We start from the raw sequence: 265784 nt of genomic DNA on the forward strand, positions 1-265784 counted from the left end.
TATCATCATGAACCTGTGAAAAAAGTAGCTGACTAGGCAAACACGAACATTCAGAGACGTCCAAAACCAGATTAGCTCACCAAAAATCCAGAAAGAATCTCTGTCAGCCACTTGTCTTTTAGTGAAGGATGGAGAATTTGTGAAGCACTTCCAGTGGAAGTAGCAGGATGCCGGTGATATCATATAACCTAAGCAGCACTGGGCCATCTAGCTACATCACCACTTATTTTCCGCAGACGCAGTGAACAATTACAGGAAGGAAGATGGACGACGATAAAACTCCTTTACCTATTAGGCGAGTACAGCGCCTCCTCCACCCAGGCAAGCAGATAAGCAAATGAGGTTTTCCTTCTGCCGGGTGAAAAATCGATCGATCGAATCGGGCTGAACGCAGCTCCCATGTGCACAGTGTCAGTGTGTTTTAACTCAGCCACAGAGGGGATTATTTTACCTGCTGTTATTGTAGGGTACGCCTCGGGGAAATGGCTGCTATCGGTTTGGCATGGTAAGCCTTTTACCAACGCGAACAGCCGTAGCTAATCCCACCAAGTGGCTCCCTGGAGTTTTGTTTAGCATTTCGTTTTTGGCTCGATCTCTTTCCTTCTTCTCTGTCCTTCTTTGCCACATTTCTTCTGGAGGAAATATGTGGCTTCAGTGGCAACATGTTTTCTGATCCAGAAAGTGTGAAATCTTTCACTCCAACAACGTTGAATTAAAGACAGGGTGGATTGTCGGGCATAGAAAGCAAAGACTTTGACATTGAGAGCCGTAGTTGAACTTCATTGATGCAAATCTGACCTTGTATTAGTATCTGTATTTAATCTTAGTCTGCATTGGGTTTCATTCCCCTTACGCAATTTGCTGTAGATGAATGGCATGTTCAAGAGATGGTTGTAGAATGCAGATTTGCTGGCATGAGAGCATTTAATTGGTATGGTGTGCCCACTATCCTCTCAGCATTGCATTTGGAGCTGCTCTAATTCATATCGTTATGTGAACGATGTATCAAGCTGTAATAGAATTCAATCTTTCAATTTAGGAGAATTAGCACGGAGATCTGTTTCCCTTTGGCTCTATGAGAGGACGCTTGCATCTTTCAGCTCGGATCCCAGTGCCAACTCTTTTTAAAGTATGAAAACTCTCAGATGGAAATGTTCCCACAGCACTTTGTTGATCCACGATTGAGCGTTTTGAGCAACACAAGTCATTTAGTTTCGAACATGCTCATCTTGACTAAAATACCATCCATCCCCCTCGTTTTTTTTTCCTCTTTTACTGAGATGGTGTAGAGCCTCAGACTTACAAGGAACGGCCCTCCAGCTGCATGGCCACTATCCTGTAGGTCTCAAGCAACATCAATTTGAGGAAGGCGCCCAAGTTAACAAGGTGCTTGTTAGTCATGAGAACTGGAGGATGATAGAAAACCAGAAAATAAATTGTGGTTTGACTTTTGCAAACTTCTGAAATGAAAGACTGGAAGGAAACTACATTTGAGTTTAAGTTTTGGTAAAGCGTAACTAGCACCAAGATGTTTAAAGTCTCTGGCCTTTTCCCTCAGGTGGGTAAGCGCATAACACATCAAATAGGTGTCGGGTGTGAAGAGCAGCCACAGTCCAAAAAAACAGCCCGGCAGTAAAGCTTGATGCAGCTAGAACAGAAGCATCTAATAAATATGAATGGGTAAAGTGAACAATCATTTTACTCTTGTTAATGCTCCGAGGGTACAACAACAGGCAAATGTGAACGTGCTAATGATTGTTATTGCATTTCATAAAGTGAATGAAATGTTAGTGGCGACAATGCTGTCCAACTCTGAGTGAACTTTTGCAGGCTGAACGGAGAGCAAACAGAATCCATTAGTGCTGACCGAGATTCACTCCATGAGTGTCAGGTCGCCACCCTCAGGAGGCGTCGGTGTGTTGGCACCAACCAGCACTCGAGGGGGCCGGACGTCAGCACGGAGGTGAGAGCAGGGCCCAGCTGCGTCTCATCCACAATCACCCACCTGTTGCTGCCTTCCAATCAGGGGAGGTATTTAGGAGCGGCCCCGAAGCCTCTTCCCCGCCGGATTGTTAGTCTTGTTTGTGAGTCAGACCGATAACTCAGGTCGAAGAACAGCAAGAAGTCAGAGGCCGCTGTTCTAAAACTAACCAGTGTCCTGTCTTCCTCTTTTCACCCAGGCACCTGAACGGGCCGCATGGCCCACGCACCTCCCCGGGAATCCCGCTCACTGTTTTTCCCCCACCTCTGGAATCCGGGACCGCCGTCACCACCCCGTCACCTCCTAGTCCGGTGCCTCCTTTTCACGAATAAAATACATGGTGACTAACAAATCTGCGTTTGGGTCTTTTCCAGTGGAGGCAATACGTGACAGAACAATCCGGCCAAAGACATGGACCCAGCAGATCTACAATCTGTCCGCGGGGCCGTCACCAAACAAGGAGCCCTGCTAGATCAACACAGCCTAGCACTTCAGGAGATCATGAAGGGACTACAGGAGCTCTCAACCAGTGTCGCCGGGATACAACACCGACTCAGCGCCCCGGTTGGTCCTCCGGCTCCGGCTCCAGATCCTGCTCAAACACCGCCAGTGCCAGTCCCTCCCTACCATCGGGAGCCACAGGTTCCTACCCCGGAGAGGTACGATGGCGACCTCGGCAGCTGTCGAGCCTTCCTACTACAATGTGGGTTGGTCTTCGACCAACAACCAACTTCATTCGCCACGGACGGGTCAAAGATTGCTTTTGTGATTGGACTGCTACGTGGAAAAGCCTTAGAGTGGGCCTCAGCGGTATGGGAGACACAGAGTAATGTGGCAAGTACCTACCCAATGTTCACCTCAGAGATGCGTAAATTATTTGACCACCCAGTGCGTGGTAGAGACGCATCCAAGAGACTACACGCGCTGCGGCAAGGTACCCGAGGCGTCGCAGACTACGCCATTGAGTTCCGGACGCTAGCCGTTGAAAGCGGATGGAACGATGAGGCCTTAGAATCTGTTTTTTATAACGGATTAAGTAGCCAGATCAAGGACGAATTGGTTTCATACCCTGAACCAGAGACTTTAGAGGATCTGGTTCAATTGGCGATTCGGGTAGATAACCGATGCCGGGAGCGACAGAGAGAAAGGAGGCGCAGCGAGTCACCCCTCCCCCGAAGGGTAGCAACCTCATATTCTGTTGGAGGGGGACCTCCCAGGTACAACGCCAGATCACCAACGGGGACCAACAATGAAGAGAGGCCCGAGCATGAGCCCATGCAACTAGGCCGATATCACCTTGACGAAGAGGAGCGGCGGCGCCGGTTTGACAACAACAGCTGTCTTTTCTGCGGGCTACAAGGACACTACCGTTCCTCCTGTCCTCGGCGCTCATCAAACAGGAGGGCTCGCTAGATGTGGAGAGAATACTAGCGAGCCAAGTACCCATATCTCCCAACCCCCGGCCCAGAGCACCACTGCACGCCACGCTCTCAACAAAAGGTCAGTCTTTTCGATTTCAAGTTTTAATCGATTCTGGGGCAGACGACAGTTTTATTGATGCTGATGTGGTGAGACAACTGGGCCTCAACACCACTCCTCTGGAGGGGGCGGTTGAGGCTGCTACTCTTGACGGCAGGCTGCTGGCCAGGATCACCAGCCGAACCGAGCCCGTTAAGCTATTTATTTCAGGTAACCACCAGGAAGAGATCAGCCTGTTAATTATTTCCTCCCCTAAGATTCCGATCGTTCTAGGACTTACGTGGTTGGTTAAACACAATCCGGTAATCGACTGGCCAGAGGCTAGGATAACCAACTGGAGTAAGTTTTGTCATGCTCATTGCCTGCGGTCTGCAAGTCCGAGACTAGAGAACAGCCAGGGATCCACCCAATGCGCGGCTGACCTATCCCTCGTCCCCACTGACTACCATGACCTGGGGGAGGTTTTCAGTAAGAATCGGGCCTCATCACTTCCACCTCACCGCCCGTACGACTGCGCGATTGAATTAAAGTCTGGTTCCACGTTCCCCAGTAGTCGTCTGTACAGCATCTCTAAACCGGAACGGGTAGCCATGGAGAAATACATTAAGGAGTCGCTCGCCGCCGAGCTCATCCGTCCCTCTTCGTCTCCATTGGGAGCAGGTTTTTTTTTTGTCACCAAGAAGGACGGTTCCCTCCGGCCATGTATTGACTATCGCGGTTTAAACGAGATAACCATCAAGAATAAGTATCCGTTACCACTCATGAACGAGGCCTTTGATGCACTTCAAGGGTCCACAATCTTCACTAAGTTAGACTTGCGTAATGCATACCACTTGGTGAGAATTCGTAAGGGAGACGAGTGGTTGACAGGATTTAACACACCGTTGGGGCATTTTGAATATCAAGTCATGCCGTTTGGATTGACTAATGCCCCAGCGGTATTTCAGGGGCTGGTTAACGACGTGCTCAGAGACATGTTGGGACGTTTCGTATTTGTGTATCTTGATGACATCCTCATATTTTCTAGAGACCCCACCGAACACATTCAACATGTCCGCCTGGTGCTACAACGTCTCCTGGAGAACAAATTATATGCCAAAGCGGAGAAATGTGAATTTCATGCCGACACTGTTTCATTCCTGGGCTACGTCATTTCTGAGGGACAGGTGAGGATGGATCCAGCTAAGGTGGAGGCAGTACTTGGATGGCCTAGGCCCGACACGAGAAAGCAACTTCAGAGGTTCTTAGGGTTTGCTAACTTTTACCGACGGTTTATTCGGGATTACAGTAGTGTCGCCGCTCCCCTTACTGCACTTACCTCCTGTAGCAAACCCTACGTGTGGACCCCAGAAGCAGAGGGGGCGTTTGGGGAACTCAAGAGGCGGTTCACGTCTGCTCCCATCCTTGCCCAACCTGATCCGTGCCGGCAGTTTGTTGTCGAGGTGGATGCCTCTGACGTGGGGCTGGGAGCGGTGTTATCCCAACGCACCGCGACGGACGGTAAGCTCCACCCCTGTGCTTACTTGTCGCGTCGGTTGTCCCCGGCCGAGCGCAATTACGATGTGGGCAACCGTGAGCTACTGGCCGTCAAGGTCGCCCTGGAGGAATGGCGTCATTGGTTGGAGGGTGCGGAACTACCGTTTGTGGTTTGGACAGACCATAAGAATCTCGAGTACATCCGGTCAGCGAAACGCCTCAACTCACGTCAAGCCAGGTGGGCCCTGTTTTTTGGACGTTTTTCCTTCTCCCTGACTTACAGACCTGGATCACGTAACACCAAACCAGACGCCCTATCTAGAGTGTTTTCCAGAGAGGAGGAGGGGCGAGAGCCGGACACCATCGTCCCCAAACACTGCTTGGTCGGGGCAGCCCTGTGGAGAATAGAAGACGAGGTAACCTCTGCCCTCAGAGTCAACCCGGGGCCAGGTAATGGGCCTCCGGGCCGGCTATTTGTGCCAGATAATGTGAGAACTAATGTCCTGCAGTGGGCTCATGGCTCAAGGCTGACGTGCCATCCCGGAGTGGCTCGGACCATGGCATTTCTAAGGAGACGGTTCTGGTGGCCAACCATGGCTGACGACACAAAGGGATACGTCGCAGCTTGCCAAGTGTGCGCACAAAATAAGGTATCTAATAGACCTAGCGTCGGATTTTTACGCCCCCTGCCCATACCACGACGCCCATGGTCTCATGTGGCACTGGACTTCGTGACCGGACTACCCCCGTCAGAAGGTAACACAGTTGTACTCACCGTGGTTGATCGTTTCAGCAAGTATGCCCATTTCGTTCCACTCCCCAAGCTCCCGTCAGCAAAGGAGACGGCCTCTATCCTTGTCAAGGAGGTGTTTCGCATACATGGGTTGCCTTGTGACCTGGTCTCGGACCGGGGGCCCCAATTTTCCTCGGCTGTCTGGAGAGCCTTCTGTAGGGCCATTGGGGCCACAGTCAGTCTGTGCTCGGGATACCATCCACAGACCAATGGTCAGGCAGAGAGAGCTAACCAGAAACTGGAGATATCTCTTCGATGTCTAGTGTCTGCTAATCCCGGGTCCTGGGCCTCCCAAATCTACTGGGCAGAATATGCGCACAACACCTTGCCCTCTTCCGCAACAGGTATGTCCCCTTTTCAATGTTTGTACGGCTATCAACCTCCCCTTTTCCCATCCCAGGAGAGAGACATCGCCGTGCCCTCCGTACACAGTCACATCCGTCGCTGTCACCGAACCTGGCATCGAGTCCGCGCGGCCTTGCTCCGCTCCTCTGAGCATTACCAACGGCATGCCAACCGCCACCGGACGGCCGCCCCGAACTACAAAGTAGGTGACAAGGTCTGGCTGTCCACTAAAGACCTTCCACTGAGGACGGAGTCTAGAAAACTGTCTCAGAGATTCATTGGCCCGTTCGTAATTGAAGGGGTCATCAACCCGGTTGCGGTCCGATTGAAGTTACCTAGGTCCCTTCGTGTTCACCCCACTTTCCACGTGTCCCGTCTTAAACCGGTCCTCCTCAGCCCCCTCCTGCCCCCTCCCCCGCGACCCCCCCCACCACGGATCATTGACGGTGCTCCGGCTTACACAGTGCGTAGGATTCTGGACTCCAGACGCCGGGGCCGGGGAACCCAATACCTAGTGGATTGGGAGGGTTTTGGTCCAGAGGAGCGGTGCTGGATTCCCCGCCGCCAGATCCTGGACGCCGTCATGGTGAGGGACTACCATCGCCGTCGGCCAGACAGGCCTGGTGGGGTGTCTGGAGACACCCGTCGGAGAGGGGGTACTGTCAGGTCGCCACCCTCAGGAGGCGTCGGTGTGTTGGCACCAACCAGCACTCGAGGGGGCCGGACGTCAGCACGGAGGTGAGAGCAGGGCCCAGCTGCGTCTCATCCACAATCACCCACCTGTTGCTGCCTTCCAATCAGGGGAGGTATTTAGGAGCGGCCCCGAAGCCTCTTCCCCGCCGGATTGTTAGTCTTGTTTGTGAGTCAGACCGATAACTCAGGTCGAAGAACAGCAAGAAGTCAGAGGCCGCTGTTCTAAAACTAACCAGTGTCCTGTCTTCCTCTTTTCACCCAGGCACCTGAACGGGCCGCATGGCCCACGCACCTCCCCGGGAATCCCGCTCACTGTTTTTCCCCCACCTCTGGAATCCGGGACCGCCGTCACCACCCCGTCACCTCCTAGTCCGGTGCCTCCTTTTCACGAATAAAATACATGGTGACTAACAAATCTGCGTTTGGGTCTTTTCCAGTGGAGGCAATACGTGACAATGAGTCCAAATATGTCGGCCAATGACCCTGGCAGGCCCCACAAAAACACTGCACTGTTAGCGAAAATCATTTCCATACATTCAAAAGAAATGGGTGCCGGAGAAGACCCAATCAAAGCACTTTAGATGTATAGTATTTCGCAGAGTACGGCATATGACACATTGGTGATTCAATGTATTCATGGAGCAGTTCTAAGAAGCTTACTGGAGAAGAAAAAAACATTCTGCAGCATCACCACATTGCCTCATTATTGCAACACGGATTGTGACTCTGAGGGGAAGCGGCTCCACGGTGGGGAGGGGGTGTAGCGAGCTAATTACTCACATTACGGTGTTTAAGGCTATGCCGTTTCCACCTTTACGGAGAGGCAGCTGAAAAAAGTCCACGGCGATGTAAGGCGAGGAGGGAGACAACAAGGGCAGGGACGGAAAGTTGCATCAATCAGCAAGGTGCGGAATATGGATGATGGCAGAGCTTTTAGAAGTTGGCGCAAACACAATGAATGAATTATTCACGGCCCACCGTCTTCTTCCCCACAGCGTGTCTCGCTGGGCGGTTCGTGCCTTTCTTGTATCGAGGAATCGCTGTGTCTCAGGGCGCTTGCTGGGAGCAGAGGCGCACCAGCTCCAGTGTAGCAGTTCTACTCAGCTCTGCTCAAATCACAGTCATAAGCGCTGAACAGCTTGTCGATGCACGCGGCGAATCTCTCGAGGATCCATTATGTTTCTCATTTGCATGCCAGGCCTCACGTTCAAGTATTGGAGGCTTTACAATCCCTCTATTTTGTTTCAGGAGGTGATCCAGGCCCGATAGGGTGATCATTCGGTTGGCTTAAAAGAATAATCTCTCTCCGTATGAGCTGTCATTCTTTAGAAATGTCACTCATATTGCCCCTTTCCTCATGCATGAGAAAAGGGCTGCAGAGGAAGCCCTCACTCTCCTCTCCACTTGCTTCTGTCTTCCCGTGCCATCTCTCTCTCTCACACACAGTCGAGCTCCTCTGTGCTGGCGAATGACTCACGAATGACACCACAGGCTCAACGTTGCGCTTTACGAGAATCACAAGTGAAAGTTGCGGCCCCCTCTCCTGCAGGGGGGCCGGGCTCTCATCACACACGCTGTACTCTGTCAGAACTACTGTTGTCGATATGTCGCTGTGGCGTCACAGGCCGAACACGCTGGCCTTCCTACACCTGCTGCCATTGACTTTAAACAAGCACAGACTTAAATGGGCAGATCATGTGATTTTCAGATCCTGCAAGCATCGTCTCTCCTTGTGTCTTCCTGCTGATTACAACTGACTCAAAGTGACTTCAAAGTGTGTCCACTATAACATGAACCCTGAATCCTGTCGGCACACACGTACATTTACCTGCTTTATTCCACAGTTCCACATGGTCCATTTTGTGTATTTGACCTGCGAGTCATGAAGACTTGTAAATTTGAGATGTGGTTTTGTCACATAAGTTATTGAAGTGATTCACCACTGCTGCTAGTGCTTGAATGGTAAAGGTCAACCCAGTCTCACAGCAAAACGTGTAATAGATACGTTGTGGACCAACGTGGTATTGTCACGCTTTTTGGGGAGAAAGCGTGACAATAACACGTTTTGTTTGCAACTAGGTCACGTGACTATCAACTATAAAATGGCGGACTGTCGGTCTATTATCTGTGAAAAACACAATATTTTAAGAAACCATCAGCATTTATATGCATTTCGATGGCATTTCTAGCGAGAAGTATGCGTCATATTTTCATTATCTTCTATCAGAGAATGTAGAAGATCTTCGTTTATTAGTTTCTGGTGACGTAGTTGCAAGGCGATGTAAATGAACAGGCCAAAATAAAACGTAGTATTGTCACGATTTTGGGGAGAAGGCGTGAGAATACCACGTTCCACAACGTAGCTATTACACGTTTTGCTGTGAGACTGGGTGGTAATGGTGGGAGGGCTTGCTACAGGGGAGAGGCTTTTTCTTTCAGGCATTCATAAAGTTAATGTATTTTATAATATGATGTTACAGATTTTTGTTATATGACTCATTTTCTTTATTACGTTTGATCATTAATAAATAGGTACGCCATTCATAAATCATTGAACAACACAGGAAGTTTGTCTGTGTCTACCAGGTGAGATACTAACCGATTATTAATTGTCATTCATTATTAATACTTATTATTAATACATTATTAATTAATGCTTTCGTCGCTCTGCCCAGCTTCACCAAAGGTTGCTTTACACAACTCCGAATCATCCAACACTCTCTTTTGGTATTTAACATGTGGGAGGTTTTTGAGGAGGCCATTTCAACAAAGCAGCTAATGGTTGGAATCATACAGTAATTGTCTCTACAACAAGACAGTGAGACATGTTGATGGCCACAGTTCCGGTAAATTAAGCAAATAGCTAACAAGCAGGGAAATTCATTAACTGCTTTAGTATTCAGTTATTCAGCAGAAGTAGGACAACAAAACCAAAAAACACTGTGACAACTGAATCGTGCCGTGCAAGCTTTCCACCCACGGCTGCATGTCAGCTGTTGACCTCCAGTGTGGCTGCCTGAGGGTGCTTGAGTCTACATACAGAGCCGTGGTCTTCAGGTAAGAAGTGCCGTCCCTATAGAGAGACTAGGAGAGAACAAATGCATACTAGTTAGTTTTGATAAAAACAGCCGGATGCTCGGGGAGAGCAATGTGTGTAAGAGCATGCATGGGTGCACACTCGTATGTGGGCATTACAGTGTGAATTTATATGCCGCACTGTAGTAAGAACATTTGTGTCATAACCCTATTTACAACGTGTACAGCCGCTATTTCTAATTTTAGCCCAAGAAGTACGCCCGCTGTCAAAACTGCTGCACCTTCATGTCATGTTTAGGTCCCATGCAGCAACCACCTGGAGACAGAGGAGCTCTGCTGAGAAGCCGGTGAACACAGAAACATATGGAAATATGTGCCAACATCTAATCAAATACACAAAGTTATACTCAGATAATTTACTATTAATACTACTACATGTATGTAATGGCCCGCGGTGGATCTGTAATCCCTAAGGACCCCCCCCCCAGACAGGACAACAGCTTCTATGCTGTTTTGTTCACATGCAATCTCGTAAAATGTAGTTTCGGTGAAAAACTGCAATGAATCTATCTACATGAAACCAATTGTTTCAGTCAAACAAAATCGTACACCATTAGATGAATTAATGAAAATTATCGTTTTTTTTAATTTAGAAATGTTGCGATGTTTAAAAACCTTAAGGTAAAAAACTATATGCAATCTTATGATAAAACCATAAAATGAAGCGAGCTTCATGTCAAAGACAAGTCTCTTGTGTACATGCAGCGTCCCCTCAACAACACAGGAGCCAACGACGCTCTTATCAGCTCTCAGATGCTCCGTCCTGCTTCAATTGCAGGGCTATAAAATCAATATTACATGAAATATTATCCTCTAATGGTTTGAATGTCGACCTGGCGCTTATTGAAAGTCCCCTCAGATTGCTGACTGTGAAAAAGCGACAAACATCATGAACGATAAAATCAAGAAAGCCCATTAATGAAACTGACAGGAGGGGACTGTGAATAACATTTGAAAGCCAAGAATTGTACACCACTGCGACTCCCTCCCCATCAGGGGATGAGCCGCTGTCCTGTGGTGATACTGTGTCGCTCTGTAGCTGAACCGCTGCAAAAGTCGATCTTAGCCTACAGTCCAATGCAGAATCCTCCATATTCAATTGTCTTGTTAGGCACAGGATTGGACTCGCTATACATTAAGTCTCCTACATTTATCCAGCTTCAATAATGTGCAGGGGGGAATTCAGGTCTCGTAGGCTAATAAGCCAGTAGATTTCCAGAAGGCAGTTCCTGCCTGCTGCTATATTCAGGAGAAGCAGCACATCACCAGTTTTCTGGGATTTTATCAGCGTTTTTTTCTTGATCGATTCCTCTTGATGTTGGGAAGATGCAAAGAATTCACACCTGTCTTCACCGGCAGCACCGGCCTCCTCAGACTCTTCTTATCTCAGATGTGATAGTAGCTACACCAGTGAAAATCTTTGGACCATAGTTATGTGTGGTCACTCGTTCTTTAATGCAAAGAGACCAAGAACGTTTCTGTCGACACAAAAATAGACCATTTTATTCCTAACTCAAATATGACAACAAAGTCCTTCCAGCAGCATCCTCCCTGTGTTTCATTTCCTCTCCCCCATGTAAATAAACAGATTGTGTCTAATGCTGCCATTAGTTTCCGCCGTATCTCTGCGTATCACTGCTGCTTCCATCTTTTATTCTCCCTTCTCACTCCGTTTGAACAGCTCCATTCTCCACCAGGGAGAGGAGGCTTTTTATACGATGTACTATATTACACTGACAAGAAAATAGGAAGCTGAGAGGATGAAAATGCCTTTAACAGAGGGGAGGGGAGAAGGGGGTCTGAGGCCTCATCCCGGAGCACCATGTTTAAAACAAGGCCGATCGGGGGGGGTTGGTCTGAAGTCCGGGCACAACTGAAATGGAATATGCTGTGATGAATGCACTTCTCAAAGGCAGCGCATGTGTGATGAAGATGATCTGCGTGGTTTAGATTCATTCTATGTGATGTCTTTTGGCTAATGAAATAGCCTCAATCTACAGGGAGTGAGGCAGTGCAAGGGCTGCACTTTTTAGCAAAATACTTGAAAACATCCTTTGTAAATCAAATGACGCTAAAGAATAAATTAGAATTATTTGAAAGTGAAAGCAACCTGACAGAACATTTTGTGATTTGCAAATCACACTGTTGTTAATACATTAACTAACTACCATGACTACAGTCAATGCGTGTGTATGAAATTCACTCCACCGCTTTTTTACTTTTTTCCATCCTGGAAACCAACATTGAATCAACACAATGCAGAGTCACGGATGACAAGCGGTTAGGAGGCAATGACTTTGACATAAACATACCTGTGTTTTGTTGTTCACAAGTTAACCAGTTGTAGATTATCCGTTTAAATTCTCTTTCATCCTGAGAGAGCAAATTAAAGTCAGCAGCACAGTGGGGCTTCTCGGCCAGGCCGCCGTGCTGTTGCTTGTTAGAAATGTGTTATGGGGGTTGTGGGGGGGTGACGGGTTGGACTGCTGCAGAGCTCTAAGGGCTTGGTGTGAAATCAAAGAGAAGATTTCTCTCTTTGGAGAGAAGCCTAGAAAATGGAACAATGATATTATATCAATTTGTGTTAGTTAATGTGATGCTTGTCTCAACAAGCTGTTTCCCTTCTTTGCTTTCGCGGCCCGCGGCAGTAAAGTTAACGATAATAGTCTGAGCTTTATTTTATTCTACTTTAAATGTAACTTACCACTTTAATGGAAAAAGTGTCAAATAAATCCTCACATTTCAATGTAGCAAGTCATGTATTTTTCATGGTTGAATGGGTCAGTTTGGGTTGACACTATAAAAGCCTGTAAACATTTTTCTACTGTGCTACGTAATACTGTGCTGCATTAACTGGATCAGATGCCCCCCCCAGATAGAAGTGGTCTTTAGGACACTGTCCTACACCGTAGATTTCCGGCCTGTGCAGGGAGACCAGGTTCATTCACTTGTCATTTATTAAGCTTCGGCTGCAGAAGGACAGCTGTTGTAGGATTAATAAACACTGATTTGACAATGATTTTTGTGGAAAATATAGAGGACAGCGCGCTGTAGTTTTCCCACCTACAGAAGCTTAATGTGAACCAGCTCTGTAAAATTCTCCAGACTCTTCCTATTTACACGACATTCTCTCCGGGGGAGAAAACCCAGTGGGATAATCTCTCTTGGCAGAATGTTGCTGAAAATTAGGTTTTGTGTCACGGCTGCGTGCTTTTGGATACTTCGCCAGCGAAGTCAGCTTAGACTGAATTTCCAACTGCTTCACAGATTACAGCAGATAGGAGCTGAAGTTCTGACTCTATGCAGGTAAAACAGATCGTCTAGGACGACGCCAAGAGGCTGGTGGAACGTCCAAGGAGAACAGAATGGTGCTGCGGTGGCTTAACACGTTTGCAATGGGTGTAAATGCAAGATAACAGCTCCGTCTCCGTGGACGGGTGAGACTGCACACTCTCTGTAAGAGGCAACGTAGTCACGTTGGTGTGGAGAGAACTTGGCCTGCAGGGAGGAAATGCTCAGATCCGGGTGGAGTACATGTGTTGCATCCCGCTGTAGGCACAAATCGTGGGCTTCATGAACCTGGTGGAATCACAGCACTGCCCATCAGCTTCACCCACCTGCTCCTCAGAGCTGGGCCAACCCTATTACACTTCCTGCAAAGACCGCAAGTATAATTCCTTAAAAAGAGAAATGCAATTTCAGCCCAAGCTTAAATGAAGTTCTAGGCATTCATGCATGTGTGACACTCTGAGCGTGATCACATTTGTTCTTCTCAAAGGGAAACACGAGCACAGTCCGATTCTTCACTGGACTCATTCCTTACTGTATGTAGTCGAGTGTCTTGTATTAAATCTATGCTGTGACCCCTTTTTCTATTTTTTTTGCTTTCAGTTGGAGCTTTGTTGGAGTAGAAGATCGACAGAGGAGGAGAATCAGATTTCTGCCTCTCAACTTTTAAACATCCACTCAGCAAAAAGCTGGACAGGATTTGTAGATCATGCACACTCCTCCACCAGATTATCACCAGTGCTGTTCACGTGATCAAACACAGCGGCCAACACCTCCCTTCTGTTTGCCCTTGTTTGTTTAGTCTCTTGCCTCCTTATAGATGTAAAGTCTGTTGTTCTAAATAGCTTAAAATGTTAAACCATGTGCTATTGTTTGTCATTATGTTATGACCCATTTCCTACAAACGTATCATGTATGAAAATGTTTTGTATACGTTAATGATGTTATTACATTACATTACATTACATGTCATTTAGCTGACGCTTTTATCCAAAGCGACGTACAATAAGTGCATTCAACCATAGGGTACAAACTCAGGAGAACAAGAAACAAGAAAGTGCAATTTCCTCAAATAAGCCAATTTACAATTTGCTATAGATGAGTGACGTTACAAGTCCAATGTAAGTGCTACAATTTGTTAGTCTTTAGTCGAGGTAGAGTCTGAAGAGGTGGGTCTTTAGTTTGCGGCGGCTCTCTGCGGTCCTGGTGTCAGAGAGCTCGTTCCACCATTTCGGCGCAAGGACAGCGAAGAGTGGAGATCTAGTCGAGTGTTTTGCTCTCAGTGAGGGAGGGATGTTATTGATGGTTCATGAGATGTTACTAGATTTTGTAATACATTTAGATATAGTAATAAGGCGTAAGTGTTTTTTTGGTTTAGAGTAAAGTGACTATATCAAACTTTTCTAGCTGTTATGTCATTTGCCCATTTAGTTATTATATCCACATTAATTATGTTTACCAAAAATGTCATTGTGTAAATATTTTGACAATATTTTGTCCAAGCACCAATAACATTAAAATGACGTCGCAATATTGATATTGTGCTAGTATATATAAAAAATGTTTTCTTTGCGCTATGCGCTGAGAATGATCCTTTTAACTTCTAGTGCTTCTAGTGGCTGAAGCTCCACCTGGTGCCAGAATGAGGTTGTTTTGGGGGTCTGGGGGGATAATAAACATCCCTCTCATTCATTCAGCATCAATCCGTCAGCTGTTTTTTCACACGTGACACGTGTGGCTGTACTCGTTTAATCTTCATGTTCTTGGCAGAAATACCATCCAACTGTGCAGGCACAACAGAGCACGTCTGAAGGGACTCGTTTAAATCGCTTTAAATTGCTTGGACAAGTTACCTACCCACCAGCAAGCTGCACTCTCTACCAGGCCGCTTTTCATCCCACGTGAAGGAAAAAAGGTTATAAAAAAAACTGTCTCTGAGGCCGTTTCAGTCAATAGTAGCAGTCTGTGCCTAAATATACTTTTCTCTGTTTCCTTGTTTTGTCTAGGCAGCAAAATAGTTAATCTGCTGTCGGGATGCTTTATGAGCAGAGAGGCTCTCACACCACCACAGTGGGAGAGTGAGCAGGCGGGAGCGCTGAAGTGCCAGGTGACTCAGAGCATGTGACTGGAGGGGGGGTGTCACACCGGTGGGAGGTGGGGAGATGAATGACTGAGGTGTGAAGCCTCGTCGCTAATGGAGGCGTCCGTTCCTGTAACATGTGATCATCTGTTCAGCCTTTGGGCCGTGTTTGGACTTTCCACAGGGCATCACATCATTACACAGGCTGCTGCAGGTGTAACATCTACCAGTAATTCACATGTGAACTCGCTGCCTGGATGCGAGACGACTCTTGGCTCTTTTTGCTTTATGTAAACGCTTCCTCTTCACACTTCACCAGCTAATCTGACCATTCGCCGCGCCTGTTGTTAGTTGCCTTGGTTACAAAATCCTTGAGTCTGGCATCATAGTACAGTAGTGTTTCTCCTCAACGTAGAGAGAAGCATCATTTGCCTGCGAAGAGGGTTTATGTTGTAAGCTGCGTATTGCTAAATTTGGAAGACTTTTTTTCTCCAGTTTGTCTTTTGGTCCAAACAGCCAGTGAAGATATAACGTTTATGCGCCTTACCGCAGGGATCAGTTAGTATTGTGTCTTTCACACAGGAGGAGTAGGAACAATTATTTTGAACGATATTATATTGGATAAGCTCATTAATGTCTGCCAGGTTTCCCCGGCCCAGTTTCCCTCCTTGTGTGTTGACAAAGATTTAGCGAAGTGGATCTCATTCAATTCAAAATTGCTGCATCTCATTTAAGGCAATTTTTCTATTTTGTCTAATTAATGAATCACCTTCAGGGGAGAAACATTAACGTCTACCTGGCTCTTGTAAACATCAACAAAATGCCTTTCCTCAGTCACAACACACACACACACATCAGGCACACACCCGACTGCAGGCGCCGAGGCTCAAGCACAGTCTGCCGTATATATAAAACTGTAGACTGTTCATCACGGGATCTTTACAGGCTACCGGAGCACTCGGGCTGTGATACACTGCTTACGGAAGGTTTCAGCCATGTGGAGCTCACACAGTATTGTTTTACGGAATACACTGAAAGCCATAAAGATAATGTTCCTGTCTCCTTAAAGTGATCATGTGATCACAATGTATAAAATGAAGCTTTACAGAGCTTTATAATAATGTTTTGGTTCTACTCATATTACTCTCATAGTGTTAATTTCAACAGCAGCACACAGCTTTAAACCCACAGTCCAAGACCTGCACAGCACCAAATGATAATGCTGCTCTGTATCTGCGTGATGAGCAACAACTTCATCGTAATCAACATAAAAGGCCACGATACGTCAATGGCCACAACTTGCTTTCACTTCCTCCAAAGGGGCCAAAGACAGTCAATTATTATTATTTTAATGTCCATTTTAACTGAGGCATTAAAAATCCTTCTGGATGCCAATACGTATACTCTGTTGTGCACAAAATTAAACACTTAAATCATTCATTTTTATTTGCAAATAACAATTATGTAATACAACCTACTGTTAGTTATTAAGCCTGCTGGGAAATGGGATTCATTTGTGTTATTCATAAGAAAAGAACAAGATAATCCTTTTTGCTCCCTCTGGTGACGCACACTGTAAAGATTTCAGATTTAACTGCGTACTGTCTTTAGAGATGTAGCCTGTTCTTTTACCAAGCCCCTTCTCCTCGTCCTCCTCCTGTTTAGCCAGAAGCCAAACCTGCACTGTTGTACTTTTTAAAATTGCAAACGAGGAAAGCCGAGCCTGTCATCCTTCTTAAAGTTCAAACCAGAAAACAAAACCGCATATTATGAAGCCTGTTCAACCATGCAACAAGGTTACCTACGGGGAAAAAGTGCTGCTGGCAATTCCTGCACGTCGATGCCAGAGTGCCACTTCTGCCTGTTTTCTTGTTGCATGAAGCAGAACCACGACGCAGTTGATGCATAAAATGTGACCTGAGAAATGCACATTCAAATATCACATCATCTTATTATTTCAGGATGCAGTCATCAATCATCACTAATCGATAATGATACCTTCTGATTATCAACAGCCTTTATCACAGCTGTGACGGAGAAAACGACCGAGCAGTAAGTGGTACGACAGCTCCACACAGGGGGTCCATTACATCTAATGCCGGTAACGTCACTGCATGCCTTTACAGAAGCGACTGGCCTACAGATGAACAAGTCTACAGTGGCAGGATGAATCAATGTTGAGGTGAAATATTTATCCACTTTCATTTAAAATTCCCCTTCAAATGTAGTATTTGTGGATGCCACGCAGGGTGGCCCTTTGAAGCCGCAGGGCGCTAACAAACCCTTTCACTAAAGATGAGGTTCACTTAGTTCTTGTGTGGATGTTTCTGCTTTCTTAATCATGACTGATTACTTTTTTCAATTGACACTCCTCCAAATCTGTCCACGGGTAGTGCATCGTGTTATTAAAACTTAACTAATGTGATACAACCGTTTCCAGATGCAACCAGCCATAACAGAATGGCGCAGAGACCAGTGAAACCATCGGGTAGTTGATGCTCACTAACACAAGGTGTTTGAGGAAAATGGTCCTTAAAAAGAAACTCCATCAATTTTACACATCAAAGTCAGTAATTACTCCAGGGGAATTATTTGTTAAGGCTGTAGAGGGCATGAGTAGTGCCCCCTACAGCCTTTTGTGGCTGTAAGGGGCACTACAAAGCACAATAAATGCCACCGTTTGATAGTTTGACACCTTTTTCTATACCATCAGGGTCCGCCTTCATTATACAGTACTTTTCTCCCGAACATGATGTCCGAACTGCCTAGTTCAGGAGTGCTCGACCGGTCGATCGCCAGTAAATCGCTGACCATTGCGCATGCGCGGTCGACCGCGGGAGATGACCAGAACTAAAAGTAGCAAAGTAGCTTGCGAGCCGGAAAAGTGTGCTTGGCTAAGTAACAGCGCTAACAGCTTTCTTTCGGAAGTATTTTCATGATGTCCTCAAATGTATAATCTTGTCATTTAAAAAAAAAAAAATTTGAAGCACATGGGATTCATTTTGGTTCTTTAACCGAATAGTGGAATTTAACTGATATTGGTATCAACTACTACATTTCTGGTATTATGTCATTGATAACTGACAAATAAAGATTAAAACAAAACCGGCAGTGAACCACTCATTCTATATGAATGAACTCTTAACATAAACATGTAGAAAACCAAAATGTGTGCATCCATCACTCACAAACGGGAGCCTTTTCTCTGTCATGTTGAGATTAGCAGCTTTATGTCAGGTGCTGCATATTACAGGTATCACTCCAGGATTTATTCTCTGTACCTCTCATTTCATTCTCACGTACAGCTCAATATTTATCCACCGACAGTAAATGGAGCGGGCGCACACACTGCTGTTGCTGCAGTCAGACTCGGACTTTGCAGCATCACTTATTTCTGCAGGTGGCTTCGGTCATGTGAGGACGGCATTGGCTGGGGTTGGATGGACGGACAGCAGCAATGGTTAAACTGAAAAAGCATCAACAAGCCCTTTACCACAAATAGCCATCACTGAATCAGAGGTTGCTTGACATCACAATTATGAAGTGGAATTCATTTGCAGGCTATTTGGAAAGGAGAAAGACTTATTTATGTTATGGTTGGCTGTCTGTTGAGCATAACATACAAGAATATATGTATATATTGCAAAAAGGGTTAAGTTAAGTCAATACAACATTCAGCCTCTGATGTAGCTTTTGATTCCCCTCTTCCAAGCAGGAGACTACACTCACAGTTCCAATAAAAGGAGACGGTCCTATCTTATTACTTTAGATCTCATCCTGTCCACTTGTGGATATAAATGAAAATGATGGTATTTCAGACATTGGATGATTTCTCTGGCGCTCCACATGATATCAGCAATGCGGTATGTAACAATTTATGCCTTAATATTGCTGCTCAGTGTGTGTTTGGATTTAGTGCATGCACTCAGTAAAGTGCACATATGACTGTGTAGAACAGTGCAAAGGATGTTTGTCACATGGCTCTTAAACGGCGCACTTAGTGGCCGAGGACTCTCAAAAGGTCCCATAACATTTCTCATGAGCACAAATTAGGCCACATGCAAGGACGAGAACAAATCGAATATCTTAGAGACATGTGGATGGAAGGATACGTGCGCAGTGCATTGGGCATTGCCTAGAGAACCAGGACTAGTGAAGGCAGAAACTAATAACAACCTAGATGCACTGCAACACTCAATGTTGTCCAAATGAACAGACTTCCTGATATTGATCGCACAGCCATTTTTATAGAGGAGTTACTCATTTCCATTTGTTCCCCTTAGTATTTCACCAGCATTAGCACATTGGTACAGCTCTTTTTAAAGCAAGTCTGTCGCACCAGGGCATCACACAGAGAGCAGATGGAACACAAAGTTCGGGTAGCTCTCCCCGGAGATCTAATTGTGAGCAAATTGCGAAGCCGCGTGACATTGTGATGCGCTTTGTATCTGCTGAAGGCCGTGGAAACACTTGGGGTCCCTCGCGGGTCTGAACCTCTTTTGGGATTGAACAAAACCTTACATGAAGCTCAGTGGTGACCGTGAGGGCATTCCTCATCTTTAAAGACGTGACAAACGGATGACTGGCGTCAACCAGGTAGAAATGCTCTCCCGTGGAGCTTCTTACCTCCCCTAAGTGAATCTGAGTTTATGGCTCAGGTGGCTCTGCCGTTACGTAAAGGTGTATACCGGAATTTCATTGTAAATAGTTTATTAATAATAAAGCAGTAGATGGAGACTCAATTGGACCAGTCAAAGACGTATCATATCCAGGATGTAAATGTCAGAGTGGCTGCTGTTTTTCTGAGGACGGGAGAATGCAGGAGTGCAGAGAGATTAGTGCCAGTGTCTCGCAGGCTGTTACAGTAAAACGATCTATCTATTCGCTGCTGCTGGTAGCAGCAGTTCTTCCTTAAGAACGGGAGCCAATGCAGAATGAAAATCACCAATAATGGCAAATTCTCAAATGGGTAATTCATTTGAGCGTGTAGAAGGCCACCAGTAAGTGTTTACATGACATAAAAATGTATTTTCTATTTTTTGGCATGCAGGGTTTGGAGTCATTAACATCAGAAAATCTGAATGAAATCTGGTGGGTTATACATTAGCTGGGATACAGTTATAATTTGTTATTTTGCATTCATATTTAAAAGTATTTTATTGTTAAATGCTGTTGAGCAGTGGGGTTGCCCTTCTTTCTAAAGCCTAATTTGTTTTATCCCAGGCACTTCTCAGGAGAAAAGCCAGTACATTGCTGACCTTTGACATGCTAGTGGCTGAATGGACATGAATGGATAGTGGCATTAAAAGGGTTCCCCGTGGGAGGCTCAGCATAAGTCACTAAAAATGGTGGTTGTGTGTTTGAATGTCGTTCGCTGGTTTGTGGCATCAGCCCCCCCACAGAGTTGCAGCATCAGCACTTACACAGATGAGTGTCTGTGGAGCTGGTGAAGACTTTGTGCTGTTGGCTGTAAACTCCTGGGATATAATGAAGGAACTAAAATACTCTTGTTGCTGTATTCAGGATGCAGAGGAGCTCTTATGTTTCTGTTTGTTCTTGCATTCATGCTGCAACTATAAAGTTTGCCAAGTGGCAATAACACAGAAGCTAAAAAGGTCACTGCTGTTCATTTGTCTCAATTTCCAGAAATGTTTTTACGGGTGACTAGTTTAGGAAAATAATGTTACAATAGGATGCAAATCTAGTGCCCCTAGAAAAAGATGTGTCTTCCTCCGAACGGTGTAAATATCATGTTTTCATCATTGCAGATCGTATTTAGTCACAATCGTAAATAGTAAAAGTCCGAGATGGGGGTGGGCTTACAAACATCGACAACAGAGGAACCAGAAGCAGTTGAAGTTACCGCGCATTGGGATATCTTTGAATCAGCATTCTGTTGCTGAGTTGATCCCAAAATCTCATCGTTTGTTAAGAAGAAGAAAAAAACATCCCAATTTACCTTGGCAGCAAATTCCGCCTGTAAGCGTAGAATCCAGTGACTGTCCGAGTCGAGTTGGTCCTCGGAGAACCCCCCCTTACTCCTGTAAGCTATTATCACACTAAACGTCTCTGGGAAGTTGAGAGGAACGAAAGTACTTCTGCGTTAAATTGGTGCGCTCCTGCAGCCCGACCATGTGTTGTGCCTGCGCGCGTCGAGCTCCGCGCGGTGAGGAGGAGAGGAGGAGAGGAGGGAGGGGGAGGGGGTCCAGGTCCAGAGCGCACAGACAGGATAGGACAGCAGGAGAAGGGCTCAGAGACCGCGTCCGAGTCGCAGCCCTCTGAACGCGCACTGTATGTTATCTACACTCATCGGGAAAAGACGCGCAGCCGCTGGCGGTGTAAGGTGCACCTGTGCGCTCACGCCTACTTTCCCCACCATTTGGACCTGAAACGCGGATTATAGATGAATCTTAACATTTTCATCTTTTTGAGTGTGTTCGCACAGGGCTAAATTGAATGTGCAACTTCTTGCAGCAGTAATGAAGGGGCCGAAATGCTTTCATAGTAACGATCCTGACAAGTCGCAGAGAACCACTTGATTTGGTTTCAGGGGAAGTATAAAAATAGTATAATGTTTTTCAGGTCGGGTGACAACATTGGCTATATACACCTATCATCTGCCCAGGTTGCAAGAAGACAAGAACAATTTTAACTAAACATTTGCACACACTGGAAACTATGGTTTGCCTATTTTCTATATTTGCCTATGCATTAATAGGCTGCCCTGTCTATCGCCCGAAGTTGGCTGGGATGGACTCCAGCCCCCCCGCAACCCTGTGTGCAGGATAAGCGGTTTGACAATGGATGGATGGATGGATTAATAGGCTGCAGGAAATTCTATAGGACTGACTGTGGAGTTTGGGCAGGGACTATAAAGTCACCTTGGAGGTGGTCTAAACACAGGGCTGGCAGAGTTGTTAAAGTGCCCTGTAGTTGTTTCTCTCACCGTTATGGTTAAGTAACTGTCACGGTTTGGGTTAATGTCTGGTTTTATTTTGTAGTTTCTTGCCTCTGTTCTCCCTGGGTCATGTCACTTCCTGCCTTGTCCTGTCCTCCCCTGTGATTGTCTGTCATGTCATGATTGGACACAGGTGGAAACAATCACCTGCACCTCCCTAGTGTATTTAAGCCATGTGTGTCTGTTGTCACTTGTCGCCTCATTGTCTATTGTCCTGGATGTTCCTCGTTCCTGCCTGCCTGCCTGCCTGCCTGCCTTTTTCCCCCCGGTACTTGTATGTGTTTTTGCCCGTTGGCCTTTTTGTGTTGGAGTTTCTGACTATTAAAGTCCTTTTTGTTTACCGCAAACTCTGCGTTTGAGTCCTGCCTTTTTGCCCACGCAACATCCCTGACAGTAACAATGAAGGGAGTGCAACAACAGGGTCCATTTAAAAAGCATACATGTCTGCAAAACTGAGAGCAATGGGGAAGTTCAGAAGGATTAGGTGATAAGTGTTGACAAAAGGGTTAAACAGTTAAAGCTGTCAATTTACGATAATAGCAGACTACCGTAATTCAACTGCATGTGGAAATACGTGCAGTAAATCACAATCCATCTACATCTGTTGTAGGTTAATGTATGGAAGCCCATGTCAGCCACAGAAAAACCGGTCCTGTAAGTCATCATAATGAGATAGTATCTCATGAGATACAATGATGACTTTGACTTACAGGACATTACTATACATGTAGCTGTCACTTTTATCCAAAACGCCCATTTATGTGGAGTAATTGGGGGTTAGGGGTCTTGCTCAGGGACACTTCGACTTGGCACAGGGAGCAGCCAGGATTCGAACCGCCAAACTTGCGCTGCATAGCACACCCTACCAATGACAGTGTTTCTAAATATTTTATTGTGGTTTGTTTTACAGTAGCCACTAGATTAAGGACGCCAGCCGTTTGCTGCAGTCAATTATTGTATACATGCGGCATATTTTATGTTTTGTTCTTGGTTACAAATGTCTAACATTTTTGTCTTAAAGGCATCTAATGAACTCCAACCGCTATGACTGACATGAGTGTGGTTGTCTTTAACTTGTGGGGAATAAAATGCAAAAGTATACGGTTATAAGTAAACGGTAACATTCTGGTATTTATAACACAAAAACAGTAATCCTATGGTAAAAAATTGTAATCCAATATACGGCAACATACCGTATGTTACGGTAGGGCACTGTAAATGAAACAGTACTAGCGTTGACTGCCAGTAAATTGCAGTTAATTCACAGTAAAATTGGTTCAAGTTCATGGTAACATACAGTAATCCATTATACGGTAACATACTGTATTCTACGGCATTGTACCATAAAAAACAGCAAATTACTGGCATCCGCTGCCAGTATTTTAGTTAATTGACTGTAAAGTTTGCTCCAATTTACTGTAATCCATTTTACGATAACATAGTGTAAAAACCATTTACTGTATTATACCGTAGAATAACGGTGAATTACTGGCATGCCAGGAATTTACCGTTATTCTACGGTGAGATTTTTTAGAGACAGTAACCTATAAAAAAGAGAGAAAGAAAGAAGAAGAAAACATCTCCTTCCTTAAAACAAATGCCAGAATCTCAACCTGGACAGAAGCTGTAAACCTTTTTCATGGGTACTATTTTCACGAAGGTAGTACATCCATGACAGCCAGTGCTGTTTTGGCAGAATACATCTCGTGATGAATATCTATAAACCTGGACAAATAAAGCCCTAATCAGAATGGCTCATGTTCAAGCTTTATGTGAGAATATATCTATTTTTTCAGTAATTTTGGTGGAATCAACCCTATAAACTGCTATTTCAAGCACCCGCAGCCTGACTCTGATTGTACTTGGAGAGGAAATTATCTGATCTGATCCGCATTCAGTGCTTTTACTCCTAACCCCTTAGGGGTCCACATGTCCACAAACATCGTAAAGGAAGCATAAGCCGAAACATATAGACAATACTGGAGAGTCAAAACAATGAATGCTCATTGATTGAGACACCAAGAAAGCAGATGGTTTTCAATGTGACACTTACTGTACAATGCCCCGCATATGTTCAGAGAGATGAAATGAAAGATCTTACTATTAAACTGCCTCAAACTGACACAAAGGTTTTCCAAACAACAGATCTGAATGCGTTATGAAATGCCATGTTTCTGTTTTCAAATTGTGTCCCCAACCAGCTTAGAACAGTTTAAAAGTAAACAGAAAAAACCCTGTCTCTGTTCTGAACAGAAGTGCATCCCTCCTCCAAACACGGCTGCCTCTTCACCCACATGTGCTGAAATCTGCAGAGGCAGGTGTAGATAGAGCCGCCCACTAGGACCGAGTATTTTTGGCGGGGCACAGACAGAACGTTGACGCCGGTGTCGCTGGGTGCCATCTGCAACCTCCGGGAGGAGCCAAGCTGCCAAACGGGCCATTAAGGCACGCTCCAACTGGGATCATGCATGTTCAGCTGCTCTTGATGGGCTGTTATTCACGCTCGAGGGGGAGAAGAGCATCGTAGTATACCCAACTAATCAATTCACGTTTGTGGAAGTTATCTCTCGTATCACGTGTATGTGCTTGTTTTTGATGTGCACGGGCTTTGAGACAAATTCAAAACCAAATCATCTGTCCAGTTTTTTATTCATTTTTTAAGAAACATAAGAAGCGTACTGCTTGTTTATGGACTGTGTACTTTCACATGAACTGTTTCATTAGAACCATGGCGAGCTATAGCTCTTGGGATGTATGAACTTAACCAATACTAATGGGGTCAATCTTTTCATCTCACTTTTAGAAATAAACCATATCATTGTTTTCTTTTTACTATTTCTTTAAATACTGATTGTTAAGTCTTCTCCGTCAAAAGCAATAAATGCACCGAAATACCAACCCAGTCTCACAGCAAAACGTGTAATAGCTACGTTGTGGAACGTGGTATTCTCCTGCTTTCTCCCCAAAATTGTGACAATACTACGTTTTATTTTGGCCTGTTCATTTACATCGCCTTGCAACTACGTCAATAGAAACTAATAAACGGAAGGTTTTCTACATCCCCTGATAGAAGATTATGAAAATATAACGCATACTTCTCGCTAGAAATGCCATCGAAATGCATACAAATGCTGATGCTTTCTTAAAATATTGTGTTTTTCACAGATAATAGATCAACAGTCCTCCATTTTCTTTTTATTAGCTGAGGGAAAGTTGATAGTCACGTGATCTAGTTGCAAAAACGTTGTATTGTCGCGCTTTCTCCCCAAAAAGCGTGACAATACCACGTTGGTCCACAACGTATCTATTACACGTTTTGCTGTGAGACTGGGTTGCAAATACTCTGTCTTGTGGAGAGCCCACAAGACAAGCTTGAATGTACGGCAAAGTGGCAGAATTGTAACAAGCGTGAAACATGGCATGATTAGCAACGCTTAAGTGCTCAAGGACAGTTGAAAAGTGTTCTCAGAGCCATGTCTGATGTATTCAACTTTGTATCCTGTCACGACTGTATCAGTGATGTAATGAAGCAAGCAGTAGTTACTGCACCATGTCGACTGTGGCATCTCTCGACACCGGGACAGAGGAGACATCTGGCCAGTTGCCAGGATGTCGTCCATGGGGCTTGGAAACATTACCTCGCCGTGTCTCACATGAAGCCACTTCTGCGCTGTGTGGCCACAGGGTCCGAGCAGAAGAGTATAGCGGAACTTGCCGATTCATGGACAACGAGCCCCAGAATCTTCCTGTCCTCGGCGGTGATGTCTGTTTTCCATCTCCTCTCGGTCCAGCCTCGCAGGATACGCCCACAGCGTGTTGTATTTTCCCCCAATGGATCACAGCCTTATTTCATTCTCCACCCCCAACATTACACAGTGTTGCTTTTTTTCACCAGAAAATGGTGTTTCTCACTTCTGCCCCCCCATTCCCAACCCTTTTTAAAACATTTTAAAACGTAAATTTGGTCACAGACCGACTGGGCTGTTTCACTGCAGGCGCCTGATATCACAATGACATCCATGGCCCTGTAGCATCCCAGTGCTAAAGCTGGAGTTGCTATAGCAACCGGTGATCAGAGGGGTTATTCTGCTGTGTTTGTGACCATATTGAGGAGGTGACGGGGAAAAGAGGATTTTATAATCAGTCACCAGCTGTATAGCACTTGGTATACTCACAAACACTAATTGGAATTTTACTAAGGTCATTGTATCAATGCTGACAAGATGTTCTTATCATAAAACTGGGCATATGCAGTAGAAAGTCAGACATACTTGTACAAATGGAGACAAAGAGCTTGATTTATTCTGTTTGTTTTTTTGCACTTAGAAACAAGACCAGAGATGTGCTCAATGCGCTGCTACCCCCACTGGCTGTTAGGGCTTGACTCTTAGCTGTGGGACCTCTTCTGCCTTCAAACACTGCGAGTCCCTGCGCACTGTATTCCGCCTCATCTGTCTGTTCAGAACATCACCCAACGCTGCTCTTCTTGTGGAAGCAGGCAAGCAAAAAATGTTAAGCAACAGAAATGTAAAATGAGAAAGTATCTCATTCAAAGCTTCCCTTTAACTTAATTTGGAGAAAACAGAATAGCTCCTTTTACTTAATGTGAATCTGACTTCTTCTTCTGCCTGTGCTCAACACAATCACAAGAACAGGGTTAAAAAATGATTGAGCATGTTGTTGTTTGCTTGTTCCTGAAAGGTGCCCAATTTGTCCTTCCTTTTTTTGGTGACCATCCATGTACGGATGGCTCTTCTGGCAGAAGCCGACTCTATGACTGCATCTTTTGAATCAAGCTTTTCAAGAGGAGTCCTCTTGAGATGTGAAATCATGAAGGGCACAGCGTGTTGTAGAAAGGTCTGACCCAGGGGGCCAGCAACAAATTATATTTTCTCGCTCTCTGTCCGCATACTTGTATCATTTTTCCTGGGGAAAAAAGGTTGTATGAGGAGTTTATTCGATTGCATGACAGAGACGTTGCTATTACGAGTCACTTCTATGGAGTTCAAGGGTGGTTTCCACAATTCACCCCATCACAGCACTTCACAGCATGTAGATACATCCCCTTCCTCCTTGGCAGGACTTTATCAGCATCCAGAATTATAGCCGGTGGTGAAATTGAAATTAAAATGAGAAAATCCGAGGCTGCAGGATATGCTCGTTTTTTAAAACTTTGTTCTAAAATACTGTATATCAGAACAGAGTCCTCTTGAACTAAAATTATCCTAAAAGAATATCAAAAAAGGAAAAGGCTGTTTAGTTTAGCTAACTACAATATGTGGGACATATGACATATATTATTTGACCATTGAACAAATACCAGTCTGTTGAAGTATTCCTAGGATTTCCTCAGAAGCAAAACAACTTTGGAATGAATGATGAATATATGGAAACATAATATCAGATTTTGAAAAATAAATTCAGTTAAGCTGACATTTCTTCTCTTATAAAAATGATCACTCTCCAAAAGGTGAATGGGTTTGAATTGAAGTACTGGTGCTGAGTTTTTGATGCGGGCATTCGGCCAAGTGGAAGAGCTGTTCAAATGTCTTCATGTCTGTTTATTTATAGTAGGTACTGTATATTAGTACTTGCCAAGATTCCCTGAGCTATTTCTGGCTCTGCTGAAATACCCACTGTGAGCAAATTTTTCTGAAATATCTGGAAGAAGAGAAGGAATGGGGTCGAGATGAAAATGATTAATTTACTTTAATAACATCACAAGGTGGAAATCCCTTTTTTCTCTTTATTCCGAAAAGTTAAATGACAAGATTGACACATGTTTGTACCCTTACCGTGAAGCTAAAAACAACAGTCTTTTTAGCTTAGCATAAACACTGAAAACCATGGGTAACCGCTGGCCTTCCTCTCTCCAGGTAAGAAAATCTGCCAACCAGCACGTAAAAAGCTCGTAAAGTAAGGAATCTTGTCTTGCCGTCAAGATGCATTGCAGCATGAATATGTGTGAGCAAATACAGGCCTAAACACTAGTTATGATAAGGAGGATAGATGAGTCACGTCTAGATTTTGAACTCCCCCCCCGCAATTTTGCTGACCTACTGTAAAAGTAATCGTCAGTGTCTCGTGCCAAGCTCTCCGGGTCCATCTGCCAGACTGAGATCATACTAAGAAATCGGAAGGATGCCAACTGAATTCATCCTGCCGTGTGCAAGGAATTGAAAAGACAAATAAGCTTACTATATATCCTATTTTTACAACTACATCATCATTTTTATTTAATAAAGCATTTATACAGGGACAACTCCATTGGCCATTTCCTTTTTAAATCTCATGCCTCAGTAAGATAATTATCAACACACAATATTTATAGACAAATGCGTCTGAAAGGTCCCTTTTCTACAACAGTTTTGATGACAAAACACTTTGATTACCTTTCAGAAGCAGGCATGAACACTCCGGTTACAGACAGGAGCTCTTGTGACTCAACATCTGCTGTTGTGGTCATGTGACCAGGTCCCAGTCCACCTTCTTTCTCAATCCTGTGTCACTTCAATGATTTCTGTAGACCTGCAGAGATACACGCACATTTTTCCATGCTCCACATCCTCTTACTCCGACATGAGTTCCTCAGGTAAGTCTGTGAGGAGGAAGTGCCGCTCATGGCCGGAAGGCGACCACACGCAGGCTCTATGCCAAAGAACAGGTCAGGCGTACAATGATGTTTGCTTCTTACTGCCATGCTGCTGCTCAAGGCAGAGGAACACATGCAGCTGTCACTTCCTCCCCTCACAGCTTCAACAAGACATTGAGACCTCCTTTGAGCAGCCAACTTGAACTCACCACTATACTTATGGCCTACTTGAGTCACAGCAACATACAGTCAAAACAGTCTGAAAAGCAGACTTCAAGGACATGCGACTTACTGCAAGTCATGCTTCATGTGCATTGTGATTGCAGAATTACATTAAAGACTACTGGAAGGTCCAACTTAAACCAGATTGTAGAAAACCTGTTACAGGACCCGAATATATGCAGAAAGTCTGCTGTGTCAGTTTGGCTCACACTTGATGTAATTTTTCAATTTAGAATTAAGCTCTGTGAACTAATTTTGAATCACAGGCTCATCACCAAAAGAGTGGGTTCACAGATGGATGGTTCCCATGCCAACATTATTTGATAGACTCTCTCAAAGCGATCAAACGTGAGGAATAAAAAGCCACCAACTCAATAAGTCATAGACTTGTGAGAGCATCTCTATGGCTGCTTTGTGCAATTGGGACGTCAGTTTTGCAGAATGACACAGGTTTCTTCAGGTGGAGGGCAAATGTTACATGTGGTGTGCACAGCGCTCACATCGAGGTGCTTCTACTTCTAAAAGAGATGGTGAAGAATCAGAGTAAATGACAGCAATGTGTGAGGTTGATAAATGAGTCAGGTAAGCTTGTTAGATGGAAAAGTAATTCCAAAAAGCTAATTATTTTACAACTTCTTATCTTTATCCTTAGTCAAAGTGTACAGTAAATGCAATGATCACAGATTGGATGAAACAACTTTACTGATGCAACCACGCCAACCTGGAAAATAGGATTGAGCGTCTTGAGGCTGTCAACACTGCGACTAGGCTGACTGGTTGCATAATGCTCTTAACCTTGGCTTTGAAGTGTTCCTCTTCACATCTTTGTACTTGTACTGGATGTTCATCCAATGTGTTTTTGACAAATACAAAAAATCCTTCCATTTAATGACGAGAGTGGTCATTCTCTACGTATGTTACTGTAATAATGTTATACATCCATTGTCCACAGAACATGGCAAGATAATGGCAAAAACAATCAACGCACAAATTAGCATCCTGTTTCCATCTGCATGTTTCTGTCTTTCCAAACTACTTGCAGCGGATTTGAGAAGTAGAGAGGGTTTAGCTTCTGCCTTTACCCTAACCCATCTGACGCTCCTTCAAAAAAATGTGTTTGAACTGAGTCACATTTTATTTTTCCAACTGCTCTGTCCGTTTACGCAACGCCATGCGCACAAGAGAAAACGGTGGCACGAGGAAGAAAAGTAGTGTGCGCATGCGTGTGTGTCAGGGAGAGTGAGAGATAGCTCGTGGCAGTGGGTGAGTGGGTGTTGGGGGATAGAAGTGTAGAGAATTAGAGTATAAATGTCACTTTAAAATGCAGCGCCTTCCCTCTAACACACGACCGTCACTCCACCCATTTGAAATCTGATTTCCATTTCATTCCCTGTTAGAGGCACTGCAATGCCTCTAACATGATTTCTATGATTTCTTAATAAAGTGTGTTATGAATCACGCTAAAAGACAGCCACATTTACATGCTTTCAAGGAGTCCATTAAAAAGTTAAAGACTGATGGTGCCAAATTGCACGTTTTCTGCGAGCCAAAGGTTTTCCTCTGATGATAACTCCTGTTTTTAAGCACTGTAAGCTAATTATTCTTCCTTGGATTTATTGAGTCAATAAACCCAGCAAGCTATGGGAGATTCAGTTGTTAAGAGGCAAGCATCCCTGTGTGTGTGTGTGTGTGTGTGTGTGTGTGTGTGTGTGTGTGTGTGTGTGTGTGTGTGTGTGTGTGTGTGTGTGTGTGTGTGTGAGGCGAGGGGTGAGAGGAAGAGCAGAGGAGCTGAACTCAGAGGAGGACACTTTCTCTGTTCTTAATTACCAGCAATCCCAGAGAGAGAAAAGATCAGTTAGTACCTACGCAATGACAGTGAGTGGCTTTGTGCTCCACAACCGCAAATCCACTCCACGCAGCCTGGTACCACGGAAACAAACGAGCCCTCAGCCGTTTGTGATGTCCACATTTAATGGTGCTCCTTCGGGAAAAAGAGGGTTATTCCCCAACTGCAACGATTATTCATGAATATTTCAGTGGCATGCGAGGTATGTGCCATGTAGGAAATGCAAACTGGATCAGCACTTTATCCCAATCTCATTCCAATGAGACTGTAGCTGCTGGAGAGCCGACCCGACTGGTCCTCAGCTGTCAACCATCTCAGTGATGGGGAAACATTGGCCGGATGTCATAGAGAGTGAATAGCAGGTTTATCCACAGTGAGTAGGGGGGCAAACATGATTTACACATGGGGAGTTGGATTATGAACACTTGTCGCATAGGAAGCAGTTAAACACATAAATGTGTGCGCAGATTGTTGCGAGATGCATTTCGGCTTACTTTGGATGCTCCAATGAGTGTTCTGCGACATGGTCAGCTCAACACATATTTCACACTTAAACAAATTCAATAGGGTGGAATCAGTGTGTGGACAAATTGCACTGAAGATAATGTATCAAATAACAGGCTAAATCCAATTTAACAAACACATCCCCTTGGGGAACCATTCAGATAGTTTGACTGCTGATCTTCTCTTGCTCACACGCACACAAACGGAGAGAAGAAAGAGGCAGTGAACTCTTGACAATATCAGGTAAATTGAATTTTTAAGGTAGCAAGCATTTTTCATTTTGGCACAACCCATAACGATTTTCTATCTACAAATGCACATCCTCCGATAGCAGCCAGGCATGCTGGGTAAAGTGCCACAATACCATCTGTACATTTGTATTGGCTGGTTAATCTCAAATCACAGTTGGTCAGATAATCTTCCTGGAGCAGGAAGAAAGGAGATTACATCCTGCTGGTCTCCTATGTCGTAGGAGACACACATAAATTAGATTATTAATACACAATAGTATAGTCCCCCCAAAAGCAGTCTATGCAAATGACGGCAAAACGAAACTCAATATTTTTGCAAAAATTATGTTTGAAAAAGAACTACCTAAACACACAGCACATGCGAAGCCTTCTTCACACATTCTTGTTAAATAAATCTCATTCTCATCACACATCCGGGATTGTTCCGTCTAGCAGAAGTCCGGGGTGTTTGCCTTATTTCAGCAGACTGCACAGTAAAACTCAGATCTCCCTCCAGCCAAATGTTTCAGTGACACAGTGCAGCTCTCCAGCATATAGAAGTTCCTTAGTGCAGGACCTGCAGGGAGAGTTGAAAAATGCCAATATGCCGGTGACGGTGACAACCTACAGATTATATTGGTCATTTGCAAAATGAATATTGCCATTAGTTTACATGTATGTGTTTTCTAAAGGTTAGGAGAAAAGTAGAATGGGCTGAAATGAGTAATAGCCTGACAATTGCAAAATAGAGATGATCACTAAATGAACGTTAAAGGAAATGTATAGAAGGTCAGTTGATCAATATTCACCAACCTCTTCAACCCTGTAACTTTAACCAAATCCCCTTGAGCATTTTTACCCCGGTAAATGCACTCTAAAGGAGTTCCCTCTCGCAGTGTCATGAACCATGTACAGTGTGAACTGTGATGCGTTCGCTTACTCGCTTGCACTTACTGAAGGGTATGCGAGGGTTTGCAAAAAAAGTTTTTTTCTTCATTTGTAACCATACGAAATGTCACTTTATTTATTTAATGGATACAATTCATCACTTATTTGTTCTGTACTTTGACAGGGGTCAAACGCAGGCCCTCGGTGTTGTCTCGACCTACTGAGATTGCCTTTAGGATCTTCTAATGAACAAGCTGCAATGAACAAAAGCATTCATAATGCAGGTTGTGCAATAACAGCGATGCCTTTATACATTCTTCGGGGAAACATCATCCATTATCCAGTATCTCTTTCTACTGCTCTGCGCTTTTCTTCGTCTATTACTGCCACGAGCCAACGCCAACAAACAACATCCCGTCATCTTTCCAACCCCTTTCTCCAGAATCTAAATTAAACCACACAACAAATACAGATTCACTACTGTTCTGTTCCACTGATATTATGACCCAGTTGACTTCCATTAAATACAAATGGTGTTTATCCAGCAGGCTGTGAGTTCAGAACTAAAATGGTTGAGCCTAAAAAGGATACCGTAGTTGCTGCGTTACCTTCTATCCAAACTAAAGTTTCTTCATTGACAGAGCAGCACAAAAACCAAACAGATTGAAAATGCGTTTTTGCTCTCACGAATCGCTACGGCAGAAGCTTCGTCCAATCACCTACGTCTTTGTATTTGTTTACCCTGCTCGTCTCCAAACTGTTTCCATTGCTTCTGACAAACCATCATGGCAGCACACTGAACATGTTGGTGTAAACATTTTGCAACAAGTGAACAGAAACATTGCCAAATTCTCAACATGTCGGCCATTAGAAATGCAAGAATGCCAGTAGCCCCCTCCCCCACTGATGCTTACCATGAAATTTTAATGTCTGCGCTCACATGCACTTTACAGTTTTTTTACCATTGAGGCGAAAAAAAAGGATTGAGCTGATAAAAAAAGATTAAGGTTATAATGTGGGATGCTGTGTTTGTGCAATCACCACAATTTGATAGGTGCTAATGGAATATTATTCAACCTTCTCTTCAAAGCAAAGTGCAAAAACATAATCAAATGAGCTGCTCGTACAGTACACACACACATACCAAACCATAAAGGAGATATTAACTCCTTTAGCCTTCATCCAACACTCTGAAATAATAAGCTTAACATGTAAACTGCAAGCCTTTATAATGATATAAAGACAAGAGGTTCCAGATCTAAAGGAAGGAAGAAAGGAAGAAAAAAAACTCATCCTGCCTTTTCATTTCTACAACTAATGGGAAAATTGTTTTCACGAGACGGTTCCAGACTCGTGGGCAGGAGGTACCGGTTTAAGAATTTGTTGCAGCAAAAATTCTAGCTTAAAAAAACGGTTTTGTTGGATAAGAGACTGTATATTATTTAACATAACATAAATATTGATGATGCAGGTGGAGGAGTTACACCAAAAGTAAAACAACAATGATTATATCTGAGTGATACGTCATCGCACTAACTTGCATCACTGCGTATGCCGGCCACTCTGCTGTGACCTTTGAGGATAACGCTTTATTTCAGTGCAGTGCAGCTTCTGTCTCTTCCATCTTTGTGTTGCAATCAAATTACTATTAAGTAGTTGATTCCCGTGCTGTCACTTTCGACCCTGCAGGGGAAAGGGCAGCGACCTATCAAGATAAACAAACACCCAAATGGCATCCACAGGGGGTCCTTTCTTAAGGTGCGCATTTAGGTCCTATGGCAAGGATCCCTGTGTGCACCCGCCGAGGATGTTTGTGTGGACTCCTGTCACCTGGGAGATCTCTGACGTGCATCAGTGACTGAATGTCACCAGAACCCTAAACGTTTCTTTGGAATTGTTGGATGTTGACTTGTGGTTATTTTTCTTCTCTTAGTGGTGTCTTTGGGTCCCTTTGCAGTTGGTGTGATTGTTGTAAGCCTGCTTGTCATACATGTCTTCATAGGGTTTTTTTTTATATCTCTTTGAAGTCTGGTGCCCTAGGGTTCTGGGGCCCAGTAGGTCAGAGCCCCTGGCATGTACCATTACATTTATGTTACAGGTCCATCTACTGTACGTCTTCAGCATATTCACCAACATGTAAAGAAAACCCCTCTGAAGTCCTGCGGCAACTCAGTGGGTGATGTGGGATGCTGACATAAAATGAGCGGCAACACAAATTGACATAGTGGCGAGATGAGATGTATTGAAATCATGAGTGGAGACAGAGCTGAGATGTGAATTAAGCCTCCAGAGCTAGCCTGCTGCTCGCTGCACCCCACACAGTGTCTGCATTACAAGCAGCTGGTAGGTGGTGAGATGTGGTTGACGTCTCATCGTGGGTAGATTGTATGTTTTCTTTTTGTAGGAGATGAGAGGCTCTCCATTGACTGGGAAGATGTCCTGGCTTCATGCAGCCAAAAGTCACAAGTGAACATCTGCTGAAAGAGAATAGTAGAAAACTATTTTTTCCTCCTTCCTGGCTTACAATAGACCCAGACTCTCCCCAAGAGTTTGCGGCTGGTTGCCATAGTTATGGGAGGCAGGGGAAAAGCACAGCTGAATGAAGAAATAATTAATAAATGATTAAAACAAGCCTCCTGCACCAAGCCCGCCTGCGCTCATGCACAGCCGAGTATACTAATAACATCCTGCCCAAAGAATAGACAATAGACAGATGCAAAAATTACATGGGCGAGTAAATACATCCCTGGAGTCATAGTTTTGGATGCTGTCCACTTAGTATTTCATTAATAGATTTATTTTTGGCCACATGCAGAACTCTGAGTGTCCTGTTTTCTATTACATTTATTTTGGCAAATCTTTCGCTGTGTCCTTAATCCAAGATTGAAAATGACATGATTCATGAAACATTGCCCACTACCTTTTTTTGTATGCCATACTTATGTTTAAAACTTATAACCGTGCCTAATTGAGAAAAATTGTTCTGTATGTGAAATGAAATAACAATAGAGTACTCTGCAAGTCAACCCTGTTGACGCAGATTCAACATTGTTTGATAAGGTAGATCTGCAAACCTCTAGGTGGTCAGCACGAATATATTTTTGAGAAAATCTGGGTTTATTTACGCATTTCAGGCAAGGGGAAAAAAAGAAAAAAAGGTCTTCGACATTTCAGGTAAGGATTGCACTTGTAAGATGAAAAGGTGAATTCTTATGTCTGTACTAGATGTATGGAGCTGGAGCCAAGAGACACTTTTAACTTGGGATAAATCAATACAGAGAGCCTGGCTCACTCCAAAGTTGAAAAATATGCCAAAAAACATCTGACGTTTTCCCAATACAGCAGAAAAACAATGCTGTACTGTAGTGGTCTACGTGTTGCTCTGTGCGCAAGGTACACCGAAATTAGCTTCAGTTATCAGCTATTAACTGTTTTCTCCACTGTCTTGACAACCTCGCAAGATATAAGACAAAATATGATGTAATGTCAACGTGGAAAGTAGTGGGATTGATTTAATCTTATCTATTCATTTATCCATGGTGCATAATCCCGTTAAAATCTCCCTCGGCAGCAGAAAAAAATTCCAGGTACCAAATCACAAATCAACGGCTTTGAAACAAAACAGCAACAGAGTTTTACTTCAAAGAAATAAAAAAGACAAAAGAGATATGGAAAAGTAAGGTTTGAATTTTTCAAGATAAAATACTGTCCATCTATTAAAAAAGATAAATCGTTTGTTGGCCATTGTGCATTTGCAATCGCGACTACAATCAGACATCTATTTCCAGCAGTGGCAAATCTCATAAACAATTAGTAAGCGTTGTGTGCATAAGTGGCCATTTCATTCTGGATTGATAATTTATTTTGGATGACTCTTCTAGCTTCTCTAACACACAACAAACCAACTGGGGACATCACGACCCTAACCTGCTGTACCATTGGAGAGCCATCCCTATTCAAGGGCCCTAAAGCTTCTCCCAAGCATCAATCTTCAGTCCATAAGAGGCTCTCAGATCAGCCTGTATAAGAGAGGCCTCCGAAAAACAACAGCAAGTGAGTTTCATCTTAAGCCCAAATATAGAAAAAGAAAAGTGGATGATGATGTTGCTAATGGTGATGACACTGAAGGTGATCAATAGATTCCACAACGATCGATTCGGTTTATTGGAAAAGTATTGCATGCCAGCATGGCAACGGCTGACGTCAGCCGGGGTCAATCATGTAAGGAGGTGTGTGGTGGGTGGGGAGGTGTGTGGTGGGTGGGGAGGTGGGTGGGTGTAGTGCATCCGATGGTAGGCAGACTTGCGGAGCGGAGGTGGTGATTGTGGTGCTAATGGTTGTTCAGGACGGGGAGGGTCGGTGTGAGGGCCCTTCATTGCTCTTGTGTCTGTTTAATGACTCTGCAGAATGATTACTCAGGTTAGTCCACACAGTTACATAAACCTCCACTTAGGCCTGTATGCTAAATGCGCTGCTCCTGTTGCCGTAACGTGCAGTTGGAGACGCTGCAAATGGGCATGTTAATTGGTTACCTGAAATCATTTTCAGTTAGTGTGATGCAGTCTTGGAGTAATAATGTTCGACAAAGCACACTCCAACTTTTAGCTTTCTTTAGCCAACCACTGCTACGTTTTCCTCAGTGTGCAATGATTATGGTTGGTGTGTTGAGATATATACTTATACATTTATTTCTATTACCAGGTGGGATTCTATTCAAAGTAAAAATGTAATTTTTCTCCCTTCGAATGCTGTCTCATTTATAGCTGTGGTTTGTGCTGTGACAGGCTTTTTAAAACATGTAACCTATGAGGTATTCACTGAATGATGCTTCGGCCTGTCATTCAGTTTACTGCAGAGTTGTATTTTTTCAACCTTTGTCTCCTAGCAGCATTCATTGATACATTTGTAAGAGTTTGGAGAGCCATGATTTCAAGTTTCTCTGCCTGTATCATCGACCATTTTGTCAATCATGACTAGTCACATAGTGCCATGTGTGAGCTGTGGAGTCAATTCAGGTTGTAAATGGTGACACACCTTTTTCCTGCATGACGTTCCATTTTTAATAACCTTCCCTGGTATTACTTGGTATTAAATTATAACCACGTTTTGTGGTATTGCTCACCCCGACATAAATGCCTCGTCAGCTATTCAGAACTATACCAAAATACCAAAATAACACTGATTAAGGCACAATGATACTTGATGATTCAAAGGAATAGAAGGATATAATATGCCTTAATGTAGTGAAGGGCAGTATCCTTCCTTGCAATTTTAACAGGGCTGTGAGAGGGTTGGCCAAAGGGGGACAACCGCGCTTGACACTTTCCAAAGGGTCAACAAGTTGAGCGCCAAGGAGGCTCCAGCACTCTCCTCTTACTTTCATTAAAGACGTCTACTGGTCGAGAGTTAGCAATTAGTAACTCCTCAACTACAGTGTGTCACCAGGTTGGTTCCATGAGGAACTCCCACTTGCCCATTAATGTTTAAACCGGCCTGGTTGAGAATTATTCAATGAATCACAGGTCCTCTCTGGGTAAGTACCTCCTTGTTGGTTTGGTCCTCAAGCCGGAGCCTATGTGATTACATGGGCAGCTGCAGAAGCCGTGGGCTATTCAATGGTTGCTGTTGCAACGGGAGACTATAAAACATAGCTGGATACTGTAAAAGTATAAAAATTTAAAAAACAAGGAGAAAGGTGTTTTTAAGGCAAGATGCCTTTTAGTCGACAAAGTCCATTTATAAATCTCCCCTGACATTATAAACACTGTGCCAATTTTGAACACACACAATGGGAACTCCAGGTAAAAAGCATACAATATACAAAATGGGTACTGTGGCAGGTTCGTCTTACGGGAGGGTCTCGGAATGACGAGCACGCAGCAATTGGGTCCATTGTATATGCTTTTATTCACACAAACACACACATCGGCTCCGGCTTCCTCGTCTGCTCAGCACCCCTCGCAGTCGCCGGATCTCTCGTACTAAACAGCAGGACAAACACACACACTGATTAAACACACCTGAGGCCAATTATGCCTCCTCCTGGCACCGTTCCCCGAACCACTACCTTCTCCGTCCCCTCTGCAGCCGAGCCAAACCACGCCCGCCACCACATACCCCCACCGCCCGACTTAGGCCGGGGAGCGATCCGGCCAAACCTACTCCCCCCCCTCGCCCTCGAAAGGGCGGGAGAGGAAGTCTGCCACGACCATCTGCGCCCCCGGCCTATGGACCACCTTGAAATTAAAAGGCTGTAGAGCCAGATACCACCGTGTGATCCGGGAGTTGGCATCTTTCATGCGGTGGAGCCATTGGAGTGGGGCGTGGTCCAAACAGAGGGTGAAAGAGCATCCCAGGAGGTAGTAGCGCAGGGAGCCGACCGCCCACCAGATGGCCAGGCACTCCTTTTCCACCGTGCAGTACCTGGCCTCCCTCTCGGACAGATGATGTACACCACGGGGCGGTCCCCCCCCACCTCCTGGGACAAAACGGCCCCAGCCCTCTGTTCGACGCGTCAGTCTGCAGAATAAAGGGGAGAGAGAAGTTAGGAGTATGAAGGAGTGGTTCCCCACAGAGAGCCTGCTTTAACTTCTCAAACGCCTGCTGGCACTGCTCCGACCACTGGACCGGATCTGACGCACCTTTCTGGGTCAGGTCAGTCAAGGGGCTGGTGAGGTCCGCGAAGCTGGGGATGAACCGCCTGTAATACCCCGCCAGCCCCAAGAACCGCCTCACCTCTTTTTTTGTCTTGGGCCGCGGGCTGCCGTCTTGTCCACCTGAGGGCGCACCTGCCCGCCCCTCAAGTGGTACCCCAAATACCGTACCTCCAACTGCACACTTCTTGGGTTGGCGGTGAGCCCCGCCCGTTCCAGCGCCTCCAGCACAGCGCCCACCTGCTGCACATGCTCCTCCGAGGTGGTGCTATTGATAATGACATCGTCCAGGTAGGCGGCGGCATATGCAGCGTGCGGACACAGCACCCGATCCTTAAGGCGCTGAAACGTGGCCGGGGCCACAAACAACCCGAAGGGAAGTGTGGTAAATTGGTACAAACCGTACGGGGTGGAAAATGTCGTTTTCTTGGATTCTGGCGACAGAGGAATCTGCCAGTAGCCCTTGGTTAAATCCAGTGTCGGTGAGAAACGTGCAGTGCCTAGCCGGTCCAGGAGTTCGTCAACCCGGGGCATTGGGTAGGCATCGAACCATGAAACATCATTCACCCTGCGATAGTCCACGCAGAACCGTACAGATCCATCCTTCTTAGCCACAGTGACGATGGGGCCGCACCAGGCACTGTTGGACTCTTCTATTACCCCCAACGTGTTTGGCAGGACCCCTCGCGGCGTCCTGCCAAACAAAAGTTCATAGGGAGAAAATCTCGTGGAGCCCTGGGGGGACCTCCCGCACTGCAAACAACAGAGGGTCAAGCCAGTGGTCCCAATTACGTTCATCTTCGCTAATAAATTTACGGACTTGGACTTCAGAGTCCATTCATACGTTCCACCAGCCCATCTGTTTGCGGGTGATACACGCTAGTACGAATGGATTTAATGCCCAGTAACCCATAAAGTTCTCTCAGTGTGCGCTGCATGAACGAGGTGCCCTGGTCAGTCAGGATCTCTTTAGGGATTCCAATTCGGGAGATGAACGGCACTGCCTCCGGATATCGTGTTCCATGAGGACTATCACAAAGCGATATCTGCGTGCGCTCCGGTGAAACGGCCCGATGAGGTCCATGCCGATCCGCTAAATGCAAACAGATTTTCCGCACTTCAACTTCATACAAAGATCTTTGCTAATAAGTGAGCTTCATAGTAGCGAGATGTCTGTTCGAGTGCAGCCTCTCCCCTGCCACTCTGTCTCTCACTCCGCCAATCCGCCCATTGAGGGCACCTGTGGGTCACACCCACCTGCATTTGGGTCCTCACACCACCCGGTACAATGTTAGAGCTATAAAAGCTATTGTTAAAGCTCCTGGCCCTGTTTGTAAGGGGTATTGATCTTCCAGTCTTTCTTTTGCAAAGAAAGTGAGTAAGCCTGTTTCCCAATATGTCAAACTGTTCCTCAAGTCAAAACTATTGTGGAAATTTATTCCACGTTTGTTGGGGAGGGGGGTGGGGGGGATATGTTTCTTGACCCAATGGAGCTTATGTAACATCAGCCTGTGAGAAGATTGTCAGCAGCACAGACAAGATACAGTCTCATACTCCTCAGTTCTCCCTCGCTGTGAAGCAGTCTCAGGGAGATTTGATTTCCCTTTTAAGAAGAAACTCCTTGGCAAGTCAACTGACTGCATATCGTTACTATAACTGTAGCCGTAGTTCATATCACTTTTTTTAGGAATCTCTTGTAATGTGAAGTGAAGCCTATACCGTACCAAATTCTGGCTTTGCTTCTGGCATCCTACACATTCCCATTGTGAAAACGGCAGTTACCCTGGTAACGAGCACCCCACAATAAGGGCATCTTAGGAGACAAACATTTCGTGCTGTGCCGTGGAGGCTGGGGCCGTGTGATAGATTTACATAATCAAGGACATTTACTGTACAGCCACCCTTGCTGAGATCTCGAACATCTCCACAGCAACAACCGTGGTGGCTTTTCTGTTACATGGACACCTTTCCGTGTCTTCTAACACCCAGCGCCCAGAGATGTAATTCTCACCAACCAAGGCATGCTTTAATTCACTGAAGCCTGAAGTGAATAGCGTTGACTATAACACATGTTGTGGCAGATTTCCTTGACAATGCAACTGCTGATCAGTGTTTTCCTCCCACATGAGGGCCCGGAGCAATGTTTATGGGGGTAATTGGAGGAGTTTGTTCTCTTGAGCCAACCGATGTTCCAATGCAGTCACAGCTGTTAGGCTTGAAGACCTCAGGAGATCTCAAAGCTGATATCCCACAAGAAAAAAAACATATTTATTTTAGCTTTGTTTCAATTGGTAGCAAAGAAAGAAGGAATTTTGTTTACCGGTTTTGTATTTGTCGAAGCCTGCACTGGCAATAATTGTCACATAAGGTGTTTTTATTCTTCCTGTATCTGTCAGTGTCAGGCCAGGAAGCTGATGTGGTTTCTACTCAGATCATCTAGCTCCAGCTTTGGATAATAACCAGTCACATGCTGTAGATCAGTGATTCTCAACTGGTGGGTCGCGGACCCGTTTTTAATGGGTCGCGGGCCTTTGCCTGGGAAAATAAAAATTAGAATTAAAAGCTGGCTGTTTTGTTTTTTCATTAAACTTGTTTTTGTGTTGGCATACATATTCTGTCTCCATACTATTTCAGGTTCAAACTGCACCATATTTTCATTAAATAAATTTGAGAAGTTGAGAATGTTCCTTGATTTGGGTCGCGGCTTGTCATTAACGGGTGATGGTGGGTCTCGGAGCCAGACCAGTTGAGAACCACTGCTGTAGACCGTGTGTGTACATACACCATGTTCCAGTAACAAGGGAACCACGACAGCGGCCTTATGCCGCCGAAAATAAGTTGACATTGGGTGTCAACCAATATGATGTGTGGTTGTCAAGGCCGCTATGACATATTCATTTCTTTTTAACAAAAAAAATGGTGATAAATCCAATGGATTGCTGCTATTTGTATTTATAATGTATTTCCACATTTCATTTATTCTGGTGGTGCTCTGTCTTAAGAGGCAAACTTGCCAAACTCTCCAAAATCACCTGCTTTCATTTTAATTAAACGTTACAAATAAGTTTGGAATTCTGTGTATCAGGAATCAGGAAACGTTTATTGCCAAAATATGTCAAACATACAAGGAATTTGTCTTGGCGGTTGGTGCGTGACGGACAGTGTAACAATAGACAACAAGACAGCAGTGCACAAGTAATAAAATAAAGTAAGATGAAATGCTAATGCAATGGGTTAGTAGAATAAGGCTATGGGTTAGGATGAAACAAGGGAATAAAGTTAGAGTTAAAAATTAAAAATATTAAAAAAGTTAAAAAATATTAAGCATAAAGTGCACTAGCGAACAAGTAACAAAGTGACGAGTGATGCCAAAGTGACGAGTTGCGACAAAGTTATACTCAGTCAGTGGGGGGACCGGCTCTGTTGATGAGCCCGACTGCCGACGAGAAGAAACTGTTGGTGTGGCGGGAGGTCTTAGTCCTGATGGACATCAGCCTCATGCCAGATGGAAGGGGCACAAGGGGTGAGAGGGGTCGGCTACGCTCTTTAAGGACGTGTATAGCATAAATTCTAAGGCCCCAGTGAGACGGAATTTGTTCTCCCTGGAAGAAGAACCAGCATTGGACTTCTGCAGCACAATAACAAAACTGGTGTTGTTTGAAAAGTTCAGATAAACTTGCGTCCAAAAGACCTCTACTTCTGAAGAATCATGGAAGTTTGGGACTTAAATGTAATGCCAGTATCCCTCATGAATGTTACCTCATGAATTATATTGTATTGTATGGATTTCTTATCTCCTTCTGATGCTTCACCGCAGAGATTGAAGTTAAAGTTAGAGATTGAAATGAATCATGTCTGCTTCTTTTTGTCCACACGTGTTTTTGTTTCCTTCTGGCTCGGCTGTTTTGAGCTTGAGGTAAAACGGTATTTCATTAATTCATATTATTTTGTATATCCCACATTACTGTGACACTTTTTGTTGGCCCTTTTGAATGCTTTTGTTGCTGTTGTCTTATGCAATAGAGAAGCAGGCAGGCAGATTAACATAAAGTCCTTGTGCTCTGGAAGTCAGATATCAGCAGACAGATTCCAAAATTGCTCGAGGCATCGTTGAATTAACAAGAGGAACTGGCTGGACTGCCAAGTGTGGATCTCTGTTGTTTTGTCTAGACTCAGTAAAAAATCACTGTTAACTATTGTATACCTCATTTTAAGACAAATTGGTGTGCATCAGTAGTGAATGTGCCAGAAGAAGTGGCAGGGCAGCTTCCAAAACGTTGACTAAAGTCGAAAAGTGCTTTACATTATAACCTTCAGGAGTTATTGCAGGGCTGTTGTCTAAAAGATTGTTCTTTCATTAATGTGTTGCTAATAAAGAAGCAGCTGAATGTTCATCTCTCCATTATTATTTCTTTCTGATGTCTTCACTGGTTGGTGAGTAGGAAACACTAATGTCTACTTCAGTGGTTTCGCAAACCTTTTCTGTTGAGCGTTCCTTTGATGATATAGGAACGTTGAAGTCTCATCTTATATTTGTCTCTTTCCGTCTCTCTCTCTCACCTCGTCTGTAACATGAGCCCCTCTGGGCGTGCGGTTGGAACACAGTGCATGTTATGTTGGTTACGCTTGATTTCTTCCTATTCAATTTGTATTTGTTAGGTCACCATATCATAGCTACACCTATCTTTACACCTTGTTTGCAATTGTATTCATTGTAATTGTCAGGGTTGGTGTTGGGTAGGAAGGCAGGACTCAAACGCAGAGTTTCTTCAGAAACAAAAGGGACTTTAACAGTCAAAAAAGGTCTTCAAAAGCAAAAGGCAGAACCAGGATCGGGCACATGGACAGGACTCCCAAACAGTTAACATCCAGGACGATTGACAAGGAGGCGACAAGTGACACACGGCTTAAATACACTAGAGAGGTGCAGGTGATTGGACACAGGTGGAAACAATCAGACAATCACAGACAATGACAGGACCAGGCAGGAAGTGAAGTGATTACTTGTGCACTGTTGTCTTGTCTGTCTACTGTCACGCACTAACCGCCAAGACAAATGCCTTGTATGTTTGACATATTTTGGCTAATAAATGTTTCCTGATTCCTGATTCCTGAAGTTACCCAGGGAGACAAGAAGCAGAAAACTACAAAATAAGACAGGACCTAAAACCACACCGTGACAGTAATTGTATTTTACATAGTTTCATTGTGTGTAAGTGTGTGCCTCTGTACTCTGGCCCCTTAAGGAGCACGTCGCCTAATTTGAGAACCCTTAATTATTGAAAACGTCCTGCTGCAGCTTGGATTATTGCTAAGCTATATCATCATTTTCACGTACTGTAGCTATTTAGAAAAGCATGACCTGCGTTGAACTGTGTTGATATTGCTTGTTCCTTGTGTCTGACTCTCATTTTGTAATTTAAACTGTAGTATTTTCAAGTTGAGTCTCGAAGAATTATCTTGTGGAACTAAGACAAACCTGTAAAGAGCCTGGGCCATTGGCAACATGCACTGTAGGCTATGCTGCTTCAAACGCAAACACAGAGTTTTTATCTTTGTATTTATTTATTGGCAGTCGGGGGCACAGGGACAAGATTTTATTTTTTTCTGCCGAAAACCCAAATGTCACGCTGAAAAAACCTAAGATAGAAAAATGTAGGGGAATTAGAACTTTCATAAGCCAAAGCTATGTTTACACATTTATCTCAGAATAACACCATGAACACACACGTTTGGACAAATCATAATAAATAACTAGCAACAAAAGAATCCTAGATCAGGATGCACGTGAGGGATTTCGATATAGGCTCCTGCTGCCGAGCGCCCAGCTGCTCAGCCTTTCATGATGATTGACGGGAGGGTCTTCAGTTGGAGCTAAGAGGTGAGACTGTGTGAAGCAAGGTGTCAGCAGAGCTGGAACATTAAATCCAACAGAGACGAGGGAGGCGATGCTGCCAACGCTGCTCCCACGGGAAAATGCAGCTGGACTGTCTGTCTGTCCAGCTGTGCAGTTAAATAGGTGATGATCATCACGAATTGATTTGAAAACCATCTGGTGTCTTTTAAGTTAATACCAGTGGACTGTAACAAAGCTCAGGTTCATGTAGTCGGTGCTTTTTTTTTGGTACAAACACAATTCTAGTTTTCTAAGTCCTCTGGTGGATGAAATTAACTACTCTGAATTTCTCATCCTATCTCTAAAAAAACACACCAACCCCCCCCGAAGAAACCCATTTTAGCCGTTTGTACCCCTGACTTAGTTCTTTCGGTCATGACCATAGCTGAGGGGAGGAAGGAGGATTGACCGGTAGATCGAGAGTTTTGCCTTCGAGCTCAGCTCTCTTTTCGTCACTAAGGTGTAGAAAATGCAAGTGCAATACCGCCCCTTCTGCCCCAACAGGATACTTCTGGCCTCAGTCAATCGTTTTTGACTAATTTTTTAATCTGTCTTTGCACCTGTGCAAAGTGCAACAGCAAAACTCTGGAGTAAATTCCAAGTGATATCAGCATGACTTCAGATACTCTTGGAGAGCTGTAGTGTGTGTAATAATGAGAATATGGAGGCCTGACTCTATTAGGAAGAAGACACAGCTGTACACTAAATTATACTTATGAGATGGCAGAGAGGTTTGTTGTGCGAGTGAGTAAAGTGAAGATTTGAAATTAGCACTTAGTCCAAATTAATCAACAGTCTAGTCCTGCAATACATTAAACGTCTGTAAAAACATTGGACAATGTTAAACTTATATATGCTGTCACACAACATCCTGCACTGTGTCAAGTGGATGCTGAAATTATTCAACAAGAAGAAAGCCCCTGGGAACCTTCGCTGTGGTTTTCCCACAAACCGCTTTTTAACGTTTATACGGGAGCTTATCCGCTAAAGAGAGTGGACCATCATGAGGAAAGTATTTGCACCCAAGGGTGCTAGTGGTTGTGGTCGTGTATTTCTTGGTTGATATACAACTAAGCCGCGTAATTACGAGATTAAAAAATGGACTGGATGGCTCCCTGTGTGATTACAGATCCACCGCCATGTTAACACCTGGCAACCGGCATTGTGGCTCGGAGAGATCACTCTGCCTGTAAGGCTTTATGGTTGTGGGAAAACTCACAAAGAAACATTAGTAATTGACACTTAACATAACTGCCCTAAAATGACCTATTTGATTCTACTTAGTATCAAATCATTTGGGATTGTTTCAGTGAAAGCTGATGACCATGTAACTCATTTTACAAATGCTAGTGAAAGTTTATCACATCCAAAAAGCACCCTTGTGATTTGGGAAATCCTCTTATTTGCTGTCTTACTAACAGCTACATGATAATATCTGCATTGGTTTCATGTGTTTAGCCCTATCTTATCTGACAGAGAGAAATAGCTTTCCTGCATAAAATATTCTCATAGTACGTGACAGCGGCCGCTCGTAGTGATGACCTCACAACTCTGCAGCTCCCCTCAGCTGACCTGAGCTCAATAGACATCATTTCATTGCTAAGCAACAGTTCAGGTCATTGTTTACTTCCTGTCAGCTGATGTCATTCACCACACTGCAACAAGTAAGATATGAAGGAAGCAAGGGTTGTTATGTCACTCACATTAGTGCCAAGCCGGAAGATGATGTAATAGATCATCTTTAATATTAATTACGGACAAATCGTCAAACTCTTAATGGTTTTAAAAGAGTTTGACACTATTATTACACTATTTTGCTATTCGCATAAACGAAGGATCAATGAAAAGAACAGAGAAAAACTAGATGCTCAATGGCAAAACACATTTACAGTCACTGCGAGATTCGTTAGCATAACGTGGGAAAGAAAGGGCCTGTTGTGAAAACCTTATCTAACAGTCACCCAGCACTGCCACTCCACAAATGGTCCAGGAGATGTAGGCAGTTGTTCCAGCACATCTATTTTCACATCGCACCTCGCAAGTAAGAGCTCTCATCCCCCTCTGCAAACCCAAACTCTGACAGGAGGCTGATGCACTTGACGAGCGGCAGAGAGGCCGGATGCCATGATTAAAAATGCATGCTGATGCGGGAGAGAATGTCTGCATGATGCTACCATAACACACTGAGGTGAAAAAAGATTTCTCTCACCGGATGCGTCACTCATTGGTGGGTTATTGATTATGATGAGTGAGCAGAGTGTGTTTAGAGACAGGCTGGTCCCCACAGACGATTTCCAGGATTGATGCTTTCTTTACGAGGCCCGTTTTCCTCTGCTTGTCAGCTCAGCGGGGGGAAAAAGACAGAGTGTACCTGATGATAAATGGGAACTTGTTGAGATGTGATCTCTAAAATATTGAATACCGGTGGACCTACATAAGGTATATGACGGCGCGAATAGGAAATGTGCCTCATTATCAAATTTTTCCATGTGTGAGATTTGAGGAGAGGAAGGCTTCCATGCATGAGAAATACAGATGGCAGTTTGTGAACGCAGATCTCACACTTCTGAAAAAAATCTGAAAATGTGGTGCAATGCTGACTGATGACTCAGATGGATATAATACGCATTTCTAGAGATATTTTATACTTGTAGTACTGCTTCAAACACACCAAAATGGACAAGAAAAAAGAAACACGCAAACACCTCGTGGTGATGTAGTACTCAGAGCGTGTTTTCTCGGTTAAAAGGGTATTCCAAGAGTATAAAACACAAAATATAAAATACATTCTTATTTGTCATCAATCAATGGTAAAATTCAGGAAAAGGATTGTCAGAGAAATGTTCCTTAAAGCAACTGCGTATTGTTAGGATACCAATGGATGGAGGGACCACGTGTGATGAAGGGGTTGGTGTTGAATCACTTGTTTTGGTTGTATTGCCCACAGGAACATTTATTAGCTTCCATTGTTGTTTATTGAACTTATTCATACTACATCATCACAGCTCACAGTCGCCTCCCGTCAGTGTTTAATGGTGGAAGCAGACAGCTAGCGCCCAGTCGATCCACCAATAGAAACTCTTGGTTCATTCAGCGGCGTAAGCCCCGCCCACTATGTACAAACTCGGATTGCAAAGGTTTTTGTTAAGAGACCAAATCTTATTTTTTGAGACAAATTCTAGTTTCATAAGCAAAACTAACAAATATATATTTATATATCTTTACTTTTAAACGTTTTGGGGTTTTTTGCATAATAAAGACACAAATCTACCTTCATAGAGAAGGACATTCCATCAGAGTAAGCAAAGAACTAAGACTTTCATTACCAAGTGTGACAATTATACGGAGCCAAATATGTGCTCTCTCGCTGCCATTGTGTTCCAGCGTTATCACCCTGTGCACCGCTGGGCACAAAGTGGTGATGGGTGTCCAAAAAGATGGATTCATCATCTTCATTTTGCAATGTACGGAGAAGAGATACAATGCAATAAACAAGGAAGAGGACACACACAAAGCCCGCCATAATTGAGCTCTGCCTTGGGCTGCTGGGACCAGACCATTGTGCGGAGGCTATTCTCTGTGACGCACTCAAACAAAGCAACTTCGTAGACGTTCACGTTAGCCAAAATAACTGGTGAAACGTTAAACACAGTGGATATTTTTGGATGCTGTTTGGCTTGATAATACAATCTCAAGTGTAGCTGCCACCAGCTACAGGGAAGGAATATTGAGAGGAATATTGATGGCAGCGCTTTTTGAAGAACACTGTATGTGCATTTAGGCCCAAAGGGCATAACGACTCAATAGCATTGCTACTAATGAAAACTATTTAGTATCAGGGGAAAGATTGAACTTTCTTTCACCCCGATGATGCCTGTAATGAGATTAATACTGCCAAGTCGAGTCTAAGGAGAATTTGCATTGTCTTCGAGTTGACCATTTCATTATCCTGTGCCCTTGTTTTTACTGAGCTTGTTGAAACCGTTGATAACTACAAATGTATCTGATATACTATTTCAGAATAATGATAATTTTCTCTCCTCCGCCTCGAGCAAGTCGAGATGTTCTATGAACAGCATTCTCTCCTCTGCTTTGGGCGAGGTTTCGTTATTTCAATATCTTACAAAGGCTATGAAAGATTTGCCGTGACAATTTACTACTACCTAGGGACAAGTGAGAGTCCTGCCACAGCTTGATAGAGATTAATAGAGGCGGGAAATCATTAATCCTCCTTCCATTTTCGATCAGTACACAGTTGAGTCCCACACCAAGTATTAAGAAGTTTAGGAGGCAATCCAATCTTATTTTCAATTATTTTGATTTGCAATGAAAAACAAAGGATGAGTTGAAAACTGCTGAATGAGCTTGGCACATTTTCCCAAAGTATGTGTACTCACAGGCAACTGTAAAATAAATGAATGTCCAAAGGAAGATATCAACATTTGGAACGGACGCAATTTGCTTGAGTTCACATTTTCTCCCTTTTTTTGATTTGTTTGGAATCGTTTGAGATAGAACCTCCTTCCAAGTCTTCCCACTATAGTTTTTCCCTTCACCTTCTCCAGATTTTACGCTTAAAACATCAGTAGTAAGTCTTGACTACCTCGTGGGTGAAATCTGTCAAGCCTGATGCTGTAAAATCAATAGCTTTTAACATCCCTACATTTGAAGCTCGGGTACTGGACGGCTTGACGGAGCGTCCTATCTGCTGACAACATCGGCTGGGGAAAAAAGTTTGAGGTTTCTCTTCCTGTAAAAAACAGAGAAAGGCAGATGGCTTTCATTACAGATACAGGCTAGAACTCTCCAGGGAGTGAAGTCCTCCCCCGACGCAGAGCTGACATGGGACTTACAGTTTGTATTCTTCTCATCAGCTGGAGCTCTGTGCAGCCGTCGGACGTCCCAAACCTACACTGGCAGCTTTTAGGCAGCACAACTAGCACTTGGTTGGTGCTGTTGTTGCACACATTCATAAACAGGGAACCCTGAAGGTCATTTAGGTGTTTTCTAGGAACAAAGTTCAATGTTCACTAACATGTGACTCAGAAATTCTCTGAACAGCTTCTGTTCTTCCAAACCATTTGTTATGCTGAAATAAAGCTATTTAACATGGAAACATTCAACTCTACATATTGTTAGGGTGTTTATACTGAGCACTTTAAAATGTTGGGATGTGCACAGTTGATGATGTGTGTAAAGATCAATACAAGTACGTTAAAAGATGTTGTAGTTTTAACTCTGAACTCTTTTAAGTCTTTCTTTTACAATGTGGAATATTGCCAAATTCTTGACACACGTGCATGGGGCGCTGTGGCTGATGTTATACTCCGGGAGCACCTGCCTGAGAAGTACGTTGCAGTATGTAGTAGTTTTTTCGAGGGTTAATGATCGTTGTGTTACAAATGAGCCGTACAAACGTTTCATTTGAAAAGTTTAAATGCACTAATAGATCTAATGTCCTTCTTTTGTTCATGTGAATGAGCCTGTGAGGTTTGACCAATAGCTGAGAGCCGCGGTTAAATTGCCCTTTGTTCTACAGGCCCTTAGAAGTGGAAGATTGACGGAAAAACCTGTTAATGCCATATGAATTTTATACTTGGACATCATAACAATTTGAGCCACTGACCAACTTTCATAGAAATGAAGGAGGTCCATGTCCAACATGTATCTATTTCTCTTTATACATTCAGAATTACAACGTGTAGTTGTGTTCCTCTGCAGTGTATACAAGATGATACATTATATAATAAGGTGATATCGGATTAGATCAGATTACACAGACCCTCCAGATCCAGCATTATAAGCATATCTGATCGTGGTATCAGAACAACTCTGGTTGCTGCTGAATGTGACAGAATGTTCTACAGAGACTATGACAGCTGTCTCTCCTATTCTACTCAGGGACATCTTTAATCTGAATCACTGCAACAACTGAATGTGAAAATAGTGCTATAGACTACAAGTATTCTTTAACTCAGAGGAGCAGCCATGACCACATGGTTACACATACACTGACCTGTCGTGTAGTTCATGGTTTCAGAGAAACCTCTCAGTACACATGTAGTAATGTACTGAAGTACCGCAGGAGGTGCTGAGAGCAGTGAGAGCTGTTGATGAGCATTGGACAAAAACAGTTGTTTTCTTCGTGTAGGCCCAAAAGCTGTGCAGTTTAATTATGTTGAATAGGTTCTGTGATTCTCCCGTAAATCTGGTCAGCCGTTTGTGGCCTAGAGTGCAGTACAGTACAGTAAAACCAACACAGCACTTTGCTGCACTGGATGGATTCAGTATCAATGGGTAAATGAAAATATACTCTAATCGTATTCAGGGTGGGTTTCTAGGCTAAATCAGGTTAACACTGCCAGCCCGAAATAAGCTGAATGTGTCAAAAACTACCTCTGTCTTTTGTATATATATATATGTATATGTATATGTATGTATATATATATATATATAATATGATGAGTCTTTCTTCACTGGTCCAACATGGGGTTTAACAAAGGACCTATTTCTTGCCAGTTCCTACTGGAACAAAATCCAAGAGCTCCCAGTTTGGTCCCCACTTATTTGTGAGGGTCTGCCATCATCACACAGCAATCTCACAGATGGCTTTCCCCTGTTCCAATCTTGACACACCACTCGAGCCCTGGTTATTCATGTTGCCTCTAATGAGTCTGCCATACAAAACGTGGAGTATACAGACATAAACTGTGCACGAACCAGCATCAACTGTCTTATATCTGCATTGGTTTGGAGTCCACACAAAACAATCCGAATGGCTGCAAGGGACAAAAATATGTCACGGTGCATGAACCATATTACAGAGGGCCAATTGTGTAGGACCTGGTGGTGAACACAAGCACAGGACAAAGGCCGTAAAGGTTGAGGTGGTCACACAGCTGACAGCAGCACTCTTCACAGGTTCTGCTGTGCTCGCACTCTCCATATCAGAGGCCCCGACATAGCGATTCACTTTGGTTCTTGGCTGCATGAAAAAAAAGAGGAAACTTTATGTTTATTTCCCTCTGGTTTCATTTGACTCCAGTTTTGTTGTGGGGAAAGTGTCTTTGCTGTGTGTGAGATCTGTTTACAGCACTGGGACTTGCTACTGTTTGTTGCTGAGACGTTTATTTGGTTTATTTGTTATATTGACAGATTGGTTGGTTGTTTCTTCCACTCATTTCACTAAAAGTCCAATCATTTGCTCTTCTGCAAAACGGTCTGTGGCATCCAGAGGGCTTTTTGGTTGGTTTTCCGAGAAGGGAAAAAACCTGGGTCATAAATGATGCACACATCAAGAATGCGGCATTCATGTGGCTTGGACCTTCTTCAGAAGCTGAGCAGCGGAAACACAGAGGTCTTCTAACAGAATGCTGCCCTCTAGTGGAGAATGCGACAAATGACATAGAGCAGTTACAGGATAGATTTCTGTGTATAAATTAACCGGTAATGTACATGGTTTGCAAGAAATTTCATATTTACTTGAAATCAAATAAATCTATAAACAAATAAATATTTAAATTTATAACAACATCATAAAGACATTGTGTCAGAAATTAAAGCAACGGGGTGATAACAGATTGCCTCCAGGATATTGCAGTCGAGGTTGTGATCCAAAATATACAGAACAATTACTGCATTGAAAAGGGATAATAGCAAATGTGGGAATGTCGTACCATAAACTTTGCTGCTGTAACAGTACACCATTTTGTAGGTAGTAAAACAACGCTAATCGGCCACCGAATTAGATTGAAAGCTCTGCTTATTGTGACACGTTCCTCAACATCGTAGGCGTAGACATAACATGAGAAGACTGACACAGACTGATACGTATACCAGCTGAAGGCATCTTACCCAATGCCCAGTAAAGAAGGGTCGGCAGCACCTCTGTGTCAGATGCGTTGCTGTAAGAAACACTTTTTTGCGCTCTTGCTGTTAGCACCAATACCATTTTAGAGTCCAGAAAGAGAGAGGGGGGATCAGGACGAGACTGAGCCGGAGTCCTCAACATCTGTGGAGTCTTTTTCGTCGGCAGACTCTGTGAGGGCGGGGTACGGTCGCGGCTGGTCCAGGTTGACGTAGGTGACATTCAAACTGATATAGTGCTCTCCCTCCAGGCTGGAAAGGATGGTGGAGACGGCCAACACCAATGTAGCAAAGCTGGGCCTCAACTCTGGATCAGGGTCCCAGCACTGAAGGATAATGATATACCTAGAAAAGAAAACATGGCAGTCTGAGTCCACTACTGTATATTAACAGTGCGCATGAGAGTTTACTTCCACATTTAGTTATCATTGTTCAGAATTCCGTTCCAGTCACTTTAAAAACACGTTTGGGGTCCTTCCAGAAGCGTATCCTCGTACGTTTTGTCAAATGTACACTCGTGTGTGCGCATAGTTTTTACAAAATCAGAACAGGAAACAACTTACTTAGGTTTAGGCAAAAGTATTTAGTAAAGTTTTGTCTCAAGGAAAAGATCGTGGTTTGGGTTTAAATAACTGTGTAGGTGGCGTTACGTGAGGAATACATTAACATTGAATTCTCATTACAAGAACAGAGGTCAAATGGGTCAAAGGCCGTTTGCATTTGACCCCTGCACCAACACTCCCGACCAGCTAGCTGTTAGCTCTGTAACTAACAATTATCTACTCACATTTACAGTCTAAGCTGAGGCGCCTTTACGGCAGCACAGTGAACAACACACACATTCCCCCAGGTCAATAAAGGATACTTAAAGCTTAGCGTTATGTTTACTGTTGGTTGTAGCTTCATATTTAGTGTACAGACATGAAAGTGAAGTGAAAGTCTTTTCATCTAGCTTTTGTATAGAAAGCTTTATAATACCCCTTTTAATACCCAATGCTGGGGATCTGCATGTGTCCCTTGGTGCTTCTTTCTATTAGGACAGAATAGTTCATTTATTCTCCATCAATCGTTTTTTCACTGTAAAGTCAGACCGGTGTGTGTGTGTGTGTGTGTGTGTGTGTGTGTGTGTGTGTGTGTGTGTGTGTGTGTGTGTGTGTGTGCGTTTTGAGTTGAGTGAAGGTAGAATATGTGTTTAGTAGATGTAAACATTAACTCCCAAGCTGCATTGTTTAACTGTGTTGGAATACTAGGTAGTGGAGAATTTACGATTCTCACACTACTGAGTGACCATGCGAACATTGTGTTATTACTACTTGGACTTTGTTCTTCCGTCTTGTAGTTGTAAATCAGTTTATTATTGCAGTATCTGTAGTAAAGCTCTCAATAAACGGAAGTTGTACAATGGATTTATGCAAAAGTATCGTGTACTATTTAAATCAAGTGTGAACATAATTCTATCACTCCCACTACTTACAAAGGGTCAGGGCAGTACTGAGGCTGGGGAAGCCTCCTGCCCTTCAGTAAGTAATGTGTTATGTCATAAGGGTCCACCTCTGGGTAGGGGCTCGCTCCCCTGGTCAACATCTCCCACATCAGCACACCAAAGGACCACTGCATCCAGAGAGCAAAGGTTACACATGAGCACCAGTACGTTGACATGATGCGAGTGGAGTGGAATAGTTAAACATAATGTTTACCATTATCATAGCTATAATACAACGACAAGGTTATGAATAAAAATTCTTGTGATCCCTTAAACCAAAGGAGTGTCTACGTGCCACTCCTCATCGTAGATCATATCTACTCTGTAACCATTCCAGCCTTTAACTCGTTTACCTGTTGTAATTTTCACATTTTGATAGGCCTAAAGAAATTCATCAAAGGTTAGAAAAACATCAGAAAAAATGTATTTCTGCTTCCGTGTCGTGTTAATCACGGAGTAGAATAGGGATTCCTAACATTTACATATACATTTACAACACTTGATGATGTACATGTAGAGGATAGCAGACGACAGATAGTTGACATTAAAAGAAAAAAGGAAATTTATTGAATCAGACACATAATTACTGCACTCAGATAATGACATTTTATATCTATTTATAAGACACGCGGCATTCGTTAAACATGTATATCCACCCTTTGACAATCACTAAAAAGCTCCTGATTGTATGTAAATCTCACCACCTCAATTTGCTCACCACATCAGACTTGGAGGTGAATTTCTGTGTCTGCAGACTTTCGATTGCCATCCACTTGACGGGCAGCTTAGCCTTCCTGTGGTCCTGAACACTGTAGTACTCCTTATCAAACACATCTCTCGCCATGCCAAAGTCTGCCACCTTCACTGTATATGACTCGTCCAGCCTGAAGACGAAGGCGAAAACGGCATTATAGTTTTGTCAAATTGGCATGTAACAGTGAAACAAGCTCAACCGAATTGTTACCATGAGACAGCAACCTACACTAAATCCAAGACAAATTCCGGCCTTATGGCAAGTAATGAAATGCTGAATCCTCCGTGCATCTTGGTGACTCACATGCAATTGCGTGCTGCAAGATCTCTGTGCACAAACTTCTTCTGAGCTAAATACTCCATCCCCTTGGTAACCTGTAGCCCAAAGCCAATCAGATCCTTGACGGTGGGGTTCTGAACAAGTCCCACAAACACAAAAAAAAGACACTTTGTAAACAGAGGACTGTAGATAAATCAGATGATTCATTTTCACTGATTTCATGCAGGTTCACACCCTTTTCTCGCAGCGTATGAAGTGTCGCAGGTCACCGTGTTTCATGTACGGTAGTACCACTAAAGGGAGTCCCTCCTGCGGCAGGAGAATGCCCAGCAGAGACAGCACATTAATGTGGTGGAAACCCTTCATTATGATCCCTTCCTTTAGAAACTGCTCCACCTCTTCAACATCTGTTATTCCTGGTGACACACACACATTAAAGATTATGGGCTCAGATCAAATGGAAGAAAGCCACTAGGATCACAGTTATGGGAAGGCTTTCTGCAGCAAATACATAATGTTACTCACTGTTCAAAGACTTGACCGCGCAGTGGATTTCTCTGTTGCTGGGGTCTTTGAAGTAGCCATGGTAGACAGTGCCAAAATGACCTACAGGAGGGAGAAATACGCATTGACGAAGCGAAAACAAGGCTTCATAACAAGTGTTTTTGTTTCAGATATAGGCAGTCGGGCTCCTCACCCTTCCCTATGATCCGCTGGTGCTTCACAATGAGCATCTCAGCGGGGATGAGAACATCCTTCACCTCCTCCAGCAGCTCTGGCCTAAAACTGGAGATGGAGATCTTCTCTGAGGGCATGAGGGGGGTGAGGGCAGGATCTATGTTGGCTGCAGCATAGCTCCGGCTGGGGAACACCACCGACCCAACCAGTGGGGTGGGAGGACTCAGTGATACTACTTGTAAAAGTCCAGAGAGAGGGGTTTATTGAGAGTTAGGAGGGTGTGTGGGTCAGAAGCAAACTAGCTGTACTGTATTACAGTGCAGTATGCTAAGTATTCCGCTAGAATGTCACCTCTCCTGTAGTCCCCAACAGGCAAGAGCTCCATGTTATTTGTCCCGGAGCGGCTAGGACTGTGGGTCAAACGGCTCTCTACCATGGAGGCTGAAAAACATGTCATAAGGTTTTTAATCATCAACCCCAGGACATGTACTTCCCATGACACACCAGGGATCCATCCATCCATTGTCAAACCGCTTATCCTGCACACAGGGTCGCGGGGGGGCTGGAGTCCATCCCAGCCAACTTCGGGCGATAGACAGGGTACACCCTGGATTGGTCGCCAGCCAATCGCAGGGCCACACAGAGACATACAACCATTCACACTCACATTCACATTCACACATCTACGGGCAATTTAAAGTCCCCAATTAACCTGATCCCCAGAGCATGTCTTTGGACTGTGGGAGGAAGCCGGAGAACCCGGAGAGAACCCACGCAGACACGGGGAGAACATGCAGACTCCACACAGAAAGGCCACTGGGCGGAATCGAACCCAGGACCTTCTTGCTGTGAGGCAACAGTGCTAACCACCACGCCACCGTGCCGCCCCACACCAGGGATGTTCTGGTTAAAAGACTTAATGCAATTCATCCCAATATTCCCCCCATAGCAGGTTCCAGTTGCACAAACAGGTCGGACCAAAGTCCACCTAACAGAGAGGAGCCCACCTTTCTTCTTCTTTCTCAAGTGTTTCATAACAACGAAGGCCAGCACCGCCCCGGCCACCAGAGCCGCCAGGATCCCCAAAACAATGCCCACCATGTAGTGGTTACTGACCCTCACCACAGTACCAACGTCATGGACCTGCCCGTTGATGGAGATCTAAAGAACAGGGTTGATCATACATAGTGGTTTGGGTTAGTTACTATTTTATAAAGAGCGCTTTAAGAGCTGTACAGGTACTGAGGATTACTAAGAGATAAACAGTACAACAGTACAAATATTTAAAAAGTAGCACATTTAAAAGAATATATGTATTTAATGTATTCAATACAAACAAATGGAGCTTTTCGTGTCATTTGTCCTGGTTGGTTATCACTTGACAGTCACAAGCACGAACTGGGGCTCAGCGTTACATGGCAGATCCCAGTAAGTCAGTCAGTAAATCGTAATCTAAACCCCCGGACAGATTTACCTTCACCCGCAGGCCCTCCCCGGGGATGGTCATGTTCTTGGGGATCCTGCAGGTGATCTCATTATCCAGGACTTTAGCGTCACAATTGACACCCGCCACTGTCATAATGATAGTCATACAGGAGCTGACCAGATTCAGCTTTTGATGCTGTGTACATGGAGGTTAAATCGACATATGAGACAATCAGTTATTTTAAAATCTATAATGAATATGGTAAATCCACTTGAATGCCATTAAATGAAAAGGGAATTTACATGTAGTGAGACTTCATCAAACCCGGGGTACAACTTCAGCACGTTTCCATCTGTTTCAAAAGGAATGGGCTCGCCATAGGGGTGGTAGGAGAACTCTTTGTTCCATAGTCCCAACGCTCCGTCCATGTCAAAAGAAAGCTGTCCTTCTTCTGTCTCATCCCTGGGGAACGCAGGAGAGATGCACTCCATCCTCGTGGGCAAGGACTTGCCGATGCACTCCTGAAACAAGACAGTGTGGTCACGCTTTTGTGGAAGACCAAAGATGGGAGAGGAATCAAGAAACTGACTGTAGGCTGACTTAACAGAATTGTGCTTTTCAGTGAATCTTCTGTAGATTACGGTGAACACTGTACCCTTGTCACAGGTTTCAAGTGGCTCTCATTGGGTTTAAAGCGGATGACAGTGCGGTAAACAGAATCCAGGTTCTCCCCCCCAATGACAATCTTCGACCCCCTGCGATTCAAGCAAACGTGAGACATATTTTCCTTTTCTTCATGTCAAAGGAAATGAAATTGCTTCCTGTTACATCTGAATTTGCAATGTGTTAAAGATGACAAAGAAAAATGAGAAAAAGTGGCTGACCTGTCAAAACTACAGTCAGGCAGGACGGCTGTAATCATCGGGTTGTCTTTGTAGTAAAACACCTTTGTGGTGAGGACGGGAGACTTATCGATAAAAACGCTCAGGGGGACGTCCCTCACCTCTGAGATGGCCTGGGACAGACAGATGATGGAGGACACATTGCCTTTGGGCTCTGTGACTCTGGAGGGAGACAGAGTTTTCAGAATCAGATCCCTCGACAACTGTAACATGTAGCATGTCCAATACGATAACACGGATGATAACTTGGATGCCAAGTCCAGTCCAGGGGTCAGCCTGTGGTAGTGGGATGAAAACGGATGCAATGTGTTTCCAGACCTCTTTATAGGACAGGGCATGTCGTTGAGAGTAACTTTTCTGGTCCTCCCAGCATCCAAGTGCGGCCCAGTTATTGTGATGAGTGTGCCCCCAACACGAGGTCCATAGTTGGGCTGGATTTCTGTGATGTTGGGAATCTAGAGGAACATAACCGATTCCCCAGATTAAATACTTTTTAGGAGGATTTACAGCTTGTATATCTAAATGAGGATATTAGTGTATGACAGCAGCAAAGCTTACCACAAATGTGAATCCTGGCATTTCTGCCTTCCCGTCAATAGAGTAACGTCCCTCCACCTTGCCCTCGTGCACCTCCACTGTAATGTTAACTGGTTTGGACAGCTCAATGGACCCAGAGCGAATCTTACATACCAAGCTGAAGAGCAGCAACACAAAACAAGTGTGTGGGTCCCAGATTAGATACGGTAAATTAGTTCAATAGTTCGCTAAATCTCATCAAAGCGTCAGCTGTGCCTCATGTTCTGTTGATCTTTTTGGGTTTTCTCAGTACAGCCTCACAGATGCACTAGTGTGGCTGTAGACTCATAGTGGTTAACTGAACATGTTGTTGTGTCACACAAAGATATTCCAACACATCAGTAACCCGAGTAAGCATCATAGGGCACATATCATGTTTTGACGTTTTGTCGAAGTCAAGACACTTTTTCAGTCAGCAAGAGGTCTACCTCAGTAGACCAGATCCCAGTGCAAAAACATTACGGGCTGTTGTTACTTACGCAAATTCTCGTTCGATTTCTGGGGGGAAAAAATACAAGCCTTTTCTTTTTACAAAAGGGTACATTTATCCCATCATTTCTACAACAGATTGGACTTGGAAGCAGAACAAGGTCTGTGTGGATACTCACTGTGTGTTGTTGCTTTTGACTGGAAGCACCGTACATGGAGTCTGTCCCAGTCGGACCTGGTGGGATCTGGAGGTGATTGCAGGTTTCAAGGGAGACTGGAACTCCCATCCGCACACCGTTAGCTCTGTTTGACCATCAGGAGGAGCAGTCCGTGGAAAGAACTGCGTCAATAAAGCAGAATACACAGTGCCACCTTAAAATGAAATGTTTTCATTAGTTGGACAAGGAGACACGTGTATCCTGCATTATAGAACAAACCTCACCCCAGTGATCCCCGGCTGGCACGACTCGTTCCTCCAGCGACTGTGACACTCGCTCTCCCAGGAGCACACTCCGGAGCACCAGCCACAACCCATGAACTTCGGTGCCGTCAGGCACATGGCACAAGTCAAGAAGTGTTGACAGCCCGGCCCTTTCTGGGGCACCTGAATCATCTGAAACAGAGGGGTCACATATTCATTCATATGGCCTTGTACTGCTTCATTATTAATGTGGCTATTACTATAACATGTAAAGCGATACTGGGCCTCGTTCAGTAGACACCTCCTGGTAAGGGGACGTCCAACACACTGCTCTGATAAAATAACACAAGGTAAAAGTCCAATGTGTTAAGACCAATGTGAATACTGATCCATCACCAGTTTCTAATATCTACACCGCTGCAAACTGTAAAGTGATAACAACTTTATCTATTTGCTTTTGGCTTTGGCCACCAGTTCAAGCTTACAGGGGTTGTAACCTATTCCATCATATAAAGGGAAGAGAGCAGGAAAACATCATCTTCCCAAATCATTTGCTATTGTCTTTGTGTCTAGTCTGTGGGAGTAAAGTTAGGTTGGGTGAGGTTACTTTTATTTGGACCCATTGGTAGACTTGGATTACGATAGAGAGCGAGGCATCCATCTCGACAGACATTACAAACAACACAGACAACAAGACAAACATGATAAAAGTACAAAAGTTGACCCTGAGTGCCTTCTGATCAGATGCCAGAGCCTTTGTATTTCACTCTCATTTCATGGGAGTGCTCTTGTACCTTGTCTCCAACCACAAAGAGAAGATACTCTGCTGAGTAAACAGCAGCAATAGACGAGACTCTCTGGTTCTCTACCAAAGAGTAATTGGCAAAGATTAGAGGGCTGGATCTTGTCAATACAAGCTGTCAACACAGACAAAACATGATTATTAGTAGTGGACCATATACAATGGTCAAGTTGGGACAAATACCAGATGACAGTGTACCTGCAGCAGGCGTCCGGTTGAGGTGCCAATATGGGCAACGGTCTTGTTCTCTATAGTTGTGACCAGCAAGGATGTGAGCAGGACATCTGTCATCTGCCTGTTGAAGAGGTCCACTCTGTAGTAGGGCTTTGACATCATAGTAGGATGGTCCCTGCATGTGGCATTGTTCTCCATGCTCTAGTACCAAGGCAACAAGCAGCAAAGGACATGGAAGTAAGACAATGAGGAAGACATCCGAGTCTAAAACAGGTGGCAAAGGCTTTTAAATACAGAACAGCAAATTATAATATTCAAATATCCACCAACTACACACTGAGATGTCAAGGAGATGAACGTGTAGGAACAAGCCAGTAATTGGGCGTTGTACTTTTATTTTATTCTTTTTATCCAAAATTAGCTTGACAGCTCAGAGCATGTATTTGTGAGAGATTCACATTCTCAGTGGGTAATACTTCTTCTTCTAAAAGCGCGTAGTGAGACAGGCCTGGCTGTTTGCTTGTGAGCAGGATGAGCTACGAGCTTCACTGGTCACCAAGGAAGTCCCCGGCGCACCAGGAGCACAAGGCAAATCTGCCGTTATAATACCATCATTTTGTGATCTAAGAGGCCATGATAAATGATTATGTGCTGCGCTGGCGACAGCAGGATTGCTGCAGACACTCAGCTGAACGGATCACTGTTTGGATTAGAGGCAGGCCTCGGGTAAACACCGGTTCATATTTTCAGGGCACAATATAACGACAAAGACATTTCCCTTTCTTGTCACATAAAAGGGGATACAGGTTTCCTGAACCATGAACCGCATATCTTACTGACATTAAAATAGAAAAAGTGACTAATCGGGTAGCTTAAGGACACACAACAAGAACACAGAGAATAAGTGTGAACATGGACAAGACAAATGACTACTGACATATGTTATATCCTAAACTAAAACACATTTTCATATTTTAGTGAAAGCTGCAAGTGGTCTATGATCAAATGAATCACATGCTTGCATTAAAAAATGTATCATTCTACATTATAGAGAAAAGGATGATGTTGTTGGCACTAAATGTGTTTTCATCTGCAGAGAAATGGAAGAACCAGGATTTCAGAAAATGGCACAATCCCGCTGGCATTCACCCTCTCAAAACAGAGGCCTCAGGAGAAAAGTTCACTAGTTCCTTTAGTTTAAAACTAAAGTTAATTTTTCAGCTTCTGACTCACAACTCTGACTTTCTTACCACATGTTCTACGACTCAGCATCAGAACTGTGGTATTATTGGTGCAATAACATCAACGCAGCTTTGGGACCTCAACTTTTTACTCATACTGGAAGTCCCTTCCCATCCGCCAACACAGAATAACGTAACATTAAAAAGTTATATTACGGGAAATATGCACAGGTTCTGGAAATACAGTTTCCCAAGAGTATTACAACAATAAACCAATGTAGTCCTACTCTGAGACGTTCCGAGGGCTCACCATGGCCTTAACAGGCTACTGAATACATTCACATCCCTCATTGCAGTTATGACTGACGTGAGATCAAATCTTAAAATAGTTTTATCTTCTTACCCTCTTCCTGTTTGGCCTGAGAAATTCACTCAAGAAACGCAGCCCTCAAACCTCACTCCCACCTGGCCCATGTCCAATTTCCATTCCAACATTCTTCCATCCTTATTTTTAAATTAAAAAAGCAATCTGTAACCCTGATTTCTTAAATTCAACAGTGAGTGCTCACTAAATGATGATGCAAGTGGTTCTGGTTGCATTCCTTGGCCAGCTGTCATGCAAACAACAATAATGGTACCTGATAGGAATACAAAAAAGTTTCCAGTTTTACGGTAAGACTAAACTCAAATATCGGGCCAAAGAATATTATTCCAATCAAGAAAATAAAAAAGCCTGAGATGCAGTTACAGTTTTACTTGTCTGCTATCCGGCTATTCTCTTCACTTTCAAAACCTCCCCACTGAGAAACATTCACTGTGTCAATTGCGTTTTTGGGGAAATACACGTTCGGTTTTCTTAAAACCCCAAAATATATATTTTTCCCAGAATGTCACAGAATAATTTCTTGAAGAGGAAAGGTTAAAAGATGTTTGCATTTATTCTATGCTATGAATAATATCTCAAAGGCACATTTAATTCCCATTTCTGTTGACAATGTTTCCCTGCTGTTTTTAATTGTCTTTTAATTCCTGCATTTTATTTCACTTTATTGTATAAAATGTTATGATGTGAAGCACTTTGAGTCTGCCTTGTGTATGAAAAGCGCTATACAAATAAACTTGCCTTGCCTTCACAGATACGCATGTCGTTTTCATGTTTGTTTGTTATTGTCTGTGCCAGTAGTGTGAGTGAAGTATTCTTTTGGTTGTGGGTTTACATAATTTCATCATATTTTTCCAGAATAATCCTAAATAAAACAAATGATGATGGTTACGTACTGCTTTTACCTGTTGGATATCATCTCACCTTGTTCATGTGACAACAAGCTGCCATGTAGCCTATTTTTGACACTCCCAAAGCTAGTTTTCCCTCAGTCAGTGTTGGAATGCACTCGCGTACATTCCACGGGTTCATTTGACATTTATATGAGCCGCAGACCGTCTCAATTGTTTTTGATCTTTCTGCTAACAGGTTTTCTATAGATGGACTTTTATTCCCTGATTGGCCGGACCCTTTGAGAAGCAGGAGTGCACTTCCCCTGCTATTCATTTATACACCTCAATGTTAGAAGTATAGTGCATATAATCAACAGAAAGTTATACTATGTTCTATGTATGTAATGACAGCAACAAAAGACACATGACGAGCACATGACCAACACTTGATTGTCTTGATGATCGATGATTTTAAATAAGTGTTGGCAGACTGAGGAGAGGAGACAAGCCCCACAGAATTATACAGAAAGGACTTGCATCTTTAAATTAGATTGGAATGTTCTTGCTCCATCAATCATAAAGCAGTAACGAAGGTGTTGGCTGTTTGGCTTCCTGTCAAATACCTTGACAGGCTGTCCGTATACTGACTGTGCAGTTTGGAGTGTTGAACAGGAGGCGTGTGCCTAGTCAAATAACACAGAGTAAGACTGTTTTTCTGCTGTAATGTTAATCCATTCCAAATATACAATATATATGTAATGATGCCTCTTGCGGGGATACATTTGGTCTAATTTTTGTCAAACTACAATTAAGTACCATTTTGCCATTAATGCTACATGTGGCTCTAATTTCTCATTTTCACAGAAGCCATTTGGACACGTAATGACCAGGTAAAAGGAGTAGTTGATAAACCTGAAGGTGCCATTCTATTTAGTGTCACAGACATTACAAAACGCCAGCATGCACAACACAACTTTCACTTACCCTACCATCCTCCAGTACAACACACCCAAATTGGTCTTTCCAAGTGCTCAGATCTCTTCAATATGTACACACATGTTAAGAAAGAAGACATCATGTGTTGCTCCACACCCTCGTGATGAGATTTTCATACAGGCCCTGTCAAGAAACCTGCCCTGAGAGTAATTACTTCTCTATATGACTAGCGTATGGGACGATACCTCAGACGAGTCTTGGCAAGAAAAGGTAGGAGGAAACCCATAGATAGTCTCATCCATGTTAGGGATAAATGCACTGTGTTAGTGGACGACGGCCTCACCTCATGTGGACAGCTCTCACAGGGTTGGAAATGGCACAGACCTCTGGAAAGCTGCTCTGGTCCAGACTTGCAGCAGTCATCCACCCCATCCACGATGGCTTTGTTCACGTTGTCAATCGGGAAGGCGCACAGGGCCGAGTCGTGCTCCGTCACCCCGTTGTCATCAGTGACCGCAAAAACCCCATAGAGGATGTCGTCCTCCTCCTCGGCGCCCAACTCCTCTGCCAGCTCCTTGCCTGCCTTGCCAAAGTGGGCTGCCTGGACCACGTTGTACACCACGTCCTTATAGGGCTCGCTGGCTACGTTCCTCTTCCGGCGCTTTGGTTCGAACCGACACTCCAGGATCACCTCGCGGTACCTTTTCATCTCCCATTCATTGCGTGGGAGACGGCCCAAGCGAGTCTGAAACGGAGAGGAGTCCTGATAGGGGCTCTCTCTCTGAACTGAGAGGAAGTAGACAAACTCCTGAGTAAAAAAGCTGTAGACGTATTCAATTTGGTATGTCCCCCGCAATCCAGGAAGGACAGTCAGGCCACGCACGTCCTTGTAGAAGCCATCTTCTGTGGCCAGTGGTCGACGCACTGATATGGACTTCCTTGCGTACCGCTGGGTAACGCTGTCATTGACAGTGGTGGCAACAAAGAAGTAGACAGTCTGACCCTCTTCGACCATTGTGACTTTGGTGCCAAGAGGGCTGGCCAAACAATCTGGACAGTAGGCAGCGGAATTAGAATCCTTTCTGAACAAACACTTGGAAAGGGAAGGCGACTCTCCATTTGGGTTTAGTTGGTGGAAATAGCATACACCATACTGAGAACTTCCACAAGAGTATAAAGACATAAAGAGAGTATCCAACAGCAAGACCTGATTGTTTGTCTCCTCCAGGATGTTAGGATCCTTGTCAATGTCGCACAAGTCGCATATGTGACACTCTGGGCTTCCCACCGGCCCAGTGCGGAGCTCCCACACCTTCTCCAAGCTTCTGTTGACAGCTTCGATCACATTCTGAGAGGCAATGTACACCTCCTGGTAGAGTGAGTTATTGACTAAGTTCTGGATGGTGCCACGGGCCTGAAAGAAGGGCATTGTGTAAACCACAGAGAAGTTGACTGGGCTGGGGGCAAGCAAGGGAGCGTTGGCCTGGGCTAAGGCCAGTAGAGTCTGGACACAGACACATGTCCCCCACTGTGTGGTCCAGTGGACCATGTCCAGTCCGGGGTGCACAGGGAGGCAACGGCACAGACAACGTGGGGTTACCTCCAGGTCTGATGTCGGGACCAAAGCATCCTGAACACCACCCCAGATACCTGAAAGAAGAAAGCAGAATAGGTCATTAAATCAGTCGAAGAGACACTACAGTTGAAGAGGGTAAACTCTTTTAATCAATGGATATCGCCATGAAAAGTCAACAGTTATTTCTGGATCTGGATGTATATGCTCCTGATATGCTTCAGGCAAGACAGAAAATATGAACTTTGGATTGAAGCCAGGTTCTAAATTCTTGTTTCATTTTGTTCTCAACAGCCTTATGTGTCAGGGGATGCGTGGGAAAGGCAGGACTCAAACGCAGACTTCAGACGCAGACGGGCCGCCCGCCATAGTTTCCCGGGCGGTCCGACCAGCGTCTCTGGTTTCCCTCCCCCCCGCCCCTTGTTTGTTGCTGTGCTAGTTTAGGGCCGTCTGGGATTCGGCCCTTGAGGGGGGGTACTGTCACGGTGTGGTTCACTTCCTGTCTTATTTTGTAGTTTTCTGCCACTCCCACGGGTAACTTCACTTCCTGCCTGGTCCTGTCATCCCCTGTGATTGTCGGATTGTTTCCACCTGTGTCCAATCACCTGCACCTCCCAAGTGTATTTAAGCCGTGTGTGTTGTTTGTCACTTGTGGCGTCATTGTCACGGATGTTCCCTGTCTTTTGTCCTGGATGTTCCTCGTTCCTGCCAGCCTTTTTCCCCCTGGTACTGTGTTTTTTTCTGAGTCCTGCCTTCCCACGCATACCCTGACATTATGTTTTCTAAAATACAGTATGTTTTGCAAGACCCTAGAGATTTTGTATCTTTAATTTAGTGATAGTAATAACAAGCAGACACCATGTTTCCCAGTTGATACATTGAAACAAGTCATTTTTGTATTACCCGTTTTCTGAAATGTTTCCTTTACAATGGAGAAGAAGGCATCATGTAAAGCAAGCTTTTGGTAAATTATGGAACCACAGCATACAAAATTCACCCTGGACGCTGAAAACATCTTGACAGAAAAAAATCAGCTTCTTTCAGAGCTAAAAGGAAATAGTGGATATTAGTCAAAATAAGCGTATTTCTGTTGTGCACTGAATCTGAACATCTGAGGTGATAATCCATCATCTATGTTGTACCAGATGATGATAAAAGTGCATGTGGTCATAAAGATAAAAGCTTTCTGACTCACTGCTTACATAATAAAACAGAGAGCTGCGTTGCTGGTGCTCAGCATAGTACACAGTAAATAAAACTGTGTTTTATAATGTGACTTCCTACAAAAGTCATTAACATCCGTCTGGATGTGTTTATTCTGCTTAATCCAACATTCTATCTGGTTTCTCCCCCAATTATGAGTCATTGTCTTTTATTTAAGACAACTGCTAGTAACAAACCAAATACATATACAAACACAAAGTGAGCATCATCAGTCTCTAAACGCCTAGAAGCCGAGTGGAACCTTGTTTCAAACTCTGTGCATTGTCTTATTCTGGACCGCCGTTGCTGGTGGATCATTAACTCAACACATCTCGGTAAGGCTGTATTGAAGAACCCCGGCCTCTCCACTTTGCATTCCTGTCACAACCGCTACGTGCCGTTCAGGGGGGAAAGATGTGCACGGCCTGATGGTCATAAGGACGGCGTGCTCCTTTTAAAGCCCCAGGTGAAGAAGAAACAGCTCATCTGGCCGTGCCACAGAATTTTAATCAACTCTTTTCATTTTATTAAGCAGCACCAAAAACTCCATTTTCCCTCAAATCTCTTTCGTGAAAACGTTCCTTATTGATGCTATAAGGAGGCGTACGGAAAAGTTTAAAGTCAAGTGGTCTTTGCATCAATAATTCATGGAATCCTACTAAAGAGGTGTTACATTTTAACATTGGCAGCTCCCTGTGAAACTGAGGTTAAGGTGAGAGGACATGGGTATACATAGTAATGGCACTGGTTGACTTTCTTCATGTTCATGGTTAATAAAGCAAATGGTTGAAATTAAGTTTCCATGTCCTGTCGTTCAGTGTGTTCCTCGCAGCTGAATTAAAGATGCAGCGTTCTAATTCATAGTGTTTATGTGTTCAATTTTAATCTTTTTTTAATCTTAAAAAAAATGATTACACAATTGCAAGGATCTAATTTTCTAAACATACCTCTTTTTTTTTTTTAACATCACCGACCTGCGGCAATGATCTGTGAGGCTACAGTGATAGAGATGCAGACGTTGCATTGGCTGCTCTACCCAACAGCTTTACCGGACCAATGCCTTGCTCACAGGCACATGGTGGAAGTTAATGAGAGCATCTCTCTTTGATTGTTGACTGCTCAAATATCGAAGTTGAGGAGGTAATCTGCTGCACAAGACACCAACTGTGAAAAACACACGGTACCCCAAGGACACATGAATCAATTCAGCAGCAGGAAATGCTTACCGAACCAGTACAGAACCACCGAGACCATCCAGAGTGGAGCGACACACTACATGCACTGTTTAGTTTATTTGGAGACATGTACGGATTTCTCTAAGTTTATCCTTCAAAAATGATTCATCCAAAGGGTCAATTGGACATCACGTATATTCTCAGAATTGCACAACAGCTGCACCATTTTCAGCCGGCTGTTGTCCTTTTTATCCCTTTTCTTTAATGATCTCCATGTGCGTGGTCCTGTTTCTTATCCCAACAGCGTCTGCCATAAGTTCAGTGAGCTCCGGCCGTGTATTCATGCTCCATTCAACCTGTACTTACAGCTGCACTGCAATTACAAGGGCAAATTGAAATATTTCATCTCATTCTCAAATGACATGGAATAATAAATCAATAATACATGGAAGCGTTCTGTTATCTGTGCTCAACACACCTTTTGTATCCACCATCATAGTTTCAGCCCCCACACCTACGATGCAGTTAAAACTCTCATTTTAAAATGACTAAAGAGTTTTAATAATGTACTTTTTGGTGAGCTATGATATCTGAACGAGAGCCCACTGGAATATTTAGCAGAGTCAGGTTACTAGTTTGTAAAAAATAATAATGTCTAGTCTACTACATGGAAGATGAATGTTACGAGCAGCTCACCTGTGCGGGTTAGTCACCTTAACTTAGTTAGTCTGCGAGGGGGGGGGGGGGGCTTCTTCTGGTAGATTCTAAATCGCACCTCTTGATTTTTAAATTCCGTCCTCGCAAAACGCTGCAACACGTCAAATGCGTCGGTTTTGGGGTCCAGCTTCCCCACACAGCTGGAGTCGGTGCCGGTTGGCTCGGATGGGGCTCGGATGGGGCTCCGGCTGGCTCCTCCCCTCCCACAGTCAGCAGCACCGAACCCAATTAAACCTCATTGGACAGTGGCGCGCATGCGCCGTCAGTGAAGGTCGGATGGACGTGTTTTCTGTGGACGCGTGTCCCACGGCGCCGGACAGCAGGTTTCATGGTGATCGGAGTGCATGACTCGCTCGGTGTTGGTCGGTCTGACTGTAGAAATGTATCCAATTATCCTAGGACATCATTTACTGTATATGAGATGCATCAAATATGGTTCATAAAACAGGGTAATATTAGTTTACTAATACAATCAGTGAATGAAATAATTAAATTAACTTTAATTTTATTAGGTTTTTTTGCTCCACCTACTCCAGCTGTATAATCAGCATGTTATATGTTAAAGCATCAGGAACAATATTCCAAAAATATAAAAGCACAACTCTGAAAGCGACCATTGCACCCAACAAGTACTTTTGCTGCCAAAACTTTTGTAAATGTACTTCTACTGGGAGAGTATTATTTTACCTTTTGACTATTATTAAAAGAAAGAAACCACAAAAATTGGGAGCCATGCAAGGGACATGATCAGTTTCATTACCAGTGATTTATTTGTGTGTGATTATTCTGGAGTTGTAATGGTCGTTGTCACGGTCACATTGTTGAACAATGATCATTAGAGAAGGGATGATCAGTGGAGGCAGATGTGGGGATGTTTCCTTACGCAAAGCAGGGTACCTTGAAATACAGTGGACTTTTGACACATTGTCATACAATACCTTTCTTAATTAATAAACACATATGATAAATTAATGGACATTCAAATAGACACTGCAAGGTGGAGCAAGTGAAATGAAGATGCCTTAACATTAACACACAATGATAGCAGTCATCAGGTTACAGACTCATGAACACATTTGTCTTAGGAGTGCCTTTTGCATAAAAAAGTGCATTGAGGTGAAATAACAATTACAGTTATTGGTCATCATGTAATCATAAAGGGCAACAGGAATGTGGTGAACTCCTATTTTGACAGCATGTGTCACAACAAGGGAATACATTCTACTGCAGGTCCTTGAAGAAATTCCAGTTTTTTTAATACAAGTTTCATTCCTGATTTTTAAGAACTAAGAGGAAAGCCTTTACAAAACAATGACAGCGTCTTTCATAGTCTTAGAGGCATAATTGGGCTGTTACAGTAAAACAGACATTTGCAAAACATCTCCAAAATCATACAAGCACCACCGTTCATGTTGTTGGGTCATCATGGATGATGCTGAAGCTGCTGCCGTCGTCATTCAAATATTCAGTTATAAAAAGTGAGACAGATAAAATACTGTTATTTTAACGTCATTGCCACTTAATCACAAATCCCTGACTTAGATCAACGGAATCCAAAAGCAAGAAGAAAAAAAAAAGCTCGGACAATCATGAAGCAAATACCAAATGGCTGCACCATCGGCATCGGCCGTCTCTTCAGGTCTCAGTATGTGAGCGGACTCAGGATGAAGAGGCGATCCTCCTCCTTCCGGATCCACTTTAGCAGTTTGTTGACAGCAGAGACGGCCATGGCCTTGGTCCCCAGCGGGCTGAAACACAGGTAGAGCTCGAAGCCGCTCGTCACCTGCAGACCCAAACAGCCAAACTTATAAATGCTGCTTTCTTAAAATAATGGCTAACTTTCCTTTGATCGGCACTAAAGTCCAATTCAAAGTGCCCTATTTTTTCAAAACTCTAAACGACCGTTTTCAGTACGCCAGGCTCACCCATGCCAGCAGGTTTTCAGTTTCTCCACAGCGGTAGAAGGAGCGGAGGGGTCTGGTTGGATGGTGCAGGCTGCCGTGGAGGCGCTGGTACAATCCCATCAGCCGCTCCTGCTCTCCATCAGACTGGTACACTTCAGGGAACTCTGGACTGGAGGCAAAAGAACAAGAGTATCTTGTCTAGAGCAACACTGGACATCTGGCGCAGAGAATTACAGAAGAATACTTCACATGATTTGTGACGTCGCGCCCACCTGGTGTACAGCCCTGAGCTCTTGGATTTGTACAGGAAGTGCCTGAGCTCCGGGATGCCGACCTGAGCCACAGAATAGCTGGGACATTTAAGGGCTTCTTTCAAGGCCGGGTAGGCGCTGCGCTTGCTCAGCCTCTCCAGGAACCGCTGCTTGCAATTGGACATGTTAAAGAAATCCTCTCGGTCGGTCGAGACTAGGATGAGGCAGAGCGGAGACGCAGGCTCCAGGTAAGAGATGTGAGCGTGGAAAAACCCAGCGGTGTTGAACTTCGGCAGACAGATCGGCGTCCAGCCTTCGCCCTCTCGGAAGGACGAGGAGGAGCCCACCAGGTTGAAGACCAGGTGCAAGTCTATGTGGTGCAGGAACTGGTCCTTTTTCCTCACCAGAGTAACCAGGCGGTCGCCCGCCAGCAAGATGGAGAACACCAGGCTCTCGGATTTGGCGGCCTGCAGGCCGGACGACACCACGTCCCTGGCGGAGCTGGCCAGAGGCAGGCAGGTGACGGCGCTGAGCAGCAGCCCGGGGTCTCGGTCCAGCCGATGCAGCAGGTTGTCGGTGAGGTACTCGGAGCCGGACAGCAGGCGGCGCAGGTCAAAGTTTTGCTTGTGCTGGAAGATGTGGTTGAGCTGGGTGAGGGTCAGCAGGCTGACAATCTGGTAGTAGATGTACTGCAGCTCCCGCAGCAGCTCCTTGTCGGTCTGAGAGGTCCGAGACACGCATACCAGGACCAGGGGGGTCTTGCTGAGGAAAACCACTTTACAGCCATCTGATACAGAATGTTAGACACCCATTAAAAACCTAGTTCACAAAATGCACTTATTTTTTGACTCCCGGACCAGAGTACACCCTGACCTGCTTGGATGGAACGAATGATGTTCTTCTCGGCCTCAACAAAAGACACCAGGGCCATCATCACCCCTGTGGTGCTGGACAGGGCCTCCTCAGTGCCATAGCGGCTGTAGATTGGCTTTCCGGCCTCGCTCAGCACAAACACGTGCTTTCTGTGGCTCCTCCACGCCTCGCCGGACACGTCTTCCTCCTTGGTCCTACTCTCCGATGTGATGTCATTGTGCTTCTTCTCCTTCTCCTCCTCTGGGCTTTTCTCTCCCACCAGCACCGTCAGGTCCTCGGCACACTCGCCCGACTGTTCCACTTCGGCCTCCCTCTGATCCTCGTCCTCAGCGGTCAGATCCTCGAAGGACTGCGCGTGGACGAACATGGCACTCTTCTGACCGGCACCTATGTTGTCAAATGTTTGTCAGTATGTTGTGTGGACACATACGCATTAGTGAGCATCTGTAGAACAATGAAGCGCTTTTGGAGGATGCGTTTGTTGTTGTTTGGCATTTGGATGAGGCTGGTTGCCATAGAAAAGCTAAAGGAAGAGGCTGCTCTCTAACGGAGGTCATGGGGTTGACCAGACATACAGTCTTATTGTTTAAGAACACTTCCAAGCAAGAATACATTTCCCCTTCGACCAGTTGTCCACGTCTAAACGTGGCGTCATTTCACAAAAACAATTTATATGAGTGTATCTCAAGAACAGTTTCCGTTGTTACGGTAACAGGTCACAGCTGCTTTCCAAAGCTTTTTTATGGACATCATCCAGGTTCATCTCCCACGCAATGACTGAGACAGTTCGAAAAAGGGGCTAATGGACTTTGGAAAAACTGAGTAATGATGCGCAACTGTATATTATACCATCTCGATTTTATACTTTCAATAACAAAAAATAAAAAACTATCCACACTGATCTTTTTGTATCAGTGTCTCCAGTAAATGCAGCAAAGCCTCAGTAGCAGATGTTTTAATGTGAATATTAGTGCGTACGATCCTTTCAGACCATCCACGGGGAGAGAAATGAGTAAACTTCGGCCCCAGCTATCCACAGCAACAATAGAGAACACAACATATCTGATCCCGAGTTGGCTTGATGTCACTATGCGGACGCGTCATGTTTATCTCATGACCAAATTAGAAGAGTCAATCGGATTTGGCTTTCTTCTAGCTGGTGATGTGACACATCTGTACGGCTGCCAACAAGCTTTCACCACTAAACTTTGAGACATTACATTTAGCTGATGCTTTTATCCACAGCAACTTACATTGTATTTTTAACCCATGGTTTTTACATTTTCCCCGGGGACACTTCGACATGGAGCAGCCGGGGTGGGAACCGCCACCCTTGCTCAGTCAGGGGACCACCGTGTTATCACAGCTCCTTAGAAGGAATCTGGCTGTTCTTACAGCGTCGGTGTGGCATGGTATTCTTAAAGTGGAGCTGCCCTTTAATTCATTACTTATGATGTGGTATTCTTAAAGTGGAGCTGCCCTTTAATTCATTACTTATGATGTGTATCGCATCGTGTGTCTAATAGCTGCAACTGGAGGCAGTAGGTCACATTCACAGTGACACTAATTGAGCTTTCCAATTCTCCACTGCTGTGGTTTGGATTTCAGGACTTAAGAGGAAAACGTGCTGAACGAGGCTCCACCTCACCGGGTTCCGTTCCCTCCACCAGACCCGGTGTGGGGCTGTCCGCCCTCTCCGCGCGGAGGCGGCCCCCGGGGGCCAGAGTCGACACGGCAGGTCCATCCATCACTGCTACTTAAGGCAGCCACACACACCTGGCAGGACACACACAGCTGTGGGGTCAGAGTTCAACGACAGAGACTGAGATTATCGCATTGACATCGGTAAAGATGTGCTGCTGCAGTGACGTGGCCCCCGGCGCGCGAGTCGTTAAAATGTCAATAAGCCGAGTTTCACTTGTGTCCCTGACGGTACAAGAAATGACGTCAACTGGTGTCATGCAAAAAAATGACTAGGATTTCTCCTTCGTGGTGACTTGAACTCGTAGTGTTCAGTTGCATAGAGACGTTTCGCTGATGGAGAACTACTTTGAGGCTAACTTTAGCCCAGTCCACGGTGTGTGCGGCTAGCTAGCTCTGCTTTCACCACAGTTCGTCTCATGACTCGTTCCGTTGCTTCCCAATCGTTACCTTTCGTTCCCGGAACTGTGTGCATTTGATCGTTGTTGCTCCAACACAACTCTGTGGTCACAGCGCGACCGACGCTCGCGAACGAGAAGCGGCGCGAGCGGGGAAAAGTAACGCGACTTCTTCTTGATGGTCCGAACAGTTCACGGTAGGTTACGGAAGTAGGAATTGTGGGATATGAAGTTATAGTCCAGAGAAACTCCATGCGGTAGTCATATAGTTTGTGGCACCAGTGCACTGGCATTTATGTGTCAAAAAGGATGATATACAAATATTTATAGATTAGTCTAGTACCTGAATGTTGCATTTGGCGTTATGCAGGCGCCGTTATGTAACCTTAGCAGAACGTTTTATTTGATCGTGAGGGTGCATTTAAAGCACGTCGGACACCAGGCGATCTATCGTGCTTATTTTCCTCAGTCACAGTGAGTGGCAATGTGTTCTATTTGGATATAGCCGAAAAATTACGTATACGAAAAAGTTATGCTAATTTTATCCATCAGCCCCGTTGTATCTTCTGTTGATATAATATTCAATCAGAAGCTCTGTTCACACGTCATTGATTTCTTGAATTTAAGAAAAGTTACACAGGGACATGAATGCAGCATAAAGGGGCGCGGCCTACGTTTGAACGTACAGCGCGGAAACAGGAAGACGTCATTGTCCAAAACGAGTTCTGCCCGTTTGATACAACGTTATTCCAGCTCGACTAAAACACGTCTTATTCCTCACATTAGCGATGTGTGATTACGATAAGACTGCGCCTTAACTTCACGCCTTCCTTTTTTGTAAGTATGGCATCTTATGACAAAGCAGCCAACGTTTATCTCCCAAAGCTAGCTAACGTTAGCTGGGCAAGTAACGTGTCAATATTAGCACACAACAGTTAGCATTAACAGTTCTTCTTTAGCCAGGCTATTTTCGCACACACGGATACAGTAATGCTTGGAGCATTGCATATCGATGTTAGTAATGTTGGTTTGGTACTGCGTTCGTAACAGGGTGACCCGCGTGACAACAAGATGCCCATCCGAGCATATTGCACAATATGCTCGGACTTCTTCGATCACTCCAAAGATGTTGCTGCCATCCACTGCGGACACACGTTCCACTATGACTGGTATCCGATAGAGAAAGTCAAATCTTCAGTCATATTTATGGCTGTAGAAATGACTAATAGTTCTTTTTTGTCCATCCCCAGTCTTCTTCAGTGGTTTCAGACGGCTCCTACAAAAACCTGTCCACAATGTAGAAAGCAGGTGCAGTACTTTACTGAAGACTGGACCAATGTGCCAAACCCAAGAAAGACTACTTAAATACTGTTGTCCCCCATGTGTGTAGGTCAGCACCAGACACATTATCAACAAGCTGTACTTTGACATCGGTGAAGAGCAGGAGGGCACAACGGACCCGGAAAGCTTGCAGGTACCAAACAGAAAGCATCATTTGTGTTCGAGTGAGAGTTATTGTTACGGAGAAACTCGTGGAGGAAAAGACTGTGATGATTTTGAACTTGATGTACCTTCTTAACATCGCATCAAAAAGAGATTTGATTTCAAGTGTTACATTTCTTGTGCTCGTTTCTCCCTAACGTAGAATGAGCTTGATCGAATGAAGGTGCTTTTAAGCTCCAAAGGTGAGAAACTTCACTATGTTGTGATGCTCGATTTTTGAAAGTAGCAGACAGCCCTGATTCATCGCCCTGTCTGATCAATTTGTAGAACGAGACTGGCGGGACAAGCAGAAGACGGTGGACAATCTAAAGGACGTCGTGGACAAGCAGAGGAGAGACCTGGACAGTGTACGGAAGGATGTTATGGAAAAGGAGATGCTTTGTTCTAGCCTCAGAGTAAGCAGTCTCTCTATTTTATTTTTTTAGCTGATTTTTCTTACTCTGCAAATACTTTCTTGTTTATCTGTTAATTGTTTTCTGATAGAAACAGATGACGTACCTTGAGACGCAACAGAATGAAACTCAAGCTGCCAAGGAGGAAGCCCGGAAACTCCGAACCAGAATGAAAGCCTTTGAGAGGTACGTGCATGCAGACAAATACTGTCCCATTCAGTGTGCTCACACTGTATTGACCACAATAAGGGCCTTTCTGCATGTTTGAAACACATGTTCATGCTCTTTAATATCACAGTGTATATGATGCATATTGGAAAGAATTATTTGTATTTTGGACAATAAATAGTTGATCGCTTAGAATTCTTAATATTCAGTCTAGTGTGACAATATTCATGATTTATCAAACTTTCTAGTAACAATGTACAATAAAGTCCTTCTCACCATATGCACCTACACTGCTGGATTGTCCCAGCCTGGATGTGTTGTTGCAGGGCCAAAGAGCAGAGGTGGAGTCCATGATCTCAGATATGGGTGTGAGCCAAGCAGCAGTGGAGCAGCTTTCCATCTACTGCATCTCGCTCAAAAAGTAAGGAGCCCAATAGCTGCTGATACAATTCTGGATACTACCTCGTTTTGAGGTTCAGTCCTCATGAACTCAACTTGCCAGTCTGCAGTCCCTAAGCCTTCGACTCCCCATCCCTCTTTTGTTTTGAAGAGAGTATGACAATCTAAAAGGAAGCTTGAAGTCTACAAATGACATGTGTGAGAAGCTGAAGCGAGAAGTGCTCTCCTCAAACAACAAGGTAACGTTGAGTTTGGCTTCCTCCCAGTGTGTTGACTTCCAATCTTAAATGTGTATCTCTCTAAGGTCAGATTTTTTTCTAAATCCATTTTAGTTACACAAAGCCACGGTGGAGGTGAATCGCACCAGAGATGACATGAAATCTCTGCAGAACGATTTGGCCAACGCGGACAAGGAGATCTCTGTAAGCCAACGCCACCAAACGGGCATTTGTTTTCAGTACCAGAGAAAGTCGTGGTCGTGATTCCGGCATGGCTGTGTGTCCACAGAGCCTTAAGAAGAAAGTGGAGTTTCTTCAGAGGACTCTGAGCACCCCGACACGGACAAACGAAGCCCTAAGCCGGCTCGTCTTTGAGAGGTGTGTAGCACGCAGCCACTGGACTGGAATACTGTCTGTGATTTACTGACGAGGGTTCTGGACTCATCGTTTCAGCCCGGCGCCAGTGGAGCTGAAGCAGCCTCGCCTCCACCAGCCCGCAGATAGCCATGATATTGACCTGAACACGACGTACGACGTCACTACGCCGGACGGTTTGGCCAAAAGACAAACGCAGTTCCAATCCAAGAAGATGCGGCTGGATCCTCCGGCGTGAGTTAAATGTGACCCGATAATGTGCGTTCTGTTTTGGTTGTGGGAGCTGCTGCTGTGCGTGTGTGTGTGCCGTGAGTTTCTGATTTTGTTTGTGTTGTTGTATACTGTAAAATTACGTAGTTGGGTAAATTAATTTGTTTTTCAGGTCGTCTGTGTCCAAACACTTTGAGAAAAGTTCCTCCTTAAGCAAGGTAGCTTTGTGAATGTCACTCCACATTGTTCATTGTCAAGAGAATTGCACATTTCTCAAAGTATTATTTTTTTCTCACCTCAGACTCGAGACGAAGATTGTTCCCTGGATCCTTTTTTGCGGAACTCCCTCCTCTTCAGAAAGAAGACTTTCGGCAGCATGTTGGACCCTCAGAGGAAGCTCGGAGTTGTACGTACAACAGAACTATCTCCTGCACGCTAAGTCCAATGCTTTATGTGATGTTGGTCCCTTTTGAGTTGCTCGATGAACTGTTTCTTGTTTCAGGTGAGCAGTGGTTACGACGGTTTGGGAGGACGTACCAAGTTCATCCAACCCGTATCCTTGGGTTTCCATCATGTGGACTGTATGTGTTTAATATGATTGCTTGGTATTGGTTGCTCATCTTTGCTGGTTAAACCATCTACTAAGTAGCATGTGACCCACCCAGCTCCAAACAGCACACCGACACAATGTCTCGATAGTGAACATAGCGAAGTGTTTCCCTCAGTTGATTCAGCCTTAACAAAGCGCTTCATTCCAGTCTCCATTATCAGAGATTCGCCCGCTGATGAAAGCTAAAAGGAAAAAGGTAACCAGGCCTCAACCCAGGATGGCACCTTGCATGACTCTGGACGGCTTCCTCGAGTGAAGGACGACCTCTCTGGGACGAAGCCTGTTTGTGCGGCTCTGGAGCACAGAACCAGCCAGGCAGCGGTTTCTGCCACCGGCACCAAACAGGACTCTGATCCGGACTTCCTTTCTAAGCAGTGACTGACCTTGTGATGGATGCTGAGCTACTTAACACATACCAGCAAACCTGCATATACATTTTCTTCTTTTCATCTGCTGATTTAAATGTGGCGACTGTCTCGAGCAGCTTTGTGTCACCGCCTTTCCCTGTTGTTACGTTTAGGGTCTCTGTGTGAGACAAACCAACTTATTTATGGACCATTCTTGTGTCAGTGCTTGTTGATATTCAATAATCTGTTTTCTATGCTCTGAAAAATATGTATTTTCACATTTATTTGAAATCCATCACAAACATGTGGATGTTTTTACTCAAGGTATTTTTAGTTTCAATGGTCCTGCCAGATGTAAACCAACTTCGATAATAAACATTTTTTTTTTATTAATGGTTGTGTGGGGTCTACAAACTATTCCCTCTAGACTGTGCTTTCATCCACAAACATTTCACTGAGGTGTGTGGCCCTGCAGAGGGCAGTACACGCTGTGTTTTCATGCAAACATGAATCTCAGGCCTGGACTGTTCCACGAGAGCAGGAAACCCGTCAAGGGAAAGGTCGTTTGAAAAGACATCAGTAAAACCTGAGTTGTGCACAGATCAAGTAACAAAAAGTACACTGCAAAAGGGACTTTAGTGGCTCAAAATTGAAAGCAACCGATGACGGGAAGCTCTTTGACAGGGTTCCAATGCATGAACAAGATTGATTGTATTTTGACAAACAATATGGGGAAATGTTTTTTTTTACGTGGTGTAAAAGTACCACGTAGAGCAGCATCCTGCTCATAATCATTTGTATCCTGTTTGCACTCATGAATTTACAGATGAAAACTGGCGTTTACCTTTATAATTGCATACACAGCACTAATCAAAGTGAAACACTTTAACACAGTGATGCATTAGTGATTGGACATTGTATTACTGCTAGGAGTGATTATAGAAAAGTGATTCATTATACCTCCCCAGGGGGGGATTTCTATCAGAAATAATAACGGGATATGGTTCCTTCCAGTGCAACCAGCAGAAATAATCACAACATCCCCATACAAATGATATGTCAATTCAAAACATTCTTCTACACATAAAAACAATCCATGCAGTGCTTGTAGAGCCAGTAGACCACCCTTCATTAACCCCGAGGGGTTCCACATCATTGCACATCTACTCCTGGGGCAAAGGTTGCTGTTAACAACTATCCCAGGGAAAGTTAAAAGTAACACCTCCTTGTGACGTTCACATGTATGTGGTAATGTGAAGGTCCTTCCAGCTCTTGTTTCAGTGTGCTAAAGAGCAGTCCATTTTAAGCCGTCTCAGTTTGGCCTTTGACACGAGAATAAAACCCCCTCACTGGGATCTGTCCGGAACGATCTTGGACTCCCCGTTGGTTTTATCGTTGGACTTCTGGGACAGGTGCGTGGACACGGTAGCCGCCTGCACCACAGCTTTGAAGCTGCGCTTCCTCTTCTGGACGTTCTGCTCCGGGTGGCAGATGATGACGTAGGCCTTGGGGATGTAGAGCATGCCCAGGGACACGGTGGCGCTCAGGCTCATGGACACCGTCAGGGTGGTGGTCTGGATGAACATCTGCAGCAGAGACCAGGCAGGTTAAGATCATCTATACACACACACACACACACACACAATGTGTTTCTTCGGATCTCTCAATCATTCAGCATCTGCCTAGCGGTGCTTGACAGTTGATCATATAATCTTGCACAGGTTGGAGAAAAAGCACCATGTCAACTCAAAGGTTGTCACAATGCAGTTTTTATAATGTTCATCTCAAAGCTCAGCACGCAACGTCTTTTCCCTGATAAATGATTCATGACCTGGGATATGTAGCCAGGAAAGGAGGCTCTGCTTACGGGCTTTCTTTGGACATGCCGTCTCCTCACTCCTCCTTCCTGTTATTTCAAATCCAACAGTAATAACGAGAAGTAACTTTTCCCTGGATTATCCCACGATAAATTATGAACTTATAATTCTAACAAACTGTACAAGTCATAAATGAATCAAGACACATGTGCCATAAATAAGATATATCTGTGCCATGAATAAGTCAGAAATTGTACGCTATCTTCAGCAGCAGCAGAACATCCGGGTTTTCTCGCAGGCTGATCTCCAAACAGTATGGCTTCTTTTATCATCTTGGTCGGTTTCTTTCTGTGACCTCTGCGTTTCGTAAAAGGAGCTGTTTCTGATTGGGAACATGTGGCGAGCTCGAGGCGAGAAGGTTGTAGAGACATTAAGCATGTAAATCACCTCCTGCCACACAAGGTTCTACACATAATGGGAGGATGACAGACACTATTTTCATGAGACAGACAAAATTTAGCTTCTATAGTTAGTTATTCTTCTAAGTGATGATTAATTGAACTGGCTGATTCAAATGGTCCCTCAGCTCATCTGACCTCCTTTCCTTCCCTCACTCCCTTTTCTTAATACACTTCATTTCCATTCGGAGGTGAAAAGACTGAAAGCACCTCGGGCCATAATTCTTTCAGCCTGACTGGTTCATAATACTGCTCTCTATTAGTCAAAGTGTATCCGTGTTTTTCAAATATTCCCCCCCAACAGCCTCTTACTTTGTGAAGTAGCCCACAAGCTAAATAAAACACTCAGTACAGTGGAGGCAGGATGTCCTGTGAGTACAGCAGTACTGAGCCAATGTAATATTCACATCTCACTTGAATCTGAGGAATTCATTTAACTGAAGTTATCAGTGCGTGTTATATTGTATTGAATGATTTTTTCAAATTTTGTTTTAAATTACTACCAATAGTAAGAAAGATCCAAAGCAAAGAGCCACAGGGCAGAGGGAGTACGAGCTTCTACATGAATAAATGAATGACCAAAGGAATTTACTAATCTTAATTTGATAATTAACTAATTCATGATGAATAGATTAAACTTGACACAAGGATATATTAACCAATCAATTAATGGAATGAAGACAATAGTTATGTCATTAGTAATTGTACATAAGGAAAAATGAATGTTGATCAATTCCTATAATATTTAAAGTTATTTAGGCAGAAACGTGGTAATATTTCCAAAATATCGAGCTGACGCCAGCAAAATATTTCCTGGGTGCGATTCCTTTAAGGAAATAAATTCAAAACATTTTCTGCCATTTCATATTTAAAGGATTATTATAGGGCATTCAAACCAATAATATAGAAGCAAAGAATGACTAGCAGTTTTATTGGAGTCTACCTGAGCAGAAAATTAAGTCAAAGATTTCACTCTGCATTTATACATAATGTTGCGGTCTTCTGTAGATGTTGGACGTTAGATAACCCTAACCCTAACCCTAACCCTATCACTTCGTATTCATTCAATCAAACATTGAACCAGTAGTTGCTGCAGACACACTTGGTCGAGATTTCCCCTCTATAGTTTGCGTACGGTATATTTAGGTCAAAGGAATGTAATCACACAGTAGAAATTCTCCATTACAAGCCAAATTCAAGCATTCACAGTTTTACTGAAGTATGTCAATGCAGGAAATTAAATTTGTATCCAACATCAGTAGTGTGAGTATTTTTTTAACATATCATACATATTATATATATTGTACTACTTTGTAAGCGGCTGCGTAGTTCAGCCTGTAAATATATCTAATAGTTGATCATTTGGTGTATCCAAAACTTTGAACTTCAAGCCAGCTGGTAATGTTTCTCTTAAGTGTAGTTGGGTATAAAGCAACATAAAAGTACTCAAGTAAAGTCCAAGTTCCTCCAATCCCAGGACAAGTGAAATATAAACATGTCAAATTGCCCACCTTCTCCGTAGATTGAGCTGTGCCAAAGAAGATGGGAACAAAGGCCAGCCACACAATGCACGTGGTGTACATGGTGAAGCCGATGGGTTTGGCCTCGTTGAAGGTCTCGGGAACGCCCCTGCTCTTGATGGCGTACACGGTGCAGGTGATCATCAGTACAATAGCGTAGCTCAAACACAAGATGAGGGACAGGTCGGACATGTCACACTTGAGAACTCCGCGGGCAAACTCTGGGTTGGGAGGCTTCTGCTCCTCATAGTCGATGATGGTGTGGGGGGGCATCACACCAAACCAGATGAACACACCGAGTAACTGCGGAGAAAGGAGCGTGAGTCAGACTGCTGGAAAGAACTAAAGGGGATGTGTGGGGGAGAAGCCTCCCACCGCCTACCTGCACCGAGATGAGTATAAAGGTGATAATCAGCTGGGAGGTTGGACTGATGAATTTGGGGGGCGTGACCGACTTCTTGCCCTGTTCGAAGATGCGGTAGATCCGGTTGGTCTTGGTGAGCATGGCGGAGTAGCTGATGCACATCCCGAGCCCCAGCAGCAGCCTGCGGAAGGCGCACACGGCCGTGCTGGGCTCGGCTATCATGAGGAAGGTGATGAGGTAGATGAGGAAGATGCCTGTCAGCAGCACGTAGCTGAGCTCTCTGCCAGAGGCCCGAACGATGGGCGTGTCGTTGAAGCGGATGAAGGTGACGATGACCCCGGTGGTGGCCAGGATGCCCAGGATGGCCAGGAAGACGGGGATGATGGCCCAGGGGGAGCTCCACTCCAGCTTGATGATGGGCGTCGGCCGGCAGCCCGTGCGGTTCTTCAAGGGCCTCATGTCGAAGGGACACATGTCACAGGTGAACTCATCCAGCAGGTACTGGTAGCCATCGCAGAGCTCGCAGTGCCAGCAGCAGGGAACTCCCTTTACCATCTTCTTCCTCTCTCCAGACTCGCAAGGGAAACTGCACACCGAGTCAGGGATCCTACGGTGTCCTCCTGACCATTGCATCTCGTCCGCCTAGGGTGGATGTACAAACACAAGAATGCTGTCTGTCTTTAACAGACACATGGTAGGAAAATGCTTCAATTAAACTGGACAAACACTGGTCTAATTAAACGCGTATTTAGCCAAGAATTAGTTGTCCTCAACTAATTTGAGAAATCAATCGTCATATATCCCACGAAATGATTATTTACATTGAGGCGAAGGTGGTTCGTCCACTGTCCGATGACCTTGTAGCCGGGGCTGCTGACGTTAGACAGTTGGTACTGGAAGATGTCGTAACGACCGGGAGCGTCTCCATTCTCATTGAACATCACCCCAGTTCCTGCGCTGCCTATTCGACGAGACAGAGTTTGAAGATCGAAAAAAAAGTGAGTGAGTCAAAGACGTTGAGGACTTACAGCTTTCTAAGCTAGAAACATCACCTCTATCTTTGGTGGCCGAGTAAAAACAGCCACACGCTGTAGAATGCAGCTTATGTCTGATTTCTTCGGTCATGTGCACTCAAGTGAAGGCTGAGTGCTCTTTAGTGAAGGCTCTGCTCGGCGAGTTCAGTCTTTCGGTGCACTCTAACGTGTTTGAATGTTCCCCTGAGGTCCCTGTAGGCGCTCAATCAGAAAGTCTTCCATACACGCTGAGGTCTTCCAGCAGGAGGAGACCAGTAAATGTGATGCTCTCATGGAATACTTTTCTTTATCCAAACTGTGACTTCCCTTTTTAATGAAAGATCCAGGATGAAAAGGAGGGAACACTGTGTGAAGGGAAGAGCGGGGAGGCCGCCCTAGGGAGAGTGGGAGCTAGGTACATTAGTAGAAACATCTTAAGTCTTCTGACTTCAAGCTGACCTCCATTTTGCTCTTTTTTAAAAATGTGTTCCTTTTCAAACATGCAGTGACAAAGAACAGCCGTTGCGAAAGCAATCTTTCCACGAGCAAAAATCTAAAATCTCACTTTCTTGTCCATTTAAAAAACGATATTTTCTAAATCATCACACATGGCATCAGACAGGAGGCAAAAACAGAGACTGGTGATCGAAAGCTCACCATTGAAGCTGACCGCACGAATGTACTGCAGCAGCATCTGTCCTTCCACAGGGTCCATTTTCTCGCAGACACCCATGTAGCCAGGGCACAGGTCCAGGTGCATGCTGTGTAATGCGTGGGCCATGGCGTACACCGCATCGATCACAAACTGCACCTTGCCCTCTTGTTCATACTGAGAGTGGTGACCGATTCTCTCCTCGCCTGATGGATAACAGAAGTGCCAAAAGGGGATGAATGCATCGCAAAATAATTAAAAGACAAAGCTCCTCAGAAGCACAGAGCTATGATATTTCATTATCAACGACTTGCCTCCATTTTCAAACTGCAGCCTGTTTACCTGTACATTTTCTTCTACCAAGTTCATACTTTATGCCCGGGCGTGTCAGTTTGCACTTGAAGTCGTCTTCCCAGAATTCCGCAAACCAGATGTTTCTTCTGTTGTTTTCCAGAGATCTTGAAGTGAAGTACTGGTCAAACCCTGAATCATTTTTTAAAACAGACCTGGTTTAATGTTTCATAAAAATGTCATTGATCAGTTAACCAATAATAACATGGTGCTAAAATCAGCAAAGAAAATCTAATCTTTTTCATAGTGAAATATGGCTTTGACTCAATTTACAATTTTTTGTGCCAGGGTGGAAATATCACTCGCCAACTTATCAAACGTCATTTCATCACATAATTTCCTTTATTTGTCGCGTTGTTATTAGAATCATCAATCAATGTCAAATGTCGCAATACATATTGCATCCACTTGGCGTAGTTTATGCTTCTGCGTTTTCAGAGAGACGCCTTGCGTGTCTCATGCGTGTTCCTTGCGTGTCTTTTCACACCTCCTTGCGTGCGTCAAACAATTTTTCTAGACTAGCGTCTAAAGCGACGCAGCGTCCTGCAGCACCAGGCTGTGATTGGTCTCTGACTACGTCCATTACGGAGTCTCACGTCTCCGTTTTCACAGCACAATACGGCCGTTATTAAAAGGAACGTTTACGAGAGAACGGATCAGATTGAAGAGCTTTTAAATATGAGCGCTTGTACAAGCCGTCATTGGCGGACTATGAGGACGCCGGATGGCCTCTGATTCATGGAGGGAGATCTCCACAAACGAGGGGAACAAAGTCGTGGAGGAAAATACGGGACAAATGTGTCCTTGATGGAAAGCAGCAGTGTGGATGCACGGGGCAATAAAGTCTATGATCAATAAATAAAGCAACCAGCGACTTCCACACACAAAGACGTGACTCTCCAGGTCGTCTTCAACAAAACACGTTACTCCGCCTGTTGTTCTGGAGGTGAACACCCGCAAGACTTTACAACCAGGAAGTGAAATGAGGGCGTCGACACGTAAAGACGCACAAACACGCGGCGGCCTTAAGATTTCATATTTTGATCTGATCATTTTCGCCCAACCGTCAATAGAGGCTCTTTTGGGCAGAATGGTGACAGCACCCTCAGCCACATCCTCCTGGTCCTGGATGGGGGAGCTTTTGGCACCCCAACTGTCGGAGCCGACAAACAGGAAGTGTCCTGTCAGATTGGCCTTTTTGGCAGACTGCAACACCCGTCTGAAAGAGAACCAATTACCGTCATCACACCCTTTCCATTTCACTCCTCTGTGTTGGCATTCAACTTAAAACACTATCATTTGACTGATTTTCTTTTTCAAAAAAACGTGTAGAAAAACTTGACCGACTTGATGTCGTCCTCGTTGGCAAAGATGATGACCCCCCGAGCATTGGAGGTCTCCATCAGTCTCTTGATGATCTTCTCGAACTCGTTTGGTCTGGGCTCTCTTGGAATTTTTATGGACTGGGCAATACACAGCCCACCTGTGTCAGAGATATTGGAAATGTGTTGTTATTGCTGTAGATTCCTATTTCTCCCCTCACTGCCCAGTGAATTAGTTAGTTAGTTATTCAGCATTCAGTCCGGAGGGAAATGGTGGACCAACCGTCAGCATGCTGCTATAGAACTGTCCAGCAATGTCAATTGTTAATGCTCAGTATGTGAATGAAGCCATAATGGTATGAAATCTCCACCCGAGTAAAAACCATTTGAGCTTTAAAACGATGAGACGGTGACTGTTTGACCCGGTAGTTTGTGGGTTTTAAAGGATTTTGTTTCTCCTATTTTAGTCTTTTAATGAGAGAGAGCAACACGGCTTGATACATGAGTAATCTCTTATTGTCAAAGCAGTGAATTCACAACAACAAAGCCAGCTACCCAACCTGCTTCTCTGGATATCTGGAGGAAGGCATCGACGCCGCTCTCTCCGTAGTTGCCCTCGGAGGCCAGCGTGGAGACGTAGTTCCAGCCCATGGCTTTGACTATGTCCACCATTGCCTGGGCCTGGTAGGAGTCAGGCGGCACCACGCGGGAGAAGAACTCGTAGCGGCTCTTGTCGCTTAGCTCCGGGGCAGTGGAGGCATAGCTGATCTGGGGGATCTGAGACAGGAGGATGTGTCAGCGATGACGGACGGGTCAAGGGGAAAACACGGGCAGTGAAATGAGGCCAATATGTGGTAGAAAAGATAGAAAACAATGACTCAAAGAATCAGTGAAGCATATCAGGGGATGATGCACCAGTTACTCACAGATAAAACCTTAACAGTGTCTGAATGGAAGCCTTCCACATTGATACTAACAAGTTGTAGAGCATTGAAATCTCCAAAGGACTATGGCAGAGAACGATCATCTCTTGAACAGCATGTTCTCAGTAGTTCTCAGAACGGAGATAACTTCACAGGGCAATCTGTCCAGAGTTTGTCTGTGCCGACGATATGAACAAGGTCACAGTGAAATACAGATGGGCGCAACCACATCTGTGAAAGCATTTGTTTGAAAGAAAAAAAAGGATGAGAAGATTAATTTACTGGTGTTCTACTTCTTTAACGACATGGTTTATGTCGTTGGGTTTATCTCAACCGTGACCCTGCTAATGCCGGTGCCCTGTCGGGGTTTAACGCAGGGGACGAGGAGAGAAAGGTAGACACAAGGGGTAGTGAAGGAGAGCGGACCGAGAGAACCATTTCACAGATTATGTGGAAGGATTATAGGGGTTTTAGTCAAATTACGTTAAGCACAGAGGCAGAGACAGAGATCAGGAGACTAGAAAAGGCAAGCATTTCTCAGCTGTAAGCCATACAATATATTTCATTCCAACGTTCCACTTTGCTGCAGTGCGTTAACACTGTCAAACTCAATTTAGTTGTTAAGCACGTTTTTAAAGACCACATTCTCAAGCAAAAGAAAGATGCTGTTTGACAAGTTCTTCAAGTTGCATGTTTGCAGAGCGTAAAGTCTCAGTTTCAGCGAGGGGATTCATTTGTTTGCATACAAATTTGTAATGAACAAGAACTAATCCTCTTCAAACTAATCCCGGAAAAGCATCTGCACCAATTCACTTTCCAAAATCAATGTGGGGCAGTAACACTTCCTCTTACGATCCCGTACGGCTGAAATCTTCTCGACATCAGTAGATGTTTGAAGTGGTCCAAAATGACCCAGGATCCCAGCCAAGGGAATATGATTGTGGTTTATCCCCGACCTAATGGTCTGAATCGACTTTAACACATGTTAAAAACAGATAAAGATAAATATGTTAGGCAGGATTTAATTTTGTTATGTGAGTTAAAGAATGATCAATGGTTTATTCCAAATGTAAAACGTGCGCTTCAAGGTTCAAGTTCAAACATGTGGATGAAATAGTTTCCTTTAGTAGCAATATCAATTTTTAGAGTTCTGAAACCATTGAGGTTTCAGGTTATGATTAAATATGAAATGATAATAAATAAAATGCAATCATTATGAATAGAATATATTTAATTATGCAAATGCATAGCTAGATTTTTAATGAATCGTTTCCTCAATGAAATATCGAAAATGGTAAACAATCTCCACTGCCATAACCAAATCAGTCAATTAGCTCATTTTAGGCGATCATCTAGGCAAAAAGCAATTTATTTAAATTAAATTTAAAGTTAGTTTTTAATCCTGCAATATAGTCAGTTAATAATCGCTTGGTCAATGTTACTTAAGGAACTTATGTAGGTAATTTATTAAAACTTTAGTTCAGAAACAAGTTCATATACTCTTGGATGAACTGTACATTCTATTATTTAACAAGCTGAAGTGCTAAATAAACACAAATTGATATAATGACATTATATATATATATATATATAAAAATATATATATATATATATATATGCACAACAACTACAGTTTTCATTTACTGAAAAACAAAATATAAAGGGTTACGATAAAACAGCATGTGTGGTAGACGCTGCAACATCTGCATCTTAGCCAGAGCAGATGTTCCCTGTATGGAAGTATGAGAGCAGCTCAAATGGACAGTGGGAGGAAACATACCATTTAACTAAATCTACTCCACGCCGCCCGGGCCGCTGTCATCCCGCTGCCCTGAAGCTCTACTTTCATCCCGGGGTCCTGAGCTGCTGAGAGGGGCTTAGCAGAGGGTGGGATCTATAATTCTGTAGTTAACATCTGCCCTTCATGAAAGCTGCCCCTCTTTGCCTCTCAAATCAACATCCTCACCATGAAGAAAGCCCCAAAAAGTCAAACTTTTTTTTTCTTGTAACAAAAGAAATTTGGCCAATTTAAATCCAGACTTGTGCTTATTTTTAGACACTTCTAGATATCTGCCAGACTATGTTACTAAGTCGATGAGAACACGACATAATGTGGGATTTACACAGCATCACCATGAGCAGTGTAATCAATCATAGGAAGTCAATCATCTGTAAAATGAGAAAATAAAAAAATACAGTGAACACATAACAGGGATGAGCCTGCGGAGGCAACACACAACAATGGATTCAAAATCCGGTGACGTGGACGGAGGATCATTCAAACGAGCATTTCAAATGACTTGTTTCTAAATAATATCGGGTATTATATGTGCTGAATAATTGTCTATACAGCAGAAATACGGGGATGTATATAATAATAATACTATAATCAATCAATCAAAATATCAAATTAGAAGATGTGATTTCATTTGAGGAGGACTCTTATTTAGGTTTGTCAAACTGCAATTAAAAGTTACTGTGTTCATGCTGCAGAATATGATCTAAATGTAATGATGGACCCATTAATCATCTAAGAGTGGATGAAACGCTTAAATGAGTACGGCCGTAACAGTACAAGCATGTACATTTATTAAATTAGAATAATCAGCTAATTTGAGGCATAATTCCACATCAAAAGCGGACACATGGAAATGTGGCCTTCCCAGTCACTAATGTTACTAAAAGAGTGAAGAAAGAAATCAGCGTGTTTATTTTTTAGCACAGTTAACGGCAACTAACATTTTGGGTTTGTGGGCCCTGAAAGTGATACAACGCTCCTTGTGACCCCTCATCACTTATTTCTGTAGAATGACTTTTGTTTTCTCCGTCCTGAATAGATGGAAAGGAGAAGTCACAAGGGGAAATCGGCTTTCACTCGGATTGAACAAATCTGCTCACCTAACGAAAAGAGTTTAGAAGAATAATAAAAAGGAATCTTCCCTTTCAGAGAGAGACGCAACAACTCACCGAAAACAATCGGAGCACATTGGCCACCATGATGGACACAGAGCTGCCGGACGCCCCAATCACGCCGACCACGCGTTCTGGTTTGGGGATGATGGGAGGCTCTCCGTTTGAGCAGCGCACATCCGACGTGTCCTTCTGGATGAGGGCCTGGACAAAGAGGAGCGACTGCTCCAGAGCGTAGGTGTCCCTGGAGCAGGTGTCCAGGATCCGGGCCCCCAGAGTGATGTTAGGCAGCAGGTCCGGGTCGCTGTTGATCTGGTCCATGGCGTACAGCATGGCCTCCAATCGATGGATCCCCTTTTCTCTCTTGATCTCCCCGCAGGGCACGCCAGCAGCGCCCCGAGAATGCATGGGGAACAGCCCGCCCAAGGTGATGTCCCCCTCGATTTTGATGGACTGCGGCTGGGAGCCCTGCTGGGCCCATGAGCCCGGGCCGGTACTCACCAGCAGCGCCCACGTCAGCCGAAGCCATGTTTGGCGTCTGAAGGCCAAAGTGAGCGAGCAGCACCGATGGGATGAGTGGACCTCTGATGTCATGATGAGGACCAGCAGAGGTACTGACAGCACGAGGCCACTCCCTCTACCTGTAACACCTGAGGGAGGATAGAGAGCTCCGATTACTGTCCCATCAAGATGACTCAGAGTCTCAGGCTTCTTCTGTCAAGTGCTGTTGAATACTTGAGTCAGTCTCAAAAATGTTTTTGGTCAGACGCTACTGTGGATCTCATTACAACCTGCATTTCTTCAGTTTTTTTTAACCTGTCATCTTTTTGGAGACTTAAAATCTTGAATCCATTTTTTTACATTGAACGTGAATGTTTGGTAAAAAAAAAACAATTAGAATAAAAAAAGGTTGGAATAGAAACAACAATAATTTTTGAATGAATTTTTAAAAGAATCTGCTGCAACCTGTTTTGTTGCATTCAATCCAAGCTGGACAAAAAAAATCTGTATACGAGGACAAGACTGCACGCAGGATGACAGAGTGAATAGCTTTTATCAGACAGCTAGTGATGGAAAACACTATAAATTTTGCAAAACAGAAAACATCAACCGGTCTGTCGCAGCATTTCATGCTCCAAAAGTTAGACAGGTTGATTTTATCTGCATGTTTCTCAGTGACACAACCCACATTAAACATTAGGGTGAAGAGTGTACAGATGTTTTTATGTTGCATGTAAGAATTCAAGCGATGGAAAAAATTGATTGCTGGAAAACCTAATTAAGTGATAAATCCATGTTTTTAATACAAATAAAACCATAATTATATCAGTTTCAAATTGCAATACATAGCAATATTGCAGTAGATATATACGTTTAAAAACTCATGTTTGAGACCTAAGATCTTTCTATTTTTCTGGACGGCACTTTTAAGTCAGATGGGTGGAAATGTGAAGATTCTGAAAATAACGGCATTATTTAAATCTGCATAAATCCCACAATGGTCGAAGAAAATGTTTTCCTTTTACCTCCCACTGCAGGCAACCTGTAACAAGATACATTTCTCCATGTAAAGGCACTTCTTACCTGCCCATTCTTCATTGACCAGCCTGGATTTTATCCATCACATGAGTGCTTCCAAACAGGCCTCCATCCACGTTCCACAATGGGATTAAATTTGTAGAGGCAAGGCTCTCCTCTCCTCACCAAAAGGTAAATCCTCTGTCATCTCAGACCGCCGCCGCGCACTCTCCGAAATAAGCACGACAAACTATAAACGCTGGTCGAAAAAAAGTAGTTGTTATTCATAAAATGAAAACACTGACTTTCAGGCTTCAGGGTGCCATATGATTGAGAGTTAGAGAAAAGCGAGGAAAGACATTACAGCAGTGAGATTCTACAAATCACTGCCAAATCCCTTAAAAGCTCTCTCTCCCATTCTTTTCCCTCCGTGTGCATCTCTATTCAGGCTCTCTCTCTCTCTCTCTCTCTCTCTCTCTCTGATGAACTCTCTCCTTGCTCGTTCCCTCAGTGCACTAATGGCCACAGATTGGGATTATCATGCAGGCGTCTGTGAAGACTGCGTGGACCAGCCCACTTTTTATTCATTTTAGTTTTTTCATGCAGCCGAACCAAAGGCAGATCCCCCACCCTTCCCCGCCCCACAGTGAGATGGAAGTCACTTTGAGAGATTAGATTCATACCCACCCACACACACGCCAACATGCCTCTCACACACTCGCTCTCCTCAAAAACCTGTCAACACTGGCAAAATGGTGAAGAATATCAGCGCAGAAAATGGTATTTGCAGCTGGATGAGATTCATTATTGATTTGAGTTGAAGCTCTGGGAAAAGCAGCCCCCAGGATCAGTTTGCAGCTCATCTTCTGTCGATGTGATGCTTGAACATTGTAGCGCTACTGCCTCCTGCTGCACCGATAGCGCATCAAGTATTGAGAATTTAAAAAAACATAAAAAAACACAGAAGACAATGTACAATTCTTCACCGTACTTTTAATTTCAAGTTTGTAAACTATGACTGGTTAGAAAAACACAATTAAGACGATAGAGGGCAGAGGTCTGCTGGTAACTGTGTAAAACATCTCACGACTTGTGAAAAAGCTACCCTAAGAAGACAGACTTCTCCAACCCGTCCTCCACTTTGGTGTACTCCAGGTGAGATTTGAAGTACTGGCTCTCGTATCGCGGGCTGTTTCGGACATATTCCAGGTAGTCAGGAGTTCCGGGGCAGATGACGTTGTCCGCCAGCAGGATACTGCCTTTCCTGAGGAGGCCGCACTCCTGGTGAACAGAAGACCATCAGACCATCATAATGAAGGTATGAATATAAATAATAATGAGCATAACACACTTGCCTCCATGAGTTTAGTGTCGGGAAGGTAACGGTCCTTCCAGTGATCCAGGAAAACCAGATCAAATGTTTTGACCCCAAACTGCTCCTTCATTCTAGGGATCCAGTCACCAGATGCGCCTTCAACTAACTGCACCTAGAGAGAAGACACACTTTGTCTTCTGACCTGCACACACTAGGAGAACGATTGGTTTTCCGTTTGGGTCGAGGCGCCTGGCTTTACCTTGTCCTCCACTCCTGCCCACGCAATGACTTGACGGGCAATTACAGCAAACTCAGGGTTGAATTCAAGAGTGATGAGCTTGGCGTGAGGTGGAAGGCGGCTGGCGATCCGCACCGTGGAGTAGCCACAGTAGGTTCCCAGCTCCAGCACTGTGGCTGGGCTCACCTCTGACACCACTGAGTCTAGAATGCAGCCTGTGGCAATAGAGGTAGAGAAGGTGCGAACGCACAGAGACGGGTCACACGGGAGACGGATTCTATGTGAAACAAATGTAGGGTACTGAGAAATCAGTACCTTTCTCATCCCCCACATTCATGGCCCACTCCTTGTTTCTGCAGAAGTGATCGATGGCCTGGATCACGCTGCGAGGGTGTCCTCTAGTGGCGTTCTTCTGCACTGCACCCAGGAGCCGCTGGGGGGATGAAAAGGAAAAGCTTTACAGTGAGGCTTTTTTTAACATCACGGTCTTTTAATTGTCGCTAACAACAAGCCATTAATCATTCACCCATTATAGATTTTAAATGATCATAAAGCATAAATAGAATGTCTATTGTTGGTAGACTCATTAATTAGCACAAAGGAGCTCTGCAGGAAACAAAGAAGGGTGGATTCACACATTTTACACAAGCCTTCATGCCTGTTATGTGAAGGGTCGTGTGTCCCCTGCTGGGTCTGATGTAACTATATGAAAGACCTTAGAGTCATGTAGTTAATAAAAATGTTTATTTATTTCCCTTTTATATAAAGTATAGGGTCAGAATATTGACATACATGGAATTTGCTTTGGTGTACGCAATAAGTTCACTATATGAAAGTATCAATAGAATACCTGAGCATACAGAGGTATTAGATGGAGGTATAGTATTTATAATATACTGTAGGCAAAGTATATCATAAATGCCATTTGGAACTTTGCACTTGCATGGTCTTTTTTTCCCAACCCTCTTGGCAAAATCTAATTTTAAATCCATGTATATTGGTGTTGTTCACAGATAACGTCTGGTTTACGTTTACCATTAAAACCAAGTTTAATCAGTGTTAGAGCATGTATACACATGCTTAGTGAATGACTGTACCATTTCATGTAGGATTTTCTGTCTGCCTCAATCTCCGACAGAAAAGCATCCAAATACCTCGGTCTTCCACACCTGCAGCACTGTGTCAAACTAATCTGGTTCTTGTTGCCCTAAGAGGTGAACAATGTGTTATGGACAGCCTGATCTCCAAAACCTCTTCGTCAAAATGTATACGAAAAACATACAAATTCGTAGTGATACATACGAAATAAATACGGACTGCAACTGATGACGTCACCCTATAAGTGAACGGGGACCTGCACCCCGTAAACACACTTTGTGAAGTCTGACCATGTCAAATAAACGTGTTATGATTGCATTTTTAACGAGAAATCAATGTTAAATTGTAAGAATAGAATAACCCTAACCCCCTCAAAAAATCCAACATGGCGGAGAGACGTTCACTCAAGAATCCAACATGGTCCGCCATGTTGTTCACTCAAGGGGCGTGGTTAACCACCGCCAGTTCCTATGTATTGATACGAATTCGTATGTTCAAGATTTTCGTATACATTTTTACGAACAGGTTTTGGAGATCACGTTGGTCATGGAAGGCCCACCTGAGGACGTGTGGACTGGGTCAATGTGTCCAGCATCCTCTCCACAATGACATCGTGCCAGAGCAGCGCCAGGCCAGCGTGATACTGCACAGTGGTGGGGATCACCCATCGGTACAGAGCATAGAGAAGAGCTGCTCCACCGCAGCAGCTGTAAAGAAGAGTCAGCCACATCCTGCAACCAGGACAGAGAGCGCAGACACATCAGTGCAGCCTATATATAAATATATACACACACACACACACATATAGAATGTAATATACATGGCAATAATCCATGTGCATGAGATGAATGAGTGCTCTCAGTCTGCTTTGCACAGGGTTAATGAGATGGGTGTTCACTATGCAGGGTACAATGCTGTTTTCATTATCTCTGCTGCTGCGTCCAAGCTGCACCCACTGACATCTCAATGTGCTGAGCTCATTGAATATCAACCGCGATACACACGTTGTGGACGCACAGCTTTTCCCACCCACGGAACCGATTCGCGGGTTCGGATATCGCGAGCGCACGTGGATGGGGAAGAACAGAGCGGGGGGGGGCGGGGCTGGACGCACGTTGCCCTAATAAGGCGACTGTGGAGAAACAAGCGGCGGTTGAGGTAATTCCTTTTGAGTCGGAGTATGAGTTGCATGGCAACAGGCTGTGGAGCAAGAGGGAACGCCGGGACTTTAACCTTTGGTTTGCCCCCCTCCTCCCTTCGGTTGGAGAGTCACTCTCTTGCACGATACCTGGGTGCATGTTGTGCATTCCATCTAACAAATTAATTATCTATGCAAATCACTTCATACAAAGTTTTCAAATGAGACAACAGGAAGGGCATCGGGATTGTTAGGTGCATCCAAATAATATTCATTATTGGTTGTAATAGCATGACTGAGGAAGGTCACATGTGCAACCTCCTGCAGCGGCGAACACTCTCCGGTTCAGTGCGGGACTTAAAGCGGGCCGTGCCGTGCCGTGCCCCCCGCCCACACGGGAACGAGCATCCTTAAAGGGTCTCTCAATGAAATGGGACAGAAATGAGACTCACGTGTGCGGGCAGGCTGTCCTCTTCACGCCTCCTCTCGGTGCTGCACGGAAAATATGGGAGTTTACCAGCAGGCGAACATATGCGTGCGTATACTGACTCCTCCCCCTTTCCCTCCGTCCAGCAGTGCATATACTGACTCCTCCCCCTTTCCCTCCAAATCCCCGCCTGCACACACGCGCATACAGAGACGCGCGCGCGCTCACATGCACACGCTCTTGTATTGCAAGGAACAAACGAGGGTTATTCACGCATTCACACTTGGCATTTAATCATTTCCTCTGGTTGACTTTGGGTGTTTTTTGCAACCAAAACTATCTGTTATACATGGAAGTCCATTTACACCACTTAAAAAAGTGATACAAATATTTCTAGTCAAATAATCAAAAGTCTGAAATAGCCTCATATTATGCAGATGCAGATGATTTATAATTGAGACACTAATAGCCAAATAGGTACAATAATTATGAGATCATAACTGTGAGATAGTAAAAAATACTTCTGAGATGCTATTTATAATTATGAGATTATTTTGAGAAAGTTTGTCATTTTTATTATTTACGTGAATATGTTTCCTTTCAACAAATACTTCCAAACCGTATACATGTCATTTAAAATTCCATCACATAAGATCAGGTTGCTGCCACATCCTGCAGGTTTTTCTTTATTATGTTACAACGTGTACGTCATTTGGTTTAGGTAAGCCACGGTACCACGTCCAGTTGAGTCCTGTCAAAGTAAATCCATCGCATCCCCCCTAAATGCTCAGTACTAATTCTTCAAGACGAGTTCTCGATTTAGCTGTCCGGCAAATAAGGGATGGAGAACAAAAAGCAATCATATGTCAATTTATTGCCAGTAATTACCAGGAAGACAAAACGTCTCTTTGGTCATTGCAAAGCCTGAATTGGATGTAACTGCCATAAAATACTGAAACACAAATATCTATTATCTCATGATACCAGCACTGTGTCCCACAGCGGTCGGATATCCCCTCTCTTCCCCGATCAGGGAGCTATAGCCCACTGGGCTCTGGAGAAGACAGGAGAGGTGCAGAGGTTATCCAGGGGTGTTTCAGACACTGGGCAGCTGTGGCTCTTTCCTCCGGCAGGAGCTCCAACATGGTCAGAAGGAACGAGCTGAACTTGGAGGCTTCCTCTCGCGGCCACCCGTACTTCTCCAGCAGGATCTCAAACAAGCTCCACGGCTTCAGCTTAGAGATGTGTCGCAGTTGTCCTGCACAGGGTATGAAGTGGACTGATGCAAAGTCTTGTGTCTTGTGTTTTGCAAATACATTTTTAATTTATCTGAAACTTCCCAAAAGAAAAAACATAATCCTGTTCAAGCATGAGAAATATGAGTCAAGGCGAAGACCATTATGTCAGGGTCAAAATGCAGATAACATGGCAGTATGGCATTTACTGTATTTGTTCTTTATTTAGAATACTGGCATACCTTTATGGTTGAAGTACCGTTTGGAGTTTCTCCCCGACACGGCGAACTGGGATGGAAGGGATCCCAGCAGCTCAATGATGTGGGCGATGTGATCTGAGAGAACAAGCCCCCTGTATATTCAGCCCGTGTAGTTTAATCAAGGACAAAAGGGATGCTGTGAACCACACTGACCTTCCTCGCGGCTGAATGAGGCTCCTGATTGGGGGTCGAACAGATAGTCTCCTGTGGCCAGCTCAAAAGCCTACAGTACACATAGAGGAAATGAAGGATATTGCTCTAAAAACCAGTACAAATATGCTGGAATGAAACCCATTGAAAGTGTTTTTCTCACCATGCAGGCGGTGCTCCAGATGTCAGCCGCTGTGTCGTAGTGAGCTCCTATCAGAACCTCCACAGAGCGGTACTGACAAGTCTGGATGTCTTCTGTAAAGTGTTTGTGCTGACGAAAAGAGAGACAAGGTTTTAATATTTGGCCACGGAAGGCCTCACATCTGTGACTATTAACAAAGAAGTTTCTGTATTATTCTTCAGCTCAGAGGAAATGAACCGCATCTCATGACCTACTGTACGTACATGATATTACAGACATTTTAATAATAATATTTGTCTTTAGTTTATCATGTCAGCAGGATTTGGGAATCTCAGTAGTTCTAATGGTATTTAGTCATAAACCAAAGTATTGGATTTAAAAAAAATACTTTTTGACCTGATGATGTCGCTCAATTAAACCTCTGGGGATCATCTATGTCCTTAAAATTCATCAGTAGGGAGACATGAATGTTTGTACCAAAATTCAAAGCCATGTTCAATCCCCACCGTTACTAGGATTCATCCTCTGGGGACCATGAATGCTGTACCCAATTTCATATCAATCCATCAAACAGCTGTTGAAATTTAAGTTGCAGAATGCTGCTTAAGCAGTGACTTGTCCGGCATTGTTCATTTGTTCAAAACAGTGATGGACATTGTCAAAAAAAAGGAACCGGCTTCTAATGTTTTTGGGGGTTTTTTGCTTTCAGAGCGGCCGCCTCACTCCTGTTTGTCCATTCTGCATATTCCCCAACCATCCACAAGGTGCCCTCCTCCACCACAAGTCACCTGACTCTCACTACCACCTGCTCACTTTCACTCATCCAGTGTCTTTACTGGCCATCTGCATCCATTGCCAGCGAGGTCGAATGGTTGTAAATATTTTATCTTATTTTGTTCTATTTTATTCTCATATCACACCAATAACTAAAACAAATTCCTGTATGTGTAACACACGTGGCAATAAATGGCTTCTGATTCTGTTCCTAACATTGAGCCTTAGTAACCAATTAAACAATTTAACCATTAAACAATTTGCTTCATATCTCCAGCAACTGGGAGAGACGCCTTGATTTAAAATTTACCAATTTCTGAATTAACCAAATTTTTTCTTTTTTGTTCATCAAATCTTTACTTTGTTTGATATGTTATAAATCTGTTGCAGTTTTCTTTAAAGCTTTTTTTCCATTTGAATGATGGATGTAAACAAAAAAAGTAACTTAACGGTCTGATGCGTCTGAAGCGTCATTCAGATATTCCCCACAATCTCATTATTCTGTGTATTTTGATGCATAAATCAAGATTCAAATGAAGATAAGCTAAAAGTCACTATTACCAAAATCAATTGTGATGCCACAACGGAGGTAATCACTTACTGAATTCTAGTTTAAAGATGAAACTATTTGATACTCATTTTGTAGGTTTAGTTTGCTTATTATTACTCACCACCCAGCAGGCGTTGCCCAAGTCCGCAATCTTGATGAGGATTTTATCAGCATTCTGGGGTTTTAGTAGGTCCAGAGGTACATCTGAGTCACTGATACCTAAAATAACATAAAATAATGTGATCGCTTAGTACCGTGGATCCCAAACTGGGGGGTTCGCCCCCTGGGGTATGTGCAGGGGAACTACAGGGGGGGAACTTGATCAACAATTCACACACCACCTAAAATTACAACAAATACAATTGAAAATAATTTGTAAGGACAAGGAAATATATCATATGGTCGCACCCAAGAAATAACGTGCATTTTGTTCCAACTACGCAAAAAGATGAGAGATAAATAAAGTTGTGATGCGCTTTACGAACACTCTGGTCGGCCAAGAAGAGAGAGTCGGTTGTGTTTAGTGTCCTAAAATGAACCCCAATAAATTGACAAGACACTTGGAAACGCACCGTCCTGATCATGTGAACAAACAACTTGAGTTTTAAAAAAAGAAAATAGACAACTGTCATGCCCACTTTGTAAAATCTGCAAAAAACATAATGAGCGAAAATGGAAAAGTGAAGTAATGTGTGCTTTTCTTAGTAAGAAAAACTAATATTTTATATATTATAATACGATTAATTCAAAACAAAGAAAGGTACGAGCCATTTAGGGGGCGGGGGGGCTTATATGTTCTTATAGCACCAAAGGGTGCCTCAGCAGAAAAGGTTTGGTACCCACTGGCTTAGTGGATCAGACCAGGATAGGCAGAGTGTACTGGTGATCTCATCAATACATGCAAACATTGTAGGGCGTGAGTGGGGAGCGTGGCATGTCCATGTGTCCTTGGGCAAGACACTCAACCTCAACATGGCTCCTGAAGCTGCGACTACCGTGTGTGAAAGGTAGTTATTGATGGGCTCCTGTCATCAGTGTATGAATGAGTGTGAATGGGTGAATGATAGTCATATAGTCATATAGTGATAAAGTGCTTTGAGTGGTCGGAAGACTAAAAAAGGGCTGTACAACTACAGTCCATTTACCATTAACACAGACAGGAGTACTTGTTACTGACCACGGGGAGACGATGGTGAAGGAGCAGACCGCTCTTTGTCTGCAGTCTGATGCAATAACGCCAATCTAGAGCCGCAGACGGGAGCATCTGTGTTGAGGGGAGAACAGATGGAGTCTGTGGGGCTGTGTGGAGGCCAGTCCGGTCCGTCTTCCAACAGCAGCGTCTGCCTCCTTAACCTGAGGTCGGGACCTGTGAGCGTAGCCCGACAGGTCGAGCTACGTGTGCTAGAGGGAGCAGCATCAGAGAAGGACATATGAAGTTTGTCTTTCTGATTCTGGTCCTGTCCTCGTCGACCCCTGTCTTTTCTTGTCAGTCGCTTGATGGGGCTCTTGCTGGACTGCAGGGATGCAAACAGAGTTAAACAATGAACAAATTGGTGCCTTCAGTATCACAACTTTGTGACTGTTTTGGGAGTAAATCATGTAAATTAAAGTCAGTATGTGCGGTCTGACTTTGGGGGCTGTATCCAAGCCATTAACATAATAGTTCATATATTAACGTGAAATGTTCTGTGGTTTTTTATCAACTACTTTTACCAACATATCTGTGTGCCAACGATGACGAGCCCGTAGAGTTTAAAGCCTAGTTTATGCTTCTGCGTTTTCAGAGCGACGCAGACGCAAGACCCCCTTGCGTGTCCCTTGCGTGTCCCTTGCGTGTCTTTTCACACCTCCTTGCGTCCTTGCGTGTGTTGAGCCATTTTTCTAGGCGACGCAGCCTCCTGCAGCAGCAGGCTGTGATTGGTCTCTGACTACGTCCTTTACGGAGTCTCACGTCTCCGTTTTCACAGCACAATACGGCCGTTATTAAAAGGAAGAACGTTTACGAGAGAACGGATCAGATTGAAGAGCTTTTAAATATGAGCGCTTGTACAAGCCGTCATTAGCGGACTATGAGGACGCCGGATGGCCTCTGATTCATGGAGGGAGATCTCCACAAACGAGGGGACAAAGTCGTGGAGGAAAATACGGGACAAATGTGTCCTTGATGAAAAGCAGCAGTGTGGATTCCACGGGGCAATAAAGTCTATGATCAATAAATAAAGCAACCAGCGACTTCCACACACAAAGACGTGACTCTCCAGGTCGTCTTCTACAAAACACGTGACTCCACCTGTTGTTCTGGAGGTGAATCGCTCTGCAACACACGCGAGACTTTACAACCAGGAAGTGAAACGTGCGTTGACGCGTAAAGACGCAGAAACACGCGGCGGCCTTTACATGAAATAAATGTACTAATATCTGACGCTGTTACTCCACATGATGTAAACAGTGAGTTGCCGACATCAAGCTATTTTGAAACAACAACAGTGGCTTTCCGAAGGACATCAAAATCGGCGGTTATATCTTCTTACATGAGCCCAAAACAATAAACTGCTTCCACGTTTTAGGGTCAATGACGCTGCAAAATGAATTTCTTTCTACCCTGGAAATGTATTTACATTTAATATAATATAATATTATATATGTAGATGATTTGAATGTCTAGAATGTACAGAGGACTGGGAATTATGTCCACCAAAGTCCTAAAGTGCATATTGAAGAGTTAGCTGTACTTAAAAATCCCTTTTCTGACAAGACACCAAAATGACTTGTCAAAATTAGCTGTGTTGTTCATATAATAATATAAAGGAAGTAGAGTGTAGAAGCTGTCATATTAAAACCATTCCTTTCTTTCAGTCGTGATTATTTCATTCCGAATCAATCGTATCTTATTGTAGGATGCTTGTCAACGACATGGTCCGGTATAGAAAGATGCAGCCAAGAGTCAAATACAGAACACACAAGATGCATCTTACCCACTCCCCGAGAGTGTGGAGAACCCCGCTCAGCTTCCCCAAAAACTTGGACAAACTCTGAGGAAGTTATAGCAGGAAAAACAAATGTCATAAAGCAATGATAAGAAGAATAAACCATCCTAGTGAGATGAATGAAACAATGATGAAGACATCTCAGATGACACACCTGTTTCTCTCTGGAGCTTCTGTGCTCTGGCAGGAAGCAAAAACATCAGCATGGAGAAGAAGCACACATTGTAAATAAAAGGGATAAAGTGCTGACAATTTTTCTTGCCTTTAATTGCAGATTGCTTGTGACAAATTCTCCTTCAGAATCAAAGTCCGACATACACAAGCTTCACTAACCTGTGGAGCTGGTGAAGGCAGGAGACGCCGGCAGCTGCCACAGCTTGGTGTTGGCTGCCAGCTTCTGAACATAAACATCATCCACTCTCAGGAGGATGTTCTCTGGCTTGATGTCGGTGTGGATAATCTTGCATTTGGTGTGCAAGTAATCTAAACCCTGCAGAACCTGTGATGAGGAATGAAAATACAGTAACTGTCGAGGCAGGGGATTGGTTGAAAAGAGCGGCTGTGTCAATGGTGGAAGATAAGAAAGGGGTTAAAAGTTTGCTCTGCACCTGTGTGAGGATGCTCCTGACGCAGGCCAGAGGGAGGCCTGAGTATTTGGATTTGATGATCCACCTGAGCAGCTGGTGGCCCAGCACCTCCAGAACCATGCACACATCTGGCGAGCCATTAAGGGTCTTGGTTCACACCATTTGGGTACATAGTTTTTTGGGGGGTACATGTTCTGAAAAGGATACGGTCTCCATTCGCTCCAGCGATCCTGAAGTCATCAATAAGGTGCACAATTGTCTCACGTTTAGGATCTCTGGGGTCACTGTCTCTTACCTGATTATGAGAATATGTTAAAATACCCCCCAAAAATGTACAGAAACAAACATTGTGGTGTGTATGAAATAATATTTGCAGGTAGGCTGAGCTATCACTTAATCTGACCAAGACTGAGACGTGCAGCGCATAATTTCTCCTCTCATCTGTAATATAATCAGAATTAACAGTAAATAAAGAAATGTAATGTGGTAACACTGACACATTTCAGAAGTTTGATCTCATCCTGCGCCGTCTCTGTAAACATTTGAGCACTCTTCACCACCTTCAGAGCTACAAAACGCCCCTTCCTGTGTGCAAACAATTATGGCAGTTAGCTACTATCATGAATAAGACCAGTATAAGACTCATCATTATGTTATAAATGGTCAAAAGGTCAACCATGTACTTACAGCATATCCCAGCAGAGCCATACAGTAGAGAAGTGACCCCATCCCAACTTTTGAACCACTTGATAACGGTCAACGAATACCTCTCCGATCTCTACGGGGTAGTATCCGCCTGCAACACAATGCACGGGCTGCATCGACCGAAGCATCTCTACCAGTGTGTCGTGTGTGCTGTGGGAGTACTGCCTACCAATGCCATAGTCTGCAGGGTTCTCCTCCTGCTCCTCATAAAACCCCAGAGGCTCACGTGGATGAGGACGTGTCTCTACGGCTGGAGGGCAGTGGGACGCGGGGGAAGGTGTGGGGGTCCCTGCCGTGTCCGGGGAGGGGTGAGGGCTCGGTTTGTCGGGTGGATTGGAAGAGCTGGCAGAGAGAAGGGTCGATATGGCGGCGGCATATGAAGATGACATGTTTATCAGGGTGGGAAGCGTCCCACCACAGCTGAAGATCCGGATGACCGCAGCGCTCAGGGTGGAAGCTGAGAAAATAAAATGTGTGTACATACTTAAACGGTTCATCAATGGTGCTTACACATTTGAAAATAAGAACTGACCAGCTGACTGCGACTTTCTTTCTGCGGCTTTTTAAAGGGCTAGATACATGTGCGTTTATTTTTATCTGGATGAATGGTATGTCAACGTAAATAGCTCCTTCGCTGGCCCAGCTGCAACTGAACTCTCCCTGCTGTCTAAGTCTAGTCTATCTAAGTCTAGTCTATCTAAGTCTAGTCTATCTAAGTCTAGTCTATCTAAGTCTAGTCTATCTAGTGTAGCAGCCACAGTTGTAAACATGAACGGCTGGAAATTCAAATGACAACATGCTCGTTTAAGAGACCTCTGCTTCTCTCAATTAACTTGTTGAAGTTAATGAAATACATGGAGCCTATGATTTGGCGCGTAAAGGGACAACATGGCTGGAGAAGTCAGGGCAGGAAGTGCAATTGAACCTCATGATTAATCATGGCACATAGCTTCGTTTCCACTGTTCCAGTTTCTATGCTGCGCTTGTCTATAATTCACAAGACATTGTTCTGTCCTGTTAGATAGTTATAAAGTCTATTAACATCAACATGTCTTGTGTGATGATATATATATATGCTGTATGCTGCGTATAGCCAACCTTTTAATTGACTTAAACTGGTTTTTTGCTCCCAAGAGACACCAAGTCAAACGTAGTTTTATTTTGAAGGTGAAGGCGTCCAGTCGACTCTCCTGCTTGTCTAAATATGTTCAAGACAAGCTACACAATCAACACTCAACAGCTGTAGAGGAGGAGCCTACTTACCCCCCTGTGTTTGATTAATATCCGGATCTAATATCGGTAACGCGGGAAAAGAAATGAGCGTGACACGAGGCTCTGCTCCTCGCTCGGCCCTGAGTAGAAGACATCAGGTCCAGGAATAGCTGACTGCTCCTGCTGCTGCTGTGTTTCTGACAACGTGTGTCACTATGTAGCTAGCAGGTCTAGTTACAGAGGGGAAAAGGGGGGCGAGGTGCTCATTCTCTTATTTTAATATTTCAACTTTGATATCGTACTACCTTCTACTGCAGGTCACCATAAGACCATAACTATTCTAACGCTACAGGGAGTGAAAGCTACTTTGAAAGCATTGTTTGTTCAGCGTATTTTGCTTCCGTGTTTGTACCACGTTGTGTGTGTGTGTGTGTGTGTGTGTGTGTGTGTGTGTGGTCTGAAAATGGGTCATGGAAAATTAATAAAATAAAAAATAAAAAAAAATCAATTTTATGGTAAGGTGGGGATTCTTTGCTGTTAAAAGCCTGTAGGCGCTAGTTATATAATAACAAAATGATTACACATTATTTTCTATCATTTCAGTACCATCTCCAGTGGCCTGGTGATGATGAGACGTAATCCATCATCATCAGACCAGTAGAGCTTTTTATTACTATTTAAGTGCCACTTTAAAGTGCTGCGTTCCACTTTCACTATTTGACGGTATCCACAATTTGCCGCTGGTCCGAGTGTGTTACAATGAATTAACATGGCCAACACACTCTGCATTCATTTCAACATGACACTTTATTTAGAGTGAATGCACAGCCTCATACATACAGCATAGGGCCTACTCAGTTTTATAGACCTGGGTATGAAGAGAGGAGCAAAAAAGAAAACAGCTGCATTTAAATATAAAAAAGAAGAATCAAATATTAACACATCATCAGCTGCTAAATGAAGTTGTTTTAACACACATTACCAATTCCCGCACTGAGAAAGAGCTAGAGTAGATAGCTACAAAATGTTATATGTTAATAAATATAATATAGTTGGAATGAACAAGCTTTAGAGCTAAATTCCTACCAAACCTTTTCAACTTACAGAGTTATATTATATGAAAAATACATAGGACCCCCAGTGCACAGCAGTTTGGTCTTTGATTTGAGTTTAACCAGCAGGACGAAGCTCTCTGAAGCTGGATACTGACAGGATGTGAACACATCGGACAGCGCGAGGAACCACAGAACATTCCACAAACGTAAAGAGTTACATTCAAATGAGTCTGAAGATGATGGCCACAGTCAAATAAATGGGGGAACAAAACTTTAAAATGTTCTATCTACACAAAAACATTTATTGTCAGCTTCCTTAAGGATTTCATGTATTATTCTGATTTTTACGATACTATTAAGACTGATTTCTTATGATACATTATGACAGTTAGCTACTTTGAAAAAAAAAAAAAACATTTTTTCTTTCTTTTCTGAGACAACAGCAAAACCAAGCACATGAAATGCCTTGAAATCATTACAAATACAAAAATCAGCCTCATTAACAAATTTACTGGTCTGAGACCTGCTCACACCGTCATTCACTTTACAACCAACTAAATAGTGCTCGCTTGGGTAGTGGAAATAGTGGGGAGGTTATTTTGATTAAATACTAGTTTAAAAATGGCATTGTTAGTACAGGAATAAAACTCATCAGTACATCCCACTATATACAGACTCACTCCCAGATGGCCCTTCAGTAGTAATGTTGACAAAACTTACTCCCTTGTTTCTTTCCCCAAATGATGAACCCCGTCTACTGCCCGTGATCATTTCAAAGGGAATTAAGGCATAAGCTGTTCATAAAGTGCTCCATACGACACTCAATCCTCTACAACTAAATGCTTTTATGTGAGTAACTTATTGTCATACAGTCATGGCTACTGCCTCACAGTAGGTTTCAGGTTTGGTCGAATTCTTCTCTCAAGGTCAGCACAGAGAAAGCTACATTTACTGGCCAGCACTAAGCTGAATCTAGAAAAATTACAATACATGACATCATTCCAAATAACATCATTTCGTAACATTTGTGAACTGTTTTCAGATTTTTGATTAGACTAAGCTCACAAAGGATTAATGCTAGTATTTCAGATTATTAGAAAGCACTTTAAAGGTTTCTAACCAACATTTAGTTTTGTCATTAAAACATGTAGGCACTCCTGTCTGCTACACACACACACACACACACACACACACACACACACACACACACACACACACACACACACACACACACACTACAGTCCCCTCTCGTTTATCAAGCAGGAAAATTACAAATGGCTGAGAAATTAACGGCAAATGAAGGCTGACTTATGTTTTAACTTTACGAACACACATTCACTGGCACGTTTTAATACTTTTCAAATGATGTGAGCTCACTTCTGTATCACAAGATCAATAAATTAATATAGTTGTTCTTTATATCTCAGAAGATACAAAATAGTAATTTAGAGTTGTATATATTCTGTAAAAAAGTATATCTTGGGAGACTTTTCAGGATTATCAGGAAGGAATTTACTGCTTGGGTTCAACCAGAAATATTGATACATTGAGTACAGCATGAACATATCGTTATCAGATGAGTCGACTCCAGTGGGCCTCCACATGAGGCCGCTGGCTCACTTCATACTCTGTTGTACAGCTACAGTTTGTCTTGTTTCCAGTCTCTTTCTGCTGAGGTTGCTGTGTTTTGCTTTGCTGTTGAGGTCACATTATACAACTCGTCTGTGTGCTGTGTGTGACTATGTGAGTGTGAGTGAATGTGTGTGTCTGTGAGGCTACACTGCTTCTGCTCAAGTCATGTAGAGTGTGTGTGTGTGTGTGTGTGTGTGTGTGTGTGTGTGTGTGTGTGTGTGTGCTGCTTCAGACTAGGGTGCCTGGGTCTGCACTGGGTTCCTTTGGGGTCACATCTTGCATCTCTGGGTGAGGAGGAGTGTCCTGATAGAGAGAGAACTCCATTGACCTGTTGAGGAGACAAATCAATACAGCGCTCCGTAACCAATAGGCAGAAAGTGGAGGTTAAAACAGCTGTGAGAAAACATTTCATGATATGAAACTGCAAATCATAGTCGTGTGACATTAAGGAGAGGGGAGATCCCTGTTATAATCAAAGATGCTCATTAATGCAGGTGCACAGTCTATCTGTTGAGTCATCAAAGTTTTGTGTATACATGTGACTGCTGTTTCTCAAGGGACAGATGGAGGCACTTCAAGGACGTCCGAGTGCCTGGACGCTGGCTGAGAATGCTGACCATTCAAAAACAGCAACACAAGCAAAAAATAAAACAAGCACAGTTATAAAGGTCACAGGAAGATAGATGGGATGGCTCAGGATGAAGTACGAATAATAGCCCCCTCCTCTGCTGAGGGAATGGAATGCTATTGAGAAAGATGTTTCCGCAAATGAATAGTGAGGGACTGGATTTGCAAACAAACATGTTGGTATTTTAAGTCTAATAAAATGCCCTCTGACAAAACATTTTAGTAAAAGCTTCTTCTGTTGTTGGAGCAATGCAATTTTAAACAACAAAGCAAGTTACTATCAGGGAAGAAGTTGGGAGTTCACAACACTGATAATAGACTCACAGCTGTAGAAGAGACAAGGCAATAAGAGGAACAAAATACCCACCTTCCATGCAGCGGGTGACCGTGGAAGCTGGCTGACTGGGGCATCTGAGACTTTTGGAGGTTGGCCGGTTCCCCTTGAACTGACTGCGCCTGGTGCACCAGCGGGTGGGGGTGTGAGAGGCGCGAGATCCCCGCCTCGTGGCCCTTCGGGGAGGCAGAAGGATAGCCGAGGGCGTTCCTCAGGTACCAGTCCCTCAATCCCTCCAGAGCCAAGGCTTTATGCAAGCTGCGCGTCGAGTCTTCTGGGGTCGGGAGAGAGAACGGTGGGGGTCTGCGGCTGAAGGAGGGGCCAGACAGCTCAGTCTGGTAGGGATGCAGGTTGGGGATGGAGGAGGTGGTGGTGGTGCCAGAGGCAGGGAGGGGAGAGTCGTATGCTGACAGCAGGATGGCATCCTGGGGATGTTGCTGCAGCGGAATAAAGGGTCCACACGATTTGGTTCGGGTGACTTTGACCCTGCGCAGCTCCGCTTGGGACCCTCGGAGGACCATGGGGCTATAAGGAGGTGCGGCGCTGGGGAGGTTCACCTGGGAATGGGAGAAGCCGTTGGCATGGGGGGGCACCACCGCGGTGGAGGAGCGAGGAGAGGACATGTCGTGCCAGACCCTGCCTGCGGATTGGTACAGGTGCTGCTGCACTTGCATCCTCTGCTGTTTGCCCCAGATGTAGTCCATCAACACCTCATTGTAGCCTCCGCCGGCCCCTCGGTCGCCCATGGACAGACGCATTTTGGCCTGGTCCACGGAGCCGTCAGCATGTCTTTCGGGACTGCCCAGATGAATGTGTCGCAGCTTGCCATCAGTCAACGTCTCCGAGCTCTTGTACGGCCCTCCTCTGGGGGGCATCCCGTTTCTGGGAGCCGGGTCGTCGGGGAGGCTCGATCTATCCAGCAGGGCCTCGGAGCTGTTGCTGCGCCTGGCCCGGGAGCTGTACGGGCAGCCTCGGCGGTCAGAGGAAGTCCCCTCCTGGGCCAGCGGAATCATATAGGGCACATCCAGGCTGCCCGACCACTGCTTTAACCCACCACCACCCGACGCTTCCGGCCTAAAGCATTAGAGCACAACAAGCTCGCGTGAGGACGGGACTTCTAGCAACTATGAATAAAGAAAGGTAAACTGCATTTCACCCCAAATCACTTAAGGGAGGACACAATTAAAGACCAGGGGATGAGCTCGAGCCCCTTGGTGGTAGCTGAATATGACACTAATCGCTGGTACAAGCCTGACTCTGAGTCTCCACCCGTACAGTGATCACAGCGGGAGGCTGCATTGCACAGAAGCAGCGCCGGGTCACAAATTACCTGACGTGGACGCTGATTGGCGCGGTTCGGGCCAGCAGAGGAGTAGCTGGAACACTTCTGCCTTCAACGTTGGATGCACTTCTAGGTAAGGAGTGAGCCGGGCTGTGGGGAGCGACACAAGAGGACGTGTATGTATTTGGCATTTGTCGGCCACTAATGAACACAATGGTGATTAACAACACATGGACTGCAGCTCTACATACCTGACAGAGCTGGTGACAGAGTTGCGGCGTGTCCTCATCTCGTAGTAGATGTCGACCGGTGACAGCTTCCTGCTGACCCTGTGGTCAGGGCTGCCCACCGTGAGCCGCGGATGAGACAAAGAGCGCTGGTCAGCCGCCACACTGGGAGACGACTCTTTAATAGAGAAATTAGCGTTTAATGGAGACGGAGAGGCGACATGACAAACACAACAAGTGTGCTGTTTGGCTTTTACAAGGCAAACGTGGTGTTCATATTGCCTGCATTTCCATTTCAAGTGCAAATGAGTCTTAAGCCTAGTTTATGCTTCTGCGTTTTCAGAGAGTCACAAGGACACGCAGACGCAAGAGTCCCTTGCGTGTCCCTTGCGTGTCCCTTGCGTGTCCCTTGCGTGTCTTTTCACACCTCCTTGCGGGCGTCGACCCATTTTTCTAGACTAGCGTCTAAAGCGACGCAGCCTCCTGCAGCACCAGGCTGTGATTGGTCTGCTGACTACGTCCTTTACGGAGTCTCACATCTCCGTTTTCACAGCACAATACGGCCGTTATTAAAAGGAAGAACGTTTACGAGAGAACGGATCAGATTGAAGAGCTTTTGTGGGAAGAAATGCGTAAATATGGGCGCTTGTACAAGCCGTCATTGGCGGACTATAAGGACGCCGGATGGCCTCTGATTCATGGAGGGAGATCTCCACAAACGAGGGGAACAAAGTCGTGGAGGAAAATACGGGACAAATGTGACGTTCTTTGCCCGTCTGTATCCAGTCGACTCACCGTTGTCATGGGATGTTGAATCGGACATGGAGCTCGTACTCTCTGACATGATGGTGTCCTCTGGAAGACAACAAACCATACAGGTTTACATGCATGTTAAGCTGTTTGCTTGCTGCGTGACTGTGAATGACAATGCGGTTTTGTTTTACATCAAACACGTAACACGTCTCTAAAGCGGGTGTGTGTTTGGAGACTGTACCCGTGTGACACCCCCGGTGAACGGTCCTCTTGCTATTTGGGATGTTTCGGTCAGATTCCGAATGTCGGTACAGAGCCCCGGTGAAGATGGCCTTCATCTGCTTTCTTTGGGCCGCCTCATCCTTCAGCCGGGCAGAAAGCCGCGTTACACCCCGAGTACACAACGGTTGAGATGCCGCGTAAACACAACTGATATTCAAGGTGTTGACTTACCTCCGCCTTGGTGTTGGGCGGCAGGCCAGCTCTGCGCTGCACCGGTGGGGGTTTCTCTCCCGTCTCCAGGGGGAAAGCATGTGGCAACTTCCCAGTCAGCTCCTGCAGAGGACATTTATTAGCCCCCACCAAAATCCATCTCCTCACTGGCCTGCGAGGCCTAAAGTGTTAGCCATAAAACACACCACTTAACAGATTAGTTTAGAACTCTCAATAAAACCCACCCCTCAGACAATTGACTGCACTGAAATAGGAGAAAGAATGTTGTCATCATTTTAAGCACACGGAAACGGACTGAGCCGCTATACGTCCAGCTGAAAACAAGGGGATGTTTCAAACAGCTGTTACTACATTAAGACAGCGTCCCTGGAGCAAATATGAATATACAACCCATTTGTATAGGAGAGGAAATCACTGGTTGCTATTTGCGTCAACATTTTTAGAACATATTATATAATCTGTAATATGCTGCAGTCTCTTTGGCAAAAGCACAGTAATCAGAACAAGCATTAAACTGCAGTCATCGAACCCTTGTGGGTGCCGTGCGGACAGAGAACGGACAGCGACTCACTGCTTCCTGCAAACAGACTTGCTTGAGCTCTCCCACCCTGGAGTTGAGGAGAGCCTCCAGGACCTGCTTCCTCTCCTGCAGAGCTGCAACCCTCTCAGCCTGCGGCTTGCCGTCCTGGCAGCCGCCAACATCTATGCCGCACGAGATGAAACGCATTTTTAGGAGCAACTCATCTAAGTTTAAGGCGGGCAATATTCTATTATTATTAGAGTTCAAAGTTCCCACAGAAAACAGCCGCACCAACCCCAGTACAGTATTGTCAGGGTATCCAAAGGCTGGTATGCCTCTTTCCTCTGCGTCAGGGGCCTCATTGTTGTCCCGAAACTATTAAAAACTCAACAATGAGCCACGCCATCCTACCGGGTCACATGTTCCTTGTACAAGGAAAGTGGGATTTATTTTGAGCCAGTCCTGCTGTACAACCAGGTGGCTGGTTGACGGGAGCCACAGATGGTGGTGGAGTCAGAAGGTTTATCGGCGGACTAACACATTAGTCACATGTTAGTTTTTGTGTTTTGGGGGGGATTTGCTGACACTGTTATTAATAACATTTAGTAATAATTGTTTTGGATTCTACGGGTTCCCCAATAACTGCTGTTTTAAGTGTCTGGTTTCTAACAATGTCCACTGACCTTCCCACAGAGTCCTTCTGAGATTATGTGACAGCTGTGGAGGCGGCACGTGAACAAAATGGCTTTTGTTTTTTCAGCTGGAAGTTTCCTTCTCTGTGAGAAGCCATTCCAGGCTTGTTCAGTGTTAACTCTGGGAGAAGGCATTAGTACTCACCAGGAGCCCCCAAACCCATGGAGGTGATCACATGTCCTTTGACCTCCATGTGTTGTGGTTCTGGGAACTTTACAACTCGCGCCTCTGGTCCTCACCTGTTGAAAAAGCAACAGAGACTCAAACTTGTGTTCAAAGCTTGGATTTTCTGTCTCTCTCTCTAATCTCGTGGTATCAGCCATGTGTTTGCTTTAAGTCCACAGTCAGGGAGTCAGCAGCAGATAAGCATGGAACGCTGCAGCAGGTAACACCAGGCTGCGTGAGAGCGACGCATGGACCTCTCTTCGGGTGTCTAAAGCCGGATCCTTGAAAATGTAAAAACAATTACAAATTAAATACCTTTTACACCTGACTTTTTTTTTCTGGGACTGTAAAATATACGTAAATCTTCAGAATCAGAAGCCATTTATTGCAACATATGTTACACATAGAGGAATTTGTCTCTTACAGGAAAAATGAGCATTTACAACAAGAGCTTCAATAAAAGTCGTTTAGGTTTAATAATATGGCTCTTATAGAATGTCAAACAATCACCCGGTTTCACTGAACATTTATAGAATATAAAGAGATCAATTAAAGTCCATCCATAACTTGCATCTTAAGGTAATTAAGTAATACTCTAAAAGTAGCTCTCTGATGCAATTAGCGACCAATTAATTAGCAACGAGAGGGAAATGAGACAGGATAAGTAACATGAATAATGTATGGCCAGAAACCTACCCTGTGTTTTCTGTCTCACTAACCCTACAAAAGAGAGGACGACACCAGGAGAGGGACGCAACCTTCAGCAACGGTTCTTGCTGTCATAAATATCAACGTCCACATGAAATTCCTTTTGCGTGGAATTGTGTTCCCTGTATTTCACAGCCGTTACACATGGAGCGTATGGAACAGGTCTACTGAGAGGGAATGTGTTGCCTTACATTGAATAAGACCCTGTGAAGACAAAAACCTCAGACATAAGAAATACCGCCTTCACTCGACTGCAGCGAGCGCGCCATGTTTTTATGTGCACTTTTCTCCACATAATGGAGGTTCATTACGAACAAAGCCTCTGCCCTGATGCCCAATAGAGACCTCACATCCAAAAATAGCTATAGCTTTTTCTGCCAAAAGCCTCTCACTCACCAGCGCTCACAAATCGCTGCCATAAACAAGCGCCTTGGCAGTCGAGTAAATCACAAAACGACTCCATTGAACTCTCAAATCTAGGAGGAAGGCCTCCAGTGCTGAAGCAGGAATGAGCCGTCCTCTGCCAGCATTTACATCTTTTCCAAGGAAACGTTGATCCATCACTTAGGCGGCTGTCTTAAAGCTCTGCTCGCAAGTGACCAGGCTCGTTGCTTATCAGGGGTCAGTAAGACATAGTCTTTAGTTTCCCTTGTTTCCCTCATTCAAACAAACCACTTGTTTGCATTGGCTCCCGTCCTGGAACTGAACCAGTGGCTGCTGTTTGCTCCGGTATACGTGTGAAAACCCCCGGGATGCTTGACCTCTGACATACAAGTAGGGGCCTTTCACAGGAACAAATGGCAGAGTTACGGCTGCCGCGCACATGTAGGCTCATCACGAGAGTCCTATTAAAGGAAACCGGGTCAATCACATTTAAAGTCAATCTAATATACAGAGAAGGACCTTCTCCCGGGAATGTACCCGACAGAGTGGTGTATGTTCGGCGTTGGACATCAAGGCCGAGCAGCAGACTGACCGGGGGGGTCAGGAGGAGACGAAGGGCTTTGTCCACAGAGCAAAATGTTAGCTTGGAAGCTCGGTGCTGTTCTTTTCGCTCACTAAAATGTGTCTCTCAAATAAAAAACAATGACTTCAGTGTTCCGGGCTCCGTGGTGTTTCATTTCTGACACGATACAATCATTTAAATCTTTACAAAGTAGCTTTTGAAGAGGGTTCATTTTATCTACACACTCTCTCGGGTTTTGTTGCTACTTGGTCTGGTGTGACCAGGAGCTAATGTGGCCCAACGTTCGCAGGTAAATAAGTCAGACTCTACTTCTCTACGGGACAAAAAGCGTCTGGGTCCAGCAGCGATTCATCACAGTCAACACAGCCCGACTGCTGCTCAAAAACAGCGTTAAGCCCGTCTCAGTCTGTCCTCTCAGCTATCGTTACACAAAGTGTTACATCTCACTCTTACTTTAGTGTAACTGAAGATGTATGCAGTTTGCGAGAGCTTTTTGCTATTTCTGTGAAAAAGATCAATTGGCAGCTGTTGCTTTCTATTTGGCCTAAACAGGAAATGAATGTTCCAAGCCAGCAGCAATAGTTATAAAAGCTGTACTGAAATCCAAAAGAGTCCCACAGAGAAACAACGGGATAATATAGGCCACCATTTATGATTACCTTAAAAGAGAAAACACACCAATGCAGCGAGTGCTCAGCGGCAGACAAACATCAGAGCGCTCACAGGGGCCCACAGCGACGCTCAAAGACGTACCTGAAGGTATCACTCCAACCAGTACTGAGAATGAAGAATAACACACCTGAGAGGCTCAGTGCGCTGACTCGTTGAAGTCAAGCGCTTTACTGCGTGAACATCTGGCCTACAGATGTGTGCAGAGGTACAGTAAGCTAGAGGTACAAAAAAGCAACGCGGGGCGGCATCGCATTCCATAGAGGAGGAGAACGAGAGGGCGAGCGTCAAGGGGAGCGGCATCGAAGGACGCATCGGAGGGGAAGTGAGTCCGGTAGATATGCAGGCGAGACGATGCATGTGTGCGTGGTGGATGGGGGGGCAGATAGCACTGTGGGAGCCATGCTGATTAAAACATGAGCAGAGCGATGAGAGCGAGCCACCCCTGTGCGCCGCACATCACACGAATGCAAATCAGCGAGGAGTTTAATATGCAGGTCCGAACATTTAGGCCCTGGAAGGTACGGGTCCAGAGCCTCCCACGCCCGGCACCGCTCTCCCTTCAGATCAGAAGTGCTACATACTAGATCACAACAAAGCTGAGCTTAATTCCTACAAGCAACTGTTTTATAAGCGGTTTACTCATCCCTCTTAAAGAGATGCTCTCTCTCTCGTCAGCTTTTATCTGGCCCAAGTGTGCCAGAGACCGGCTGCTGCTGTCAACAGCATTTAAATAACTGATATATTCATGACAGTACTGCACAGTGGATGCAACAGCCTCACATCTGTTGCAGCGGCAGGGGGAGGGGAGCAGCTGAAGCAACGGACAGGTGAGGTTGTGAGGCCCTCGTGGCTGCTGTTGGCTCAGCTGCTGCTGCCGCCCGGTGACCGGAGCAGGGTTACAACAATGCGGACGAGGAGCCCAAAAATAAAAAATAAACTGGGCCAATGGCGTCGCAATGTGTGTCACTTTGAAACTTCCGCACAAGAAATGGCGAGCCCGGGACAACACTTCTGAACCTGGCTTTGACTGATTTTAACATCCAAAAATGAGTTTGGGTTGTGACTTGTAATGATTAGGAAAATGAATTGAATTGAAATGTTGACATCCAAATGATTTTAACCTCAGCAAATAGGAGGAGTACGATACAGGTTTCTGCTGAGGGTGACCCCCATCCCCTGCCCCCAATATGATCTCTTCTCGCGCTCTATGTATCTATGAAATACTGATTTATGACACGCTGGCCGGCCATCTTAGCTCCGACTGACCAATCCTCGCCGTCTCTCCTCCGCGGCCTTGCCGCTCACCTCTGCACGTTTGACAACAAAGCGATCCACCTGGATTCTGCTAAGCTGAGTGTGTGTGTGTGGGGGGGGGGGGGGGGGGGGGTAATAAAGAAAGGAATGCGGAGCTAACGTCCGAAGGGATTATTACTATTTCCCTTTGCATGGCAACACCTGAAGGGATTTCTGTACGTATTCCAATGTTGTTTTTCGTTTACACTGTGGCTGTAATCCGCCATGTTCGGTGTACGAGGGAGTCCAAGGCTGCTTATGACGTGCAGCCACAGCCTTACATCCATTACTACAGCCTGATCGGATTCTTTTTTTTGGTGTGTTCTTTTCGAAAGAAGAAATGTGAGTGAGTTCTCTCTCTAATCCACTAAATGAGAGCACTGGTTCTCTTTTCCAACATCAGATAAGGTCTGGGGTTTGAATCCCTAAGCACCAAAGCGCTTTGGAAGAGGCCAAAAGCGCATGTTTATTTTAAATACATGCAAATGGGGGAGTAAGAAGGCTCTGTATGCAGAGCAGGGGGCGAGTGTGTGAATTTTCACACCCTAAATCTGCATGCTTGCTGCATGCACGACTGAGCCAGACGCTCAATTGGTGTCAGTCCGTGTCTTGGGCATCATAAAAGGACCCGTGTCACCTTGGCGTGACTAAATGGGGAAATAAATGGGTTTGCACCAAACTGGGACAAAGTCAATGGTTTTTGACTGAATAGCAACACCCAACAGGAGCATGAGAACCACAGGAAGTGCTTGATTAAATAGTGGGGTGGCTGTGGCTCAGTGAGTAGAGCCAAGTTGTCCCTAACCCTCAGGGCTGGTAGTTTGAATACCTGGATCAATTATCCACGCATCCATGAATGAGACACTCAAGGGACCAGTTGTTTTACATTGCTCCTCATGCACAGGGATTAATGCAGGGGGGGAATTCAGCGCATGTACCTGCAGCTGAAAAGTTTCAAGTGAAGTGGATTGACACTATAGAGCTAGGGGAGAAAACTAACCCACATGTGCCATTATCCCCCCTGAATATGCGGACACCACCGTCCCGCCATGAATGATTGCCTATGTGACACCAACCCCCCCCCCCTTACAGTGGGGCAATCGCGAATACACATCAACCCAAACAACAGGAAAACGATCAGCAGCAAAGTGGGAAAACATCTTCTGAAAACAGAGAGGTGTTTCCCGGGTACACCAAGGGAGGGGGGGGGGGGGGGGTAACCGGGAATCACCCTGAAGGCACCAACCAACCCCTCACCCCCACACACCACCCATTTGATGTTTTTTTTAGGATCCAGACCGACATCCTTGTTAATAACGGGGCTGAAGGCTGCTGCATGGGGACGAGAACAGTGATCAATAAGACTATTAGAGCTCCACCACGATGCAGTAACAGGGACAAGTTGTATGTAGAGAAGCATGACACCGATTGTTAGTCCTTCCATGCTGCCCATTGGAAATTCACGCAGATTCCGCCGTTGCGGTCTCGGTATTTCCTGGCTATTTTTTTAGTGAACGGTGCGAAACAAACAATATGTCCCGGTGCCGTTTCCGGGCGACGGATCAAAGACACACACACGAGATTGTAATTCAAACTGTCCATCCTGGCATCCAATGCACACGTACAAAAACAGAAAACGCATGTAGAGCATGTGTGGCCCCCCCATTAGAGCCCCGGCTTCTGACGCTGCAGCCATCGTGCACAGATCTGCATAGACGCAGACGGCTGATAACAATATCGCAGGTGTGTCACTGACGGACAGGGTGACAACACATGCACGCGCGTCCCATTTGCAATAAGAAAAAAAACATAGTAAATAACGTCTTGTAATCTCCTATATAGGCCGAGCTATTGTCTCTCTTGACAGATATTGTAGGTCTGCGCTGACTTGGCTGTTCATACAATACGCCCAGGCAGGATGAGAAGGACGTGTTCGTCCTCTTCTTCTTACCAGAGAGCATGACCGATGTCTTCGGAGGTCTCCATGGTCCTCTGTAGCAAAAGCAAGCCGAGAAAAATCATCCCTGCGCGTGACCACGGGACCAAATCCCTTCCCCCGGGGAGAGCGCTTCAATGAATTAAACGTCCGCTACTTTCGCGTTATACGAGGCGGGGGTGGGCACGGTGGGGCGGGAGGGGGGACGTCGTCCATGGTTGCTCCGTATCCCAGTTGTAATTCAGCAGCGGCTTCGCGTCCTCCGCCGTGTCGGAGCGCTGCGCATCTCCGAGGAGAGAAGGAGAGAAGGAGAGGAGAGAAGGAGAGGAGAAGCCTTCCTTTCTGCACCGGATGACAAACCCTCCTCTTTCACACGGCGCTGCTGTCACGGCAACGAAGCCCCGCCCACATGTCCCTCATCCAGCTGTTGCATAGGCACGCGTACATTGACGTGGAATAATAAAAGGGGGCGGGGCCCTTTCTCATTCAATTCAATGAGAAAGTGTGTCCAAACCTTTGACTGTACATTTATTCATTATAATTTGCTTTAGTTGAGAAGAAGCCGCTTTAAATGACCTGAACTGGTTCTCAGGGCGCTAGAGGAGCCTTAACTTCTTATTATTGATTAATTCATTAATGAAAGACATTAATGGTCCACAGATCGAAGTCTCGTGAGCAGGCATTTAGCTGTCGTTCCTACTAAAACAATGCCTAATAACAAAACCAATAACTCAAGCAATGAGCGAACCTCTGACGCTGTGAAATATGATCACACCTACAGCCAACAAACAGGGCTGTCCGATCACATCCGTTTGCTATACAGGCTTTGATTTAAGGTCCCAGTAGCAACAGCTTTTTAAAGAATTCTTTAGCCAAACAGAAAAGACATCTGATATGTGAGAAGAGGGCATATTATGGCAGCAAATCACTGTCAAAATTCGAGAGCGCAAATCAGGTTGATGCGCGCGCGTAAATCCAACATCCGCGAGCAAATCTCCGTCTCGCGCGAGCAAAAGTTTATCTCGCGCGAGATTTTTGCTCGCTCGCGAAACGTGAACTTCCTCGCATTGCTCTTAATGTGCCGGTAATGATGGTAAATGATGGTTGTAGCTGGTTGTCATCTACGGTCCACTACGATTACCGAAGGGGGGCGTTTGTTTTTTGACAACGTTTTATCTCATAATTTCGACTTTGTATCCCCTTTCTTTAGTGCGGAAATGGGCTTCTATAGTTGTATGAATTGTGCCTATAGTTAGGGCTGGCTCAGGTTAGTCCGGACCAGCCCTTAGTTAAGCTGCTACAGGCTTAGACTGCCGGGGGACTTCTTAGGACACGCCGAGCTCCTCTCTCACGCTCTCCTTCTACCATAATCCACGTTTTATTAATGCACATCACTAATTCAGCTTCTTTCTGGGAGTTTTTTTGTGCTTTCTCCGCTAGCAGGTCCCCATAGATCGTGGTTCCTTCTGGACCCTGGTCCTAACACCTGCCGTGGCCATGCTGACGCCTGCTGCTGCCATCATCATCATCATCATTATTATTTTAGATATTAATCATATTACCGTACTCGTAAACCAACATTACCCTCTCCTAAAGTCTCTGTGCTCTCCCTCCCCACAGGCTTCTGTGGATGGTGGTTCTATGTGATGGTGGTTCTACCTGATGGTGGTTCTATCTGATGGTGGTCCCTGCAGTGGTCCTGCTGTGCGTCTGGTTTACTACTCACAGTTACTTGAATCATTCCTGTCATATAGTCTCATGTATTATACATTGTTCATTCTGTACACATGGCATCCATTGTAGTCTGTCATCAGGAGACGGATCCTCCTCTGACGTTCTCACTAAGGTTTCTTCCCTGTTTTCCCTCTTGTAAGGGTTTTTTCATTGTTTGGGGAGTTGTTCCTGTGCCGATGGAGGGTTTCGGGACAGAGGATGTCGTATGTGTACAGACTGTAAAGCCCTCTGAGGCAAATTTGTAATTTGCCATTATGGGCTATACAAAATAAAATGAATTGAATGCATCACTCCAGCCAATCCAAAGACGGGGTTTGTAACCAATCAGGTGTAGAGACCATGGTGACTGGCTCCGCCCCCTTACCGTCAAAAAGAAAAACAGCAAGTGTGTAGAAAACACCTTCGAGCGCGAGCAGAGACTAACCTCGCGAGCCACCAAGTTCACGTTTCGCGAGGGAGCAAATATCTCACGCGAGACGGACTTTTGCTCGCGCATCAACCTGATTTGTGCTCTCGAACTTTGACAGTGATTTGCCGCCATCGGCATATACTTTTATGTAAATAAAGTAATTGAGTCCCAATGGTCATGTAGTAGTGTTATGTAGTCTTAATTAAATGTAGTGTTAATTAAATTGTAAATTGTATATTGGTCAGTTAGAAGAGATTTATCTCTCACCTGTTGCTGTGTTGTTGTTTTTTAATCGACTTTAATCAATTCGCTCCTTTTTTTTTTTAAAGGGCGGTAAATAAAATGTCACTATAATCTGCCATAAAATCAGAGTTTTTTGTACAGGACATTTTTCAGCATCTTTCCAAGTCCTTTAACAGCATTTGTTGGTATACCAGGTTTTGATGAATCATTGAGTGAGTGTTGCTACGTGAACTGAAAAAAAAACATAGAAATCAAGCCAGCATGTAGGAAACATCGAGAAAGCGATCACAATATAATTTACTATTTTAAAAAAAAATAAGAAAAGGTATGAGATGCACATATAACTTACTTATGGTACACATGACAACACCGTTGAAACAGTGTCCGTTGTTGCTGGTGGAAAAATGAGTAGGGAACACGGCAAAGAATTTCAGCTCCATTTTTGGGCTGAGAGAGACAACATTTGGTGTTGTAAGTATCAAATAGTGTAATAATGGTGAGGGTCACCGATTCCTACTAACCCAACAGAGAGTCTGACCAAACGGTCTTGAAAAAACAACATGACGGCCGACCTCTAAGAAGAAACCCGGCTGGATCATAACGTCGCAGCTCCTGGAATGCTTCAAAATAATCAAATCATACTATTACAGTCCAGAGGTAAATCTGTCAAATGTCCTCAACATATATATATATATATATTTATATATATATATATATGTAAATCATCACCAAAACATCACCAGAAACAAAAAGGAGAACGTGGTCATGGTCCTTCTTCTGGCTTCTGCTGAAGTTAAAGTCCCTGCAGCGCTCTGCAGTTCGTACAGACGCTCACCATCCTCTTCACCAAGAAATCACACGTTGACGCCCGCTCCAGTATGATAGGGTTTCTTTTAGAGAGTGGCTCCCGGGGCGGCAGTCCCTGGCACACAACGTACTCCTCCAGGCCCAGGAGCAGGTCCACCACTTCTGTCACAGAGGTCAGGCGCGCCGGGTACCGGTCGTACAGCGAGTGGGTGGGCAGCAGCGGCTGCTTTTGGACGGTGACCTGATAGCAGAAGCCCGGGTCGATCAGCACTATGGTGTCGCTCAGGCTCGACTGCTTGGAGCACTGGACGAGCTGCAGCTGCGGGCCTTCCACCATGATGGAGTACCACAATATCGGCATGGCGGAGGAGCGCAGGGACTGCAGCAGCTTCGTCAGCTGGCTTTCCACGTCGTCACCGCTGCCCGACGGGGTCTCAGCCAAACTGAAGATCTGTGTGATCTGCAGAGAGAGCAACAGCACGCATTCTTATCTGCAGATCTGTATATTTCAACAAATACAAATTAAGCAGGACAGTCACCATGGGCACCTCCTCCTCTTCATCTTCCCCCTCTTCCTCTTCATCATCGTAGTCGTCGTCATCATCATTGCCATCATCATCATCCTCATCATCATCCTCATCATCGTCGTCGCCGTCGTTGTCCATTTCTTGAACACACCTACGACTGGTTCTGCTTGGATGTGATTTAGCGGCGTCCCATCTGCTCAGCGGGTCCTGAATCGATGACGGTTAAACAGTAGAAACATCACAGCCGCATCAAATCCACCTTAAACTGCAGGTTGGATCCGTTACAGTTTTAATACAAAACAAAATCTGCTTCTGTATCAGACTTTTTTCGGAGGGAAGCGTGGGTGTAGTCGTTCGGGGTGGAACTGGTGCACAAAAAGACATTCCACACTTTCTTGGGGGGCCGGGGCCCCCCTGGTATAATACTAGGGGGAACACTGCTATATGTAACCGGTGTAGTTCAAATAAAGAAATGTCCTACCAAATGGACATATGTACCTTCACATTGACTGACCGACAAAAGGGCAGAGGGACAGAGGAAGAAGGACAGATATCCATCCAAAGGCACGCAGTTGCAAAGGGATTCATCGAAAAACGCTCTTAAAAAGAAGCGGTCAAACGGAATTGGATTCATTCCACTGAGCAGCAGGACAACAGAAACATGAGGAAATGGACGAGGTGCCAAAAGCATTTGTGAGGGAACGCGTCGTGGACGTCATGGCCACACAGGTGATCAGTTGAGTTTTGAGCCTTTGAAAACCATCAGTCCAAAACAAGCCACTATCTCTAAAAGAGCTGAGGAACGTCTGAAGCAAAAGGCTCCTGAACTTAAAAAGGAACATTGGCACAATACGACCAATCACTTGCATCTTTGGTCTAATGGAGGAAAATGCAGTATTAAGAAAAGCAAACAGGAGGAAGGAAGTAAACATACTAGTTCAGAGTTGTTGGGGTCGCTGCTGATGTGAGGGAGGCCATTCAGAAGTGTGAAATCCACTGAACTCAACTGCTGGAAGAAAAGAGTTGACATTCTGTTGGGTGAGATGAGTGTGACATAAGAAAAGCACACAGATAACAACCCATTCTCAAACCTGCGGAGATGGGGGAAGGTTCCTTACATCCAATCCACAGAAATATTTGCTACCACTAGCTGGCGCAGAGTTCCAGTTAATCTACGGCAGAGAAAAAGAAGAAAAGTAAGAAGAAGAACCCAAAATCAGTCTTTAACGTTGAAATAAAGGAATTGACAACTCACCGGTTTTAAGTTACAGTCGTCTTCGTCATTGTCGTTGAAGTCCAACCCATACTGTGATCCTCTATTTCTCTTAAATAATGACTTCCGGCTGTATGTGTAGTGAGGCCTAGGCCTGCCCGGCAGCAATTGGCTGTCTGGCCCGTGGTCACCTTGTCCCATTTGGAACGGCAGCAAATGTCTCTGCCAAATGTTGCAGAGGTATTTAAGAACCAACACTGTTTAACATCCTCACTGCGAGAAAAAAGAAAACTAATTAGCTCAACCAAAATGAAGCCCCACCATCGCCTGTCTCTGACACTGGCGTAGTCGGCACTTCTGCCTCTTCTTGTTGCTGCCTCCGAACTTGGGTTTGTCTACACAGAAGTCGCACGTGCCGCAGTCTTTCCTGCAGAGACAGGCTTTGCATTCTCCACAGGATCGTCGCTTCCGCTTCTTATGCCACTTGAAAGTAAAGAAGCGCTTTGTTCATGTAATTACTTCAACACTGCAGGGAGCAACACAGCATAACAGAAGGAATGTGTTTTGACAAAATACAAACACACGCCTTAGTGATCATGTCATCATCATTTTGTCTTAATGAGACAGGAAGTTCTTTTTCTTTTACTTTCTAAAGTTAAAACTATAATAAATAATGCCACATTAGATCAGTTAGATCAAGTCATGGGTTTTCTTTTTTTAAATAACATTACAATTTGAGGTACATTTGGAGAAGACTTAGCAAGTGTACTACTGGCTTCTGCTCATAAAACGTATCAGCCACATTCTAACTAGAACCAAATCGAGAATACAAATGGAAAACATACTGGAAATGTGGTTTGACATGTTCCTATTTTGTTGTAATTTCTCACTCTAGGTATTCACAACTTGTTATTGAGAGAGTGGGTTAAACCCCAAAAAGCTCACATCATCATCATCGTCAGTCGACATGTCATCGTCATCGTCCACGTCCACGTTGACTGAGAAGTTCTCTGTGTCGCTGCTTTTGAGACTTGGGTGCTGTGTGAATTAAACATCACCAGTAACATGTGTTCATTCTCAGAAATATAGGTTTATATCTATACATTTACTCTTAAACAAAATGTATTAAAAGAAAAACTTACCTGTGAGTCTGTAACTTCACTCTGTAAAATGAAAACAAATGTTGGTAGATTTCAATGAGTGTGAAAGCCCTGTGTATCGTTACACCGTTATTACAACCTGCATTGTGGCCCATTTGGAATAACTGTGGATTCCCTCAAGAACCCATGGTTGCTTCAAAGATATCTTGGATCTGATCCCTATCAGTGGATTATTACCTGTAAACTCACGCTGTCCTCATACATGTCAGGAATGTCATTAGAGGGCTTCTGCGGCACGAAGCCTCCACCTCCAGGGCCCTGGTGGAGCAAAAGGCATCAATGCAAAAGCAGCATAGAAAACAAGCGTCCTGATAAACAGAAAAGGGGGCGTACCCAGCAGCCTACCTTGCGGATGGGACATATACATTTGCGTTTCCGACACAAGCGTTTCCTGGATTCTGGGCTCTGCAGTCCGTGTTTACAGTTGGCGCACTGCCCACAGTTCACCGTGTTGTGGCACCCCACGCACTGCCCACAAGGAATCCACTGAGGGAGAAGGGGGGGTACTCAATGTCATTTGCAATTTTCAGCACAATTCCAATTCTGGAAACAGTGTGATGCATAATTAAGGACATACATTTCCTTCGTTTTCCTAGACAAAAATGTTACACAACCGGTGGGTTTGCAGAACACAATTTACAAAAGGTATTACCTTTCTGAAACGAACCAGTGGATGCTCTTTTGACTTTGAGGCTGCTGGAATAAATGCATTGGATCAGTGCTCTGCCTCAGTTACTTCCACCATTTCTTTCGCCATTTCAAATGCTGAATTATCCCCAGAATCATGACAAGAAGAACCTGCCTTACCCCAACAGTTGGGACAGCAGGGCCTCTTCCTTTGTTTGTCATACCACGTGCCCGTGAAGGAAAGCCCACATCTGGCACAGACCCTGCAGGGAAGCACGGGAATGATATTTTCAATGAAACAAGCCGTTTAGACTTGAGGTGTATGGATATTTACATCAGCAGTCCAACGATGAATATGTAAACTTCAGTAATCATGGACTAACAGTGTGCTGTCCTCTGACCCCACTTCTCCATTAATGGAGGGGAGCAGGAGTGCTCTGGAGGACGAGGGACGGGGAAGTTTAATTCTATCTTGAGCGGGTACATCCACGTTGCGCGAGCCTTTGTTGGGAATTCCTATCGTACTGTGCCAGGAGAGATTGGTTGGGTTGGAGTGGAGGGTCGTGGGCCCCAGACTGGGGTTGGTGGGCATGTGTTGGGAGTCCGGAGTGTCGGCCCCATCTCCTCGCTCCAGCCAGCTGGACTCCGAGGATGAACGCTCACGGATTTTTCTCTAATGGATGAGAAAGGAGGGGATAGTAATTGTGAAACAAACACTTAAGTGCACGTCTTAAAATGTTTTAAGCGATGAAAAAGGCCCGTACCCTTGCTCTGTGTCGAATTCTTACGGGTTGCACTTCGCCCTCGTAGAACTTTCCGGACTTGTAGTCAAAGGTTGACATGTCTTGCTGTCCAACCATCAATGAAATCAGCTCTACTCGACTTCTCACTCGTTCCCCCCGCGGACTGTTAACAAAGAAATACATCACAACGTCAAAGATCTGGATGGCAGCCACTGAAAATGAAAACGTTCTTTTGTCATTCAGTCCCATGCTTCTGCTTCTACAATGACAATCAGAATACCACCCATTTTAAAAGTGGATTATAGTTACAGCTACTAATTACTGTATGTGTTGCTTCGTGGCGTATTCTCCTGTTCATTGTGTACACATGACATCCATTGTAGTCTGTCCGGCCCGGCAGAGGGATCCTCCTCAAACGTTCTCTCTAAGTTTCTTCCCTTTTTTTCCCCATGGAAGGGTTTTTCATTTTTTGGGGAGTTTTTCCTGTGCCGATGTTTCGGGACAGAGGATGTCGCATGTGTACAGACTGTAAAGCCCTCTGAGGCAAATTTGTATTTTTTGGCTATACAAAATAAAACGAATTTAAAAAAAAAGTGAATTGTATCATCCATGGTTTATTCTATGGAATGTAAAACAGCTGAAGTACCTCGTGACACTGATAGTTATGTAGTTAAACAATCCAAACTATAATCATAAAAGATAAAAAAGCAGCACATTCTCATATGAAGCATGTATCAGAAAATGTTGAGAATTCTGGCTCAATTTATTTTCAGCTCAGAGAAATATTATTTTGTTAAATGTTATTTTGACCACCGAGTAAACCAAAGATTGTTTGGCGGCATGATTTTAAAACAACTGTACATTGAGCGTGTTCACATTTCTACTAGGCAGTATTTACCTAAGGTAATATACATCCTTCTGTCCAATGCTAGATCCTGAGCGCCGGACTACTTCTTTGCGTTTCCAACCATCTCCAAGTATCGGCCATTCATCCCATCCTTCATCAGGATGCGATCGCTTTCGGCGAGGCCTTTGAAACCTGAATTGAAAAGAGAAGATCACAATCAAACAAAAAACATGTTGTGCAATGTATCACACAACATATCTTTCTGAAATATATATAAAAACATTACATGTCATTTAGCTGACACTTTTATCCAAAGCGACTTATAATAACAATACATTTTAATGGTAAACAAGTGTTTCTGTAGCATGTTGATTCAACAGTGTTGAGCTATTTAACCATTTAAAACTTACCATATAACGGTCTATTTCCTACCAAGCTACTATTACTATGAGGGACACCTACTTGTAAACCCTTTTGCAGACCGTCTCGCTGCCCGCCACGCTCTCGCTCCTCTCGCTTTCTCCGGCCAGGCTCTCCTCGTCATAGTCGTCGTCCTCGAGCGGCTCGAACCAGTCCACGGGAGGCTCGTCTCCAGCGACCTTATTCGCCTCATCTGCTTCGTCGGGAGTCCTGCTGAGCAGACCTGAGCTGGAGGTCTCCCGTGCCAGAGGCTCCAGAGGCTCCAGAGGCTCCGGCGCTGGTCCCGGTGCCTCATCTGTGCTTTGTTCCTCCACGTCCTTTTCCACGCGGGGCCCGTCGGAGACGGTGGGCTCCATAGTTCCGTTTGTTTTTGTTCCTCCTGAAGACGGTTAGGGTCTCCTCTGCAGCGGCATCCCGACGAGGTGCGCGCGGCTGTGTGTGTGTGTGTGTGTGTGTGTGTGTGTGTGTTTCGCTCAGGCGGATGAGCCGTCGGGATGTTCCGCAGCTGCACACGTTGTCATGACAGAATGGGAGAAACAAGACGAGGACGCTTCGGATGTGGGAACACGCAGAGCGCCATGAGGAGTTTTTAACGTGGCTCTGTTACGTCAGCGTGATGCGCGGACATGTGTTTGTTACAGACGACTTGTCAACGCGTATACAAAGCGAACAAACAAAAATAACGAGGACAGTTTCTCCCCGATTTAATAAACGCTAGATTTCATATTTAGTTAACGAAAATATTGCTTCCACGAAAAATACACGTTAGCTAAACAATAGCGCTGCGTTGTAACGTAAGCAAATTTCAAATAGCAAACACAACGTCAGCGACACAACTTAACAAACGCTGAACGCACTTTTAGGGCAGACAGCTCTCTGGTTCTCTGATAAATGTGATTATTTCTTAGCATTATAGCAGAAACAATTGATCTTAAAGCGGGACTGACGTGATTGCGGTAGTGTGAGCGTTAGCCACCGTTAGCTACAACGTCCCTCTAAAGCTACTATGTCAATATGTTGCCATTTCTCCTCTGGGTTAAAGAGCCGTACGTTGCCACCAGTTTAGAAACGTCTGCGGTTACGAAGCCCAACAAAGCGCACACACCTTTAGGGCAATATTACCCAGATGCTTGGCACACTGGTCCCCATAGGCACTAGTTTACGAGGTAGAGCTAACGTTGCTAGCTGGCTTTCATGCAACTGGCACCAGCGGAAACGGTTGTGAGACCAAAGAAGGCGAAATACTAAAGATGGTGATCCGCTCGGCCCGTGCTTTGCACCCGCCTGCACAGGGGACTACCAACATCACACTGCGATGTATACATCGGTCAGCAATGGTTTCTATTAACACGTACAGTTACTCATTTGATTTTATCATATTATTTATTATTATGTTAAGTGACTTTAGAAGTATTCCGTGACGAAAAAATGTAGTCATCCTCTACGACGTCTCTGTGACACATGGGGATGCTATATTAGTAACGATTATCACTGAGATGTATCATAATGTATTTCTTCACGTCTGCAACTAATTAAAAAATGACCAAATATCGTGAAGAACTGCCGGCTGGCAGTTTCAGCTAAGGTATTTGTTAGCTATTTTAGCTAGCAACATAGCTACAATTAACCGTAAATAACACTCAATGAGACAAATTATCTTTGTTGCTTCCTCATATCAAATAGCAACCATTCATTTTCTCTTTGGAACATGGAAAAATATGTTTGCACACAAAAGTAAGACCTGCACAAACAACGGGCAAAAGGGAGGGACTTCTCTTCTCATTTCAGTCTTCAGAAGCTTCATTTGGCATTTAAGTGTGCTGCCTTCACGGGTCATCGGAAAGAGGGGTTCAGACTACAGGCACCTGAAGGCAAAAGCTAACGGTTTTATATTTCAAAATGAGATTGTCTTATAGTTATAGCTTGCTGTTGAAAAGGCGGTGCAACGCCACTGACTCCTATTTGCATAAGATAGTGTAAATAAAGACTTTCACAGCTATTCAGGCAACACAGCATGAATGAACTTGGGTTGCTTTTTTGTATTTTTGTGAAATGCACTCAACATGTCAGTAATTTTGATGTAATGGACACATGCACAGCACAAGAGATGGAAACTGTAAAACAATCCGTCTCTAAATCTTACCAATCCGAGCTTTGTATGATTAGTAGGAGGTTTAGCATATGCTGCCAGAAGAAATGTTTGCAGTCCTTTATCTCAATTAAGTTCTATATGCACACTTTTTTTTCTTCTGTTTCTCATTGTTCAGGTCCTATGAACAAGGGATTATTTAGTAAGATAAAACTGAACAAATAAGAAAAAACAAAACAGAAGGGGCATACTTTTGACTCACACAACCAATTCCCCCACTGAAAGGTGGTAGTGATTGTTCTGTACTTTTTTTTTTTTTTGAAATGGTAGTGAAGGACAGACCTCCCACCTTGCACACATTGTGTGTAGGAAGGCTAATAGAACAGATGGACCAACAATGGAATCATTTGAACACAGACACCTTTATCAAAGCAAGTTTAAGGTGTTTATTCATGGAAATAATACCAAAAACAGTTTTCAATCAGCTGAAGTTATCTACCACAGTCAGGTAAAAATATATTTCCATTTACCTCTTACAGTTGATTATTATACAAAGATTTTAAAATAGGAATCTAGTTAGAAAATAAGATTTCCATTCCATTTCCAACCATTTAAATCCTCAAACCTCAAATATCCACAGATCAGAGAACAGGTGTAGGTCCCAGCTGGACTACCTTTCCTTGTTGCTACGGAGATCAGTCGTCACAGGGTCGTGCTGAATAGTTTGGTGCAACATCAGAGCGAGCAGACCAGCTCTGTTGGTCATAGCAGTCCTGACATTACGCTCCTGTTCGAAGAGCTCGTCCAACTTGTACCACTGCAGGGAAGAAAAGGCGCCATTTCAACAAAAAGACCTTATAGATCTCGATTCATTGAAAACGTGGTGCATTTCCGGTTCTGTTCACTGAGGCCGAAGCAACACTTATGGTGTTTGACCTACCACCCTGACTCGCTCCAGGTCCACCTCTGCTCTCCTCAGCTTTTCCCAGTTGTAATGCTTGTTGCATTTCCTTTTGGAGACCCTGCAGTAGTCTCCGGTCAGCTCGAACACATTCTTCACCAGAGGGCATCCACACACCTCCTCATTGGGAATCTAGTCACCAAAAGAAAACAATTAAATAAGTAAGAAGTTCCTGACGTGAACACTACTACGAGTTTAATAAATCATTAGTATCACTATACTTTAGTTATTTAGTTATAATCATATAAAGTGTCTGAGAGCTTTCCACCAACCTTAGGATCTCTGGAATGTTCTGGACACAAAACCTGAAGCCTCTTACAATAGGTTTTACTTTGGGGATTGTAAACATCACAGAAGAGTCTGGTTGCTCTGCATGAAAACAAATGTGCTCGTAAAAGAACTCAATTCGAAAAAAAGTTGTTTTATATGTTAAGATTTTTTTCTCCTCACCCTTCTATCCTCGTAGGGTACATGGAACCAAAGGAGGTCTGACTCTCATACTGTCAACAAAACCATTCACGGGGGAAAATGTTAAAAGTAGTCTATATGCTTTTGTTTGAGATTATATTTGATGGCAGCAGCAGGAATGTTGTACAGAACATAGTCACCTTTGCGTAACATCTCTCCATATGTCTCAGCGCCACTTTTGGATTGATGGGATGACTACAAGACACACAGAAAATCTGCAGGTCCGTGTCCTCGCTGTCACCTTCATTCACCTGCAAATAGAAACCCAAAACATTTTTTCCTTAATGAAAAAGCGTTACCTCTGCTCTTCTTTAAAAGCCTCACATGAACAAAGACCCGTCTCAGACTTTGACAAGACCCACAGGGATGTATCCAGACCGCTCACCTCCTCGTCCTGCTGCACCGCCTGCTGCTTGGCCTTTGCTATGATGCCTTCCAGCTCGTGGAAGCGCCGCTCCATCTCTGTGAGGCGGAGTCGGGCGTTCTGCTGTTCCCGACGGATGCGCTCCAGCTGCTTCTTACCGTGCTCCTCGGCGATGCAGGGGCTCTGCTGCCACTGCTGGATGCGCTGAGGGAGGATCTCATAGATCCGACTGGATAAAAAAAAACACACACGGTTCAATGCATTTAAATGCTGAAAAAAATTAAAAAAGAGGAAGAAGCAGAAGAATAAATGGTGATACATACAACAAATTGATTTAAATTCATTTTATGAGCACGTCATTCTTCTTACACTAGGTGGAGCAATAGTACTAAAATAACCCTTCACCATAGGCAGAAAATCAATTAATCTTAAATATAAGAATATAATTGACTTGACGGGTTGGTTTTGTTTGTTCAAAGCAGGTCATTCGGATAACAGAATCTAGCCTTATAGTAATGTATGAAAGGTAAAAGTTCTTACTTGGCCGCTAACTTCATGCCACAGTCCTCAGAGCAATACTTTGAGTTGGGTTTTGTTGCCTCCACACAGTTCGGGCCCAGACACTGCCGCTGTCCGGTGTTATCCCGGAGCTCGCCCTTCTCGCTGTATCTGGTTCGGTCTTTGTGCTTCTGCTTTTGTTTGTGGCGTCGTGACTCCTTCTTGATGGTTAAAAAAAAAAAAAGGTAACAGACAGGATGTTATTTACAATCTGCTGTGTTGAGCTCCGACAGCACATGATGTAATAATGATCATTTGTCTGAGGAAACTTACTTTCTTGTCAAACTTCTTCTCTCTTCTCTTAACATGCTTCACTTTCACAGCTTTTTTACGCACAACGGGACTGAAGGGCGGCTCGTCATCATCATCACTATTCCATGCCTGAGTGAGGAGTGCAAAACGAAAGAAGGGACTAAACATACAGTTGCCGATCAAGTGTTTGAGCTGATGATGGAATGCATCTGAAACAAGCATGTTTGTATGAATCAAGGTGGTGTCCAATGTTCTCCTACCATGCTGCTGTTTATCCCTGCTGCCTTGTACTGCATGTAAAGATCCGCCTCACTGTCGTAGTCCTCAGAGTACCGTCTACGTCTGTTGTCCCTCCTTTCTTGCAAAGACATTTCTTCATCCTTCACACGCAGCATTTTCTACATAAAAACCACAAGCAACAGGTTGCACATTACCAAAGAAGCCACAAGGGAGAGCACAGATACACCAGAGATCTGGGAGCACTAAGCCTTTCAAGGAATAAAACAAGGACTGTACGAATTCTAGTTTGATTTAAAAACGAACTTTGTGTTTATGAACTGTAACTATTCTAGTAAAATAACTTTGAAGATATAACAACAACAACAAAAAAGCAGACCAAGATGATAAAACAGTGCAGTGCATGTTAAATATTCTCCTACGCTTTGTAGGCATAATCTTATTTAAAAACAACGAAGAGATGAAGTGACATACCCTGGCTCGAACCTCACATTGCCTGAACCTGCACTTCTGTCTGATCTTGTTGGGGCCTCCAAACTTCTTCATGTCCTTGCAGAAGTCACACAGGGCACAGTCAACAGTCCTTCTGCAGGGCTCACACTCCCCACACATTCGGACCGACCGCTTCACCTGAGGAAAATCACACGATGGAGCATTGCATCCTATGTTCATTTGTTTTCATCCTACATTATGTTCGCCAACACTAAAATGCATCACAACTGCTTACAGCACAATTCATATTCAGACGACTCAATTAGGAACATTTTTGATGCTCTTCAGGCTTAGCAGTCAAACCTAAAAACCGCTTACTTTAGACCCACGTCGCCTTTCACTCTTATAGTCAGGAGTACTCGGGGTGCTATACTGTCGATCGGATCCTCTGTCAGACTCTGCTTCCTTCTCTCGGTTTTTCTTTGTTCTATATTTTATTTCCAGTGTGGGGTTTTTATCTGGTGAGAGAGAGAAAAACACAACAGCGTCACTTTGATCCTTTGTGACGCATTCCAGCGTTACACTCTTACATGCTGTGGCAGGTGGCAAGATGTTCTTCATCACCTCTGCATCTCATGCAATACCATTCCCGGATTGCCTTTGCAGTCTTTTCAGTGATGTTGATGCAGTGGCCATGGAACCACTCATTACATTTATCACAGCCACTGTCAGCGAGAGAAACAAATGAAGAAAACAATGACGATCATTGTCGCAACCATACGCAGCAATGGTTGAAACGACAGGATTGGCGAGGTGATCGTACATCATGAAACAGTTGATGTCTGGTTTCCGACAGATACAGTACAGGGGCGCGTTCTCCCCCTCCATGCTGCTGGTCTCCGGCCCTGGTACGTGGTCAATGTCAGACAGTTCACTGTCCTAAAACAAGGGAGAAAAACAGCACATCACAACTCGTGGAATTACACTGAACATTATCACCTAGCTGCTGGACATAGTGGCTTTTCAATTACAAAGAAAATAAAAATCAATTGTAAAGTGTATTTCCTTCTCAACAATAGCCCTGGGGTAATAAATAAAAAGGCTTGTGTGGCAGTAACATGGGATTTTTCCTTTTCCTTTGCTGGTATTGTTCTAAATATTGCTTTGATATGTGTAATAATACACAGTGAAAGAATGATCTCTAACATTTGAAAATGAAACAAAGCAGCTTTTTCTTTTAATAGCTAACTTCGATGACCTAACCAACAACAATATATTTAATGAGATCTTTATAGAAATAATTTAAAGTTTAACCTTACGGTCAACTAGTGTATGTAACGTTACTAATTACGTTATATTATCATTAAACTATTAAAGACAGAACGTCATGCTTTGAAATAACGTTAGTTAAAATACGAGTAGTTGGTAAGCCATCTTCGAGGAATATCAATTAAAACTTGGATACACACAAACTACTGTATGTCGCAGTGAGCAGCTAATCGTCCATTAGCATCAGCTAGCTAGCTAGCTAACTTAGCTCGCTTGTCAGTTAAAGATGGAGCTGGCGTTATGTTTGCCAGCCAACGTTATCTTTATCGTACCAAATCTCAACGACTTTTAATGTATACATTACTGTATTGATATTATTCAACAACAACGTGTATTTAAACGATACATTAACGTGATAAGTTAACGTTAGTTCACAACATGCTCCTGCGGGATGTAAAGTTACGGGCGTGGAACCTATTCCTCCCGTATTGAATTCGGCGTAGTTAGCATAGGTAGCTTTTTATCTCATACGTACCATTGTGAGGGATTTGTAACGTTAACTGGTGGGTCGTTCTGCAAATATAAAGGGAATGCAACACGACAACAGTAATCCAACTAGCTCGATAGCTAGCCTTCGTTCAAAGAGTACACGGATATAACGTTAGCGCAGTCGGCCGATCACGTACTTGTAAAATTATAGTAGAGAGACAGTTCTTCTTCTCTGGTGGCAAACAAACAGACAATGCTGCCCCCTGCTGTGGATCAAATGGCGCAACTTAATTCAAATGGCGCAACTTGAAGGATAAATGTGCGTGCACCAGACACACAATTTAAACAGTGTTACGATTATTGTATCGTCATATTATCTCTAGAAGATATATGATACACTCAGAACATGCCTGGTCAGTACAAACTGAATGCTTGATTTACGAACTATTCACATGAACTATTTATCACTATTTATCAGCAGACTTGTGTGATGGACTGCATCCGGGCAGAAGCTCTGTGGAAATGTGATGTCTTCTCTTCAAGTCCCCATCCCTTTATACTCTCTGACCAAACAGGACAAGGGGGGGGAGAAAATCACAGCTCACACAGACATGTGACAGCACACTTCTATTTTTCTACAACTAAAATTATTTAGAAAACAAAACTTTTCGAATAACTGTGTGCAATTTCAAGGAATCAGGTATCAGGAAACATTTATTGCCAAAATATGTCATACATACAAGGAATTTGACTTGGCGGTTGGTGCGTGACAGTAGATAGTGTAACAATAGACAAGACAGCAGTGCACAAGTAATAAAATAAAATGAAATGCTAATGCTATTGGTTAGTAGAATGAGGCTATGGGTTAGTATACAATAAGAGAATAAAGTTCAGTTAAAAATTAAAAATGTTTAAAAAGTTTAAAAATATTAAAATAAAGTGCACTAGTGAACAAGTGACAAAGTGACGAGTGACGACAAAGTGACGAGTGACGACAAAGTGACGAGTGATGAATGACAGTTAAAGTGACGTGTGCAGTGTGAAGGGAGTGACCGGTGGGATGTCAGAGTCAGTCAGTGGGGGACCGGCTCTGTTGATGAGCCCGACTGCCGACGAGAAGAAACTGTTGGTGTGGCGGGAGGTCGTAGTCCTGATGGACCTCAGCCTCCTGCCAGATGGAAGGGGCACAAACGGGTTTTGTCCGGGGTGAGAGGGGTCGGCCACGATCTTTTTAGCTCGCTTCAGAGACCTGGAAGCGAACAAGTCCTGCAGGGACGGCAGATTGCAGCCCATCACCCTCTCTGCAGAGCGGAGGACACGCTGCAGCCTGCCCTTGTCCTTGGCTGTGGCTGCAGCGTACCAGACGCTGATGGAGGAGCAGAGGATGGACTCCATGATGGCCGTGTAGAAGTGGACCATCATCGTCTTCGGCAGGTTGAGTTTCTTCAGCTGCCTCAGGAAGAACAACCTCTGCTGGGCCTTCTTGGTGATGGAGCTGATGTTCAGCTCCCACTTGAGGTCCCCTGTTTTTGAATAAATAAAATAATAAATGTCGTCCTCGTCATAAAAACTACAATACAAACTACAAACAAAGCATCATGTATTTTGTAATTAAATGTTCTAATAAACAACAGCAGGTCAAAGAACTCCGGAATTAATCTCAATCAGAATTATTTGCATAAACTGAAAGTCTACTGAGGGCTGAATTGAAGTGAATAAACAAGCAGACGTACATACATGTTTTTTTAACATAATTCGATATATCTTGATTACTTTTGACCTGAAGTTTTTCTTTTTTTTTATGGTTACGGCCTTTAAGTGTATGTTCAAATCTTCATAATGAATGAATCCATCTCCATCTTAATCTGCCTCTTTCATCATCTGCTACGCGCCAATCTTTGGTGGTTTAACTGCATTCATTTGTACATGTCTAGAAATTAATATTTAACGTTAGGAAAACACTAGAAATCAGGATCAGGATCAGGAATCAGGAAACATTTATTACCATAATATGTCAGACATACAAGGATTTTGACTTGGCGGTTGGTGCATGACGGTACGACAATGGACCGCAAAACAACAGGAATCAAATAAAATATAAGGCTATGGGTTAGTTTAAAAGGAAAGGAATAAAAGTTTTTAAAAGTTAAAAAATTCACAGTCCACAGTGGTGACGGGGGAGTCACACAGGGTGATGGGGAAGCGTGGTGAAATCCACAACCATCTCCACAGTCTTCAGAGCATTGAGCTCGAACCGCCAACCTTGCGGTTCCCAGCGCACCCTTTCTACCCCTGCGCCACGTCGACCTATAGGAGGACTCGTCCCCACCAGAAATCAGTCCAACGAGGGTGGTGTCGTCTGCAAACTTCAGGAGCTTGACGGACTGGTGACTGGAGGTGCAGCTGTTTGTGTGCAGGGTAGAGTAGAGGGGAAAGAACGCAGCCTTGGGGGGAACCGGTGCTGATGGTCCGAGAACCAGAGACATGTTTCTGCGTTGGCTCCTGGGGAGACCAGATGCTGGAGGATGAAGTAGAGGGCCGTGTTGACAGCATCGTCTCCAGACCTGTTGGCTCTGTAGGCGAACTGCAGAGGATTGAGGAGTGGGTCAGTGAGGGTCTTCGGGTGGGTCAGGACTAGCCGTTCAAAAGACTTCCTGACTACAGAGGTCAGGGCGACAGGCCTGTAGTCATTGAGTCCTGTGATCCTGGGCCTCTTGGGGACAGGGACGATGGTGGAGGCCTTGAAGCAGGCTGGTACTTGGCATGTCTCCATGCAATATGACACAATAATGTCAGTAAACACCACCAAGTAGATATAGTTTTTTCAATTTGGTTTGTTTTATCTAATTTTAATTTGGAATCCAAACAAATAAATGTACAACGCAGTGTAATCACAATGGATCAGATGGACAGTTGATACTTATTCAGTAGTACTTATTTTGTGAGGAGGAATGTTTTATATTATTAACACTGCATCTCTGAAATAAACCAGTGGTCACTGGTTTCAATGAACAAATTGAATTAATTCGTTGAATGATATTTTAGCATTAAGTTACGTCTTCTGTTTTCCTATATATTTACGAGAACCCCTAGATTTGATTAATATTCTTCTGTTTCGATGAAAACGGTATAGGGCTGCTATTCCTTGACATTAACACAAGAATGAAACAAGAAAGGAAATGGTGAATTATAATATACCAAAGAAAGTCAACTTAAAAGATTCAGAAAATCTTGGTGCTGTTTTTAAAATTATTTTCTGGCCACATAATGAAGCCTTTTTTAATATCTTATATTCCTAGTGTGGAAATGTGATCATATTATGAGGTAATTGCTTATGTAGGTGTTGGTGTGTGCATGTATGGGCATGGCTTTTACATTTTTGCCCGGGCAATTGGGGGTCAGGTGTCTTGCTCAGGGACACTTCGACATGGAACATGGAGCAGCCGGGGCTCAAACCGCCAAACATGCGGTTCCCAGCGCACCCGCTCTACCCCTGCGCCACATCAACCCCATATTTCTCTAACACTCTTTTGTACTCGTTATTCGTGACTTGCAGAATTTCAATTAACATTTAACAAGGCAGTGGAGAACAAACCAGCACAGCATCTGGATTTACTTCATGTTGTACTGAACAATGTCACTAACATATAGCCTGTTTACTCTTGTCTGTGGAGTTAGATCCTTCCTGAGGACTGGACAGGCACTGTGCAAACAGTTACCGAAGAATGATGAAGACGTTTCTGCTTCATCGCAGCTACAGTTCTAATGCTCTTTCCCCAGAGGTTAAAGGCACGCTTTGTGGCCTTTTATGGATAAAGTTGCTAATCACCATGAGGAATATTTAGTTACTCAAGTAACAAAAGGCAATCTGCTTTATAATAATATTGGAAGATAAATGGTTTCATAAATATGTAATCAGTTGAAATATAATGCCATACTCACACAAGAATAATATAGAGAAGATAACGAAATATGAAAAATATCAGATGCATTTTCTGAACTCAACATCACACAATGTGCTTTAGGGAACTGCAACCAGCTTGCTGTTAGCCATTCTTTTTGACTTTAACATAATATCTTTTTCTGTAATCAGGTTTCTAATGAAAGTTCCAGCACAATTACACAGAAAATGTATGAACAGCAAATAGATGATTTCCGATTGTTTTGTGATATTTCAGGTGAATGTTTATATTACGAAAACTTCCCCAAACAACACCACAAAAAGGAGCAATAACTAGTAACTTTGATGTTAAAGTATATATGACGTGTAGCCCATTCTAAATATACATGCAAGTACCCGGGCACCACAGCAAGACACCGCACTATTTCCTAATTAACGATGGCCAGATGTTTTTGTTTTGACAGTGCTATTATTAGCTATTGGAATCGTTTCTACTAATTCCTTCTTCGGGAGTTTGGGGTCCGAACAAACCGACGCATCCTCTTCGTTTCATAGACCGTTTGTGACGAAGTTCTCTACCAGATGATCGATGTGATCCACCGGCTGTGATTAAACACCCCTCGAACGTTCTCTACCCGCCGCTGCTGCAGCGTGGGGTTTCCCGGCGCCGACTGCAGGGTCACCGCGCCCATCTCCGCCACATCTCGCCGTTCGATGGCCGGACGAGAGCGTAACTACGGAAAGGGCAGATGTTAGGCTTGGCAAAAAGGGGAGAGACAATAGGCTGGTCTTGTTGAATGAGGTATAGTGACTTTAAAATTAGGAGTGTTTTTATGTGTTTGTTTCCCTGTGCTGTTGTCTTTGCTAGAGGGGGTAGTGGGTGTGCTTAGTCTCCCCCTCCCCTCCCCTCCCCTCCCCGCTTGGCTGACTGAGGTTGTCGAGCTTCCCTTAGCCGTAGCCTGCGTTCGGGAAGGGCTGCTCCTCGGAAAAAACTAACGCTAGCCGGCTAGCTAGTGAGTGAGCGAGCGAGCGAGCGAGCGCTGTTCGTCGATGCGTGGATCGGAGGCACACACCGTCTCGCTTTCCAGTCAATGCCAAAACGCAAAAGAACCAAACGCAAATTGACCCAGGTAAGGTGAAACGATGCGAAGATAATGCTGCTTCCGCCCAACTGGGATGTTTACGCTGTTTGCTGATGAATTTGCGGCGGAGAACCGTCCGGGGGTGGGGTGGCGTTAGCGAGAGATCGCCTGCTAGCCGTTTAGTTAGCTAAGGTGTGCTAACGAGCAGTCGGCTACTTGAGCAAATACGAGCAGATAAGCGCCAGGGGCGTCTGCAGCGGTGGATCCCGATGTTCAGTATTCGCGGTGGAAAACCCGATTGCTGCAAAACAAACCTTCACATAACCGTCGTCTGCATCCAGTCTGTTGCGTTTGGTTAACGTTAAGTAACGCGTTTTAGTAGCGTTAACGCGGGGGGCAGTTATGGCCCTGCAGAGGTGCCTCTTGGCCTAAAGTATAACGTTACCTTTCAAGTAACTTATGTAGTTATTGCCCAAAAGGATTTGAAGTCCACTGAAGCGGTAATGTTGACATGTTGAGGTCCACGGGTGGTCGTGGGTTGCTGTGTAATGCCAGGCGAGAAGTTAACGCATACGTTGAAGGATGTTGCTGTCAGTTGATGATGACACATCGGGTTGGGCTGGAACAATAAACGTCCCGTAAACAAATGAACGTTCTCGGCAATAGCAGAGCAGCCAGCATTATTAAATAACGTTAAAATGCGTGTAACGTTATGTAATTACCGCCAGTCACTGGCCGCGTCAACACCCGTTTTTTTACTTCAAGTAATAAGTTAGCATGTTGCTGCCTTCCTGCAACGGAACGCCCGGGCCGGTGAAACGCCTTTAGCTCGGTGCAGTAATGTTATTGATGTAAAACCATTAATGAGCTAACTTGCACTGAGGTGTATTATATGGCGATCTTACTACTTTAGGATTGATCACCCGCCTGCGCTACAGCAGTTGTTGCTTACTGAAGTCAAACAGGCCGCCGCCCGACCTTGCATTTTTTTCTCTTTTTTTACAGGCTAAGGTCCACTTAAGGATTAGCTAGAGAATAAACATACGGACACGTCGTTATCGAATTAACCGCGCATCGCCGGCTTTAACGAGCTCTTTGGTATGTAAGTAAGTGGATTTCTGGAGGCCAAGCAACCACCGGGTTTCCAGGGTTTGGCACACTATATTGGCTTAGAAGCTAACTAACGTAGCACTCCATGCAATTGCGGAAGAGCAGCCGAGTCTACCCTCTAAGTGGCGGTGGTTATGTTTTTTTGCACTATTCACCATGGACATTTCATTTCATCTGTCATCAGATTCGTCTTAACGTTGTGTCGACTTCGCTTGTTTACGGGGCCCCGTTGTTAATCGACAGGCGAAAGTGTTGCTAATAAAAAGAGTCCGTGCATTTCATTATTGGAACTAAACGTTAGCTCGTCCGTGCCTGCAGGCCTTCAGTCGAGCCAGCTAGCAGGCTAACTAGCGGCAGCCGTCTGCAAGATGGCGTTCAGCTGCATATTCTGTGATTTCCATCGGTCACATTATCATTACGATGCGAAGCGTTTAAGTGAATGTAGAAAACCGAATTAACGTAGACGGATACGAATGATTTATGTGCTCTATTCCGCAACGTTATATGGTAACACATTAGAGTAACACACAGACTAAAAGCGGCCATTCAAATGCAATGCAAACTACCGAACTGTTGTAGGCAAATCACAGAACTGCACACAGTGACTAAGTCAACTATTGCACACACTGGTGAGCCTGTGCACGGACACCGTTTAGAAAACATGCATGTTGTGGATCCAGGGCTTTGCACTTTTATCTATCGGTCTGAATACATTGTCTTAATAGCTTTTTTTGACAGTGGTACTAATTGTACTGAAGCTGGTCGATGGGCTCTAGTGGGTCTCTGGCTTTCATGGCAGTGTTAAAATCCAGGCACTTGCTTTAAGCATGTTATGTTTAAAAGCATTAAGATTATTATCATCCTTTTATGAATGGCAAAACATATTTCTAATGCCTGTAGTGGCTTTGCCGGCTGTTCATGGCAGTGGACATGTTTAGGATTAAAGACTCATTTAAGGAGGATTTGAGCTTTTAGGATTATGTAGTTGCTCAGTGATATAGCTGGTTATGCCTTTTTCTATGATCCAGCTTTAGACCTGTGAAGCATTAGTTATCATTGTTCAACAGTACAGCTAAGCGGCCCTGTCCTTTTAAAAAGCAGATATAAACTCTATATAGATGCATATATCTATATATTTATTGATCCTTCAGTGGAAATATAAGACGCGTGCTTTGAAAAGAGCAGGCACAGACATCCCTAGAGGAACCTGAGAACAGCTGGTTCGCTAAGACTCTGAGCTGTTTGCCTCTGCTCATTGTTTATCATGCAGTCAGCTGACCCTGATCAGGCGCTTGGAAAGGAGAAGTGATGAGGGAGAGGAAGTCCTCTACAGTAAGCAACCACAGAGGTCAATGGGAAATAATATTTCCAATTGTGGAATATTTTTGACATGGGTGTAAAACATCAGTCCAGGATATCCCACTTTTGGACTTAACACATCACTTTTATGCTTTGCTATACATTTAAGAATGAACGCTTATTACTTCTTAGGGAATAAAGTATACATTTAATATAACAACCTGTAAATAAATACAGGGTATTGATAGCCATTTGCAGAGATCACCCATTAGTGGTGACAAAAACTTGTCGGTGTACCTCCAGTAGCCTGTTATTTAATTAATCAGAACTGTGTTTGAAAGGGGAATCATTAATTAAGCGTCGGATAAAACTATTTTAGATGTTCCCGGCCAAATGCACGTTTATACATGAATCGATATACCGCATGGACCAAACAGACAAATCTGCATAACTGAATCTACTTGAATTCCTTCTATGAAAAAAAAGCCACAACAAATTCATATTTTTGGAAAATAATCTCACGTTTTCAAACGGAACTGCATTCTGCTGTCCCCTGATAATAACTGCATAATGATTACCTTACATGACACATTTATTTAAAGATTAATAGGTGTAAGAGGACAACTGTAAAAAGGTCAGCCAATCCGAGGACCTATAGCATGATGTTAAGATGTTGAGTGAAACGTCCAGTCACATAGGCCTACTGACCCATGTACACCAGGTAAGGTAACTGGGAACCTTAATGCTGCATGGCTGTATGCAAGCTGCACTAAAATTGGATTTGAATTTTCTTTAGGCAGTTAATCAGGTTTTACAACAATATATTGCAAACAATGTAATATTGATTTTTGAGCTGCTTCCCGCACTAAGCAAACATCTTCTTTATTGTTTGTTTTCCAAGATACAACCGGCCAATATGTTTCTCATAGAGGACAACTTGCACTGACAGTAGTTTTTAGTGTCGAGCCAATATCTGCTCAAAGAATTGTTGTGTAAATCTCCAGACTATTGCCTTTTTTAGATTAACACAAGCTTATTCATACTTGATTAGTAGAAAAAACGTTGTAATGGGGTTTTTTTGTTGTCAAAATTGTATATGCATACTTACCGTATGTTAACCAGTTCTCTTGGTGTAGTACGATACATGTCTAGTCAGATTTAATACCAGAACAGATACCAAATGTGGTTACATTGTGCCTTACTTCCAAAAAATGCTTTAAAGTGTTTTGAATGAATTTACATGGGCTCTGCATGTGCAAGAAACGGTACCATAGAAATCGACATACAATGCTCTTTGATGTAGTAACTAAAAGTGGAATCATTTACTTATTCCTACTCAAGATTTATCTGAAAATGTGATTTAGTTGGAAGTGGGGTTTTTTGTGGTGTAGGAATTGTCTTACTACGTTTTCACTTTAATCTCTCAGTTCATGTAAATTAAGTGGGTGTCTTGTACAGCACATGTCGTTTGCGCTGGAGGATTCAGAATAATTATTGATAAATGTGTGAATGTTTAAAAGGAATTGTTTTGGATCCAATTTGTGACTCCCCCTGCTCAGTCAGCATTAATATAAGTGGCTTATTGATCAGTTAGTTAAAATGATATGCATGGGATTGAGGTCAACAGGATAATGATTAGGGGTGGGAATCTCTTGGCACCTTCCGATTCAGAGGTCAACGATTCGATTCTAAACCGAGTATCGATTCAAAACCAATTATCGATTCTAAACTGATAAAACGATTATCGATGCATCTCGATTTTCGAGTTTTTTATTAGAGAAAAAAAGAATCTTTGTCACAAATATGATTTTCTATCAATAATGCAAGAACCAATGCAGCTTGCATTTCAACACAATATGGAAGTAGCCTATGTAAAAAACATATTAAACAGATTCATTTTTCTTTTAAATTATTAAAGAAAAAGCTTCTCTTAGTCAATGATAAGAAGAAGACTTCAAACACAAAATGCCCCTTTTATTATGGGTAATAAGCAGCATATCCCTGAGACAGAAAATAAGTTACGCTACACAACAATACGCTACTTTATGGCATTTGCATTTCAACACATTGTACAGCGTTGGTACAGCTGTGTCGGTGAAGTATCGCCGAGAAGGTATTTTGTACTTCGGCTCCAGTGTATTCACCATTCCCCGAAAACCCATGTTCTCCACAACTGAATATGGCCTTAAATCCACTGCAATAAATCTGGCAATGGATTTAGTTCTCCGTTTTGCCCTCTGAGTTGTGTGGCAGTTGTACCAGTGCCTGTTCAATCGTCACCTGGCTGCCATGAGGAATGGGTGCCTTTTTTTCCTCTCAACTCTGAGTCGTGTCGGGAAATGTGCCTCTGCAGATTTGTTGTATTTCCGAAGCATTTAATTTTACTTCTACAGACCTTGTCGATTGGTCAAATGGTGTAAGTCTTGTCCATCTTGCCGTCAATCTCATAAAATCCAAATGCTGGCATACAGCAGCTTTAAAAGAAGCCGGTGCAGGTCGGATACGTCTCTCCGTTGCAGCCATTTTGGTGCTGCTTCAACTTTGTTTAGAAACATTCGCGCATGTGCGTTCGGTGCGTTTAGTGCGCATGCGCGCTGGGCGCACTAGACGTGCATGCGTGCATAGCGGGCGAACAAAATGTAGCAGGCGAACTAATTTCATTTTTAAAATTCCGATTATTGAATTTTCTGAATCGATTCTGAATCGTTCTGGAGAGAATCGAGAGAAATCGAAAAATCTTTTCCCCCCACCCCTAATAATGATTCAGGTCATTGGAAAGTTGACCCTTAAGAATACGCGTCTAGCATTCTGAATTGTGTCAGGCTTTTCTTGGTGACACAGAACTATTATCTTTTATGTTCCAAATATGTACTAGTTTACTTTTAACCCATTTGAAACTGGCTGAAAGTTCTTTTTTACTAATAGTCTATTGTTGGATTTGTTTGTTGTTCAGGAAAATAGTAAATATATTGGCAAAGATTTGGAATGTCTGAGATTTGCTTCCTTCTTGTTTCAGATCAACAAGTGCCCCGGGAACTGGAGGAAGGTAATTAAAAAAGAAGGAAAAAAATGAGTGAACTGGACCAGTTACGCCAAGAGGCAGAGCAGCTGAAAAATCAAATCCGCGTGAGTAACAGGTTTTTAAAAAAACCTTTCTATATGCCACACCGCTGATTATTGTCATAAATCCCACAAGTTGAGTTAAAATAATGCCAATGCAACGACTGGTGTGAGAAATCCTTCCCTAAAGATTTGAGTTTTTCTTTTAATCAGGATGCCAGGAAAGCATGTGCAGATGCCACACTTTCACAGGTAACCATTATCTTCATGATCCTTGTCTTATGTTGAAAAACCTTTAGTCAGAATGTAACCAAAGCAATGAATGTTCTTGCAGATCACAGCTAGTATTGACCCCGTTGGCCGAATCCAAATGCGTACAAGACGAACGCTTCGGGGTCATTTGGCTAAAATCTATGCCATGCATTGGGGAACAGATTCCAGGTAAAGTGTTTTCCTCAGAAAGTATTAGTTTCAGACTTTTGCATTCTGTTCTTGCTCGTCAAATGTTGTACAAAGCTACTCCTAGATTTAAACAATGTCCAAGCATAGGAGTTGTTAAACTCGTGGCTATTTCTACTTTGTTTTTCAGCTTTTTGGCGGGCGTATTTTTCCTTCTGTTTTGATGGTGTTGATGTTTGTGCTTTCTTTGTGTAGGCTCTTGGTCAGCGCATCCCAAGATGGCAAACTTATTATTTGGGACAGCTATACAACAAATAAGGTACGGTCAATAAGTAAATTCTTCAATCTATGTCATCTATAGTAATTGGAAAGCAAAACGATATAGGGTTATTTTTCGGCATGCCAATGTTGCCCTCAAAATACAATACAGAAATACCTGCTGCCCTTTTCTAACTTGAGGCAGTTTCAGGAAAAGCCGATTCAGATGGATGATGGTCCTGGTCTCCCGTGTTTCATATCAATGACTCCATCCATCCCTGTTAAACCTCCTCATGTTCCTGCTACACTACATTTGAAAACGTGCACCTATTATTAGGTTGCTCACAAGGTTCTAGTTGAAGGAGCTGAACCAACTCTGCTCATGTGGAAATCCTTTTGAATACATTTGAAAAGGGTTGCAGATCAGCTGACAGAGAAGCGTCCGTGGCCTCTGCCCTGGGGGGGGGCAGGCATCCCAACCACAGATGGCACTTTTTAAAATGGTGCAGAGCTTTTTCTACTGACACTGACGAAAAACCGATGTTGATTGTCACATATTGACCCATAAATCCAACTGGCCATTAAAAAGTAATTGTTATAAAGTATCAAGACCGACAAATGTCCAAATAAAACCCATTGCCCATTTCAGCCTTTATTTAAATTTAAGTTGCCACATTTTGGCTCCTGTGACTGGCACAAAGTAGCAGCCTTTTGCCCAAAATGCATGCTCTCATTTTTCCATCAAACTGTAATAACACTGAGCTAATGTATTTGTGTGTGTGTGTGTGTGTGTGTGTGTGTCCCATCTGTAGGTTCATGCCATCCCACTTCGATCTTCCTGGGTGATGACCTGTGCATACGCACCATCAGGAAACTATGTGGCCTGTGGTGGCTTAGACAACATCTGCTCCATTTACAACCTGAAAACCCGTGAGGGAAATGTACGTGTGAGCCGCGAGCTCGCTGGACATACAGGTACATGATCCACTTGGCCTGTTGGTGGTTGTACTCCTAATTATGTACATGACATACGAATGACTCCTGTTGATTCTTTGAATATCAGGATACCTATCCTGTTGTCGCTTTGTTGATGACAACCAGATTGTTACAAGCTCTGGAGATACCACTTGGTAAGTAAAAGGATTGCTGTATGAACATTGCAAAAAATGAAATAAACGGTTATCTTGATTGTGTATTCTAATTTGCAGTGCACTTTGGGACATTGAGACCGGCCAGCAGACCACCACGTTTGCTGGACACACAGGTGATGTCATGAGCCTGTCATTGGCCCCTGACACCCGGTTATTCGTCTCTGGTGCTTGTGATGCCTCCGCTAAACTCTGGGATGTTCGAGAGGGCATGTGCAGACAGACGTTCACCGGCCACGAGTCCGACATCAACGCCATCTGTGTAAGTGATGAAAAAAATCTGTACTGCATGCCATGTTTTTATGTTGGTCCAGTCGTTGTTCATTCCTCTGTCGTGCATTAAAATTGTCTTTTTGGGACTTTTTAGTTCTTCCCTAATGGCAATGCCTTCGCCACGGGCTCCGACGATGCCACCTGCAGGCTTTTTGATCTGCGTGCCGATCAGGAATTAATGATCTACTCTCATGACAATATCATCTGTGGAATCACCTCCGTTGCATTCTCAAAGAGTGGCCGTCTGCTTCTGGCGGGATACGATGACTTCAACTGTAATGTGTGGGACACACTAAAAGCCGACCGTGCTGGTAAGCAATTGATCAAATACAAATAAAAAAAGCAGCTCTTGCTTTTGTATCGTCTTACCAAAATTTGCTTGGGTCAATAATTATTGACTATAAAATGTACTTGACTAAGTTATTGTTATACTCATGTAGGTGTATTGGCTGGACATGACAACCGCGTTAGCTGCCTGGGAGTTACTGATGACGGCATGGCCGTTGCAACAGGATCCTGGGACAGTTTTCTGAAGATCTGGAATTGAAGCCTGAAGGTCTTTTTATTATAATTTTTAATTTCCTACATTTTTAGCTAATACTGTTCTTAGCAAAGTACTAGTCCAAAAGCTGTCGGTGCACAGGTGTTGATGTCTCATCTTTTGATTGGCTGTAGTACAAGCTGCTGTGCTTTGGTCGCATGTGCATACATCAGGGCGTCCGAGCCAGATACTGCCCACTTCGATCGAACGTGGGCCAGACCATTAAAATTATACGGAGGGGTGGCGCTGACCATCCGGTACAGCCGACGGGGGGGGGGGGGGCGTGAATCGATATAAAAGAAGCAGAAGTGATCGCGCGTGCGTGAGGATCGTTCTGTAATTCAGTCCCCCGGCTTTGGCGGCGGGCCGCACTGGACGCCTCCGCGGGCCGGATTTGACCGCGAGTTTGACGTATGTGGCATAGAAGGTTCAGTGAAATATGTTTCTATTTCTTAATCTTTTGCTGGGCTGCATAATGCAGGCGCCTGTTTGCTTGACTGAATCCTGAAATCTTTTTTTGACAAATAGTGACTTTGTAAACATTTCAGACACTTAGAAAAATGTCAACACAGTTTTGGACCCCATGAGGTGTCTGACGACAATTGAGCCTTTGGCTTTGTGCCCAGCGGCTGTACGGATAACGGATGTCCGGGCCATCACTACTTCTTCCCTGCAGAGATGGAGATCTACAACTGTTTCCTATAAATCATTATCAGGCGGTAACCAGGGCTATATATTCTATTTTCGAATATATATTTGTTGTTTTTAACAACTATTCGAATGTGAAAAATAATATTAGAATGTACCAAAAAAAATGACTGAATGACGCCTGACATATTTGGGACAAGAATCGCGACCTCTTGATCAGCATTTGTCGTTCATTTAAACCGCTTTGCGCAGAGAGTGCGTGTGTGCGAGCGAGAGATCTGCAGTCTTGGCCGTTAGTTAATTTATTTATTTTTGTGTAGGTAATGTTGTTAAATCGGTTTCAACTTAGATAAATTACCTATACAAGTAGTTATGTCTTGTTGTATTACTTTGTCCTGTTTTTGACGTGCCTGCAATTTGCGCCTAATATATATATATATATATATATATATACCAGATATTTTCTGTGTTTTTTTTATTTTTTATAAGCGAATATTCAAACGTCATTTTTGAGCTATCTTGACAGCCCTAGCGATAACCGGTTCCTTCCTTAGCTTGGCTTGGAAAGCCCTCGCTGTTTTTTTGTGTCATAATGTTGTAATCTTTAATGACTGACACGCCAGCTCCACAAATGAGGAAAACAGGTTTACTGATAAAGTAAGTGGATGCTCTTCCTCACAGCCGTCTACGAGTCCCTGTTTCCCGCGTCAACTTTTCTTTCGGGAGGCTTATTTAAATGAATTACAAGTGACCAGCACAGATGACCTCTCGAGAAGGAACATCTGATGCTGTGCATTCTGGGATTTTTTTTTGTACCAGTGGTGTGCATCCTATATCCTGACGGGCCATCAATAGTAGACGATTGATATTTTATTGTTGGATATAATTGTACCCGCAGGCCTCAAGTTTGACATGTCCACGTCAACGGGTCGGTCGCTAGCCGGACCGAGGTCTGCCAGTAATCGTAGCGCAAACTGTTTCCAACTGGCTTTTAACAGGTAGTTGAATTATTGTGAGACAATTGTGGACAATAACATGATTGTGCTGTCCACAATAATTTTTACGGTGTTATTAGACACCTCCGTTTTTTAGATTGTTCCCAATTACAATTAGGTTTTAACATTTACAGAAGGTTCAACTGGCTACAACTGTATATCAAATGAGATGAGTTGAATTCTCAATTTTGTTCGTCTTTGCTTTCCAGATGTTCTTTTAACTCCAAAGTTGACTGGAAGACTATTACAACTTCAGAATGTCCACAGCATCTTCAACACTGTTTAAACTGACTTGGACACCACATAAACGAAGGGAAACCAATGCCTTTCCTACACAAAGAAGAGCACAAATGTTTATCACCTAGTTAAAGGATCTCTTGTGGTATCAAATCAGAAACTTGTGCATTTCTTCTTGGACCATTTTATGTTACCATGAAAGAGAAAACAACACTATCATCCCTTGCAAATGTGTGCGTCTCGAAAGCAAATGTTGGAGTGTAATTGTACAAATTATTTAACTTTTTCTTTTCTTTTTTTATTCTATTCTGATGGTTTGTTAATCTTGATAGCTTTCTTTTTGTCACATTTCTTTAGTGGTTTTAGATATGTTTGAATTACAGCTTGTCTTTCTAATCCAGTTAAATCATATAAAACAGACGACGGAAAACATGCGGCAAGTAAAAGCTTGGATCATATTACACGAGCAGCTTTCAACGTGTCCAGGATGTATTTATATACTAGCCGTTTTTCTTTCATCACAGCCTTTTGCACATGAAGAAGCTTTGCCTCTGAACTAATACTATGTTAACTAACCAAGCACATGCTATAAGTTATGAATGCTCATTCCAGTACAAAAGGAGTTATTACGAGTAACTTGTCCAGTTAACCCCCTTAATTCTTGTACATGCCTTTGACTTTGGATGGGAAGGGGTGGGACAGCAAGGTAGTTGCTGAGATCAACTGGGCATGGGTGGATTTTCTTATATGGAAGGAGGGGGGAGGGGGGTTGTGTTTAGTGTCCCCTTTTGAGTGAAACACCTCACCTGACTAAATAGACACTTCCTTTGCTTGGGACTGCAGTTGCAACTCTGTGAATGAAATGTACAAATCAATGTCTGAAAATAATGGTCTGATGTTTTAAGTTAAGACATTTTAATTTTGTCTGCCATGGGTTGATTTAGATGTGCATGCTGTAGACTTGCTTTCAATGGTGCAAAATCCTAGATTTTTTTTTTTCCTCAAAAGGAGAGTAAACGACTGATTGAACTTAGACGCCAATTTCATTTTGGCTCAAATTCTACATTCATAATGTACCAATACTGGTAACCACATGCACCAGAGTAAGCAAGGATGGGGAGACTTAATAACTGCATACTTAGTGTAAATTATGCTTACCAGTTCTATTGATGCCAATTTTGTAATGAATACAATCATTGTAAGAATTCTATCCTTAACATCTCTCCTCCAAATCTTTACTCTCAATGGAACAAAAACGTCCTTGCATACAGTCCATACTTAGACTTTTGTACATTTTGTTTTCTTGGTCTTAAATTGAAAATCAGAGCATCTGAATGACATTTCACTGTATACAGAAGCACTTTTGTTAAAGTTGTGACATATTTTCAATTTTCTTTGTTCTGCGATGATGTACAATAAATGTGATGTATTCGTGTGTGGCCACAAGTGAAAATGCAATTCAACTGAGATGGATTCCCTTTTCTCTTTTCATTAATATTATAGAGCTCTGCACCCTTATGTACCTTTTCACTTTTTGTATTTCATTTCATTCTGTTGGTGTTACACGGTGAGCTGGATGCAAGATAGATACTGTACTAAATTGTACTGTTATTGATTGAAGAAATGTAATAAAAAGCTGTTTGAGATCTCTGTGTTGAGTTGGATCTATGAACAGGAGTACACTTTAGTGGGTGTGTATATAGATGTTATTCAGATTCAACATTCTTTCTCTGATCAGAAGGTATTTGGTAGTTGTGTGAAAATACATTTCTTAATATTGTTCTGAGGACCGAGATAAAAGGGAAACAAGCATCAAAAGAACGTTTAAAAGCAAACAATTAGCAAATGAAGTGTACAAAGTAGCTTTACTTTTTGAAAGTGCCACATGTCCTTCTAGAGTAAACCTTTTATTAAAAATTACAGCATGTCATATAGCTGTTTTGAAAATAGCACTCAATTCTCCTGAAACGTCTCAGTATAGCAGGTCAAAGGTTATTAAAAGGGCTATTTTTCATGAAAATGTAAGTAGTATTACATCAACATTTTTACTAAAATATATTTTATATTTACAATGGTGTATTTTGAGGAACTAAGCGTATGAGGCTACAAGGTCGACGAGACATACACATAGTGAACATATTTTTTAACATAATTCGACACTTTTGCCTCATTTCTTCCGCCATCTTCCCATCTGTGCTACGACACAACACGGAAGCAAGCGACGGTAATGAATCTGCCCAACACGGGGAACGGAGCCAAGTCAATTGGCCTACCATAGAACTATGATAGGTAATCGAGTTGTATTATCTTCCATATAAATAACAGCTACATCAACATGATTTCTTCTGTATCCCCAACTGCTACTGATTTACTCACTGGTCCATATTAACGACACATTCTACATACAAACACCCCCGTGAAATGAAACCGCCCAACCCCGTGACGTAGCTCCCTCCTCGCTTGGATCAAGCCATTTTGGTGGGGCCGTACATGGTGGTTTCATATTTCTCCTCGTGGAAAAAAACAAACAAACAGTCCCCGTTGTATTTCCGAAAGTCCACCCGAGACGAGACACGCGTTTTGTTGGAATTGGGTAACGTTATATCCGTCAGCCACTCGAGCAGTTCGAGGACATCTGTCGTTGGATGCGTTGTCGTGTGGACCGTACGCAGTAACAGCAGCGAGTTGTCCAGCGGATCCCTGTGGTCCCGCCGAACAAAGAACCAGCTAAGGCCGATGCTGTGAATGTTATTTATGAAACATCTGGATGTGTAGCCCAAACTAAAGCCATTTTGGTTATAGCAGTTTACCGTGACACGTATTTCCTTAACTCCTAACAAACGACGTCTCAGTGGGAAACATCGGCTACCGGTAGCACTTATTGTTGACAACTAGTAGAACTGCTAACCTTATAGCATCAAGGGATTCAAGGGACACGTTTTCCAAGATGGCTGAAGTATATATTCGAGTGGCGGAGGAGGAAAACGAGGAGCCCATGGAGATCCCGTCCGAGGACGACGGCACTGTCCTGCTTTCCACCGTGGCCGCGCAGTTCCCCGGCGCGTGCGGCCTGCGCTTCAGGAGCCCCGTGTCTCAGTGCATGCGGGGGGTGCGTCTCGTGGAAGGAGTCCTGCACGCACCAGAAAACGGATGGGCCAATGTGGTCTACGTAGTGAACTATCCGAAAGGTACACGTGACCACGTCCTCGAACATCCGCATGCAGCGAAAGTTATTTTTGTATTCACATCGACATTGGATTCATTTGATCTGCTACGTGGAGGCTATTGTACTATTGTTCTGGCAGCTGATACAGTTGCATGAGAAACATGTGGGTTAACTTTTTTTAATAAGTGGCCTTTAGGAATCATTTTAAACACTACACTGTCCAAACATTTAGCAGCACACAAGCACCCTTGCTGATTATTTACAGTCAGGGTAGTGATGGAATGATAGAATAGGTTGTGTCTTCTCTGTCAGGTTAAAATCCAACTACTTCTGTGTTGAATACATTTTAGATAACAAAAGAAAGATGGAAGAAATTGACGCATCCTCTGCTGTGAAAATGAAGAGGGGAGACATGAAGACGTCTGATCTGATCGTACTGGGTCTTCCGTGGAAAACGAGTGAACAGGACCTTAAAGACTACTTTAGCACATTTGGAGAAGTCATCATGGTTCAGGTAAACCATTCCATATAGTAATAAAATGCACATCGCCGTGGGTTGTTTGTGGGCACAACTGATCTCCAGCGCTCAACATTTGTTCTTTTCTCAGGTTAAACGAGACGCCAAAACGGGAAACTCCAAAGGATTCGGCTTTGTGAGATTCACTGAGTATGAAGCACAAGAAAAGGTGGTCTCCCAGCGGCATATGATTGACGGGAGATGGTGTGACTGCAAGCTCCCGAACTCGAAGGTGAAGCTTGTGATGTCCATATGTACACCCACTAAAGACGAAAATTGTGTCATCATTGTAATTACTTTATATGCTGTAATATTCGTTTGTGTGTTTACAGCAAGGTCCAGATGAGCCTTTGAGGAGCCGGAAAGTGTTTGTAGGCCGTTGCACAGAGGACATGACCACTGATGACCTTCGGCAGTTCTTTATGCAGTACGGGGAGGTCACAGATGTCTTCATCCCCAAGCCATTCCGTGCTTTTGCCTTTGTCACGTTTGCAGATGATCAGGTACACAGTTGGAATTGTAGACGCTACATCCTGTTGTAGTGGTACCGTTGCCCAGGTGACCTGATTCGTGTCTCTTTTTGTTTGTTTGTTTCCTTCCGTCACAGGTTGCACAGTCTCTTTGTGGAGAGGACCTAATAATCAAAGGTGTCAGTGTTCACATCTCAAATGCTGAGCCCAAACATGGCAATAGGCAGTTTGATCGTACAACGCGGTTTGGGAACGGGTTTGGAGCTCAAGCATTTGGTAGCAGCCGTAGTGGGTTAGGGGGGAGCAGCAGTAACAGTAGTCTGGCTAATTTTGGTTCTTTCAGCCTGAACCCCGCTATGATGGCCGCGGCTCAGGCGGCGCTGCAGAGTAGTTGGGGGATGATGGGTATGCTGGCTAGCCAGCAGCAGACGTCCACTTCCGGCAGCACCTCCAGTGGAACAAGTTCTAGTCGGGACCAGAGTCAGTCTTTCAGTGCAGGAAACAGCAACTATGGCACCAGCTCAGCCGGTCTCGGCTGGGGAACAGGGTCGAACTCTGCGACCAGCGGTAGTGGGTTCAGTTCAGGTTTTGGGTCCAGTATGGAGTCAAAGTCATCTGGGTGGGGTATGTAAGCTAAATATTTGTATGGTAAGTATTGTGACAAAGATGAGTCTTTTCAAAATGTATTTCTGGTGTGGATGCGTATCCGACAACTTAACACTTTTGTGGAAATGTTTTGTACATTTGGAAAAAATGCTAAAGATTTAATTTAGAAAGTGTTGAAGTGAATCGTTTACTAGGATGTCTGACTAAAGTGCTATTTTTGATCTCATTTGTTTGTATCCATTTCAACTGGATTCTCTAATGCATGTATTGTGAAATGTGATAACCATTTTGAAAATGCATGAAAGTTTGTGGTTCACCATTATCCGGCTTGGTCATCGACTTAAAAAGGCAATCTTGCATTGGGAAGAATCTGGTTGAAACCTAAATGTTTTAAGTGCAACTTTATTTACAGTCAAGTTCTGTGGAAAAGCCTTCATTGAAATCTCTTCTGCAGTTCACCTCTCTTCCATTTTCCTGTGAGGAAGCTCCTCTTTGGCAGCATTCTTGGGGTGATATCGGTATCATTCTCCCTCTTCCCACCTGTAAATGCTATGCCATCAAAGAACGGCTTCACTCCGCATGTTCTGAGAGACGGTGGGTGTTTTCACTTTTATCCACTTTTAAATGGAAAGAACTGCGCAACTGACATTTTAAGAACTGATGAGTGCGATTGAGGATGGCTTGTGACGAAGAATGAAGCGATGAGTGAGCGAACGGAGAGAAGCGTGAAACGGACTGGCTGTGCAGTGTAAGAGCCCAAGTTGACTGCTTTCTGAATGTGTGAGTGGAAGCTGCAGACGCTACGAGCGCCTCCCCCTTACATGGACATTCTTTAAGTAGTACTTCAAGATTTTTTCTTTTTAATCGCTACACGATTTTCCTTACTTTTTATTAAGTATGTTGATCAAGTGCAGAAACATCAAAATGTAGTGGAATGTTGTGATGAATATTTGTATTGCTTATATAATCTGATTTGAATGGTGTGTGCTTTCCTGTTCTTGAACTGATATGTAAGTGTGTACTTGATGTGGATGACACCTGCTGAAGACTCTGGGGGACGCGAGTGATAGTGTGAGAACGTGGTGTGTCCATTGGCTCCCAGTAGCTCTTGTGTTGTTTGTGAGGTGTTTAAAAACATGTCAAATGAAGGGCGTTCCATAATAAAGTTCATTTGAATAGATGCTTAGTTGATATTAATTGGGTCCATTTGTCAAATAAAAAACCCCATCTAATTCGATTCACATATCTAGGGACCTTGGGCTCCGCTGGTCGAGGTCTCCGTTTGCATCCTGACTGAAGTCTGTTCTGAAGGATGAAGACAGAAGTTCCAACACTTTCAGTGTGTGGCCTTCTCAGACCCCGGGCTAGTACCTGTCCGTTTGCTGCTTTTGATAGCTTGTCGGCAGATATGATCTCTTTTCAATTGTCCACAGCTACTTTGAAGTTGAAGTTCAGGGGGTGGGACTAAGGTTAGAAGAATGTGTGTAATGGACTTATTGGATTGCATTTGATTTCAGGAGGTGGACCTCCGTTAAGAGGTCAGTGTATATAGCAGATAGGGGGCCTAAATCGTGATCAAGGCAGATATATAATTTAGGATCTTGTAGTCTGTCACTAAGAAAAAGAGCTTTATTTATACTTAATAATCCAATCAGGCATCACTATTGTCACAGTAGTGCCAATGTGATACCATATGACATTGCATCAACACAACTCACAAAAGTTATTTAATTCAAAATGTAACAAAGATTTATTTTCTAGAACCCTGGACAGTTGAAATGGATCATTTCCATAAAATCATGGCTATGGCACCATTGACACGTAACTTGTCATCATGTATAAGTAAACTTTATTGTTCATTTGAATGTTGGCAACCAGTGCGACCCGGCAGCTCTGCCGGTGTTCTGTCCTTATTCTCTGCTCTCCTCCTCAGTGTCTCTGCTTTTCCTCTTCCCAGTATTCTTCTTTCTCAAATCCCTCTGCTCTTGGATCAGTTCTTCACTTTTATTATGTATGTAGACAGACTGAAATAAATAAAGGCAAATCAAACAAGTCTGCTGTAGAATATATATCCCCCTACATAGTTTCTGTATTACATAGGGTGAAATTGTGTTTGAGTGGCCTACATTCAGGAATCAGGAACGTTTATTGCCAAAATATGTTGCATACAAGGAATTTTACATGGCGGTTGTTGCATAACATTGGACAGTAAGACAATGAGACATGGATTCACTGGATTACCTCAATTATTTCGATTTGGTGGCTCATAAGTTAAACAATTTGTTGAATAATTCCTTTTTTTAAATAGATTTGAAATAACTCACCAAGGCGGTACTACGGCGGGCTACAAGCTTTACATCATCCGGAGACACCGTGCTTCTTTTAGCATGCCTGAAATCAAAGACTGAATTAAATTATATGCATTATAGAAAATGGAGATTACACTTTGTCGACAACTTCTCCAGGTATTTTATAAAATAAAAAAGAGCACGTGGGTAACTCATCTGCCAGGTTAGGGTGTTATGGTGACAAAAAAAAGTTACACCTTGCAAAGGCCTCCAGGTCTTTAGCAAATACATCTGAAAGAAAAAAATGAGGGAATTGAGTTAAGATTGACTGGTGGCAATTAGAAAATACTGTGAATGGTTTTTTGTCCAGCTGTACTTTTAAAACACATGAGAAGTATGCATGCACATGGGTTCAGTTAGTTAAACAATGTTTCTCTGTACTTTTCCCAATAAACCTGGAAAACAAAATGAATTTAAAAATGAAATGGTAAACCGTTTTAAGAGCTTTGTTTCATCACTTTGCAAAGCATCGTAAAATAATGATGAGTGGATGCCAAAAGAGCACATTTTCAGAAACGTGATTTTTAGGGAACAGAAAGCAATTTGCAGAAGAAATGGTTGTGTAGCGCTGCTCGATCTTCTTGAATCACAAAAATACACCTAATATTAACTATTGGTTCTGATAAATAAACATCTTGATAATGTGTTGTTTTTGAACATTTTGCACGGAGTAGATTTTGACCCAGGTGCGCGGATAACGAACAAAAAACTAAAAGTGACTCAAGGAGCGATGCGCACCCACCGCACTGTCTGAACGCGGTCTCGGTAATCGCCGCCACGACTTGTCGGCTGAACGGTCTCCGGTGCTCGTCTCCCATCCTCTGACACAGGCAACCAACGGTGTAATGGACCGCTGCCTTTAACCTCTGAGGTCAAAACCATTGATCAGATGAAGATAAATCAATGGTTGATGTGTTAGCCTACCACAGGCAAACAGATGTGATAGCTTAACGAGCTAACGTCACAAACACACACGCGCACTTACTTTCTTACCTGCTGAGTCTCGTCTCCATCGAGGGACATGTTCTGTTATTCACGGCGGGTTCAATCGAGTAAGAAAGAGTAAAAAAAACAAGATGTAACGTCGACGCCAAATTACGAACACATATTTCGAGACAAAAACAAAAACTCGCGGGTAAAAGTAATCCACGCCCACAACGTCCGAGTTTGGTTTCTTGTTTAATACACAGCGCCACCGGGTGGTGCGGAGGAGGTATTACATTACACCACACCCACATTACATGCTCTTTATGAGTATATGAGCTATATTGTGTGGCTTTTTAAGCAATCTCATTTCTTCACAATGCGTTGATTGGAGTTCTCTTAAAAGACAAGATCACAGAGTCCTTTTATAAATCTGCTTGCAGACTTGATCCTCGCAAGTAAGTTCCTGGGGAGAGAAAATATCATATAAAATAACTAAAATATAAGTTGTAAAATGTCCTAACACGCTATGGTAAGAATAAAATGCTAAAAACGATCACACAATTACATGAATTGTATCCTTTTTTCTTTTGGGGTTTGGGTTATTGCACAGAATAATAGAAATAATGACAAAGTTGTGTGGACTTAATATATTCCTCATCACAAACACCAGCTGGAGTGTAAGGGTCACCAGAATGAAGACTAGTCATACCAGATGAAGCTCATCTCCATGAATCCAGTGAGTCCACCCTCGGTTCTTCTTTTCTCCCTTCTGAACACACACCAGCTTATCATCTTCCCAGTTGACCACAGTCTGATGGAGAACAAACATGAAATACAAACACAGCCAATGCACATTTCTTAAACTACAGTCACACAAAACAGTAATTTGCTTGCTTTTGATCATAACATTAAAATGCGTGACTAAAATATTATATGTACTGAAGCTCTTACGTGGCATGTCCTGTTGTCCATCCCTTTAGTCACCTCTTTGACCTCTTCTCCAATTTTAAACAAACTCTCGTAATTTTTGAATGTAGTGAATGTCTTGATTGTGAAACAATCTCCGTCTTGCTTAATCACTTTCTGGGGCTTCAACATTGAGGCAATCTTCCGAGTTGCAAAATCAATGCCTGTGTGTCAAAGAGGGAGGAATGTTTTTAGAACAAGTTTGTTAACTCCACCATGTCACCAAGCCCGTCATGCTCTAATCAGAAAATAAAAAAACGTTCACTTTCTCTGGACATGTAACACTATAAGACATTCACTCAAAGAACTGTTCACAGATTAATTTAAACTTCTAAATTCACTATGATAAACAAGTTTACATTAACCTAACCAAACATTCATTGAAAGAAAATGCTCATACTTCCAATTCTGTGTAAAGAGCCGACACTTACCAAGTGCAACCATGTATCCCTCAAAATTGACATTGCTGACAATGTCCCATGTCCCGCTGTAGTCGACAGGCATCTTTAGATGTTTGAATCTCTGACTCTCAAAGGCATGTGTATCAGAAGCAAAGTGCTTTTAAATGAACGGGAGGGATGTTTCATCATGGTGTGTCAATATGGGGCAAGGGTAATGCGTTGCTGCCTGCGACTATTTTGAGTAAAACACAAAGGAGGAGCACCGGAGGTATAACACTCTTTTCCTGCTCATAGGACCTCTACACAGGCTTTTATTCTTAGATGCCTATAGTTAGAAACTCATGTGCAGATGTTCAGCCTGTAGGGAATACAATACGCAGCATGTGCAGCACTGAAATACAACCCTCCCTCCTGTTGGTTCCCAGCAGAACTCAGCCAGCCATCAGGAGTATTGTTGCGGGGAAGTCGGCCTGAGAGTGCAGCGTCCATGTTTCTCTACATGCTGATATTCATGGCGTATCACAGCAGCAGATGGATACCAAGGAGCCAGAGGGTAAAATTGTAAGTTCTGTTTTCATTAGTCGTGTCTAGTCTCGATCCGATAGAAAACAATACCTCGCCTTACAATAGGTTTCACAGTGAGGTTTTATTCTGTCTTACAGTCAAATAGTGAACGCATTGTTCGTGGCACTTGTCCTGGTCCCTCAGTTCTACGTCATGGGAAGGTAACTAGGACACAGGGGATGGCACGGAGCCGTAGAGGCCATGGGTCACTTGTACAAGAGGCAATGGGAAATGAATCATGCCGTCCTCTTTGCTTTAAGGCCCAAATCCACCAGATACTGCGTGCAGCCTCTTCTCAACAACTTATCCGCCTCAATCGCCTTGTCTTTCATAGCTTCCGGTAAATCCCATCCCACCTGATACCTTTAAAAAAAACACGTTCACTACATAAGAGATCAACACGGGACGTAACAGAGACTCTTCCAACAGGTTTATCTGTGATTTTCACGTTGATGGACCCGGTTCCTCCGAGCTTGTGGGCCTCCTATCACGTGTTTGGCCTGCTGACATGTGGACAAGGACTGTGCACAGCCGTCCTGACTCTGACAGCAGCAGCATGTGTAAGACAATGAGTGAGGCGTTATCACAAGGTTACGTAGAGAAACCGCAGCATCAAACCCACGGACATGAACGTGTGTTCACAGGCCAGAAGCACCCCGGAGCTGTACTACACATCCCTTGTTCTTACTGTCGCTTCCATTTTCAGTACAGGTGAAGTACAGCGCTTCTGAATTATAGAACATTGGTACGCTGGATGATTTTCCCTTTAAAGGAGTAACACCTGCCTGTGTCTATTCAGGGTTTTTCATGGCGAGACTCTGGTTGTCCATCAGGCAGCGCGTGACGGACCCGAGCAGAAACAATGAGCGGCACAGCGGTCCAGCTGTCTCGCGGTGACACCGGAGACTCCACATATTAAGATTTCATGTGGTTTCCATGCCACGAGCAAATGGAAACTTTAAGCCATGAGAAAGTGACTTAATCCTTCTTTGGTTGTAATGCTCACTGAAGAAAAGCAGTTTCTGTGTTTCTGTCAATTGTTAAAAGTTTGTTTTTATTTGCCGGACATTGGTTTCATGTAACAATCAGTCAGGATATTAATGTGTTTTTCTGGCTGTAGATTTAGTGCATAATAATTATCCCAGTAGTGAAAGAGTACATTAAATATTATAGCAAGAATGAAATGCTTTGGATTTGAATCAGTTTGTAACTTTCCCAAAATGGAAAATGATGTTAATCAAAATAACAACACACAAAGTTCACTTTACAATCTATGGTCAAAATATTGTTTTAATGTAATTATGGTAATTCACAGACTTTTTTTCAAAAGAGAACAGGATGCAGGGCAATGTCTTTTCAACTGAGATGATGCTCATCAGTCACTAGAAAAGAGGCGCGAGAACACGACTGCTGAAACTCAGTGACATTTTGATCCAAGGAAAGTATAGAAAACAACATGTTCATTTCATAAAGCTGCTCCTTTCATTTTTAAAATTGCCTTTCTATTAATGAAGCACCTGATATTTTGAATTACCTGAATCATTTCAATAACGTAAATCATTAATAAATATATCAAAATGAAGTCACGCAGAGTTTCCCAACTCGCCGAGGAAACTTCACCAGGTCGCTGCCACACAACAATAGAAGACATACAATCAAGAAGTGTGGATTACACAGCGCATCTGTGAATTCACAAAATCACCTGAGTTCAGACAATCTGGATTATGAGCCATCGTCCTCGTTTGTCGGAATAGTTTTTTTGGTACGAGATGTTCCTTCATCAGATTTACATAAAGTGCCACATAACCTGAATGATGACTGATGGATGGGCCGGACACGCACGGACGGACAGACGGACGGGACACACACACACACACACACCTGATGGTATGACAGCACCGATAGGAGAGCTCGGGTCGGTATGTATTCCGGAGAAGATTTTTTTCTTTATTGTATTTCAATCCTGTGACAAAAAAAAAGAAAAGAAAAGAAATCTATTCCTGGAATCTGTGGCAGCACCGCGGGGCTCCTTCTGTTCCGGAGTCTTTCCGCCACGTCCAGCTGCTTGGACCGCCGTGATCAGAAACAATGGGTCATTGTTTACGTACAGTTCATTGTGGTGAACTTGGAGGGAGCTTGAATTGAATTAAGATTAGTAAAGTAAAACATGAAAACCCACTGATCCTGCTGGGTCATAAAAAAGAAAGAAAGAAAAGAAGTGGAATTGAAAGTTGGGAATTTAACTCCTATCCTAAAAGTGCATCATAGTCTATGTACCAGACCAGTCGGCCGTCGGCGGGCTTCACCCCAGTGACCGGCCACTTGTCCGGCTTGTCGCTCACGCGGCTCAGCTGGCTGATCAGCTCGTGCTTGCCTTTGCCCATCACCAGAAGAGCCACCGTGCGAGCCCGGTTGATGGCGCTGAACGTGAGGCTCATGCGTTGGTGAGGCTTGAGGGGGCTCTCGGTGAGCGCGACCAGACCCTCCCCGACTTCGTCCGCCTTGCCGCCGGGGAACAGTGAGGCCGTGTGGCCGTCGTATCCGACTCCCAGCAGCACGAAGTGGAAGCTGGAGCCGTGGACCATCCCGCTGATCTCCTTCTCGTACAGCGCCGCTCCTCTGTCCTCCTCCACACACAGCCGCTGGTTGAGCTGCACCGGCATGGGGTGGATGTTGAAGTAGGGGATCCTGACGTGTTGCAGTAGATGGTCATGCAGGCCGCGGAAGTTGGACTCCGGCTCGGTCAGCGGCACGCACCGCTCGTCCACCATCCACACGTGGGTGTGGCTCCAGGGGAAGGAAAAGTGATGCAGGGCCAGCCTGTGGAACAGAGCGAGCGGGGTGGACCCGCCGGAGATGGCGAGATGGAAAACGTTGCCCTCGCGCACGGCCGCCTCCGCCTCTTTCTGGATGTCCGCAGCCAGCCTCTCCACCAGCTCCTCGGGCCAGGCCGACACCATGTCGGCCCTGCGGAAATTGCCCTGCATTACCTGGAAGCTGTTTGCCGACGTGGCGCCCATCTGCTCGGGGCTGATGATGACCACCTCGCGGGTGTAGCCGACGTCTTTGCCATTCACTCGGATGTCCAGCAGGTCTCTGTTGTCGCCCCCCCCGGGGTAAATGCGGGGATAAGTGCCGGCTAGGCTATTGAGTAGTGGTGTCCATAAGCCCCAGGAAGCCAGCAGGTTTTCAGTGCTGATGAAATTATTTTTACATCCAGCAAAAATTTGAGAAATAAGTTCTGAATAGGCTTCCTTCTGCTCTGTTGGAGTTTGTACATAATAGTCTGAAATAGGTAAACCTAGAATATTGACATCTGTATGCTCGGTCACTTCCGTCCATTCACTGTCCGTCACAACTGGCCTGAACAAATTCTTACTCACAAGAACGGCTGGATACTGAAGGCTGCCGTGCCCAAAGTAGAAAACGATTTGTTTGGGCTTGCAGTGGACGCCGTCGCGGCTCTGAAGACAAAAGACGTCATTCTTGAAAAGTATGCGTGCGTATCCCACCCGTTCATCTAACATCTTGCCTGAGATCAAAAGGATTGGCACCCCTTCATACTGGGCCTCGTCGATGTGTGCCAGTACAGCTGAAAGGCATGCGTATTATCAGAAGAACAGTATTTGTTGTATAGCAAGTGGTTTACAACAGTAAATGATATATAAAATCACCTGCATATGTTGGCGTGCGGCTGACATGATCTTTGGTTTTATTCGTCTCCTGCTGCACTGTTGTTTGGTAAGCTTGGTACTGGCCCACCACCGCTTGATTCTTTCTCAAAGGCAGCATGGAACTGAAGATCTGCAGCTTCCTTTGGAGGATTTCTTCACTGCTGCTCAGATTTGTGGGAAGCCTCATCATCAACAGGGTCATGACCTCAGTCAGGTGGTTCTGCAGCACATCTCTGATCACCCCATACTGGTCATAGAAGGAAATACGACCTTGCGGGCAAAAAAAAAGAAAAAAGAAAAAGAGAGAACACATGATTATATTATTCATTTCTCAAAAAGACTCAAGTGCAAAATTACCAGGGCGTTTTTAAATAACCTTTAACATCAAGAGTCTCTTTCATTACAATCTCCACCCTCTCGATGTGGTGCTTGTTCCAGATGGGATCCAGAAACTTCTTGTTCTCCACTCTGAACGGAAGAATCTTTGCAACGACCTTTTCACAGAATCACACGCACCGTTACTTCATCCCAATTACGGACTTCAGGGGCGATGGGCGCGTGCCTACACACTGCAAGACTTGCTTACCTGCTTCCCCAAGTAGTGGTCAATTCTGTACATTTCCTCATCCTTCAAAGAGCCCTCGAGCTGAGTCGCAAGTACCTCAGCGCTCCTGATGTCGTGGCCGAAAGGTTTCTCCAGGACCACTCTCAGCCACGGCCCGCCGGTCGGCCTGCAACTCCTGTTGATCTTATCAGCGACGTCTACGTAGGCGAAGGCCGGCAGGGAGAGGTAGAACAGCCGGCCCGCCTCCGTGATTCCCTCTTGCTGAAGCTCCCGCCCAATGTGCTCGGCCAGAGCCTGGTAGTCCTCGAGGGTCTTCAGCTGCCGATACCGAGCGAGCCGCAGGAACTGCTCTTTCAGCAGAGCGCAGCGCTCCTCCGACGCGTCCTTGGAGCAGGACACCGCCTTCAGGATCTCAAAGAGGGCCGGCGTGGCCGCGTCGGCGGGGGACAATCCCCCGCCATAGAAGGAGAAGGTGTTTCCGCTTCCGACCTGGTGGACGTACAGCTCGAAGAAGCCCTGCCACAGGTACTTCTTGGCCAGGTCCCCTGTGCCTCCAACTATCACCACTGAAACATGGCCGCTCCTTGGGGCCCCGGCGCTCTCCTCGCCCTTCCCTCCGTGGGCACACAGAGTGACCAGAAGCAGGAGCACGATCATGCTGTGGACACTCCTGTATGAACGCAGCCGCCAGAGACATAAGATCACAATGTGGGTGAATATCGAGCACCACCGAGCATCAAAGGTTAATGTAGGGTGAACACAAAGCAGGAAAATGTATGTTTGTAGGGTTGCAAAAAATTATTATTTTTACACGTTTGATGAATCTGAAACTTTTATAGGTAATAATCATAACATGTAGAAAATATGATGAAATTGCACAGTATAATTTGCCGAATTCCTTGTATTTAAAAGACTTGCAGATTCTTTAGTTTGCTGTTAATGAGCACTGGTCACAACGCTCTTGATCAACACATTGAATAAACAGCTCTAAATGTTTGCGATAAAAAGCCATTTAAACATTTAAGTTGCCCCCTTTGTCTTATCAATGGCACGTTGCAGTAAAGTCACAAGTGATACACAAATCGACATTCACCTCTTTGACAACACATACATGCAATAGCTACTGCTGAACTTCTTTTGGAATGTCAAATATCCATAAACATGTCGCAATTAAGATTAGTCCCTTAAACACGTATAAGAGTAGATAGATAATTGGAACGCTATGAACGCGAATCCATACGTACTGTAACCTTGACTTACACAAATTAGACGTTAAATGAGGAGTTAAATGAGCAATAAATGACGTCGCACCGTCTCTTTCTCCAGCTGGGATGAAGTCGCTTGAGAGCCGGCGATGCGTTGCAGCTCTAATTTTGTAATGGAAACGATCACTGATTCCTAGTATGCTGGTGGAGCAAAGGGGTGTAGACTTTGCACTTTGCTCAGGGGCATTGAGCTTCCCATACAACCTCTCCATTGTTGACAGAGTGCAGCCAATGTCCAACCAACTCTTGATGATGACGCCGCAATAACCTCAACTGGCCTAAAATAATTAGTTGAGCCTGACAGGACTGTTGCAGTCAAGGCCAAATGTTCAGTAAGAGTACGCTGAAGGCAACGCGAGGTCCGCTGCAATTGGCCCCTGCAAAGCTGTGTGGATTTTGGCTGTATACATATTAACTTGGAGAGATCACAAATATCTAATGCCTCATCGTGGCTTGAGTAGAGAAAAGAAACTTTTTGTGTAATCGCACTGATAAATATTGAGTTATTTTTTATATTCGGGTATCTGGGTCTTCATCCTTTCAAAGAGCGGAAGCATTTTTTAAATTTCGCAGCCAAGCAGCATTATAGAGCTGTAGTTAAAGAAACCTGATGAATGACAGAGAACGTATTATTTTACCCCTCTCACTAGGGAGACTGAACATTGTACACATCAAACCCAATGCAACATCTGGAATCCCTGCTCTCCGCAATTGTGTTTACACAGCGGCAATGCAAACAGCAGAGGCCACCTCGCTGCTTCAACAGCAGCTGATTAAGGAATGGCTTTTCATTCTCAAGGATTACTGCACCCAATATGAACCTACACGAGGACACAGTTTTTCACTCTATCGCTCTTTCTAAACCACATACCACACGTGAGCTTCAGTTTTCCCTATCGGCTCCTCGGCTATTACTGTTGTGCCTATACCCACACAGGAATAAATTAGGTTGCATTTAATCTTGAAAGGCGCCGTCTTCGTTCAGCTTTGCATTTCTGCACAGTCCTTCAAACAACACATGATTCCACCACAAATTGACTAGTCAAAATTGCCACACAGAATGAGCAAAAAGAGCATTTTCACTTCCTCTTATTTAGTTCTCACACATAATCCTTCACAGCCACACGTCTTTTTATTCACTAAATCCTATTCTGGGGAATTTATAAATAAGTTTCCATTAAATATGTGACCTATTAACCCAAATGCATTTCCTCCACGTACAATGAGGACTTGTCTAAGGGGTGACTAGTTGTGTTGAGCACTACAGGGATACGACCGCTTTCTGTTTGCATCTTTGTAGTCACGTTTGTCACAGCCAAGCAGTCTGCAGTGAATAACATGTGAGCTTTCTGCCGGGGAGGTTTCCCTCCTTACATTAAGCAGGTGAACCTATTCAAGGTTAGTTTAGCAAAAAGATGTGCAGTGATATACTTGTGAATAGCTCACGAATGACAAAGGCATCCAAAAGAAACCTTCAGCCACATAATGAAGATTGAAATCACTTCATTTGGCTGAAAGTTCATCGGCAGCAGCACTTTGTCCACCTGCCAGTTTCACGCAAATAAAACTGAAAAAAAGTTCAACCTCGATAGCCCGCAAGACCCAATGATAAGGTGAACGAACACATGTAACTGTGGCCAACGTTCCAGTTGATAACACGAGAGATCCTTGTTATATCATATAGCTGCATGTAGCCTAGTTAGGACACATATGTTAGTCCTAGTGGAGCTAGTGGTTATAACACATTAGCACTGATATAAAGCACTAAGCACATGACAAAACTCAACAAAAATCAAGGAAGATTAGTGTACAAAGGAGGACATTTGGATTTGATGTGAAAATAAAATTTTGTTTTGGCCAGTATAAGATATTCATCACATAACGAGCTCCACATAAATGGTCCCTTGTGATAACTTCAACAAATAATGACTCAGAAACTGCTCGGACTATGACAGACAGTCAATATTGTCACACAGACGACAAAAACTCAAAGATCAAACTGTGTTTGGGATCAAATATTCCAGATACCTTGAACAGTAGATTTATAAATTTGTTATTTTTTACACTTGATAGCAGCTACAAACCCAAAATAGTTTGCTGTGTAATCCTGATATAACAGTGCAACCATTTAAAAAGGGATATAACTGCAGTGTAGTTTTGGCTGCAGCGATTGATTCTATGCGGATGTGAACTAATGATGTTGTTAATTTATACTATGAATGCGTGTCAATGAACTCAACGGGATTATTTAACGGTGGCAGGGTTTACAAGGTTGAACAACAAGACATCCGGAATGAACGTAACTAGTTACGTCGGGAACGTAACTTGCGTTCCCAACCGCTCTTGCATGCTGAACGTAACGTTACGTGGGCGTAGCCGCGTCAACGCTACGTTACGTGGTTTGATCTTAAACACAGGAACTGTCCGTTCAGACAAAGCGAATTCATTATTAAACGTTACAACCCCTCGTGGTCGCTTACTTTCCCAAACACACGCCGACAGATGAACGGCTCGGTCGATTGTAACGTTAACGTCATCCAACGATTCCACCTGCTAGTTAGCGTAACGTTAGCGGTCAAGCTACGCTACATACAGCGAACAAATCCCTTTTCTGCTAACTACTGCAGTTTCACCAGAGCTATTGATAACTTGAAAAGAAAGTGTAACACGACTATTGACGGACTGTGTAAAAAGTTAAATGAATAAGAACCTGCCGTGGGGACACGGAAGAGGGAAACGTCACATCAGTTAAACGCTTCCTGCATCACGTGACACGTGGCTCCGCCTCTGGCACACAGGTCTCGCTGCAGGTGGAGGCAGCAGGGTGACGTTGTGCAGCAGGGCGACGTTGTGCAGGTGGAGGCAGCAGGGCGACGTTGTGCAGGTGGAGGCAGCAGGGCGACGTTGTGCAGGTGGAGGCAGCAGGGTGACTTTGTGCAGCAGGGCGACGTTGTGCAGGTGGAGGCAGCAGGGTGACTTTGTGCAGCAGGGTGACGTTGTGCAGGTGGAGGCAGCAGGGTGACTTTGTGCAGCAGGGTGACGTTGTGCAGGTGGAGGCAGCAGGGTGACGTTGTGCAGCAGGGCGACGTTGTGCAGGTGGAGGCAGCAGGGCGACGTTGTGCAGGTGGAGGCAGCAGGGCGACGTTGTGCAGGTGGAGGCAGCAGGGTGACTTTGTGCAGCAGGGCGACGTTGTGCAGGTGGAGGCAGCAGGGTGACTTTGTGCAGCAGGGTGACGTTGTGCAGGTGGAGGCAGCAGGGTGACTTTGTGCAGCAGGGCGACGTTGTGCAGGTGGAGGCAGCAGGGTGACGTTGTGCATATGTCGAGTTGAAGGAGAAAAAAGTGATTTGGGGCCTATTGGTGCAAGGTTCAAACACGAGAATCTCACAGAACTTTGTGCTATTGAGAAAGCCAATACATTATAAAGGATACAGGTCAAAGCACCGACTGTTATAATTCTTTTTTTCTTTTTTTAACCACTACAACTTACTTTAGTCAGTGAACACATTGAACACAACCAACCCATGTCATATTACAAAGAAACGCAAAAGCGCAACAACCAAAATAAGACACACTATAAATCTGTTTGTATTGACATGGTTTGGATTTAAAGTGATGGACAAAGATGATCAAGGTACACGAGTCCAGTCTCCCTTTCATCTTGTCTTTCTCTGCAAACTATACGACATATATACTGTATAACATTAGAGTAATTTAAGTGAAGCATAATAAAATGCTCTGCACATTTCTCAGGAAAAGAAAGTCTTTTAGTGATGGCGTCTAAATGCTCTTTTACATAATTAAAAAGAAACTATAGTATTGGATTATTAAACTTCTCTACACTTATTTGTATCAGTTGTAGTAAATGCCCAGTGCTTGTGGGCAGCTGTAGATCCCGGGGTATTATCCACACAATGGGGACCTCTGTTGGCGTCTCCGTGTTATAGCCGCTTTTCTACTTATACAAAGTGGGATGGTCATCAATCAAATGTCATGAGCTCTAAAAGCTCCATCGCCAACTGAAAAATAACAGCTATCCTCTGCGATGTCAACAAGCTGTGCTCTTTTAAATAATCATAATAACACAAACTGCCGACTCTGATATAACTAACATTTAGCTCCTGTCTGCATTGTCAATTGTAAAGGGTAATGTAAGTCGCTTTGGATAAAAGCGTCGGCTAAATGACCTGTAATGTAATGTAATTGTCCAGCTGTCTCGTGTCATCTCTCCCTGAATCCAGACCTACCTCGAACAAAGCAGGTGCCCTTTTGGCCAATGATCCAACTGGTGTTGTTGACCACACTGGCAGTCGCCCTCTCTGGTCCTCCCTTTTCCTCCCTTTTCCTCTTCTGATCAGTTGTGGTCGTTACAGCAGGTACTTTGACTGCGCAGCGCCACGATGCATACAATGTAACCCAGACGCTGAAATCACGCTTTACCTCTTGCTTTTAAAAAAGGTTTTGTATTCCACAAATCTTGTAAACTTAACTACTGTTTAGTAAGCGATTAACTTTCATCTCAACGTGTTTAAGTCTAACCTCCAAATGTTAACGCAGGCTACACACGTGTGCGTACACACACACACACACACACACACACACACACACACCAGCTGTAATGCCTGTGATGACGCTCTGTAGCCCTCCCAAGTTGGTCGGCCACTGTGAAATGTCAACAGTAAACAGGATGGAGCCTCCCGTATACATGTGTGCGATAGTTTGAGTGTGTGTCGCAGACTGTGTGTACGCGTGTGTTTGAGTGTGTGTGTGTGTGTGTGTGTGTGGAGGAGGGGTTGGCCGCTAAAGAGAGAATGAGCCCACGCAGAGCGTGCTAGCCCAGCTGTCACTGCTATAACTTAACAGACTTGAGAGACCACAGGACGCTCGGGCCAACATGTGTGTCTGTGTGTATTTGTGTGTGTGTGTGTGTGTTGTCGCCCCACACCCCCCAGGCCCCCTCAGCCTCTGGCTTCCTTCCTCCCCTTTGTTAAGCCCGCGAGGCAGACTTCGTCAAGCTGAGCACACAAACGAATGCATATGAATGTGTGCTGTCATCTTTATTAGGCCCCTTTGCCAACACCCATTACATTTAACACGGGTCTTTACTGGAGGAGAATTCACTTTCAGTAACGTCCTCGTCCCCCCACTCTACTCTACTACTTGTCAGACGCAGAGGATTACAGTGACCTCAGCGTGGGATAAATTGAATACACAACCTGTTACACTCTAATAGGACTACATAAATGTCATTAAAGTTAAAGTCAAACGTACTTAGTGGTGGTTTTATATTTCAAAAGGTGGGAGCATCTTTCTTTGGATTCTAACAAAAAGACCTGTCTTTACCTGTGGCGTTCACTGCTCTTTGATGAGGTCAGTGCCGATGCAGTTAGTGATGAAGGATCAGGGTGAAACCACAAATAGATTCATCCCTTGTTTTAAACCACATTCTCACATTTCATCTCCTCATAAGACAAAAACTTGTCGGAGCGTGTTCTCCCTTTTGTCTGTGAACGCTACGCTGCACACAATGTAGCCCACATAGACAACACACAACCCCCCAAATTCCAGTGAAGAGAGGTAGTGTTTTTCAGAGGTGCCATGTGGAGCTTTTTACAACGAGATGACTGAGGATACGAACGGGAAAAAAACTAAACAATGCACAGACCTTTCAGCCCCGACAACAGGACTCAGAATGAAGAAGCTTCCACAACATCCCTTGTGTTTGTTAGGAACATAAAAGGAGGGTGGTTTAGGACCCGTGTAATTACTAGTGCACATTAGCGCTCACATTATGTGCTCTGGTGGTTTTTATTCAGTTTTGGTGAGAAACCTATAAACCTTTAGAGAAGTTGCAGAGATGAGGGAATTTATTTGTATGTAGCTTATCGGTATGGTTTGATTTTGTGTCAATACAACTACAATAGTGAATTAAGCTTAGATTAAAGCTTGTGTTTTTGTCGTCATTTTATCGTAAAGATTACACACTCCTTTGTGGGTAGCAAAGTCCATACAAACACTTTAAACCAAGAAGATTATCTAAAAAATGTAATGTCTCCTTTAACCTCATTCCAGACATCTGAATAAGGCCACAGGTCAGTTCCTGTGTGATTCAAATCCAGCCTGATTATCAGAGTAAAGTCACCAAGGCTTCAACACTTTTTTGTTGTTGTTAGTCTACGTTGTTATTAGTGCAAAAGATAAAGCTCTTTGTTATTTGATAGCTAGCTGACATTGAATTAATATTATTACTATACAACTAAAAATATTGCTTGAATGAAAAAACTTCATTCTGAAACATCAGATACATGAGACAAATAGTATTTGAACATCCAGTTTTAACAATAAAATATGTTTCGGTAGAGAATTGACCAGCAGCAAGAAAAAGAGGCTCTACATATACTTAAATACAGTACTTCAGTAAAACTATGAGGTACTTGCATTAATTGTTATTCCACTGCCTTTATTTAAAAGTTACACTTCCTAAGTCCACTTCGCATTTAACATTTTCATACAGAATATTTGATGTTTTTCCAATGTGGCATGTATTATTACTGATTGAACTATCAAATGAAGGAGTTAAAACTCCCTCCATTTTGACAACTACAACCTTAAAATACTCTTAACTGTTAAAGGATCATTGATTATGAATCCATAATATAATAATGAAACATTGACTCTTCTATATAATATAACTATAATAAATACTTCTAGATGCAATATAAGGTTTCTTTTTGCTTTGTTGTTATGTTGCATTGCCACTTTACTTTACTTACTTTACTACTTAGCAAATAAGCCAAGGACGTCTTCCACTACTGATGGTTATGCTAAACTCATCAAAACGTGTTAACAAAGCAGTGCATTTTTCATTTCTTAACAAGCGGTTTTGGGGGCCCCCACTGAGATGGTGGAATGGTGGATACCACTGGGCGTATCTTATGTTGGCAGCACACACAAAAACTCCCCGGTGATTTCAATAGTTCCCCTTCTCTGTTTGCTGATACCACGAGGCGTGTGAGGGGGAGCAGGGTCTGAATGACACGTTGCTGCTTCGGCCTCCGATTCACTGACCCACAAAATGCCGACCCAGCCCCCAGTGTGAGGTACTTTTGTGTTGTCATCACCCTCAGAAGCCGGGGACCAGAGGGGAGGGGGGGGGCGTGGTTGTTTGGGCACCCGGGGGGGCTGATGTGAGGCCTCAGTCTAGCAGCACGCATGCACTAGGTGGATAAAAAGAAGCCTGTATTGAAATGAAAGCATTTGCATACTTGTGTGTTAGAGAGGGTGTTAACCTTTGACACCCTGGAGAACTGGATGACAACAGAAACCACTTATCAGGGTCTGGCATTAACACACTCGAAAATAACACCTCAGCGTAGCGTACCTCTGTGTTTATCAAAACTATCCAAGAAAGGAGAGAAAGGGCCGCTTGAGTGGTTAAAATGGAAGTTTCCTTCGAGTGGTGGTTCACACTCCAAACGAAGTGTGTCGGATCATTTGAAAGTGAGGGATGTCTGTATCTTACAGCACGGTGTCAGGTCTTTGGGGGATTGAAAAGAGGATCATATTTCTTTCTGCAGAAAAAAGAACTGAAAATTTGTTTCTAAAACCAGCTGATATTTGAGCGAGAAGTTCAACCTAAAAGGAAAACAAAGAGAGAGAGACTGTAAAGTATGACTTAACAGGAAGGAGTCAGGTTTCTTCTTTTTTGCTGTACTTTTGGATATACTTGTTAAATCATGTTAAACTGCAATTTAAGTATTTGCCACTTAAAAAGGTCAGAAAGCCATAAATCAGCCCACACTTAACTTGTTAATTCATTAATTCACCAACACTCCGCCTGTTGTATGATTAATGTCCATGTATGATAGTGTCGGACAAGACAATGTTCGCATCTTCAGTTGATTTTTGGGGGGTCTTTGTCAGGTTGGCCGGCTGTATTCGGCTCTCAAATCGAGGGGGCTCTACACTCCAAGTACACGGCGCTTCACAGAACAAACTTGACTCTGAAATTCCTCCAGATAAGAGTTGCTAGGTGATGCTATTGTCAGATCTTCTTTGTGGTCCCATATTCATACCCAAATTGTAAGGTTCTTTATGAGGAGCGTCTCATTAGTAGTCATATATTCATACCAGACCACCCCCTCCCACTTGACCCCTCCCTTACCAGTCGTGGGAAAGACAAGTCCTGGATGCAATGTGGAGGATTCAGGCAATTACTTGGAAGATGTTGTCAAAAGATTGTAGAACTTTAACAGCCTTTCATTTTGGAAGGCTGGTGAAGTCGGAACACATTTGGGTTGTATTACTGACACTTTTTGGTTTAAAACATTTAACTGCCCCAATGTATTGCACCAGGACAGATTAAACATCCCAAAAAGCTTTAAAAGGTATATTTAAATACCTAGGGCAAATGTGATCAAGCAGGACAAGAACGGATCTTTCACCCCCTTTCTACAGTAAAGCTTGATGTTCCATCGTTATTCAAAGTCCAACACCGTGTGCAAGAAACTACGGAAACTCATCAAAAGACTTGAATGAAAACTGAAAGAAATTAAATCAAGCTGCTTTGTTTAAAATGCTTAAAGATCAGCATCTAATAATGTAACTTGACTTCAATCCAGAGAATTGCAGCACATTAGTATTTCCCATTAGAAAGAATAGCAAGACACGGCATAACATTTGAATATATTTATTGACATTGACATAATCATATTCTGCATAATCAGTACTACTTTTGATACTATAATAATACTTCCTATTTGAGATATTTTACTAAACAGGGGTCCAAACACTGAGTAAATATAATAATATGACCTAAATGGTTTCTTTTTATTGATATAAATGTCTGATTCATTAAGTGCATTGTGCCAATATTAAATAATAAAATTATTTTATAGGCTATTTAAATAATGGTTCAAATTGGGAGTATTTCAACTTTCACCATCACCGTTTGACAAACCTGCGCAATGTTTAGACTATTATCTAATAACCTAAATATTGATTTGTTAATTTAACAAGCGCTTAAAAATCAATAAAATGACAAGGCAGTTTATGGGGCCCTTCATCCTTCTCAGTGAAACAGGTGCGGCCAGGCCATATTGGCCCGCCCCTATATTACCGTATTTGGGGAACTTCAGCATTCCAAAGTGAAAGGGGCGGGGCGATGACGCCACCTGTTTCTCAATGGGCGGCGGGCTCGAGCTCACTCAGCCGGCAGAGTGAAGTATTTTGGAGAAGTGGAGCCAGCGGGACGGACGGAGGAGAGCAGCGAGGCTTTGGGATTTCATATGAAAACCACGGCTTTTATTTAAAGTTGTGTGGAATCATGGAGCCGCGCCGGGTCAACTTGCTCTTGTTTTTATTCACCAATCACGTATTTATCAGCCTCCAGTCGAAAGAACGTAAGTGTTTCACGTGTTGTGTGAAAATAAATAATTGTAGCCGAGCTTTACCGGACATCGTGAGTCAGGAGACTGGTATTTTTAAAGCTTGCTTTACTCTTACTTACTTACTACTGTTTTAAAAGGAAAGTTTCTGTTCTGTTTGGTTTTTCAATCACTGCAGTAAACACTATAATAGACCACAGAGATGTGGTGACTGCCTCTTTTGAAAGTACCATTTTGACCTTGTTTTTATTAGTTCAAACGGTATAGATCATTTCAATCATGTTAAATGATTTTAAGGATAATTACTTGTTTTCCACTGGCCCTTTGGATTAAAGGGCACCTGTGAGATGCCTTAACACGCAGACCTATGGTTTCCCTCTGGCACACGTTCATGTGGTCCTCTCGTCATGGTCATTTAAGTGCCTACGCCTTTCTCAGACATTATGAGTCCTGTATCCCGGACCTGGAGGACACGCTCAATGAAGTTGTGAATCAGACCGACATGGCAGATTAGACGTCAAAGCGTGGCATGTGCCCCTCATAAAGAGATCAAGGCGGATTGTTTAAATACAGTCCAATAGTCATTTTCTAATTTAACAGCAGGAACATTCATTTAACATTATATCAGATGTTATTAGTTGCTTCCGTACAATGTCAAGATGTGTTTTTTCTGTTTGTCCCTGTAGAAGTGTTGCTGGATATGAGAGCTTCAGGATCAGAGTTGGGCTGGTTGACGTTGCCATATGAGAACGGAGTGAGTATTTATACCTCAGGCATTTTTTAAGACTTCAGGTTCAAGACCTGAAACCACGTCTCTGTTGAGTAAGACAACGAATGTTTCAAAAGGGCTGCAGCAGATTGGTTGGAGTATTTGCATACTATTGAGCAACAATAACCCAGACCCCTTTCTGCCCATCCAGTCCTCCAAAAGGGCTCTCTTTGGAGGTTTGGCAGCGCTGAGCTAGTCTGGTGTTAACACTACCCTTTCATAAAGGACTTATGAATGCCATTAAGCAGGCTCAACCTACATTTAAATTTACAGTAGCGTCTTGCATCTGGTTTTTATTCCGACAATGAAGCGAGGAACTCAATTTCAGGATTTCTTTGCGATTCCTCTGTGAGTTTAGAGATCACAGCAGTGAGATTATATGTATAGTTGTGGGAAGACATAGGTAAAAGAGATGGGAAAAATGGTCCATGTGTGGAGAACCATCCTTCTATCTATAGTTCAGTGGCTTTCCATCTAAAAAAAGCAATGGGACAGAGCCACTTCCACTGTGTGGGCAAAGTTTCTTCTTACATTCTCAAAAGATCTAACGGCTCTCGTTTGATCCGATTTCCCCCTCTCCATCAAAACCTGCTTTCTTTTTCTATTCCAACGTTCTCACACTTTAAACTGACTATTTACAAGTTGTGGTCTTTGCTTCATGAAAATTTAAACAGTGAACAATAGAAGTTCGATCGTAATTACAAGTAATTAAGTGTTAATATGTTGAAAATATACAGGAGCTCATATGTGTAACTATGAAAACAAAGTCTCCTCTAATCGAAATGGGACCAATTCAACTTTTTTGAGTGTAAGTATATACTGTACATATGCCTCATAACATGTTGAGTTAAGCATTGATGTATTTCTTGAAACACACCAGTAGGCCACTGTAGTTGTAACATATGAGGTGTTTTAATGTTATATGGAGCCTTTTAATCTTTCTGCTTGTCACTGCTTCGCTCTCTTAAATCAATCTCTTAAATCTAAATTGGTGCCAATTTTGCTGCCTCTGTGCTCATAAAGCTCATGCCATAAATGTTAGTTGGTAGTCTCTAGTGGTCTTTGCTGAATCTCAACACATGCACCCTCGTGTGTCCGTGGAAAACCACACGCGTCGTGAGCGCCGGCACATGTCCGGGCCAATGATCTTCCAGCTCACTTCTGCACTTTATGAGCTTCCCAGTCAGCATGAAAGAAGAGGTGTCTCATCAAATAAAACTGGTTCTCAGCAAGAACAAAGCATCTGAACCCTGTACTTTTTCTTCCTTTCATCATATCAGCTTTGTAACACTGACTTTTGTCCGTGACGCTAATCCCCTTTATCTTTGTTCTACAGTGGGAGATAGTCCAGACGGTGGTGAACGGCTCCCTCTTCTACACCTACAGCGTTTGTAGCATCGACTCCACCGAGCAGGACAACTGGTTACGCACAACGTTCATCCAGCGCCGCCCGGGGGCCACGCGGGTCTCTGTGGAGCTCCGGTTTATTGTGCGCGACTGCAACACTTTTGATGGCGCTTCCGTCGCCTGCAAAGAAACCTTCAACCTTTTCATCTCGGAGGCCGACGCCGACGTAGGGACCAACTTCCGCAAAGGCCAGTTCCGCAAGGTCGCCACCATCGCTCCCGACGAGGTCACGCGGGGCCGCGTGCTGAAGGTCAACACGGAGACGAGGGCGGTGGGGCCGCTGTCTTCAAAGGGTTTCTACCTGGCGTTCCAGGACATGGGGGCTTGCGTGGCTCTGCTGTCGGTGCGGGTGTACTACAAAACGTGCCCGTCCACCGTGCAGAGCCTGGCGGCCTTCCCGGAGACTGTGGCGGATGCCCTGCGGGAGGTGGAGGGAGCCTGTGTGGAGAACTCCATCGGTCGGGCCACCCCACGCATCTACTGCACCGCTGAGGGGGAATGGGTGGTTCCTGTGGTCCAGTGCCAGTGTCTCGCTGGCTACGAAGCTGCTGGGGACTCATGCCAAGGTAAGCGGTGCCAGAAGTACGCCACGCAACCAGCTGAGGCACGTTTAAGTTGCCGTGAGAGTAGATTAAATGAAACTCCTCCAACCGCTGCTTTGGCAAGATGTGAGGAATGAGCACAGAGGAATGTTAATTGTGTCTAGTTTGCATGGAAATCTACCAGAAAACACTCAGTCATATTGCCAACGGGGAGGAAACGGGCAAGATCTTCGGTTTGGTTTTGATTTTACGGCAACCACGGATTGCTCCATGTGAGATAAAACCCACTGGGGGAATTCTGACAGCTTCCAGTCAATCCCTCTACCTGTTGGCCAATTGCACATTCTTTCCTGGCCGAGGCACAGATCCCTGGATAGGTCGATGTCTGAGGGTGATAATGTGCAGCACAAGAAACTGTAATACATCATTCTCAGTACATCAGTACTCTGAGCCTGTTTTTGTGCCGACATACCACGAAATACTGTATATACGTCTGTGTCCTAAATTGGAATTTATTTTCAATGTGGTGTTGATTGACAATATTGTCCAACAAGTCACTGCTCGGTAGAAAATGAAGCACTATTAAAACTAAAACAATGGCGTTCTAAATAATTAGGTTTGTTATTTTGCTTCATTTTTGGAAGAGATGAATTCATTCAAGAAGTAAAGTACATTAGCTGATTGTATAACAATTGCCAAAGTTATCTACTACAGTGCATATGTACAATGTTGCTGAAAAAAAGAGTTCTGCTTGAAATACTTTTTAAACATTCACATATTCATAAGCATAAGTTAGTTCATACATACAAAAGAACAAGCAAAAAGAGGCCTACGGGAGGATCTAGCTGGGCTATGTTCTCTGGTTTGTGTGGAATTTGTCTTTGTCGGGTGTGGTGTGTCGGGCCGTCTGGAGGAAACGTGGGAGGAGAGCGGGTACAGAAAGAGGAGGGAGGAAGGGCACAGTATGCCGCAGGGCTTTCTCAAAGGAATTCTTTCACCCTCGCGTCACCTACAGCACTGATTGACTAAAGGAAGGAGCCGTGTGAATTTGTCCGAATAACTACCTGAGTGGTGCGTCGTCTCCTCCCCAAGTATTTGTTTTGAGCCAGTTGCTAAGGCGACCGGAACCACAGATTACAGGGATGGGGCCCGACACGCCTATAAGAGAGTAGACTGAGTCAGGCTGTGGCTTATCCGAGTCACCTTGACTCTGAGTCTTTTTTGGAGTAATTCTTCTCCCCAGTTTAAAGAAATAAGACGATAGCTAATGGATCGATAACAGTAAACAACATTTTGGATTATTATATTATCCCCAATCCTCCAAAGTTCTTTTCTCTACCAAAACTCAAAGAAACCAGCCTTTGAAATAGTTTTCTTCTTAGTTTTAAAAAAACCTCTAGACTAAATATCTTTGGTTTTTGCACTTAGTTAAACTACATATTTGAAGATTACCTTGTGATTTAAAAGAGGGCGACAAGCATTGTTTCACTATTTTGTGTCATGTCTATTAGTTTCAAGATAAATAGTTAAAGAAAGTTTTTGTTAGTCACAGCCCTACACACCTTTGGTAGATAAGTACAGTGCTTCGTAGAGTAAATATTGTCCGGAGGTTGTAAAACTGAATAAACGGAGGAATGCGGGGAGGAAGTCATGGCAGCAGATTGTGTCAGTCTTTGAGGTTTCTGGCAACAGGTGGACTCTGAGCAGATCTCTTGAAACGGAAGTTGGCAGAGGGAGACATGGAAAAAAACGGTGGTTCTAAAGTCTGTGGAGGACATGAGTATTCAGGGTTATATCAAAGGGTTTGTTAAAACACACAGAGTAGGTTTTAGTCAACGCCCTATTTCCCCTTTAAGAGAGAAAGTGAGGCTGCATGTGCATTCCACTGAAGACCACAACTGTTGGGGGAACAGGAAGTAAAGCGCCATAAGGGGGAATGCTGACGGACACGAATAAGACGGTTGTCCTCGCGGGCGGGGATTCAGTCGACAGTTGGCGCACCAGGGTGGTTAGTTTCCCGGCTGCTTAGTTAGGTGTGGAGTGTAATTTAGTCAAAAGGATTAGTAGAGCAACAGGACAGCTGTTGGCCAATGCCATGCCCCGCTTTGCTCTTTCATCCGGTTGTTAACACACGCAACGAGCTCCCTAATCCATGTTCCCACTCAGTAGAACAATGGGTCGACATAAAGGGCAAAAAAACGATTCAATTAACAGATGCACCGGTGTGAAACTTAAGTCCTTTTCACGTTTGTGTGTGGCGGTCTTAAAGAAGTGCGGGACGATTAACTGGGGAAAAATTCAAGTTCTGGAACAAATGCAAACAATATTTCAAGCCTCTCGGTACAAAATAACGCTCAAACTTTCATTCAAATTCCATAACCCACCAGGTCACAAGAATCCGTTTGCATTAACAATTTTTGTACTCATGCACTGCACACATGGCACCATTTGGGAGTCGCACAAGGAGTAAACCAACATATTTATAGCACCACTCTGTCCAATCTCGGAGACAATAGATGAATAGGGCTTGAGTTTCTTTGGTTCGTGACAGAGGTCCTGCTGCTGCAGCTCAAGATGAAATAGCCTGGCCCTCTTTTCTTATGCGAAAAGGACCTCAGCTACACCCCCACTGCTGCCGAGTGACTCCCCAGGGAGAACTTCTGTTGGAGCTCCAGACCTTTGCCCCCATCCCCCACCGATCTATTCATCTTCATCCCTCCTACTCAAACTCAACCTGCTCCTTCGGCCTCTGTTGCGGCACTACTCGGAGTGCAAAGGTCTTTCCGCCTGAATGGTGAAGCAACGCGACCACGTCTTTAATCCGAGGTTCACTCGACCCCTTCTCACGGCCACCAGCGCTTGGGGGCATGATGAAAGCCTCCACCCTTCAGACACTGCAGAATGAAAGTAGGGAGAGGAGATCTTTCAAAAAATCCATTCTTTTAAAGTTTTTTTTCTTCTTTTTTACTGGTTTGTCACCCCGGAGAATATGTGTGTCTGTTTCCATCAACACACTAAAAAAATCACACTCGTCTCCAGCAGCTTTTTCCTTTTCCTGATTTCGTTGTCCTCTTGGCAGAAGGAAGGAAGAACGGAAACATCGGCCTCAGACTGAATTGCAGCTCTTGCATCCTGGTTTCTTTCAGCACGTTCATTAACCTCCCATGCCCTGGAAGACTGAAATGTCTATCACAACACCAGGGCGCAATTTCCTTTGGCAAAAACACAAATATTATTTGCCAAGATGAATATGAGCCGAGAGTTCACTGGTGAAAGGCTAGATCAGATCAGCTGATGGATTTAACGCTCTGCAGTCATCCGGTCGACACTGGCGGTGTGACCTGAGATTAGGCCTTCAGGCAAAAAAGAGAGCGAGTAGGGGCAGATCGTCAGGGAAATCCCTTTTCATTCCTCTGGATACAAAGCCTCAGTGATTATAGGTTACTCACAAGAAATGCTTCCTGTCGGGTGGAACGGACTGGGATTCTAGAGACAGCTTCATTGTTTGCCTTTAGATCAGTCACCCCTTCCTGTGTTTGTCCGTTTCAGTTAGTCCTAACGCCAGGCTTAAGCTAACACACACACACCTTCTCTCTCTCACACACAGTGTGCAAACCAGGCTACTTCAAGGCTTCTGCATCAAGCGAGTTATGTCAGGTTTGCCCTGATAACAGCAAGCCGTCCGCAGCCGGTGCCACTGAATGTCAATGCGAGGAAGATTTCTTCCGGTCCCCTTCGGACTCCCCTACGTCACCGTGCTCTGGTAAAAGCCACACTCACTGACATATTACTAAGTCAAATTTTAGCTCATTAGAACATCAGGCTAAATGTCCCGCGTCTTGTACTTTCTCTCCAAGCTCCACCCAGTGCCCCACGTGACCTGACCTCCACCTCCCTGTCGGCACAGGGCCGGCTGCAACTATCCTGGAGCCCGCCGCTGGTGACCGGGGGCCGCAGCGACCTCACCTACAGCGTGGCGTGCGAGCACTGCGACGAGGCCTCATGTGTCCCCTGCGGCGAGAACATCCGCTTCGAGCCGGGCGCCACGGACCTGCAGGACAGCACGGTCGTCGTTGGCGACCTGGATTCTCATCTGAACTACACGTTCATCGTTGAGGCTCACAACGGCGTGTCCCAGTTCGGCACGGACAGGCCCATTGCCAGCATCACCACCGCTCTGGACTACACAGGTGAGCTTGAACGCATGAAAAGCTTTTCCTTTGTGCTTTGATTTAATCTGGTTATTGTTTGGCGTTACCTGCTCGAACCCCACTGCTACATGTGTGAAAATGATCATTATTGGGAAATCGTGAAGAAAGATTTACCATAACTGCTTCCTTAACACAAGCTGCCATAACATGTGGGTGTTATACCAAATTGTAAAATACATTTCAAATTTTATTTATCATAAAAAAAAATGTTGAGTGTTCAAAATGAAAAGGTGGGAAATAGTCTTTTTTGTCTTTGTCTTTGGTGCTACTAAAAACCTTTTGTACAAAAATCTGGGTTTACTCCACAAAGAGGAATTCCGTCTGACCCGCTGAATCCCAAAGGCTTCTATTTCCAAAGACTATGATTAGTCACTAACCTTTATTTTTCTTTCTGTCTCCCACCAACTGTTAGATCCCCCAAAGGTGACGTTAATCCATCTGGATGATCGCAGCCCCACAAGCCTGTCTCTGTCCTGGACTCTGTCTCGCAGGCCTCCAGCCCACATCAATCACCGCTATGAGCTTATGTACCGCAGAAAGGTAAGACTAAGTGCTTTGTGCTCCTTTGTTTCCCCTCCCCTCGTTCAAAGTTGAGGCTTTACATTTTTCCCAAAATGTCTAATCCGCCCAATTCCCCCTCGCAGGACGGTGATGGCGAGCGGGACGTGACCACCTACACAGTCCTGATTCTGGAGAAAAGTTCCGTCCAGATTAACGACCTCACCCCAGACACTACTTACATGTTCAGGGTCCAGGCCCTGAGTCCTGAAGGAAACCCCGGCACATACAGCGTGGAGCACGATTTCCTTACCTCACCATTAGGTACCAGAAGCCGTGCAGTCAACAGCGAATGAAGCTAGTCTCCGTAAAAACGCTTTAATTCATCTATCGAGTCGCTAAATTTGTTTTGTTTCCTTTTGATTTGCACAGCTGAGTCACAGATCCAGAACAACTCCACCATGGTGATGGGAGCTGTAGCCGGAGTAGCGCTTATTCTGCTTGTTGTGGTGGCCGTCTTGCTGCTGCGTAGACGGTGGGTAACAACATGCTTCATATTCACATCCATCGCCTGTGTCATTCAGATAAATGTTATTCACAGACCTGCATAAACCATGTGATTATGTGCCACAAGCTGTAGTAAATTAAAGATGTTCTGGTCTGACAGCTCAGGAAGAGTTTATTGGTAATGTCTGTGCTGCTATTGAAAACAGCTTTGGTCTTTTTCAGCAGATACTGACCTGCAATTACCGAGAGTCAGTCTATGTTCTGTTTAGTCGCGTAGTGATTATTCATGTTTTCCTCTCAGGAGAATGAACTCTCGCGGCAGGGGAGGCGCGGAAGATCCCTACTTCTCATCAGGTTAGAAAACCCTTCTCGACATGCAATAGTAATAAGGTTATTGTGTTGTTAGTAAACCATTATGGTTGGAATTGTCTCCTTAGAGCAGCTCAAGCCTCTGAAGACTTATGTTGATCCACACATGTACGAGGACCCTAACATCGCCATCCAGAAGTTTGTCACAGAAATCGACGCCACCGCCATTAGCAAACAAAAAGTCATTGGTGTTGGTACGTTTTTCCCCCCTTAAAAAATCACTTCTCCTCCATTTCATAAGAGGGCAGTTTCTGATGTTTCTTCCCGCTGTCCGTCTGGCGATCAGGAGAGTTTGGGGAAGTCTTTTGGGGCGTGATGAAGACTCCCAAGCGAGGGGAGGTGGCCGTGGCGATCAAGACCCTGAAGCCAGGGTACTCTGAGAAACAGAGGCAGGACTTCTTGAGCGAGGCCAGTATCATGGGGCAGTTCTCACACCCGAATATCATCCGCCTGGAGGGAGTTGTCACCAAATGTGAGTCGATAACCTCGAACAGAAGTCCAACTCATCATTCTCAACTTGTTTGTGTCCACTGCTCGTACACTTTGCTTTTACTAAACACCGGTTTTCTTTTTAATTTTCAGTCAAGCACGCCATGATAGTGACAGAGTACATGGAGAACGGAGCTCTTGACACCTACCTGAAGGTTGGTATATGATTTAAACTTCATACTTTTTAGTCCGTAACATTTGTCAACTGCGTAAACTAAAACCATGGAAAACTTGGTTGAATTGAGTATCTGTATGTTTGCCTACATTGGATCATATTAAAGTGCATTGTATAAAATGTTTAACTATTCCTTTAATACATTACATAAAGTTCAAAGCCGAAAAAAGAACTACTGGTTTTGACTGTTTTTCTTATTTTTGTAACCATAAATCATTTAAAGTATGTGTTGTTTTCCTTTAGGATCGCGATGGAGAGATCCCGTCGTATCAGCTGGCGGGGATGCTGCGTGGAATAGCTGCCGGCATGAAGTACCTCTCTGACATGAACTACGTCCACCGCGACCTGGCAGCAAGGAATGTTTTGGTTAACAGCCTCCTGGAGTGCAAAGTTTCTGATTTTGGGCTGTCGCGTGTGCTGGAGGACGACGCTGAGGGCACCTACACAACAAGAGTGAGTCCAGCAGCCGCATATTTACCAGCCTAGAAGCATAGAGAGAACAACCCTTCTTTTTCTTTAGTAAAAAATGACAGACTGCTGATGCTATTTTCACTCTCAGGTGTCCAATCTAAGAATGTTGGTCTTTGATCGCTTTGCTTTTCCACTTCCTTCACACATTTAACACGATTTGTTCACTTTTGTCTTACGTCAGGGAGGTAAAATCCCCATTCGCTGGACGTCCCCTGAGGCCATCGCATACAGGAAGTTCACTTCAGCCAGCGACGTGTGGAGCTTTGGCATCGTCATGTGGGAAGTGATGGCGTTTGGAGAGCGGCCCTACTGGGACATGAGCAACCACGAGGTAGGTCCAGCTCTTGTGGTTGATACGAAAGCTTGTTTTTGGCCTGTGGAGGTCAAACTTTAGTGTGCGTAACCACCTCCGTGGTAGAAAGCAGTCTCCCAACCCCCTCTTGAAATTAACTGCGGGTGTCAACATACGTACATAGGACTTTTTTTCCCAGGCTGCCCGTCACTACAGTCAAAAATAGATCAAAGAGCTGCCTTTCCTCTTCCTCAGGTCATGAAGGCTATCAACGAAGCCTTCAGGCTTCCGGCTCCGATGGACTGCCCATCCGCCGTCTACCAGCTCATGCTCCAGTGCTGGCAGCACGACCGCTCCAAACGACCTCGATTCACAGACATTGTCAACATTTTGGACAAATTGCTTCGCAGCCCAGAGTCTCTAAAAACCATCGCTGACTTTGACCCGCGGTATGAAGCTTTCTCATTTGGTAACAAAGTGAAAGAGACTAAATGAAAAGGGTTACTATAAAAGAAACAAACCCTCTATGGTGCATAGTGAATTCTGTGGAGAATTACAGAACTTAAACTCCATTTATAAACACAAATGTTGTGTGTTAATAAGCAGATGAAGCTGATAATATATATTTTGTTTAAATTCCAAGTCCTGGTTTCCTCTTTTGTCTTTAACTAGAGCTCCATTAGTCTTGGTATTTGCCATGAGAAATATTGAAACATCTCTGGAATGTTCCTGTCATGAGTCAACCGTAAAATTGGGTTCCCTCTTGTTCAGTGAACATAACGTGGCAGTAAATGATGAGTAATCCGAACGTTCCTCGTTCCTCGCAGCGTCTCCATCCGCCTGCCCAGCAGCAGCGGCTGTGATGGCACCGTGTTCAGGTCGGTGCCCGAGTGGCTGGAGTCCATCAAAATGAACCAGTACAAGGAAAGCTTCGCTCGCGCCGGGATCACCACCATGGAGCAGGTGCTCGCCTTGAGGCATGAGTAAGTGCACGCACGGCGGGCTGAGCTGATCCGACCTGGCACCAGGCCACTCTTTGTAGTAACACAGAGGAAGTACTGAGCTCTCAGCTCGAACATTTGTCAGCCAGTTTGTGAACGTAGAAATACTTCACGCTGCTACCTCATTCCTCTCATTCTCTGCGCCTTTGACTTCCACAGCCGGAGGCTTTTTTTAATCTGCTGCCTGGCCCCAAGAGTTTCAGTTATTTGTTAATTCGGTACTCCTTTTGAAACCATTTATGCATTGAGTCAGATGCTATTTGCCCATATTGTTTTCCAAACAAAACTCCATATTTTTATTAAGCTAGTTCAGAACCAGTTCTTAACCATTACCTCCGTAGTAGTTTCTAGATAGCTTTTAGCCCTCTGATAAACAGTATCTGTCATCTCGTCCTTGCAGAGACATCAGGAACATCGGTGTGCGGCTGCCCGGTCACATAAAAAGGATCGCATACAGCATCCTGGGCCTGAAAGACGAGACCAGCTCCCTCAGCGTGTTCGCAGTGTAATCTAAGCATTCCACCAAATCTACGTGCATTGACCGACCAATGCCATTTCACTCGCGAACGAGCAGGACTGCAGTGAGGGAGGGGGTTTTGGGGGGAGTTACACGGCAGGGGGCTTATTTTTATGGCGCGACTGAAGAGGACCTTCTGAGCCCCTCAGACCGGACTGAGATCAAAAACACTGAAGTACTTTATGACGACAGAGGACAAATAATAATGTTTTATATGTTTAACATAAACATGTGTTATGTGATGTAGTAAATGAAAGAACAGTTAAAAGATCCAGAATGTGAGACAATGTGAGAGTGCTTGGTTCCTATTTACTGAATGACTGAAAAATGTAAAATGTTTTCTTCCAAGCACTCACTTTTATACTCCCAGTGTTTAAGGCTCTAGAATTTTATTTGTTTTTCTACATGTTTTATGATCAACGAGACTTGCTTTTAATTTGGAATTTTAATTCCACTCAGGGCAAAGAATCACACATTGTTGTTTTGTAGTTGGTCTCTGTATCACATAATGCAGTTTTTCCTCAAGTCTTGTTTGTTTACATCATGTCTTAAACTGTCCATTATTTTTTTATTTAATATTTATTTTATTTTGTATTTATGCCATTCATGATGAGTAACTGATCTGGTGTGTATTCACCAGGCTGAGTCATTTTGGGTTTAAATAAAAAATGTTTCCTTGTAACTGGATCACTTCTTTGTCCTCATGTAGTCAACAGGTGTTTGTTTTTCATTTTTCCAGATTGAAATATATCTGTTGGAGGAATCACCTTAAACTTTGGAACGGACGTTATTAACATTATAATTGGGAACATCATTGACTGTGGTGATCCCCGACTTTTCATCCAGCACCGATAGTAGGTTGACAATCGTGTTGAGGAGTAAAATGTCTTGTCAAGTATTCATTGGGCTATCAATGAATTTTGCTACTGACATTCAGTCTTTGTGAACTTTGCTCACCATCATCAGGTCAAAATACACTTTGGTTTATGACCAAATCCAATAAAAGATGACTGGCTTTCCAATCAGCCTCAGCGCTGCTGGGTTTGTAACTATTAGCACACAATCAGAAAACTAGGCCGGCAACAGTGGTGAAAACACTCATTTCGTTTTAAAAAGTCGCCAGCAAAGAACATATTATAAATACTTCACGCCTACATGTTAAGAAAAAATACAATAAACGATTACACCATCGTCACACAAACTATGCAATTCTGCCACACATGGCTCGTAAGAAATTCCAAACCTCAACATTATTGATGTTAACAATTTTACACTCCACCCTTAATAAGCTACTATTAAGCAACATCTGCCGTCCAGACGGAGTCAGTTAACCTCAGTGACTTTGCCAAGATGGATCAAAAATGTCGTACGTACACACAACTGTGCTGCATCATATCATAGTCATGATATGCATTAGTACAACAAAAATGACTGGTTTAGCCATGAAATAAAGCTAATTCGTTGCGTTACATTGACACTTTTATTATAAATTGTGAAAGACAGTTGATTTAATTTCACACCTTATAATTATAGCATATTATTTCCCAGAGACTCATAGGCTCCAAGTCTGGGGTATGGCTAGACATTTTCAACCAGTCCACCAACAGTTGAACAACCATTCTGACACATTGAATATCTAATCCGTGTCATGTTCCGGTGAAGCTGAATCATTCATGCACTCACCCAGCCACATGCACACACGCACACACACACACACACAGGAAACTGATATATTCATTTGTTTTCCCTTTATCTACAATCATGTTGATGATGACCTTTTCAGTTTGTTATAAGTAGTCATCAAGATTTACAAGCTGTTGATGATCAATTTAGTCTGAAAAAAGGTAATCTAATATGAATCAATCATTCAGCAGAATATAAATGAACTACAAGAAGAAGTTAAGTCAAGTTATATAAATGCCTCGAATCAGATGGCTAATAAATGTTTCCTGATTCCTGATGGATTATTGGGGCTGGAATGCAGATCATCATGTGACATTGCGTTAAGGCCAACATCTTAAGTTTTTATTCAAACTGTAATTCAGAAGAACTGACAGCTACCTCAAAATTGAGAGAAATCTTCTGAGATTTTACATACTTTAATGAACCACTCATGCTTACAATGTTGAATGTGTGAAGATAATTCCCTTAGTGCTACTTTTCCACACCAATAACGTATACATGCCTTCCATCTATATTTCCATACAGTCACAAATACGTTTATTTTACCGCCAATGCAAACTACCATAGAGTATGAACCCCATATCTGTGCACATGGCGATGGGGAGCAGTGGGGTCCAGACTGAGAGGGCTCTCATGGTATTTTTCTTTGCATATTATCCTTACATTTAACGTTGTAACGCTGGAGTCGAGCGACCTCTGGCGGCGAGCGAAGAGAACCCACGCGACGTTCACGTGCTACCGGGAAAAAAGCCCATTGACTGCACTTGAAAACAACACAGATGCCGTTTAAAAATTGGATGTTCTATGACACTTTTGTTAACATGATGTGACGATTGAGGGCAAACAGCAGCAGATGACACAGGAACTTGTGAAATATTTATTTAAATAACGTTTTACGCCTCAAAGGAAATGATATTATTACATACGGTCTACGGTGTACTTACAGGCGAGGTTGCTTTCTGCAGGTTTGGGGTTTTCGTCCAAAAAAGATAGGTTAGAGCCAGGAAAAAAAGAAATTGACAACTTTCTGATGAACATGAATAACATCACAAAGCCAGGCAGCTACCGGACGTGACGTGTTATTCCTGTCTGGTTCCCGCCCATGGAAACGTGACGTCAGAGAGCGGTCTTCAAGGGATGTTTTTAGCTCATGGAAGTTTAGCTAGCTTCACTTGGATGCTTGAAATTGTACCTGGAGACAGTAATTATATATATACGAAACCACTTTAGTGAGAAAGAGCACACTATTTCCATTCAAATACCGCTTTTACATGCCGCTACAGTCTGACTGGTTTGATAAAGAAATAACTAAGCTTAGCTGTGTGATGCTACCTTTATCCGAGCAGCATAATTATTAGTAATAACATGGCACAAGTCGCTCCTTCCTCCAGATCGATCGTAGTAGCTGACTGGCATCAATGTAAAGACAGCAAAGAATATTTCAGCAAAATTCTACACAAAAGGAGACGCAAAAACTTCGGTATGACAGATAAACATTTTTATTTTTGTTAAATCGTTTTGGATTTTGAAATGTAACGTAAGCATTTGTAACTGGGCTTTGATTGTACGATTAAGTAACGTTAATTCTGGAAATTATTTTTAGTTAGTTTTTTTAACCTTAGCATGATGCCACCCAACATAATTAACAAGAGACATGTATTCGTATTTAATCCTAATATACGAAGCCTGATTCATAGTGTGCCGTCTTACTTTACAATTACAATTTACAAAACCACTTAAAACGAGGACATGGCAAAAACACTAACGTGGTTGGTTTGTATGCTTATTGTTTTTTAGAAATGTAATGACATTCAGTTTTTCAACGCTTAATATCAACTTCCAGATATCCTAGAGTGACATAATAAAGATGGACTTTTAGATTCGATTCAACTTTATTGTCATTGCACAGGGTACAAGTACTGAGGCAAATAAATGCTTCTGCCATGCTGTTGAAAATCATCCATACACTTTTAAACCAAAGGAGTTACAATGTGACATTAACCAGCAAGCCATGTAGGTTCATGTGGGAAGTATTTATTCCAAGCAGTATACAAAAGCGAATATTTAGATGGCCGTTTTAAAACTTTATTTACAGGCCTTTTGGAGTCTCCGATGATGCCTCCACACGAAGCTGTGGACACAGTCCATTACAAGGTATTCATCTCCGGCAAGAGTGGGGTCGGGAAAACTTCTCTTGCAGCACGTCTTGCAGGCCTGAAACTTCCCAACTTGCACTATGAAACCACAGGTGGGTCCAGAGTCAATGAGAGTCAGTTGCTTTTAGAGTAAATTACTGTCAACTCTTCAACATAAAGACTAATGAGATCAAATATTCCATTGCTTTCTTCAAGGTATTGAAACCACGGTGGTCTATTGGCCCGTGAAGTTGAGAGAGAATGGTCGAGTGCTTTTCTTCCGTCTGCAGCTGTGGGACTGTGGAGAGAACACCTTGCGAAGATTTGACCATTTGCTTCCTGTATGTATGAAATAGTGTTTCCACAAAACACATTGTGTTGCGTTGAAAGAGAAAAGGGACTATGCTTACATGAGGCAAGATCCAAATAAAAACCCTAACAACATCTACCAAACGTTTTATCTTCCAGGCCTGTAAGGAGCAGGTGGATGCCGTCCTCTTCCTATTCTCCTTCACTGACAGGACATCTTTTGAAGATCTGTCAAGTCAAATTGCTAAATGGACTGGGACACCGGAGGCACATGTTGTAAAATTGGTGGTCGGCACAAAGTATCCTCTAGTGTTTTTTCTAAAACTGAATTGTTTATTCACAACCAGGGTCATTTCAGGGCTAGGATATCATTTCAGAGAATAGCAATTGTCCTTAATGGCTGTCAGATTTGACCTTTTCATGCACTGTGATGTGCCGGAGAGAGACGTGAGGGACTTCCAGGAGACATGGAACTTACGAGTGCTGCGTGTGGGCGGGGAGGTCAGTGACGGGATTGGTGACGTAGCCCCATTTCTCAACTGCCTGGCGGAGAACCTGTGGCATCAGGACTGTGTTACAGCTGGATCAGCCAACCATCGTTCACAGCAGAAGACAGGCACTCTACTTTAAAATCGTATTTGTAACAATATCATGAAGTTAGGGGCTGGACTGTTTTAATGGATTCCTGTTCATTTCATCTAAAAAGCACCCACACACACACACATTTTTTACTGACGTTTATTTTATATTTTGCAGGTTTAAAGAAACAAAGCACATTTTAAAAAAAGTTTAATGAATGTGAAAAAATATCTTACTTAACTTAAAACTAATTGCCCCTACATGTTGTGTGCCTGTATTGTGAAAATTCAGTGCAAGTTGGAATCCTTATGTTGTCTGGTGCTCTATAGGCAATTAAGCTTAAGTGCAGTCAAGTTTATATTAAAAGTGAACAGTGTTTATATTTTCAATTAGTAAAGTGTATTCGCAATGTGCAAGTTAAAAACGGCATTGGTATAAAAATCAAAAGTCATCTATGAGTGGATCATGTTTCCGTCACTGTTTAGACGACAGCGCCTCGATCCACTCCTCTTTATCTGACCTGCAAAGAGAAAGTAAAGAATCCCAGATAGAGGAATAGCTGATCAAGGATATGCATTAGTCAAGGTGCAGAAAAACAGATGTCCTCTTTCACCTTGTGTTGGCAACAAGTATCATGGCCGTCTGTTGGCCGGTGTGACTCTGGGAGAGTGTCAACAGGAACGAGTGTGTGGGTAGATCACAAGCCTCACTATCCAGATGCTTAATGTGCACAGATGAGGTCGATGCGTGAGCCATAACTTTGAACTTCAGAGCCCTGATATGTTTGAGAGAGAAAACAGTGGTTTAAAAAATAGGAAAACAATGCAAGGACAATTCAGAGAATTACCAAATTAGGATGTTGGGTGTTAAAAATAAATTCTGTACGAAATTGCCCCATTATGCAATCTGGTCAAATACTTTTCCGAGATGATCAAAAGGTCATTGAAAAGGTGGAGGTGGATGCTGACGAAGGACACTCTCGACGCATTGGTGACCTCTGCGTGCAGCCGTCTCATGGGACCCTGGCGCACCAGAAAGCGCCCGCTTGAAACCAGAGGGACTGACTGGAGGAAGAATCCGTTTGACAGAATGTTAAAAGCGCTTCGTATGGTTATTAAACTTGCAGTTGGCAAAAACAGGACATGGGTTACCTTAACTTTGTCAAAGTCCAGCGTCATTTCCAGTCTGACCAGTTCCTCTGTTTGCATATATCTTTCCACCCCTTTGTTGCACTCCATCACCATCTGGTCAGCACACAAAACATTTAGAATCTAATTTTAAAATGAGATTGCATTTGCTTAGCTCACTTAAAACAAGAATCTCCTTCCCCTGTTGTATGAATGTGGAGGGTTGAACACTTGAATGTGAAACTGCACTACCTGATGGATCGCTTCTATTGCTTTTTCAAGATTGGCAATTGAGTCAGAGTCTCGGTCAGTCAGCTTCAGGATGCTCTGAAAGAACCCAATGGAAGCCTTTTGTGGACATTTGTAATGCTTCATACAAGTTCAAAACATACATTTAGGTGAATAGGATTCAGCGGTCGGATGCCTACCTCGAGGATGAGTTTAATACGAGTGATTCTCTGAAAGGGAAGGACAAGGAATGACTTAAGGCTCCGTCTTTGACACACTGAGTTACTCTCAAGCTTCTTGATTGAAGATAGGAAGTCCCTGTTCTGCTCCCTTGAAAAAAGTAAAGGCACACATCGTTGAATAGTCATGAAAGGTTGGGGAGATTGAGCAGACCAACTGAGACTTACAGCAGACGGTTGAACATTCTCTCCTGGAACATCATGTTGGTCAAATACGGCACATAGAGGATTTGAAACTTGGTGCAGTGCTGCAGCACAATGTCTCCGACCTGAGATATTAGCACACTCTCGCTCAGTCGCATTTCCAGATCTATTAAAAACCTAGAGGCGACAGGAAGACTGCAGCTCAGCGTACACGCTCACAAACACCAGATCAAAACGTACAAGAGGAAGTGCAGGTGTGTGAAGCACTCACTTCTCACTGGCTGCCATCACGCATGTGATGTTGGAAAACAAGAAGTGATGCTCCATTCGATTCAGGGCCTTTCTGAGGGCCTCCGATGCACAGAAGTGATTTACGACAACTCGCAGGCTCCTTAGGTAAGACGCTTCAGAGCTGATCAACTCAAACCTTGCCTTCAGCGGGCAAAAAAAAGAAATTATTTAAGATAGATATAAGAGCATTACAAAATTGTGAATTTGAGATGGATGGTTCTGCCCATTGAGCATTAACATGGTTAACAGACAGAAATACGCTGACTGAAGAGAAACGGGGCGGTTTAGCCATGTAGGATAAAAATAAAGCTGCCCGACACCCGAGTGTGAGGACATGAACACTTCTCGGAAGTATTGCTTCTCTTGCCAAATCGGCGTAGATGCGCCTCCACGCAACGGTCCTCACCACTTTTTTTCTTGGTGTGTAATGAGGGGCAACAGTCTCATGTTTCTACTCTGCGCTTTTAATTTTCATATAATCCCATCTATAATTTTAATAGTCACACGTTTTTTTAATTAGAAGACACTGATCTAAAATGCAAAAGTGGCCATAATGAGGTTTAACACATGCAAGTAAAACTTTCCACACCTCCTGAAGGCGAATCTCACTGGTTGTCATGTCGCTGAGAAGACCAGATTGCACCACCTCTTTTAGATCTTGCCAAAGGGTGTATGGAGCAGACTTTACACAGGGAGATAGAGGGGAACAAAGAGTCCCTTCAAGACGTTTGTATGGAGGGAGTGTTGCATCAGAGAAGTATTGGGTAGGGGTCAGGTCGTGCACGTCCAACACATGGGGTGTTATTAGTTGAGACACGAAGCTGGGCTTCGGGCAGGGCGGATTTTCTTTCCACACCCGCCAAAAGTATTCCTGATACAGTGGAGCTAAAGCCAAAGGAACAAATGCAGACAATATTATTTCAATTTCTGTAATTATTGTTCAATGACTGAAAACAAGGACCAAATGAAAAAAGTTTCTTACAGTAATGAACAAACTTCGACTGGAATGATTCACAAAGATCTTCCTCAGTCCGATCTGCAGCCCTGAGATCGTTAAAGCAGGCCACATTTTAGTTAGAAGTCTAGAAATATTATAAAGGAGCATAAATATTTACCAGTCGCCACTTTTATCTTGAAAGTCTTCTGGCGACAAAATGTCATGGTCCTCAAATGCAGGTACTGAGAACAGTTTGTGCATCAGGGAGGGTTTCTTCATATTCAACCCGTGCATTCCAGCCAATGATCGTAGAGCTGTAGATATGTCTGGGGGAGGACTACAAAAAAAAAAGGGCAAAGAGATTCAAGCATCGTAGTCGCACACACAATGTTTACTGGAGTTTTTTGGGGGACACCGTGTGGCCCTTACCCGCCATCCTCAAACTGGCTCGGCGGGTCCCTGCTCTCACCGAGGCCTCCGCAGTCCGGAGCGCTGTTGGGTTCCAGACACCACCCATAAGGACGCTGCAGCTGCGCTCTCATGGTTTGTGTTGGGGAAATCAAAGAATCCACTAAAAGACTATCGTCAAAGTTGCAGCAGTCTGGATTAGGATAAGGGATAACCCCCCTAATCAAACAGCGGCTCTTTTCATCTCCGCCGTTAAATTGAGCCATAGCGCTTCACCCTGTAACAGTTCTCTAACACGACCCTGCAGCAAAGACTCTTTTTATAAACCCTGAGCAAGTGAGAAAAGGGGGAGGCTTTTGTCTACTGAAGCAGCCTCAATGTGGCCCCAGAGCCACATGTGAGTGTCACTAGCCGCAATCACAAGGAATTGGATTCAGGTGTGGTTTATTTTTTTTCAAGCTTTTTATACGCTGGCCTTTTTTCCATCTCAGTGCGGATTCAAACTGAATTATTGGTGGCCAGCTGATCTATTCTGGTGGTAAATGTAATATTTGAGAGTCGGTTTAATAGGCAAATTGTGAATAGGCGACACCATTTTCTCACAATACAATAGGATGTACAATTGAGGGTATTTTATACACTTTACTCCTGGATTTGAATATCTTCCAGAACCTGTCCTCATAAGAAGTGAATTTGTGAAGTGGTTCCATGTTTAATCCCTAAGGTTTCTGTGCACATTTAATGTGACAGTCTCCTCTATCTTGACCTTTCCTCGCGTCTCCATGCCTTCACAGTTTTACCATCACGTTGCAATGACTTGTGGGTAATTTACTTGGGAATAGTCAGCAACTAATCCTGATTCTTTGAAAGGGTTCATAAAGGGCTCAAATGGTTGAGTTTTGAATTGGACGATTTTTTTAATTGTGCTTTGTTTAATGTTTAAATGTTTTTTAAAACAACATAAAATGAACCATTCATCTAGAAATGAATTCACAATATACAAATACTAGTTCTTTTATTTGAAATTTAAACTTTCATACAAGAGAAAAGTAGATATTCAATCGCCTGAACATTGTCGGTAAATTGCTCAAATAAAACCATTAAAATCCTTGATATATGATGTTGTGACATGGCAGTATTATAACAGATTACAAAAGGAATATGGATGATTTCAAGGTACGAACATAAACCGATAATTTGACACAAAAATAAAAATGACTTTCTCAACAGGAGCTACAAACTGTTTTGTAACTACACATTGAAAACTGTTGAAGTGTGGAAAATAATTAATACAATACAAGAAACCTTCTGTAATACAAATACCATCTCTGAACATACGTCAACAAACGCCCTCATTGCTATATTGATATTTGGATGTGATAATGCCGCAGAAAAGGGTGGCTTCCACTTATCTGGAGAAATGATTTGTAAAGTTAGCCCTTCTAAACTGTTGCAGTTACAAGGTAGCTTTTCCATCATCACTAAGGGGCTAGAAATCAACATGGCGCTTTATTCATCAGAATATTGTTTCAAATATCCATACGTTTGCAGGATCACCTGTAGATCACTAGTGTTACTCTGAGTTGGGCTAACACTACTCCACTTGTACAATTGTTTTATTCATGCTCCACAACTTAGACAACAAAAGTTTTATGACACAAATTAAAGGTGAAATTATAATAATGTTCAATGGCTAAATAATCAATCATACATTGAGCATTTAATATCGTGTCAAAATTGGACAACAAAACAAGTAAGAAATAATCAATCTACCATACCAAATCTCTAAAAACCAATGAAATGGGTAGCCACCCAAAACATCTGCATGCAAACACACCTCACATATCTGCAACATCCAGAAACAAATGACCAGTTGTCCCTTCTTGTTTTTGGATATTCTGTACGACAAGCCCAAGTGACAGCATTTCCCTGTGTTTATACATGCTCCCTGCTGAGAAGGGTCTGAGACAGCCGGTCGAGTAACAAGGTATAAATAAGACAGATCCCGAGTTGGGAGGCTGGGGACTTGCATGACTAGTTATGAGTCCTGGTGGGCACAGTGATACTGCGGGCTAGTAGTGCCAGCAGAGCCAGCTCCACAACCCCACGGGCTCGTTCCAGTGCCTCTGCAGCCTCCCTGGCAGAAAACCCTGCCGCCTGGATTCTCTGGACATCCTCGGCTGGAAATTGTTCTATAAAGGGATGGGGAGAAGGAGGGGCTGGAGATGCAAGCTGGGCAGCCTGAGCAGTTGGAGGGCAAGAGGTGGGTGAGCCCACTGCCATAGACAGGGGGCTGAGAAAAGGGTCCGCAGTCTGGAGGCCAAGGGTATCCGGCGTGTTTGTGCCAGAGGCCCGTCCATCTGCAACCCCTCTTCCCTGCTGCCCCTCAGGAGGTTCCCTAAACTCCAGGTCCCTTGTAGGGTCAGGCGGGACCTCGGGCTCAGACTCTAAACGGCTGATGTAATTTGCATCATCTGCCCTCCTCTTGACGGAGCCGCCTGAACATCCACGTCCCTCCACAGTCTCTGCCGCCGCCCCGCCCAGAGGCTCATCCTTTCCAGAGAGGTCAGGCACGAGACACTTAGATGGTCCCTCATCAGACACAGCAGCTGCATGGTTGGCTTTGGCATTGTTTGGTTCCGCACTGGGTAAGATGGCAGAAAAGGGGATCCACTGGGTGCTTCCGTGGGAGGGGGGTAGTGGCCCTGGGGCCACTTCCTCCGTTTCCTGTTTCAATGGATGTGAGGGGGAGCAGGACATACTGCGGTTTTGGGACTGAGCACAGTGGTTGGATACCAGGAGCTCGTGAAGCTCCATCAGAGCAGCCGCCAACGACGGGACGGTGTCGGAGTGGTGCTCTCCCTCAGGCTGGTCCCTCTCGGGGGACATCACGCCCTGGGAGGCAGTGGGGGACTCCATTTCAACAGAGTCCGGTTGGCTGAGAACACTCAGATGCGCTTCTGCAGCGTGCGACTCCATAGGCTCGTGCTCCATGGGTTGGATGGGGGAAAGTTCCTTGGGATGGGCGCGCGCGGGGTTGTTAATCACCTTCTCTGATTCAATATTCCCCTCTGCGTGGCCGGGCTGAGCCTCACTCCCCAGATACTCTGTGGCCGGGTTTGCAGGAGGGGAACATGTATCGGGGACGTCTGTAGGCGGACTGGGCACAGGGCGCACTTTGGAGTCAGTGTGCACAGAGAGAGGGCGAGAGTGGACCTGAATAGGTGCAAAACAGTCATCCTCTGCTGAGGAAGAAGGCTGTGGAAATCCCTGGAGGCCGGGTTGGTCACGGCACAGCTTCGGGGCCAAAGCATGCTCCATGGTGGCCGGGTCCGATCGAGAGGGAACCAGAGATTGGGGGTGACTATAGGAAGGGCCTTGGGATTGGGAGGTGGATGAGGACGTTTGGTCTAAGGTTCTGGGTAATGTAAATGGTGGGGGCTGCGGCGAGGTAGTTTTTCCATCTGCAGTGTCTAATGTAAGACAAAATATAACTGGCAGTGAAACAGTGCCCAGAACCCTCTAGAGGCATTACTTTTGGGGATTATATGCATTTAAGGGAAAAACCCAAAACACACATGTTGGTAACTCATTGGTAATTCATGAATGGCTGGTGTGTGCATTTACATAGTACGTTTTTCTATGTTAAAAATGATAAACGTTTTCTGAATTCATGCATGGATACTTAGAAACAAAAGGTACATCAATTAAACACTCCAGCAGAAAAACAACAGCAAAATAAAAGACATAAATAGCAATGGATGTAGCACTCGCAATGGCCTTGTGAATTTGCAGTACCTGGTTGGTAGGTCTCCCTTCAGCTGTCTCCAAATGAATCAGTGCTGTCCTGCTCAGGAGTTAGGGCACACACCACACACATCATGCAAAGGGACGGAGAAAGTTAGCAGTCACGCACACAGAGCATGCACCAACCTAAAAGCCTTTTCTCTCACACACAGATGTGAAAAGTGGCATCCCAAAATATCTGAGCCAAAGGCTTCACAGAGTGTGGTTACATAACATGTCACTGAAATTAAGAAAGCTCAATTTGAGGTCACCTCAGAAGGACATTTGATCAAAATCCCTTAACTATGATAAACAAATTAAGACCAAAAATTGATTAAACAACGGAGCTATGTCTTTTTTCTAGTGGAGGATTGCCTCATTCCCCAATATGGCTTATTTAACAAAGTCTCTGCAAATTAATTTTAAAGTTAATTACTGCTGCTTTTTCTTTCCAATTCCATTTGCAGCCATTACCGGACATCACTGCCTGATGGAAACAATTAAAAAGTAATTAATTAAAGTAAATCAATGGCAATAGCACTGGTTTTAATTGAAGCTTTGAAAAGCATTACAGGGAAACACGTTAATGCTTTTTTGACAATCCCAAAATTTACAACACACCAACCCGTGGTGAAGGCACCACTTTCTTCTTACAGTCAACCTCCATTAAAGTAAAATAAATACCTATTGGAACATGACACTTCACATTGATATTTAAGGAATCTTAAAATACAATACTGCCATAAACCCTCTTGTTTTTTTACAACCTTTTCCAAAATGGACTTGTACACTCAAGAGATAAGGTGGGATGTAAAGAAAAGGTAGCAAGGTATAAAAGGAATGACTGACATATGACAACACATGGTATATTTTGTCATATCGCCCAAAGACGGGGAGATGAGATGACACCAGCCAGCTACAGTCAACCACCATTGGCATGTCAATATTTGTAAGATGTAATGTTACTAAGAACTATTTGGAGTCATTATTTAACCTTATACAGAAATTCTGAAAATGGAATTCCGTTCTGTAGTGCTGATTTTCTCTGTAAGATGGTCTTGCTCACACAAATCAACACCCCCATTTCTACCAACACTAGATGTCCCTATTCCTTTGGGCTCTAAAACTCGTTCAGATATCCATCCGCACTGTAGATTCACACAGAATCCAATCAACTGTAACTTTTACTACATACAGCAAACAAGCCAAAAATAAACCAAAACACATTTGTCCCTTTTAAGTCCAAGAAGCTTGATCCAAGAACAGATTTGTCTCTTTGTGCGCACACGCACACACACACACACACACACACACACACACACACACACACACACACTATCCTAAAGCATATTTAACTTACTGAGGTGATGACATGAAGAGATCCCATGACTGACATTCCAGATGGGGTTGAGAGTAAAAACTTTTAAGTGGCGCATGCAAATGTTGTTCTAACTGAGCTGAGACCAAGTGCAGAGATGAGGGCCCGGTTCTTACCGCTTTCATGTATTGACCTCTGAAGAGCCTCGGCCAGTTCTCTGTCAGCTACCTCGTCCGTACGGGTGTCTTCCCGCCCCTCTGGTCCGTATGCCAGTCGGGCACACTCTGGCAGCTCTGCCTCAGACAGGAAGCGAGTCTCGGTGCCTGTGGTGCCTATTAGTAGCAAGTTCTTCTTCAGGTCGATCGAACACTATAAGACATTCAGGACAAATAAGGCTCACAGATTGTCTTGAAGATTCAGTGTACTGAAAATGACATGTTGAATGACATTAATTTCAAAATTGTACTGCAGACTTTGATACGATAACATGGGACTCATACCTGATGTCTCTTCAGCATATCCAGGCCAAGCAGCATGTCCATTGGCTGGTCCTCCAAGATGGAGAAAGAACACGGGAGGAAGTCACCCTCTATTTGGACCTGAGCTACACAAGTGCAACGAGACAACACAAATTGATCACACAATCTCTCACAGGTTATTTCGCTGTATAAGAGTATAATGGTAAGCTAGTTTTTACTTTGTAGTGGCTGTCATCTGAGCCATTTAATACGAACACGTTGTATACATTTAATACAACACATTTCAAACTGCATGCAGACTTTGTCTGACTTTTGGTAAGTAGGGAAAAAAGAGTGTTTTGCTGGGGACTAGTCTGATGCTATAATAGTGTTGCTAAAAAGAACGTTGAGAAAAACCCAACACTCACCCAAATGAACCCTGCCAATGATCTTCTGGGTGCCCACTCCCTTGGCAATTCCTGCCCAGCGACGGTCCACCAGCCGCATAATGTTACAGCGCTCAGCACACGCTTGGCTCATGATAGTCATCTGGGCTCCTAAACATAAGGAAGGTCAGGGCTTCACAAAATGATTACTTCTTACTAAAAAAGCGTGTGCGATGAAGAGGGTGTGTGTGTGTGTGTATGTGTGTGCAATGACGTGACATTCTTGTTCATGGTTTTAATACATACAAATGGGATCAGGTTTGAATCTTCATTACCTGAGTCAACAAAAGCCTTTACAGGGTGCCCATTGACCTTGCAGTTAATGTAGAGCATCACCACCTGCCCAAAGCTTTCTGGAGCCTCCTCCATTGCAATCGTCATGTTTTCTTCCACATTGTGTTGCCTAGAAAGAGCACAAATGCAGGGATAAGAGACTCAATTTAAAAAAAATTCCCTTCCCCATGTTAGCAGCAAATAGTCTTGTCAAATTCATTCATATTAAGAATTTATTGCATAAAAATATGCGGTTACAGTAGCAAAACTGAGGCCTGAAGACAAAAGTCTTGTTATTCACGAGAAATTGACAAATCTGTAGTCTTTGCTGCATACCTGATGTCCTCCTCAATCTTTGCTTGGGCATCCAAATCAAAAGGATCAGCAGTCAGAAGTCTGATCCTCTCTTGCTCTCTCTTAGCTCGATCCTGCTGTTGCTCCAGCAGCACTTTGGTGAAACGCTCTGACAAAATAGACCGTTTCAATAACGTGAAGGTTCACATTTCAAATTAAAGAAAGTAAACAGAAACTCCCGCCTGTGACATTAACATATTTTTCTTTTACCCAAATCTCCACTCAGCAGAGCCTCAGCAAGTGGTGGGTTTCGCTCCTTGAGGAGTGAAAGCTCATGCGGATTGGACAATAGCATCTGCTGGAGTAAGGCAGGGTCATCCAGCCCCGGAGGAGAGGACCCACGAAAGGCCGTTGGCGTCGACGGCTGTGCGGAGCGCGGTTGCTGCTGCTGCGGCGGCGGCGGCGGCGAAGTCTGTTGCTGTTGAGGCCTTACTGCGACACGTTGACTAGTTGAAGAAGATGTGCCGGGAATTGTGATGGAACGAAAATCAATATGAGGGAGACCTGAGGAGCACAAAAAGTAAATAGTGAGAGATTAGTATTAGCATTTTTTCATGTACAAAAACTAAATATGTTGCATTCATCTTGCATTTATCTTTGATATAGTTTTTTGTTTTAAATGAACACGTTTCTCTTTCTGTAACCTACTGTCCTCATACTTATGATGCAGGTCTGTGGTTGGGGGCTTGAACAAGTGGCAGTAATACAGTTTGAATGAATGTATTTGGATATGAAAGCAACTTCATGAATATCAGCTGACTTGTTTTGGCCTATTTCTGAGCAGGTCTAAAGTCCTGTCAAAGAACATGTGTGTTACCTGGGAAGGCTGGCTGGGTTGGTGGTGGCCTTCTGTCAGCTTGCCTGAGAACCACAACATCTCCATCCTTAAGACCATAGGTCCCCAAGGCACGGGTATGGTCTTTTAGGGTCTGTTCTGCAATTGTAATCTGTTAATGAAAAAAAGAAAAAAGTTAATTTAACATCACTATACGGAGGATTTGCTTCTTTTTTAATTCATGTGGATATTATATTATAGTATCATCTACTCAATAACACATAGTGTTTCTCTAGGGCAAATTGTACCGTTACACATTAACATTAACGTTATTAAGATAACGTTAGACAACATTGGACACCGTTAACGTTACATTAAGGTTACTGTGATGACGTACAAACACAATTTGGGCTCGATAAGGCGATAGGAAAGCCAATTAAGCTAACGTAAATGTGGTAAACGTGGAGGTGTCGTTAGCATAAACAGTTGTTGTAGGTTTTTTTAAGGATAGCTGGTTGATATTTGGGAGTTTCGCAACAACCGGTCCGGCAAAGAAATCAGCAAAAGTCCGATTCATGCTAGCAAGTCGGCTAGCTAGCCGTTAGCTATGTGGCTACAGCTAGCCTTGGTCTTACCTGAATTTCCCCAGCTGGGATTCCCGATTCCAGTTCACAAAGTGCTATAAAGTCTCTCAGCTCCAGCTCCGGGGACACATCGAGGGCGAAGGTGGTCTCTGGGTGATCCCTCGGCGCGCAGAAAACGGTGACCAGCATCGCTTTTTGGGGGGTTAGGGTCACTAACGTTAGACAAAACCGCTGCAACAGAATGCGGTTAACTTAACGTTATTGTAGTTCGCCATTTCACTGGGAGAAACACCAATTGTTATTTAGATTGTCACAGCTTTAATTGTGTTTCAGCACATAAGAAGCCAAAAGAGAAACTGGTATTACACGAATAAGAGTGCTTTTCACTTACTGGGTAAACGCCTGGTGTGTCAGTTTCTCTTTTAACAACTAAATAACATGAAGTATTGCTCAGTTGTGCCGCATATCATCCCGATTTCTTTTTCGACATGTCGCAATACAGAATTTGCCGTCGTGAATAGTTTCTTATTCTAATCTCAAAACACTGTAAAACCAAAGGATGTTACGCCACCTACAGGATCCTTTGAAAAGTACATACATTCAACAACAGGCGTGAGGAAACTTTGAATCATTGGGATTTTAACAAAAGTGCGTGTGTGTGTGTGTGTGTGTGTGTGCAAATGGATCATTTACTGTAATACCTATATAATGCCTATATTGTGAACCCAGTTGTTATTATGTTACTATTTTTATAGCCTACTAAAAAATAAAAATAGAGGGTTTACCGGTAGTCTGTTGATGCGGTTACTTTGGCTAACCTAAAATCAAAGCAGCAAACGAATACAACTTTAATTTATATAGCACATTCCCATAGAGTAGCATTGTGAAAATGCACAACACGGCTCTTTTAACCAGAAATGACCATTCATCATTTTCTTTTATGTGAGAAAAGTCGGTTGTCTCTGGTCTAGTCTAGTGCTCTCTGTATCTTTGGATATTCACGAAATTGCATAAGTGGTGTATTGGAACACGAGTGTGTCCTAGAGTGATCGTATGTAGGACATCCAGAGTCTGTGATAACATTAATCAAAATTAATGGAGATTTCCAAAATAAGCAGTTCTTTCAAAAAGACCACAGAAAAAAAGAACATTTTCACACATTCATCTTTTAGCAAAATTCTAAGAATGCCAAAGTGTACTTGCATTAGAATGTGTTTGCAAGTCCCTACACATAAACAGTTTACCCATACACAAACTGCGAAGGGGGTTCCAGGGCTTTAATGTGAACTCAATTCAACTCTATCAACAGTTAATAACGAGAAAACTGATTGTAATTTGATGGTCCATTTACTCATACGAAATAATGAAGTTCTGAAAAGTTACCACAGTTGCCACTCTAAAACGTATGATCCATATTCACTGAGACAGCACAAAGTCACGTCACAGCCTTAACTTTAGCACACGATGGGGATTGATGGGCTGTCTAAACTGTTTGGGAAGGAAGAAAAAAACTTGCTATGTTGTGATACTACAAGAACAATATAGAAAGTTTGACTTCCCCGACATACTATGCCACCTGACTCACGACATAATGTGAGTTATTAAAATCACTGGAACATGGCTAGCCTACATAACGTCTTGGATATTCTAATCATATCCGTTTTAAGAAACGAGCATTTGCGTGGTTGTATCGTGCAGAAGGATCAAGAATATGCTTTTTTTCCACTTGCTCTTTTAGTCGACATGCAAAGGTGTTTTTACTGGTAAGAAACAGAAGCTTTATGGTTCCAAATAGTCAGACACATGGCTCTTACCAAGTTCCCTACTATGAATAAATAAAGAAGTCAAATTTAAGGTTTGTTTAACATATAAAAGCAAATGTGTTTTTATTATAGAAGACAACATTCTGTTTCTAAAAACGTTTACGGTTATCCGTTTGGTTGCCTGTTGCTTTATGAAACAAAGCGTGTCTTTTAAAATCAACCCTGTGATTATTTATTTAATATCAATGAAATTAACTGCAGTATTTAATTATTTGTCAAGTAACGTCAATAAAATATATATTTTTTGCAAAAGATTGAGTGAGAAATCTAAGGGCTGTTTTGAACAGTATAAGTATTTTGTCATTTATCAAGTACGAGTGTCTGTGAGGAGGGAGCATTCATCCTTCAGTATAATAATACAAAATGGTAGAAAACACAATATGCTCTCATCATCGTGAAACATGCAATTATTTTGTTTCTAAAACCTCTTGCCCCTTTCTTGAAATTGGTTCCCAAATCAAATAGAGCATCCGATTCACAATGTAGTATACTGGGATGTTTTACAACATTAATAAAAACAAATCACAATTCACATGTTAAGTGTCTATTCCTGATCTTTGAAAAAGAAGTTTAATAAAGAAAAAACTCTAGACGCCAGTGTGTTGCAAGATTAAACAGTTAGTGTTAAAAAAAAGATTAATGAGTTAATGATTATTATTATTATTATTATATTAAAAAAGATTCTGCTTGATTAAATTTCAAAAACAGATGACGTGCTAACTTGAATTGATTTTATTCTCATTTCATTTATTAAAATTCACATTTCAAAGTATTACAAGCATGGCATTGTAATACATATTAAGTTTGAGCTTAATTCTATTACTCACTCCTACTTATACCATTGTACATGCATTTTTCCACCAAAGAAAGTAAAAACGTGTTGTTTGCGATGATGTGTCATTGAGAACCATATTGGGTTATGAACACACGTGGGATTCTCACTTCTTTATAAAGTGGTGGTACCAAGTCTGATCTTTTGTTGTCTCAGTTTCTGTGGTGTGTCACACATGAAAGACTCAGTGGCTCTTATTGGCACTGAAGAATTGAACATGGTTATTTTCAAACTGCTTATTTTCACTTTAATTTTTTATGAATTTACTGTGGATTTGGATGCTGGGATAACTTGCTCAAAAGGTGAATATTACTTTCTTGTATGAATTTCATAGATAGTGCTGTAAAATATTCCATTTTGAGCTGTACAACTATCCCTTACTATTTGTGTTCTTGTAAAACGGTAATAACTCAAGGACAAAGAGTAACTAGAAGTGGGACTGGTTGTGAATCCTGCCCCATTGAAGCTTTCCAGCCTGAAGAGAATGATTCCCAAGTCTGCAAAGTATGTACAAAGTGTGAAAGCGGTAAGTGTTCAGAATGATTGGTTTTAACACTAAAAATACAACACGATACTGTGAGCAATAGCTAACAAACCGTAATGATATTTGACATTCGCAATTTGTGAATATAGTGAAAGCTTTGCTGTTTCACTCTGTGCTGCAGAAGAAAGCTTACTTTAAAGTCTCATGTGATCTCATTCCTTTGTTGTTGTAGAAACGGGAAGTGTTGTTAAAGAAGAGTGCACAAAAGAGACAAACACAAAATGTCAGTGCCGTGAAGAATTTGTTCCCTGGGAAAGTGATTCTTCCTCTTGCAAATGTAGAATTGGATTTGGGCTGCAACTTGAAGGTCGTAAATGTTCAAAATGTGAAGATGGATATTTCACTACACAAAGAAACTCGCAGTGCAAAAAGTGGAAAGAGTAAGTCTGATTTTAAATGTGTTGTTAAAACTGTGAAAAACACATTTTAAAACTTTATAGACACACAAATGATCTCAGCAATGTCTAAAGACCTGTTGTTAATCTCTGCATCCTTCAAATTTCCCTCTAGATGTAAATGTGGAGTGAAAACGAATGGAACAAGGTCCTCAGACGTCATCTGTAATGAGCTCCAAGGGTGCACAACCAGTAACATCCCTACACCAAGTGCCAACTATCTCACTACACCCCCCACATCAAACAAAATGGTCTCTCTAATTGCACGCCTAACATCCCCCCATCCTCATGAGAGGGCACATACTGAGAGAATACCTACGGGCACCACCACCACCATGGCCGCTCCAGGACACACAGTCACCCACATCGGTACAGGTAAAACTACTGCTTTCATTTTTGAATGACACAACATTATAAAGGCTATTAGGTAACCTGCATCTTGCGTATCCTGCTCAGGGTTGGCCCTCGTCATACTTGGAATTATTGGACTGCGTGTACTGACCGCTGTGACCTGCAAACTGCACGTCACTCCTCAACCTGCCGTGCCAAGTATGTTGCATTAAAACGAATGATGCTACAGTCGGCGGGGGAGTTAACTGAGCACAACTGGAAATGGGCGGAAACAGTTAGCCTGGATCTGTCCAATGTAACACAATGGTGTAATAACACCTTTAAGGCTCACAAATTAACTTGTTTGTTTAATTCTAAAAATGACACGTCTTGCTGTTATGGGGGATCACATGCAGAACTATTTCTCTGTCCCGTAAGTTACCAGAGTCCTGATGGAATGGCCAGAGAACCAGCAGGGACATAAGGACTCCTGTTTACCATCCTTCTTCTGAGCTAAGCTAAGAAGAGGCTGGCTGTAGTTTTAGAGTTGCCATAGAGACAAACGTAAAAACAAGTATTGATCTTCTCATCAAACTCTTTTCAAGCGAATGATTTCTTGTCAATTTATTCCTTTGACCCCTAAACGTCTTTCATGTTTTGTACAAACATTTCCTTTTTTTCTTTTTCATGGTTCCCAGGAAATCTCCAACCTTTGTTCCTTCATTCTTTGCTTTAGACCATTCATTTTAAAAGTTAAATTGCAGATATAAAGTTCTGATTTAATCAATTATGCTTTAACTTTTTTTCAGATAATGACTCACTGTGTCGGAGACCAGTTGAGGAAAGTGGCGAGAGCAGTCTGTGCTCTGTCAAACGGAATCCAGGGGAGCACTGAGGTGTCAAATCAACCTGCCAGCGAAGACTGTGAAATATTGGATCAGATAATCAGCACACAAATTATTAACGACCACTTAACTTTTGCTTGAATTGTTGGTTTTACATTAGAAGATAGCCACTTCAGAAAGGCTGTCTGAATTTTAGCAGGTGTATGAATGGTCAATATTTGACTTTTGTTTGTTCAGTTATCATTGAATATCGTGCAAAGTATGTGAAAGAAACAACCTTACAGATCATGCAACTAAAATAGTGTTGTATACTAACAAACCGCACTAAAATGCACATATGATGTACATGTATTCTGATGCTTTTTCATGTCTCGTCACTTCATATGTTGTGATCTGGTTTAATGGGGCAAGTGACACTAGTCTAAGAAGTACATAGTCTGAACGGCGTTGTAGTAAAGGTTGTAGCAATCAATAACTATGATAATGAACGGGTGGAGAGCTTGAGATGAATACGTTTTACTATTTCTACATATTCTGTCTGTTTCCATTTTTTCCCTGTTTTGATGATTTAGTTCTGTTCCACCAGTGGCGGATCTTCAAAGCTGAGAATACAGCTCTCAGCAGCGTGCGGGGGTTGGGGGAGATCCCGTACTGCCTCTTTTTCCCCATAGCAGCATACGTGCTCTTATGCTTTCATTGCAACCACTGGAAAAATGTCGTCTATACCTTGTAAACTCATAATTTCTATTCACTAAAGTTTCGTTAAGAAACCAGATAAACAAGCCTTCAAATCACAGGTGGCTTGTTGTGTATCTGACGGGTTCTGTCTGACTAAATCTACTAGGGAAACCTAATTTGATTTCAGCTCACTGATTCCTCTGACAGTGTCCTCTGTTGGAACAAACATTTCTTACTTAAAAACTGTTGTGAATAAAGTATCCAGATCATCTTTTTAGGTACAAGTGTCACTACAACAATGTAAAGGCACCGATGACTTAGTAGTAAAATGTGGACGTGAAAGTATGAAAAGTAAAATATCTGTAAAATAAAAACAAAGTCGCTGTCTGACTGATATTGTAAAGCACGTTTTTTGTCCAACATTTTATCGTTTTTAAAAAGCACTGTGATATCCTAAAAATGTGTGAATAAATGTTTTTGTACAACTAAACTACTTGATTAGGTCTTTGCAATTGTATTCACTATTGTACCTCTGAAACCGTCCCTGTAGACACTTTCAGTAAATGTCACTGATCCAGGAAGTTTGTGGTTTAGAGGAAATATACAGCATGCTTTTGCAAACCTTTCTTAGAAATAGCTGCCACTTAACAGATAGGAAATAGACAGAAATAGATATATGCCTCCAGACAGCCATTATAGCATGTCATTGCAAGTGAAAACATCCCAAAAATGTAAAACTAAAAGTGTTGTTTATATTTGGTTCTTACGGTTTCTATGTATGAAAAGCATTGAATTATTTCTTTCTAGTTGTATTTTTAATAGATTTGTATGTAATTAACCAAGCTTACTTTGGTATTCGGCACCATTAAATGCCATACCATGACCTTTGATGAATTTTTATATTGTCACGCTCAGCATCAACAGGACGTCTTCCACCCACCCTCACCTCGTACGTGGCGGAGGATTGTGCAGTGCACTGTGATCTCTAGCTTTCTATAGTGTCACCATCGCCTTTTGTGGCTACACAGTGACGATTCACACGGCTGAGAATTACATCAATAGTTATTTCACATCCTGACGGAGGTTTAAAGCATGAGACTGTGTGCGAGTGACAGAGGGAGGTAAATGCAGTGCTGATACGACTCACATGTGAAAATGTTTTGACTGGTGGGATTTCGGACGGTACACCCAAAAAATTCCCCCAATAAAACCCTCAACAGGGCAGTTACTGTATTTTACATTGCACCGTAGCGTAAAGGTAGGGGTTGGCTCTGGGGCCGGTAGTAGTGTCTAAACCAATAGCACGCCAGCATTTAGTTTCAAACCTGAATAGAGCCCAACAACAACAACACAAGGGCTGAAAACAATAATTGTTTGTATTATAGATACGTCCGTTAATTACTTTATGGTTTTATGTTACCTCTTCTCTTTTTACATTTCAGGATTTCAAAATATATCTCCAGATAGCGTTTTTTACAAAATAAAATAATAATTTACAGTAATATTACAGAGAAAAAACAACCGATCTCCAGATGTTGACAAGTTGGGATAAGCTTTTCCTGCAGGGACTGGTTTTTCATTAAATTCTTTTATGCAGGTTTCTTTCATTGTGTTTTTACCCAGTAGGCTCAGGGTTTTCCAGAAACCAAGCTAAGTCATATTCAGAAAATTGTAATTGCTTGTGGTTAAGTGACATGGCTTGTTAATGTCATATTCACTATATAACCTGTAACACGAAGGAGTTAAAATCTTAAGATTTAAACTGAGATTGCTTGTACAAATTGTACTACTACTACTATACTAAATTAGGTATTATAACTATTATATTCACCGCTGCAAGATTGCACGAGGAATGTTTCCTTTCGATCACTACAATAAAATCAACCTAATGGTTAAATCTTGACTGAGTTACACTCCAAATAAAAGTGTGCAACAGTGGCTTTTTGATGCAATTTTTGTTATGATATATTTTGTCGACAGGAATACCTTTAGATTCAGCCCTTACAATATGCAGGTTTTTTAACAATTTGGAAACGGCTTGCAACTACTTTGTCCCTCATATAGGCCATCCAATTCATTTCAAGATATCATCAACAGTAAAACTAGTTGAAAAAGTTTTCCATGTGTACATAATGGATTTACAGTCTTCCAATCATGTTGTGATCCAAATTTTGTAGGTGGGCTATTTAGGAAATCGTTAGATTGAAAGACAACATTGGCAGTGACCCAACCTGAAACCTGATTGGAACTGGAACACCTGTAGGGATTTCACAGGGTGGTTTAACTGTTTTTTAAGCAAACAAAAACTGAAACAACACCTCCAACACCAACATTTGCTCTGTAGGAAAGCCTCCAGAAGGTAGATCCAAAATAGTGAAGAAATGCTGTGGTCTATGTTTTGCCTTAATTAATCTGACCTTTGTGTATGCTACTAACGCGCTCTGCTTTTGATGAACAAACACCTGGCAAAATAAGATTTGTTAAAAAAACATTTAAATAATATCCCACGGGACATCTTCAATAAAAAAAAGAAAAAGAACTAAATAAACTAGATACTGTTTTTCAGTTAATTCTAGTGACACGTCCAGTGGTCTTTCACTTCCTGAGGTAGATGTTTCACACAGTGTCTCTCGGCAAGCTAACCACACTCTGACGTCACCAAACAGACTATAAAACCATGAAGACACGAGCCCAGCACTGGTCAAAATGGTTCCTCAGAACCTTTCTCTGGCGCTAATGTGTGCACTGAGTGTCTGGACAACAGCTGCAGCCTGTGGTGATGGACAGAGGCTGGTAGATGGCCGATGCTGTGAACTGTGCCCCCCAGGTAAAACCTAATTCATCAACAAGATCGAATGTGTTTAATAGGAACTCTGCTAAAGTGTGTGGATTACATCTGTTTTCTTGGGAGTCACCAATTTCATCTGTTTCTTGTTTTAAAGGTACGTACATGGAGGGTTTTTGCTCACAGAAAGTTTGTCTCCCCTGTAAGAAGGGCTTATTCTCGCACAAGTATAACTTGTTTGACACTTGTGAGGAATGTCGGTCCTGCCAACAAGGTAAGACCTTAATTTATGGAGAATTTTTGAAAGGAAAAATGATATTCCTGCTCTCTGTGTGTACTTAGTGTAACAACAGTTGATGTAGTCAATGCATTTAAATCATAAATCTAAATAATGTGTTTGAGCACAAAACACTTTTACTTGAAGTCCTGTGCTCGGATTTCTTGTCTGTCTACAGATGTTTCTGTGAAATGTACACCGACCACAAATACAAACTGTTCGTGCCGCTCTGGTTTCTTGTGTTCCAACAATATCTGTTCAAAGTGTGAAGAAAACAAATGTGTCATAGGGGAAAAACTGAACAGGACAGGTGAGTTGAATTATTTTTTTCTTTTAACAAATACCTACGTTTTAAATGGACTGCTGCTGGTTTGATGATGTGAAATACTTTTTTATTAGTTTTTTGTGTCTAGTAACGGGGGTCAGGGTGTGCTAATAGATATAACAGCCACATACTATTATGTTGGAATCCACTCAGTCCACTTTTTAATCATTTGATATTGCACCAGTAACTTGCAAGTGTATTTCTGGACCACATGACACATAATTAATTAAAACTGAAAAATTGTCAAAATATTCCTACATTCTGTTAAAATCACACACAGTTCCCCCACACAATTGGGGAGGTTATCCCAAATAGCTGTCACACTTTTATTCGATGTGGTAATGTGGGCCCTCTGTGTTACAAATCAGTAAAAGGAGGGCAGTCAAACAATGTCCAGAAAGCTGAGTGTTAAGAATTTGGCCCCAGTGTTGTCACATGAAACCTCGGGTAGTGCAAGCATTGCCGTGGGGCATGTGTTTTCGTGCTTTGATTTGACGTAGAACTCAAACATGAACTCTTTGTTTAAGTCATGACAGAACATAACATCACAAGACCTTTGCACCGGTCCCGTCATTTGTGGTTTGACCTGAAAACATGCTCCCAATGCTAACAGGCCAATGCTGAAACAGTATAATGTTCAACATGTGCACCCTCTTATTATTATGGTTACATTTGCTCCTCAGCACTTGACACAAAGTACAATATTTCCAAAAGAAAAAAAAAGTCAACCTCATGGTGGCGATAAAGAAAATATCGAGGAGAGTTTAGATATCCTCTTCTAGGCTTTATGATTGTCTGCACAAAACATCATGAAAATGGCAATTACTGACGGTAATTCAGTCTGGACCCAATTTTGAAACATTATTGCACAAATAAAGAGTATTGATAGAACCTCTGGTGGTGGACTCATTTTTGTCTTTGTCTCTCTGTCTTCACAGACAAAACCTTGGATGACGGATTGATAAAGTATTTATATACGTGTGAGCCTCAGCTTGATGTTTCACCAGAGACGCAGAGAGAAGGAATGGACTCCAATCGTCTGACCCTTTGCATCGCCATTGTTTTCCTTTCTCTCACCTTCGTTGTGTCTGTGTTTTATGGCTGTATGAAGAACCGGGGGAAGCACGTAGCATGTAAGTGGGCCTTAATGGGAATACATATCTACATCTAGCTGGATGTATATAGAGTGTTTAGATAAAGGTAGAAGGATCACATGCAGTCCTTAACTTCTTGGAAATCGCTGTTCATATTTTACATTTTTTCAGTTATTTACTCTTTTTTTTTCAAAAGCACAATCTTATATTTTAGTTAGGAATAAGTAAAATGGGGACAAATCATTTATGTTTTAATGAAATTAAATCTCAGTCTAGATGAAACTAAACACCCATAGCACATAATTAGGAGTGGGGTGTGCGAATCTGATTGAAGCTGATGGATACAGACAGTTTAAGATCACAGCATATTTGCAATATGATGATGGTTCTGATTTCAAAATATTTCATTTTTATCCATTTTCTAATCCAGATAATCCTGATGAATTTTTTGGAGTCTCCACCAATGCGAGTGAATTTCACCTGTCAAAGGAGGAGAGTGGGCTTGAGTTTATCATGCAAGAGGAATCCAAGACCAGCAACAGTTTGAGCCTTCAATGTCTGTAAAAAGTCACCACTTGTTGGTAACAAGTGTAAAATGACATGATGAGTCTGTTTACCAATGATGTTGGTGCAATGGTATAGAGAAACCGATTAAGGACAGAGATGCACACTTGTAATTAAAAGGTCCCTGGGTTGACCTCCAGCAGAAAGCTAAATACCTTAATTTGTCTGACCAATATATGAAGGTTTAATCATGAAAGTTTGAAACCACTATCAGACATATTTTATTTTAGACGACCCAAGTCATTCATTCAGAGTTTTGGATGAGAGTAGTAGATTTTTTCTTATTTTATTCAAATAATGACTAACTAAAAGGCTTAAAGTTGGGTTAGGGTTTTTGGATAATTTTAAGACACATTTCTTAAAAAGTGACTGATATATTTTAATGTCAATTTTGATAGTATATCTTATACTGTTCTAACCCCTTCAAAAATGATTTCCCTGAAATCAGGAGTTTGACCCCCTTTGTGTGTTTGTTTTGGTATCGATGTATGCTTTAATGTAGGGACAGTGAACAAAGGTGGATATTATAATTATATTCATGGGATTTTTGTTTTTTGGGTAAAAGGCCTAAAATGAATCCAAACAGCCTCTGGGTGTTTCACTATTGTGTGCACTTCCCCTGCGCTCCAGCGGGGGCGCTGCCGGGCACCTTCCTGCAGACTAATCATATGACACATGACAGCGGCCTGCGCACCACTTCCCTTCCTCAATGGGAAACATCTGACAGGGAGGGAGAAAGGCACACAGGACCACAGAGGCGAGTGAACACCCGACCTCAAGATGCTGGCACTAATTAACCGGCTTTTGGACTGGTTCAAGGCTCTGTTTTGGAAGGAGGAGATGGAGCTGACGCTGGTCGGTTTGCAGTATTCGGGGAAAACAACATTTGTAAACGTGATCGCTGTAAGTTGATCAGCTGCTAGCTAACCTCGCTCGGGGTATTGCTAATACTATTAGCGCTAATAATGGGATAAGAGTTAAGCTAACGTATGTCTTTGCTACACGCACTGGTTTTCGGGTCTAAATAACTAACGTTACGTAAGATTACTCTGTCCATAAAAAAACAGCCGCGGAACTCAGCCAATTGTTGGACTTCTGTCAACAAGTCGGCTGAGCTAACTAGTTTGGCTGCTGGTGGATCGCAGCACACGCGTATTAGCATCTGTTAAATTCTATACATCCACCAAACCGTGGGGATTGTTAGACGAAAGCGGTGACATGAAAGCTTGTTGACCATAACAACAGCTGATCACACACAGGCCCGCAGGTCTTGCACGGTGGAGAAGTCAAAGGTGATCCTGAAGAGGTGACTCACAGACTGGGTCTCTTGTTTTTTGAATGTGTACATAACTTTTTTTTCTCGTTGACATATTTACAAAAAAGATCTGCTGCCTGAATGCAGGTGTTCAGTAACACAAAACAATGTAGCAAATAACATAAACAGAATCACTTATACTGCAGCAGCTTTACATACAAATTGTGGTACATTTCCACACGGATTGTATCTTTTGGTGTGACTTCCTGTCTTTGGGACTAGAGAGCATTTTTTTCTTTTCTTCTAAGAGCCATTTCGTTTGTGCAACTTTAAGCTTAAGATTTCTAAAGACCAGCCGTTTTCTGCTGGCGGTGTTGGCCAATCACTTCAACAGCATATTGTGTAAAAGTGAGCTGAAGAATCACGTTTGTACTTGTTCATCAGTTTGCAGGAGCAATGTCTGTCATGACATTTTGCACACATGGCTTTCACCCCGCCCGCTCTCTGACCCCCGGTCAAGCTTCCCTTGAGACTATGGCGGCCTTTTGTGATTTCTGAGTTATTTTAATCTGTGCAATTTTTGTCCTTTCAGTTTCAGTAAGTACACAATGTTAAAAAGCAAAAAACTTTTCCACGGGATTGACAGGGTTTTGAATTTTGGTTGAATTTGATGCATATCTCAAAATAGAGCTGAAGCAATAAAGCAATCGAATTGTTGAACTAGTAATTGATAGGAAAATAATCACTGCTAACTGCTAACCCTAACCCTAAACAGTTTGATACTATTTTGTTTTATATCTTTATACTCTGAATATTTGTATTTTTCCAATTGGTTGGACAAAACAAGCAATTTCCGAAAACAAGTAATAAAGTAAATATCAACAGTACAATGTGTGTGTCACCTTTACCAGAGGAGTTCTAACTTCTAAAGTTGATGTAAATGTTGCTCAGGACAAAGCAGTGTACATTTCAGAGAACGTCATGTCTCGACTGGTTTTGCTTGTTAAATTGGATTTATGGTTTTCAGGTAACAGGACTTGTGCCGTAAGAGCAAGTCGAGTAACTCAAAATAAGCTTTATACTTTTATCTCACACTGAAGATGTACACAAAAGACTGCATGAATGGTTTGTAAGGGGGGGGGGGGCATCCTCCTTTCTAGTCATGAGACTGCTGCACTCACTTCCACTTAGCTTCATCAGCTGACTCCAAAAGGTCATGTGCTGTGAAAAGTGTGTAGAGCAGACGGTGCACGAAAACAGCTTTAAGAACAAAGGTTGAGTTTGGATCTTAAAGGGGGAATGCGCCTGGCTTCTGTTTGCATTAATGAGCAAGAACCAATGATAAATAGTCTTTGTATTTTTTGTCATTTTGGTGAAAAAATATTTAGCCCTATTAGTTGTAAGAGAACATTTTTGATTTTCACAAATACTAGTCTGCCTTTTCACAGGATTAGATAGAGTAAACTAGATTCCAGCCATGTATTGCAGCATATACTACGTTTTTGTAGTCCATTTGGTTCTGAAATGCTGTATAGTGAGCAGCATTAGACTTCAAGCTACTAAAAGTATGTGAAACTGTAAAAGTACAAGAGATCCCAAACAACAGTCCTAATGAACTCATTTTATCAAATAATTAGTCTCCACCTGACTCCTACTGTTTCCTTTATATTTAGTATATATCTTTCATAAAGTCGACTGATCAATTAAACTTGATGTTTATATGTCAACGTACACCTATTTATTCCTCTCAGATCATATCCCATTATGTACTTTAATGTACATTAAAGTACATAATGGGATATTATGTACTTTAATGTACATTAAAGTACATAATATATATTTTGAAATGTAAAGTGGAATATACTGTGTTACTAGTAAATGAATTATGTAAATATGCATCTATTCCCTTCCAACACAGTTTTATAAGACTTGTGCATTTCCTTCCAGTCAGGGCATTTCAGCGAAGACATGATCCCTACAGTCGGGTTCAATATGAGGAAAGTCACTAAAGGAAACGTGACTATCAAGGTATTTTAGTCTTTCTGTTTAATCATAGTGTTTGTAGCAATAAGGAATGAAGAGAAACCAGTGCACTGGTTCTACAAGCAGACACTCATTATTGATTAAGTGCCCCTAATCCTGTACCTATAGATCTGGGATATAGGAGGCCAGCCCAGGTTCAGGAGCATGTGGGAGCGGTACTGTCGGGGAGTCAATTCAATCGTGTGAGTATCTCGGCTTCAACTTCAAGTTTGTCTGAAAAATAAATGAGAATAGATCTAATGAGCCGCCCGTGTTAATCTCGACGTACCGTCTAAACGCTTCTTACCAATAACGTTGCTGTTGCTCATTTTTAGGTACATGGTTGATGCAGCAGATCAAGGAAAGGTGGAGGCATCTAGAAATGAGCTTCATAATTTATTAGACAAACCTCAGTTGCAAGGAATTCCTGTAAGTGTGATTTTTGCACCAGTCATGCAAAACAATGTCTGGGCTCTGCCAGTGATTCATTGTTGCCTTTTTAGGTTTTGGTTCTCGGTAACAAAAGGGATCTTCCCAGTGCTCTAGATGAAAAGCAGCTGATTGAGAAAATGTAAGTATGCAAGATGGTGCAAAGCCCTTAACATATTAATTTAACGCTGTAGTTAAATTAAATATGTTAAGTGCCCATATTTGTCTTTTCTATCTACTGTAGACTCTTAATATCATGAAACAAACTATGTCTATACATTTTAAACCTTCCTGTAACTGTTTGGATTTGTTTAATCCTATATCAGTTTAGCTACCTTCATGCTGAAGATAAGAATAATTAAAATTTGGACCAATTGCTTGTTCCATTCCTTTTTGGTTATGTGGTTTGGTTATCTGGAGCTGTGTCAATTTGTAGTTTATTGACAGGAACCGGCTCCCTCTGCTGTCATAAACTGTGGCGTGCAACTGCAGATCAGAATCAAAAAGATGGGTGTGGTATTGAAGATCAGCCTGAATGCATACTTCTCTTATGATTTTTTTTTCATGGACATTATTCTGCCTTTAAAGGAATCTAGCAGCAATTCAGGACAGAGAGATATGCTGCTACTCAATTTCCTGCAAAGAGAAAGACAACATTGGTGAGTTGAAATTAATGACTTTACGGTGTCTGTTGAGGAAACGAAATATCCTATTAAGTTGCTTGATACATTCATAATGCAACAATTTACACAACCTTCATTGTATTTAATCATTTCGTAGATTTTTCTTTTTCTTTTGTACATTCATGAACAAGTTTCATTGTAAACTTTGTCCCTTTTGGTTTTGTGCAGTATAAGTGAGGGTATTCATTATGTGAAACTGTAATTATGATGGTGACACTATTTCATGGGGATCTGTGTAGCTTTTCACCAAAGTTGTAAGCAACCATGCCTTGTGTTGCTGGTAAAATGCCTGAATCCAAATGCGCCCCTCAAACTGACCCAGCACGTTTTTTTGATTGCAGACATCACACTTCAGTGGCTCATCCAGCACTCAAAATCTAGGAGGAGCTGAAAATGGACTTGTGGTCCAGCTATGCCCCACAAACCCCACCACCCTCCCCAACTCTCACCTAAACTCACATGCTGCTCTGTTCTGCTCCTGACACACTTGTATTTTCGCTCCCTTTCACCTTGTGGGTCTTTCCAAATTCTAATGCACTACTAAAGATGTGACTCATACCAAATTTAAGAATTATTGTTGGCATTATTTGTCCGGTAAAGCTGTTCTTTAACTTGGGAGTTGGAAAATAATTTTGGCCCGCCGTTTAGGCATTAACCTTTTTTGTTACCCGGTGTTATTCATAACGCTTATTCGGTATACAACAACACCCTCTTAAAGGATGATGCTGTCCAACAGACCTCACATAAATGTAATTTACAAAGATGGCTATCAAGCTCTGCTGTGTGACCTGATGAGTATCATCCTTTGCCTGATCGGGATTTCTTCTTATGGGGAAAAAAGGTTTTTAGAAAGCTCTGTATTTAGTCTGTACAAATATCAAGCTAGTATGATTTTTACTGATGTGAGATTTGCGTGTGTGGATATTTGATTCTATTTAAAGTCTGAATGTACTAAAAGATGCAAATAGGCCTCTGTTTGTAAGTAGCCTCAGTGAAATGATTTCTTGCTGCCTCGCAGTTGAGATAGTGGCAGAATTCAAAGTGCCTTGTGCAATGTCTCTCACCTCCTGAAGCAAAGCAGCATGCAAGGTTTGCCTACCTGGGAGGAGTAAAAAACAACAACAAAAAAACTACCATTCAGTATATATTCAAATAATAAAAAGGCATGCTTTTATCTAAGACATTGTCCTGTTATTTGTTAAGCAACTTCTTAACAATGTCACTGTATAGGTGCGTGGAGACTTTTAGTACAGTAATCTGTTTTTTATGAAGAAATATATATATATATATATTATGTGTAGAGATCCAACTAAACCTAACCGTTTCGCTTTTAAAGCGGTGCGCCCTGAACGTCTCACTCTGGTGGCTATTTTCTATTGGGGCAGAAGTTGAATTGAGACACGTAAGGACTGCCACGAAACGCAACCGGGAGATTGACAGCTCTGCGGCCAATCGCAGCACGATCCCGCTTTACCGTGTCGTGTGACGCCAAAACAGAAAAGCCAATCACTGCTCCGGATCTGTTGACAGGAAGCGTATGGGGTGGAATCACCACAGCTCGTCTGTTTTCACCTGACAAAACAAGAGAGGAGCCCACAGTCATTCATCCCCCAGACGTGTGTGGACTTAAATTATGCGTTTAAAGATCGAACAGGGGCAAATATGCAATGGAGGTCATTGGTAGTCGGTCTGCTCGTATTGAGACTGTCGCTCAGCTGTGTGCTGTGGTTAGCTTTCGGACTCGGACATAACGTTAGCCTGGGGTTCAACTTCCCACTTAGTTTCAGTTTACACAAATTAGACGCGTTATTAAGGGACGAAAAGGGGACAGATCCGAGCGGCAACTCGTGGTCTCAACGAATTCACGGCCACGGGCATGAAGAGGCGAAGACCATGTGGGCGAAGGTTGAAGTGGAGTCCCCCAACAGATCCTACCTGAGCTTCTTCGACGGCGACAAGGACGAGTACGCCCGCAAATACGGCTCCTTCCCGGATACCCTGAAAGCCCAAATGAAGGACATGGCCAAAGAGATGTTTTATTTCGGGTACGACAATTACATGAAGTATGCCTTTCCTGAGGACGAACTGAACCCCATAGACTGTGAAGGCAGGGGACCTGACGTGCTAAACCCGTGAGTCATTCACAGCCCTCTGCACCGGCAGGTTAATGTTTCCTTTTAATAAACGTGTATTCATAGCTGTGGTGTTGTTGGTGGTTTCATCCCGGCCGCACTTGTAACGCACAGGACGCTGTCACATCCTAACTGTCCTCTGCGGACTGCGCTATTCGCGTAGAGTTCATGGTCTGATTTGCCTGCTGCTGCTCGGTGAAGTGAAGCTTTTGCATTTTGATCAGTACAGTAAACTGGGGGGGGGGGACTTGATTTAATTTAAGTCTAACTGATTAGGATCATTTGTTCATCACAAAGTAATAGATTAGGCACATTTTGGATGGATTATAAATTGATTAGCTGCTTGGTTAATCAAGTCACGTTGAGCTCTTAAACACATCACACTCAACTAATGACAAAAAGGGCAAAAGGAAATCCAGAAAGCATGCGATGTGTATCCATACCCATAACCCAGTTATTTTGTTCTACTCAGGGGAGTAAACGAGAACCTGAAACACGTGTCCATGTTATTCTCCTTTGCTGAAAATTGAAGATTCACTCCTTAGGCTGTTAAATAGCACTTTTGGGGTCAACGGTTTTTATACAACACGGTACCAGTGCAGTGTTTGCAAATATTTTTATAGACCATAAGGATTAGATAATCGAGTAGACCTAAAGATTAACTGATAATGGATATAATTAGTAGTTGCAGTGAGCCTCTACTGATAATGAGGATGTCACAAATAGAATAAGCACCATGTTATGTTTAAATCTTTGAAATAACTGTATGTGGTTTCAGATTATTTAAGATGGACATATATATTTTTTTTACCTGGTATGTTATGTACCCGTTCTTAAGATTTTACATTCCCACTTTTACAGACCACTTGACTACTGTTGTTGAATTAACAAGACTCTCTATATTAATGTCTGTTCATTTGTTGTTCCTCTTTTGCAATGACGGCGCTGTTTCTGTTTCACTGCTTTCATTTCAGGTCAAACATTAACATAAACGATGTTTTGGGAAACTACTCCCTTACCCTGATTGACACATTAGATACCCTACTGGTAAGTAGTGCTTCATCCTAATGTCACACAATGTCCTGAACGTCAGCAGAGTTCTTCTTTATCACGGCTCTCATAGAGTCAAAGTTGAAAATTCAAAAATAGCAGGATTGATGGTAATAATGATGTTTGCATTTGGCTATATATTGAGATAAATGAGCTAAACGATGTGAGTTCACCCCATATTCAAACCATCACCTGTTTTGTAATAAGCAGTGTTTTAGAACGCCAATCGGGCGCTCATTGGTTAGCTAGTGTGTTTTCTGTCACCCTCAAAACTCTTAGTGACATGGAGTCAGGTTGAGCCAATAGACCTGGTGTCTCCGAAAGCACAACCTCATTTCTACACATGAATATGTTCCAGTTTCATAAACATACACTATATACTTCTATGGGGTTGTAACATAGCTCAAGTTTTTAGCCAGTTAGTTGCTGTTGATAATTACAATAATGTGAATATAGCATCTACCTGGCAGCCATTTTGTATTTATGCAATTGAATAAACTTCATTATGCAGCTTAATGTGGTTACATAACATGCTTTTTCCTTTACAGGTGCTCGGCAATGTGACGGAGTTCCAAAGGGCTGTTAAGCTGGTTATAGATACTGTGTCTTTTGACAAGGACTCAACTGTGCAAGTGTTTGAGGCAAACATCAGGTATGAATGTTGCTAATATTTTCAGGGTCAAAATAAATGGAATTGAGTAGACAAAAGGAGAAGCTTGGTGAACACGCCCATGACCTTGATCATAATATGATTTGCTTCCGAGGCAATTTATTTGAACATTTGATTTGATTAAAAAATACGTGCAATCTTTTTTTCAGAACCTGCTTCCGAGTGCGACCCCCAGAGTAACGTCCCCCTTTGTCTTTGAAGGATCCTGGGAAGCCTCATCTCATCCCACATCCTGCTGACGGACCCAAAACATCCATTCGGCGAGGTTGGCTTCGATGGGTACGATAACGAGCTGCTTCACTTGGCTCACGACTTGGCCGTCCGCTTGCTGCCCGCCTTCGAGAACACCAGCACAGGCATTCCCTACCCCAGGGTGAGTGAGGCTGTGTAGCTCCACCTAAAGTGGTTATCGTGTAAGTGAAGTGACTTGACCTCCTAACCCTACTGTAGAGACTAACTCTCTTCATTGATTCTTTCTAAAATTCAGGTGAACCTGAAGACTGGAGTTCCTCCTGATAGCATCAATGAGACTTGCACGGCAGGAGCCGGGTCCTTGCTGGTGGAGTTTGGGATTTTAAGCCGCTTGATAGGAGATTCCACATTCGAATGGGTGGCCAGGCGAGCCGTCAGAGCTCTGTGGAACCTGCGGAGCAACGAAACCGGTCTGTTAGGTAAGCTCAGCTGTGCAGTTACACAAAAAGGGTTTTGCTCTTGATAACTAGTTTGTTTAATTAAGGCTACTACTCCGAGTGGTTAGGTCTACAACACGTAGTTGTGATGCCTGCAATTGTAATTGTTGTGTCATTCTTTAGGGAATGTAGTTAATATCCAAACAGGCCAGTGGGTTGGCAAGCAGAGTGGCCTGGGAGCCGGTATGGACTCCTTCTATGAGTATTTGCTCAAATCGTACATCCTGTTTGGTGAGAAAGAAGATCACAGGATGTTCCAAGCAGCCTATGAGAGCATTCAGAGCCACATGAGGAGAGGGTGAGTCACGCGCTGAAAGAATGTGACACAGAGCATATTTGGGTGACAGTGGGTGTGACCGGCAGCTTTACAAGAGGGCGCACCTGAGATGGGAAATAATAATGATAAGAATAATTTTCATAAATTGGCCAAACAAAGAAATATTTAGCATTGTTTGTCTCCAAATGATCAGGTGAGCTGAATCCTGAAGAAACTTGACACTTTCTTCCGCCTTAGTAACGACTATTGAATAGCCCTTGAGCTGGGGACAAAACCCCTCAGAAGGGGAGCTGTGGTTACTTCTGCATCCAACACATTCATTTTGATGAGAATTGATTTTGATGTCGATAGCAAAAACACAAACAACTTTATAGTGTGTCATAACGTTCTTTCACCTCTGTGTTTTTCCAGAAGAGAGTCGTGTAATGAAGGAGAGGGTGACCCACCTCTGTATGTTAATGTGAATATGTTCAGTGGTGAAATAATGAACACCTGGATCGACTCCCTTCAGGCCTTCTTCCCTGGGCTGCAGGTTAGATAACACACACGACTGGTTGTGTAAACATGTGTTGTAAAATACCTTTTGTCGCGTCCAACTGTTGTTTTGTGCTGCCACTCTGTGTGCCAGGTGCTGAATGGTGATGTAGATAATGCGATTTGCCTGCATGCCTTCTACTACGCCATCTGGAAGCGCTTCGGGGCTTTGCCAGAGAGATACAACTGGCAGCTGCAGGCTCCTGATGTGCTCTTCTACCCCCTGAGACCAGAGCTGGCTGAGTCAACCTACCTCCTGTACCAGGTACTCACCTGTTGAAATACAGCACTAGTGGCGGCGGTGGTGGCGGTTCATTATCTTTTACTCAAGGTTTTCCTTCGTGTCCCACAGGCGACCAAAAATCCTTTCTATTTGCATGTTGGAAAGGATATTCTTCAGAGCCTTGAGAAAAATGCCAAAGTCAGGTGTGGAATGTACATTTAATTCATATACGCATACACGTATATACCTCTAGGGGGAATTTACAACGATTTGATAAAATAAGCTCATCTGAGCTTCTCCTTTGCAGATGTGGGTACGCCACTCTCCACCATGTCGTGGACAAATCCAAAGAGGATCGCATGGAGAGCTTCTTTCTCAGTGAGACGTGCAAATACCTTTACCTGGTAAGTAATGGCCTGAGCGAGGCATAGAAAGAGCTTTGTGATTCTGGATTACAATGTCACAAACTGGACGAATCTAGTTTAGCAAATGTTGATTAGAATCTAATTTCACAATATTATTATATTTAAAATAAATGATCCCTACAATGAATGTGTACATTTATAGGCCCGAACCCTGAGATTATTTCTAGAAAAAATTAATTTGTTGTTTAAATACATTAAGAAATACATTTACACACTGTTCAACGCTGCATCCTTAAATTGCCTTTTCTGTTAAAATAAACTGTTGCATACCCAGATGAATTTATTTCTCATCTCTCCTGCATTTCAGCTATTTGATGAGGACAACCCTCTTCACAAATCCGACAACAAGTACATCTTCACTACAGAGGGCCATGTTGTACCGATAGACAAGCGCTTCAGGGAGAAACAGTGGAACGACTTGTTTCCCTGTGAAGAGGGAGTGCTGGCAGAACAAGAGCCAATCAACCGGCCTCCTCCGAACAAAACCAGCAATGTAAGGCCCCCGTCCTCGCCAGGTCACTGGTCCTTTTCAGTATTTTTAAAATATGCCACCATATTGTGCATTTTTAAGGAGCAATATACAGTTCAGGGTAACAATATAAAACAATCTATTTGCTATGTAGATCTAGTGAAGTAATGTTTATCGGAACAGAGCTTGCTGAACTCTTCCTCTCTGTGTGTGTTGTTGTTCAAGCTTCTCCTTTCTTTATGCATATAGCAGGGCGCACCGCATGTGCTTTTAGTGCACATGAGCGTGCCTCTATCAGCACTGCTGTCATATGTTAGTTTGTAATGTTAGCACCGTTAGCTATGAGCCGCTGGCTACGGTTATTGCCATGTTGAGAGACGATCAACGTGCTCCCAATTTCGTATTATGCTCCCTTCCCTTTCTTATGCATTCTATCTTACCTTTCTCTCTCTGACAGTGCAACAGGATCCCAGAAGAGCGACGATACACTCTACCACTGAAGAGCGTCTATATGAGGCAGATCGATAACATGGTGGGACTTTTCTGAGAAAGAGGCTCCACCCACAGTGTGTGGGATTTCTGCTCTTTGGTGGGTGATTACGGGGTCAACGCAGGTGAACAGCTCTTGTGCCGGATAAGGAGGGGTCAGGCTTCGTTGCTGCTTGCCTGGTGATCAATTGACATGGCGTGAGTGGATTTTAGATTACTGGTATGTTGTTGTCTCTTTAACTGTTTGTTAAGGTATGAGTGTGTTACATTGTGTGAGTGTTTGTGTGTGTGTGTGTGTGTGTGTGTGTGTGTGTGTGTGTGTGTGTGTGTGTGGATATTTGTTTGTACAGCTGAGCTGTGAATCACAATGTGTTACTGGGATAAGTGCCATCTAGCCACACATGTACCATGTATAGCCTAAAGAAAAATATCCCCCGACATATGATGATTAGTGCCTCTGGGAAATGGATTCACTTGAATTTATCAGTTCTTTTACAAAAGGGCTGCACTTGAACAAATAACAACAATGAGGAGAACGGCTCAGAATGATTTTAAAGTGCCTTGCATTTTTCAGCAGCACATATTCTGAAGAACATTTAATTTTTTGAGGCCATTGTCAATATTGCACAGTAGATGTCATTCCATGTGTATGTACTGCTTTTACACTGACTATGGCATTGAGCTCTTTTTTTTAAAGACACAATGAAAAAAGCCATGTAATGTATTTTTTAACAACAATAAGTGAAAACGTCTGTTCTCAACCATTTTCCTGTCAGATGTATTACTACAGTCTCTCCTTCATAGTTTGTTCTGATTTAGAGTAGCTGGAAGTTTTCATTTTCTGTTCGTTCTGTTTATCTGTCACATAATTGCACATCAACATACCCATTGTTTGCCATGCGGTGAGAACTCAGGGTTTAAAGGAAAAACTAAAATGGTTAATGCTTTCATAAAAAATACTTTCTCATAATGTTGTTGCCTACAATGTCTTAGGTATTTGTATAGCAGATCTTCCAACTTGGTTGTCTTAGTCAAAGAATAACCACAATGAGCACAGTTGTTCTGTGATGCCTCGTTAGAGGTGATGTTGGATATGTTTAAAGCTCTACTGAGGCATCTCTTCTGGGCTGGTTCATATTGTACCAAACAACCTCAGTTTCTATAACTGCTCAGCAGTGCTTCAAGCTGCATTTTTTTTTTCTTTTCATGTCTGGGGATAGGGGGGCATGAACCCAGTTGGGATGTAGAAGGGGGTGCGTGGCCTAAAAACTTTGAGAATCGCTGTGCTAAACTGTTCCATTTATAGTGGAACCGAAAGATTATGAGAATATGAATGGATGTCTTCATGCAAATTTGGTGAAATGGCCCCCCTCTCAGCAGCTCAGGTTTGTTAAGCACAAAAGCAGGACAGAGTGAATGGGCTATCTTTAAAAAAAAAAGCTTATATGATGCTAGTTGGCAGAGAAAATATGTTTATTTCCCAAAATGTCAATCTGCCTCCAAGCTGTCTTAAATTAAAGGCTGTTTACCTCTGAACATGTGGTTTCATAATACTAAAAAATAACCAGAATTATTAAATAACTATGAAGAAGACATTGCTGTGTTGTTTTTAATGGTGAAAAATGTAAAAGCACTCATTTTTCTACAGAAGCTTTAATAGGTTTTCTCAAGGTTTACACATATGTTCTTTACACAATGATCGGCTCAAATACCTGTAGATTCACATATTTTAAGAAAAGGTTTGTTCAATTAAATTTAGTCTACCATTGTTGCATGGTTACAGTTCCAAAGAAAAACGGTGTAATTATTTACACTGGCCCCTTTCAACTATAACTATAAAACTATAAAAGTTACATTATTTAAATCTTAAGTGTGTTTTTAACAAATGAATGAATTGTGTGTCAAATTCCGCTGCAGAGCTTCTGTACCTAATCTCTACCGTTTCTACTGACAAGTTCTTCAAAATTAGGTTGAAGCACGTCTGCGGGTAGTGAGGCCCACTCGTTTCCTTTTTGGCTGTAGGCTGACCAGTTCATTGAGCCAAAATGCATTAGCCTGACATCTGTTCAAATTAGTACATTTTGAGAAGTCACTTTATACTGAAAGCAGCTTTTGATGTCTCTACTACGGAGTGCATGAGACTTGTGAGAAAAGTTAGCCTGACTAAAATCAACTGGTCTGAAATCGGTACAGGATTTTCTGACTTCTGGTCTCAGTTGACACACAGTCTTTGTTCATAGCTACCAATTAGTTGTTTTTTGTGTTCCCTGGTTTGAGTACCATGGGTTTCATCTTCGGTATTCAGTTTAAATTGAGGGGGGATTTGTGGAATGTGACCAGGGCCTAAACACCACTCTGGAAAATGAAAAGAAAACAAGATTCATGAGCTGGTCCAAAAGTTTGATTATGAGTGATCATTACAACAAGGAGCAAACTTTACCTGCCCTCCTTTGGTTCCTTAGCACGGTGTTCAGAAGAGACCACAATCTTTCAGGTTTTCTTTGATGATGATGTCGGTCACGGCATCAAACACAAACTTGACGTTCTCTGTGTCTGTGGCACAGGTCATGTGAGAGTAGACCTCTTTGATGTCTCGGCGCAGGTTCAGGTCCAAGAACTGCAATTTGATGTAGTTACCAGCATCCTCAAACGTATTGGGGCCTATGCAAGACAAATCACGATTATAAGGCGCATTGAAAGAATTGCCACTTTATATAGCACTCAACTGTACTAAGAATTGATCAACCCCACCATCATATTCAGGGAAGCACATGCTGAGATGAGCCTTCTTGATCTTCTCAAGAAACACATCTTTCTTGTTGAGGAAGAGTACAATGGAGGTGGCAGCGAAGTAGCGGTGGTTGCAGATACTGTTGAACAAGTGCAGACTCTCGTGCATTCGATTCTGAAAAAAAAAAGTTGTGTTTTTAGTGAAGAATCATTCAAATTAACCCGCTATTGATTGAGCAAAAAAGAGAAGAGAGGGACTGCATAGAATACTGTAACCATACCACTTCATCATCCTCCACCAGCACCATGTCGTAAGCGCTCAAAGCGGCGATGAAGATGATGCATGTCACACCTTCAAAACAATGGATCCACTTCTTCCTCTCTGACCTCTGGCCACCCACATCAAACATTCTGCAGGGAAACAAGCATAGATTTGATCTTTCACGCCAGCACAGAGAGTCATTGGTGCCGTCCGCTTGAGAAATACTGCACCGGTTCACCTGAAATGGAGATCTTTGAGGGAAAACGTTGTCTCGATGATGCCAGTGGTCTTCACTCTTGATCGCAGCACATCCTGCTCGGTGGGCACATAGCCTGGTTGGACCAGCCGCTCCAAGTCGTTCAAGTAGCTGAGGGATGAAAAAAAAGTCATTCAATAACAAAAAAATAATGGGATAATTTTACATCGATGCTTGTGTGATGGCTTACTATCCGGCGGAATCGTTGAGTTGGTACTCTGAGGCCCTGTCAAAGCACGCCTGTATGCCAGAGTCATTCCACAGGCGTATAATGATGTCCGCCAACTCTTTGGGCATACTGCCTTCTTCAATGGTGTCCGCGAGATGCATGAGTTTCCTGGCATCATCCTGCAGGACAAATGCAGGAGAATAGGGACACATGCAGTCAACGTTGAGTAGTCGGCTACAAAACGGAAATCAATTCAGGCAAAACATATTGATGTCTTTGTCCGCTGTTACCTGCTGATCGGCGTGGCCAAAGTTAATATTGAGTGTAGTCATGGCTTTCACAATGGCCATAATGGACTGCAAGGTGTTGCTGTAGATGATGACAATAAACTCCAGGCATTCTTCAAGTGAGTAACCATCTTTGTGGATAATTCTGATGGGGGAACATTCATAGCATTAGAATATGATTTGCTGGCTGTTGGAAAAAATTTGAGACTCGTACAAAAGTCAAATATCTTACTTCATCTGTTTGACAATAGTGCTTTTGCCTGATTCTCCAGCACCTACATGCAACAAGAAAAACAAGAAATGTTGTTCTTTGAAATAAATAACACATCAATGCCTTTATTGCAGGTTTTCAGAAATATGACTATTTCTTAGTATTTTGGTGCTTTTATTCACGTTGAATGTTTATTTAATGCTATTAACTGCAGGTAATGGCACAGAGGATCACAACAGGTCATAATGCTTCTTACTTCTGGTCTAATCTTGCTGAAAGCTGATGTCAGGTGGAACTTTCCCTGGCCCTGACCTAAATTTTCACGAGGAGATGATTAAGCTGAGTGTGAAACTATATTTGTAACCACCCAACATATATTCGGAGCGGTATAACATGCAGATGGTACTAGAATAGTTTAATAATGTTTTATACAAAATTAAGATATGTGCATATACATGAATAAAAATTCCAAAGAAACATAATTAAAATAACCTAATTGTCACGCTTGATGGATTAATTGCATAGTCCCTCTGATCTATTCTGGTTATTATGTGGATGCTGTAGCCACAGGCCGTGTTTGGGTTTGGCAGTAGAGTATCCGTGTCCTTCACGGTTAAGCCCCATGTGTTGGAGGACTCGTTGTTTAAGGATTAGCAAGGGATTGAGTTGAGTGATTATTAAGGCATCTAAGTCAATGGCAAAAAATTTTAAGCTTTTACTTTAGTCAAACATATTTGTTTTCCATCACTGTTAATACAAACAAACGGGCTTTGAAACTATGACATGTAGTACACTTTAAAGGTTGTACAGTTAAATATGGTGGATCAAAGAAAATTATGTCTAAGCTCTGTCTGTGTTGGTAGTTTAGAAAAGTAAAGTTTTTACAAGAGACAGTAATGCACCAGCAACAGTGATGTCTCATTATGACTAGATTCAAGATCAAATATGGCCCCCCAACGGAGCCTTAAGGGGTTGTCCAAGTTTCCTGTTACTGCATCCAACTTGACCGTCTTTACCTAGCAGCAGCAGCTTGACGGTTCTTGCATCCATGTCGGCATCCTGTTTCAGCTTCTTCTCCAGCTCTTTAGAGTGTTTCTCCTCGGCGCTCGCTCCAGCCCCCATCCTACTTTTTCCTCGGCTTGGGCCCCTCTGCTGAAAAGCCAAGTGTCAGGAAAAATGAAAGTAGGTCCTAGCTGATCGGCCTCCTTCTTGACCGGTGCCGTCAACTGCGACGCAGCAAACACTGGAGGGATGTGAGTATTTTCGTGTCTTAGGAGAGGATTTTAGGCATCCTCTGCCCACCTGACCGGGAATGGGCCAATGGAGCGCAAGGACGGGATTGTTTTAGGGCAGAGCCAAAGGTGTGGGTAGATGCGGACATACATCAGTGCAGGAGTGATCTAACCTTTAGGGGGACATTGCTGCGCTCAGCAGAAGATGAACATCGGCTCAAGTGCTTATCCCTCTATGCTGTTGGGTTCCATTTTAAAGAAGCATGTGAAGCTGAATAACTTGAATTTGCCTTTAGTTGGGAATTCTGTTACCAGAACTAAATTCTTCTGACATATATCAAACCATTAATGGGAGTATGTGTGGTGTTGAATGTATAAAGTTTGAAAGAGGTCAAATTACGTTGTCAAATAAAAAGGAATACACTAAGGAAATGCGGTCGCTGAAATAAATAACCAGGCCCTCATCTTCCAGTCCCAAAATGATGGAAGAAAAATTTACATTAAGATACTGGAGGCTTGAGGTGAGCTCTGAAGTGCTTATAGAGATTTGCAGTTTCACCTGACTGATCTCATTGACCTAAATCTGAAGCTGGTTAAGGATCCTAATCTACTCACTTTCAATTATGTATGTACAGTAACTGCATGTTAGCATTGCACAATGTTTGTCAGACACTTACTGTAATTTTACCGTTAGTTTTAAACGCTTTGTGAATACATCACGGGTGGCACGGTGGTGTGGTGGTTAGCACTTGGTCTTGGCATTATCCACTTATACCTTGATTGTTTTGGTGGTGAGCGCGTCTCATTGCAGAAGACTATGTTAGTCAAGACAGATGAGCTGTATTGCTTCAGGTCTTTGCTCTGTGTGAACAACTCACTGTCTGTGTTTTCAAAACAGTCCTAAAACAGTGATGGTGAGGTTCTATATGCATCTGGGACATTTGTATAAAGTTTTACATTTTAGTACAGTTTGGCCATTAGGGTTATCCTGCTATGATCACAGCTCCCATCTTGGCTGCTAATCTTTTATGATTTATACAGAACATCTAGAACATTTAAGCAGCTTGTATTTCTTTGATACATCCTGTGTAAGTGTATGTGTCAGTGGTTAACCTCTGACCCTAAAGCCTGTTAACCCTCACATCAGAAATCCCGTTATCAACTCCCTATGGCTGCTTGGTCCAGTCACACACACACACACACACACACACACACACACACACACACACACACACACACACACACACACACAAATACAGTACCACTACCAACACTTCCAGATATAAACACACAGAGACACAGTTAGTACCACTCTGTGTCTCATCATGAGTGTGTCTGGAGTGCTCCTCCAGACACTGCTGGGTGTGCTTTGCCTCTGAGAGAGACAACCTTAATGCAGACTGTGTGAGCCCCTGCAGGTGTAAAGGATCCACTTAATGGATACACCAGTTGTCTCTTCAGCGCTGGCTGGATGAGAAGCAGAAAGGAAACAGTGGAGGATCAGTGAGCTGTCCTCAACGTGGCACCAAATCTAGTTAGGGTCCAACAAGTAGACCTCATAGTCTCACAACCTAACCTGTCATCCAGAGCAACCTCTGCGGACAAGTGCATCATCAATCATTAAAAAAAGAATTGATCTCAGTAAGTCAAGTGCAAAAAGTGAAACTCATATATTATATAGATTCATTACACACAGGGTGGTATATTTGAAGCGTCTTTTTGTTAAAATTTGGCTTATTATGCCTTACAGCTAATGAAAACCCCAGATTCATTAGGAAAACATCATTTTTCATAGCCTAATTTAAAGAACATTTTTTAAACAGTAATCTTGTCCTACTGAAAGGTATGTCCATGTACAGTACACAGTATGCACTCATGAAACTCATCAGCGCAGGGAAGCATGAAGTGCTCTAAAGTTTCCTGTTAGACTGCTGCGCTAACTTTGGACTTGATAAAAAACAGTGGACCAACAGCAGCAGAAGACATGGTTCCCAAATCGTCACTGCCTGAGGAAACGTCACAGTGGGCCTCAAGCACCTTGGTTTGTTGCCTCTCCACCCTTCCTCCAGAAGCTGGGACCTTAATTTTCAAATAAAATGAAAAATGGACTTTCATCTGAAAAGAGAACTTTCGACCACTGAGCAACAGTCCAGTTCTTTTGTCCTTAGCCCAGGTAAAACGCTTCTGACGTTGTCCCTGGTTCAGAAGTAGTGGTTCAGGAGTGGCTGGACACAATTAAGGTACACAAGTATTCGCTCCCTCTCTCCCTCCTCTCTGCTTTCCTCTGTTCTATCAGATCTCCCTTCACTCTTGCATCGAAAAGCTGCCGCAGAGACTCCTCTCAACTCTGTCCTCCTCTCTAGACTCTCTGTCCTCTTACGACACGACGGACTGGCAAATCCCCTCCGGCTCCCTGGCTGTCTGAACCGGTGCGTGCCATGAGAGTCACCATGCGAGCATCGGAAAGGAAATGGCGTGAATATAAATAACCTGATTACCTGCTTGTGTTTCAATCTCTTCTCTCCTCTTTTTCTGCTTCGATCTCCCAAAAGCTCTTTCTACCAATCCAGAATTGAATCTTCATTTTCTAACCCCAAAAAACTCTTTTCTATCTTCTCCAACCTCCTCGAACCCCCCAGTCCTCCTCCCCCCTTCTTCCAGGAGACTTTGTCAACTACTTTACCCAGAAAATAGCTGACATACGCTCCTCTTTCTCAAACCCACCTCCTACTACTTGTGTCCCACCGACTTCACCTCTATCACCCTCACTTTCCTCTTTCACCCCCCTGTCTCTACTAGGATAAATTCTTACCCTAGTAACCACTGCCCGTCCGACCACCTGCCCTCTTGACCCATTCCCTCACATGTTCCTCAATCTATCACTCCTGACCGTCTTCCTTTCTTTACCTGTCTCATTAACAATGCTCTATTATCTGGCTGTTTTCCCAATTCTCTGAAAGAGGCAAGAGCTAACCCACTCCTGAAGAAACCTACCCTCAACCCATCTGAAGAAAACAACTACAGACCCGTCTTTCTTCTTCCATTTTTGTCCAAAACTCCCCTCCTATCTCCACCGTAACAACCTTCTTGACCCCCACCAGTCAGGCTTCAAGGCCATTCCACAGAGACTGCTCTCCTTGCTGTCTCAGAGCAACTCCACACTGCTAGAGCCGCCTCTCTCTCCTCTGTCCTCATCCTTCTGGACCTTTCTGCTGCATTTAACACATAGTAAACCACCAGATTCTTAATGACATCAGGACTGCAGAGAGCCTTCACATTTTACGCCGCAAACTAAAGCCACACCTCTTCAGACTCTACCTTGACTAAAAGGTGAACAAATTATAGCACTTAAATTGTACTTTTATTTGCACTTATCTATAGCAAATTGTAACTTGGCTTATTTGATGAAATCACACTTTCTGGTTGTGCACCCTTTTCTCCTACACTCCTACTCTCTTTGATGTTGTTGTTCTCGGTCTGTTCCCTCTTGGTTGAATGCACACTGGATAAAAGCATCAGCCAAATTACATGTAATGTAATGTGAAAGTTGAAAAGGAAAAATGTATATTTGGCTCCATCTGGTGGAAGAATTTGTTTGTTTTAATTAGTTTTCAACAATAAAACTAAATCAGTCTAATACAGCAGTCCTACAATGAATCAAACTTTAATGACGGTTGTAGTGTCGGATTTCAGTAAGGTGCAGATTCCATTTCATATTTTACGCTTTAGATTGGCTGCTATTGAACTTTATAGTAATATTTCTTGTGTCATTAATATATATGAAGATAAACATTACTTGCAATTTGAGAAGGAGAGCAGTTATCGACATTTAATCTTTCTAATAATTCTAACTGTGTACCAGTATACCCAAAATGGGTATATGATTATATAATTTAGTCTATGTATTACAAGTAGTTCATGAAGAACGTAGCAGTCATTACTAAATGCGTGAGAAAAAAGCAGATTTGCAGAAATGTCTCTAATGTTTTCTTTTAAAAAAAGAGTAGATAACAGGATAACGTGTGTTCCAAAATTGTGAATAATAAACCAGAATCTATGACAACCATAGAAATATAGAAAACATATTCCAAAATATATCAATTTCAGCAAATGTGCTTCTTCCCCTTTCTGAGAGACATTAATTTCAGATTGAAAATCATTTACATGCATGTGACTTTATCAGACCTCCATTGGAAGTGATAAATGTTTCCACACTTCACATTGATGTTCTTAACAAGGATATCTAAAATCCTCTAAAACAAAAGTCTTTAACTAAGGACACTGCAAGCTTAGCCAAAAGTGTGGCATACAATGGGCTAAACTACAGTAGTGTGGTGATTTTGATCCATGGCTTACTGGGTGCACGGCCAGAGTTTGATAAAATCATCTAAATGGAGAGACTGCAAGACAAGTTCATCTCTGTTGTGAAGAAGCTCAGCCTGTACGACTATAAATGAATGATATGAATAATGAATAATCTTTTTCAATGTGTAGCCAGTGAGGAAATGTCCTTCCTGAGATACCGTAGGCTCAGGCAGACCTTGGTACCTCCTACTTCCTGGTTCACCCATTAGAAAGGGTATAAAAGCTGCACATAATGAAGCTGCTGTCACCACGCTTGTCCCTTTCTGTGTTGGAGTCTGGCTGGAGAATCCAATGAGCTGGTAGGTTTTTTTTTTAATTTATTTTTATTTACATTTACAGTTCTTAGGAAACTGATTTGGCCTTTGGTGATTGTTGTGTTTGTGTCTCCCAGCTTGTCAGGGAGGCCCAAACCATGTATGAGCCGGACCAGGTAGAGGAGCCTCAAAGTAACTCCAGGCTGGCATTTGAAGCCACTACTGTTTTGTGTAGCTTATTTGGTTCCTGTCTGGAGTTTCTTTATGTTTGTAATATTTAGTTTGCTGATGATTACTTTTGGTGTTTTTTTTTAGGGGTGTTTGAGGCTGTCGACAGCGTAGCATCCCAGATGGTGGGTCTGGTGACTGGGCCTTTCATCTGCTCATCCCATTGCCTGTTGTGTTTGTCTGCATTTTCTTTTAACATCGCATGCCTCGATTTTATATTGTTTGTGTGGAGAAACTAAGTCGGTGAGCGCCCTGTGCCAGAGCCTGTCCCCGTTCTCACCCCGGTGCGGCCTAGTCATCGGTAGCACTCAATTTGTTTGTAGAGGCGCATTTTGTAATTCCTACAGCTGATGGAAATTGGTTTCATTGTTTTGTATTCTTACTATATTTTAACTAAATGTTAATCTGGGGGAACCCTTTTGCCTCAGTCTGACTTCAGTCACCTGTTGATCTGTGGTTGTTGGATAATTTATGAGGAAATGTTTAACCCTGTCCTACCGGTGGTTACAAATGTCTTCCAGTTGCTAAACTTCTCATGATATGATCTACAAACTATGCATCAGCTAAAACTAATGCAGTCTAATACAACAGCCCTACAACTTTCTCCCTCATTCTCTTGTATCGGAAGTCGACAGCCCAAATAGAATTCGGCCAATGGTACCCCTAGACGGGATTTACTCGCATGTTGAACTTTACTAATTGCTTGTGATCTCTTCTCAGACTGCTATGGCTGATTCCACACACAGAATCAAGATTAACATTGGCTAAAACTTCCAAATGGCTTGCCAAAGTCACTAGATGTCTTCACTGCAAGATGAAGACAACCTTTAGGTTAAAGGGCAACCTGTCACTTCAATACATGGACCAAGAGTTTGGCAATTACTTTTTAATCTCAACTCTACCACTGAATTTCAGGGACAAGTAGGAGGCCAAAGGGGTTAGTTGACGTGTAAAATGTTTGCCCTACCTCTGTGGATTCCCCGTGAGAAATTGCGTAACCCGGTTTTATAAATTGTGGCAGATAATTTTTTTTAAATATTGTCATTTACTCATTATGCGTTGTGCAAGAAACCTGGTGGAGACCGTGGAGCCATGAGTGCAAACAAAAGGTATGACTGACTTGTGTTGTTAACAAGTACACTACTAAAGCGCCACTGCTCATATATTTAACTGCAAGCATTTTTCATAATTTTCAGTTTCAATTGCTTGGTGATTGTGATGTTTGTTCCATAGTGTAAGTGAATCGTATGTGCATCTGTACCCTCTAAAAATGCACTTTAAATACACATTTCTGTGACCGTAATAACTGCCATTTTAAATTGGTAATTAAAGAGCAATTTTTCATTAACTGAACCGGAGTTTGTTGCGCAATATATCACAAGTGGGTGTTTTCAAAATATCTTTATTCATTTGAAATAGTTGCTTAAATATTTCTCCTGCACAGATGTTTTAAACTAGAGACAAAAAATAGAAGTCAACCTCATAGTGCTGTACACTTCAGTGTGACCCCAACACTGTAGGTTAAGACCTTATGTTTACTGGCTTAGTGTTGCAATGTACTAATTTGACAGTCAAATTTACGGTGTACCTGGAATGTTATTTTGACAGTGAATTAATAAAATGTCAATGTATTCTAGAGTCTTGTAAGACACAACTGCAATTGCTGATTATGGGCGGTCGACCTCAACTGACAGAACCGTCCAGGTCAAAGGAGGCTCATGGATCTTGGCGGGAAGATGGGCGAAGCCTGGGTTCTTCAAGGTATTTTTTTTAATGTAATTCTTGTCGTACAAGCTGTGTAATGCTCTAATAAAATGTCTTTCTAACTGTAAAGAATGCCTGAGTGTTGCGGCCTGTCCTGAACTATTTGGATCCGTGATCTGCTGATTAACTATTTGCTGTTGGCCAATGTGTTAGTATTGCTAAATAACGTTGGCTTGTGGGCAAGAAGATGCCATCTTGTCAGTGTTTCAAAGATTTTTCAGAATGGGTTGTGATTCCACGCAGGACGGTCCAGAGAAGACAACAGGCTACTGCCTTGGATGCCCAGAAGTGGTCAAGCAATTTCAGCCTCCTGTGACGGTGGAAATTACCAGCAGCCTTTAGTGATTTGAGTGAACGGTAAGACTTTTTTCCTGTGTGGTTTCTGATATGTAATGCTTGTCATGCAGGCTGTGTGACAGGTCTAATAAAACGTTCTTTTTCAAACTGTCAAGAGCCTGACTGTTGCATAATGTGTTAACTGAATCTTCTAATATGTAGTTGTATGTCTTGAAGTATGCCACCCTCTTTAGCTGCTTCATTTAATATTTGCAGTTTCCCCTCTATGTGCAAAAAGCTGCCATCAGTGTTCGGAAAAAATTCCGGTTGGGTAAAGTAGTTCTGTGATTCCACGCAGGACGGTCCAGAGAAGAAAACCGCCTCAGGCTGGCCAAGTGACTTCAGCCTCCTGTGAAAATTGCCAACTGAATGTGAGGTAAGACACTTTCTCAGTACTGCTTTTATGTCATGCAGGCTGTGTGAAGTCTAATACAATGTTCTGTTGGAATGCCTGACGGTTGATTGGTTAATTGGAATCTGCTGCTAATATGTACTGAACTAATCCAGTCTTTAGCAGTTTTTTTTCCCCCTGTGTGTGAAAAGCTGCATTCTTGTCAGTGTTTAAATATTTCTCGTTTCCTAAAGTACTGTTGTGCTACCACACAGGACGATTCAGAGAACACAACAGGCTCCTGCTTCAGGGTCAAGCAGCTTTAGCCTCCTGTGGAAATTGCCTTGTGCTCCTGCCAACTTAGCGATTTGAGTAACAGGTAAGACTTTTTTCAAAGTAATGGTTATGTAATGCTTGTCATGCAGGCTGTGTGATAGGTCTAGAAAAATGTTTGAAACGGTATGATTGCATAATGTGTTAACTTGCGGTGCTTCTTGTCTTTGGTTGCATGTCCTGAACTATTGGGTTTTAACTATTTAATATTTGCCAATGTTTTAGGAATGTGTTTGTATTGTTACATGTAAACGAAGATCATGTTAGTGTTTAAGACTGTTCTGGATGAGTTGGGTAATCTAGTCTTGTTATTTCTTGTAGGATGAAAGAATCCAACTCTACAAGCGTTGCCAGAAGGTAAGACCTTTTGTGTGGGTTAGGGTTAGCGGGGCTAAGTGTGGGTTAGGGTTAGCGGGGCTAAGTGTGGGTTAGGGTTAGCGGGGCTAAGTGTGGGTTAGGGTTAGCGGGGCTAAGTGTGGGTTAGGGTTAGCGGGGCTAAGTGTGGGTTAGGGTTAGCGGGGCTAAGTGTGGGTTAGGGTTAGCGGGGCTAAGTGTGGGTTAGGGTTAGCGGGGCTAAGTGTGGGTTAGGGTTAGCGGGGCTAAGTGTGGGTTAGGGTTAGCGGGGCTAAGTGTGGGTTAGGGTTAGCGGGGCTAAGTGTGGGTTGGGGTTAGCGGGGCTAAGTGTGGGTTGGGGTTAGCGGGGCTAAGTGTGGGTTGGGGTTAGCGGGGCTAAGTGTGGGTTGGGGTTAGCGGGGCTAAGTGTGGGTTGGGGTTAGCGGGGCTAAGTGTGGGTTGGGGTTAGCGGGGCTAAGTGTGGGTTGGGGTTAGCGGGGCTAAGTGTGGGTTGGGGTTAGCGGGGCTAAGTGTGGGTTGGGGTTAGCGGGGCTAAGTGTGGGTTGGGGTTAGCGGGGCTAAGTGTGGGTTGGGGTTAGCGGGGCTAAGTGTGGGTTGGGGTTAGCGGGGCTAAGTGTGGGTTGGGGTTAGCGGGGCTAAGTGTGGGTTGGGGTTAGCGGGGCTAAGTGTGGGTTGGGGTTAGCGGGGCTAAGTGTGGGTTGGGGTTAGCGGGGCTAAGTGTGGGTTGGGGTTAGCGGGGCTAAGTGTGGGTTGGGGTTAGCGGGGCTAAGTGTGGGTTGGGGTTAGCGGGGCTAAGTGTGGGTTGGGGTTAGCGGGGCTAAGTGTGGGTTGGGGTTAGCGGGGCTAAGTGTGGGTTGGGGTTAGCGGGGCTAAGTGTGGGTTGGGGTTAGCGGGGCTAAGTGTGGGTTGGGGTTAGCGGGGCTAAGTGTGGGTTGGGGTTAGCGGGGCTAAGTGTGGGTTGGGGTTAGCGGGGCTAAGTGTGGGTTGGGGTTAGCGGGGCTAAGTGTGGGTTGGGGTTAGCGGGGCTAAGTGTGGGTTGGGGTTAGCGGGGCTAAGTGTGGGTTGGGGTTAGCGGGGCTAAGTGTGGGTTGGGGTTAGCGGGGCTAAGTGTGGGTTGGGGTTAGCGGGGCTAAGTGTGGGTTGGGGTTAGCGGGGCTAAGTGTGGGTTGGGGTTAGCGGGGCTAAGTGTGGGTTGGGGTTAGCGGGGCTAAGTGTGGGTTGGGGTTAGCGGGGCTAAGTGTGGGTTGGGGTTAGCGGGGCTAAGTGTGGGTTGGGGTTAGCGGGGCTAAGTGTGGGTTGGGGTTAGCGGGGCTAAGTGTGGGTTGGGGTTAGCGGGGCTAAGTGTGGGTTGGGGTTAGCGGGGCTAAGTGTGGGTTGGGGTTAGCGGGGCTAAGTGTGGGTTGGGGTTAGCGGGGCTAAGTGTGGGTTGGGGTTAGCGGGGCTAAGTGTGGGTTGGGGTTAGCGGGGCTAAGTGTGGGTTGGGGTTAGCGGGGCTAAGTGTGGGTTGGGGTTAGCGGGGCTAAGTGTGGGTTGGGGTTAGCGGGGCTAAGTGTGGGTTGGGGTTAGCGGGGCTAAGTGTGGGTTGGGGTTAGCGGGGCTAAGTGTGGGTTGGGGTTAGCGGGGCTAAGTGTGGGTTGGGGTTAGCGGGGCTAAGTGTGGGTTGGGGTTAGCGGGGCTAAGTGTGGGTTGGGGTTAGCGGGGCTAAGTGTGGGTTGGGGTTAGCGGGGCTAAGTGTGGGTTGGGGTTAGCGGGGCTAAGTGTGGGTTGGGGTTAGCGGGGCTAAGTGTGGGTTGGGGTTAGCGGGGCTAAGTGTGGGTTGGGGTTAGCGGGGCTAAGTGTGGGTTGGGGTTAGCGGGGCTAAGTGTGGGTTGGGGTTAGCGGGGCTAAGTGTGGGTTGGGGTTAGCGGGGCTAAGTGTGGGTTGGGGTTAGCGGGGCTAAGTGTGGGTTGGGGTTAGCGGGGCTAAGTGTGGGTTGGGGTTAGCGGGGCTAAGTGTGGGTTGGGGTTAGCGGGGCTAAGTGTGGGTTGGGGTTAGCGGGGCTAAGTGTGGGTTGGGGTTAGCGGGGCTAAGTGTGGGTTGGGGTTAGCGGGGCTAAGTGTGGGTTGGGGTTAGCGGGGCTAAGTGTGGGTTGGGGTTAGCGGGGCTAAGTGTGGGTTGGGGTTAGCGGGGCTAAGTGTGGGTTGGGGTTAGCGGGGCTAAGTGTGGGTTGGGGTTAGCGGGGCTAAGTGTGGGTTGGGGTTAGCGGGGCTAAGTGTGGGTTGGGGTTAGCGGGGCTAAGTGTGGGTTGGGGTTAGCGGGGCTAAGTGTGGGTTGGGGTTAGCGGGGCTAAGTGTGGGTTGGGGTTAGCGGGGCTAAGTGTGGGTTGGGGTTAGCGGGGCTAAGTGTGGGTTGGGGTTAGCGGGGCTAAGTGTGGGTTGGGGTTAGCGGGGCTAAGTGTGGGTTGGGGTTAGCGGGGCTAAGTGTGGGTTGGGGTTAGCGGGGCTAAGTGTGGGTTGGGGTTAGCGGGGCTAAGTGTGGGTTGGGGTTAGCGGGGCTAAGTGTGGGTTGGGGTTAGCGGGGCTAAGTGTGGGTTGGGGTTAGCGGGGCTAAGTGTGGGTTGGGGTTAGCGGGGCTAAGTGTGGGTTGGGGTTAGCGGGGCTAAGTGTGGGTTGGGGTTAGCGGGGCTAAGTGTGGGTTGGGGTTAGCGGGGCTAAGTGTGGGTTGGGGTTAGCGGGGCTAAGTGTGGGTTGGGGTTAGCGGGGCTAAGTGTGGGTTGGGGTTAGCGGGGCTAAGTGTGGGTTGGGGTTAGCGGGGCTAAGTGTGGGTTGGGGTTAGCGGGGCTAAGTGTGGGTTGGGGTTAGCGGGGCTAAGTGTGGGTTGGGGTTAGCGGGGCTAAGTGTGGGTTGGGGTTAGCGGGGCTAAGTGTGGGTTGGGGTTAGCGGGGCTAAGTGTGGGTTGGGGTTAGCGGGGCTAAGTGTGGGTTGGGGTTAGCGGGGCTAAGTGTGGGTTGGGGTTAGCGGGGCTAAGTGTGGGTTGGGGTTAGCGGGGCTAAGTGTGGGTTGGGGTTAGCGGGGCTAAGTGTGGGTTGGGGTTAGCGGGGCTAAGTGTGGGTTGGGGTTAGCGGGGCTAAGTGTGGGTTGGGGTTAGCGGGGCTAAGTGTGGGTTGGGGTTAGCGGGGCTAAGTGTGGGTTGGGGTTAGCGGGGCTAAGTGTGGGTTGGGGTTAGCGGGGCTAAGTGTGGGTTGGGGTTAGCGGGGCTAAGTGTGGGTTGGGGTTAGCGGGGCTAAGTGTGGGTTGGGGTTAGCGGGGCTAAGTGTGGGTTGGGGTTAGCGGGGCTAAGTGTGGGTTGGGGTTAGCGGGGCTAAGTGTGGGTTGGGGTTAGCGGGGCTAAGTGTGGGTTGGGGTTAGCGGGGCTAAGTGTGGGTTGGGGTTAGCGGGGCTAAGTGTGGGTTGGGGTTAGCGGGGCTAAGTGTGGGTTGGGGTTAGCGGGGCTAAGTGTGGGTTGGGGTTAGCGGGGCTAAGTGTGGGTTGGGGTTAGCGGGGCTAAGTGTGGGTTGGGGTTAGCGGGGCTAAGTGTGGGTTGGGGTTAGCGGGGCTAAGTGTGGGTTGGGGTTAGCGGGGCTAAGTGTGGGTTGGGGTTAGCGGGGCTAAGTGTGGGTTGGGGTTAGCGGGGCTAAGTGTGGGTTGGGGTTAGCGGGGCTAAGTGTGGGTTGGGGTTAGCGGGGCTAAGTGTGGGTTGGGGTTAGCGGGGCTAAGTGTGGGTTGGGGTTAGCGGGGCTAAGTGTGGGTTGGGGTTAGCGGGGCTAAGTGTGGGTTGGGGTTAGCGGGGCTAAGTGTGGGTTGGGGTTAGCGGGGCTAAGTGTGGGTTGGGGTTAGCGGGGCTAAGTGTGGGTTGGGGTTAGCGGGGCTAAGTGTGGGTTGGGGTTAGCGGGGCTAAGTGTGGGTTGGGGTTAGCGGGGCTAAGTGTGGGTTGGGGTTAGCGGGGCTAAGTGTGGGTTGGGGTTAGCGGGGCTAAGTGTGGGTTGGGGTTAGCGGGGCTAAGTGTGGGTTGGGGTTAGCGGGGCTAAGTGTGGGTTGGGGTTAGCGGGGCTAAGTGTGGGTTGGGGTTAGCGGGGCTAAGTGTGGGTTGGGGTTAGCGGGGCTAAGTGTGGGTTGGGGTTAGCGGGGCTAAGTGTGGGTTGGGGTTAGCGGGGCTAAGTGTGGGTTGGGGTTAGCGGGGCTAAGTGTGGGTTGGGGTTAGCGGGGCTAAGTGTGGGTTGGGGTTAGCGGGGCTAAGTGTGGGTTGGGGTTAGCGGGGCTAAGTGTGGGTTGGGGTTAGCGGGGCTAAGTGTGGGTTGGGGTTAGCGGGGCTAAGTGTGGGTTGGGGTTAGCGGGGCTAAGTGTGGGTTGGGGTTAGCGGGGCTAAGTGTGGGTTGGGGTTAGCGGGGCTAAGTGTGGGTTGGGGTTAGCGGGGCTAAGTGTGGGTTGGGGTTAGCGGGGCTAAGTGTGGGTTGGGGTTAGCGGGGCTAAGTGTGGGTTGGGGTTAGCGGGGCTAAGTGTGGGTTGGGGTTAGCGGGGCTAAGTGTGGGTTGGGGTTAGCGGGGCTAAGTGTGGGTTGGGGTTAGCGGGGCTAAGTGTGGGTTGGGGTTAGCGGGGCTAAGTGTGGGTTGGGGTTAGCGGGGCTAAGTGTGGGTTGGGGTTAGCGGGGCTAAGTGTGGGTTGGGGTTAGCGGGGCTAAGTGTGGGTTGGGGTTAGCGGGGCTAAGTGTGGGTTGGGGTTAGCGGGGCTAAGTGTGGGTTGGGGTTAGCGGGGCTAAGTGTGGGTTGGGGTTAGCGGGGCTAAGTGTGGGTTGGGGTTAGCGGGGCTAAGTGTGGGTTGGGGTTAGCGGGGCTAAGTGTGGGTTGGGGTTAGCGGGGCTAAGTGTGGGTTGGGGTTAGCGGGGCTAAGTGTGGGTTGGGGTTAGGGTTAGGGTTAGGGAATAAATAGTTTTTGATGGACCTGCAAGCAGGACCATCTGTGCACTGTCCAGCACTGCCTCACAGCCCGCAGCTCTTAGTCCTCATTTAAGCCCTTAGGATACCTGGTGTTTAATTTATTGATCCAGCCCCTCTCCGCTCTCCTCCTCTGGGGAGCGCTCCATCCGGGGTTCATCTGGATCACACACACAGACACAGATTTCCAACCGTGCGAAATAAAATGTGCCACAAGTGGCGTCAGTGTTTTTTTCTTTTTAATGATGTTGTGTTTGTGTTGTGTGAAGCGGGTCGCGATGGTGTTCCCCGTCTCCCCCACATATTGTAATCCACATTGTACACACGTGATGAGGTAAACACAGTTCTTAGACTTGGTGTTTCCCCTGGCTGAGTTCAGAAAAACATCTCCCGTGCTGTGGCTTTGCAGCCATTTTCTGTGTTTAAAAAAGACATCACTCTGACCTCTCCCCTTAGTGCTGTGCAGAGGTTTTAATTTGGCCTTTACCAGATAATCCAGTAGATTCTTGTTTCTCCTGTAGGCCGGGATGATCCTGTGGTCCTGCAGGACAGAAGACCCTGTGGTGTGGGAGAGGAATCTCCTTCTGCATCCTCTGACCAATGCCATAGTAGAAGGTGAATATGTGGTGACAAAGGGGAGACTGGAGCCCACAGTAATAGGCTTCTTCTCTAGAAATGACCTCTGGCATTTTCTAAGAAAGGTCCTAGAGTACCCCCTGGTGGACAAAGCGTGAAAGAGCACCCCGACTGCAACACGGAAATCCTCCTCTCTGCTGCATATTCTGTGAAACCTCAACAGTTGGGATTTGATTAAGCCAGCATATGTGTGCTTTGGGTGGAAGCTGGTCTTGAAGAGCAGAGCATGTGTGTCTGTCTCCTTAAAAAATACCTTAATGTCCAATGTGTGGGTTTCCTTAAATGTGTTACTTTTAAACGTTGTGGTGTCCAGAAAGTCAACAGAAGTCAAATTGTCGGTGGATTTAATTTTAATAGACTGATTGTGATTGTTGAGGGTGCACAGAAACACTTCAAAATCCTCCCTCGAGTGGGGCCACACACCCCAGATGTCGTCCAAATATCTATAATAATGCAGTGGCTTTTTAGGACATATTTTCAGGGCTGATTCCTCCCACTCAGCCATAAAAATGTTAGCGTATGCAGGAGCAAACTTCTTCCCCATCGCTGTACCCTTGATTTGAAGGAAAAATTCCCCATTAAATTCAAAATCATTTTGGGTCAGATTGATCTCCAGTAACTGTAATAATTCTTTTTCTGGTCGCTTTTTGTCGGGGTGTTTCCGAAATGAATTCTTAACGGCCTGCATGCCTTCTTTTATGTCAATGTTTGTATAGAGACTATCAATATCTATGGTGAATAAAATTGAGTTGTCCGGAATGCGGAGTCTTTTAATTATCTCTACAAAGTGGTACGTGTCCTTTATGTAACTCGGGTGTGTGGTCGACAGAGGATTCAAAAAGTGGTCGAGGTACTCTGCAGTGTGATAAGTCTCGCTGCTGCAGTCAGACACGATGGGCCTGCCGGGAGGGATTTCATGTGGTTTACTCCACTTGGCAGGGTCCTTGTGTATTTTGGGCAGCATATAGAATAATCTGGCTCTAGGTACAGCGTCACCCATTAAATAATGCTTTTGTTTCAGATTAATAAACTTCTTCTCATGTAGAGTTAGGATGATTTTATTTACAATCGGGACAGTGTTTGGATAAATGGGGTGGGTCAATTTGGTGTAGTATTTGGGATCATTAAGCTGTCTGTAGCCTTCCCATAAATATTGCTCCCTGTCCAAGATCACTATAGAGCTGCCCTTATCTGCTGGTTTAATAACTATGTGTTTGTTATTAACTAGTTCATCAAGTGCCCGCACTTCCTCCCTACTGAGGTTAGGCGGCACGTGGTGAATTTTGAAGCGTGTGTTAAAATACCGAATGTCTGATTGTATTAGAGCAGTTATGGTGTGTGGTATTTGTGCCTGTACAGGAGCCCAGGACGATTTATAAATGAACGGGAGTCGTTCACACTCTCTCGAGTTTTCAAAATAAGCCGCCAGCTTTAACCTCCTGTGATACTGCTGTAGATCAAAGCGGCTCTGCTCTACAATCTGTTTATTAGTTCCCTTAGTGGGAATGAAATTTAACCCCCTGCCAAGGAGAGTGCGCTGTGCTTCAGTGAGTTTAAAGTGCTTAGTGAGGTTGATGACTAACTTATCCCCCTCCTGAGTAGGCAGGTTTATGGGGACAATTAGTTTAAGTAGTGAACCCAATTGTCAAATATGCGGGCAGCTGTGGCTCGGGTCCAGTGGATGTGATCCGGACCTGTGTGAAAGAGACCTGCTGGCAGCGCTGGGATGTACTCACACATTCTCGCAATAGCAGTGTTCAGATGTGTGAGGCGCAGTTTCTCCTTCGGGGGAAGATCTCCGGAGAAGTTGACCTGTGGCACAAAAACGTCAGCAGATGGAAAAGTCAGTCTAACGCTTCGGAGGGCCCTCTGCAGCTGTTTGATGGCCGTCTCCTGCGTTTTTTGGACACGGTTGTTGATGCCGAAGGCCAAAATGACCTTCTGCACCGTGACCTCAGAGGTCGTCTTGTTCATCAGGAGATCTGCGTTCCTGAAGGTGCCCCCTGGAAAAGCATCCACCTGCAGATCCTCGATGTTGTGGGCTGGCAGTTTGTACACATTGGAGTCTCCAATGATGAGCCACTTCCTGGTCACATGGAGACTCCAATCCTGTGCCTTCCGCGCGGTGGACTGGTGTCTGCATGGTCGCTGAGCTCCCTGCGGTGTCTGCAGGCCGGAAGTGGGAGTGGCCACCGGCCGGATCAGCTGGGTCTGCACCGCTGTCCTCAACCTGGTGGTGCTGATGGGTGTTAAGGGAACGTGCCTCACGTCCCTCTGCATCTGGGACCACGGCTCTCTCGCCTCCTGCTGCACCAGCTCCTCCAGGTTCCTCTGGGAGAACTCCACCTCGTCCGTGTTCGGGGCCACACACGGATTACGCGGTGCGAAGGACCATACAGCAGATATTGAGGGCGTCGCTGCCGCCGGTGGAGGTGTCTGCGGTGATGGCGCTGCTGATGATGGCGCTGTTGCTGCTGCCTCCTCCGCCTCCGTCTCTGCTGCTGCTGCTGCCTCTGCTGAAGCCACTGACGACGAGCTGGGTGAAAGTTCTATCGTGAACTGTGGTCTACGAAAGTTCAGTCTCTGTGGCCGGGGCAGCTGGGAAGACGGAGTGGGTGAAACCACCTGCTGTGAGCCCCCTGCCGACTGTGGCGTGTCGGGGGAGAGGGTGTCAGAGTTGAAACTAACCTCGATCGGGAAGTCTAAGAGGTTCTGGATCAGTGGAGGAGTGCTGGGCCGCCGTTCTGCCGTCACTGGTGAGGAGGGCGTCACCAGCACCGCCGCTGGAGCATGCGGTCCCGCGTGGACCTGGGCCGCCGTCGTGGTGATGACAGGTGCCACAGGTGCTGCTGCTGCTGCTGCTGCTGCGGCGGGCTGAGGTGAGTCTGGGCGTCTCTGGGCCTCGATAGTGTGTGTGGGCGGTGCGTTTACCGGTTCCGCTCTGGCCACAGGTCTCACTCGCCTCAGGGGATGACTCGCCGGGTCAGTCTGGGCCGCTGGTGCTGCTGTTGTCGCCGGCGCCGCCGCTGCAGGGGCCTGTATTGGCTCATCTACCGCCAGACCGGCCATCCAGTCCACAATTGTCTCTCTGGCCTCTTTTAATGTGTCCGGGCCGAGTCTGCGGCCAAACTGCCTTTTGGCCCAGGCTGCCGCCACCTCAAACGGGTCACTCCACTCTGGACTATTGAGTCTGTGAAGGTTCCGGATTTCCTCCTTTATCACAGACTCATAGTGGTCCTGTAAAATGACCAACGCAGTGTGCTCCCAGTTCTTAGCGTTGCCGTCAATAAGCATCTGCGTGGCCGTGTTGGGAATAGCCGGCTTAATGAATGCGGCTAACTGCTGGGTCATTCTAGAGATCGTGACCGGTGGATGTGTTATAACAATGTTAGAAAAATGATGTGCCGCTTTAATGATCTTATGAAGGATCCGGCATTTAACAGTGAAAAGTGGGTCGTCAGATCTGGGCCTATTCTGAGCGCCCTCATTGTTCTGGTTCTGGTTTCGCTGGTACCGTGTGTTATTGCTATTTACGTTGCTATTGTTATTGCTATTATTATTATAGGGGGGGCGTTGAAAGCGGGAGTCGAAGGACCGGGGCTGTGCGGGTCTTGGACGGGGACCGCGGTTAGCGGGACGTCCCGTGTACCTGTCATCCTGGCCGCCATCATAGCGCCACCGCGGGGCGCCTCCCCGATCCACGGGTCTCCGGACAGCGTTCGCGTAGGTGTCGCGTGGATAGCGGGGCTGCTGTCGCTGGAAACGTGGCGGTGCGTTCTGCTGAAAGCGGGGCTGTTGCGGCTGGAACTGTTGCGGGGCTCGGCGCTGGTCCTGTGGCGGAGCGTGCTGATTGCGGCGCCTACCGCGTCTGCCGTACTGCACCAGCGTCCACTCGCCTTCATCCTCCCGGCCACGCCCGTACATGTCGCTAGCTAGTAAAGCCTCGTGTTCACTAGCCACGAAAAAAAGGGGGCGAAGGAAAAGTTGTTCTTTTTACCTTTTATTAACTGGAACAATAGCAACAAAAATAAAACAATAAACGGAACAAGTTTAAACAGTTTAGCAACGTTTCGGATATAAAGAATATCCTTCCTCAGGCTATAAAACTTGTAAAAAAGTGTGAGCTAAAGATGCGCGCTGTTGTTGTCGCTCTGGTCAGCTCGGTGACATGACGGTCCGGCTAGGGCGTCGCCAATATGGCGGCCGTGACCTTTCCCCTCTCCGGTGTAGCTGACCAATAGCTGCGCTGAACTACAAATCTCTAGGTGCATCGCATACAGTGAGACGTTCAATGCACCCGTCTCACAATCCGAAATACCAGCATCGTCGAAACCAGAAACATGAATCACTTAGTAATACAGCAAAAACATGATAATAACATCAGCAAACATCATACATAGAATTATTAAAATTAGAAACAGTAATGGAATATGGAATAATACACACATTTTTTCCAATAAGCAGAAATATTTACAATACAACCACACATGATGAAGGGTTAAGATTAGGCATAGGTTATGGAGTGGTTGTGTTTAGGATAAAATAACCGGGTGGGCTGTAAAGGATTAGGTTTAGGCATGGGTTATGGAGTGGTTGTGTTTAGGACAAAATAACAGGGTGGGCTGTATGCGAGAACCGTAGAGACCGCAGGCTGCTCAGCAGGCGGCACGGGCCGGTTAGGGAATAAATAGTTTTTGATGGACCTGCAAGCAGGACCATCTGTGCACTGTCCAGCACTGCCTCACAGCCCGCAGCTCTTAGTCCTCATTTAAGCCCTTAGGATACCTGGTGTTTAATTTATTGATCCAGCCCCTCTCCGCTCTCCTCCTCTGGGGAGCGCTCCATCCGGGGTTCATCTGGATCACACACACAGACACAGATTTCCAACCGTGCGAAATAAAATGTGCCACAAGTGGCGTCAGTGTTTTTTTCTTTTTAATGATGTTGTGTTTGTGTTGTGTGAAGCGGGTCGCGATGGTGTTCCCCGTCTCCCCCACATATTGTAATCCACATTGTACACACGTGATGAGGTAAACACAGTTCTTAGACTTGGTGTTTCCCCTGGCTGAGTTCAGAAAAACATCTCCCGTGCTGTGGCTTTGCAGCCATTTTCTGTGTTTAAAAAAGACATCACTCTGACCTCTCCCCTTAGTGCTGTGCAGAGGTTTTAATTTGGCCTTTACCAGATAATCCAGTAGATTCTTGTTTCTCCTGTAGGCCGGGATGATCCTGTGGTCCTGCAGGACAGAAGACCCTGTGGTGTGGGAGAGGAATCTCCTTCTGCATCCTCTGACCAATGCCATAGTAGAAGGTGAATATGTGGTGACAAAGGGGAGACTGGAGCCCACAGTAATAGGCTTCTTCTCTAGAAATGACCTCTGGCATTTTCTAAGAAAGGTCCTAGAGTACCCCCTGGTGGACAAAGCGTGAAAGAGCACCCCGACTGCAACACGGAAATCCTCCTCTCTGCTGCATATTCTGTGAAACCTCAACAGTTGGGATTTGATTAAGCCAGCATATGTGTGCTTTGGGTGGAAGCTGGTCTTGAAGAGCAGAGCATGTGTGTCTGTCTCCTTAAAAAATACCTTAATGTCCAATGTGTGGGTTTCCTTAAATGTGTTACTTTTAAACGTTGTGGTGTCCAGAAAGTCAACAGAAGTCAAATTGTCGGTGGATTTAATTTTAATAGACTGATTGTGATTGTTGAGGGTGCACAGAAACACTTCAAAATCCTCCCTCGAGTGGGGCCACACACCCCAGATGTCGTCCAAATATCTATAATAATGCAGTGGCTTTTTAGGACATATTTTCAGGGCTGATTCCTCCCACTCAGCCATAAAAATGTTAGCGTATGCAGGAGCAAACTTCTTCCCCATCGCTGTACCCTTGATTTGAAGGAAAAATTCCCCATTAAATTCAAAATCATTTTGGGTCAGATTGATCTCCAGTAACTGTAATAATTCTTTTTCTGGTCGCTTTTTGTCGGGGTGTTTCCGAAATGAATTCTTAACGGCCTGCATGCCTTCTTTTATGTCAATGTTTGTATAGAGACTATCAATATCTATGGTGAATAAAATTGAGTTGTCCGGAATGCGGAGTCTTTTAATTATCTCTACAAAGTGGTACGTGTCCTTTATGTAACTCGGGTGTGTGGTCGACAGAGGATTCAAAAAGTGGTCGAGGTACTCTGCAGTGTGATAAGTCTCGCTGCTGCAGTCAGACACGATGGGCCTGCCGGGAGGGATTTCATGTGGTTTACTCCACTTGGCAGGGTCCTTGTGTATTTTGGGCAGCATATAGAATAATCTGGCTCTAGGTACAGCGTCACCCATTAAATAATGCTTTTGTTTCAGATTAATAAACTTCTTCTCATGTAGAGTTAGGATGATTTTATTTACAATCGGGACAGTGTTTGGATAAATGGGGTGGGTCAATTTGGTGTAGTATTTGGGATCATTAAGCTGTCTGTAGCCTTCCCATAAATATTGCTCCCTGTCCAAGATCACTATAGAGCTGCCCTTATCTGCTGGTTTAATAACTATGTGTTTGTTATTAACTAGTTCATCAAGTGCCCGCACTTCCTCCCTACTGAGGTTAGGCGGCACGTGGTGAATTTTGAAGCGTGTGTTAAAATACCGAATGTCTGATTGTATTAGAGCAGTTATGGTGTGTGGTATTTGTGCCTGTACAGGAGCCCAGGACGATTTATAAATGAACGGGAGTCGTTCACACTCTCTCGAGTTTTCAAAATAAGCCGCCAGCTTTAACCTCCTGTGATACTGCTGTAGATCAAAGCGGCTCTGCTCTACAATCTGTTTATTAGTTCCCTTAGTGGGAATGAAATTTAACCCCCTGCCAAGGAGAGTGCGCTGTGCTTCAGTGAGTTTAAAGTGCTTAGTGAGGTTGATGACTAACTTATCCCCCTCCTGAGTAGGCAGGTTTATGGGGACAATTAGTTTAAGTAGTGAACCCAATTGTCAAATATGCGGGCAGCTGTGGCTCGGGTCCAGTGGATGTGATCCGGACCTGTGTGAAAGAGACCTGCTGGCAGCGCTGGGATGTACTCACACATTCTCGCAATAGCAGTGTTCAGATGTGTGAGGCGCAGTTTCTCCTTCGGGGGAAGATCTCCGGAGAAGTTGACCTGTGGCACAAAAACGTCAGCAGATGGAAAAGTCAGTCTAACGCTTCGGAGGGCCCTCTGCAGCTGTTTGATGGCCGTCTCCTGCGTTTTTTGGACACGGTTGTTAATGCCGAAGGCCAAAATGACCTTCTGCACCGTGACCTCAGAGGTCGTCTTGTTCATCAGGAGATCTGCGTTCCTGAAGGTGCCCCCTGGAAAAGCATCCACCTGCAGATCCTCGATGTTGTGGGCTGGCAGTTTGTACACATTGGAGTCTCCAATGATGAGCCACTTCCTGGTCACATGGAGACTCCAATCCTGTGCCTTCCGCGCGGTGGACTGGTGTCTGCATGGTCGCTGAGCTCCCTGCGGTGTCTGCAGGCCGGAAGTGGGAGTGGCCACCGGCCGGATCAGCTGGGTCTGCACCGCTGTCCTCAACCTGGTGGTGCTGATGGGCGTTAAGGGAACGTGCCTCACGTCCCTCTGCATCCGGGACCACGGCTCTCTCGCCTCCTGCTGCACCAGCTCCTCCAGGTTCCTCTGGGAGAACTCCACCTCGTCCGTGTTCGGGGCCACACACGGATTACGCGGTGCGAAGGACCATACAGCAGATATTGAGGGCGTCGCTGCCGCCGGTGGAGGTGTCGGCGGTGATGTCGCTGCTGATGATGGCGCTGTTGCTGCTGCCTCCTCCGCCTCCGTCTCTGCTGCTGCTGCCTCCTCCGCCTCCGTCTCTGCTGCTGCTGCTGCCTCTGCTGAAGCCACTGACGACGAGCTGGGTGAAAGTTCTATCGTGAACTGTGGTCTACGAAAGTTCAGTCTCTGTGGCCGGGGCAGCTGGGAAGACGGAGTGGGTGAAACCACCTGCTGTGAGCCCCCTGCCGACTGTGGCGTGTCGGGGGAGAGGGTGTCAGAGTTGAAACTAACCTCGATCGGGAAGTCTAAGAGGTTCTGGATCAGTGGAGGAGTGCTGGGCCGCCGTTCTGCCGTCACTGGTGAGGGGGGCGTCACCAGCGCCGCCGTTGGAGCATGCGGTCCCGCGTGGACCTGGGCCGCCGTCGTGGTGATGACAGGTGCCACAGGTGCTGCTGCTGCTGCGGCGGGCTGAGGTGAGTCTGGGCGTCTCTGGGCCTCGATAGTGTGTGTGGGCGGTGCGTTTACCGGTTCCGCTCTGGCCACAGGTCTCACTCGCCTCAGGGGATGACTCGCCGGGTCAGTCTGGGCCGTTGGTGCTGCTGTTGTCGCCGGCGCCGCCGCTGCAGGGGCCTGTATTGGCTCATCTACCGCCAGACCGGCCATCCAGTCCACAACTGTCTCTCTGGCCTCTTTTAATGTGTCCGGGCCGAGTCTGCGGCCAAACTGCCTTTTGGCCCAGGCTGCCGCCACCTCGAACGGGTCACTCCACTCAGGACTATTGAGTCTGTGAAGGTTCCGGATCTCCTCCTTTATCACAGACTCATAGTGGTCCTGTAAAATGACCAACGCAGTGTGCTCCCAGTTCTTAGCGTTGCCGTCAATAAGCATCTGCGTGGCCGTGTTGGGAATAGCCGGCTTAATGAATGCGGCTAACTGCTGGGTCATTCTAGAGATCGTGACCGGTGGATGTGTTATAACAATGTTAGAAAAATGATGTGCCGCTTTAATGATCTTATGAAGGATCCGGCATTTAACAGTGAAAAGTGGGTCGTCAGATCTGGGCCTATTCTGAGCGCCCTCATTGTTCTGGTTCTGGTTTCGCTGGTACCGTGTGTTATTGCTATTTACGTTGCTATTGTTATTGCTATTATTATTATAGGGGGCGCGTTGAAAGCGGGAGTCAAAGGACCGGGGCTGTGCGGGTCTTGGACGGGGACCGCGGTTAGCGGGACGTCCCGTGTACCTGTCATCCTGGCCGCCATCATAGCGCCACCGCGGGGCGCCTCCCCGATCCGCGGGTCTCCGGACAGCGTTCGCGTAGGTGTCGCGTGGATAGCGGGGCTGCTGTCGCTGGAAACGTGGCGGTGCGTTCTGCTGAAAGCGGGGCTGTTGCGGCTGGAACTGTTGCGGGGCTCGGCGCTGGTCCTGTGGCGGACCGTGCTGATTGCGGCGCCTACCGCGTCTGCCGTACTGCACCAGCGTCCACTCGCCTTCATCCTCCCGGCCACGCCCGTACATGTCGCTAGCTAGTGAAGCCTCGTGTTCACTAGCCACGAAAAAAAAGGCGAAGGAAAAGTGGTTCTTTTTACCTTTTATTAACTGGAACAATAACAACAAAAATAAAGCAATAAACGGAACAAGTTTAAACAGTTTAGCAACGTTTCGGATATAAAGAATATCCTTCCTCAGGCTATAAAACTTGTAAAAAAGTGTGAGCTAAAGATGCGCGCTGTTGTTGTCGCTCTGGTCAGCTCGGTGACATGACGGTCCGGCTAGGGCGTCGCCAATATGGCGGCCGTGACCTTTCCCCTCTCCGGTGTAGCTGACCAATAGCTGCGCTGAACTACAAATCTCTAGGTGCATCGCATACAGTGAGACGTTCAATGCACCCGTCTCACAATCCGAAATACCAGCATCGTCGAAACCAGAAACATGAATCAATTAGTAATACAGCAAAAACATGATAATAACATCAGCAAACATCATACATTGAATTATTAAAATTAGAAACAGTAATGGAATATGGAATAATACACACATTTTTTCCAATAAGCAGAAATATTTACAATACAACCACACATGATGAAGGGTTAAGATTAGGCATAGGTTATGGAGTGGTTGTGTTTAGGAAAAAATAACCGGGTGGGCTGTATAGGATTAGGTTTAGGCATGGGTTATGGAGTGGTTGTGTTTAGGACAAAATGACAGGGTGGGCTGTATAAGAGAACCGTAGAGACCGCAGGCTGCTCAGCAGGCGGCACGGGCCGGTTAGGGAATAAATAGTTTTGGATGGACCTGCGAGCAGGACCATCTGTGCACTGTCCAGCACTGCCTCACAGCCCGCAGCTCTTAGTCCTCATTTAAGCCCTTAGGATACCTGGTTTTTAATTTATTGATCCAGCCCCTCTCCGCTCTCCTCCTCTGGGGAGCGCTCCATCCGGGGTTCATCTGGATCACACACACAGACACAGATTTCCAACCGTGCGAAATAAAATGTGCCACAAGTGGCGTCAGTGTTTTTTTCTTTTTAATGATGTTGTGTTTGTGTTGTGTGAAGCGGGTCGCGATGGTGTTCCCCGTCTCCCCCACATATTGTAATCCACATTGTACACACGTGATGAGGTAAACACAGTTCTTAGACTTGGTGTTTCCCCTGGCTGAGTTCAGGAAAACGTCTCCCGTGCTGTGGCTTTGCAGCCATTTTCTGTGTTTATAAAAGGCATCACTCTGACCTCTCCCCTTAGTGCTGTGCAGAGGTTTTAATTTGGCCTTTACCAGATAGTCCAGTAAATTCTTGTTTCTCCTGTAGGCCGGGATGATCCTGTGGTCCTGCAGGACAGAAGACCCTGTGGTGTGGGAGAGGAATCTCCTTCTGCATCCTCTGACCAATGCCATGGTGGAAGGTGAATACGTGGTGACAAAGGGGAGACTGGAGCCCACAGTAATAGGCTTCTTCTCTAGAAATGACCTCTGGCATTTTCTAAGAAAGGTCCTAGAGTACCCCCTGGTGGACAAAGCGTGAAAGAGCACCCCGACTGCAACACGGAAATCCTCTTCTCTGCTGCATATTCTGTGAAACCTCAACAGTTGGGATTTGATTAAGCCAGCATATGTGTGCTTTGGGTGGAAGCTGGTCTTGAAGAGCAGAGCATGTGTGTCTGTCTCCTTAAAAAATACCTTAATGTCCAATGTGTGGGTTTCCTTAAATGTGTTACTTTTAAACGTTGTGGTGTCCAGAAAATCAACAGAAGTCAAATTGTCGGTGGATTTAATTTTAATAGACTGATTGTGATTGTTGAGGGTGCACAGAAACACTTCAAAATCCTCCCTCGAGTGGGGCCACACACCCCAGATGTCGTCCAAATATCTATAATAATGCAGTGGCTTTTTAGGACATATTTTCAGGACTGATTCCTCCCACTCAGCCATAAAAATGTTAGCGTATGCAGGAGCAAACTTCTTCCCCATCGCTGTACCCTTGATTTGAAGGAAAAATTCCCCATTAAATTCAAAATCATTTTGGGTCAGATTGATCTCCAGTAACTGTAATAATTCTTTTTCTGGTCGCTTTTTGTCGGGGTGTTTCCGAAATGAATTCTTAACGGCCTGCATGCCTTCTTTTATGTCAATGTTTGTATAGAGACTATCAATATCTATGGTGAATAAAATTGAGTTGTCCGGAATGCGGAGTCTTTTAATTATCTCTACAAAGTGGTACGTGTCCTTTATGTAACTCGGGTGTGTGGTCGACAGAGGATTCAAAAAGTGGTCGAGGTACTCTGCAGTGTGATAAGTCTCACTGCTGCAGTCAGACACGATGGGCCTGCCGGGAGGGATTTCATGTGGTTTACTCCACTTGGCAGGGTCCTTGTGTATTTTGGGCAGCATATAGAATAATCTGGCTCTAGGTACAGCGTCACCCATTAAATAATGCTTTTGTTTCAGATTAATGAACTTCTTCTCATGTAGAGTTAGGATGATTTTATTTACAATCGGGACAGTGTTTGGATAAATGGGGTGGGTCAATTTGGTGTAGTATTTGGGATCATTAAGCTGTCTGTAGCCTTCCCATAAATATTGCTCCCTGTCCAAGATCACTATAGAGCTGCCCTTATCTGCTGGTTTGATAACTATGTGTTTGTTATTAACTAGTTCATCAAGTGCCCGCACTTCCTCCCTACTGAGGTTAGGCGGCACGTGGTGAATTTTGAAGCGTGTGTTAAAATACCGAATGTCTGATTGTATTAGAGCAGTTATGGTGTGTGGTATTTGTGCCTGTACAGGAGCCCAGGACGATTTATAAATGAACGGGAGTCGTTCACACTCTCTCGAGTTTTCAAAATAAGCCGCCAGCTTTAACCTCCTGTGATACTGCTGTAGATCAAAGCGGCTCTGCTCCACAATCTGTTTATTAGTTCCCTTAGTGGGAATAAAATTTAACCCCCTGCCAAGGAGAGTGCGCTGTGCTTCAGTGAGTTTAAAGTGCTTAGTGAGGTTGATAACTAACTTATCCCCCTCCTGAGTAGGCAGGTTTATGGGGACAATTAGTTTAAGTAGTGAACCCAATTGTCAAATATGCGGGCAGCTGTGGCTCGGGTCCAGTGGATGTGATCCGGACCTGTGTGAAAGAGACCTGCTGGCAGCGCTGGGATGTACTCACACATTCTCGCAATAGCAGTGTTCAGATGTGTGAGGCGCAGTTTCTCCTTCGGGGGAAGATCTCCGGAGAAGTTGACCTGTGGCACAAAAACGTCAGCAGATGGAAAAGTCAGTCTAACGCTTCGGAGGGCCCTCTGCAGCTGTTTGATGGCCGTCTCCTGCGTTTTTTGGACACGGTTGTTAATGCCGAAGGCCAAAATGACCTTCTGCACCGTGACCTCAGAGGTCGTCTTGTTCATCAGGAGATCTGCGTTCCTGAAGGTGCCCCCTGGAAAAGCATCCACCTGCAGATCCTCGATGTTGTGGGCTGGCAGTTTGTACACATTGGAGTCTCCAATGATGAGCCACTTCCTGGTCACATGGAGACTCCAATCCTGTGCCTTCCGCGCGGTGGACTGGTGTCTGCATGGTCGCTGAGCTCCCTGCGGTGTCTGCAGGCCGGAAGTGGGAGTGGCCACCGGCCGGATCAGCTGGGTCTGCACCGCTGTCCTCAACCTGGTGGTGCTGATGGGCGTTAAGGGAACGTGCCTCACGTCCCTCTGCATCCGGGACCACGGCTCTCTCGCCTCCTGCTGCACCAGCTCCTCCAGGTTCCTCTGGGAGAACTCCACCTCGTCCGTGTTCGGGGCCACACACGGATTACGCGGTGCGAAGGACCATACAGCAGATATTGAGGGCGTCGCTGCCGCCGGTGGAGGTGTCGGCGGTGATGTCGCTGCTGATGATGGCGCTGTTGCTGCTGCCTCCTCCGCCTCCGTCTCTGCTGCTGCTGCCTCCTCCGCCTCCGTCTCTGCTGCTGCTGCTGCCTCTGCTGAAGCCACTGACGACGAGCTGGGTGAAAGTTCTATCGTGAACTGTGGTCTACGAAAGTTCAGTCTCTGTGGCCGGGGCAGCTGGGAAGACGGAGTGGGTGAAACCACCTGCTGTGAGCCCCCTGCCGACTGTGGCGTGTCGGGGGAGAGGGTGTCAGAGTTGAAACTAACCTCGATCGGGAAGTCTAAGAGGTTCTGGATCAGTGGAGGAGTGCTGGGCCGCCGTTCTGCCGTCACTGGTGAGGGGGGCGTCACCAGCGCCGCCGTTGGAGCATGCGGTCCCGCGTGGACCTGGGCCGCCGTCGTGGTGATGACAGGTGCCACAGGTGCTGCTGCTGCTGCGGCGGGCTGAGGTGAGTCTGGGCGTCTCTGGGCCTCGATAGTGTGTGTGGGCGGTGCGTTTACCGGTTCCGCTCTGGCCACAGGTCTCACTCGCCTCAGGGGATGACTCGCCGGGTCAGTCTGGGCCGTTGGTGCTGCTGTTGTCGCCGGCGCCGCCGCTGCAGGGGCCTGTATTGGCTCATCTACCGCCAGACCGGCCATCCAGTCCACAACTGTCTCTCTGGCCTCTTTTAATGTGTCCGGGCCGAGTCTGCGGCCAAACTGCCTTTTGGCCCAGGCTGCCGCCACCTCGAACGGGTCACTCCACTCAGGACTATTGAGTCTGTGAAGGTTCCGGATCTCCTCCTTTATCACAGACTCATAGTGGTCCTGTAAAATGACCAACGCAGTGTGCTCCCAGTTCTTAGCGTTGCCGTCAATAAGCATCTGCGTGGCCGTGTTGGGAATAGCCGGCTTAATGAATGCGGCTAACTGCTGGGTCATTCTAGAGATCGTGACCGGTGGATGTGTTATAACAATGTTAGAAAAATGATGTGCCGCTTTAATGATCTTATGAAGGATCCGGCATTTAACAGTGAAAAGTGGGTCGTCAGATCTGGGCCTATTCTGAGCGCCCTCATTGTTCTGGTTCTGGTTTCGCTGGTACCGTGTGTTATTGCTATTTACGTTGCTATTGTTATTGCTATTATTATTATAGGGGGCGCGTTGAAAGCGGGAGTCAAAGGACCGGGGCTGTGCGGGTCTTGGACGGGGACCGCGGTTAGCGGGACGTCCCGTGTACCTGTCATCCTGGCCGCCATCATAGCGCCACCGCGGGGCGCCTCCCCGATCCGCGGGTCTCCGGACAGCGTTCGCGTAGGTGTCGCGTGGATAGCGGGGCTGCTGTCGCTGGAAACGTGGCGGTGCGTTCTGCTGAAAGCGGGGCTGTTGCGGCTGGAACTGTTGCGGGGCTCGGCGCTGGTCCTGTGGCGGACCGTGCTGATTGCGGCGCCTACCGCGTCTGCCGTACTGCACCAGCGTCCACTCGCCTTCATCCTCCCGGCCACGCCCGTACATGTCGCTAGCTAGTGAAGCCTCGTGTTCACTAGCCACGAAAAAAAAGGCGAAGGAAAAGTGGTTCTTTTTACCTTTTATTAACTGGAACAATAACAACAAAAATAAAGCAATAAACGGAACAAGTTTAAACAGTTTAGCAACGTTTCGGATATAAAGAATATCCTTCCTCAGGCTATAAAACTTGTAAAAAAGTGTGAGCTAAAGATGCGCGCTGTTGTTGTCGCTCTGGTCAGCTCGGTGACATGACGGTCCGGCTAGGGCGTCGCCAATATGGCGGCCGTGACCTTTCCCCTCTCCGGTGTAGCTGACCAATAGCTGCGCTGAACTACAAATCTCTAGGTGCATCGCATACAGTGAGACGTTCAATGCACCCGTCTCACAATCCGAAATACCAGCATCGTCGAAACCAGAAACATGAATCAATTAGTAATACAGCAAAAACATGATAATAACATCAGCAAACATCATACATTGAATTATTAAAATTAGAAACAGTAATGGAATATGGAATAATACACACATTTTTTCCAATAAGCAGAAATATTTACAATACAACCACACATGATGAAGGGTTAAGATTAGGCATAGGTTATGGAGTGGTTGTGTTTAGGAAAAAATAACCGGGTGGGCTGTATAGGATTAGGTTTAGGCATGGGTTATGGAGTGGTTGTGTTTAGGACAAAATGACAGGGTGGGCTGTATAAGAGAACCGTAGAGACCGCAGGCTGCTCAGCAGGCGGCACGGGCCGGTTAGGGAATAAATAGTTTTGGATGGACCTGCGAGCAGGACCATCTGTGCACTGTCCAGCACTGCCTCACAGCCCGCAGCTCTTAGTCCTCATTTAAGCCCTTAGGATACCTGGTTTTTAATTTATTGATCCAGCCCCTCTCCGCTCTCCTCCTCTGGGGAGCGCTCCATCCGGGGTTCATCTGGATCACACACACAGACACAGATTTCCAACCGTGCGAAATAAAATGTGCCACAAGTGGCGTCAGTGTTTTTTTCTTTTTAATGATGTTGTGTTTGTGTTGTGTGAAGCGGGTCGCGATGGTGTTCCCCGTCTCCCCCACATATTGTAATCCACATTGTACACACGTGATGAGGTAAACACAGTTCTTAGACTTGGTGTTTCCCCTGGCTGAGTTCAGGAAAACGTCTCCCGTGCTGTGGCTTTGCAGCCATTTTCTGTGTTTATAAAAGGCATCACTCTGACCTCTCCCCTTAGTGCTGTGCAGAGGTTTTAATTTGGCCTTTACCAGATAGTCCAGTAAATTCTTGTTTCTCCTGTAGGCCGGGATGATCCTGTGGTCCTGCAGGACAGAAGACCCTGTGGTGTGGGAGAGGAATCTCCTTCTGCATCCTCTGACCAATGCCATGGTGGAAGGTGAATACGTGGTGACAAAGGGGAGACTGGAGCCCACAGTAATAGGCTTCTTCTCTAGAAATGACCTCTGGCATTTTCTAAGAAAGGTCCTAGAGTACCCCCTGGTGGACAAAGCGTGAAAGAGCACCCCGACTGCAACACGGAAATCCTCTTCTCTGCTGCATATTCTGTGAAACCTCAACAGTTGGGATTTGATTAAGCCAGCATATGTGTGCTTTGGGTGGAAGCTGGTCTTGAAGAGCAGAGCATGTGTGTCTGTCTCCTTAAAAAATACCTTAATGTCCAATGTGTGGGTTTCCTTAAATGTGTTACTTTTAAACGTTGTGGTGTCCAGAAAATCAACAGAAGTCAAATTGTCGGTGGATTTAATTTTAATAGACTGATTGTGATTGTTGAGGGTGCACAGAAACACTTCAAAATCCTCCCTCGAGTGGGGCCACACACCCCAGATGTCGTCCAAATATCTATAATAATGCAGTGGCTTTTTAGGACATATTTTCAGGACTGATTCCTCCCACTCAGCCATAAAAATGTTAGCGTATGCAGGAGCAAACTTCTTCCCCATCGCTGTACCCTTGATTTGAAGGAAAAATTCCCCATTAAATTCAAAATCATTTTGGGTCAGATTGATCTCCAGTAACTGTAATAATTCTTTTTCTGGTCGCTTTTTGTCGGGGTGTTTCCGAAATGAATTCTTAACGGCCTGCATGCCTTCTTTTATGTCAATGTTTGTATAGAGACTATCAATATCTATGGTGAATAAAATTGAGTTGTCCGGAATGCGGAGTCTTTTAATTATCTCTACAAAGTGGTACGTGTCCTTTATGTAACTCGGGTGTGTGGTCGACAGAGGATTCAAAAAGTGGTCGAGGTACTCTGCAGTGTGATAAGTCTCACTGCTGCAGTCAGACACGATGGGCCTGCCGGGAGGGATTTCATGTGGTTTACTCCACTTGGCAGGGTCCTTGTGTATTTTGGGCAGCATATAGAATAATCTGGCTCTAGGTACAGCGTCACCCATTAAATAATGCTTTTGTTTCAGATTAATGAACTTCTTCTCATGTAGAGTTAGGATGATTTTATTTACAATCGGGACAGTGTTTGGATAAATGGGGTGGGTCAATTTGGTGTAGTATTTGGGATCATTAAGCTGTCTGTAGCCTTCCCATAAATATTGCTCCCTGTCCAAGATCACTATAGAGCTGCCCTTATCTGCTGGTTTGATAACTATGTGTTTGTTATTAACTAGTTCATCAAGTGCCCGCACTTCCTCCCTACTGAGGTTAGGCGGCACGTGGTGAATTTTGAAGCGTGTGTTAAAATACCGAATGTCTGATTGTATTAGAGCAGTTATGGTGTGTGGTATTTGTGCCTGTACAGGAGCCCAGGACGATTTATAAATGAACGGGAGTCGTTCACACTCTCTCGAGTTTTCAAAATAAGCCGCCAGCTTTAACCTCCTGTGATACTGCTGTAGATCAAAGCGGCTCTGCTCCACAATCTGTTTATTAGTTCCCTTAGTGGGAATAAAATTTAACCCCCTGCCAAGGAGAGTGCGCTGTGCTTCAGTGAGTTTAAAGTGCTTAGTGAGGTTGATAACTAACTTATCCCCCTCCTGAGTAGGCAGGTTTATGGGGACAATTAGTTTAAGTAGTGAACCCAATTGTCAAATATGCGGGCAGCTGTGGCTCGGGTCCAGTGGATGTGATCCGGACCTGTGTGAAAGAGACCTGCTGGCAGCGCTGGGATGTACTCACACATTCTCGCAATAGCAGTGTTCAGATGTGTGAGGCGCAGTTTCTCCTTCGGGGGAAGATCTCCGGAGAAGTTGACCTGTGGCACAAAAACGTCAGCAGATGGAAAAGTCAGTCTAACGCTTCGGAGGGCCCTCTGCAGCTGTTTGATGGCCGTCTCCTGCGTTTTTTGGACACGGTTGTTAATGCCGAAGGCCAAAATGACCTTCTGCACCGTGACCTCAGAGGTCGTCTTGTTCATCAGGAGATCTGCGTTCCTGAAGGTGCCCCCTGGAAAAGCATCCACCTGCAGATCCTCGATGTTGTGGGCTGGCAGTTTGTACACATTGGAGTCTCCAATGATGAGCCACTTCCTGGTCACATGGAGACTCCAATCCTGTGCCTTCCGCGCGGTGGACTGGTGTCTGCATGGTCGCTGAGCTCCCTGCGGTGTCTGCAGGCCGGAAGTGGGAGTGGCCACCGGCCGGATCAGCTGGGTCTGCACCGCTGTCCTCAACCTGGTGGTGCTGATGGGCGTTAAGGGAACGTGCCTCACGTCCCTCTGCATCCGGGACCACGGCTCTCTCGCCTCCTGCTGCACCAGCTCCTCCAGGTTCCTCTGGGAGAACTCCACCTCGTCCGTGTTCGGGGCCACACACGGATTACGCGGTGCGAAGGACCATACAGCAGATATTGAGGGCGTCGCTGCCGCCGGTGGAGGTGTCGGCGGTGATGTCGCTGCTGATGATGGCGCTGTTGCTGCTGCCTCCTCCGCCTCCGTCTCTGCTGCTGCTGCCTCCTCCGCCTCCGTCTCTGCTGCTGCTGCTGCCTCTGCTGAAGCCACTGACGACGAGCTGGGTGAAAGTTCTATCGTGAACTGTGGTCTACGAAAGTTCAGTCTCTGTGGCCGGGGCAGCTGGGAAGACGGAGTGGGTGAAACCACCTGCTGTGAGCCCCCTGCCGACTGTGGCGTGTCGGGGGAGAGGGTGTCAGAGTTGAAACTAACCTCGATCGGGAAGTCTAAGAGGTTCTGGATCAGTGGAGGAGTGCTGGGCCGCCGTTCTGCCGTCACTGGTGAGGGGGGCGTCACCAGCGCCGCCGTTGGAGCATGCGGTCCCGCGTGGACCTGGGCCGCCGTCGTGGTGATGACAGGTGCCACAGGTGCTGCTGCTGCTGCGGCGGGCTGAGGTGAGTCTGGGCGTCTCTGGGCCTCGATAGTGTGTGTGGGCGGTGCGTTTACCGGTTCCGCTCTGGCCACAGGTCTCACTCGCCTCAGGGGATGACTCGCCGGGTCAGTCTGGGCCGTTGGTGCTGCTGTTGTCGCCGGCGCCGCCGCTGCAGGGGCCTGTATTGGCTCATCTACCGCCAGACCGGCCATCCAGTCCACAACTGTCTCTCTGGCCTCTTTTAATGTGTCCGGGCCGAGTCTGCGGCCAAACTGCCTTTTGGCCCAGGCTGCCGCCACCTCGAACGGGTCACTCCACTCAGGACTATTGAGTCTGTGAAGGTTCCGGATCTCCTCCTTTATCACAGACTCATAGTGGTCCTGTAAAATGACCAACGCAGTGTGCTCCCAGTTCTTAGCGTTGCCGTCAATAAGCATCTGCGTGGCCGTGTTGGGAATAGCCGGCTTAATGAATGCGGCTAACTGCTGGGTCATTCTAGAGATCGTGACCGGTGGATGTGTTATAACAATGTTAGAAAAATGATGTGCCGCTTTAATGATCTTATGAAGGATCCGGCATTTAACAGTGAAAAGTGGGTCGTCAGATCTGGGCCTATTCTGAGCGCCCTCATTGTTCTGGTTCTGGTTTCGCTGGTACCGTGTGTTATTGCTATTTACGTTGCTATTGTTATTGCTATTATTATTATAGGGGGCGCGTTGAAAGCGGGAGTCAAAGGACCGGGGCTGTGCGGGTCTTGGACGGGGACCGCGGTTAGCGGGACGTCCCGTGTACCTGTCATCCTGGCCGCCATCATAGCGCCACCGCGGGGCGCCTCCCCGATCCGCGGGTCTCCGGACAGCGTTCGCGTAGGTGTCGCGTGGATAGCGGGGCTGCTGTCGCTGGAAACGTGGCGGTGCGTTCTGCTGAAAGCGGGGCTGTTGCGGCTGGAACTGTTGCGGGGCTCGGCGCTGGTCCTGTGGCGGACCGTGCTGATTGCGGCGCCTACCGCGTCTGCCGTACTGCACCAGCGTCCACTCGCCTTCATCCTCCCGGCCACGCCCGTACATGTCGCTAGCTAGTGAAGCCTCGTGTTCACTAGCCACGAAAAAAAAGGCGAAGGAAAAGTGGTTCTTTTTACCTTTTATTAACTGGAACAATAACAACAAAAATAAAGCAATAAACGGAACAAGTTTAAACAGTTTAGCAACGTTTCGGATATAAAGAATATCCTTCCTCAGGCTATAAAACTTGTAAAAAAGTGTGAGCTAAAGATGCGCGCTGTTGTTGTCGCTCTGGTCAGCTCGGTGACATGACGGTCCGGCTAGGGCGTCGCCAATATGGCGGCCGTGACCTTTCCCCTCTCCGGTGTAGCTGACCAATAGCTGCGCTGAACTACAAATCTCTAGGTGCATCGCATACAGTGAGACGTTCAATGCACCCGTCTCACAATCCGAAATACCAGCATCGTCGAAACCAGAAACATGAATCAATTAGTAATACAGCAAAAACATGATAATAACATCAGCAAACATCATACATTGAATTATTAAAATTAGAAACAGTAATGGAATATGGAATAATACACACATTTTTTCCAATAAGCAGAAATATTTACAATACAACCACACATGATGAAGGGTTAAGATTAGGCATAGGTTATGGAGTGGTTGTGTTTAGGAAAAAATAACCGGGTGGGCTGTATAGGATTAGGTTTAGGCATGGGTTATGGAGTGGTTGTGTTTAGGACAAAATGACAGGGTGGGCTGTATAAGAGAACCGTAGAGACCGCAGGCTGCTCAGCAGGCGGCACGGGCCGGTTAGGGAATAAATAGTTTTGGATGGACCTGCGAGCAGGACCATCTGTGCACTGTCCAGCACTGCCTCACAGCCCGCAGCTCTTAGTCCTCATTTAAGCCCTTAGGATACCTGGTTTTTAATTTATTGATCCAGCCCCTCTCCGCTCTCCTCCTCTGGGGAGCGCTCCATCCGGGGTTCATCTGGATCACACACACAGACACAGATTTCCAACCGTGCGAAATAAAATGTGCCACAAGTGGCGTCAGTGTTTTTTTCTTTTTAATGATGTTGTGTTTGTGTTGTGTGAAGCGGGTCGCGATGGTGTTCCCCGTCTCCCCCACATATTGTAATCCACATTGTACACACGTGATGAGGTAAACACAGTTCTTAGACTTGGTGTTTCCCCTGGCTGAGTTCAGGAAAACGTCTCCCGTGCTGTGGCTTTGCAGCCATTTTCTGTGTTTATAAAAGGCATCACTCTGACCTCTCCCCTTAGTGCTGTGCAGAGGTTTTAATTTGGCCTTTACCAGATAGTCCAGTAAATTCTTGTTTCTCCTGTAGGCCGGGATGATCCTGTGGTCCTGCAGGACAGAAGACCCTGTGGTGTGGGAGAGGAATCTCCTTCTGCATCCTCTGACCAATGCCATGGTGGAAGGTGAATACGTGGTGACAAAGGGGAGACTGGAGCCCACAGTAATAGGCTTCTTCTCTAGAAATGACCTCTGGCATTTTCTAAGAAAGGTCCTAGAGTACCCCCTGGTGGACAAAGCGTGAAAGAGCACCCCGACTGCAACACGGAAATCCTCTTCTCTGCTGCATATTCTGTGAAACCTCAACAGTTGGGATTTGATTAAGCCAGCATATGTGTGCTTTGGGTGGAAGCTGGTCTTGAAGAGCAGAGCATGTGTGTCTGTCTCCTTAAAAAATACCTTAATGTCCAATGTGTGGGTTTCCTTAAATGTGTTACTTTTAAACGTTGTGGTGTCCAGAAAATCAACAGAAGTCAAATTGTCGGTGGATTTAATTTTAATAGACTGATTGTGATTGTTGAGGGTGCACAGAAACACTTCAAAATCCTCCCTCGAGTGGGGCCACACACCCCAGATGTCGTCCAAATATCTATAATAATGCAGTGGCTTTTTAGGACATATTTTCAGGACTGATTCCTCCCACTCAGCCATAAAAATGTTAGCGTATGCAGGAGCAAACTTCTTCCCCATCGCTGTACCCTTGATTTGAAGGAAAAATTCCCCATTAAATTCAAAATCATTTTGGGTCAGATTGATCTCCAGTAACTGTAATAATTCTTTTTCTGGTCGCTTTTTGTCGGGGTGTTTCCGAAATGAATTCTTAACGGCCTGCATGCCTTCTTTTATGTCAATGTTTGTATAGAGACTATCAATATCTATGGTGAATAAAATTGAGTTGTCCGGAATGCGGAGTCTTTTAATTATCTCTACAAAGTGGTACGTGTCCTTTATGTAACTCGGGTGTGTGGTCGACAGAGGATTCAAAAAGTGGTCGAGGTACTCTGCAGTGTGATAAGTCTCACTGCTGCAGTCAGACACGATGGGCCTGCCGGGAGGGATTTCATGTGGTTTACTCCACTTGGCAGGGTCCTTGTGTATTTTGGGCAGCATATAGAATAATCTGGCTCTAGGTACAGCGTCACCCATTAAATAATGCTTTTGTTTCAGATTAATGAACTTCTTCTCATGTAGAGTTAGGATGATTTTATTTACAATCGGGACAGTGTTTGGATAAATGGGGTGGGTCAATTTGGTGTAGTATTTGGGATCATTAAGCTGTCTGTAGCCTTCCCATAAATATTGCTCCCTGTCCAAGATCACTATAGAGCTGCCCTTATCTGCTGGTTTGATAACTATGTGTTTGTTATTAACTAGTTCATCAAGTGCCCGCACTTCCTCCCTACTGAGGTTAGGCGGCACGTGGTGAATTTTGAAGCGTGTGTTAAAATACCGAATGTCTGATTGTATTAGAGCAGTTATGGTGTGTGGTATTTGTGCCTGTACAGGAGCCCAGGACGATTTATAAATGAACGGGAGTCGTTCACACTCTCTCGAGTTTTCAAAATAAGCCGCCAGCTTTAACCTCCTGTGATACTGCTGTAGATCAAAGCGGCTCTGCTCCACAATCTGTTTATTAGTTCCCTTAGTGGGAATAAAATTTAACCCCCTGCCAAGGAGAGTGCGCTGTGCTTCAGTGAGTTTAAAGTGCTTAGTGAGGTTGATAACTAACTTATCCCCCTCCTGAGTAGGCAGGTTTATGGGGACAATTAGTTTAAGTAGTGAACCCAATTGTCAAATATGCGGGCAGCTGTGGCTCGGGTCCAGTGGATGTGATCCGGACCTGTGTGAAAGAGACCTGCTGGCAGCGCTGGGATGTACTCACACATTCTCGCAATAGCAGTGTTCAGATGTGTGAGGCGCAGTTTCTCCTTCGGGGGAAGATCTCCGGAGAAGTTGACCTGTGGCACAAAAACGTCAGCAGATGGAAAAGTCAGTCTAACGCTTCGGAGGGCCCTCTGCAGCTGTTTGATGGCCGTCTCCTGCGTTTTTTGGACACGGTTGTTAATGCCGAAGGCCAAAATGACCTTCTGCACCGTGACCTCAGAGGTCGTCTTGTTCATCAGGAGATCTGCGTTCCTGAAGGTGCCCCCTGGAAAAGCATCCACCTGCAGATCCTCGATGTTGTGGGCTGGCAGTTTGTACACATTGGAGTCTCCAATGATGAGCCACTTCCTGGTCACATGGAGACTCCAATCCTGTGCCTTCCGCGCGGTGGACTGGTGTCTGCATGGTCGCTGAGCTCCCTGCGGTGTCTGCAGGCCGGAAGTGGGAGTGGCCACCGGCCGGATCAGCTGGGTCTGCACCGCTGTCCTCAACCTGGTGGTGCTGATGGGCGTTAAGGGAACGTGCCTCACGTCCCTCTGCATCCGGGACCACGGCTCTCTCGCCTCCTGCTGCACCAGCTCCTCCAGGTTCCTCTGGGAGAACTCCACCTCGTCCGTGTTCGGGGCCACACACGGATTACGCGGTGCGAAGGACCATACAGCAGATATTGAGGGCGTCGCTGCCGCCGGTGGAGGTGTCGGCGGTGATGTCGCTGCTGATGATGGCGCTGTTGCTGCTGCCTCCTCCGCCTCCGTCTCTGCTGCTGCTGCCTCCTCCGCCTCCGTCTCTGCTGCTGCTGCTGCCTCTGCTGAAGCCACTGACGACGAGCTGGGTGAAAGTTCTATCGTGAACTGTGGTCTACGAAAGTTCAGTCTCTGTGGCCGGGGCAGCTGGGAAGACGGAGTGGGTGAAACCACCTGCTGTGAGCCCCCTGCCGACTGTGGCGTGTCGGGGGAGAGGGTGTCAGAGTTGAAACTAACCTCGATCGGGAAGTCTAAGAGGTTCTGGATCAGTGGAGGAGTGCTGGGCCGCCGTTCTGCCGTCACTGGTGAGGGGGGCGTCACCAGCGCCGCCGTTGGAGCATGCGGTCCCGCGTGGACCTGGGCCGCCGTCGTGGTGATGACAGGTGCCACAGGTGCTGCTGCTGCTGCGGCGGGCTGAGGTGAGTCTGGGCGTCTCTGGGCCTCGATAGTGTGTGTGGGCGGTGCGTTTACCGGTTCCGCTCTGGCCACAGGTCTCACTCGCCTCAGGGGATGACTCGCCGGGTCAGTCTGGGCCGTTGGTGCTGCTGTTGTCGCCGGCGCCGCCGCTGCAGGGGCCTGTATTGGCTCATCTACCGCCAGACCGGCCATCCAGTCCACAACTGTCTCTCTGGCCTCTTTTAATGTGTCCGGGCCGAGTCTGCGGCCAAACTGCCTTTTGGCCCAGGCTGCCGCCACCTCGAACGGGTCACTCCACTCAGGACTATTGAGTCTGTGAAGGTTCCGGATCTCCTCCTTTATCACAGACTCATAGTGGTCCTGTAAAATGACCAACGCAGTGTGCTCCCAGTTCTTAGCGTTGCCGTCAATAAGCATCTGCGTGGCCGTGTTGGGAATAGCCGGCTTAATGAATGCGGCTAACTGCTGGGTCATTCTAGAGATCGTGACCGGTGGATGTGTTATAACAATGTTAGAAAAATGATGTGCCGCTTTAATGATCTTATGAAGGATCCGGCATTTAACAGTGAAAAGTGGGTCGTCAGATCTGGGCCTATTCTGAGCGCCCTCATTGTTCTGGTTCTGGTTTCGCTGGTACCGTGTGTTATTGCTATTTACGTTGCTATTGTTATTGCTATTATTATTATAGGGGGCGCGTTGAAAGCGGGAGTCAAAGGACCGGGGCTGTGCGGGTCTTGGACGGGGACCGCGGTTAGCGGGACGTCCCGTGTACCTGTCATCCTGGCCGCCATCATAGCGCCACCGCGGGGCGCCTCCCCGATCCGCGGGTCTCCGGACAGCGTTCGCGT

General features: G+C 44.4%; 24 protein-coding genes and 4 long non-coding RNA genes across 67 annotated transcripts in view; 13 read left to right on the forward strand and 15 right to left on the reverse strand.

Annotated features, from left to right (window-relative positions):
* LOC120835443 (caM kinase-like vesicle-associated protein) overlaps positions 1 to 21392 on the reverse strand; it is a 32073-nt gene extending 10681 nt beyond the window's left edge. The window contains exon 1 of the mRNA XM_040204363.2: positions 21191 to 21392. The gene's annotated coding sequence lies outside the window, so the exon portion shown is untranslated. The remainder of the gene's footprint in view (positions 1 to 21190) is intronic.
* LOC144388885 (uncharacterized) lies at positions 1890 to 2333 on the forward strand. The gene is made up of 2 exons (XR_013453141.1): positions 1890 to 2084; positions 2181 to 2333. It is a non-coding gene; the product is annotated as an uncharacterized LOC144388885 (long non-coding RNA).
* LOC144388886 (uncharacterized) lies at positions 6116 to 7182 on the forward strand. The gene is made up of 2 exons (XR_013453142.1): positions 6116 to 6933; positions 7030 to 7182. It is a non-coding gene; the product is annotated as an uncharacterized LOC144388886 (long non-coding RNA).
* Positions 21393 to 52131: 30739 nt separating the features above from the next.
* mst1rb (macrophage stimulating 1 receptor b) lies at positions 52132 to 68995 on the reverse strand. Of its 6 annotated transcripts, none has more exons than XM_040203748.2 (21): positions 68790 to 68993; positions 64486 to 65792; positions 60835 to 61011; positions 60629 to 60751; positions 59856 to 60026; positions 59593 to 59753; positions 58967 to 59102; positions 58727 to 58863; positions 58391 to 58570; positions 58162 to 58261; positions 57809 to 58027; positions 57555 to 57701; positions 57088 to 57241; positions 56432 to 56521; positions 56100 to 56312; positions 55928 to 56008; positions 55637 to 55818; positions 55427 to 55536; positions 55088 to 55253; positions 54361 to 54497; positions 52132 to 53231 (listed from the first exon to the last, which is right to left on the reverse strand). In XM_040203748.2, the coding sequence occupies exons 2-21, from the start codon at positions 65689 to 65691 to the stop codon at positions 53000 to 53002; spliced, it is 4122 nt and encodes a 1373-aa protein (XP_040059682.1). In that variant the 5' UTR covers positions 65692 to 65792; positions 68790 to 68993; the 3' UTR covers positions 52132 to 52999. The 6 variants fall into 6 exon arrangements, 4 of the variants coding, with proteins under 4 accessions (XP_040059682.1, XP_040059681.1, XP_040059679.1 ...); XM_040203747.2 differs by having other exon boundaries at positions 56100 to 56315; XM_040203745.2 differs by having other exon boundaries at positions 56100 to 56315; positions 58391 to 58863; positions 68790 to 68994.
* A 562-nt stretch (positions 68996 to 69557) lies between these two features.
* mon1a (MON1 secretory trafficking family member A) lies at positions 69558 to 74389 on the reverse strand. Of its 3 annotated transcripts, none has more exons than XM_040203751.2 (6): positions 73990 to 74348; positions 73487 to 73614; positions 71839 to 72225; positions 70987 to 71752; positions 70736 to 70883; positions 69558 to 70593 (listed from the first exon to the last, which is right to left on the reverse strand). In XM_040203751.2, exons 2-6 carry the CDS (start codon positions 73584 to 73586, stop codon positions 70453 to 70455), a joined length of 1542 nt encoding a protein of 513 aa, XP_040059685.1. In that variant the 5' UTR covers positions 73587 to 73614; positions 73990 to 74348; the 3' UTR covers positions 69558 to 70452. The 3 variants fall into 3 exon arrangements, with proteins under 3 accessions (XP_040059685.1, XP_040059686.1, XP_040059684.1); XM_040203752.2 differs by having other exon boundaries at positions 73487 to 73632; positions 73990 to 74131; XM_040203750.2 differs by lacking the exon at positions 73487 to 73614 and having other exon boundaries at positions 73990 to 74389.
* On the forward strand, positions 73621 to 78552 carry traip (TRAF-interacting protein). 2 transcript variants are annotated; one of them, XM_040203755.2, is made up of 16 exons: positions 73621 to 74134; positions 74988 to 75106; positions 75188 to 75245; positions 75328 to 75411; positions 75583 to 75622; positions 75708 to 75835; positions 75924 to 76018; positions 76308 to 76421; positions 76551 to 76638; positions 76732 to 76821; positions 76907 to 76995; positions 77071 to 77226; positions 77375 to 77420; positions 77504 to 77608; positions 77705 to 77755; positions 77961 to 78552. In XM_040203755.2, the coding sequence occupies exons 2-16, from the start codon at positions 75009 to 75011 to the stop codon at positions 78066 to 78068; spliced, it is 1350 nt and encodes a 449-aa protein (XP_040059689.1). In that variant the 5' UTR covers positions 73621 to 74134; positions 74988 to 75008; the 3' UTR covers positions 78069 to 78552. The 2 variants fall into 2 exon arrangements, with proteins under 2 accessions (XP_040059689.1, XP_040059688.1); XM_040203754.2 differs by lacking the exon at positions 73621 to 74134 and adding an exon at positions 74588 to 74774.
* On the reverse strand, positions 78425 to 91570 carry LOC120835137 (metabotropic glutamate receptor 6). Its single transcript, XM_040203749.2, has 11 exons — positions 91074 to 91570; positions 89547 to 90139; positions 86217 to 86433; positions 85682 to 85817; positions 85399 to 85553; positions 84326 to 84466; positions 83989 to 84189; positions 83140 to 83279; positions 82337 to 82960; positions 81946 to 82257; positions 78425 to 79745 (listed from the first exon to the last, which is right to left on the reverse strand). The coding sequence occupies exons 2-11, from the start codon at positions 90081 to 90083 to the stop codon at positions 79506 to 79508; spliced, it is 2703 nt and encodes a 900-aa protein (XP_040059683.1). The 5' UTR covers positions 90084 to 90139; positions 91074 to 91570; the 3' UTR covers positions 78425 to 79505.
* A 410-nt stretch (positions 91571 to 91980) lies between these two features.
* comtb (catechol-O-methyltransferase b) lies at positions 91981 to 95380 on the reverse strand. Its single transcript, XM_040205105.2, has 6 exons — positions 95249 to 95380; positions 94218 to 94389; positions 92876 to 92993; positions 92582 to 92775; positions 92363 to 92494; positions 91981 to 92288 (listed from the first exon to the last, which is right to left on the reverse strand). The coding sequence occupies exons 2-6, from the start codon at positions 94386 to 94388 to the stop codon at positions 92109 to 92111; spliced, it is 795 nt and encodes a 264-aa protein (XP_040061039.1). The 5' UTR covers position 94389; positions 95249 to 95380; the 3' UTR covers positions 91981 to 92108.
* Positions 95381 to 96078: 698 nt separating this feature from the next.
* Positions 96079 to 104227, reverse strand: LOC120835854 (SRSF protein kinase 3). 2 transcript variants are annotated; one of them, XM_040205135.2, is made up of 15 exons: positions 103877 to 104227; positions 102783 to 103070; positions 102596 to 102704; positions 102406 to 102493; positions 102116 to 102203; positions 101930 to 102036; positions 101655 to 101820; positions 101476 to 101501; positions 101310 to 101366; positions 99512 to 99848; positions 98456 to 98553; positions 97032 to 97139; positions 96872 to 96941; positions 96701 to 96793; positions 96079 to 96481 (listed from the first exon to the last, which is right to left on the reverse strand). In XM_040205135.2, the coding sequence occupies exons 2-15, from the start codon at positions 103000 to 103002 to the stop codon at positions 96261 to 96263; spliced, it is 1788 nt and encodes a 595-aa protein (XP_040061069.1). In that variant the 5' UTR covers positions 103003 to 103070; positions 103877 to 104227; the 3' UTR covers positions 96079 to 96260. The 2 variants fall into 2 exon arrangements, with proteins under 2 accessions (XP_040061069.1, XP_077948602.1); XM_078092476.1 differs by having other exon boundaries at positions 102596 to 103070; positions 103877 to 104017.
* A 2141-nt stretch (positions 104228 to 106368) lies between these two features.
* On the reverse strand, positions 106369 to 117534 carry ccdc120b (coiled-coil domain containing 120b). The gene is made up of 10 exons (XM_040204449.2): positions 117158 to 117534; positions 111546 to 111640; positions 110760 to 110890; positions 110189 to 110290; positions 109977 to 110097; positions 109778 to 109837; positions 109007 to 109160; positions 108804 to 108905; positions 107507 to 108547; positions 106369 to 106840 (listed from the first exon to the last, which is right to left on the reverse strand). The coding sequence occupies exons 2-10, from the start codon at positions 111592 to 111594 to the stop codon at positions 106741 to 106743; spliced, it is 1860 nt and encodes a 619-aa protein (XP_040060383.1). The 5' UTR covers positions 111595 to 111640; positions 117158 to 117534; the 3' UTR covers positions 106369 to 106740.
* A 2023-nt stretch (positions 117535 to 119557) lies between these two features.
* LOC120835083 (uncharacterized) lies at positions 119558 to 127348 on the reverse strand. 13 transcript variants are annotated; one of them, XM_040203631.2, is made up of 16 exons: positions 125915 to 127348; positions 125504 to 125644; positions 124627 to 124768; positions 124246 to 124535; positions 124043 to 124125; positions 123888 to 123928; positions 123581 to 123721; positions 123413 to 123493; positions 123218 to 123238; positions 123021 to 123113; positions 122397 to 122558; positions 122118 to 122297; positions 121954 to 122034; positions 121797 to 121871; positions 120875 to 121069; positions 119558 to 120795 (listed from the first exon to the last, which is right to left on the reverse strand). In XM_040203631.2, exons 1-16 carry the CDS (start codon positions 126226 to 126228, stop codon positions 120322 to 120324), a joined length of 2514 nt encoding a protein of 837 aa, XP_040059565.2. In that variant the 5' UTR covers positions 126229 to 127348; the 3' UTR covers positions 119558 to 120321. The 13 variants fall into 13 exon arrangements, with proteins under 13 accessions (XP_040059565.2, XP_077948604.1, XP_077948607.1 ...); XM_078092478.1 differs by having other exon boundaries at positions 121797 to 121868; positions 125915 to 127208; XM_078092481.1 differs by having other exon boundaries at positions 120884 to 121069; positions 121797 to 121868; positions 125915 to 127119.
* Positions 127349 to 128383: 1035 nt separating this feature from the next.
* cxxc1b (CXXC finger protein 1b) lies at positions 128384 to 133341 on the reverse strand. 2 transcript variants are annotated; one of them, XM_040203637.2, is made up of 14 exons: positions 133038 to 133341; positions 132057 to 132172; positions 131858 to 131958; positions 131612 to 131751; positions 131276 to 131431; positions 130825 to 130962; positions 130586 to 130693; positions 130295 to 130473; positions 129776 to 129983; positions 129531 to 129641; positions 129373 to 129422; positions 129195 to 129291; positions 128902 to 129054; positions 128384 to 128778 (listed from the first exon to the last, which is right to left on the reverse strand). In XM_040203637.2, the coding sequence occupies exons 1-14, from the start codon at positions 133038 to 133040 to the stop codon at positions 128632 to 128634; spliced, it is 1707 nt and encodes a 568-aa protein (XP_040059571.1). In that variant the 5' UTR covers positions 133041 to 133341; the 3' UTR covers positions 128384 to 128631. The 2 variants fall into 2 exon arrangements, with proteins under 2 accessions (XP_040059571.1, XP_040059572.1); XM_040203638.2 differs by having other exon boundaries at positions 130295 to 130470; positions 133038 to 133255.
* Positions 133342 to 134965: 1624 nt separating this feature from the next.
* On the reverse strand, positions 134966 to 138593 carry LOC144388967 (uncharacterized). The gene is made up of 2 exons (XR_013453252.1): positions 138420 to 138593; positions 134966 to 135575 (listed from the first exon to the last, which is right to left on the reverse strand). It is a non-coding gene; the product is annotated as an uncharacterized LOC144388967 (long non-coding RNA).
* Positions 137279 to 149588, forward strand: LOC120834654 (guanine nucleotide-binding protein G(I)/G(S)/G(T) subunit beta-1). 2 transcript variants are annotated; one of them, XM_040202755.2, is made up of 11 exons: positions 137279 to 137694; positions 143400 to 143509; positions 143657 to 143695; positions 143778 to 143884; positions 144098 to 144161; positions 144913 to 145075; positions 145164 to 145230; positions 145309 to 145510; positions 145616 to 145832; positions 145962 to 146077; positions 147915 to 149588. In XM_040202755.2, exons 2-10 carry the CDS (start codon positions 143453 to 143455, stop codon positions 146066 to 146068), a joined length of 1023 nt encoding a protein of 340 aa, XP_040058689.1. In that variant the 5' UTR covers positions 137279 to 137694; positions 143400 to 143452; the 3' UTR covers positions 146069 to 146077; positions 147915 to 149588. The 2 variants fall into 2 exon arrangements, with proteins under 2 accessions (XP_040058689.1, XP_040058688.1); XM_040202754.2 differs by having other exon boundaries at positions 137542 to 138022.
* Positions 149589 to 149618: 30 nt separating this feature from the next.
* Positions 149619 to 154750, forward strand: tardbpb (TAR DNA binding protein b). 2 transcript variants are annotated; one of them, XR_005714489.2, is made up of 6 exons: positions 149619 to 151130; positions 151459 to 151622; positions 151717 to 151857; positions 151958 to 152128; positions 152233 to 153295; positions 153952 to 154750. XR_005714489.2 is itself a non-coding variant. In XM_040202753.2 (5 exons), exons 1-5 carry the CDS (start codon positions 150890 to 150892, stop codon positions 152725 to 152727), a joined length of 1212 nt encoding a protein of 403 aa, XP_040058687.1. In that variant the 5' UTR covers positions 149619 to 150889; the 3' UTR covers positions 152728 to 154750. The 2 variants fall into 2 exon arrangements, 1 of the variants encoding a protein (XP_040058687.1); XM_040202753.2 differs by having other exon boundaries at positions 152233 to 154750.
* LOC120834657 (retinoid-binding protein 7) lies at positions 154428 to 157537 on the reverse strand. Of its 8 annotated transcripts, none has more exons than XR_013453247.1 (8): positions 157374 to 157537; positions 156928 to 157106; positions 156686 to 156787; positions 156043 to 156075; positions 155788 to 155915; positions 155247 to 155280; positions 155026 to 155092; positions 154428 to 154725 (listed from the first exon to the last, which is right to left on the reverse strand). XR_013453247.1 is itself a non-coding variant. In XM_040202760.2 (8 exons), the coding sequence occupies exons 1-8, from the start codon at positions 157444 to 157446 to the stop codon at positions 154612 to 154614; spliced, it is 726 nt and encodes a 241-aa protein (XP_040058694.2). In that variant the 5' UTR covers positions 157447 to 157534; the 3' UTR covers positions 154428 to 154611. The 8 variants fall into 8 exon arrangements, 3 of the variants coding, with proteins under 3 accessions (XP_040058694.2, XP_077948613.1, XP_077948615.1); XR_013453248.1 differs by having other exon boundaries at positions 155792 to 155915; positions 156043 to 156439; positions 157374 to 157532; XR_013453249.1 differs by having other exon boundaries at positions 155792 to 155915; positions 156035 to 156439; positions 157374 to 157532.
* A 322-nt stretch (positions 157538 to 157859) lies between these two features.
* LOC120834658 (uncharacterized) lies at positions 157860 to 159091 on the forward strand. Its single transcript, XM_040202763.2, has 6 exons — positions 157860 to 157904; positions 158052 to 158068; positions 158168 to 158247; positions 158337 to 158467; positions 158552 to 158618; positions 158707 to 159091. The coding sequence occupies exons 1-6, from the start codon at positions 157875 to 157877 to the stop codon at positions 158802 to 158804; spliced, it is 423 nt and encodes a 140-aa protein (XP_040058697.1). The 5' UTR covers positions 157860 to 157874; the 3' UTR covers positions 158805 to 159091.
* An 88-nt stretch (positions 159092 to 159179) lies between these two features.
* On the reverse strand, positions 159180 to 186818 carry h6pd (hexose-6-phosphate dehydrogenase (glucose 1-dehydrogenase)). Of its 6 annotated transcripts, none has more exons than XM_078092486.1 (5): positions 186672 to 186818; positions 162168 to 162816; positions 161958 to 162075; positions 161582 to 161851; positions 159180 to 161499 (listed from the first exon to the last, which is right to left on the reverse strand). In XM_078092486.1, exons 2-5 carry the CDS (start codon positions 162801 to 162803, stop codon positions 160154 to 160156), a joined length of 2370 nt encoding a protein of 789 aa, XP_077948612.1. In that variant the 5' UTR covers positions 162804 to 162816; positions 186672 to 186818; the 3' UTR covers positions 159180 to 160153. The 6 variants fall into 6 exon arrangements, with proteins under 6 accessions (XP_077948612.1, XP_040058683.1, XP_040058681.1 ...); XM_040202749.2 differs by lacking the exon at positions 186672 to 186818 and adding an exon at positions 166122 to 167976; XM_040202747.2 differs by lacking the exon at positions 186672 to 186818 and adding an exon at positions 163458 to 166290.
* epha2a (eph receptor A2 a) lies at positions 172098 to 184726 on the forward strand. The gene is made up of 17 exons (XM_040202742.2): positions 172098 to 172811; positions 173483 to 173550; positions 174902 to 175538; positions 179122 to 179277; positions 179372 to 179704; positions 180138 to 180265; positions 180370 to 180547; positions 180656 to 180758; positions 181032 to 181084; positions 181168 to 181293; positions 181386 to 181571; positions 181682 to 181743; positions 182007 to 182216; positions 182416 to 182565; positions 182782 to 182975; positions 183354 to 183509; positions 183928 to 184726. The coding sequence occupies exons 1-17, from the start codon at positions 172574 to 172576 to the stop codon at positions 184034 to 184036; spliced, it is 3087 nt and encodes a 1028-aa protein (XP_040058676.2). The 5' UTR covers positions 172098 to 172573; the 3' UTR covers positions 184037 to 184726.
* On the forward strand, positions 186803 to 189891 carry cplane2 (ciliogenesis and planar polarity effector 2). Its single transcript, XM_040202757.2, has 5 exons — positions 186803 to 187207; positions 187823 to 187975; positions 188079 to 188203; positions 188331 to 188470; positions 188579 to 189891. The coding sequence occupies exons 1-5, from the start codon at positions 187093 to 187095 to the stop codon at positions 188799 to 188801; spliced, it is 756 nt and encodes a 251-aa protein (XP_040058691.2). The 5' UTR covers positions 186803 to 187092; the 3' UTR covers positions 188802 to 189891.
* Positions 189042 to 192728, reverse strand: LOC120834652 (rho guanine nucleotide exchange factor 19). The gene is made up of 12 exons (XM_040202752.2): positions 192146 to 192728; positions 191895 to 192053; positions 191762 to 191823; positions 191369 to 191664; positions 190760 to 190920; positions 190513 to 190665; positions 190306 to 190435; positions 190130 to 190204; positions 189902 to 189994; positions 189669 to 189814; positions 189364 to 189525; positions 189042 to 189270 (listed from the first exon to the last, which is right to left on the reverse strand). Exons 1-12 carry the CDS (start codon positions 192388 to 192390, stop codon positions 189225 to 189227), a joined length of 1728 nt encoding a protein of 575 aa, XP_040058686.2. The 5' UTR covers positions 192391 to 192728; the 3' UTR covers positions 189042 to 189224.
* Positions 192729 to 193122: 394 nt separating this feature from the next.
* Positions 193123 to 200770, reverse strand: ddi2 (DNA-damage inducible protein 2). 2 transcript variants are annotated; one of them, XM_040202744.2, is made up of 11 exons: positions 200510 to 200770; positions 200170 to 200349; positions 199577 to 199706; positions 198970 to 199263; positions 198742 to 198868; positions 198408 to 198535; positions 198115 to 198243; positions 197729 to 197832; positions 197405 to 197597; positions 195923 to 195971; positions 193123 to 195597 (listed from the first exon to the last, which is right to left on the reverse strand). In XM_040202744.2, the coding sequence occupies exons 2-10, from the start codon at positions 200305 to 200307 to the stop codon at positions 195961 to 195963; spliced, it is 1254 nt and encodes a 417-aa protein (XP_040058678.2). In that variant the 5' UTR covers positions 200308 to 200349; positions 200510 to 200770; the 3' UTR covers positions 193123 to 195597; positions 195923 to 195960. The 2 variants fall into 2 exon arrangements, with proteins under 2 accessions (XP_040058678.2, XP_040058677.2); XM_040202743.2 differs by lacking the exon at positions 195923 to 195971 and having other exon boundaries at positions 200510 to 200767.
* Positions 200771 to 202895: 2125 nt separating this feature from the next.
* On the forward strand, positions 202896 to 206060 carry LOC120835870 (uncharacterized). The gene is made up of 6 exons (XM_040205156.2): positions 202896 to 203075; positions 203189 to 203299; positions 203490 to 203697; positions 203828 to 204087; positions 204169 to 204261; positions 204852 to 206060. The coding sequence occupies exons 1-6, from the start codon at positions 202949 to 202951 to the stop codon at positions 204935 to 204937; spliced, it is 885 nt and encodes a 294-aa protein (XP_040061090.2). The 5' UTR covers positions 202896 to 202948; the 3' UTR covers positions 204938 to 206060.
* A 2183-nt stretch (positions 206061 to 208243) lies between these two features.
* LOC120834993 (tumor necrosis factor receptor superfamily member 6-like) lies at positions 208244 to 211198 on the forward strand. The gene is made up of 5 exons (XM_040203432.2): positions 208244 to 208392; positions 208508 to 208624; positions 208806 to 208937; positions 209891 to 210085; positions 210477 to 211198. The coding sequence occupies exons 1-5, from the start codon at positions 208272 to 208274 to the stop codon at positions 210608 to 210610; spliced, it is 699 nt and encodes a 232-aa protein (XP_040059366.2). The 5' UTR covers positions 208244 to 208271; the 3' UTR covers positions 210611 to 211198.
* Positions 211199 to 211223: 25 nt separating this feature from the next.
* LOC120834994 (ADP-ribosylation factor-like protein 8B-A) lies at positions 211224 to 216178 on the forward strand. 3 transcript variants are annotated; one of them, XM_040203433.2, is made up of 7 exons: positions 211224 to 211513; positions 213813 to 213893; positions 214017 to 214090; positions 214223 to 214316; positions 214391 to 214458; positions 214905 to 214975; positions 215341 to 216178. In XM_040203433.2, the coding sequence occupies exons 1-7, from the start codon at positions 211391 to 211393 to the stop codon at positions 215388 to 215390; spliced, it is 561 nt and encodes a 186-aa protein (XP_040059367.1). In that variant the 5' UTR covers positions 211224 to 211390; the 3' UTR covers positions 215391 to 216178. The 3 variants fall into 3 exon arrangements, 1 of the variants encoding a protein (XP_040059367.1); XR_013453253.1 differs by having other exon boundaries at positions 211263 to 211513; positions 214753 to 214975; XR_013453254.1 differs by having other exon boundaries at positions 211263 to 211513; positions 214764 to 214975.
* A 301-nt stretch (positions 216179 to 216479) lies between these two features.
* edem1 (ER degradation enhancer, mannosidase alpha-like 1) lies at positions 216480 to 223550 on the forward strand. Its single transcript, XM_040203430.2, has 12 exons — positions 216480 to 217131; positions 218106 to 218178; positions 218730 to 218833; positions 219053 to 219224; positions 219339 to 219522; positions 219664 to 219838; positions 220229 to 220349; positions 220446 to 220616; positions 220704 to 220777; positions 220882 to 220978; positions 221307 to 221492; positions 221926 to 223550. The coding sequence occupies exons 1-12, from the start codon at positions 216662 to 216664 to the stop codon at positions 222013 to 222015; spliced, it is 1917 nt and encodes a 638-aa protein (XP_040059364.1). The 5' UTR covers positions 216480 to 216661; the 3' UTR covers positions 222016 to 223550.
* Positions 223551 to 223591: 41 nt separating this feature from the next.
* gnat1 (guanine nucleotide binding protein (G protein), alpha transducing activity polypeptide 1) lies at positions 223592 to 227670 on the reverse strand. Its single transcript, XM_040203431.2, has 9 exons — positions 226889 to 227670; positions 225894 to 225936; positions 225665 to 225806; positions 225396 to 225553; positions 225188 to 225316; positions 224969 to 225098; positions 224709 to 224862; positions 224398 to 224618; positions 223592 to 224312 (listed from the first exon to the last, which is right to left on the reverse strand). Exons 1-8 carry the CDS (start codon positions 226992 to 226994, stop codon positions 224428 to 224430), a joined length of 1053 nt encoding a protein of 350 aa, XP_040059365.1. The 5' UTR covers positions 226995 to 227670; the 3' UTR covers positions 223592 to 224312; positions 224398 to 224427.
* Positions 227671 to 232038: 4368 nt separating this feature from the next.
* Positions 232039 to 241435, forward strand: LOC120834556 (uncharacterized). Its single transcript, XR_013453255.1, has 7 exons — positions 232039 to 233060; positions 233589 to 233712; positions 233959 to 234072; positions 234350 to 234427; positions 234658 to 234761; positions 235037 to 235072; positions 240539 to 241435. It is a non-coding gene; the product is annotated as an uncharacterized LOC120834556 (long non-coding RNA).
* The last annotated feature ends 24349 nt before the right edge of the window (positions 241436 to 265784 follow it).

Source organism: Gasterosteus aculeatus, chromosome 17 (genome assembly GCF_964276395.1).
Source record: "Gasterosteus aculeatus chromosome 17, fGasAcu3.hap1.1, whole genome shotgun sequence".
NCBI lineage: Eukaryota > Metazoa > Chordata > Actinopteri > Perciformes > Gasterosteidae > Gasterosteus > Gasterosteus aculeatus.

Coding starts and splice junctions, on each gene's coding strand:
- mst1rb (XM_040203745.2), bottom strand. CDS start 65,691: ATGGTCCACTGGACCACACAGTGGGGGACATGTGTCTGTGTCCAGACT. Junction 58,262..58,390: donor CCTGACTGTAGTTTTGACAG/GTCAGCCACTTT, acceptor CTTGAATCGCAG/GGGGTCGAAGATTGTCATTG. Junction 55,537..55,636: donor TCATACGCTGCGAGAAAAGG/GTGTGAACCTGC, acceptor GGACTTGTTCAG/AACCCCACCGTCAAGGATCT.
- mon1a (XM_040203750.2), bottom strand. CDS start 74,230: ATGCCAGTGCACTGGTGCCACAAACTATATGACTACCGCATGGAGTTT. Junction 72,226..73,989: donor CACAGTTCCGGGAACGAAAG/GTAACGATTGGG, acceptor TTGACAACATAG/GTGCCGGTCAGAAGAGTGCC. Junction 71,753..71,838: donor CATTCGTTCCATCCAAGCAG/GTCAGGGTGTAC, acceptor ATTCTGTATCAG/ATGGCTGTAAAGTGGTTTTC.
- traip (XM_040203755.2), top strand. CDS start 75,009: ATGCCCATCCGAGCATATTGCACAATATGCTCGGACTTCTTCGATCAC. Junction 75,107..75,187: donor CACACGTTCCACTATGACTG/GTATCCGATAGA, acceptor GTCCATCCCCAG/TCTTCTTCAGTGGTTTCAGA. Junction 75,836..75,923: donor TGCTTTGTTCTAGCCTCAGA/GTAAGCAGTCTC, acceptor GTTTTCTGATAG/AAACAGATGACGTACCTTGA.
- LOC120835137 (XM_040203749.2), bottom strand. CDS start 90,083: ATGACATCAGAGGTCCACTCATCCCATCGGTGCTGCTCGCTCACTTTG. Junction 85,554..85,681: donor GCCAACGAGGACGACATCAA/GTCGGTCAAGTT, acceptor GTTCTCTTTCAG/ACGGGTGTTGCAGTCTGCCA. Junction 82,258..82,336: donor TTATACTCATCTCGGTGCAG/GTAGGCGGTGGG, acceptor CTTTCTCCGCAG/TTACTCGGTGTGTTCATCTG.
- comtb (XM_040205105.2), bottom strand. CDS start 94,388: ATGTGGCTGACTCTTCTTTACAGCTGCTGCGGTGGAGCAGCTCTTCTC. Junction 92,776..92,875: donor GAATGTGGGGGATGAGAAAG/GTACTGATTTCT, acceptor CTATTGCCACAG/GCTGCATTCTAGACTCAGTG. Junction 92,289..92,362: donor CCGACACTAAACTCATGGAG/GCAAGTGTGTTA, acceptor TCTGTTCACCAG/GAGTGCGGCCTCCTCAGGAA.
- LOC120835854 (XM_078092476.1), bottom strand. CDS start 103,002: ATGTCATCTTCATATGCCGCCGCCATATCGACCCTTCTCTCTGCCAGC. Junction 96,794..96,871: donor CTCATTCAGCCGCGAGGAAG/GTCAGTGTGGTT, acceptor TTGTTCTCTCAG/ATCACATCGCCCACATCATT. Junction 96,482..96,700: donor ACGGTACTTCAACCATAAAG/GTATGCCAGTAT, acceptor TACCCTGTGCAG/GACAACTGCGACACATCTCT.
- ccdc120b (XM_040204449.2), bottom strand. CDS start 111,594: ATGGAGGTCAAAGGACATGTGATCACCTCCATGGGTTTGGGGGCTCCT. Junction 109,838..109,976: donor TCACCGGGGGTGTCACACGG/GTACAGTCTCCA, acceptor GTTGTCTTCCAG/AGGACACCATCATGTCAGAG. Junction 106,841..107,506: donor GGTCACCCGCTGCATGGAAG/GTGGGTATTTTG, acceptor TCTCCTCAACAG/GTCAATGGAGTTCTCTCTCT.
- LOC120835083 (XM_040203629.2), bottom strand. CDS start 126,228: ATGGAGCCCACCGTCTCCGACGGGCCCCGCGTGGAAAAGGACGTGGAG. Junction 124,769..125,503: donor AAGGATGTATATTACCTTAG/GTAAATACTGCC, acceptor CTTTGTTAACAG/TCCGCGGGGGGAACGAGTGA. Junction 122,559..123,020: donor CGACTGACGATGATGATGAT/GTGAGCTTTTTG, acceptor TTTACTTTCAAG/TGGCATAAGAAGCGGAAGCG.
- cxxc1b (XM_040203637.2), bottom strand. Junction 131,432..131,611: donor AAAGGCGACGTGGGTCTAAA/GTAAGCGGTTTT, acceptor GATTTTCCTCAG/GTGAAGCGGTCGGTCCGAAT. Junction 129,292..129,372: donor TACCCTACGAGGATAGAAGG/GTGAGGAGAAAA, acceptor GTTTTCATGCAG/AGCAACCAGACTCTTCTGTG.
- LOC120834654 (XM_040202755.2), top strand. CDS start 143,453: ATGAGTGAACTGGACCAGTTACGCCAAGAGGCAGAGCAGCTGAAAAAT. Junction 145,231..145,308: donor AGCTCTGGAGATACCACTTG/GTAAGTAAAAGG, acceptor TCTAATTTGCAG/TGCACTTTGGGACATTGAGA. Junction 145,511..145,615: donor CCGACATCAACGCCATCTGT/GTAAGTGATGAA, acceptor GGGACTTTTTAG/TTCTTCCCTAATGGCAATGC.
- tardbpb (XM_040202753.2), top strand. CDS start 150,890: ATGGCTGAAGTATATATTCGAGTGGCGGAGGAGGAAAACGAGGAGCCC. Junction 151,623..151,716: donor GAGAAGTCATCATGGTTCAG/GTAAACCATTCC, acceptor TTCTTTTCTCAG/GTTAAACGAGACGCCAAAAC. Junction 152,129..152,232: donor TCACGTTTGCAGATGATCAG/GTACACAGTTGG, acceptor CTTCCGTCACAG/GTTGCACAGTCTCTTTGTGG.
- LOC120834657 (XM_040202760.2), bottom strand. CDS start 157,446: ATGCCTGTCGACTACAGCGGGACATGGGACATTGTCAGCAATGTCAAT. Junction 155,093..155,246: donor GACCTGGAGGCCTTTGCAAG/GTGTAACTTTTT, acceptor CTTTGATTTCAG/GCATGCTAAAAGAAGCACGG. Junction 154,726..155,025: donor CCCGCCGTAGTACCGCCTTG/GTGAGTTATTTC, acceptor TATTTATTTCAG/TCTGTCTACATACATAATAA.
- LOC120834658 (XM_040202763.2), top strand. CDS start 157,875: ATGGATACCAAGGAGCCAGAGGGTAAAATT. Junction 158,248..158,336: donor CTTGTCTTTCATAGCTTCCG/GTAAATCCCATC, acceptor CTCTTCCAACAG/GTTTATCTGTGATTTTCACG. Junction 158,619..158,706: donor CGCTTCCATTTTCAGTACAG/GTGAAGTACAGC, acceptor GTGTCTATTCAG/GGTTTTTCATGGCGAGACTC.
- h6pd (XM_078092486.1), bottom strand. CDS start 162,803: ATGATCGTGCTCCTGCTTCTGGTCACTCTGTGTGCCCACGGAGGGAAG. Junction 161,852..161,957: donor AGAGACTCTTGATGTTAAAG/GTTATTTAAAAA, acceptor TTTGCCCGCAAG/GTCGTATTTCCTTCTATGAC. Junction 161,500..161,581: donor CCGCACGCCAACATATGCAG/GTGATTTTATAT, acceptor CATGCCTTTCAG/CTGTACTGGCACACATCGAC.
- epha2a (XM_040202742.2), top strand. CDS start 172,574: ATGACGCCACCTGTTTCTCAATGGGCGGCGGGCTCGAGCTCACTCAGC. Junction 181,294..181,385: donor ACAAAAAGTCATTGGTGTTG/GTACGTTTTTCC, acceptor TCTGGCGATCAG/GAGAGTTTGGGGAAGTCTTT. Junction 182,976..183,353: donor ATCGCTGACTTTGACCCGCG/GTATGAAGCTTT, acceptor CGTTCCTCGCAG/CGTCTCCATCCGCCTGCCCA.
- cplane2 (XM_040202757.2), top strand. CDS start 187,093: ATGGCACAAGTCGCTCCTTCCTCCAGATCGATCGTAGTAGCTGACTGG. Junction 187,208..187,822: donor AAGGAGACGCAAAAACTTCG/GTATGACAGATA, acceptor CTTTATTTACAG/GCCTTTTGGAGTCTCCGATG. Junction 188,204..188,330: donor GATTTGACCATTTGCTTCCT/GTATGTATGAAA, acceptor TTTATCTTCCAG/GCCTGTAAGGAGCAGGTGGA.
- LOC120834652 (XM_040202752.2), bottom strand. CDS start 192,390: ATGGCTCAATTTAACGGCGGAGATGAAAAGAGCCGCTGTTTGATTAGG. Junction 190,205..190,305: donor GTATTAAACTCATCCTCGAG/GTAGGCATCCGA, acceptor GGGTTCTTTCAG/AGCATCCTGAAGCTGACTGA. Junction 189,995..190,129: donor CAATAGAAGCGATCCATCAG/GTAGTGCAGTTT, acceptor TGTGCTGACCAG/ATGGTGATGGAGTGCAACAA.
- ddi2 (XM_040202743.2), bottom strand. CDS start 200,307: ATGCTGGTCACCGTTTTCTGCGCGCCGAGGGATCACCCAGAGACCACC. Junction 198,869..198,969: donor TCTGCTGAGTGGAGATTTGG/GTAAAAGAAAAA, acceptor CTATTTTGTCAG/AGCGTTTCACCAAAGTGCTG. Junction 195,598..197,404: donor GAGGTCAATACATGAAAGCG/GTAAGAACCGGG, acceptor GTCTTACATTAG/ACACTGCAGATGGAAAAACT.
- LOC120835870 (XM_040205156.2), top strand. CDS start 202,949: ATGAAAGACTCAGTGGCTCTTATTGGCACTGAAGAATTGAACATGGTT. Junction 203,698..203,827: donor CAGTGCAAAAAGTGGAAAGA/GTAAGTCTGATT, acceptor ATTTCCCTCTAG/ATGTAAATGTGGAGTGAAAA. Junction 204,262..204,851: donor TCCTCAACCTGCCGTGCCAA/GTATGTTGCATT, acceptor ACTTTTTTTCAG/ATAATGACTCACTGTGTCGG.
- LOC120834993 (XM_040203432.2), top strand. CDS start 208,272: ATGGTTCCTCAGAACCTTTCTCTGGCGCTAATGTGTGCACTGAGTGTC. Junction 208,393..208,507: donor CTGTGAACTGTGCCCCCCAG/GTAAAACCTAAT, acceptor CTTGTTTTAAAG/GTACGTACATGGAGGGTTTT. Junction 208,938..209,890: donor GGAAAAACTGAACAGGACAG/GTGAGTTGAATT, acceptor CTGTCTTCACAG/ACAAAACCTTGGATGACGGA.
- LOC120834994 (XM_040203433.2), top strand. CDS start 211,391: ATGCTGGCACTAATTAACCGGCTTTTGGACTGGTTCAAGGCTCTGTTT. Junction 213,894..214,016: donor AAGGAAACGTGACTATCAAG/GTATTTTAGTCT, acceptor CTGTACCTATAG/ATCTGGGATATAGGAGGCCA. Junction 214,091..214,222: donor CGGGGAGTCAATTCAATCGT/GTGAGTATCTCG, acceptor GCTCATTTTTAG/GTACATGGTTGATGCAGCAG.
- edem1 (XM_040203430.2), top strand. CDS start 216,662: ATGCAATGGAGGTCATTGGTAGTCGGTCTGCTCGTATTGAGACTGTCG. Junction 217,132..218,105: donor GGACCTGACGTGCTAAACCC/GTGAGTCATTCA, acceptor CTTTCATTTCAG/GTCAAACATTAACATAAACG. Junction 218,179..218,729: donor ACACATTAGATACCCTACTG/GTAAGTAGTGCT, acceptor TTTCCTTTACAG/GTGCTCGGCAATGTGACGGA.
- gnat1 (XM_040203431.2), bottom strand. CDS start 226,994: ATGGGGGCTGGAGCGAGCGCCGAGGAGAAACACTCTAAAGAGCTGGAG. Junction 225,317..225,395: donor CTCAACGATTCCGCCGGATA/GTAAGCCATCAC, acceptor TTCATCCCTCAG/CTACTTGAACGACTTGGAGC. Junction 224,619..224,708: donor GTGCTTCCCTGAATATGATG/GTGGGGTTGATC, acceptor TGTCTTGCATAG/GCCCCAATACGTTTGAGGAT.